The sequence below is a fragment of the Aquarana catesbeiana genome, linkage group LG09 (assembly GCF_042186555.1).
Source record: "Aquarana catesbeiana isolate 2022-GZ linkage group LG09, ASM4218655v1, whole genome shotgun sequence".
Lineage (NCBI taxonomy): Eukaryota > Metazoa > Chordata > Amphibia > Anura > Ranidae > Aquarana > Aquarana catesbeiana.
In genome coordinates, this window is record NC_133332.1 from 169390532 (window position 1) to 169678889 (window position 288358).

Here is a 288358-nt window from a genome sequence, read left to right on the forward strand (position 1 = left end):
TCAATGAACTTTAGCTCCCCAGTGCCGACAGCACTCATGCAGCCCCAGACCATGACACTCCCACCACCATGCTTGACTGTAGGCAAGACACACTTGTCTTTGTACTCCTCACCTAGTTGCCACCATACACGCTTGACACCATCTGAACCAAATAAGTTTATCTTGGTCTCATCAGACCACAGGACACGGTTCCAGTAATCTATGTCCTTAGTCTGCTTGTCTTCAGCAAACTGTTTGCGGGCCTTCTTGTGCATCATCTTTAGAAAAAGCTTCCTTCTGGGACGACAGCCATGCAGACCAATTTGATGCAGTGTGTGTGGCGTATGGTCTGAGCACTGACAGGCTGACCCCCCACCCCTTCAACCTCTGCAACAATGCTGGCAGCACTCATACGTCTATTTCCCAAAGACAACCTCTGGATATGACACTGAGCACGTGCACTCAACCTCTTTGGTCGACCATGGCGAGGCCTGTTCTGAGTGGAACCTGTCCTGTTAAACCGCTGTATGGTCTTGGCCACCGTGCTGCTGCTCAGTTTCAGGGTCTTGGCAATCTTTTTATAGCCTAGGCCATCTTTATGTAGAACAACAATTCTTTTTTTCCAGATACTTTGCCATTAGGTGCCATGTTGAGGTGACCAGTATGAGAGAGTGAGAGCGATAACACCAAATTTAACACACCTGCTCCCCATTCACACCTGAGACCTTGTAACACTAACGAGTCACATGACACCGGGGAGGGAAAATGGCTAATTGGGCCCAATTTGGATATTTTCACTGAGAGGTGAACTCACTTTTATTGCCAGCAGTTTAGACATTAATGGCTGTGTGTTGAGTTATTTTGAGGGGACAGCAAATTTACACTGTTATACAAGCTGTACATTCACTACTTTACATTGTAGCAAAGTGTCATTACTTCAGTGTTGTTACATGAAAAGATAGAATAAAATAATTAAAAAAAATGTGAGGGGTGTACTCACTTTTGTGAGATACTGTATATATACAGTCTAGTATATATATATATATATATATATATATATATATATATATACTCTGCATTTAGCGTAAACTATATATTCAGTGTATACTCTATATTAAGGTAGCACAGGCAGTGTATATATATATATATATACAGTTAAATTTTTTCACTCTTTGTTATATTGCAGCCATTTGCTAAAATCATTTAAGTTCATTTTTTTTCCTCATTAATGTACACATAGCACCCCACATTGGCAGAAAAACACAGAATTGTTGACATTTTTGCAGATTTATTAAAAAAGAAAAACTGAAATATCACATGGTCCTAAGTATTCAGACCCTTTGCTGTGACACTCATATATTCAACTCAGGTGCTGTCAATTTCTTCTGATCATCCTTGAGATGGTTCTACACCTTCATTTGAGTCCAGCTGTGCTTGATTATACTGATTGGACTTGATTAGGAAAGCCACACACCTGTCTATATAAGACCTTACAGCTCACAGTGCATGTCAGAGCAAATGAGAATCATGAGGTCAAAGGAACAACCTTAATAGCTCAGAGACAGAATTGTGGCAAGGCACAGATCTGGCCAAGGTTACAAAAAAATTTCTGCTGCACCCTACCTAGAGTTGGCCGTCCAGCCAAACTGAGCTATCGGGGGAGAAGAGCCTTGGTGAGAGACGTAAAGAAGAACCCAAAGATCACTGTGGCTGAGCTCCAGAGATGCAGTCGGGAGATGGGAAAAAGTTGTAGAAAGTCAACCATCACTGCAGCCCTCCACTAGTCAGGTCTCTATGGCAGAGTGGCCCGACGGAAGCCTCTCCTCAGTGCAAGACACATGAAAGCCCGCATGGAGTTTGCTACAAAACACCTGAAGGACTCCAAGATGGTGAGAAATAAGATTCTCTGGTCTGATGATCCCCTGTCCAATACAGTCCCAACAGTGAAGCATGGTGGTGGCAGCATCATGCTGTGGGGGTGTTTTTCAGCTGCAGGGACAGGACGACCGGTTGCAATTGAGGGAAAGATGAATGCGGCCAAGTACAGGGATATCCTAGAATGAAAACCTTCTCCAGAGTGCTCAGGACCTCAGACTGGGCCAAAGGTTTACCTTCCAACAAGACAATGACCCTAAGCACACAGCTAAAATAACGAAGGAGTGGCTTCACAACAACTCCGTGACTATTCTTGAATGGCCCAGCCAGAGCCCTGACGTAAACCCAATTGAGCATCTCTGGAGAGACCTAAAAATGGCTGTCCACCAACGTTTACCATCCAACCTGACAGAACTGGAGAGGATCTGCAAGGAGGAATGGCAGAGGATCCCTAAATCCAGGTGTGAAAAACTTGTTGCATCTTTCCCAAAAAGACTCATGGCTGTATTAGATCAAAAGGGTGCTTCTACTAAATACTGAGCAAAGGGTCTGAATACTTAGGACCATGTGATATTTCAGTTTTTCTTTTTTAATAAATTTGCAAAAATGTCAATAATTCTGTGTTTTTCTGTCAATGTGGGGTGCTGTGTGTACATTAATGAGGAAAAAAATGATTTCAGCAAATGGCTGCAATATAGCAAAGAGCGAAAAATGTAAGGGGGTCTGAATACTTTCCGTCCCCACTGTATATATATATGTATATATATACTCTGCAGTTAGCGTAGACTAAGAAGTGAGAATTAAGAAAAAAACGGCATGGGTTCCCCCATTCATACCAGGCCCTTTGGGTCTGGTATGGATTTTGGGGGGACCCCCAGGACATTAAAAAAAAAAAAAATTGGCGTGACCCGAAGGGCCTGGTATGGACTGAGGGGGAAACCCATGCTGTTTTTTTCAATGTATATTGCCGGGATCTGGCAATACATTACAGCCGTGTACATTACAGCAATTTTAAATTACATTTTTTTCCTTTAGAAATGTAATTTTGCTGCGGTACTGTTCTAAACATGGGAAAAATGCACTACTTTACAGGCATAATAAGGGAACCCCCCAGGTATGATATTTAAAGGAATATTTCATTTTTATTGTTTCACTTTAAGCATTCTTAAAATCACTGCTCCCAAAAAAAATTGCGTTTTTAAAAACTTTTTTCTGCATTAATACATGTCCCCTGGGGCAGGACCCGGATCCCCAAATACTTCTTATGGCAATAACTTGCATATATGCCTTTAAATTAGCACTTTTGATTTTTCATGTTCGTGTCCCATAGACTTTTTAGCGGTGTTTGCATGTTCGCACAAAATTTTTGTCTGTTCGCAAGTTCTGGCGCAAACCAAACCTGGGGGTGTTCGGCTCATCCCTAGTAATCAGCTAATAACTTCAGTTTAGTCAATTAAGCTTTGACAATAAAACCTGAAAGCTGAATGGTTACTATGCACAGCTGCACCAGATTCTGTGTGCCCCAGCTTTAATAAATCACTCCAATATGTCTGTCATAATAATTTAGATATGCCCTCAGCAGCTGCAGTTAAACCATTAGATCATATGAATACTTGCATAACAGTTCCTTCTGGCTTGAGGTTTAGCAGCAAGGGCTAGGCATGTGGCTGAGACCTTTTCTCTCTCTTTTCCTCCATTTGGTGTTTCAAAGCCAACAACCTAAGGACAGGAAATTGTACATAATATATTTACAGGCATGTACAAATTCACACAGTAGAATGCAACAGATGCCTACAAGTACTATCGCTTCCTGCAATTAAAGGTGCTCATGAATGGAGGATGGACAGGCGAATGAACATTTGACCTCCTCCATTCATTGCACAATTGCTTTTCATTGCAGGAAGCAATAGTACAACTTCAATAAATGGAGGAGGGGGCAGAAAGGGTGACAACAGTGAGCACTTCTGATGAGTGCCTGTGATAGGTCCAGCTGCTCGTAGTTACCCCCCCCCCCAGCAGCAGAAAATCCCAGCTGCTGGTGTATCCAGGGGCAGAGGAATGACTAGCAGTACCCAGCACAAGGGACACTTTCCATTCACTGTAAGTACTGTCCCTGGTTCTGACTTAACCACTTCAGCCCCAGAAGGTTTTACCCCCTTAATGACCAGGCCATTTTTTGCGATACGGCATTGCATTACTTTAACTGACAATTGCATGGTCATGTAATGCTGTACCCAAATAAAATTTATGTCCTTTTTTTTTACCACAAATAGAGCTTTCTTTTGGTGGTATTTGATCACCTCTGCGGTTTTTATTTTTTGTGCTATAAACAAAAAGATGCGTCAATTTTGGAAAAAAAACCTTTATTTTTTACTTTCTGCTATAAAACATATCCAATAAAAAAAATCATAAAAATCGAATTTCTTCATCAGTTTAAGCCAATATGTATTCAGCTACATATTTTAGTAAAAAAAAATCCCAATAAGCGTATATTGATTGGTTTGCGCAAAGGTTATCGCATCTACAAACTATGGGGATATTTTTATTTATTTTTTCTACTAGTAATGGCGGCAATCAGCAATTTGTGGCGGACACATCGGACACCTAACTGACACTTTTGACACTTTTTTGAAAACCAGTGATATTATTACAGTGATCAGTGCTAAAAATATGCACTGTTACTGTACTAATGACACTGGCGGGGAAGGGGGCAATCAAAGGGTAAATGTGCTCCTAGCTCGAGCTTGCTAACTGTGTGGGGAATGGTCTGACTGGATGAAGACAGAGATCGGTGTTCCTGCTTGGCAGGAACATAAGATCTCCATATTCTTCCCTGTAAAAATGGCAATCTGCCTTGTTTACATAGGCAGATCGCCGTTCTGCCTCTCTGGAAAACAATTGCTGGTGGCCGGCGGACATGGCATCCCCTATGTCCAATCAGCACGCAATCGCGTCTCCAGCGGCAGCATGCGCCACCCAGCGGGTATTGCAGGAAATGACGTACAGCTACATGCAGTAAATATGCGGTAGGCGATCGGCAAGGGGTTAAAGAAAAATATTTTACTAAACCTAATTCTGAACTAAAGTCTTTAATTAGAAAACTGCGAGCAGCAGGCTCTTTATTGCAGAAGAGCCATACAATGTCCCTTTATCAATAAAAATGTACTTACTGCCTGCTCACAATCTCCTTTAGAATGTACATTGAGCTGCATATGTGCAGCCCAATTTATTTGAGAGCACAGATCCTGCGTGCTGGGGTGACCGAACTCCTAAGCTTGCCCGGGCGTGTCGTCAACCTACACAGGTCAATCAGAGGCACCGCAGCCAATCAAGCGGCAGAAAACGGGACATTGGACACTCTAGGTCTAGGTTGCACACTCTAGGTCTGCTTTAAGCTTTAAGACCAGAATGCTCCTATATCTTAACTTTAGCAGGAACCAGCCAAATTTTGACCCATCTATAGCTGTTCCCACTCGGGAGAAGACAATGTAATGATGGATTTCTCTCAAATGGGACTGTTGGAAAATTTTCATTCAATTAATGCCTGCAGCCAATCAGCTGCAGCTCTGATCAGTTTGTTCGGACAGTGGAGGAGTCCCCCCTGTCAGAATACAATAGCACAGCTGGGAGGATTCCTCCATCCACCTTGCTCGCTGGCTGATTGAAAAAAATACAATTCTTATAGTAGGACATTGATCTTCATATCTAACCATGCTAATTCCTTTTGCTTTACTTATTCCCTTAATTCATATAGGTATTAATACTTAGATACATTATGTGTGATTTTGGGATGCCATGGGTAATCCATGGGACACTCATTTGCCCCATGCATGCTAAAAAGTGCAAATAGAGGATTCCGCACTGCTGGCTATTGTATTCGGACAGCCGCTGACACCTGCGGCTGCCCACATGCCCTAACAGCGACTGCATGTAGTTGGATGCAGTCACTGTTCGATCAAGAATTTTCCACCTGGCTGGACATCCTTTGAGGTGAAAATCTAAGGAGCTGGCTAGCCTTAGGCAGGCCATACACGGTTCAGCAGGAACCGGCTGAGATTCGGAACATGTATGGGCAGGCTGAATGTTCCTAGTTGATCGACTAATCAACTTGGGAACAACCAGCATGCCAGGTTTTACCTGCGATTATCACTAGTGGCTGCTGTAGCCGCTAGCAATAATCACTGCCTTCTCTCGGCAGGGACAGCTTTCCCCACCCACCCACTGGGAGAAGACAATGGCCCGGCAACTGTCTGTGTTGCTGGGGGAATCAAGCAAATTTCTTTCCTGCAACCACAGGTTGCAGGAAAGAAATTTGCTCCATGTATGGCCCGTCTAAGTCTTCTCTACAGAATGATGAAGTATTGGCCCCACTCACTGGGTGATTTTTGCTATGAGTTTGTACAATTGATTGCCTGAGGCACTGGCGATTGTCCACTATCACAGCAGAAACAGCTTAATATCGCAAACAATGTCAAAATCAGGACTGTCACTTGCTTTTATCTAGAAAGTACTGGCATTCTTTAGTCTAGTATGCTGCAATCCCCAAATCCCTAATGTACCACATAAATATTGTTTTTCAAAAATACAAGCAATTGAAAGGACAGCTTGCTAACTTAAAGAGGATCTTCACCCTATAAACAAAACTTTAAAAGTCAGATGCTACAAATACTGTAGTTGCTGACTTTTAAAAACACACACACTTACCTGTCCCAGGATCCAGTGATGTCCTTACCCGACCCAGGCTCTTTACAACCCCGGTTCCGGCATCTTAACTGTGGCAGCCGACTGTGACTCCTTGCAGCTTCATAGCTGGCTGCCCACTGTGTGAGCCACTCTGCACCCAGTGAATGGTTCTGCAGTCTACTGGGACCTGTGATGTGTCCCAAGAGGTTATAGGAAGAGGTGGGGGTAACTATTGCTCCGATAGCCTAGGCGATTGGAGCGGAAGTGGGAGCAGGTACCTGTGAAAATCGGGTACCCGCTCCCCCCCAAAAAAGACATTTCAAATATGGGAGGGGGTGGAGGAAAAGCTTAACTTCCTCTTTTGGGTGACGTTCCATTTAAAGACTGAGTTGTATTTTTTGGGGTTGGTTTACTAAAAGCAAATAGGCTGAGCAAAATGTTTCCAGTGTTTAGCGAATAAGGTGAAGCTATGCTGAATTCCTTCATCCAATCATGTGCGAGCAAATATACTTTTTTAATTTGATGCACATGATTGGTAATTCTTTGCAAGGTGAGTTTTTACCACATTTACTAAGCTAGGAGAATATTCCTTTGCAAAGTGCAAATTTTTCTTGCAAACTTGAACAACCTACCTGTCTTTAGTCAACCTCGTAGTGTCAAAGGACAGCAAGTCACAAACAAGACTTGAATGTGTGTGTCCTGTGAGGATACAGCCATGGTGTCCAATTTATTCCCATGATAAGCCTCTTGTTATGATATAAATGTGATTTCTCTTTCCCAAAGCAGGAAAGGGCTCTGCAGATTTTTTGCCGATTTATGCAAAATGTGTCACAAACAATATACTAAAGGATATGAGTCAGATAAGTAGAGGGCTAAATTTAAGATGATGACATGTTTTTACTGGGTCTGACAAGGTTTTGCTATTTTTATTTGTAAGAGATAAAACAAAAAAAGCATCTAATATTTTGTTTTAATATTTAAGGGGTCATTGACAACTGCGTTGGTCTCTGAACAGCGATCTTTTCAGAGAGAGGTGCAGGTGCAGCTGACAGGCATTCAGAAAGTGATACTGCCTTTAGAATGTGGTTTTTGAATGGGAATACAGTGCCGCAACTGCAAACCTAGTGTTTGGCTTGTGGTTCCAGAACAGCACCTGAATAATTTTTGGCGCAGCGTGAAGCAAAGCATCATGGCTGCAGCATGTGTACAATCCCGTCCAGCTGCCTTTGAAGCCTAAAGCGGAACTAAACCCGGCATTTAAAAACAATGAACAGGCAACTATTTGCAGAAGAGACCTGCTATGGAACTAAAAGCAAAAATTACAAAGATTGAGAGCAGGCAGACTGTTTATTGCAGAAGAGACATGCAGTGTCTCTTCTGCAATAAAATAAATCTACCTGCCTGCTTGCAGTCTTTTTAAGATGTACACTGAGCTGCCAGTCTGACCCCTGTGTGCCAGGATGACCCAATCTTGCACATGTGCAAGAGTGATGTCATCCTGTGCTGGCCAATCAAGATGGCTGAACACTGGGGCCCAGAAAAAGCTGGGAAACAGGTGCTGGCACCAGCTAGGGATCCCTCACGGACATGAGAGGTGGTAAGTTCTGTAACCTTAGTTCCACTTTAACAAAGACCAGCTCACATTACTATCAGGGTCCCATTTTGCATTTAGTTTCTCTTCCAGCTTGTACCCCATCATACACAAATCTGTACATTGAGGGAGGGTAGCACTAGCTGATCTCCAGGGAGGACTCACGCTAGTTCTGGCTTATGTTTATATCCCTCCTCCATTCTTCAGGGAAATCTTGCAGGTGCTACTGTCGTATCTGGCCGCCAAACCTGACTTACCTGTTTTGATTACGGGGGGATTTTAATTGTTATCTTGATCCTCAATTAGATAGGCACCCTTCGATCTCCACTTCTTCTCAGGGGAAAGGCACTACCCTTAGTCACCTTTTGGCGGAGGTGGGCTGGCTAGACACCTGGCGTCTTTGAAAATCCTAATACCAAACCATTCTCCTGCTTTTCCAAGACACACGGATCACTCTCGTGCATAGACCTCTGCCTATGCACAACACAAATATCCAATCACACTTATAATGTGGAGTAATTCCCCCGGGGAGTATTGGACCACTCCCCCCTAACAATATGGCTGAACACCAGGCCTCCCTCCACTATGTGCAGGGCTCCATGGAGGCTGAATACCTTCTGGCTTCAACTGTTTCCCTCCCATGACCGCATAAACTAGCAAATTGACCGATTTTTCCACACCCATGCACAGTGTGATGATGTCCTTCTTAGATGGGAAACTTTTTTTTCTTCAAATAACAATTTTTAATGAACATAAAAGCAGGTAAATGAACAGAACATTGACACTGTGATGCGTAGACTTCAGCAGACCAGCAATAGAGCCAGTGTACATCGAATAATAGTAGATAATAAACCAAACAGTAGGGATGCATGGCTGGTTCCACATGAAAATTGGTAGTTATCAAATGGGGTCCGCTATGGACCACAACAAAATCCAGGGAAGAGAGAGAAGAAAGAAAACAGTAGAGAAGAGAAAGATAGGGGGAGGTTGGGAAGGAGGGGAAAAGATGGGAAGGCTCGACCATCAACTCAGGGCGGTTCCTCTCGTCTATGCCATTCTTCCCATACTTTGTCATGTACTTCCAATCTATTGTGCAGTCTGGCTGTCATTTTTTCCATCAGCTCTATGTCTTTTATTCTAGTGTATAAGTCTGTCTGGGAGGGTGGGGTTTGTCGTTTCCAATGAAGGGCAACCAGGCATCTCGCGGCCGTCAGGAAATGTCCAAGCAGCTTTTTGGAATGTCTGGGAATCTGTAGGGTTGAAACTCCAAGGAGAAATGATTTCGGGGTCCTGGGAACCTGTACTCCTAGAAGGCGGGACAGTAAGAGCTGCGTCTCTGTCCAGAAAGGCACTATTTTTAGGCAAGTCCAATAGATGTGATACAGGGTCCCATTGGCTCCCTGACAGCGCCAACACCTATCCGAGCTGGTAGGGTAGATAGCATGGAGAACATCTGGCGTCAGGTACCAAAAGTAGAGTATTTTATAGGCGTTCTTATAGCGCGTGCAAAAGGAACTTTTTGCTGCCTGAGACCAGATCGTCTGCCACATCTCCTCTGGGATTTCCTCTCCTAGTGCTTTTTCCCAGCGAAGCATATATGCATGTTTACCCTGGGTGGGGAAGGAGTAGGAGTTTAACAGCCGGTATATATCCGAAATTAAACCTTGGCATGCGGAACCCTCTAACATCGAGCTCTCAAAGGGCGTTGGCGCTATGAATTGGAGGTTCGGGACGAAAGATTGGGCATAGTGTCTTATTTGCAAGTACCCATAAAACACCTGGCGAGGTAAATCAAATTTTTTTTGGAGTTCAGCAAATGAGAGTATCTTGCGTGTAGAAGGGTGCATTAAATGGCCAAAGTGGAATAGATTCCGTGTCTCCCTGGGCGAAGACATCTGATATGTGAGACCTGCAGGCATCCTGGGGTTATAAAGGAAGGACGTTAAGAGTGATCACTCTGAGCACAGCTTATGTGCTCGAAACAGTCTACGCCAGAGTGACCTAAGATGAAGCATGGGTCCCAAAAGCCGGGCTGAGTCCACCTCCACATTTGCATTCCAGAGCAGGTTGTTTGGGTACGTGGGTGCCAGCCATATCTTTTCGATTTCTGTCCATCTGTTGTAGGATTGTTGGGGAAACCAGGAGGTCAGGGCATGCAGTTGGGCAGCTTGGTAATATTTGATCAAATCAGGAAATGCCAACCCACAGTCGAAACGAGAAGCCGTCAGGACTGAGTGAGATATTCTATGTCTTCTATAATTCCAGACACAGGGCACTAAATCTGCCTGGAGTTTTCTCAGGTCTGCATATGCAATTGGGATGGGCAATGTTTGGAAGAGATAGAGGAGTTTGGGGAGGATGGTCATCTTAACAGAGGCCACCCACCCCAGGAGGGAAATATGGTAGACCTTCCATTTCTGTAGCAGATCCCTTATGGACCGGAACAGGGGAGAAAAGTTAGCTCGGTATAGGGTAGCATAAGACGGGGTGATCTGAACTCCCAAAGATGGGAAACTTTTAAGGCATGCCTTAGAGGCACTTTCATAGTCTAGATTACTGGGGTCAAACATAACTCCTCCATCCTCCTTGAGCAGGTGGAAGGCCAGGTACGACAGCCAGAGTTGGCATATGTGTTTTCATAAGTCGAGGATTTTTTTAGAACACCGGTACTGGGGGTGGGCACGAGGGCAGCTGCTCTGGACGGAATGATTTACAGCGTGAAGAGGGCGCAGTTTGCTGGGTACAATCCTGCCCAGCACAGAATATGTTGCCGAATGTAACACAAGCAGAGAGCGGCTTTGTCCCTGCATGTAGGCTACATCGTAGTACAACACCTGCCCCCTGCCTGCACAGTACACTGTACTATTCTCTGAGCGACAGGAGAGTGGAGCAGGTGGGCACATCAGGTTGGGAAGGCATCGGTTGTCAATGCTTTCTTGATAGACTTTTTTGATCCTCTCTTGCCTGGCCTGGGCTTTTCTCCTCTCTCTCCAGTCTCTATGACTCCTGCCTTATCTCTCACACTGTCCTGATGTCTGTAGGACTTCACCACCTCTTTAACACCCTGCAAAGGATCTCGTGTGATTTGAACAGGAATACAGTGTGATTCCTGTCCAAAGCACATGCAGTTTCCAGCACCGCTCCTGTGTAAACCCAGACTGAAGTCACTATGACAAAGCTGGGTTCACACAGGAGCAGTGTGGGAATTGCACCATATTCCTATCAGGAATACGGTGCAAAATTGCATACAATTCTTTATTGTGCGATTAGAACCCATTAATTTTGTATGAGCTGAAATCGCGCTGTAAAATATTGATTTTAGATATCAGAGCATTTGCATGAGTATAAGTACTTAGTATCAGCACCGATACTGGTATCAGTGCAACCCTAGTACACACTATTATTTTTTTTTTCCAACAGGCTGAACAGATCCCTACATCCACCCAAACAAGGTGGATGGAGGAAACCCACCTCTGTGCTATTGTACTCTGATAGCAGGACTCCTCCACTGCCAGAATACAATGATCAGCGCTGCAGCCTGCAGATTGAAGGAGGTTTTCAAGTAGGACCAAGATCAGCTTCGGCTAGTTCTAGGGCACCATTTACAATCTTCAGAAATCACCCCTGGGCAGCCAAGTTACTCATTATTGGCTGCAATCCAAATCGTCATCATGTACTTTGTGATCATTGTGATGACCAATCACAAATGTAAATAGTAATACTGGTGCACTCCGCAACCATCACATATGTTTTTGTGTGCTGCAAATGCTTCTACTAGCTCCACCCCCTGCTCTGTGCAAGGGGGAGGGCACATTTTGACATCCTCGCCCTGGGCACTGAAATACTTTGTCCCGCCACTGTCCTCAGCTATTGGAGCCATACGCATCTCTAGTGGATGGGTAGTTAGTGACCCGGATCAAATTGTCATAGAATTATCATCATTTTTCTCTGACCTATATAGCGCCTGAGATAACTACACCCCTGAGTCGCTAGTACCTCTGCTCACCTTATCTTCTGTGGCCTGTCTAGAATTGGATGCCCTGCTTACTCTTGATGAGCTCCAGAAGGCAGCCTGCTCCTTCCCCACATGCAAAGCCCCTGGGGATGATGGTATTCCCATGGAGGTTTACACCACCTATGGGGAGATGGTCCTGCCCAGGTTACTGGAGGTTTTCAACGGCTTTATTGATGTAGGCTCCCTGCCTGTTTCGATGTCTAGGGCAAATGTTGTATTGCTGCTTAAATCAGGAAAGGATCCCCTGGACCCTAGCTCTTACAGGCCCATTTCTCTGCTATAATGTGAAGATCTTGGCCAAGGTCATGGCACTGAGGGTGAACAAATTTATCCTGTCTCTTATACAATCTGACCAAGAAGGTTCATTTCTCAAAAGTCCACAGCCACCAATCTTGCAGTCATTCCTGATAATAAAGACACAGGCAGACAATATGGGATAGAGAGCACTCCTTTGCCTCGACGCAAATAAAGCATTTGACAGTATTAGCTGGCCATACCTCTGGGCGATACTGTCCAAGTTTGGATTCGGTGATCGTTTCATCTCATGGGTTCGCCTCCTAATACAGTTCACTCCAAGCAACGATTAGAGTATCTGATAAACAGTCACCAGCTTTTGCATTGGGCAGGGGAACTAGACAGGGATGCCTCCTGTCACCCCTGCTCTTTGCCATAGAAATCAAGCCCCTGGCTATCCCAGTACACAATAGCTCACATATCACCGGGTTTCAGTATGGTGAATTGCATAAGATCATGCTACACGCCGATGATATGTTGCTGTTTCTAGGAGACACTTCCTCATCATTGACCATAATCTTGGAGTTTGGGCGGTTCTCAGGCCTCACTATTAATTGGACCAAGTCAGCATTAATGTTGTTAGATAACGCACCTGGACAGGCAGCGTCTATTCCCTGCTCCATCTTCTTAGTGTCCTCTTTTAGATATCTGGATATACAAGTCTCCCCTGTTGTCATGGAATACTGCTGTCTTAATGTGCACCCACTGCTTGCCCGGTTTAAGGATAAAATGAATATCTGGAATAATCTCAAAATGTCTCTGGCAGGAAAAACTAATTTAATAAAATGATACTTATGCCCCAACTTCTATATGCCCTTCATAACTCTCCTGTGTGGTGGTCCCCTTGAAAAAGTTTTGTGTGATTAATTCCCTTTTTCAGGCTGCTACTTTGGGGAGCCCGCCCCCCTCCTCCCCCCCCAATTAGGCTGGAGCAGTTGCAATGTCCTAAGGATGGCAGAGGCCTTGCCCTTCCAAATACTTGGATTTATTATATCGCCACCCAACGCCAACATCTCATAGGCTCCATGTCCCCTACCCCTGTGGGTTCTTCTGCCCGTCTCTTGCTTGTTGGGATTGGAGCAGACTCCCTTCCGGAGGGATTGGATGCCCAGGTATTCCAGCAATCCAACAAACAAAAGCCTACCTATGCTTTACTTCAGAAAGTGTGGAATAAATCAAAGCAACTGCAGAGTTTGACTGGCTACACAGCATACAGTCCACTCTGGGGAAATAATAGCTATACTGAACTAGCCAAGATCCAACAGAGGCCTAGATGGCGTGCCTGGGGGATAACTCTGCTCTCCCAGGTATTCCATCATGGGTGCTGTTACCCTTTACAGACCTCCAGCGTAGGTTCGCTCTACTGGTTTATATGTTTTACTTATTTATTTATTTACAACTATCATGCAGTTAAGACACAGGGCGATGCAACCCCCATTTTCCATTTACTACAGTCTGCGACCGAAACAAAAGGCTTTATATCCCAGTGCTATAACATGCTCTTAACAGAATATTTGAGTGCCTACGCCACCAGGGCGATATCGCAGTGGGAGGAGGATGTAGGAACTTTAACAGGGGATCAGTGGGAAGAAGCTTTTCAGTTGGCATTATATATCAACTATATATCTTACTCAGAGTGCATTATACCCCAGTGAAACTTCACAAAATGGGAAGACTTCTTGACCCATTGTGTAGTAGATGCGGAAGAACATCCAGGGACTTTATTCATCTCCTGTGGCAATGCCCTAATCACTATTGGAGTGAAGTCCTTTCCACTCTTAATCCAGGTGAATGTCCCCTTAAACCCTATTCATTGTCTACATGGAATCCTTAAAGAGGTGATACCCGAGGAAGTGACCAGAGTGGCTTTCTCTAGGGCCCTAATTTCAGGCCAGGAAGACTATTCTGCTAGGCTGGAAGTCCACGACTCCCCCTTTGGCTAAAATGTGGGTGACTCACATGGTGAACACGCTCCTTTTAGAGAGATATATATACCAGCACAGGTTTCGTCTCAACAAATTTGAAAAACATTGGTCTCCATGGCTTAATGTCCCTGGGCTGGCACCTAGAAAGCTAGTCCTAAGGAGGCTGCTGCAGTGTGCTATGGGCTGAATGTAGTCGGAGAGTATCCCAGAAATGTGGCAGTGGTGAAATAATAGGACATATAGTCGTAGACAGGGTCTATACATCTAGTGCCCAACACCCACCATTCTGGAAACGTGGTTGGGGAAGATTTAAGAGGGGTGCTATGTTTAACCATGTAAGCTGAAACTGCAACCTGCTAATGTTCCTGATTTGCCTGAATTTTGAGTTGTTTACGGATATGTTCATTGATGTCATGATATGGAAAAAGTTATCTTATCTTGTCTTTTAAAATCTCTGTACCTGGTAACATCTAAATAAATACCTCTTTGATTTAAAAAAAAGTATAATGTATTCAGCATCTTATCTACTGATATTTTATTAGACTATATATAATTACACTAAACAGTTCCACGGGTAGACTTGGCACTCTATGTTTGAAGTAAATGCCCAGGTGCTCACCCACAAAGAAATTCATATAAATCTCCTTGAGAAAGATGGACTGAGCTTCTTTGAAACGTTGACAGCAGAAACACTGATATTTTTGATCTTCCTCCTCTGCAAGACCCGTGAGTGCCTCAAAACCAGTTTTGGATTTATATAATTATACTAATGTATGCTGATTTTTCAGAATATATATTCATGTTAATTTTTTGTGCCAAATTCAAATTGACTAGACCCTGAATTGGTATAACCTTTGTACGGTTTACAAACCTTATCCTGAAGAAGCAGATCCAGGTTCGAAACATGCTGATAAGGGTTCTTTTATGATTGTGGTATTATGGTGTCAATGTCGAACAAGTGAAAATATTGGACACAATGTAATATATTTCCATAAAGAATGATTTTAAAGCCCACATTTGGGAATTAATTACAGTCCCTGCCCTCGAGGAACTTACAATCTAAGGTCCCTTACTCAACTTCATATATATATACAGTATATAGACAGGAGCCAAATAACCTACCAGCATGTCTTTGGAGTGTGGGTGGAAACTGGAGTACCCAGAGAAAACCCACGCAGGCATAGGGAGAACATGCAAACATCAGGCAGGTAATGTCATGTTTAGTGACAACCCACTACTGACAACCCTAGTGCTGGCAGGCAGAAGCGCTATACCACTTAGCTATTGTGCTGCCCAGTTTTTTATAATTGTTATAAACTTTGTTATAATTTCTATATATATATTTTGTGTGTGTATAAGTCATTGGTGTTTCACACAAAGTCACACTTTTTGGGTAAGAATGTAAAAGTATAACTGTAGAAAAGACAAATCAGACAACTGTATTTGCAATGAAACAATTCCATCCATCTTTTATTAGAAAAGAAACTTACAATGTACATGCAAATATATACAAAGGTAACAATTTAAACAAAAAGTTTCAATTATGCTCTTAAGTACAAATATTTTAAAGAGAGATGAACTTCAATGCTATTCCAGTGATTAAATAGATACAGCTATTTACAAAGTGTAATGCTTAAATTAGTATTTGGAATATATACTCGTATATTTGTAATCTGTACTAAAGAATTTACATACAACAGTTAATATAATGCCATAGCCTGCCTTTACAACAAAATTCTTTAACCTTCATGTTATAATTTACCCTGAGAACATCTGCAGAAATCTGTCATCTGCAACAATAGTTCTTCCTCAGTGGAAGCAAAATACAGAATATGATTGTGTGCATAGCAAGGGTCTTCATATCCCACTGTAAAGCAGTCAGAGGGGCATCCACATTTGTCTCTTGGAAAACTTACAAAGACATTTTACAAAATCCTGAGAATCTAAAACAATATATAATTGTATATTTTACTACTTGTTTGAAAACCTATACTGAGGGAATATGAAGACTACCACTTCTGATGAGAATGCGAATGCTTGGCTCTCATGCTAATCTGTTGGCTAAAATACTTTTAGTGGCATAGAACTCGGATAATATACGGATCAGTGTCTCAGAAAATACTGAAGGCAAAAAAACAGGCAACTAGCAATTTTAGAAGACCATCAGTAACTGGTATCCCCCTATTTATCTCAATACATGTTCCCTTCATGGGACCAATAAACAATTGCTAATATGGTTATACACATAATCTATGAAAAATAGGATACAATGCTTTAGACCTGAAGACATCTAGTATGGGATGATGGCTGTGAGATTCTTCAGCATACAACAGACTCCCAATTGTATAACCAAATCGTAGCATACTGCAGCCAACTTCTTTATAGGCCTCTTAGTAGGGGAACTCCTAACAAATAAGACCATGCTAGTTGTCCAAGGCTTAGGTTGCCCATTTTTTTAATTCAGCCTGCAGGCCGATTCCTCCATTCATGCTATACAGTGCAGATGGACAAATCTCCCATTGAGCCAATTGTTTTCTGACAGCCGGCTCCTCCAGCTGTCAAAATACCAAAACAATCGCTGCACCTGAATAGATGCGGGAACTGCTCAAAAGTCTTACAGTGTATAGCCAGCTTTATTTGCACATGTCAGCTTTTATTATAAGGTGACCCATAAAGTACTGACTAATATATTCTGATCTGCTTTTGTAACAGCTGAGATTTCTGCATCACTTAAAATATAACAAACATAAAAATATGATCGCTGTGAGTTTGGGGCAGTCCTCAGTTCATAGCTTATAAACACTCATAGTGAAACGGGGCCTGTTGTACGCACTTATTCATGTGTAGTAAGAATTTCTGAGCTCACAAGTATACCTGACACTACCTATTGTGAAGTGCTCCTGGGTACAGTATGTAAATGTGTGTTTCCTACGGTAGATACAGCTGTCAATTACAGATGCTTTGCTTGGACACCTTGAATGCTTTACATGCAGTTCTTGCTACCTACAGTGCTAAGCAATGTACTAATGAACGCTTCCACCACAGAAAAAAATAAACACTTGTACACAATACAACTAGTACTACTAAATGTAGATGCACTTAGAAGTAATGAATGCAATTGGGTTGATTTACTAAAGGAGTAAAGCGTGTGCACTTTGCAAGGGTGTGATCACTTAGCTTTGTAAATATAGTGAAAAATCACTTTGCAAAGTATATCCAATCATGTGCAAGGAAAACGAAAAAACAAAAACAAAACAAAAAACAGGACTATTGCTTGCAAATGATTGGATGACTGAAGTCAGCATAGACTCCTCACGTTCACTAAGCTTAGTCAAAATTCCCTGGAAAAGTGAACATGCTCTACTCCCTTCATGGCCTTTATATTGGTATAGTGTCAGAATTATATTTGTATTTGTTGACTAAGCACAGACACTTTTTTTACTTTTGATTGTTGAACGACTATCAGAGCAATTTGGGTGTAGCCTTCATATGAAAATAATAAACGCTGTGTCTAAAAATACATTTGCATTGTTATAAGTAAGAGTTTTCATTCTAATGCTTTGTATTTTGGATTAGGCAACCTCCACATCTTGCTCGCCTGGTCGATTTTTCTAGCTGGTGCATCATTTGTACACCAGTGGTCATCAACCCTGTCCCCAGGGCGCACTAACAGCCCAGGTTTGCAAGAAAACTGAAATGCATCATAGGTGATATAATTTGCTGCTCAGTGATTGCAGTATTCTAGTCTGCATCTCCCCAAGGTAATACATAAAACCTGGCCTGTTAGTGGGAGCTGAGGACAGGGTTGATGACCACTGTTGTACATGATGGCTAATACACAGACATGATAAAATGAAGGTGTTTTTTCTTTAGTGTACCATATTTACAGTACTGAGTTATGAATAGTAACTAGATTCCAGTATTAAAATAATGTAACTAAAAAGATTCTGATTGTAGAACTATCCAGATGATTATAACAAGATCTGTTCACCAGTGATGAAAAATGCTAAACTTATACCATAGAGCATAGTGTATACAAGCCGAGCGAATAATGGTGGTATTACCCATAACAGCCTGTCAGAATCCTGCTGTCATTTTTCTAGTTTAAGTTTGAAAATGATAGCCAGCACCTGATTTGTTGTTGTGAGCATCCAAACTTCCTACTGTGGAGATGCCAACATGCACCAGTGATGGAACAAGGGTTTCAAAGGGCACAATAATGACCACTCATGGCCAAGAATTAGATCCCCTGCTTTTACACTTCCCTTTTAACAGGATCTATTCAAAAATTGTAGGTGGTTATGTGCATATGAGGTCTGCAGAGCATTATATGACTAAGGGTATACACATTTTGAGAATTCAAAATGCTAAATAAGTACAAATAATAAAAGTTTAAAATGTTTTTGTGGCAAGTCCTTCCTGGTCTGCAGTCTTTAATTGCTTAGGATTTTTAAATGCCTTAATAAAGCTTTGTATTTGGATGAAAAAAAGGTTATATACAACAATTTTTTGTGGCAGGATCATTTTCAAATGGGGGTTTGAAAAGTTGATTGAAATTTCATACTTTCCTAGTGAATATCCTAATACTGCGGGACAGCTATGATAATACCCAATTACTACGATACTCATAAAGTATGAGAGTCCCTTATCAATGTAGGCACATACGGAGGGGTTAGCATATTAATATCCAGAACAATAACAAGCTTGCAGTTATTTAAAGACTGAAAGAGGACTAAGATAATGGCTCTATGGCACCAATGGCAAGAGGGCAGCAGATAGGGAGGAATACTTACTTATAATGCTGGGGCTTGGTGCTACTCCTGCTCTCATTCCTATAGATTCATAAAACCTATAAAAAAAGATGAATTCACACCCAATTGCTCAGTTTGATCATTTGCCATAAAAAATTAATTCCATCAAAAGGTATGTGAAAATTGATTAAACTGATTGTCATTTTCCAAAATGGCTGCTCACATTTTTTGACTAGCATCAACTCTATGGATTGTTTGTTGCTCAGCAAATTGTGACATTAAGGGTTATATGTACATCAAAATTGGAAAATAACATAACACATCTTTATATATCAACTTATGTATATTACAAAAAGGGTTTTGAAAGTAAAATAGTATTACATCTTTATAATGTAGTTATTCACAATCAAACTCCATTTAATACTTAAGCCATTGTTTCATTTAGTTGTGCTTAGTAGTTCCCAAGTCCACTTACAGCTCATGTGCTTCCCATTATGTTATAGGGGACTTTGTAGACCACAGTTGAGTCCCATTGGTTTAAACAGTGGTTTGCCAAAGCTAATTTAAACTATAGTCAAAACGAGGCACTTTAAACTGTAGAATTCCTAAATAGGTTTAACATATCACAGTTCTGAAAATAATTAGTAAACTTTATTTAGGTACTTTATTCTTTGACTGGTCTTAATGGGGCATGTAATACCTGAAGTAAAAAAAAGAAAACCATGGTGAAGCTCATGCTAACCATGACAACAGCAGTGGACCAAAAATGGATTATTAATGGGACATCATGTAATATTTTCAACTTCTCTTAATCTTTGAGAATGATGGTTCAACATATAAAAAAAGCACAAAAAGAGTAAAGAGAAAAGCCATTGAGCAAAAAAACGCTTGTGCTTAAAGCAGAAGTAAACCCATCAATTTAACAGTTTCAAAAAACAGTTACATTCCCGGTACGTGCTGGGAATGTAACTGTCACACTGGATGTGCTCTCAACCAAACTGTTAAACCATCCAATGGATGGTGTCATACTGATCACATGTGCAGCATCATAGCAGTTGAAGATTAAACAGAGACGAGATGGCAGCTTCCTTGGCTGAAAAACGATTGACTTCCACTTTAAACACATCAATGAGTACCTTAAATATATGTTGAAAAAATGTAGCAGAAATGTTAAGGGGAATGAGCATAAATATGCCATACAGGAATTCCCTATAGAGCTGTACCCATGATTAAATTATGGAAAGCATAACAATAGCCAATGCCAACTGTACTATACATTCAGACTATGGGAGACATCTTTTTAGTAAAGATAATTAAATTGCATCTATTGTACTGGGCTCCTACTCTGCTACTCATTATAAGCCATTTGTGGAATAAGCTAGCAACCCCATAATAAAATTTGCATGAATAAGCCAAGTAAACACCCTGGCAGAAAGGTCATAACTTGACCCAGACAAAGTTCTGCTATAGCCCTTACACTTTATAATAGCCCTTTGTCAGAGCAGTTCATCACACATTGGAGAATGAGGAAGTTATCTTTGCATTATCCTTGAACTCAAGGGGTTTTAAAGCGTTGTTTTGTTTTACTTTATTTGAATAGCTATATTGATTTGAATACATTTTAAGAGTTTTACACTACAGTGCCTTGCAAATGTATTCACCCCCTTGGCATTTTTCGTGCTTTGTTGCCCCACAACCTGGAATTAACATGAATTGTTTGAGGATTTGCATCATTTAATTTACAGAACATGCCCACAACTTCGAAGATTTTTTTTTTTTTTTATTATGAAGCAAACAACAAATACGACAAAATAACAGAAAAAGTCAATGTGCATAACTATTCACCCCCCTAAAGTCAATACATTGTAGAGCCACCTTTTTGCGGCTATCACAGCTCCAAATTGCTTTGTATAAGTCTCTATGAGCTTGCCACATCTTACCACTGGGATTTTTGCCCATTCCTCCCAAAACTGCTCCAGCTCCTTCAAGTTGGATGGTTTGCGCTTGTAAATAGCAATCTTTAAGTCTGACCACAGATTTTCTATTGGATTGAGGTCTGGGCTTTGACTAGGCCATTCCAACACGTTTCTCCTTAAACCACTCAAGTGTTGCTTTAGCAGTGTGTTTGGGGTCATTGTCCTGCTGGAAGGTGAACAGGTTTTGCTCAAGAATATCCCTGTATTTAGTTTCCCAGTCCCGACTGCTGAAAAACATTCCCACAGTATGATGCTGTCACCACCATGTTTCACTGTGGGGATGGTGTTCTTTGGGTGATGTGATGTGTTGGGTTTGCGCCAGACATAGAATTTTCTTTGATGGCCAAAAAGTTCAATTTTAGTCTCATCAGACCAGAGCACCTTCCTCCATACATTTTGGGAGTCTCCCACATGCCTTTTTGCAAACTCAAAACGTGCCATTTTGTTTTAGCTGAAAGTAATGGCTTTCTTCTGGCCACTCTGCCATAAAGCCCAACTCTATGGAGAGTATGGCTTATTGTCGTCCTATGTACGGATACTCCAGTCTTTGCTGTGGAACTCTGCAGCTCCTCCAGGGTTACCTTAGGTCTCTGTGCTGCCTCTCTGATTAATGCCCTCCTTGCCTGGTCCATGAGTTTTGTTGTGTGGCCTCTCTCTTGGCAAGTTTGCTGTTGTGCCATGTTCTTTCCATTTGGTTATGATAGATTTGATGGTGCTCCTAGGGATCATCAAAGATTTGGATATTTTTTTATAACCTAACCCTGACTTGTACTTCTCGACAACATTGTCCCTTACTTGTTTGGAGAGTTCTTTGGTCTTCATGGCAGTGTTTAGTTAGTGGTGCCTCTTGCTTAGGTGTTGCAGCCTCTGGGGCCTTTCAAAAAGGTGTGTAAATGTAATGACAGATCATGTGACACTTAGATTGCACACAGGTGGACATCTTTTCACTAATTATGTGACTTCTGAAGGTAATTGGTTGCACCAGAGCTTTTTATGGGCTTCATAACAAAGGGGGTGAATATATACGCACAATTTTCTATTTCTGAAAAAAGTTTTATGTATATATTTCTCAAATTTTACTTAATCAACTTAGACTATTGTGTTCTGAACCATCACATGTAATTCAGATTAAAAAAAATTGAACTAAAGGCTGTAATGTAACAAAATAGGTAAAAAGCCAAGGGGGTGAACACTTTTGCAAGGCACTGTATGTGGAGCGTCTGGCTCTCGCTTGTCTTCCCATGATTACTTCTTTGAATCGGAGGTGAAGGTGTATTGTGGATGGAAGTGGCGATACCTCACTTACTGCTTACTAATTAGAGGGTCATATTCTTGTGGTAAGCCTATGTGTGTGGTACTGGTGAAGGAGCACATATTTGGCGTTGTTTTATACCTCGAGAAGTTCTTTTCACTTTTCAAGTTTGATATTCATGGCAATATTGGATTTCACTAAGGACATTGACTTCTGCAATGTGGATATTGCCATACGTTTCTTGTTTTTTTTTTCTTTTTTATACACTGTGGATGATTTATTCATACTTATTTTTGATTATTTATATATCCTGTAATTAGCGCAGCACTATTTAGTTTTAGGTTGATATTGTTAGCATTGGTGTGCTGCAGCTTTTGCTCTTTTTTCACCCATTAGCACAATTTTATGTTGTTTCAAGCATGATCCAGGGAAAAGATTTAGCATGCTCCGACATAATTTTCTAGTGTATTTTGATATAGGCAATGTTCTGAGATGAAACGTATGTCATCTATTAATAGGATTTTTTTATTGCTATTAATAGTCACAAATTGTCAGCAGAACATTTGTTGAGTGCAAAGCATGTTAGGAATGGAGAGTGATTTTTCCACATGTCTGAGCAATCTGCTGCTGGTTCAGGGAGAAATCCATTTTGAAAAATGAATAACTATCCTGATACGGAAGGCTCTATTGTTCACCTATATACACACCAAATAAAATAAAAAACACTTATTTCAAGTTTTTTTTCTTCTCCTTATAAGGCCAGAAATGGTCAATTTTAGATTATTTTCAACCGTGCAATTAGAAAATCAATTTGGAGCGGGTATGTGTAAAACACAGAGAAGAGTCACAAGACCCTCTGCAGCTTAGGTAATGCACAGTATTCAATGTGAGCCCTCCAATGTAAATGTTATGTTATCCTGCCTCCAATAATAGCACAGTTTTATAATTTGTGAGGAAGTTCAGACACATAGGGTAAAATATTTATGTACTTTTGGGGGTAAAACAAAAGTGTATCATCCCTCCAACATATAGTTTTCAACCATTTAATTCTCACATGGAACGTGAGTCTTGGAAAAAGTCCAGGTGGTTGAAGTATTTCAGATGTACAGTGTATACGAAACTGGGGCGTAAGTTGATGTCATCTTTGCCATAGTTCTTGGCTCTGAGGAAGAGGACTTGACCCTCAAAAACACGTAAGCCTTTGGATGCTACAAGAACTTCACACACCACTGGCTGAGCACTGCGGACCCAGAGGCTGTCTTGTCTACATCCTTTTATATACCTACACTTGTTATGCATTTTTAAGTAGATCACTTTTTACCTTTCAAAATAAAATTGTTATGTTGGTAATGCACAAGTTTGGTGCCCTCTCTCTTTTGTTTTTAATATTACAATGATGTACTAATTCTTATCATCATCTCTAAAGCACATGGAAAGTTGTCAAACATGTTCCTCATAGCTAGCTGGTCCTGCCATAAGACAAGTAAAGCATTTTGTGGAGCCCTGTCGGGGACTCATAAATCCTCATTCTCACCTTGTCTCATGGCCTCCAGCTAGCTCCCACTAGTTTGCAAAATATTAATATCTGTATCGTTTACCAATTTTAAAACCATCAAAATCTGCCATGATCAGAAGGTGCTATGCTTATGGCAGGGGGTGAGGGGTTCTTGCTGAGGGGAGCAGTATTAAAGTTTGACCTCACCTGCCAATGGCCATAGGAATGCTACTGATGTTCCTGCATCTGTGGTGGTCAGGCTATTGCAATAAGGCTATGCTGTTATTTAAAGTTGTGCTGCTTTTTCTCTGTACCTCAGAAGGTGGCAGGCTTCCCTTAAAAGTCAGCTTCTTATTTACTAGTAGGGGTAGATGATGTAACAGAGATTTTAAACAGTTTTTATGCAAATGGTCTTTGCAACACTACAGCTTTCATACATCCTGCCCCATGGATCTATAGTAGTATTGCTCATTTATTGCAGCAATAAGATAAGTAGTGAAATTCTGACCGTTAAAAACCACTATGAAAAAAAGTTACATATAAAGGCAAAGCATCTCTCATAGCTATCATAGCCTTCCAGATCTCTTACAGTGTTATTTAGGATATTATATAAGTAGTAAACCAAAGCATGGACAATTTTGCCTGTTCAGCCAGGTTAAATTGCTTTACTTTGCAAATAATTGATTATTTTTACAAACATTCACATTGAAAAACTGACAGCAGGATTATTTTTGTAACAGTGTGTAAGGAGCAATGGCGATGGCAAACTAAGAGAACTAAGTATACTAAATCATCTGTGCTGGAAATCTTCAATACAGTTTGCGTTGTTGCAATAAATAAGCCTGGGCACCTTTAAATAGGAGAACTACAACCAACACAAACAAAAATATATGCAAATAATGTTAAAATACCGGTAACTGAAAATTGTAAACACTGATTCATTTTCCAAAGCCACATTAAAGTGAAACTAAACCCTCATATCCTTAACAGACAGGAAGTGGCCATCTTAAGCTTCTGTTTGATCTTCAGTTGTCATGGTACTGCACAAGTGATCAGCATTGACATCAGCCATTTGATGGCTTGACAGTTCAATTGAAAGCACAGGCAACTGTGTTAATTATTATTCACAGGACGCTTTGTACTGGCTAAATCGGTGGGTTTAGTTCAGCTTTAACTCTTGAAGTAACTATTAAAAAGACCCTAACAGTTTGCCCATTCAGGGCAAAGTGACAGTCTCTTTCAAGTCCATACTCTGCCTGTGATATTCACATTTATTCCTTGTTTATTCGCAGCTGCTACAAAATACTTGGGGGGGGGCATGTGGCTTTCCCCCATAATGCATCGCTCAGGCCGATCAGTAGGCCTGAGCACTGTGACATGGCAGAGAGGAAGACATCATCCCTCCCTATAAGCTCTGACACCAGCTAACACTTGATATTTTGAGGTGGCTGTAAAGGAGGAAGGATCAGAAGGGGAACATTGTAAGGATATGAATAGTTTGTTGGGGCTTTAAAAAGACACAATGAGATTGAAGGAGAAGCGGTTTAACCTTAAGCTGTGTAGGGGGTTTTTCACTGTCAGGGCAATAAGGATGTGGAATTCTCTTCCACAATAGGTGGTGTCAGTGTATTGATATTATAAAAAGACTCTTGGATGAGTATATAAGTGAACACAACATACAGGGATATGGGAAAGGATTATTGACACACACCTATACAGATTAAACTGGATGGACTATTGTTTTTATTTAAACTTACCTACTATGAAACTATGAAAAACAGTCACTTTACCCTGAGTAGGCAAGGTAAAGGGATCTCTTTAAAGGGTCAGTCCACCCAATTGTAATATTTCATTGATAGCTAAAGTTGGAATGAGTGACATCTTGGCATCTTGTATTTCATAAGAATTTTGGGACTTCCCCCACACTCACCCTGCACTGGGTTTTTCCTTCCACCATGTGGTTTTGCTACACCCGTTTTTTAATTCTCCATAAAATAACATACATGTGAACTCCAACATGCAGAGTGGGATGCCCTCATAATGGCTACTGTAGGGGGTTCAGGCCTGGAAACCTAATTGCAGAGATCTTACTAATAAAGCTCTTGAGGGATATAAGAACATATCAGGTAGAATAAATGTATGTTTGAGCAAAATAATATTTAAAAAAAAACATCTGCAGTACATTTCTGTAATACATGCACATTTCCCCCAAGTTTTGTTGCTTGAAAAGGCTGTCAGAACAACAACAAAAAAATATCTGGTGATTCTACCAAAAATCTAGTGAGCTATTGACTTTCTGTGGTAGGCTGAAAACAAACACAGCCTCTTTTGCAATGAATTCCCACTTTGTTTTGTCAGCCCTGCCTTAATTTTTTCCCTGCTGGATTACAGAACACTGCTTAACCCTACCCCTTTGTATACCTCTTCACATGCTTACATTGATTCTTTTCCAGCAATATAATGGAAGTTTAAGTAGTTTTGGAACTACATTTCCCATGATGCTCAGCTACACTGCAGAGTGCATGAGCATCATGGGAAATGTAGTTTCAAAACATCTGGGGTGTCAAGGCTCGCCATCACTGCCTTAAAACCTGACCACACACAGTGTTTAGGGAAAAGAACTGACCTACAGCACTCTGTTGATCCCTTCTCCCAGCACCCTGCATGGATTTTGTAACTGGAAATAATGTCACAGGAAATGCTATAAGCTGTTTTTGCAAGGTAAAAAGAAGAGTAATGCAAGTTCCTGGGGATGGTGATCGTTGGGGGGGGGGGGGGGGGGGGGTTATATTTATACAAATCCTTTAACTTTTTAAAGAGGCTGAACCATGACTTTGGGTTAAATGCTGTATAGGGTAGTCAGGAAAAGGAGTATCTACATGTATTAACATTCTGACAAATGCAACTAAAAAGAACTAACTCCTATTCACACCCCTGCCAGGTGTGTCTGTAGAAGCCTGACATTGCACCTGCAATCCACTAATCACAGGTGCAATGCTTTACAGGCTGCATGGTAAAGAAAATAATAAATGCACATTTTTTTAGATGCAAAATTATGTGCATTTATTTATTTTTTTACAAAAGGTGAACATAGCCTTTAGAGAAGCTACGGCTTTCCACCATGCCAAGAGATGTATGACAAGCAAACATACCAACCCCAACAACAAAATCTGCTAGAGAGGACTGGCAGTGTACTTAGTTTGCTGATTACTAATACAAAGATTGTCCACAAATGATTTCAGTTGCTGTTTCCAAATCCAAAAACAGAAGACATTACAAACTGAAATTCAAAAGGGCTCTTTTGAAGGATAAATGCAAAGAAAGAAATGAGAACAGCACAAATCATCCATTTCCCAAGTATTCTCTGAGAATCTCATACAGATTCTCCTATATCCACATCTATACAAAGCTTTTACTAAGAGGTGCAGACAGTGTAGAGGAGACACTGTGAATGTAATGCTGTAGGTTGGAATGTAACCAGACAGCATTATTGGGACAAAATTCAACACAACATTCTCTAGATATGAGACATGTTCAATCAATCAGTTAAGTGTTTGAGTGACACAGTTGTATAATGTTGTGTGTTTTTACAATACAGCATAACTAGGAAGAAGTATATAATTTTAAACAAGGACTGATAATAGGAATAAAAAATCTTCTGTGCTAGGTGGCTTAATGGGTTTTGGAATGTAGTTATCCTGGATGATCCCGGGCGATTGCATACCTGTCCTGTTTAAATGCCCCTATGTCTACCTGTATGTTCTCATGTCTCTTGTTACCAAATGTACACCCGTGTACTATATACTGATTGAAATATATATTCTGTTTGTTCATTTGTATGACCTTTGTATAAAACTAATGTGGAACAAAAAAAAAAAAGGTCTGTGCATTGTTGCTTTTTTACGGTATAAAGTGCTGGTCAGTGATAATGCTCTGTTCTAATGTACTGCCAGTGCTTTGAAAGGTGATGTATTTTATTAAACTGATATTAAACCTCAGCTTTTAAGCACTGATGTAATCACTTACCGAGTATGCAGCTTTTTCGTCTTTTAATTATTGCCTATATTCCTGTTTTAGCTGGTGCCATGGCCACTGCCCCAGGCTTCCTGTTTCAGGGTGGCTCCTTTCTCTTGAAGAATTTTATGGAGCCACTCTTGCATGCAGAGACTAGAGTTGTGTCTCCCTACACTGTGTGCATCAATTAAAACACACAGCCTTGTAGCCTAGGATGGCAAAGCATTACCCTGCCCCCCCCCCCCCCCTCCCCTCTTCTATCTAAAAGACTGACTGAGGCCTGTACTATCCAATGTTAGCCCTTTCTTGTGAAGACTGGAAGTTCGTTTAAGCAGCACAGAAGAAGCAGGAACCAGCAGCATTCAAAGTTGTAACTGCAAGTGCTGGGGAACATATTTTAACAAACAGTTTACTGGGGAATGTGTTAAAGTGGTTGTAAACACTCTCCTATACCCAGTGAAGTGAATAGCCTCAGATGATACACGGAGATGAAACAAATCTCCCTACATAAATTTTACTTGTATATCTGCTGTCTTTCCCTTTCTACACTCTTTGGAAAGTGCAGATCCTGTTAGAAATATTTCTTCCTCTTTCAGCAGTGGGCGTGGAGTCTGGGCTTACACTTTGTGAGAGCGTATTGGAGGGAAGGCACACAAACCCCTCCACATAGGCAGAGGAATGAAGGAACATACAGAGCTGTAGTGTGAATAGACAAGCTCTCTGCTTATCTACCTCTAAGCTCCCTCCCCGACACAAATTTCCAACTACTGTTATCTTGTGTGTTGGAGAACTTGGCAGAGTAGACTCTGTTGATAACAGAGGAACGGAGCAGCAGAAAGACATGGCACTTAGAGCTTTGGAGAGAGATACGTAAAGATATATGTGCCTAGGTCAAATTTCATGAATGGGGTTTACAACCACTTTAAGCTAAAAACGCTGATGGTTTATTACCACTTTAAGTACCATAACAGCTTGTAAAGTTTTCACTGAACCTCACTCTGAAGAGAAGTTTTTGTTTCATGCAGTTTTCAGTATATCACACTTTCCTATTCATTACAATAAGGGTCTTAAAGAATAAGTGCACTTGTCACACCCCAGGCTCTATCTGTGGTACATTGCCATATGTACCTGGAATATCTGTCTGTGAATGCCCACAGTCCTGGGGGTACACAGCAAAACCAATTACTATAATTGCAAATAACCTACCTCCATTCTCTTAACATTATTTATCAATCGTCTCCTAATGCACCAGCCACATTTGGAAGCGTACACCTCTCATGTGAGTTTAGGACCAAGCCCATGAAACAAAATACATTTAAATACAAGTTATTCATTAATGTAACTGTCCAATAAAGAAAAAAGGAGTGAATCATAAGTTATGTATTTTTTGTCAAAATAAAATTGCTTTAACAAACCACAGCATTAATGTAGTCATTATACCAATAAAACAATCCCAAATGAAACAAGCAAAAACATTCAAGAAACATTTTCTTGATGGGCAAATAAAATACATTCGGGCTCTAAAGTAATAACTACTAAAGTCTACAAATGTAGACTTAGTCAATAAGGCAGTAGTACAAAGAACAGTGATCATAACCCACAGTGCAGTAGCCAAGAGCAAAAAAAAAAAGTTTCCCTGATCAGTGACAGTCAGTAGATCTGAGGAATTGCTGGGCTGTTGGCACTCGAAGTGTGCAAAACAAACCTTCACAAATGATTGCCTAAAGAAAAAGTCCATTGACCAGTTTGGACTGTGTTATGATCTACAGCAGCCTTTCGCAACCTTCTCAACATTGAGGAACCCTTGAGAAAAACTTTCCAGGTCTCAGAGAACCCCTGCTAATAATTATTGTGTCTACAGCTCACAGTACATCATGGTCACTAGGACAAATTTGACTAAAGCACCGTACACACTGGCCGAATATCGGCCAAAATCAGCCGGTACAGTAGATACTGTCTGATATTCGGCCTGTATGTACAGGTCCTTGTTTGACAGAAGCCAGTCTCATGACCTGGAAAAGCAGCAGCCCAGCGGTATCTGATCAGCACTCTCAGCCAATGGCTGCAAGCGCTGACCGGTGTGTTCTGGAGGGGGAGAGGTCCCCCTGTCAGAACAAAATTGCATAGTGGAAAGATTGCTGTACTAACATCAAATAGTTAGTACAGAGACCTCCTTGCAAGCTGCTCATTTTTTTTCTCGTAACCAACATACTATGTGTACCAGTCATTACATTTGTGGTCATCTTGAAGATTGCCCCCCTTACAGATAGCTAAAAAGACAATAGGTGTCCGTTATTTCTTATTTTAGAGGCAGAAGTCGCTTACTGCTCAAGTAACCCCCAGTAACCTCTGGAGGAACCCTAGGCTTCCACTGAACCCTGGTTGAGAAAGGCTGATCTGCAGCATGTACATCTACACATCTTTCTGGAAAAGCTGGAGGCACAGCCCTAAAACCTGACATTGGTGTATGGGGCTGACGCAACTGCAGGAATAGCAATGATACATAGCACAGTTGACTCTGCTTTTATCATTAAAAAAAAAACACTGATTTGATTTCTTCCTTCATTTTGTTATTATATAACCATGCTGCAAAGTTTTCCAACTATAGATACATGTTGTGCTAATGTAACCTGTGTATGGCACTGCTGGATGACTTGTACTGAAAAAGCCCTCTGGTATGTCCATGTCACCAATATCTGAATGAACCATGGCTCAGCTGATGAACTGCTCATTTGTGTTGGTAGCTTTAGAGCAGTCAGAACAAAGATATGATTGCTTATTGGTTGGTATAGGATACTGCATTTTGCATGTTGCTTTTTTAACTCATTAAATGGCAGCATACAGAAATTCAGCACTTTGTGGACCATAAGTATGTATTCATAGTGAATTCTCCTTTTTAAGGAAAGCAGTATTCATTATTAATAATAATAAAAACATAACACAAAGTTAATATTAACCACATTCATTTGCCTTCAGAGATACAAATATGGAAGCTGCCATATTGAGTTTTTGTTTCAATAAAGTAAAAGCTAATTTTCTCTTAATACTGTGATATCTACAGTGCCACCTAGTGGCCAAGATCATTGCCAATTCTTCATGGAGATTTTATAATATAGTTTTGAACAAGATGAGCCATATGAGCTATGTACTATATGGAGCATTTTTGGGGTTCTGTAAAGCGTAACTGAGAATGCCGAATAAAGGCACTACTGTAAATTATTATGTAAAAATGGGTCCTTATCCTTATAAAAGATATATAAGGTACCAACCTTAAATGCACAGATTTAATATTTCTTCCCAATATAGAAAATATGCTATGCACATGAGGTCACCCTCCAATGAAAAATATGATACACTGACAACATGTTTTTTTGATTGTACACAATAATAGGATCATTGTTAAGGCTGAACTAACATAAGGGTCTGAATGTGTCTTATAATCCATTGCACAGCAGCAGCTCTATTGCTCTGCACAGTGCTACTTGTGAATATGCTTCACAGAGGGGAGTGGTGAGCAGAAAGATGACCTCAGCATACAGCAGCTCCTTCACAAATCACTGGCCAGGACAGGTCCTGCAGGAGGCAGTATTTACTCAACTGCAGAGTAGTCTATAGAGTAGTCCAGGACCTGACCTGTCTGCAAGGTGTGCCTGGATCACAAGACTGGCTAAACAATATGAAAAATCTTTTGGTAGTTAACAAGATTCATATAAACATATTCAGGCCCTGTATTCAGGTGTTTGGAGTTCAGCTTTAAAAAAACTTCAAATACTTTGACACTGTCATTGTCTCCTTTTAGCCATGAAGGCCAATTAGTTGAAGACTCTAGTGGTTAACCCACCCATACAGAAAACTAGGCCTCGGCTTTGTGCATCCAGACATGCTCCTGCACACACTGCAAAGACTGGAGTGATGAAGATTTGTACAAGCAGAAAGAGGGGCAGCATATGAAGAGCAACCCCTAGGATGGAGCCACCTATATAATAAGAAAAGGCCAGGCCTTATTAGAGGAACACGCCAACCAAGATCTCAAGTATACCCTATTTGTGCTAGCTATAGATTGTTGATAAATCTGTCAGTTATACTCGCTGGGAAACCCTGAAGCCCTATACTACTACTGCAGGCATTGAACCATAACAACTATTAAGCCCTTTTAATAGACACAGCCAGCACAAATGTATTCATTTGAGAGGTACAATGTAATAACAGACTCTTGTCTTGAAATATGTACATTTACTGTACACCCACATATAAATAGTTCAACCAGGTGCTTTGCATAAACTACAGTGCCACAGTAAGTATAAAAACTTTGGAAAATTATTGCACCTACTTTACTAAAAATGCCATTGTGCACTGTAATAACTGAGAGAATTAGACAGCTCCTTACATTGGAAGCATCGATCTTCACTCAGGAGGAAGAGCATTGAAACATTATGACTAATGATCAAAAGTGTCAAACAAGAACTGTTTCTCTTTCTCATAGTAACCAATCAACTTCACCCTTCTTAGGCCAGTTAAAAAAAAAAAAAAAAAAAAGAAAAGCTGATTGGTACAAAATAGTTAAACACTTCTGTTTACAGAGCCCTAGGTATATTCAAGGCTCTTTATTCCATATGGCTTATCAAACATCAACTGGAAAAATATAAAGTACATAAACAATTAGTCCTTTGCGCTGCTGAGGCTCTCAGTACAAGCTGTTCTGGCAGAATTCTGTATATACTGTATACAAGCAGTGCTCAGACTGGATCAGTGTATGGTAATACACACATCTTGCTATAATATACAAAAATCGCTTATGGAAATAAATACAGTTTGTCCCTTGGCTTTATATTTCCACCTGCAGTTTGTACTTTCACGGTTCATAAAAATGTCCATTTTAGCTGCTATATAAAAATGACTGAATCTAGTGCAAAACATAAGAAGCCTCTGATGAAATACTTTTACACCTTTGACTGCCTCTCATCCGACCACTCTTGCTTGGTGCTCTGCAGAGCTTGTGTCTTCTTCTCATCCACTTGTACATAGTCCACTCTCTGCTCTTCAGACAGGAAAGGTTTCTTAAATTAAAAGAGAACAACAAAAAAGTTAGCTACTAATCTTCAAAGCACAGAGACACACATGAAAGATTTCCAGGTGCGATAAACTTTTTTCGTCCACTGACTAATGAACATCACAAACATTTTGACACCCATAAAAGTATTTTCAGTTTTGCTGCTCGGTGGACAGGAAAACCACTTTACTAGCAGATAAGGATGCTCGCTGTAGGTTTTTGAATCTCTGGCTTGAGCTGGAATGTAATTGTTTTAGTGCAAGGGCCTGCTCTATCAAATACAAACTGACTGGATAGTTTAAGTATGTCCTCATATTACATAGCTTTGTTAAATCTAAAGGTGAATGTAGAAAGACTGTATGGTCACATTGTAATGTGTTTGGTGAGACATAAGCTCCCAGGTTTTTGCCACAATGGGGCAAAGGGCATAAAGGAAAATCTGAAAATAAACTTAAAGCTCCACTGAAAGGCTCCGAAGGAGAATACATAACATAAATGATGAATAGTTCATATTTGCTTTACTGGTACAATGTCTGAAAAAATCGTACAAAACCACTATGGGCATTGCTTTGTTGTAAGGTAATTTAAATGCTGTTGATTCCTTTTACATTCCTTTTCACATATGGCCCCTAGTAGTTGCCTGGTTCAATCCTCTAGGGCAAAAGTTGTCTTAACCTCTTTAAAAACAGATGGCCATTTTGTTGCATTTTACCTTTTGCACAGGCGATGGAGATGCAGAATTAAAATCCAGTGCAAGATAGTCAAGGTTGAATTTCCTTGGCCAAGGGAAGCTTCCATTACTGGGTGATGCCCCTTGTCTCTGTTCCTTTTAATAGGAAAAAAATACAAATACATTATACAGAATTATTTCATAAACACCTATTGTTAATGTTCAATGTAACAATTCAAAATAAATAAAAAATGTCATGCCTTCCCCTTTTATCTTCAAGTGATATTAGCCCAGCATCTCAGTTGCTGTACCCATGGCTGGATGGCTGCCAGTGTGCTATTTCCCCACCATACTAATACAAACCCAATGTCCTTCAGCACTGGGTTGGCACTTCAAAAGCAGTGCCCCCCCCCCCATATGAGGGGACACCCTCTCAAATCTCCATCAGGCTCTTCCATACCACCAATGCCTAAGAACATGAAGTAATGTGCAACTTAAAAGGTAATATTTATTTTATTTATTCATTGCAATTTATGCAGTGCTTTATATATACCCTGTTTCCCCGAAAATAAGACCTAGCGTGATTGTCGGTGAAGGCTGCAATATAAGCCCTACCCCCAAATAAGCCCTACCCCGTTTCCCCGAAAATAAGCCCTTCCCTGAAAATAAGACCTACAAGGACTTTAACTAGGGCTTATTTGAGGGGTAGGGCTTATATTGCAGCCATCACCGACAATCACGCTAGGTCTTATTTTCAGGGAAACAGGGTATTGAACATATACAATAGTCCCTGCCTTCAAGGAACTTATAATCTAAATTAGCAATTACTATTGCATAAAAGTCATTATCAGTGAAAGAGTGGGAACTGGTCCATGGGAATCTCCTCTGAACCCACCATACAGTAACCTCAATGATTCTGCACTGGAATCAGTCACTGTTTAGCTGAAAGATCTACAGTGCACAAGCCTCCCAACTTAAAGAAAATCTGTGCTTTTCCCATGCAGGACAAATCAATAGTTTTACTTTATGCAGACCCCCCAAGATGCATATTCTTTCCTCCCTTTTACTTCCCCACCACTCCCTTCAGCCAATATGAGTAAAAAGCAAAGCCCGTGTAATCTACATTGCTTAATTTGTTGCAAAGGTTAGCATGGTAAGACAATTCCAGTTTGACTAAGCAGAGAATGTGCATATCTTTAGGTTAAAGCTTTGTATAATTAAGGGGAGACAGATGGTGAATACTGAAGTAATGGCAACATCATTAAAATAGCATTATGGAAAATCAGTACAAACGTATCATTTTATTTATATGGTATGCAAATAAAATGAAAAGTAAATTTAAAAGTGCAGGCAGAGAAATTTCTATTCACCTTTATTATGTCGGTTTTAATCTCAGTATAACTGTGAGCTGATAATCCTGGCTCCAATCTCTGGAGTGTATTCTCCATATATTCTGATGTAGGACCTGCTAACGGTTATCGACAATACAGGCCTCTACTGCACACACCAGAAGATATGGAGAATGCACCGCAGGCAGGAGAACCGGGGATGTTCATCTTACAGCAAAGCTTTGGCTGTCATAGTAGGACAAGAAGTTGGAGTGGGAAAGGGGGAATCATGCCTCTAGGGATTCACACAAAAGTAAAGACCCTGCTGGAATTTAAATCCATCTTTACACTTCGAAAATGTTTTTTAAAAAGTCAGTGGGTTCCACTGTGAAAAGCAACTTTATACAAATCGTGAAATTATACAATCATGAAATGTGAGCCTTAATTTTGAAGCCAGCCTGCTTCAAGAGTAAGAATGTGCCTGCTATTGTATATGACTAGCTTTAGTGAGTTATCCCTTATTAAACTGGAAGGTACATGTTATAGAATTGCTATTTGCACCCTCTAGTGAATTATTTAAAGGAATTATTCAAAACTCAAGCTGGTATAAGCTCAAACACTGAGCTTAGTCTGAAAATCTACACACATTACAGATCTGAATATATAACCTTCTATAGATCTATCAACAATATGTATTGGAAATGCCTGCCTAATTGATTACAAATTGAATAAGTCCCCATATTGTCCTAGGATTATACAATCAATTTGTCACATGTATGACCAGCTTTAGTACCCCTAATATGGCTCATTACTGGGGGGTTCATAGGCCGGCCACACAAGTTCAGCCCTAGGCCTCATGCACACTGGATGTTATAAAAATGTCAGTAGCGTTAGCTGTAGAAAGCTGTAGCATTTTTTTAGCAAAACTTTACTCCCACAAAAGCTTATGGCTCAAAAATGCTAATAAACTCCAAATAGCCATGTTTTTCACCTTTTATCAGCTGAAAAACTCCTCTTAAAACCCATTAGTTCTGGGTGTTTTTTCCAGCTAGAAAACGCCCCTGCCAAAAACCACTGATAATAGCCTATGTGTGCACGGACACATAGGATAACATGCCGGGGAGTTTACTGGCTGCAGAAAACGCCTGAGGCCATAATCAGCAGATGTAAAAACATCCAGTGTGCATGAGGCCTTATTATCTTTTACGTTTTTTTTTCTTGGGTGGGGTTGTTCTTTAATGCTTACATTGTTCAGTTATCCCACACCAGCAGTTACTAAAAAGTACAGCTATTTTACGATTTCTGTATATTGTACAAAGCATTATCCCCAGCACAACAACTGAGTCACTATATTGGTCTGCATTGGATAAAACAAAGCCAGTGCATGCACAACATGATTACCATTGGAATATAGCTCTCGTCCTCTTCTCCTGAGACAAGATTGGCAAAGATATTTGCTGAGTTAATACAGTCGCTTTCTGGGGAGATAAAGCTGGTCCGATTACTAGGAAGAAAAACATGGAAGAGGTCAGACAAGCATTTTACAGATGCTCTGAAATGCAGCCAACTCCTGACATTGCACATATGTCCCATAAACATGCCCTGCTTTTGCTGCTCTGGTAGGAACGCCAATATAAAAGTGAGGTTCCCTGGCAAAGAGTCAGCAGGAATCAGACATCACCAAGATAGGCATCTAGATGGTAAACAGGTCAGTCGTTCAGACAATTGGTTTTATGAAGGTTGTCCACCCAGCGCAATACACGACAGACATGATGTGTCTGTCTGCAATGCACCGAGCAGCTGTGTCTCCATGTAATATTTATTTGTTTCTCTTCCAAAGGCTGGGCCTGATTCATACCTTACTGCTTATTTCTCTTCTCTTTGTCATATTTGCTTTATGAGACACCAAGGGCCCTTGTATTGAACTGATCATCTGCTGCCAATGTTCAGGTTTGCAGCTGTGCTGAACACTGACACACAAGCTTCCATGAAGTCATGTTTACAAAGCACTAAAAGGATGATAAATATTAGTAAAACTAAACACTAAAAGCGTATTAAGAGTGATAACAGCAGGCCCGACGTGTCACCCAGATGGGTGTGGTCCTTATAGAGACGTCAGCGGTATCATTACTAGGCAACACTTTAATTGTACAGTGTATAACTAACAATTATTACAGCAGGAATCTGTCAACTCCAGCAAAATATACTATCAAGACAAATGGCACCCACAATGATACAATGACTCAGCCAAGGTCTCCTAAATAGACAGTCTAAAATACTGTAAACATTTTTCATCATGATGTCTGTTTGCTTTGCAGAACATCATTGTTATCTTTTCGGTTTCTTTCTGCAATGATAACATTAACATAGCTGAACGTCAACTTATCAAAACTAGAGTGGAAATGTACTGAAAAAACTGTTGTGAACATATGAGATATACCCTAAAAAAAAATAATTTCAATATCTTGGGTGTACCTCGAACGTCCTCATTCCTCTCCCGTGATGCAGCAAAATCATCAGTGACTGCATAGGCAGCCATGTGAGGCAATCTACAGAGTTTAGTATAAGGCCCACGGCATAACACCAGCCCTACTTTAAATTAGAACTATAGGCAAATGTTTGTTTTTTTTTCATTTTGGATAGAATAAGGGAGGGTTAAAACCCTATTTTATTTATTTTTGCCATCTGTGTCCCATTGCTGAGATTTACCTTCACTTCCTGTCCAATAGCCAAATAGGAAGTGGGAGGAAGTCCCCGCAAATTAAGGGAATTCCTTGGGGACCCCCAGATCACCAGAACTAATGTCTCGATTGGAAGATTTCCCCTCTATTACTTTTCTGGGGACAACCCAAAATTTAGGATGTTCTTTAACTTTCACTGATAATGGTAAACAGGACAAATAAAGAGGGTGATTCTCCTTAACAAGGGCACAGACAGCAATAAAAACTGACAGGGGTTATAATCCCTCTTCGCTCTGTCCAAAACTAAAAGAAATAGTTTTGCCCTTAGTTATATTTTAAGCAGAAATTCACCAGTTGCCTTGGACCCCTCACAGTAGGTGCTAACACTATCTACCTGACAGAAGTCTGTCTATCATACAGAATCTTTGTATCTGAATGGCCATACTGCAGGACCAGAAGTCATATTGTATGTGACATCTACAACCCCAATTTACAACTGCATAGAAATATAGAAACATAGAACACTGACAGCAGAAGAAAAAACGAAGTGGTCCATCGTGCAGTCGAACCTGAGAGCGAATATTGCAGTTGGGAGCTTTCTATTACAAAATGGTTAACCTTTTATGACGCGGGTAAAAGGTTGGCTGATACTATATGTAAACACCTGAATAACTGCACAGCTGAGAACAATTGTTAACTCATCCTTTTATCATCCACATATCATACAGGTATCATAAATAGTTAGATCATCTCATATCATGATTTACCACAGGAAAGGGATCCAACTAGGGCTAAACTCTTAGGGCATGCTTGCCCTGCGGTGACAAGGTGCTTGCCAATGGTATCCCTAAGTGCACTGATGTTTAATGCACATAGTGTGCTCTCTGTTCTAACAGGGTGCAATAAGTAATGTGCATGTCAACATTTTACATGAAAATTAAGAAAACATTAAAAAGTAACTGTAATAAGACAAGCACAACAATTGTCCATTAAGGAATGAAATGTGCATGCGTCAAGCTAAGTATAAAAAAAACACTATGTTATGCTGCTGCAGGAAAAAAGGCATTGAATGTGCGGGTATTTATCATTGGCATCTCTATTTCAAGCACCAGTGTATAGAATCTCATACCCTGGCTAGTACATAACCTTCTGCCCATGGGCACAAAGATATGTTCCTGTGCTATTCAATACTCCCATTTGCAGAATTAATTAAGCCCCTATGCATGCCACTTGTGTTGTGGTACCATGCAATGAGTAGTAATACACTTTACATACGTTGCTGCACTATGAATTTACCCACTGTGAATGGCACCTCAATGCACCCGTACTGCAGTGCACACTGCTCCATGCACACTGGGCTTAAAAAAAAACAAGTTTGCTTAGCAAACAAAAAAAAAAAAACATTTAGAGGGTTTTTTTGTACACATGTTTAGGCGTGTTTAAGGCCTCCTGCACACGATAAACCTGGGCATCAATTTTTTTAGCAGTTTTTTGTATGTATTTGCGCGTATTTTCGTGCATATGCGTTTGCGCAATTTCACGCATTTTTGCGCATGCACTTATTATTATGTTCACAATATGTCAATGGCCATTTGTTTGCAAATGTGTGTGATTGTGCGCAAATGTACGCAATGAGCGCGATTGCATGCATGAGGCGTAAATTACTGACCAAAAATGATGATTTTTCAATTTTTTTTTGTACTGAAGAATACACAGCGCTTGTTTACACGCCTGTGTGCATAGGCACATTACAATTATTGGGCTGTATTTTAGCTCAGTAAAAAAAAATCAGCTGTACTGAGCTTTTTCAAGCTGCAGTGTGCAAGAGGCCTAAGAGTGTTTAATGTGTTTTTTGCCAGAAAGCTCCAATCAAAAACGCAAACCAGAAGGGGTTTTTTTCTGCCTCTAAAGGCTCAGCTTAAAATTTGCCTCTAATCATCCTAATGTGCATGGACACATAAGATAATATTGAGTTGCTTCTACAGGCAGAATACAAAACTCCTTAAGCCCCTTTCACACTGGGGTGGTGGGTGTCTTGGTGGTAAAGCACTGCTATTTTTAGCGGCGCATTACCGTCAATTTTGCGGCACTATTCGGCCGCTAGCGGGGCGCTTTTACACCCCGCTAGCGGCCGAGAAAGGGTTAAAAACCAGCCACGAAAGGGTTAAAACCACCGCAAAGTGCTGCTGCAGCAGCGCTATGCCCGCGGTATAGCCGCGCTGCCCCATTGATTTCAATGGGCAGGAATGGTTTAGGAGCGGTGTATACACCACTCCTTCACCGCTCCAAAGATGCTGCTAGCAGGACTTTTTTCAGCATCCTGCCAGCGCACCGCTCCAGTGTGAAAGCCCTCCGGGCTTTCATATTGGAGAGACAGCAGCGGCTCTTTCAGGGCGCTTTGCAGGCGCTATTTTAAGCACTGTAGCACCTGCAAAGCGCCCCAGTGTGAAAGGGGTCTTAGACCCCTTTCATACTAAGGCCCCTTTCACACCGAGGCGCTTCTAAACCACCAGTAAAACACTGAGCGCTTTTGAAGAGCTTTTCAGGTGCTTTTGAAGACCTTTTCATGGGCTTTTGAAGAGCTTTCCATTCATTTCAATGGGGAGGGGCGTTTTTTCACCGCCCTGCCAGTGCACTGCCCCAATGTGAAAGCATTCATTGATTTTAATGGAACTAAGTTTTCATGAGCTTTTCAGGTGCTTTTTTTAACGTGAAAGCTCCTGAAAAGCATCTCAGTGTGAAAGGGGTCTAAAGGCGGTTTACAGGCGTTTTAGTGCTAAAAATAGCTCAAGTGCTTTCACACGGGAAGGCCATTATATGATATCCTCCCAGAACTGGACAACTGCGTTGTAGCCATCATTCAGAATCTACTGAAAAACCCAATTCACTGATGAATAAACCTTTTAATACAATTTTATTGTATTTATTGTGAATTAGGTGCTTTCACACTGCTCTGGTGCAGTTTCCCTGCAGCACGGGTGCAGCACAGTGTACCCGCAGTTTTCCTGTGGGTTACCAGTGCTTTCCCACTGATATGTATTAGATTGGACGTGTTTGGTGGGTTTTCTGAACCCGCACCAAAGATGCAGCATGCAGGACTTTTGCTGCACTTTTAGAAAGTGCCCCAAAAACGCCCAATCTAGTAGTGTGGGCAACCTACACGAAAACTGCACGTACACTGCGCTGCACCTGTCCTGCGGGGAAACCACATAGGAGCAGTCTGAAAGCGCCCTAAATGTGTAAACTTCTTTGATGATCTTTTTAAGGTTTCACTCAACATTCTATTAAAAAAACATCAATCATTTGCTTTTCTGCATGCATGTTCACTGAAAACAATACAGCAACCTATATATTAACGTGAAAACACTTTGTTACAGCAGACATTTGATAGGCCTGGTGATGTGTTATTACTGGAGTGTGACCAAATATCCAAGTGTGACGAATTCAAAGCAAATACATTGTAGCAGTTCACATTGCCTTCACAAGTTCACCACTGCCTTCAAGCAAAAATTGAATGCATCAGAAGTGTGCAGCATAATAAGACTGTTCAGAAACAGAACATTCTCAATTTCAAATTCCCTTTAAAAACTCAATACATTTTCACAATACATTTAAAGGCAAACTATATTAGATTTGGGTCAATTTTCCTTAACCACTTAGATTCCCCCCCCCCCCCCCCCCTTACGACCAGGCCATTTTTTGCTATTAAGTACTGTACTACTTTAAAGGATAATTTCACTCTTTTAAATCAAATAATAAATACACAGCTTTTTGCATGTAAAATGTGCATTTATTATTTTTGTTACTAGGTGCCTGGAAAGCAATGCACCCATGATCAGCAGATCATGGGTGTCATGCAGGACTCCTGCAGACTTCTCAGGGTATCTGTCTGCTCGTACTTGGTACGGCCAGGCATATACACGCTGACAGGAAGAATGAATGAACGACCAGAGCACTCAACAGCGCCAGCTGCAAAGGCGCAAATGACGTGGCCGGGCAGACGGAGCCACATTTTGTTTCAAGCAGTAAAAGCGAGCACACAGAGAAGATGCCCGCCCGCTGTCACTAGGGAGGGGGAATGGCTGCAGCTGCTGGAATATGTTCTAAAAGGTGAACCTATCTTTTAACTGATAATTGCTCGGTCATGCAAGCCTGTACCCAAACTAAATTTATATCATTTTTTTCACACAAATAGAGCTTTCTTTTGGTGGTATTTGTTCACCACTGGGTTTTGTGATATAAACAAAAAAAAAGAAAGAAAATGTTGAAAAAAGAAAACAATATTTTTTAATTGCCGACTGCATTTGGGATGCCATTAACTATTAATGGCACTGTAAGCGTGACGCATGTGCAGCTTAATTCCAAAACATGCACCAAAACACGCGTTTCCTTTGCATTTTTAAGTGTGTTCAGGAAACCAGAAGTAGTAATGGGGCCTTAGTATCAAGCTTCCAAGTCTGATTTTAACCTTCAGTTGCCATGCTGCATCTTTCAAGCAATTGTACTAACAACTAACAACAAACACAGATGAAGTGAAGACTAAATAACATGCAATCCTCTGCTCCTTTCATGAATGGACACAGCACTTTATTTTAAATGGCTGCCAGGAATACAATGATAAATCTCTGGTAATAGCAAGAGAATTGTATGCCCACATCTAATATGCCTAATTTAGATACATGTCATGCTATGTGCATAATGTTTCAAGGAATCAAGAAAAAAAACCCCAAAAAACTAAAGAAAAGAAATAATAAAGTATATATTACTTACTAAGGCACTGTCCACGTTCTTGTAATTGTTGTATGTTCTCTTATTGTGGAAAGATTCCGCAGATCCAGGGGAGGTGGGCGCACTGCAGAAACAAGTGTTTGGTGTTAGCTTATAGCATGCTACAGAGAGATATTCAATAAAACTTCTAGAATATCAGAAGGACCTAAGTGAGTTTTTTCATGAATCATCTATTATCTGATTTTTAGTAAAATGCCACTGTCAGGATTGAAAAGAGGACCAGAAAAATCTGTGGCCTAAGCTTGGCCACAAATGATCCAATTCTGTCCCAATTCAATGGCAACAAGCTGGTGAAAATGGGGCTCAAACAACAGATTTTGTTAGCATCATATGTTCAAACCACCAGTCATAAATAGGATTATTTAATTTAATAAGTATAACTTATAAATTAAAAGCACAAAAAGGTTCAGCAATACTAAAGGGCCATACACACAAGACGAATATTGGGTGGCATAGTTCAGCTCAATAGAAACCAGACAACATTCGGCTGGTGTGTACGGCAGCAGGTTCGACCGAACATCTGGCTTCTGTCAATGGGGGGGGGGGGGTTTGCCCCCCTGTCACAACACAATAGCTCAGTGGGGTGATCGCTGTACTAATATCACATAGTTAGTACAGAGGCTCCTCCCAAGCTCTTAAAGTGAAGGTCCGCTGAAAAAAATTTTTTAAAAGCCAGCAGCTACAAATACTGCAGTTGCTGACTTTTAATATATGGACACTTACCTGTCCAGGGAGCCCGCGATGTCGGCAGCCGAAGCCAATACGTCCTTCGGCTCTCGGCTGCTGCCGCCGCCATCCTTGGTAAGTAAATAAGGAAGTGAAGCCGTGCTGCTTCACTTCCTGGTTCCCTACTGCGCATGCGCGAGCCGCGCTGCGCGTCCTCTCAGGTCCCTGCTGTGTTCTGTGTCTCACAGAATACAGCGGGGGAGGACGGGGTAGGCGCCGGAAGTGGCATAGGTCACCGCAAGCGCCATGCCAGGAAGCGGGAGCAAATACCTGTATTAGACAGGTATCTGCTCCCTCCTCCCCCCTGAAAGGTGCCAAATGTGACACCGGAGGGGGGGGGGAGGATTGCAAAAAGTGGAAGTTCCATTTTTGGGTGGAACTCCACTTTAAGTTCTTTTTCGTTCAGCCCGCAGGGTAGAAGGAAAAAAACGAACAGTGTATACCAGGATTTAAGCTGAGACATTGGCTGATTGGATGCGGATTGGAAGACATTTTTCGGTCATGCCCCTTCGGCAGAAGCCGGACGACCGACTTCTGTCGGACTGGCTGCCATACACATGGGCCGAATGTTGGCTGGTTTCTACTGAACCGGCCTATGCTGCCTGATATTGGGCCCATGTGTACGGCCCTTTAGGCATAAACACTTATCAACTGAAACTTTGTGAGCTAAACAAAAAAAGTTTAGTGAGCATTATGTTATCAATGTCTTAGGCATGATCCTTTTATCTATTGTTCTGCCTGCCCTCTTAGAGTGGCCTCTTAAAGGGATCTCTTATGCATGAATGGACAATTGGACGCCCCTGCCATCGCTGAAGGATTTCCCCGATCTCCCAGAGAATTCTCCTCTGAAATGGTTATGTAGTATGCATTTGCAACAGGACTACTCCCGTGCCATCTTTTTGTGCTTGTGATTTTCTGTTGCCCAGTGTCTGCATATCTACAGAGACAATCCCCCACTAATGACCTACTGCAGTCTACACACCCTACTAGTAACCTACTACAATCTTCACAACCCTACTAGTGACCTAATGGAATTTGCAAATCCCCACTAGTGACCTACTAGAATCTGCACACCTCTATTAGTGACCCAATGCAATCTACGCATCCTACTGGTGACCTACTGCAATCTGCACCCCCCAATAGTGACCTATTAGAATCTGAACACCCCCATTAGTGACCTAGTGAAATCTGCACAGTTCATTGGTGACCTACTCCACATCATCCCTTGAGACTATTATGACATCAGCCTTGCACTTCTTTATTCTTGTTGATCTATTGTTGAATATTGTTTGAGGTGAGATATATGTCACGCTTATCTCTATATGGTACCCCCCATAGTATATATCCTGTTTGTCTGGGGTTTTTTATTGGTGCGGGAGGTGGTGTGTGGTGGTGGTGTGGGGTTTTTTGTGTGTTTTTTTTGTTTGTTTTCTCCCTTCCTCCCCCTCCATGTCTTCCAGACATCAACTATTTTTATATATTTTGCACTTTGATTGATATGATTTTTTTACTTTTGTAATGTTAAGTCCATTTATTTTTGTTATATTGCCATTATTGTTTTGTAAAGCCATATCATCTATCTTCACAAGGGCGTGCATCCTGAGGAAGCGAGAATATTGCAAAACGTGTTGATCCGTTACGCTATCTTGAAATCGCAAATATGTGTCCATTATGTCAGTTTTGAAATGGCAATTTATCTGTTCCTGTGTACTTCTTTTGAACTGGATTTTAACTTTTTAATAAAGTTGAATTGATTTTTAATTGGTATATGTCCTCTTTAAAGCACAATTAAAGTCCTAACTCACTTTCTCCTCCTCCAGCTGGTGGGAGAATGGAGAAGGATTATTATAGGATTTCTAGTTACTAAAGGGATGTTGCCATAAGAGGGGCTTTTGTGTTTTTCAGCGGGAACGTGGGGGAAATGCAGTTCTGGCGCCTCCAGCACTAAATGTATATGCCAAGGGTGCTGGGATGTGCTGTGGGATCTATTGATGTTGGCTCCTGGGGACTCTATTGTCGCTAGGGGGATCTATTGTTGCTGAGGAGATCTATTGCTTCTGGGGGGGTCTATTGTTTCTGGGGGGTCAATTGTTGATGGGAGAGATCTACTGTTGAGTGAGAGGTCTATTGTTGCTTGCTGCTGGAGAGTCTATTGATGCCTGATACTGGGAGATCCATTGTTGCTGGGCATATCTTTTGTTGCTTGGTGATCTATTGTTGCTATGAGGAATCTATTGTTGTTGGCTGCAGGGGATACTTTCATTAGCAAATTCAATACAAACTACTTTGCACCGAAAATTATACTTTTCCGTATTCTCTAGGTAAATGGTGAAACCAAAGGACAGTGCTCGGAGGTGGGTAGTGGGCATAGCCAAGGGGTGACGCTGAAAGGGGGTCTACCTGCACTTATTCTACCTGCACTTATTTATCCTGGTTCTATCCATGATTTAGAGTGGACCAAATATTTCTCCATACCCAGAACAGCCAGGTATTTCCTTTTACTGGTGCTGAAAGGAATGGTAGGAGAGTAAAAGAATAGTGAATGCGAGTGTAAAGGGCGAAGGAATAAAACAAACCTATTGCTTTGCCCTGAATGGACTAAATACAGGTTTGTTTTAAAGGTGAGAACAATTTGCCTGTCAGCATTATCAGGAGAAAGCTGGCAGAGCATCCCAGCAACACCTCTTAAAAGTGCTGACCTATTTCTCTTATGGAGAATGCCAAACAGCGACAAAGAGAAGAGTATAAAGCTTCTAATAATCTCCACAGGTAAAATTCCCAGGAAGGGGACATCCACAGGTGACAATACACAGAAAGGTGAGGAGGTCACCCTGTTTTTTGTTAAATAAAGAAGAAAACTTGTTAAATGTCGATACAAGAAAGAAGAAGAAGAAACAACTATATAATAACTTTACTGGCTAATTGGTTTTTTTATTCTCTAGTGTGAAGGTTTGAGTTCCATTAGTGATGTACTTATTCTGTCGAGAGTATGTTATAATTAATACCACGGTGGTGGGAGGTAAAATCAAAAGAGATTGCTTTCAATAACAGCACAACGTCTTTTCTTAACTCAAACTATTCCAAGAATTAGAATAGCATTTCCCTTGCTTCTGTTGGTAAGTCTACAAAGTAAAAAAAAACCTCCACAAAAATAATATTTTAATACAGGTAACACAAGTTAAGAAGCCATTAATGCCTTTTTGTTTGTAAAACAGAATGTTAGAAATAAAATTGCTTCTCTGATGAAAGCCCCCCTTGTGTGAAAGAGAACTTGGCAATTATCACCAACATATAGAGTATGTATGGGATTCTGTGAAGGATCTGCATTCTTTGCACACAAAGAACATGGAGACAAGAATAACATATAAAAACGACTTAACATCTAAAGAAAAATATATATATCCTATGGCAGGCAATTAGACTCAACAGGTCATATGTAAACGTAGGTTGGGAAATGAAAAGAAGAATTACATTGCTGCAGGTTGCTGCGGGCAACGTAAGCTTTCCTTTCTCTTCCTCCACTTTTTATAAATAAGGCCTGCTAAGGCATATTTTTAAGAAAACCAGATGCTTGTTAGTGCATACTTGGCAACATTTACAAATAATTTGCAGAAGTAATTTTCTGGCAGTCAAGTCATGGAAATATATTACGCACTGTACAACCTACTTTTGATCGACATCCCGGTGGTCTGTTATTGTCAAACACATTACATTTATAGGGTCACTATAAATAAACACTGCACCCAAATGCTTACCTGTAATTCAAAGGATATGGTAAAATATCAACTCTGGTTCAGTTTTAAGATGCAGAATGATTAAAGATAGGTCAAAGTTATTGGTATAATAGGGGATGATTTACTAAAACTGGAGAGTGGAAAATTTGGTGTAGCTATGCATGAGCCAATTAGCTTCTAACTTCAGCTTGTTCAATTAAGCTTTGACAAAAAAAAATGGAAGCTGACTGGTTTCTATGCAAAGCTGCACCAGATTTTGCACTCTAGTTTTAGTAAATCAGCCCCATAGGGTTGTTTGAACAAATATCAGCTCAATCTCTAGCAACTCCCTGATGATTGTTGTATTTAGTACTCCCTAAAGAAAAAATGAAAAGGCTGCTTGTCACCATTTATTTTTTGATAATTTGTAAAATACACCGAGTTGAACACCAGGGAAAGAATAGAAGGTGCTATGTATCTTGCTTTTGTCTGTATGCATAGCAGCCAAGGTAGAACTGGTTACAGATATTCTAGAGTTATTCGAATTCAGATACAGACTGGGCACAGTAGTTGCAAGGAACCCATACATTTGTCATTTGTTGGTAAATTACATCTGAAACAACTACAGAATGAACCTTCCCTAATGCCGCGTACACACGGTCGGACTTTTCGGCTACAAAAGTCTGACGGACGCCGACGGACCAAGTCCGGCGGACAATCCAATCGTGTGTGGGCTTCCCCGGACTTTCAGCAGACTTTTCCAGTCGCAAATCTGACGGACTTTAGATTTGGAACATGCTTCAAATCTTTACGTCGTAACTCCGCCGGACCCAGAAATCAGCTCGTCTGTATGCTAGTCCGACGGACAAAAACTCACGGTAGGGCAGCTATTGGCTACTGGCTATCAACTTCCTTATTTTAGTCTGGTGTACGTCATCACGTACGAATCCTTTGGACTTTTGTGTGATCGTGTGTAGGCAAGTCCGGTCGTTAGAAAGTCCGCCGCAAGTCCGCCAAAAGTCCGTCGAAAGTCCGACCGTGTGTACGCGGCATAACAGATCAGGAAACTTCATTCTACCTATAGGTAACTACATATAATGGTTGAAAAAAACAACAACTTTTTTTACACAGCATACACACCTGATGAGCAGTGCATTCCATGTGATATACCAATACTAGTTTTGCACATCTTATGTCTTATGGTTTATCAAAAGATAATCAGCCTAAAATGTCTCAACTCATCTGATGGACATACTAGTGATTGTTGAGGATCTAGCTCAATCATTTTCTCCCCAAATGAGGTCAGATTATCACACAATTGTGGCAGAATAATTTAGATTAACTGGGTTTCCTGTATAATTCTACTATCTTCTAATCAATTAAAGGTCTGTAGTTATAAATACCATCTAATATTTCTTCTTTGGGATCTCAATCCCTTTGTTGTTCTCTACTTCTAATTGGCTTCATTGTATTCATTTGAAGAACAATTGAATTGGTTTTAAAAATGTAGGTTACGTAAGGTCAATCTCTATAAAGCCTAGTCCTTATACAATTCAGTTTTATTGTAGGAAAAAAAACAGCTTTATCCAAAAAACTCTCTTTATTTTGTATCTGAGTTAATCATAGAAGGGAAGGGCCAATACCTTCTGTCAGAGTTTCTAATTTTTCTCCACACTACAAAAGTTTTTGTGCCGCTATCGTTGTCCTTATTGGCAAAATTCTTCTTTACTCCCTGTTCTCCTGTTAGCAAGGCAGGAAATCGAGGAGAAATCTCTTTGAAGAAGACCAAAGCAGCAATACAAAAACTTTCCAACACTACCATACTTTGTCCAAAACTTCAATAAATGTTTTGACTAGAATTGGACTTTGTTTTAGCAATGGCATACGGTATATTGGAACTGAAAAGAAAACATTTAATGCTTCTAAGTTTATTAGATTCACAAAACAGCAGTGCAACTCACTCTTTCGTCGTGGCTTCAGGTCCCGGTTCACAGGAGGCGGTTCCAGGTCTGTGGGGAGATCTGGCAAAGGGCTGGAAACCTTTGAGTTTGCAGATGCAGGGAAGGTAAATGCTGCAGTTACTGGGCTCATAGGTATATACCCGTCTGTGCTACAGTCTGACTCTGAACATGGCGGGGAAGCATTTGGGTTCATGGGGACATAGCTGTCATCTGAGCAATCTGAAGTGAAGGAATTCTGTGGTGTAAACCTGGGCTTAAAGACAAAAAAAGACATGTTATCATAACTGTGCTGTCATTAGTAGAAGTAGAAAAAAATGATAAGAACTAGTCATACACAGTAATAAACGTCACAGGGGTGAATACCTACAACAATTTGTGATTATATATAGCAGTGTTTCATAGTAATATGCCCAATACACACAAATATGAGAATTCTGAATGAAAAGATGACCTGTGGAAGTGTTTACGTTTTCGAGACCCCACAAATTAGCTGCACATAGACTTAAAAAATAATCTGGTGTAAATTGCTGGGTCCCACCAAAAACACAGAGCAGATCCCAGCTCAGCTGCAGTCTTTAAATTTGTGTTTTTAGTCCACAAGTAACTGACCACACAGGTTCTAAATGTAGAGATCACTGCCAGCCTCCTGGACAATTGGAAAGTCTAAAAGCCTCTTAAAGAAGCTTTTATGGTGGGAGTGTAGTAAATTTATCTCTAGAAAGTACTGGTAAATGTAATGTCAGCACTTCAGCAGCAGGTGTATTGTGGTGATATGATTAATCCGTTATTTGATTCACATTTTGTACTGGAGCCGAGGAGATATAGAGTGACAACTCTGTCTGAGGTTTTGGTCGCAAATTGTTGCATCTTGTATTGTGTATGTTTTAAAGCAAACACACAATTTCAAACACTGACATTTATCTGGGCTTCTTTCACCACCCACTTTTTTTTTCTGCCACTGGTATAATACACTTTCCCCCTTCACTAGATCAGTATGTTTCTTTCAAGCAATGTGCAAAATAAAAAGCTGAAATACTTAAAGTAGAGCATCAGCTCTTGACAACAATAGATGTTTACTGAATGAATGCAATTCCACAGTTGACCACAAGGAGCCTCTACTAGATCCTGAAAAGTTACAGGTGTCCCTGTAGACTTAGCGGTTACATTAAAGTCTAGTAATTTTAAAGTATACATTTACTGGATCACATTGGTTGCCACTGCTGACGTTCTTCTGTAAAAATGCTAGATGCCTGACTGCCACTTCAATTCTTTAAAGAAAATGATTTCTAGGAGATACACGGGGCTGCCATTGTCAGAACACTTTTGAGAATGCTAGTTTTCTGACCTACTGGGTTCAGTAAGGTCTGAGCCATTGATCTGAAACATGTCAGATTAAAGTCAGACATCCTTATTTGCATAGCAGCCAGGAAACTAGCATTTACATAGAAATGGCAGCCTCAGTGCCTTCCTCAGATTGAGTTATCTTTAACAGAATAAGCATGCAGCAAGTAAATTTATATCTCTGGTCTTTTTCAGGTCAGTGACTCCATGACTCAGATAAACATTAATGTTATTGGATCAGTATGTCAGCCATGCAATCAGCATTTCCAGAAGCAGCCAAATCCTAGTAGTACAGGTTTCCAGAGTTATGAGATGGAAGACACCCCTTTCAAATCCACGCTGTAGTGCATTTCAGACAAGCTCCCCCTTTTCAAAAAAATACTGAGACTCAGACATCTTATCAAGCCATTGCTTTTTAAATTTTTATTAGCTTTTTTTTAAATTCATAGGGGTTGTAAACGATCACCTTGTAAAATAACCCATTCAGTTTCAAATAGGAATGAAAGTTAAAACATTTTTTTAGATATAGATATATTTTTTATATTATAAATACCAGTTTTTCCTCTTTTTATAAATTATCACATTGCCTCGGTTCTCAGCTGCAAAAGAGCTGGGGGAGGAGGAGAAGCAGCAGCACACTGAGCTTCTCAGTGAATGGCTCTGCAGGGGGGGGCTTGTCAGGACAAGTCTGATTATTGGAGGAGAGCAGGCTGAGTTCCCAGAACTGACCACTGTGTGTTCTCCTGCTTAGTGTGGTCAGTTTTTAATAAGAAAGCGGAGGGACTGGCAGGAACACCAGAGATTTCAAATAAAGGAAGCAATACAATGAGAACAGGATACTTTCTCATACAAGTACATGGTACAGCAGGCACAAATCAGGAATATGAAGTGTTGGGGTAACAAACGTTTTAATTATTATAATGTGAGTTATAGTAGTATAGCAGGAGGTTTAAAAATCCCTTGCTACAAAATAATATAAAATGAAAAAAAAACCACAACAGGAACAGTTAGAAGCCTTCATAAAGGACACAGCAAATGTAAAGAGCTAGGACCTCGTGTAAATATTAAAAGAAAATGCTGTACTATACCAACCAGATTTAAGCTGAGCCTCTTGTCCCTACTTCGTAATGAGCAGTCTTCTACATCACCTGTAAAGAAAGAATATTTCATTAGGCAAGAATATACTGCTTGTTTTTAAAAAAAAAAAACTCTATTGTGTAGCAAGAAGCAGAAGCAATAATCCATCTGTAAATAGAACCATCATTGGGTGGAAATTAAAAACATTCATATAAGTAGAAGAATATAAAATACACTCACCAGCCACTTTATGAGGTACACCTCTTTAATTGCTTGGTAACACAAGCTGCTGATCAGCCAATCACATGGCAGAAACTCAATACATTTAGGCATCTAAACTTGGTGAAGACGACTTGCTGAAGTTCAAACCGAGCATCAGAATAGGAAATAAAGAGGATTTAAGTGACTTTGAACGTGGCATGGTTGTTGGTGCCAGACGGGCTGGTCTGAGTATTTAAAAAAATTGCTAATCTACTGGGGTTTTTACACACAACCATCTCTAGGGTTTACAGAGAATTGTCTGAAAAAAAGAAAATATCCAGTAAGCGGCAGTTGTGGGGATAAAAATGCCTTGTTGATGTCAGAGGTCAGAGGAGAATGGGCAGACTGGTTTGAGATGATAGAAAGGCAACAGTAAGGCTCGGTTCACACATGGGCGGCACGACTTGCAGGTCGCCTCAGCGAGGCGACCTGCAAACGACTGCGGGGCGACTTGCGAGACGACTTCTGCATAGAAGTCTATGCAAGTCGCCCCAAGTCGCCCCCAAAGTAATACAGGAACCTTTTTCTAAGTCGGAGCGACTTGCGTCGCTCCAATTAGAACGGTTCCATAGCACAGAACGGGAGGCGACTTGTCAGGCGACTAGGTCGCCTGACAAGTCGCCCCAGTGTGAACCGAGCCTTACTCAAATAACCACTCGTTACAACCAAGGTATGCAGAATACATCTCTGAACGCACAACACATCGAACCTCGAAGCAGATGGGCTACAGCAACAGAAGACCATTCCGGGTGCCAGTTCTGTCAGCTAAGAACAAGAAACTGAGGCTACAATTCACACAGGCTCATCAAAAATTGGACAACAGAAGATTGGAAAAACGTTGCCTGGTCTGATGAGTCTCGGTTTCAGCTGCAACATTCAGATGGTAGGGTCAGAATTTGATGTAAACAACATGAAAGCATGGATCCATCTTGTATCAATGGTTCAGGTAGGTGGTGTAATGGTGTGGGAGATATTTTCTTGGCACACTTTGCACCAATTAAGCATTGTTTAAACACCACGGCCTACCTGAGTATTTTTGCTGACCATGTCCATCCTTTTATGACTACAGTGTACCCATCTTCTGATGGCTACTTCCAGCAGGATAATGCACCATGTCACAAAGCTCACATCATCTCAAACTGGTTTCTTGAACCAATGACAATGAGATCACTGTACTCCAATGGCCTCCACAGTCACCAGATATCAATCCAATAGAGCACCTTTGGAATGTGGTGGAATGGGAGATTCCCATCATGGATACGCAGCCGACAAATCTGCAGCAACTGCGTGATGCTATCATGTCAATATGCACCAAAATCTCTGAGGAATGTTTCCAACATCTTGTTGAATCTATGCCATGAAGAATTAAGATAGTTCTGAAGGCAAAAGGGGGGTCCAACCCGTTACTAGCAAGGTGGACCTAATAAAGTGGCCGGTGAGGGTATGTGAAAGCAATGAGCAATGTTTATCATGAAGGTGCACCCTGATCAATGGTATCAACACAAATTTAGTAGCACTGCATTTGTTGAATAAGTCTTATGAACTGCATGTGCTAAGTTTGAAGCATAATGTAACTACAGACAAATAACAGCCATTTCTGTTAAAGGAAAAAGAAAATTAAAATGTATGTCTCCAAAAGTAATACCTAAGTATCCAACGCATAGAAACAATTAGAAGGAACACCTTCAAGGAGTTTAGGAGAAAATTGTGAAATATGAAGTGCCCTATCTATCGGATAGACATGTGCACACTGAAATATTTCGTTTCGGAATTTCGTTTTCGTCCGAAAAATACATTTATTTAGTTACTCCTGAAATTCGTTTTTATTTATTTTGTTTTTCGTTAAAAATTGCATTCGTCTGAAAATCCGAATTGAGGTCGAATCTGTCATTGAAGGCTTATAGTGTCTGTCGAATGTTCAAAGAAGATTCGACGGAGCAGCTAAACTGTACGATGCCACATAGTTTACCTGCCCGTCGAATCTTCTTAGAACTTTCAACAGACACCATAAGCCAAAGTACGTGTGTACTTAGTTCTAGCTATTTTACTGCTCCTCCTCTTTGGTTACAATCAGCCAATAACATTCATCATCATCATTATTTTTATCTATCTTTTCCCCCCTACGTTGAATCTTTTCCCCCCTACGTCGAATCTTTTCTCCCCTACGTCGAATCTTTTCTCTCTATGTAGAATAATCTTGGACTAATAGAGTTAAGGTTAGGCACATTCGACCACAGGTTTGATGGACACAGATTGTTATTGTCATCATCATGTCGAATCTCCTATCTATATCGAACTGTTGTAGCAACGAAAACGAAAATAAAGCATATGTTTATGTCGGATCTTTCGTTTTTCGGATTCTGCACTTTCGTTATCGTTTGTTAAAACGATAACGAAAATACCTGAAATTCGGACGAAAATGCATTCGGACGAAAACGAATGCACATGTCTACTATCGGACATATAGGGGCTTGGCCAAAAAAGAGGGGCACTGGTGTCAGAGTAAATTAGGCCCCATTGTTGGTGCCAGTGGGATAAAATAAACTCTATGTTGTTGGTATGATTGATATAGAATACTACATCATTGGTGCCAATGGAAGTAAAATAAGACCCAAGTTTCCAATCACTGGTGTTAGTTGGGTAAAATAAGCCTCATTTTTCGTAACTTGTTAAATTGCTTTTCAATAAAAGCGTTTATGGGGAAAAAAATATATATGCCTCATTGTTGCCGCTCTGCCTTTGCGGATGCTGTGACTATACTGAGACTGTAGGCCAGAAGATCACAGCGTCCAGCTGTTTTAACTACAGTGCCATTTGCGGGAACGCTCTGCTCTCTTGGCATCCAACAAAGTGTGCTGGATTCTATGGGACAGGCTGTGGTACGGTATGTGGATACAGCATAACAGCGTTCAAAACCCTGGGACCATCCTGCACAGAGGCGTAACTAGAATCTTCAGGGCCCCGGTGCAAGGAACCATGAAGGGCCCCCTGACCTCTGGTCCCGGGGCCCTTTCTAATGATCCTGGTGTCCTTTTCTCCCATCACGGGGCTCTTGATTATGGTCCTGCAGCAGGACCCCTTTCCGGCGTCTTTTACACATTTGAACCGATCGGACCACCGATTGTTTTGTATGTGGAGGCGGATGTAAACAGACGTGTCCATTTATACCTGCCTGTATCCGCTCCAATGAAAACAGACTAGCGGATTGGATGACAGTCAGACTGGTCTATAGAGAACAGCAGACATGGACCTGTCCTCCGCCTGCTTGGTGGGGATCAGCGGAAAGATCCCACACTGAGCAGGTAGATTTGCTTGGCAGAGTCCGCCCATGTGAAAGGGCCCTAAGGGGGAGCTCTGTGGACTGTAATGTAAAGGAAAACTGATGTAAGAGTTGCTCTGGGAATCCTGATGTAAGGGGAAGTGTGCTCACCAAAGCCCCCCATGTACATCAGAGTCCCCCTTTACATTACAGTCCACAGAGCTCTCCCTTACATAAGTGTGCTCAGAGGCTGGCGAGATAAGAGAGGAAGGGTGGGGGACACTTCCCTTACCATAGATGAAGGCTTGGGCCCCGAATTGGTCAGCAAACAAGATCTACTAGCCTGTGCTATACATACACTAAGGCTACTTCCACACTGAGGCGCTTTACAGGCGCTACAAATAGTGCCTGCATAGCGCCTGTAAAGAGCCTCTCCTGTCTCTCCTATAAGAAAGCCTGAGAGTGGTGCACTTGCAGGACGGTAAAAAAAAGTCCTGCAACTTTGCAGCGCTGTATACACCACTCCTAAATCAACCCTGCCCACTGAAAACAATGGGGCAGTGCCGGCAAAGCGCCGCTGCAGTGGCTCTTTGCGGGTGGGTTCAACCCTTTTTTGGCCGCTAATGGGGGGTTAAAAACGCCCTGCTAGCAGCCAAATAGCGTCACTAAAACAACGGTAAAGCGGCACTAAAAATAGTGCCGCTTTACCGCCGATGCCCGCCCCAGTCTGAAAGTAGCCACAGGCTGGCAGAACATGCTGGGGCTTGTAGTGCACCCCAGTAGGGAATCCCCAGTGGGCTGCTGTGTTGGTTGAGGGGCTCTGGAGGGGACAACACACTCAGTCCCATCAATGACTGACCCACCTGGGTGCTGCTTTCTTTTCAGTCACTGAGAAGTTTCATTAGGAAGCAAAGCGATTGGCTGACCTGGAGAGCTGTGGATCCTCTGTGGAGGGTTGCAGCATCCATAGTACAAGCTCCCCGTTCCTCCACTATCTACCTGCAGGCTGCTGGAGTTTCTCTTTGCGAAGCATGGAGCTGTCGAGGATTGGAATGTGGGCGGGGCCACGGTGACACACACGAGGGGGGTGGGAGGAGAAGATCCTGATCTCTGTTAACTCTTTGTACTCCTGTAGCCTAGAGTCAGCTTATAGCGGCTATTGCCCGCTATCAGCTGATGGAGCGAGCCCGCACGAGTGCCCCATAGAAATGGGGCACTCGTGCTTTATATGGGGCACTCGCCAGTTATAAGGAGCCAGGAGCGCCGGCAGGGGAACAGAGAAAAGGAGGTTTATGGCCGCTCTGTGCAATTCCATTGTACAGAGCAGGTAGATGTAACACTGGCTTAGTATTGCCTCTGTAATATATGCAGAGTATTGCTCTATGAAACATTGCATTGTATTTTCTGGCTAAACTGATAGCAGCCCAGGAGAGACTCTATTGGGTACAGCTGCAGGATTGAAGGCAGATTGGTTACTGATGTAGCTAAGAAGGAAGCCCACCCCTAACAACAAAAACAAGGAAGGACAGGATTGGATAGCAGCGCAGGAGAGCTGTGATTGAGGGGGGAGGGAGGAAGACATGGGAGGAGAGACACAGACTGGCATTGTGGCAGCCAGACAGGGGAAAGTGTCCCATGTGTTTGTTTCCTGAGCACTTCCAGAGCCTGTGAGGGGAGTTGGCAGCGTGTTCTGCCCTTTTGCCTGATTACCAAAGATGTGCTAACAGTGCAGTGAAATCGCAAAAATTGAAACAACACTCCTAAAGCCGCATCCGTATAAACTTGATTGGAAGAGAGAAGAGGTAAAGGGCCACAGGGCCCTAATCCAGAATTTACAGGCAAGATGGACAATGATGTAGTACAAAAATATATTTTATAAACAATGAGTCATATCAAACAGGTCAAGTAAAAGAGAATTAAAAACATATGCAAATAGGCATATGATAGTAATGAATATCTAGTGTAAACAAGAGAGTTGACACCAAATAGATGGCAGTGAGCCCCTGTGTGTCAACGCGTTTCGCTATTTTGCTTCGTCAACACACTTGGGGGTAGTTGAAAGGAACAGGTCTCACTTGTCAACATAGAATTATCTCCACATGGAGAGCTCCTAGATGATCACCCAAGAATCACTGTGTAAAGCAGGAAGCAGTTTCTTACTAACACCAGCGACCGTGTATAAGGCTGATGGCATAAGGATATATAAGATTTAAAGGGCCCAACGCTGGCAGACTGTGTGTGTGTGAATAGAATTCCCACTAGCCAGTAGTTAGCTAGAACCTACAAGACCTAGATAGGCTCTTATAGTCAGTAATATCACCATCTGGGAAATTGTTGAACATTATTTTTGTATTGTGCAACTGAGAGTTTCATTCACCCCCCCTGCTCAGTGCATTTCAGGCAAGGCTTCTCACTGGCGGTTAAAGTGAGCGAACACCAATCCTGTATTTACCGAGCAGTTGTATTATATCATTGCATTTAATATTGGTATGCTGTTAATCAGTTTATCTCTTTTCAGGCTTATTGCTAGTTTTAATAAAGCCCAGCTAAAAGTTTAAACGGTGTATTGGTGTTACTGTTACTTGGATCCAGGTGAGGGTGAGCCATCACTGGTGTGGGACAGAAGACCCGTATATTACAGCGGCCCTTTCAGGGGTAGCGCTACATAAGTATAAACCTGTTTGTTGTTTGCATAAAAAAAGAATTTACAATCACTTTACTCGTACAAGGATCAGGGAAATAAATTCCTTGCATATAAAAACAGTTCTTAAGAAAAAGAGCCCAGTCACCCTGTGCTCACATGTGTACATTTTCACACGTTGAGAAATGCTGCATTAAAGCAGAAGCAAAAATGAATGAAATGTTGGCAAAAAAATTCAGCTTCCTCCTCATAGCCATGCTGCCTACTGTTTGTATAAGAAATTTGTGTTAACCCCTTATTTTTTCATCCTCAGTGCGGTGATCTGTAAGTTGTGTCTTCCTGCGCCAGCGAGCGGTTCGACAACGCGGTTCAATTCCCAGGGCTGTGACGTCACAGTTGCTGTAACTGCTTAAAAAGTGTTAGTTAGTTAATTCTGCTTTGTCTGTCACTTATGTAAAGTCCATTTAAATCTACTAATCCATCCAATGGTAGCCACACATGCTTTGATTTTTTTAAATTTTTTTTACCAATCAATTCAAAAATGTGTTAATCTGCAAACAATTGAATAGCCGCTCTCTTGAGGTCAAATGGCCAGGGTGGTATATTATCATTGATTTTGCATCAATACATAGCAACGAGATACTTGGTTCATGAATACAACTCTATTATGATTGATCAGATTATGAGATAAAAAAAATGGAAACAGAGATATAATCGATAATATGCAATCATAATTTACAATTTTATCACACAGCGAAGTTCCACACTTTTTTTGGTTTATTAAAAGTCAGCAGCTACAAAAACTGTCGCTGCTGCCTTTTAATAAACAGGCACTGACCTGTCCCATGGTCCAAGGATGTGGGCGCCCAGAGCCTCGCTCCTCTCCCCCTCCTCTCCGCCGGCGCCATCATAGCAACTGTGGGCACCCGGCCGTGACAGCTTTTGGCTTCACGGCCGGGCAAGCGCTCCGCATGCGTTAATCGCGCTGTACTCTGCTAGTGGCCAAGCAATCTTCTGGGACCTGGGACGTGTCTAGGGTTGCCACCTTCAAGCCAAACCCGAACACTTTTGCGGCACAGGGCAATTTTTTTTTTGCAGTAAATACTATAGGACTATAAAATACCTGGGACACATTTGGGTGCCCCAAGGAGAGTAGTAATGTAGCGCACAGAGCGCGCCAGTGGGTGTGGCCAAATTGCCCTGGCTGACATCATCACCCCACCCTTCAGTGATGCCAAAACTGCCCCCAAACAACCGCCCACAGCGGCAACAGATTTGTGTATGACTATCTCGGTCACTTGGGGAGCCACAGCCTGGTCTGAATAGTGTGTCCGGGTTTCAGGTGGACTGAAACCCGGACACATGATTCAAAACCCAAACTGAATCCTGGACAGGTGGCAACCCTAAACGTGTCCCAGAAGATTGTAGAGACAGAGTGGCTGCCTAGGGGGAGAGGAGTCACCTAGGCGGCCAAGAGCAGGAAGAAGGAAGTGGGACAGGAAGTCCCACTCTAAACTAGGTACCCACCCCACCCCCCGAAAAAAATGATATGTCAAATGTGGCATGTCAGGGGGCGAGGAGTACTTAAAGCAGAAGTTCCACTTTTGGGTAGAACTCCTCTTTAAAGGAGCAGTTTGGTGTAGTCAAGAAAAACAAACTTGCATACTCACCTCTGTGATGCAGAATTGCTGTGATGCTACAGTGGCCCCCCACCAGCTCTAAGCCTGGGAATCGAGCGATCCATACAGCATACAGCAGACAGCGGTGACTCTCAGTCACCACTCTATCCTCAGCTCTTCTAGTGCTCACTGGAGCGCCAGGCTGGTGAAGGGGCGGTTGCAGCTTGCTTTGGCTCTCAGCCATGTGCTGTGTGAGTCAGGCAGCTGGGTGGATCCTGACAATATGGTCGGGATCCTTCCAGTGCCTAGAGCGACTCCGTGATGTCATCTGACAGCAGGCTTTAGTCCACTGATGGCTGACTCTGGGTCACAAGAGAGCAAAAGTAAGTGCACTCCTGTGACCCAAAGGAGAAGTATGACCAAAAAATCTTTGGTTATACTTCTTTTAACAGTCAAGCGAAATCCAGAAATCAGAAGCTGATCAGAAAATAAATTGATCATTTATCAAAGCGTGTATGGTCATCATAACACTACCCTCTCCAGACAGTGTTGCTGTCCAAGAGTGACTCCATAGAAAAAAGGAACCACCCTAAGACAGGAAGTGTATTACTGGCCAGATCACCAGATGAAAATAAAGAAGAAAACGAATGCAGCCTTATTTTATATATTGCATTTTATATATTACATTGTTGGCCTTTATACCATTTTAATGCATGAAAAATCATAGCTGTAAAATTGTTTTCGATGCAGTGCGCCACAGAGTACAAAAAACTCACATCTGTGCTCTACGATGCACTAGCTAAAAGCATTAGAAGTGAATGGAACCACAATGTACCCATTTTAGTTCCATTCTTTAAAGTGGTTGTAAACCCTTTCATATACCCAGTGAAGTGACTAGCCTCAGGCAATACACAGAGATGAAACAAATCCACCTCCATAAGTTGTACCTGTTTATATGTAGCTATCTCTCCTCTACATCTGTTCAAAGTCCATCATTTATACAGTTTGTCTGAGCTTCCAGAAAGCAGAAGGCAGGGAGCGCAAGTTATACTCTGCAGATCTCAGTGAGAGCTGATTGTGGGAAAGGGACACATCCCCTTCACACAACATACAAGAATAGGAGCTAAGGCTCTCAACCACAGGATGTGTGCTCCCCCCCGTCACCTTTTTACCTCTTGTTGTCAGGAAACCTGTCAGAAGTGACGCAGCAGACAGAAATTACATTTAACCCCTTGCCGACCAGCGCACGACGATGTACATCGGCACAATGGCACGGCTGGGCAAATGGGCATACAGGTACGTTCCCTCTAAATCACGGCATTCTGGGCGCACATGCCTGCCGCGTACTCGATGTCCGTTGGGGGCCCGCGATCGTGTCACGGAGCGGCAGAACAGGGAGATGCCTATGTAAACAAGGCATTTCCCTGTTCTGCCTAGCAACATGACAGAGATCTACTGCTCCCTGTCATTAGGAGCAGTGATCGCTGTCATTTTCTAGTGAGACAATCCCCCCCCCCCACAGTTACAATCACTCCCTAGGACACACTTAACCCCTTGATTGCCCCCTAGTGTTTAACCCTTTCCCTGCCAGTGTCATTTACACAGTAATCAGTGCATTTTTATAGCACTGAATGCTGTATAAATGACAATGGTCCCAAAATAGTGTCAAAAGTGTCCAATGTGTCCGCCATAATGTCGCAGTTACGATACAAATCCCAGATCGCCGCCATTACCAAAAATATGCAGAAGAATACATATCGGCCTAAACTGAGAAAGAAATTTTTTTTTTTTTAATATATTTTTTATATATTCTTTTATGTATTTGTTGGGGATATTTATTATAGCAAAAAGTAAAAAATTTTGCTTTTTTTTCAAAATTGTCGCTCTTTTTTTGTTTATAACGCAAAAAATAAAAAACGTAGAAGTGATCAAATACCACCAAAACAAAGCTCTATTTGTGACAAAAAAAGGACGTCAATTTTGTTTGGGTGCCATGTTGCACGACCGCGCAATTGTCAGTTAAAGCGACGCAGTGCCGAATCGCAAAAAGTGCTCTGGTCAGGAAGGGGGTAAAATCTTCTGGGGCTGAAGTGGTTAAGCAGCCCAGATTATGCTATGAAAATTGCTTGATTCCCCCATTAATGCAGTCAGTAGTGATGGGAGGATCCCTCCTGCAGCGTAGGGAGCCTTCCCTGCTGGCAGAACACAATGATCAGTGCTGGTGGTTATAGTGGCCGGCAGTGAACATATAAACTAAAAAAACTGTCAGACTACTTGTAATGAAGTCCACTGATGGATAAACTTCAGTACAACCAGCTTGCCCATAGATGGATCGAATCTCAGCCTGTCCCTGTTGAACTGGCTGAGATTCAATCCATCTATGGCCAGTTTTAGTGCTCTGGGCTGAGACAAGTACAAACTATAGAGCAGGGGTGTCAAACTCCATTTCATCCTGGGCTGCATCAGCATTAAATTTGCCATCAGAGGGCTGGTTCTATCTGGAGCCCCCCCCCATCAGAAGTCAAGAGTTCCCCACCCTCCTTTACATCATAGTGCACCTGCCTTACCATGTGCTGCTTCCAGGAAGAAGCTGGGGGCAGAGCTGGGAAGCAGAAAGTGTAGGGTCTGGAGGAGGACTGGAGTCAGCTGCTTAAATCTGCTGAACGCTGAGACCAGTGGAGGTGAAGACGAGCGGGTGCTACGGCTGCACAGAGAGGTGCCAAATCTGTAGGAGGAGTTCTGTCCTCCTCTCTGCTGCTGACTGCTGAGATGGGGGAGGAGTGGGGTGGTGTTAAAGGCAAGCCTCTCTGTGGCTGCACGAAGAAGCACAGGATCTGATGGAGAAGTTCTGTCTTGCTCTCTGCTGCTTACTGCTGAGATGGGGGGTGTCAAAGGCAAGCCCCTCTGTGGCTGCACGGAGAAGCACAGGATCTGGTGGAGGAGTTCTGTCCTCCTCTCTGCTGCGATTTGCTGAGAGAAGGTGGGGGCGGAGATGAGGGAGGTGCAGCAGCTGAAGGAGAGGTGCGAGGGCCACAAGAAATGGCCTGGAGGGCCTTGTGTTTGACCCATGTGCTATAGAGGGATAGGCTTTGTTCATATTTCATGCCTGAGGTTTACAACCACTTAGGCTCGGTTCACACTGGGGCGACTTGGGATCCGACTTGTATGCCCTCAAGTCGCCCCAAGTCGCCCCAGAAAGAGATTCACATTTAAGTGAATGGGAGCGTCTTAATAGACACTACTGAGGTCGCTCCGACTTCAGAGCGTACTCCCTGTACTACTTTGATCCGACTTCAGCCTATTGACTATCATTGAAGTCGGATCGCCGTCTCGCATGATCCGACTTCGGCATGCGACTTGTGCTCAGATGATCTTGAGGGGGAACTCCGCGCCAAATTTTAAATAAAAATCCGGCATGGGTTCCCCCTCCAGGGGCATACCAGGCCCTTGGGTCTGGTATGGACCTTGAGGGAAACCCCCTACGCCGAAAAAACTGCGTGGGGGGTCCCCCCCAATCCATACCAGACCCTTATCCGAGCACGCAGCCCGGCCGGACAGGAATGGGGGTGGGGACGAGCGAGCGCCCCCCCCTCCTGAACCGTACCAGGCCGCATGCCCTCAACATGGGGGGGTTGGTGCCTTGGGGGAGGGGGGCGCGCTGCGGCCCCCCCACCCCAAAGCACCTTGTCCCCATGTTGATGAGGACAAGGGCCTCTTCCCGACAACCCTGGCCGTTGGTTGTCGGGGTCTGCGGGCGGAGGGCTTATCGGAATCCGGGAGCCCCCTTTAATAAGGGGGCCCCCAGATCCCGGCCCCCCACCCTATGTGAATGAGTATGGGGTACATCGTACCCCTACCCATTCACCTAGGGAAAAAGTGTCAATTTAAAAAAAAAACACTACATAGATTTTTAAAGTATTTTATTAGACAGCTCCGGGGGTCTTCTTCCGTCTTTGGGGGTCTTCTCCGCGCTCTCCGGGTCTTCTGCCGGGCTGCTCCGCTATTTTCTGCTCTTTTGCCGCTCTTTTGCTATAGCGGAGGAGCCCGGTCTGCTGCCTTCTTCTCTTCGGGGGTCTCTCCGGTTCTTCTCCGCGCTCTCCGGGTCTTCTGCCGGGCTCCTCCGCTCTCTTCTGCCGCTCTTTTGCTAAAGCGGAGGAGCCCGGTCTTCCGTCTTCTGCCCTCTTTTCTCCTGATGTTGACACGACGCTCTCTGGGGCTGGAATGCACTCTGAGCGCTCCGCTCTGACTTATATAGGTGGTGACCACGCCCCCTTATGCCGTCACAGTCCCTGGGCATGCTGGGACTGTGACGTTTTAGGGGCGTGGTCATCGCCCAATGACCACGCCCCCTTATGCAGTCATAGTCCCAGCATGCCCAGGGACTGTGACGGCATAAGGGGGCGGGGTCACCGCCTATATAAGTCAGAGCAGAGCGCACAGAGAGCATTCTAGCCGGAGAGAGCGTCGTGTCAACATCAGAAGAAAAGAGGGCAGAAGACGGAAGACCGGGCTCCTCCGCTTTAGCAAAAGAGCGGCAGAAGAGAGCGGAGGAGCCCGGCAGAAGACCCGGAGAGCGCGGAGAAGAACCGGAGAGACCCCCGAAGTCGGAAGAAGACCCCGGAGCTGTCTAATAAAATACTTTAAAAATCTATGTAGTGTTTTTTTTTTAAATTGACACTTTTCCCTAGGTGAATGGGTAGGGGTACGATGTACCCCATACTCATTCTCATAGGGTGGGGGGCCGGGATCTGGGGGCCCCCTTATTAAAGGGGGCTCCCGGATTCCGATAAGCCCCCACCCGCAGACCCCGACAACCAACGGCCAGGGTTGTCGGGAAGAGGCCCTTGTCCTCATCAACATGGGGACAAGGTGCTTTGGGGTGGGGGGGCCGCAGCGCGCCCCCCTCCCCCAAGGCACCAACCCCCCCATGTTGAGGGCATGCGGCCTGGTACGGTTCAGGGGGGGGGCGCTCGCTCGTGCCCACCCCCATTCCTGTCCGGCCGGGCTGCGTGCTCGGATAAGGGTCTGGTATGGATTGGGGGGGACCCCCCACGCCGTCCTTTCGGCGTAGGGGGTTCCCCTCAAGATCCATACCGGACCCAAGGGCCTGGTATGCCCCTAGGGGGGGAACCCATGCCGGATTTTTATTTAAAATTTGGCGCGGAGTTCCCCCTAAAGATTCATACCAAACACAGTGGCGGGGATCCAAGTCGGATCCCCGTTCATTGAAAGTCGGATCCACAAGTCGTGTTGAAGTCGGCTTGAAGTCGCGTTGCAAAGTCGCGTTGAAGTCGTGTTGCCCCTGTGTGAATCGAGCCTTACCATACAACTGTAATTTTCACAGTGCAGATCAGGTACAGATAACCCTTTCTCATATATGGGAACCAGAAAAAATCTTTCTTCCTCTCTTTGCTTTGCACAGAAAAAAGCGGAATGTGCACATTTTTTAACCATGAAATCAGAAGAGATGGATTGGGCAGCATTGTGTCTATCTAATAGAAGAAATAAGTGGAGTGATTTGTATGTAATAAATGCTGCTCGTACTATGGGAGAATCACAAGAAATAGATTGTATGCAGCCAATGTTATATTTAGCAATGAGTATGTGAAATCTCTGACAGAACAATGTCACAAACAGTGCTTATTAAACCATAAACATCAATCAAAGCCTTTTCTAGCTGTCACTGGCAGAATTACATTGGAAGCTTAAAGCTCGACTCCAGCCTTTCCTTCAGTCTTACACAGTTGTTCAGGCTCCTGGACTGAAATTGTGTCATCTGATTTCACTCTCACAGTGTGCATTAGAAGCTGCAGCAAGTCAGATAGAGCCTCCTGGCTAGAGGACGCTCATCATCATCTAGCTCTTCTCTCCCCAATCTGACTGTCCCTGGCTTTCCCTTTCATTCATTGGATTTCAGTTCATTCAATCATGGAAACTCGGCATCAAATCTCGGCATTCCCTAGGGCACTGTTGGAAACCCCCACTCCACCAACCTGACATGAGCCCATCAAGGTATTCTGATATTTGTATAACTCCTCTGAAGGGCCGGCCCATTGCTTGAATCAGGGCTGAAGGTTCTTAAGAGAAGTACTCAGTCAGGGTGAAGTGATGTTTTCAGGAAGCTATGTACAGCACCCCGCTGGTGAGTGGCGGCTGGTGGAATATATTTTTTGGTGGGGCGGCAAACAATCCACCCGCCCCCCGGTCAGTCGGCCACCAGCCCCACACTTACCCCATCTAGGTCTTACCCCATCAGCGCTTCCTCCGGATGGCAGGCGGTGGCTTCACCCTGTGTCCTCTTCTCCTGCGTCACCTCCTCCTCGGCTTTGGCAGCTTCCCTGTGTCTCCTCCCTCCTCCTCCTCGGCAGCCTATAGAATCGCTTCTCCTCTCGGCCAATCGAGCCGGGAGGAGAATCAGGAAGACAATAACGAATATTAATTCGCTATTGTCACACAAATGGGTGGGCTCTGCGCCCCGAGCCCACCCCTTTTTTGAATCCAATTAGAGCCTCAGGTTCTAATGACATGCTTCTAAAAAAAAAAAAAAAAAAGCCCATTGGAATCCATGCCTCTGATGTCCTGCATATAGATTAGGGGCCGGGTGCATAGATTAGGGGGCCTGGGACAGGCTGGCATTGCCGCTGGTCCCTCCCACCAGTCATGATCTGCCTGCACTGCATAGAAAAGCATAGAGGCCTAGTGATGACATTGGTGGGTGTCACAAAGGTATGGAATGAAAACGGAAAGGCTTTATTTGAAAATGTCATTAGTATATTGATGAGGGGGAAATGAGGAAGCAGGAAAATCAAAATATAAGTAGATTAAACTGCAAGCAGTATTAAACCCAAAACTAAAAGTGTATTATATTGCAGCTTACCAATCATTAGATGTGGTGGCTGCATCAGTTTTTGTTTCTTTGGCTTTTCCCCTCGGTTTTCACCTGGTGATCTGGCCAATAACACACCTCCTGTATTAGTGAGACACAACTCTGGAGGAATGAGAACATGAGGCACAGCAGACAGCAGCATTGACAATCTAAAGGGGGGGGTATTGTTAAATGTATTAGCAGATTTAGACACACTAACAAATTGAAGCCATACTCCAGATAACACTTTATAATCAGTTACAGCAAACAGTTTTGTTTCCTTTTGGGATAAAGATTTTGCATGGATAAATAAAGGCTGATCATTTTAATCACCCCTGCCAGTGTTAAGTGGTTTGTCTCATCCATGTCAACTAATACATTCTGTTGGAGAGTTGGAGAGTTTATATATATATGAGAAAGGGTTATCTGTATCAGACTTGCTGGCTGAATCACTAGGTGAAAATAGAAGAAAGAAAGCCCAAAAAAAGAAAACTAATGCAGCCATCACATCTAAGAATTGATAAGCTGCAATATAATAAATGTTTGCTTTTGGGTTTAATACGTCTTACAGGTTTAAGGCGTACATGCAGATACTTCAAATATCCACCCTTCTTTTCCCTGTAATACCTGCACAAATATACATGAGATCAGCACACGTCATTCTCAGTTTGTATATTTAATGTCATAAAATATTAAAATATTTCTGATTACTGTCAATAAATCTTTTCACATACAAGCCTATACTACAATATGAATGCCCTCAAGCATGTTGTGACATTAAAAAACACATACACACATGAGACACACTCCAACCTTGGAGTAGAGGGGTTACAAGCCCTGGCAGGTTTTTGCTGCTCTATGTGTCCTGCTAGGAGGTTTACTCTCATTTACTATCCAAGTAACCACAAGAAGTGAGGGATGATTTCTTTCGGGGAGACAGACAGCAGCAAAAATCTGTCTGTTTTTATTCCTAATATGTAAAACTAAAAAACATTTTGTGTAAAGTTATACTTTAATAAATATTTTCATGGTTGAACACTTAGGCTGGGTTTACAAATGTGTGGCTGCGGTTTGAAGTCCAGGGTCCGGCGCGTTTCTGTTCACCGGTTCAGGTGCAATTCAGGGGCAAATATTTGCCTGAATTCGCACCTAAAACCTGACCCAAAAACACACAGGGCCCTTTTTTAAACTGCACCGCGGCCGCCCTGGACATGTGTGAATCATTGAAAGCCGGTCACATTCACATGTCATGCGAACTGGATGCGCCGTAAACAGCATCCAATTCTCATATATGTGAACCCAGCCTAAAACAGTGGTAGCTTCAGTAGTACACTCGCACAGGCACTGTGAGGCTATGGGGATGAGTTATTAAAACTGGAGAGTGCAAAGTCTGCTGCTGCTGTGCATGGTAGCCAATCAGCTTCTAAATTCAGCTTGTTCAATTAAAGTGGTTCTAAAGGCTCAAGCTTTTTTTACCTTCGTGCATTTCATGCACGAAGGTAAAAAACCTTCTCTGTGCAGCAGACCCCCCAGCCCCCTTAATTCTTACCTGAGCCCCATCTCGATCCAGAGATGGGCATGAGTGCCTTGGCTCTCTGGGGACTCTGCCTCCTCATTGGCTGAGACAGCAGCGAAAGCCAGTCATTGCCACTGAGCCAATCAGGGGAGAGAGGGGCGGGGCCAAGCCGCAGTTCTGTGTGTGAAAGGACACACAGAGCTGCTGCTCAGGAGTGAGCCTGCTCAGGTGCCCCCATTGCAAGCTGCTTGCTCTGGGGGCACTCGGCAGGAGGGAGGGGCCAAGAGCGTCTGCGAGGGACCCGAGAAAAGGAGGATCAGGGCTGCTCTGTGCTCTTTTTTTTAAAAAGAAAGAGACTTTATTATCACTTTAAAGGGGTTGTAAACCCTCATGATTTTTCACCTTAATGCATCCTATGCATCCTATGCATTAAGGTGAAAAACCATTTGTCATGCAGCGGCCCTCCAGACCCCCCCATTTTATTGTGCCAGTTGCACAATATAGATCAGAGCAATGCTGTATTAAAAGGTATTGGTTCATGATAATGCTGAGCTACAAAACCCTTGCCATGCTCCTATTTTATGAAAAGATTTCCAAATATAAATTAGTACGTGTAAAGCAGTTCAACAATGCAGAAATACTAATGCCATAAAAATTCCCTATCTGTCTATTCAGACCCCACTATCTCATCTTATGGCCACCAGCAAAGACCTATGTCACTATCGTCACCAGCTCTGACTACAACATTTTCACAACCTCACACATCACTCATATTCCATGGCTGTGCAGAGATGCAATACACAAGTCATTACAAGTTTTACCCGTAGTGCCTTGAAAAAGTATTCATACCCCTTGATATTTTCCACATTTTGTTATGTTACAACCAAAAATGTAAATGTATTTATTGGGATTTTATTTGACAGACCAACTTAAAGTGGCACATAATTGTGAAGTGGAAGAAAAATGATAAATGGTATTCAATTTTGTTTACAAATAAATATGTGAAAAGTGAAAAGTGTGGCATGCTTTACTCTGATACCCCTAACTAAAATCTAATGGAACCAACTCCCTTCAGAAGTCGCCTAATTAGTAAATAGAGTTCACTAGGGATTAGTTTGATGTTTGTGTTGCCCGTTCGCCAAAGAACGAACATTATGGGGCGTTTGTGGCAAATTTAAGCGCCGCGGAACGCCCCATAATGCACTGTGAGGTCGCAGATCGTATGATGATTGGCCAAAGTATGCACCTGATCTGCATGCTTTGGCCAATCCCAGCGCCCTCTGCTAAGAGAGCCATAATTGGCCAAAGGCGGGTGCCTTTGGCCAATCATGGCTCAGGGGGACTAAGTCCACACTTCACACTATACAAGGCTGCCTACAAGACAGCCCTGTGTAGTGTTGTTGGTGTGGACAGAGGGATAGCTTGATTTAGATTAAGCAGGCAGGTTATTTAGTTAGTGGCAGTGTATTTGAGATATATATATATATTATATATATATATTAAGACACCGCCTGAAGTGTATTAGAAACAGTACACCACAGAATGCACTATAGATATAGGCTGCATCCAGTGTAGCCTAAGTGTAGCCTATATCTACAGTGCATTCCGTGATGTACTGTTTCTAATACACTTTAGGTGGTGTACACAGTATCTAATACAGTGTGTACAGTTTCTACTACACTTCTGGTGGTGTACACAGTACACAATACAGTGCAGCTGTAGTACATTTTCTACTACACTTCTGGTGGTGTACACAATACAGTGCAGCCCTAGTACAGTTGTTAATACAGTGCAGGCGGTGTACATGCTTGTCCTTTTTTTCTGCTGCTGGCCATGTTATTGAGCTAGAACATGCAGAAGAGTTGGTGGAGTGGATAACAAAGCTGTCCTCATCCTCCTCATTCTCTGTCACCCAGGCTCAGAGTAGTTTGCCTTCCATGCAGCTGCCAAAGTGGCCTATTCCACCGGCTTCTTGTCCACAGTCACTCTTTCCGTAGCCCCACCATCATGCACGCAGGAGTCCCCAGAACTATTCGACCACAGTGTCAGGTACATGCTGCTGGAGGATGCGCAGTGATCTGAAGGCTCTGATGTTGGTTCCCAGGTTGAGAAGGGGAGTAACGTGAGCCTAGAGAGAGGGGGTGCCCAAGAAGGACAAGAAACTGGTAGTCATGTTCCCCCAGCTGCAGCATACTGTGAAGTTTTTTCCAGTGACGAGAAGGGAGGGGATGATGAGGTCACTGACTCTACTTGGGTGCCTGAGAGAAGAGAGGAGGAGGAGGCACAACTCCAACGAGACAGGATGACTTTTAAAAATTCCTTGTTGTGGGCCTTTTTCGACAAATGTGCAGCAGATCACACCGCTGCTGTTTGCAACCTATGTCTGAAGCGGATCAAGCATGGCCAGAACAGCAGCTGCTTGGGCACCACATGCTTGAACAGACATATGATGACCTGCCATGCAGTCCGTTGGCAACAGCACTTGAAAGACCCACATCAAAGAAAAAGGTGGACTTCTCCTTGCTCCTCATCTGGGACCCCACTATACCTCCAGTCCTCTCAAAAACCTGCACTGAGAGGAATGAAGGTATAGCAATAGGTGTCCCAAGTACTTGCAGCCAATCTGCTAGCAGTACACCACCATCTGATTCTAGCAGGCAAATTTCTCTACCCCAGTTGCTGAACCGTAAAAAGAAATTCGGTCCCAGCCATCCACATGCTCAGCGTCTAAATGCTAGCTTGGCCAAATTGCTAGCACTGCAACTGCTGCCATTTCATCTGGTAGACTCTACCCCCTTTCGTGAATTTGTGGAATGTGCTGTACCTCAGTGGCTGGTTCCAAAATGCAATTTCTTTTCACGGAAGGCCATTCTGGCTCTCTACCAGCATGTGGAAGGCAATGTTTTGGCCTCGCTGGACAGGGCAGTCAGCAGTAAGGTGCATATTACAGTTTTTAAAACTTTTTTTGCATTGATACATGTCCCCTGGGGTAGGACCCGGGTCCCCAATCACTTTTTATGGCAATAACTTGCATATAAGCCTTTAAAATTAGCACTTTAATGGTGTTCGCGTGTTCGAACAAATGTTTTGCTTGTTCGCATGTTCTGCTGCGAACCGAACCGGGGGGTGTTCAGCTCATCCCAAGAGTCCACCTGTATGTAATTTAATCTCAGTATAAATACAGCTGTTCTGTGAAGCTCTCAGAGGTTTGTTTGAGAACCTTAGTGAACAAACAGCATCATGAAGGCCAAAGAACACACCAGACAGGTCAAGGATAAAGTTGTAGAGATGTATAAAGCAGGGTTAGGTTATTAAAAAATATCCCAAGCTTTGAACATCTCGCGGAGCACTGTTCAATCCATCATCTGAAAATGGAAAGAGTATGACACAACTGTAAACCTACCAAGACATGGCCGTCTACCTAAACTCACAGGCTGAGCAAGGACAGCATTCATCAGAGAAGCAGCCAAGAGGCCCATGGTAACTCTGGAGGAGCTGCAGAGATCCACAGCTCAGGTGGGAGAATCTGTCCACAGGACAACTATTAGTCGTGCACTCCACAAATTTGGCCTTTATGGAAGAGTGGCAAGAAGAAACCCATTGTTGAAATAAAACCATAAGAAGTCCCATTTGCAGTTTGCGAGAAGCCATGTGGGGGATACAGCAAACGTATGGAAGAAGGTGCTCTGGTCAGATGAGACCAAAATTGAACTTTTTGGCCTAAAAGCAAAATGCTATGTGTGGCGGGAAACTAACATACCATCCCCACCCTGAAAAATGGTGGTGGCAGCACCATGTTGTTGGGATGTTTTTTTTCAGCAGGGACAGGGAAGCTGGTCAGAGTTGATGGGAAGATGGATGGAGCCAAATACAGGGCAATCTTAGAAGAAAACCTGTTATGTCGCGTACACACGATCGGAAATGTCGCCAGCAAAACTCCGATGAGAGCTCTTTGTCGGAAAATGCGACCGTGTGCATGCTCCATCGGTCCTTCGCTGCCGGATTTCCAGCCAGCAAAAGATTGATAGCATGTTCTCTATTTTTTGGTCCGGGAAAAGTTCCTATGCGATAATGCGTTTGTCTGTATGCAATTCGGACGCGCAAAAATCACGCATGCTCGGTAACAATTTCACGCATGCTCGGAAGCATTGAACTTCATTTTCTCGGCTCGACGTAGTGTTATATGTCACTGCGTTCTTGATGGTCGAAAGTTCAGAGAACTTTTGTGTGACCATGTGTATGCAAGGCAAGCTTGAGTGGAATTCCGTCTGAAAAACCATCCGCCCCAGACTTGAGACTGGGGCGGAGGTTCACCTTCCAGCAGGACAACAGCCCTAACATACAGCCAGAGCTACAATGGAATGGTTTGGATCAAAGCATATTCATGTGTTAGAATGGCCCAGTCAAAGTCCAGACCTAAATCCAATTGAGAATCTGTGACAAGACTTGAAAATTGCTGTTTACAGACGCTCTCCATCCAATCTGACAGAGCTTAAGCTATTATAAGAAGAGTGGGCAACATGTCTCTCTCTAGATGCCACTCTCTAGAGACATCCCCAAAAAGACTTGCAGCTGTAATTGCAGTGAAAGTGGTTCTACAAAGTATTGACTCTTGGGCTGAATACAAATGCACGCCACACTTTTCACATATTTATTTGTAAAAAATGTTGAAAACCATTTATAATTTTCCTTCCACTTCACAATTATGTGCCACTTTGTGTTGGTCTATCACATAAAATCCCAATAAAATACATTTATGTTTTTGGTTGTAACATGACAAAATGCGGAACACTTCAAGGGCTATGAATACTTTTTCAAGGCATTGTAGTTGCATTGAAATTTCCTGACATAATCAATAGATAGGTTCACATTAAAGATTTTTTTAAAATTTACTAGCTCAGCCTCTTTAAAGGAATCCATATGTCTTATGAATCTCACAAGTTGTATAATTACGTTCCTGATTTACTTGATTTAAAATGCAAGTTAATAAAAAAAAAAAAATCATCAAGTAATTTAATATAACCGTCACACTTTTCCTCACTTTTCCTATAACTGATACCAGTTTAGCGACATGCGACCTGTAACTGGTTTAGGCCTCAGTCATCCAGATAAAATGAATGTTTACCTTTCCAGTTCCTAACGTTGTCCAAACTGGATAGTGAGATTCTTCTTGGCACCATTCCAGATAAACAATGTCCATTCTGGATAATTCCACTGGAAATCACTTCATGCCTTGCTTCTGGAAAGTGGTTTGGTTTAGGCGGTCTCGGTGGTGGAATAATGGCTAAGATCTCACCGTCACTAAGCCCACTGTGATTTTTTTCAATGGAAAATGTTTGTGATGAAGCAGGACCCAGAAGAGGGGAAGAAGAAGAAAAGTCACTGGAGGAACCATTTGATTCAAGGTCCTTGATGGCAATGGAAGTTGGGGATTGGATATGACCATGGTGGTGAAAGTTTACATTGTAAAGTGTCTGGTTAAGAGGATGTTGAGATGATAAGCAGTCAACAAAAACATCATCAGAGGAGGTCTGTTCTAGGGATTTGTCAGAGTTTGACCATGCATCACATCTGAAATGAAGAGCACAAAAAGTAAATCAACAAATAAAATACAAGAAAGATAAAAAATGTTTCTTTAAATGACAAATACAGACTTTTGTCTTGTCTGAGCCTGGTAGGCCTGTTTCACACGGGCTTCAGCTTGCATAAGAACAGTGTGAACAGCAAGTCTTGGCAAAGCATTTGCAGAGCTTTCAACATTCTTTGTTAAAGCGTTCAAAGTACCATTCAACTCCAGTTTGTCAATGCTGAATACAGATCCTAATGGGAGCATTGATTGGCACTTTAAACAAGCTGCTAGCAGGCTTCAGAACTTCTTGAAGCTTGTTGAAAGCCTGCTAGTAGCTTGCTTTAAAGTATCAATCAACATTTGCATTAGGATCTGTATTCAACACTTACAAACCGGAGCTGATTTGTACTTTACAAGCTTCACCAAAGTTTGCTGAAAGCTCTGCTTTACCAAAGCTTGCTATTCACACTGCTCTTATTCAAGTTGTAGCCCGTATGAAACAGGCTGTATAGTTGACAAAGTTTTCATACTGCAACCATCATGATGTTTTTTCATAATAAATTATTTAGTAAACAATGTGAATGGTTCTCCTGCACTTTTATTGGCCCCGACACTCATAACAGTGGTACAGAGAATCTTCTAGTATTTGCCCCCTTTATGCACCATCTGTATCAACAGGGTTCTTGTTGCAGCCTATTGTATATTAAACATTCATGTATAAAAGAGCTACTGCATGGAGTTATACATGGCTCTGGAAGCCAGTGTAAGGATGATCTACCTTGTTAGGTGACTGGCTGGAAGATTAGCTGTAATGGTAAATTTATTGTGGTCACTATTCTGAAAGTAATTGTATTTCTATAAGCAATTCAATAGAGGATGTTTGCACCTGCTAGCCTATTCTTTATTCTCTGAAGGAATAAATAGAAAACAGCAAAGGTGGTGACAACAATAGGCTTATGCTCATCAGCTAAGCTCAGAGATGGACTAAGGCAGAATAGGGCCTTAGACAAGGCAACAGCTTCAATTGACATAACGATTGTAATAGGCACAGAGAAGCCACTCCATTCACTTTGTCTATACTGGCATGGCCCCTCTCTATCAGACAGGGACAGGCAAGTACACACATATGACCAACTGTGTAATCCCCCTGGTTTACTTCAGAGGCATGAAGATTATAACTGCATGAAGGTGAACAAGGGTGAACGTAGCCTTTAAGTCACACTATGGGCCCTCCTTACAGTAGTTTGGCTGACATCAGCAGGAGCCAATGGCTCCCCTGTTTTCATTATCCCTGTGAGACCAGGAAGCAAGAGCAGTGGTGCTGTAGCCAAGACAGTGCTGGATTGGTGATTTGGTCAAAAAAGTGTTTAAGGATGGAGGGATGGGTAGATTAAGACGTTTTTTACCTTAATGCAGATATTGTATTAAGGTAAAAAAAAAATTTTCCTTTAGAATCACTTTAATCCCTTTTCCTGGCCCTTTAAGAGCTTCTAAATGCCGGGAGGCAGAGATGGACATTCGGGTCATATGACCACTGTGATTGGGTCTCACAGCGGTCATATGATCAGAAAGCCCCCCCGATCACAAGTATGCATCGGGAGCTTTCCGGTCCCCACTAGTAACTGTGCTGGGAGTGTGCAGGGCATGCGCTCTCAGCACAGACAAGTGTTTACATAGGGCCGCATATATGCGGCCTCTCAGTATTAAAGCCCACCCGCCAAAAAGCTGCATATATGCATACGACCAGTGGGAAGAGGTTAATGATATAAAAACATCAGTAGCATGAAAAAGTAATCCTACATTCAAACACTGTTGGACATTAATACGGATTAATGAGTCATTTGGAGCTATCATCACATCATCCATCCTCTGCAAGATGTAAGTGTGATTACCATTACCAATTTTATGAATACCAGACAGATAAAAACAAAACAGAAAAAACACTATTTATGTATGCAATATATTAAAAGTAATAAAGACTGTTATTACGTAAGATTACCATAAGTAACCGAATCTACCTTGATATCAGCGCCCCTTAATCCCCCTGCACAGTACAACTCAAATGGAAACTGCCAGCCCTCTGAGCCAATTAGAGCTCTCCTACATTGCATAGTGCATTGCATAGTGCTGTCAGTCTCGCTTCCTAAACTAGTTTACAGGAGGGTATCTGTACAACCTCATCTACGTGTCGCTAGTCATGTGCTGTACAATTAGCAATAAAGTAGTGTTTTTGCACAGCACAATTTTGTTGGTGGGGAAACAATGGGCCCTCGTATCAGTTGTCTTATATTATAGATTGCAGCGTTCCCATACTTGTCAGCACACAAAATGGCAAGGTTCTTGTTTATTTGATGGAATGCACACTCTGTTTGAGATGCATTTGGCTATTTTTAAAATGAAGTCAGAGATTTCTGTCCTCCATCTGATTCTCACAGATTATACCAAGTGGGAGGGACGGTACGATCTTTTTTAAGTGTCATTAGATAGAACACTCCGTTCTCTTCTGCTTGTATCAAAGATTACTAAAATGTCTTTACTAAGAAACATGCACATTTATCTCACATATTTTTAGCAGTCACTTCATTTTTAGAAGAGTGACCCTCTCCATAAATTCATAATTACAGTCAAAATGTAGGCCATGCTTGGAAATAGTGATTGCTGGACATGTAAAAAACAAAAAAAAAAAGAACAAAATAAACATCTAATGGTTTCTGTCAAGCATTAACATTCATGCTTACTAGGCAGTAATTAAAATGTATTTTTAGCAATAAAACGTGCAACAATAGAATCTTCAAGGATATAGCGATAGACAAGCTATGGTCATAATAGAGCTAGCATATCCATCACACTCTATACAAACACCAGACAGCAACCTATTTCCCAAGGAAATAAACAAAGATAGTGTTTTCCACTTTAAGAAAGTGTCAAATCTTTGAATGTGGAATGTATCCTGTCCCCTGCGACTTCCACGATTTGGCTCAGATAAATCAAACTTAAATAAAACAGTGGGTCCAACTGAGCTGTACTAATCTTCAAAGGGCTACATTTTGTCTTCTGAGGGCCACACCTACTTAATTCCACAAAAAATATTTAATCGCTTTTGTATTTAACAAGATTTTATCCCAAAAAAGAGGGACTTAAAACACTGCCTGAAGTGTTGACCTGCAAAATGATGGATTGAAATGTAACTTGTATCAAATGGAATCCAGCTAGAACTTTGTCCAGTGTAAATTGATAAACCATGTAGAGGTTCAAAGAATGTGAGAGAGGATTACATGCAAACCAGTTTGATATGACTGATTAAGCATTTTATTTTAGTGTATATTTCATATATTTAATGTTTAATGCTCTTTTCGATACTTGACTCAATGGATATAATGTTAATTTTACAAATATCATGAGTGTCCGGTATATGTTTAATACTATTAATACTCCTATACATAGGTGTGGGATGTGCATTTAAATGTTTAATATTTTTCTTTTATTCTGTACAGTGAGTAAGACTCTACACAAATCAACCGGGTATACATATTAATATTTAACTCGTAATCCAAAGCAAACGACACCTATAGCTTTTAATGCTATTTCCTCTTAGCCCTGATGAAGGGGGACCTGTTGAACCCTTCAAACATGCTGGCTTTTTGATTTCCAATAAAAACAGCATCTGGACTTTTACATAATGTGCAGGTGATTTCCTCCTAGCACCCCAGCTTAGCAGTTTCTTGGATTTTTGCAGGGTGATTTGCTTACAACCTGGGAACAGTAATGGCAACTGCATTGAAATGTATGTACCATCCATAAAAAAGAGGACAAATTCAGGGTTGTCAGTAAAGTCTGGAAAAAAATGTGTAACAAAAACATTAGTTTAAACATAATGAACAAGTTAAAGTGCCAAATACCAGCTCTATAATGTGACACCTGCCTAGCTAGGAAAGGCACCTGTCACAGGGCTGCAACTGGTGACAAGTGTGTAAGGCCTAGCTGTCATGCAGATTCACTGGCTTTAATACACTGAGTGAATGACAGGAAGCAAGCATCCACATCTAATGTTCTGACTAGGATTTGAATTCACTGGATTTGTACTTCACAGTTAAAAAAAAAAAGAAGTAAGCTAAGGACAGCAGAGGGCACAATCTGAGTGTAGTAACTTTAAGATTTTTATCGTGGAAAAGAAAAATGGCAACTTACATGCAAAACAGTTAAAGAAAGGCTTGACAAAGATGTATGTCATCCTAAAACGCGTAGCCACACCCATCCTGCGTGCCACAGATTCCCTTACTTATGGCTCCCCAGCCTCCAGCGTGTCTCTTTGATGTTACAGAACACCCTAGGCTGCGGGGGTGAATAACACCAGGCAAGGAGACTCAGCGGACATTAAGGAAAGGCACATGCTATCCCTTTGCTATACGAGTTGCCACATGTGTTCTGTGCTCTTCTTCACCATATCATACTGCACTTAGTCTTGGCACCCTCTTATGTATACTTGGTGTACAAGCCACACAGCTGTCGGTCCTGAGTTCCTTCTCTCCCAGACTGCTTCACTGAGAATCCACCATGCCAGGCTGCACATTTAAAGTGTTTGTTAACCAAAAAAAAAATAAAATAAAGATCCTGTTCCCTTAAAGCATGTTATACAGCAGAGTGCTTGTGCTGTGTCAATTGGACCCCCGTATCACCTGAAATACCTGGCTGATCCTGCCTGGCTATACCCTCCCCTCTGCAAACAGACCACGATAATCATGGCTGCTGAGCCCCTGACATTGTGGTTTGTTTGCGTGATTCCATAAGCCGCAGCCTGCTATCTGTCTCCTGTGTCCTTCTCCCGGTTGGGACACCGAGACAGGTGAAAGAACATCTAACTGATAAATCCGTTGTCTGAAGCCGGCTTACCACATCCGGGAGAGCTGTCATTTCATCTACCACTGAGACTGTCCACAGACACAGGACTGGGAGCACCATCCATGACTTACACTATCATGCCTGTTTTTACTGCTGCAATGTGAGTTTACCTATATATTTTATTAAAGCATTTTAAACTTATAAAAACGACTGCACCCAGAGGCGCCTCTCTACTTGTTGTTTTTGTGTCCTTCTCCCCCCTCCCCTCTCTGTCTGTCTCGGCTCTACCAGCGCCCCCCCCCGGCTCCTGCTGCTCTCATTTCAGCAATTAATTACTCCCATCTTCTGCACCATTATAATAATTGTCCCTGTGCCCGTGTTCTGTAAAAAAAAACTGCACGATTGTACCTGTATGAGCTCCGCTCCTGCCGCTCAGCTGATTGTCGGCAGCTCGACGCTCACTCTCTCCTCTCTCCCCCTCCTCCCCGGCTGACATCAGCGGGAGGGCTCGGCCCTGCCCACTGCAGCTGTGAGCCGGTGTTTAGTCAGATTCGGCGACCTGTCAGAATTTGTAACGGAAGTGACATTCTGTAGCCGCTATCTTGCTACACCCCACACTTGTCCACAGTAAGGATACAGTGAGAAGGTGGCAAGCGGACATCTTGTCACACCCAGCAGAGTCTGGCATTTCACACTTTTTTTAACCACTAAACAGAGCTTATATAGTGACACTATGGGGTTTATTTACTAAAGAGAAATACACTTTGCACTACAAGTGCACTGCAAGGTCACTTAAAAATGCAGTCGCTGTAGAGGGACATGCCTGGAAAAAAAAGCAGCATTTTTGCTTGTACATGTTTGGATGATAAAATCAGCAGAGCTTCCCCTGATTTTAGAACTTCCCCTCAGATTTAGAGCGACCGCACTTCCAAGTGCTCTTTCAAGTCACTTTGCAGTGCACTTGTAGTGCAGAGTGGATTTTCCTTTAGTAAATCAAACCCAATGTTTTTAAATCCATCTGACTGTTTTGATGTTGAATTGTAAAAGCAGCCGCAAGCCTGCTGATCTCACAGGTTTGCTAATCTGACAGAACAATGCTGTTTTTACAATTCAACATCTAAACAGTCATACGGATTTCCAAATACTCTATTTCCCTATATAAGCTCCGTTTAGTAGTAAAAATAAGTGTGAAATGCTAGACTCCGGTGGGTGTAACAAGATGACCACTTGCTGACTTCTCACTGTATCCTTAGTGCCAGTTCACACTAGACGCGGCACGACTTGCAGGTCGCCTCACCGAGGCGACCTGCACATGACTGCCGGGGCGACTTGCAAGACGACTTCTGTATAGAAGTCTATGCAAGTCACCCCCAAAGTAGTACAGGAACCTTTCTTCTAAGTCGGAGCGACTTGCGTCGCTCCGATTAGAACGGTTCCATTGTACAGAACGGGAGGCGACTTGTCAGGCGGCTAGGTCGCCTGACAAGTCGCCCCCGTGTGAACCGAGCCTTACTGTGGATGAGTACAGGGTGTAGCAAGATGGCGGCAACAGAACGTCACTTCCGTTTCGAAAATCTGACGGGTCACCTAATCTGATGAAACACCAGAGAGACAAGGGAGGAGAGGAATCAGCTGAACGTTGGGAGCGGAGCTCATACAGGTACAATCGTTTTTTTTTTTACAGAACAGAGGCACAGGGACAATTATTATAATGGTGCAGAGAGGATGGTAGCATTTAATAAAAGTGGGTTAACAACCACTTGAAGACAAGCAATTTTAACTTTTTGAATGTAAGTCCCCAAAGAGGTGCTGCATAGAAGTGTTCTGGAACCAGTGAAAGTTGACCCCTGAAGTACCACAAGGACATATACAGACTTTTTTGCAGTTTTACATTACGTCCCTACTACACTCCTGTGTCATAGATCTATTTTGATGTGTTAAAAAAATTGTCAAGTAGGTGATCAGATGCCAGCTTTGCACTTCATTGCTTTTTTTAACTAAACTCATCATTACCCTCTTTGGTGAATTCCTATACTTATGCTACAGATCCAAAAACAAACACTGTAAAGTAAAACACATCACATATATATGTTTAATGGTTCACAAATGTTGTCTACTATTTTTTCCTTGTATGTTGTATGTGTCCATTTCCATGTTTTGTGTAACTTATGAGAACTCCCATGTGCTTTCACTGACCAAAAAAGGAGCTCTCCAATACGATGTGTATGCTCTAACATCTGTTTATGGTGTTATAAAAGATATCACAACTTAAAGTTCAATTAAATTTAATCCACTCTGAAATGGTTTATGACTGTTTCCCATAGCTGGGTCAGTGCCCACATTTTCTCATGCTTAAAAAGGAAACAGCTAGTTAACTCTTCATGCAGAAGGCTGAGACAAGCCCATACTGTCTGGTCTGCTTTTTACTGCAAGGGCAAAGCTAATGAATTACATCAAATTGGTAAAATAAATCAGGAGGTGCATATACATGGGAGCTTCCCTTGCAGGCGTGTTTTTAAAGATGCAGCTTTTTAGCTGTTAGTCCCAATCTGATTTCCCTATCAAGTAAATTACTGATCTGGATCAATCATGCAACCAATGAAGTCTGAAAAGGGTTAACCCCTGTGCATTCTAGGTCAATGACTAAGTATGGGGGTGAAAATGAAGATATCCTTCCAACACCTGTAGCTTTAAAAATACGTGAGCACTGCCAGCAGCATTACTTATATCCATATATCCAAGTATATACTGTGTATACAAGTACTCCTTAAAATAGACAGTTTAAATTTTAGTATAGTTGTCCTTTAAGTAAACTGCCCACATCTCTCAGTAAAGCCCGGATAGTGAAATACTTAACTTCTTCTCTGCTCCAGAAATGTTTACTGTGTGGCCCTGCCAAGCGCTGCCAATCTTTGTGAGCCAAGTGTCCCAGTCAGGTCCCCTTCCTAGTGTACACAAGTGTGTTTCAACCCTATCCAGCAGAGTACAGATTATCAGTAGGGAATAGTAGGGCTTTGGTGCACTAGTGGACAGGACCATTTGTTTACAAAGGCATGGCTGCGCTGGACAGGGCTCCACAATAAAAATTCTGGGAGCATGGGAGGGAAGATATTCTAATAATATGTAAGGCTTTATGATAAGAAGCTATACTGAAATCCCTAAACAAGCTCCACTAATATTTTGCTTTCCTTCCTTGCACATTATACAGCTAGTAAATAATTACAGCCCTGACACCCTCACAGACTACATGCCTGTGTCCACCCCATCCCAATGGGTTATGATCCGACGTTACTCCTTTATATTTACTGGCAATTATGTAGTGTGAGGACAGGTGTAAACTGTCACTTCAATTTATATCCAATCACGAAGGCCCTGGTGAATCTACTGTATATCAATCAATACATCATTCAGAAGGGGGAGCAGCGGCAATGTCACCTACTTTTAAGTGTTTTGCAGAGGCAATGTCACCTGTTGTTAAGTGTTTTGCAGTGGCAATGTCACCTGTTGGTAAATGTTTTGCAGAGGCAATGTCACCTGTTGGTAAATGTTTTGCAGAGGCAATGTCACCTGTTGGTAAATGTTTTGCAGAGGCAATGTCACCTGTTGGTAAGTGTTTTGTAAAGAAAATGTCACCTGTTGGTAAGTGTTTTGTAAAGAAAATGTCACCTGTTGGTAAGTGTTTTGCAGAGGCAATGTCACCTGTTGGTAAGTGTTTTGTAAAGAAAATGTCACCTGTTGGTAAGTGTTTTGTAAAGGCAATGTCACCTGTTGGTAAGTGTTTTGTAAAGACAATGTGACGTACTGGTAAATGTTTTGTAAAGACAATGTGACGTACTGGTAAATGTTTTGCAAAGGCAATTTAACCTGTTGGTAAGTGTTTTGCAGAGGCAATGGGGGTTATTTACAAAAACTGCATGGTACAAAATCTGGTGCAGCACTGCATAGACACCAATCAGCTTCCAGGTTTTAGATATATAGAAATAGATTTGCTGCTGTGGATATCTTTCAGGGCATAAAAGCTTGGTTTTAAGCACAGGCTAGAGAAGTACACAAACCAGGGCTCACAGTTAAAATAAAAAGAGGTAGTGGATGCCCTTTTCACACCATGCATTGAGTCATCATGAGTTCATGTGCACTGCATAAAGACAGTCTGTTCTGTTAAATGGCAGTGGACAGGACTCCATTTTTAATGCAGCACACCACAATGCATGACGTGTATTATTGTGACTGCACAGTGCTGTAATAAGATGTTGTAATGCCATTCAAAATGAAAGACAGCACAACAAACCATGGTACATGTGTTACCGTGCATTACGTCATTCAACAACAGTGTAAAGGGGGTGGGGGTGTTATTGTTTTGTTGTGGGTAAGGTTACCATTAGGGTTATAAGGATTAATTCATATTTGGTTACTAGGCTTCTAAGTCTGGAACAATCTGCTGAAGAAGGAACATATTGCTATACAAGCTGAGTGGATTTGATGGAAGATAAAAAACACAAGTTCAGTTTCTCTCATGCCATACAATCCCCTGTAGTATATGATAAATGTCACTTCCTGAATGCTTTTCTACACAGAATCTGTTCAGGAAGTGACCATTTGAATAATACAAATAGTCTAACAGGAGTGAAAACAGGAAACGGTTTCTGATATCCTGACTTTTATCAGAGTATGGAGATGCCTCTATTGCTTATTCTAACTGTGTTACAGGAGAGCTTATGAGAAAAGGGGATACCCATTATTGAAATGTACCTGTCATAAACACACCTAGAAGCAGACTTTATTTCAGCTACTTTTGTATCCTGTTATTTCACAAGAAGCTAGTGATACCACATAGGATTTGGTTAAAGTGGAGGTAAACTTCTTTTTTTAATAATTTGCTAACAGGCAGGGTATTTATGGCAGTAGAGACCCTATCTGTCTCTTCTGCAATAAATGCATCCCCCTGCCTGTTAGCCATCAAGTGCACTGAGCCGCGCATTTATGGCCCTGATCTGTGCGGCTGTGCTGTGACTCCTGTGCGCATGGAGTCACGGGAGTGACATTATTGTGCCCTGGCCTATCAAACGGCCAAAGGCACAGAACCCAGAAGGAAAACCGCATGAGGAAGAAGTGCCAGGAGCCTGCTGGATCGATCCCAGAGCAGCGCTGGAGGGCACAAAAGTGAGTACATATTTTTGTTAATTAATTTATAATATCTTTTCATGCGACGACACTAAAGAAATTACACTTTGCTACAATATAAAGTAGTGAGTGTAGTAGTTAATGTCTAAACCGGCGACAAAAGTGAGTATACCCATAAGTGAAAATGTCCAAAATGGACCCAATTAGCCATTTTCCCTCCCTGGTGTCGTGTGACTAGTTAGTGTTTCAAGGTCTCAGGTGTGAATGGGGAGAGTAGGTGTGTTAAATTTGGTGTTATAACTCTCACTCTCTCATACTGGTCACTAGAAGTTCAACATGGCACCTCATGGCAAAGAACACTCTGAAGATCTGAAAAAAAGAATTGTTGCTTTACATAGAGATGGCATAGGCTATAAGAAGATTGCCAAGACCCTAAAAATGAGCTGCAGCACGTTGACCAAGATCATACAGTGGTTTAACAGGACAGGTTCCACTCAGAACAGGCCTCACCATGGTCGACCAAAGAGGTTGCGTGCACGTGCTCAGCGTCATATCCTTTTGGAAATAGACGTATGAGTGCTGCCAGGATTTCTGCAGAGGTTGAAGGGGTGGGGGGTCAGCCTGTCAGTGCTCAGACCATACGCCGCACACTGCTTCAAATTGGTCTGCATGGCTGTCGTCCCAGAAAAAAGTCTCTTCTAAACATGATGCACAAGAAAGTCCGCAAACATTTTTCTGAAGACAAGCAGACTAAGGACATGGATTACTGGAACCATGTCCTGTGGTCTGATGAGACCAAGATAAACTTATTTGGTTCAGATGGTGTCAAGCGTGTGTGGCGGCAAACAAGTGAGGATTACAAAGACAAATGTGTCGTGCCTGCATTCAAGCATGGTGGTGGGAGTGTCATGATCTGGGGCTGCATGAGTGCTGCCGGCACTGGGGTGCTACAGTTCATTGAAGAAACCATGAATGCCAACATGTACTGTGACATACTGAAGCAGAGCCTGATCCCCTCCCTTCGGAGACTGGGCCGCAGGGTAGTATTCCAACCTAATGACCCCAAACACACCTCCAAGACGACCACTGCCTTGCTAAAGAAGCTGAGGGTAAAGGTGATGGACTGGCCAAGTATGTCCCCAGACTTAAACCCTATTGAGCATCTGTGGGGCATCCTCAAACGAAAGGTGGAGGAGCGCAAGGTCTCTAACATCCACCAGCTCCATGATGCCGTCATGGAGGAGTAGAAGAGGACTCCAGTGGCAACCTGTGAAGCTCTGGTGAACTCCATGACCAAGAGGGTTAAGGCAGTGCTGAAAAATAATGGTGGCCACACAAAATATTGACACTTTGGGCCCAATTTGGACATTAGACATTAATGGCTGTGTGTTGAGTTATTTTGAGGGGAGGCAGGCGAGGCCTCTTCTGAGTGGAAGCTGTCCTGTTAAACCGCTGTATGGTCTTGGCCACTGTGCTGCAGCTCAGTTTCAGGGTCTTGGCAATCTTCTTATAGCCTAGGCCATCTTTATGTAGAGCAACAATTCTGTTTTTCAGATCCTCAGAGAGTTTTTTTTCCATGAGGTGCCATGTTGAACTTTCAGTGACCAGTATGAGAGAGTGAGAGAAATAACACCAAATTTAACACACCCGCTCCCCATTCACACCTGAGACCTTGTAACACTAACGAGTCACATGACACCGGGGAGTGAAAATGGCTAATTGGGCCCAATTTGGAAATTTTCACTTAGGGGTGTACTCACTTTTGTTGCCAGTGGTTTAGACATGAATGGCTGTGTGTTGAGTTATTTTGAGGGGACAGCAAATTTGCAAATTTACACTGTTATACAAGCTGTACAATCACTACTTCACATTGTAGCAAAGTGTAATTTCTTCAGTGTTGTCACATGAAATGATATAATAAAATATTTACAAAAATGTGAGGGGTGTACTCACTTTTGTGAGATAAGGTATATATAACAAACATCTTGTACACATCTACACCGTGAAATGGTTTTGCACAGGGCAGCCCCGATCCTCCTCTTCTCGGGTCCCCTCACCAAGTGCTCACCATAGAAAGCTGCTTCCAGCACACAGCAAATTAGAAAAAATGTCAGAATTCCCTATTGCTATGCTACAGTATTTCTATTCCAGGTTAGTGAAGTATATACCATGACAGCCAGGCCCGTTCAATTACTTTTTGCCTGAATTTTCAACAACGATAGTCTAAGTAGTCCTTTTGTGACAGTTTTTTTTATTTTATTTTGATTGGAGTGTACTTTTAATTAGTCTGTGTGCATGTAGAGCTCTTTGCAAAGCCTCATATCAGAACAAACTTGTGCTTTACGCTGAACGTTTTTTTGACACGGAATATACAGAATTTGAATGATGGTGAGAAATGTTCTATTTATCTTCTCTCCTGCCATGTTTACACAGAACGTCTGGCTCACATACCTGGTGGTATTTACTTTCCCACTCTCACAATTGGGCAAATACAGATAGTCGGGGATGAACGCTGAATCCGATTCACTCCGGTTCTCTTCTGTTGAGGTATCAGCCACTGAGCTGTCCACGGAGTAAGAGGGGTCTGTGATTCTTGACGTGTGAGTGGAGACTGCTGGAGATGCTTGGACGGAGGAGTTGGTATGAGAAAGGCTCTCCACAGAATCTGTTTAAAAGAATAATCCCAGTGTTAGCATATTTACATGTCTGGAGACTGTACACATGCCATTTATTAAGTATCCAGGCAGGACACAGCACAGGCCAAATTGTACCAGGTGTTTATATTTCCTAAGAATACTGTTTCCCTGCCTGATAAACACAGCTCAGGGAGTGAGGCCAACTAATGAGCTAAAAAAATGATTCTCAGAACAAGGCTGTTTACATATTACGGACTTTGTGGTATGAAAATCTGCTGCAACTTGTTTTGAGATCTCTCCAGATTCTATTTGATTCCCAGGAAGAAGCAGAACAGTGCTTATTGCTTTTCTACAGAAGCATTATGAAGAGAATAATCACACAAGAAGGAACGTGACAGCCATAAACAGGAATTGTTTTTTGTTTTTACACAGAAGTCCCCCTTTTTTTGCCCCTTCTTTTCCAAAAATCTTTTGCATAAAAGGAAACCTTAAAGTATGACTAAAGGCAAAACTTTTTTTTATTTTTTATTTTTATTTGGATAGAGAGGGATTAGAATCCCTGTCAGTTTTTATTGCTGTCTGTGTCCCCGTTAACCACTTGCTGACCACTCTATAGCAGTTTTACTGCTACAGGGCGGCAGCTATGTGCAGGATCATGTGTATATATATATATATATATATATATATATATATATATATATATATATATATATATATATATGTATGTGATTATGCATTTCCGCCTGTTGGGGGGGGGGGGGTGCGCCCTGCCAGCTGGCTGCTTCTGCTATGATTCTTCACATCAGAAGCCGAACTGCGGGTGCCGGGCAATCAATGTCACCCGACGATTGTTGGTAAAACAACACAGAATGGTGATTTGCCTATGTAAACAAGGCAGATTGTCGTTCGGACAGAGGGAGAGGAATGGATTCTGTGTTCCTGCTTTGGTGTATGCTATGGACTAGAATCCATCTCTTCCCCTAGTAAAAGCAGCACCTACAGTACACATAAGCACAGGCTTGGCACACAGTTAACCCTTTGATTGCCCTAGATGTGTAAGCCCTTCCCAGCCAACGTCATTAGTACAGTGACAGTGCATATTTTTAGCACTGATTACTGTATTAGTGTCACTGGTTCCCGCAAAGTGTCAAAAGTTTCAGTGTCCGACTGTCCGCGCCGCAATATCACAGTCCCGCTATAAGTCACTGATCGCCACCATTACTACCGTGTTTTCCCGAAAATAAAACCGGGTCTTATATTGATTTTGGCTACAAAAAATGCACTAGGGCTTATTTTCAGGGGATGTCTTATTGTCCCCTGTCTCCCCTCCCCCCCCCCCCCTCCCTGTCAGCTCAGGAGTCAGCATCTCTGTAATCCCCATAATAAACCCTAGATAAAGTCATTTAATCCAAGCTGTCAAATGGATTATATCATGCCCAGTGTAACATTGTAGAAAATACCTTATTTTCAGCGCCTCCGGGCACTCACATGACCCACCGGAGCTCTTCTACCCCGCTCCGAGCACTACTGAGGGAGATGCGGAGAGCCCCGCTGACATCAGCCCTGCTCCGAGCTGTAAATAAGGGATTCTCTACAATAATATTACATAAAGACACACACTGGACATTATATAATCCTTTTACAGTGTGGATTACATGATTTTACACAGACTTAAACTAGGGCTTATTTTCGGGGTAGGGCTTATATTGCATCTGATCCCGGTCACCCCCGAGGGAGCTGACATGTTACCCTTGGCTTGTCTTCCGTGTTCGCAGCTCTGGCACCGAGTGGCCGGAGCCACAATTACGTCACTCCCGCGTGCATGCCTTCTTTCTGGCAAGGTCCCTTCAGCCAGACCTTCACATCGCATGCGCCGCTGATGTCAGCGGCTGCCTGCAAACTGAATATCTCCTAAACCGTACAGGTTTAGGAGATATTCATTTTACCTACAGGTAAGCCTTATTGTAGGCTTACCTGTAGGTAAAAATGTAAAAAAAAAGTATACAACCACTTTAAGAAATAGGTGGCAAAACATTTCTACTTGTTAATTAAATCCTTCAAAAACATGTACTTATCCAAGATAGATTATTGTAAGTATCTGTGGATGGCAGCCAGATGGCAGTAAAATACGTATGGGCTCTTGGTTTCTAGTATGCCCTATACTGAAGAATGTCATTCAATACATACCAATTATTACAGGCTAAGCTGTTTTTAAAACTGACCTGCCATGTATAGGCAGTCTCCAAACATCACTTTAGATATGGCAGTCATACAGGGGGTCTTTTTTTTCACTGCTTATAAGCATTGCAATTAATCTTATGTCCCTTTGCAATTGAAGATATTTCAAGGATAAGGACACTGTTGGTACATCTTTGTTTATTTTCCAGCATGCAGATACTTTTAATTTTTTGTGTTCTCCTATTATTAGTGGCTCTTTTATGATGTTACCGGGGTTTAACTCTTTAGTATTCTCATTTTTTAATTGACCTTACATCCATATTAATGGATAAAGTAAGAATATATAATAGATTAAATCGTCAATTAGGTCTGGCTGTACTATTTCAGATGTTTTTTTCTTGTATATTTTGTATATATATTTTTGTATTATTCCTTTTACAGTTCATTATTTGTTTTTGTAACACAAGTTTTTGATTGTTAAACAATGATAAGAACATGGTATTGAATTGGTTAGTTAACCTGCTGACACCCCCGGGGGGAGGGTCTGGCTAGCTATAAATTACCAGTTCATAGATGAAACAAATGGGCTTTGATAAAGCACAATTTGTGTGTGAAACATGTAAGCCGTGCCTCCCAGGCATTTGGATCTCAGTTTGGTTTGCAGCCATCCGGACTTTCCTTTCATTACATCTTTGAGTAGTTGGATGTTGGATGTGATTTTTTTTTATGCCCTTTATATTCATTCAATACACTATTTAGCATTTTTAAAAGGATAAGTCTTATTGGATCCAATTTTTCACCATTTCCATTCTTTTTTAGTTTGATATGTTTAACCTCCCTGGCGGTATGATTATTTCAGATTTTTGATGCTGAAAGCGGTACAATTATTTTGCAGGGAAATTTGGTGTTTTATATTGTAGGCCTGTAATTCTTAGGAATAATTCACTTAAATCTGTTCAAACAAGAGTCTAGTAGACATCCCGGGTATGATAAAGTTTGAAAAATGAAATAAAAAATTATAATATAATAATTAACTATAAATAATTATAAGAAATAATAATATAATAATAATAAAAATTGTTCAATAATGTAATCAAATCAAAAACACTGAAATTTGCTCAGTTGCAGAATTGTCGCTTTCGTTACTTTTAGTGTTTGATGACGGATTTCTCCACAAATCACTATCACTCAATTCTGCAAGTGATTCTAATTTATTATCGCTGTTTTCTAGCTGGTCTAAAAGCACTTTTGACGTAAAGGGACATTTTTTGGTTGCTATGGACAATCACAAGTTTCCAGGCAGAAAGAATAGTATTTATAATATAAAACTGCATGCAGGACACTAGACAGACCACTAGGGACAAAGGGGATGTGTAATTATTTGATACAGTACTGTAATCTGTAAGATTACAGTATACTGTATCTGTACTGTGTTTTTTTACTTTTTGAATTCGGCGCCGAACTCCGTCCCCGTGCGTCACAACGCTCGTAGGGCACGGAGCTCAGCACTGTGAATCGAGCGAGACACGGCGGCTCGCTGATCACAGCGCGGAGACATCGCAGGATCCAGGGGACAAGGTAAGTATCCTCTACATGGATCCTGCGATTCGATCCCGAGTCTGGCTCGGGGATACCGCTTTGAGTATTGAAAATCCACCCCGAGCCAGACTCAGGAATACCGCCAGTGGGGTTAAAGTATGTAGGAGCTATGACCTCATAAATATGTGTGGTATTTAACAGCTCTCGCCAAACCTTTTTCTTTTGTTTATTAAGGTATAGGGACCACACCAGCATATACAGCGCGTAAAATAAGTACTGAACATGTCACCATTTTTCTAGGTTAATATATATCTAAAGGTGCTATTGACATGACATTTTCACCACATGTTGGTAAAAACCCATGCAATCCATACATACAAAGAACCCAGAACAAATAAGTTCAGAAATTAAGTTACGTGTAATAAAATGGAATGGAGTTGGGAAAGGGATAATTTGGGGAAATATTACAGCAGACAAAATCAGTTTTGTTAAAAACCAAAAATACACCTCTGTCTCCTCCGTCCCACCTTACCCTTTTCCTTTCCCTTCTAACCCCCACTCCCCTCCTTTTTTCCTCTTTCTTCTTTCCTCTTCTTATCTTCTTTCTTTTCCTTCCTTTCGTACTTCCTGTACTAATCCACCATGATAATTTATCTCTATGTTGTTGTAAACTTTTTTTTGCAAAACCGTATTAGACTAATTTATACATTCACATCTATTACCGTGGCTGTGGTGTTGTCTATTGTATTGGGGTTTACTGTTGTTCAAATTTATTCAATGTATAATATTATGAGAAAAAATACGCCTCTATCAGTAAATCTACACCTATTCTCTGCAAAGTAATAATAAAGACCAGCCCTGGGCTGGGTCCCCCCTACCCCACCTTGGAACTACCTCCGCTCCTCCGCTCCCTTTATTATTATTTTTTTTGTAAATTATTTCTTCTGTCCAGTTACAACATTTAACCAAGAAGGCCCTTCCCTGGAGGCAGCAGTGCTGGTGATATGAGTACATATTGCAGCAATAGCTCTTTATCTACATTTTTGCTTAACTTAATTTCGCATTAACTCCCCTCTCATTAGACCCTTCCAACCACCTTTCACCCCCCCCCCCCCCCGCTGCTTGACTGTTGTTCTTGTTTACCTTCTGAAGTATCTTATACTCACTTAAGTCTTCGATCCATGTCTTCTGTTCCTAGGTGTGGGGGAACAGCAATCCAGCATTGCAGATATGACTGTGCCAGCCATTCCCTGCTGGTCCCCTTTTACTGATATCATCCTTCTCTGGATCCTGAGTGGACCCAACTGCTGGACAGCCAATATGAAATGTACAAGGTAAGCAGGCAGGGATGTTGACACCTTCCTCCATACAGAAGAAGATTTGGGACTTGTGGGAAGACTTAGCACCGGAAAGTCAATTGACTGCAGATTTAGATGGGTAAAGCAGTATTTAGATTTTTTTTATCTATGCCAGTAATTAGTTAGACTGGTATAGGAGGGCGGTGTGTAGGGGGGTTTGCACTATTGAAAACGAAAAAGAACACGTTTGTGTTTTTCATAGACTATCAGACTATCTGTGTCAGAGTATCTGACACGCTTGCAAATGCTCGCTGGATACCTTTTTAGAGGCATGTGTTCCTTAACATATTTTCTACATCATGAAAGAAAAGTAGTGCAGTGACATATGTACTGCCCCCATAGACCATATGTCACCTATTTTAGATCCTCCCTGTAGTATGCTTTAGTGCTAGATTTCTGCAAGCTTTAAAATAAAATAAAAGGATAATTAAAAAAGGATTTAAGTCTGTGTCTCTCCCAGGAACATGCATGTATAAAATGATATGTTCTGCTCCCTGCACACCATTAGAGGGGTGTAAATTACAAGTAATAAGTAATCACAGTGTGAGTGTAACAATCCATTCCATGCTGTCTTTTTACACCAGATGGACCACATGGCAGGAACAGTTGTGTCCTGTCAGGAAGTGTCTAGCTGCAGATGTCCTCGCAATATTCTCCCAGCAGTTACTGCACATTAATAATAGAGTAGCCTTGCAGACTAGCTTTGAAATACTCAAAACAAATATATATCACCTCTTTTTTAATAAGTGTGTTTAATGCAGAGAACAGAGCACCTAAATAATATAAGAATAACATGTAGCCACAGTGAAAATGTTTTTATTTGGTTTTGGATACAGGGAAGAAAGGTTTGATCCACAGCTGGCTCATTACTGCTTCCATGAAAGCAGGGAGATCTATCTTGCACCCTGGTCAAACTGTGATAGTCAGGGACTCTTCTCTGGCGTGCACTTTCTACAGTATCTCACAAAAGTGAGTACACCCCTCACATTTTTGTAAATATTTTATTATATCTTTTCATGTAACAACAATGAAGAAATTACACTTTGCTACAATGTAAAGTAGTGAGTGTACAGCTTGTATAACAGTGTAAATTTGCTCTCCCCTCAAAATAACTCAACACACAACCATTAATGTCTAAACCACTGGCAACAAAAGTGAGTACACCCCTAAGTGAAAATGTTCAAATTGGGCTCAAGGTGTCAATATTTTGTGTGGCCACCATTATTTTCCAGCACTGCCTTAATTCTCTTGGGGATGGAGTTCACCAGAGCTTCACAGGTTGCCACTGGAGTCCTCTTCCACTCCTCCATGACGACATCACGGAGCTGGTGGATGTGAGAGACCTTGCGCTCCTCCACCTTCCGTTTGAGGATGCCCCACAGATGCTCAATAGGGTTTAGGTCTGGAGACATGCTTGGCCAGTCCATCACCTTTACCCTCAGCTTCTTTAGCAAGGCAGTGGTCGTCTTGGAAGTGTGTTTGTTGTTATCATGTTGGAATACTGCCCTGCGGCCCAGTCTCCAAAGGGAGAGGATCATGCTCTGCTATAGTATGCCACAGTACATGTTGGCATTCATGGTTCCCTCAATGAACTGTAGCTCTCCAGTGCCGGTAGCACTCATGCAGCCCCAGACCATGACACTCCCACCACCGTGCTTGATTGTAGGCAAAAGTCTTTGTACTCCTCACCTGGTTGCTGCTACGCATGCTTGGCACTATCTGAACCAAATAAGTTTATCTTGGTCTCATCAGACCACAGGACATGGTTCCAGTAATCCATGTCCTTTGTCTGCTTGTCTTCAGCAAACTGTTTGCGGGCTTTCTTGTCCATCATCTTTAGAAGAGGCTTCCTTCTGGGATGACAGCCATGCAGACTAATTTGATGCAGTGTGCGGTGTATGGTCTGAGCACTGACAGGCTGACCCCCACCCCTTCAACCTCTGCAGAAATGCTGGCAGCACTCATACGGCTATTTCCAAAAGACAACCTCTGGATATGACGCTGAGCATGTGCACTCAACCTCTTTGGTCGACCATGGCGAGGCCTGTTCTGAGTGGAACCTGTCCTGTTAAACGCTGTATGGTCTTGGTCACCGTGCTGCAGCTCATTTTTTGGGTCTTGGCAATCTTCTTATAGCCCATGCCATCTTTATGTAGAGCAACAATTCTTTTTTTCAGATCCTCAGAGTGTTCTTTGCCATGAGGTGCCATCTTGAACTTCCAGTGACCAGTATGAGAGAGTGAGAGCGATAACACCAAATTTAACACACCTGCTCCCCATTCACACCTGAGACTTTATAACACTAACGAGTCACATGACACCGGGGAGGGAAGATGGCTAATTGAGCCCAATTTGGACATTTTCACTTATGGGTGTACTCACTTTTGTTGCCAGCGGTTTAGACATTAATGGCTGTGTGCTGAGTTATTTTGAGGGGACAGAAAATTTACACTGTTATACAAGCTGTACACTCACTACTTTACATTGTAGCAAAGTGTCATTTGTTCATTGTTGTCACATGAAAAGATATAATAAAATATTTACAAAAATGTGAGGGGTGTACTCACTTTTGTGATATACTGTATGTATCCCTATGGTCAAAGCACTTGGAGGCCATTAAAGTATATTCATAACCCAACCATTATTTTTAGTTTTATGCAAAATAGGGATGAGTTAAAACCTCTGTCAAATGCTTTTTTACAGTCTGTGTCCCATGGGGGAGATTTCCTTTCACATCCTGTCTCAGAAATGCAACTGGAAGTTAGAGAACAGATATGCATAACGCAAGCCTATGAGTATGCTGACCCTCTTAAAAACAGTGCACTTCCTGTGTGTCAAAACACTGTAGTGGTCAGGGGCGGCCCATCCATTAAGGGCACATGGGCGCCGACCCCCCATCCATGCGTGCGGCCCCCATGCAAGACGCCGGATGCAAGTCCAATGGCGGTGGTGTTTTTTTGAAGCACGTGATTAGAGCCAGAGGCTTTAATAGGCTTAAAAAAAGTGTGGGCTCGGGACGCAGAGCATTGCGAACCAAGCCCACCCAGTTATGTGACAATAGCAAATGAATTAGCAAATAAATACCAATTGTGTGCCACCCCCCCCCCCCAAATTACCACCAGCCGCCATTGTTAGTGGTTATTCATCTACACGTATGGTGTATAAAATAACAACAACACAGAAGAGCTAAAATATAAAAATGTGAATTTCTGCAAAGAAAAAAAAAAAAAAACTAAAATGATGTGCTTACTTTAAATAAGGTTAAGCTGACAAAAGTACCTGTACTTATTAAAAGCTGAACTCTGGGCAAAGACAATATTGGGGCATTAGTTGGGTACCAATATCGTACTTCTAATGGTGTGTTTCCCACTCGTGGCTGCTGCTTCCATAATGACAACTGTTAGATTCATGCACCCTCTGATAGTCGGGTCTAGAACACAGTACATTGCTTGCTCTGCAACTCCTCCATTTATAAGACATTCTATAGTTTTTTTTCAAAAAGATAGGGTGATCTGAATCCCAGAATGCCCTATAAAAAACATTTTATGTATGGAGGAGTTGCAGAGTAAGAGACTTGCTGTGACTACTGTGCTCCAGCCCTTACTTTCAGTTTCATTGTCCAAAGTTTAGCAGTGGCCACAAGGGAGACAAACATCATTACAGGTACATTATTGGTACTTTGCTAATATTGTTGCACAGGTTTAGCAAAACCCCAGTTTAACTAAATGGCTATACAGATCTCAGATGAAGAGGTTATACTGCAATACACAGCTCAGTTGTTGAAGCTACACTGCTTTACAAACCTCAGTTGTTGAGGCTACACTGCTTTACAAACCTCAGTTGTTGAGGCTACACTGTCATACAGACCTCAGTTGTAGACGTTACACTGCTATACACACCTCAGATGTAGAGGTTACACTGCTATACACACCTCAGATGTAGAGGTTACACTGCTATACAGACCTCAGATGTAGAGGTTACACTGCTATATAGACCTCAGATGTAGAGGTTACACTGCTATACAGACCTCAGATGTAGAGGTTACACTGCTATACAGACCTCAGATGTAGAGGTTACACTGCTATACAGACCTCAGATGTAGAGGTTATACTGCTATATAGACCTCAGATGTAGAGGTTACACTGCTATACAGACCTCAGATGTAGAGGTTACACTGCTATACAGACCTCAGATGTAGAGGTTATACTGCTATATAGACCTCAGATGTAGAGGCTACACTGCTATATGGACCTCAGATAAGGAGGTTACACTGCTATATAGACCTCAGATGTAGAGGTTACACTGCTATACAGACCTCAGATGTAGAGGTTACACTGCTATACAGACCTCAAATGTAGAGGTTACACTGCTATACAGACCTCAGATGCAGGGGCGGCCCATCCATTAAGGGCACATGGGTCCTGTCCATCGCCGCCATCTGCTATCCATGCTTCCGGCCCCTTTCAGGACACCGGCGCATGTATTCCAATGCGGAGGGGCTTTTTATTTTTAACCCTGATTGGAGCCAGAGACTCTAATAGGCTTCAATACATGGTGGGCTCGGGTTGCATTTCGAGCCCACCTAGGTGTGTTAGAACAGCGAATCAATATTCTCTGTTGTAACACTGATCCTCCTTCCGGCCAATCAGGAAGCGGGGTTTGACACTGGTCACCAGATTAGCTGAAAGGACATGTGATCCTATTGGACGACTAGGAGGAGGAGGGGGAGGAGCTGGAAGCCGCCATGGAGGACAGGACACTAGGAGCCGAGTCGCTGCACCACGCTGCCTGCCACCCGCCACAATGGGGTAAGTGTCGACCAGCAAATAGCGCGGGGGGGGGGGTGATGGGTGCCCAGGACCTCGGCTGTGTCTACCAGTAACTCTTCTTGTTGAACCACCTAGAATGCTGGACAATTCCCTGAACAATTCCTTTGATGATTCTGCCTTGAACCTTGTTTGTCTTGAACTCTTTGCTCCGCCCATGAACTTCCTGATTTAAGACATGTCTCTGCACTTTGTTTGCCAGATTATTGTGCTCATTTCAGCCAGTATCCCGCTCTTGTATTCCCTGCTGCCATGCATATTTTGCTACCACTCGTTATTGACCCTTGGCTTGTTCCTTGACTACGCTTCTGCCTGACCCCAACCTGCAACTACTCGTTACTGACCTTTGGCTTGTTTACTGACTACACTTCTGTTTGACTTTTACCTGCTTATCCACTACTGGACCCTCGCTTGCTCACCTCCTGGAGGGGGGGCATTCCTGAGGACCACAACCTGGTACTAACACTCAGTAAAATCTATCTCCACCATCAGGAGCTCTGGTGAACTCCGGTAGGTACTTAGACTCCGCACCTCAGATGAGCCTGCGTCATATGCCAGGGTGACTGCCTGTGTACCTATCCTAATGGTTGGTGGTAGTTCAGCTACGGCTATAGCAACTGGTCTTTGGGCCTGACCCCTAATCGTGACACCTCGGATGTAGAGGTTACACTGCCATACAGACCTCCGATGTAGAGGTTATATTGCTATATAGTACAAACCTCAGATGCAAGGATTACACTACTATACAGACCTAGGGAGCTGCAAAGCAAGCTACCCTTAGTGATCTAGGAACCCCTTTTATTTTACATTTGAAAAACAGCTTACACAAAAACTCCAATAAAATTGGTCACAAACCATTTTTTTGTTTCCCTTTTAATAATCAAGCTGGGCTGTCACTGCTTACTTACCTCAGTGCTTTTACAGGAACATCATACACTATATTCACTTTGCATTTACAGTATACAGTATGTCTACCCCACAGTAGTAGGTTAGCCCAAAAATTTCCAAAGGGCAAGATTTTTAATGTAATGGAGAAATATGAGAATATTATATCATATGAGAAACAAATTGTTACCCCAGCTCCACTGCTAATATAAAAGTCCATGAACTGTGATCTGGTGCTCTAGCCAGGAAGTTCAGGCCCCGCAGATAAGATACTTAAATTCGGAAGGCTGGCAACTCTTGAATAAAGGTACTTTATTAGTTACATGGGTACACAGGTAGAGGCTATACGTTGATGCGTTTTGGCTAAGAAGCCTTCATCAGATGAAGGCTTCTTAGCCGAAACGCGTCAACTTATAGCCTGTACCCGTGTACCCATGTAACTAATAAAGTACTTTTATTCAAGAGCATCCGAGTTGCCAGCCTTCCTGATTTAAGTATTATATCATTTGCTTGTGGTACTAAAATTGACTATAACACACCAGCATTGGTTTTTATGTTCTATGATGTGGTTATGGAATAATTTTTACTGAATTGTAAATAATACATTTATTTTTATGGAATGAAATGTACATGCAGAGATGACAAATGTAAATGATGGTGTTTAAATGTAGATATTCATGTAGAGATGACACCTTAAAAATCCTGTCCTTCGGAAATATATTGGCTAATGTGCATCCTTCAGCATTGGCAGCTTAATTGTTTTTTCTTCTGCAGATCAATCTTCCTGGCACTACTGCTGAACTGAACTAATGGACACACATATTCTTTAGTCTACAGCCTATATTTCCATGGCCACTAAACACAAGCTCTAACACAGATGGGACATCGGTCGCGGCAAAGGGAATCTACTTGTTCCCTCCTAAAAACCTACATCTCTCAGCACAGTTCTGCTGCTGCAGCGTCATGCAATGGGACGCGTTTGCTAAGATAAATCAAAATTTCCTTCATGCAAAGGCCGTGTGTGTATCCCACCTGCAAAATGCACAGAGGTTAAAAGCGACAGTGTTGCCATTTGCATTATGCACACTGTAAGGAACAAATAGCTTGTTATCTTATTTATGCATCAAGCACAGAAGACATGGTAGGAGGACTTTCAGCCTAACCACACACTGCTTATATGTTTCCAGCACTTTCCTTTAAACTGTATGTAAAGAGGCCTTATCTTTAAGCCAAAGCTTCCTAGACTGCAGCTTCTTCCATTATTTACAACCTGATTATCCACCATTTATGGCCACTGTTTGCTACCCTTTACCTAACCTTCAGTCTCCTCAGATCTGAGAGATACTCCCCTGGGTACAAAGCAACCTCACCACGCTCTACTTTGAGTCTGGTAATAGTATCGGTGTGCATTAATGTTATATTGCAGCAGCTGGCTGAATAAATTATGTATAAGTATTTTCTATCTAGAGAAACAGTTTTGTTTTTCCCAGCATGACCTAAAAGAATACTACATTTTCCCAGGCAGGACAGGAAAATGTTATGCGCAAAGCCTGGTTTGTCTGTAATACTGTTTTTAGGGTGACGTATACAAGATTAACCAAAACTTTAGTACCAAAACAGAACCTCTGTCATAAATTTGTTTTCTGTTTTCCAGGTACAGCCCACACATAGGATTATTTTAAAGCTGGCATCTATGATTTAGAATTCATTAAATGTATTTTTACATAGATCTAGCTTAGCTACTTGAATATGCTTAAATATCAACCTCGTGTAATACCCCAGACAGTGGCAGTCACACTGAGATGGAGGGTCAGCAATCTGAGCTCATCAGGACATAATTACAGTAGGGGGACACAAAGATGGCCATCTGGGTAATTCTGTTCCTTCTATGTAAAATTAGCAGATTAGAGTGAGTCATTGAACAATTTGTATTCTTCACTGCTGTACAGAAACATAAGATCACAGACCTGGCTGTGCTAGGTGGATAAAAAAAAAAATCAAATACGTGCATTTCAACTCTTTATTTAGCTCTTTGTTAGGCATTCAGTTTGACAGTAAATCTGTTTGTGTCAAAAAAGCATTAAACAGCCCCTAAAGGCTTATTCAGACTGTCCTGTGTGCTGAGCCGCTGGCAACCACCTTGGAGCTGTGCACAGACCGCCAACACAAGTGGATGCAGATGCAGCAGCTGCACAGCCGCATGTTCAAACCTGACATGTGTGCAGAAGCGGGTGCATGAATCCGAATGCACGCTGTCTATTTTAGGATCTGTACACCCGCTCCTGCACACATGTCAAATTCTGACATGCGGCTGTGTCTGTGTCCACTTGAATAGGCCAAAAAGTTCCCAAGTAGATGCAGATGCAGAAAACAGCACCTCAGCACGCAGTATGGGTATTAATGGCTGCCTAAATTAATCCTAAAACTACAATAAAGTTTTTAGCACCCCTCGTTGCCCTAACTTTAATGATGTTGTAAAAAGCCATTCCAGGTACTGTTGTGTACTGACCCGCCACCTACTGCATATTGCTAGTAGCCCATTGCTGTAGTCAGCAACCTCACTGGCCAAAAGTGAACATGCAGAGCGGATGATTTTAAGCCAAATGCACATGCTTGTAGACTCTTTGTAACTCAAGGGGGAGTTAGTATAAAAGAGGGTAATTTGCTTTGTCAATGCTGTCATGCTGCTGGCCTTTATCCCAAGGGGTTCGATTTACTAAAATTGGAGAGTGCAAAATCTGGTGCAGCTCTGTATAGAAACTAATCAGCTTCTGTTTCAATATTTTTTATTAATATTGTAAGAAAAGTAAAAACATCAAGATCACTGTGCAGAGCAGCGAATAATTCTTGCATGCTTTGTATAAACAATAAGAAATGGTACATAAGTGGGGGAAATCAAAAATACAAAATACAAAATATCTTGGCTATTGGGTTAGGTCTTCTTCCCTTAGGTGAGCATTTGGCCACCTACTAAATTGAGCAGAAATAACATGTTTTGTGTTAGAATATAGATATTGAACAACAGGAACATTGTAAGCGCTGAGAGGTGGTCTCCATACAATCACCCCTTGAATCATAGTGTGGGCTAATATAACCATGATTTCCAAATCGAGACCACCGTGAAACGCAATCACCGGAAGCGGGCCCACCAGGTAGAAAATTCCACGGCCAGCTATCACGGTCCACAAGGTAGTACTCATTAACAAGCATTATTACGGTCCCGCAAGAGGGACCCTGGGCCAGTAATCAGCTTCTAACTTCAGCTTGTTCCATTAAGCTTTAACAAAAGAAAACCTGGAAGCTGATTGGTTTCAATGCAGGGCTGCACCAGATTCTGGACTCTGCAGGTTTAGTAATTGAACCCCACTATGTACAAGGTCAATACATTTTTACCTGTGCCATCTTCCAGCGGCCCAAAGTTACAGATCTGGCTAATGTTGGACATCCAGCTTTGCATTTCTTCCTCTGTCCGAGCCACCAGGTAGAAAGTTCGAAAAGCTGTTTTTACTATGAATACAAAGCTGTTCTGGAATTCCTTCTTAATAAGGTTCACCCCGATGTATTTCTGTACTTCACATTCATTTAGGTCTATCACCCTGATAGGCTTCTTGGAATGGTTGTTCTTGTAATATTCTAAGACATCTGGGTTCCCACTCATCCTTCCCCGTCGCAATACAAACCAACGTTTCCGCCATATCTGAAAAAGAGACAAATATATTTGTTTTGATTCATTGTAAACTTATATGGCTATATACAAACACGCAGCCAGTGCTGTAAGCTATAAGAATTTTTAAATCATAGATATGTTTCACAAAATTAAGACACAAATATGTGGGCGGCTGCTGCTAACATCCAAAGACAGTCCTGAGTATTGGATATGAGTCCTTTGCCAACCTTACACTAAGTTCCCTCTTTTTTGGAATGTTTAGACCAATTCATTGGGAGTCGGTGGGAAAAAGTTTTATTACACTGGTTGGCAGTGGGAAAAATACCTCCTTAGGCCCATTGCACATGGGGCAAACTCTGATTAGATCAGCAGGGGATCTTTCCGTTGATCAGAGTAGAGTGGATAGATGACAGGTCCATGTCTGCTCAGTTTATGCACAGTGGACACGGACAGAGCCCACTATGCTCTATGGGTGGCTGGGAGTAAATGCACTCCACTGTCTGTTTACACCCGACTGCCCTCTGAACTGATCCGCCTAGATGGAGGGGGACAGAAACCTTTCAGTTTTTTTTTTTTTTTTTTAGCAGACCAGAACGGATTGGATGTAGGCAGGTGTAAACAGATACACAATGATCCGTTTACACCTGCCGGTCCATAGGGATGAATGAAGGGTCTGATCAGGTCCACCTGAAAAACTGACTCTACGTGTGAAAGGTTGCATAACAGTTGACTAAAAGGATCATTGATATGTTGCTGACTGTGCCAAGTGGTATTGGTCCCAGAAGTATACCGCATGTGTATTCAATTGCATCTGGTGGGAACAAACTTAGGTAAGCTGGATTCCAAGTATCATCAACAATACACTGATTGATTTTTTTTCTTGTAGTCTAGAGCTGCTCTTTAAAGTGACAATAAACAATATCCCTATTCTCCAAAAATAATCCATACACATCCACTACTTAATAAACCTGTAATCTATTTTTCATGAAATGGTTTCTTAATGTTTTTCTGCCTCCTTATAACATCCACTGCGAGCACCCGATCCTCTCCTTTTCCCACTTACATCTGTTTGTGTGGAACAAGCAGTGCCTGTTAGTTATGGTCATTTGTACTCCATGTCTCTAGCAAACATGGGAGGGTGGCTACTTTCCTACATGCAGTGGGAAAATGGAGAGCAAACGTAGCCACCCTCTAACAGAAAGCCAGATTACAGCAACCACAAAAAAGGAATCTGGGGGAGGCTGGGAGAAATAGAAGCTACTTTTTTTGAGTTAACATTATATACTTGAATATACTATTTTTTTTAAACCAGAATTTAGTGTCACTTTTAGTCTATTATACTAATTCCCTTGCATGTTATGCAAATGTTTTACACAGGAGCGTACGCTTTGCACATTGCAGAATTCAGTTCTGTATAGAATACAAAGTGGTCCTTTAATTTAGCTGCCATGTAGCCCTTGACAAGGTCTGGGTTGAGACTCATTGCTTTACACAGGAGCAGAGAAGTTCTAAACTGAGCATGTACTCCACTTTTAAACTTTTAAAATCTTGCCAACAAGGAGCAGAAAATGCCTGCTCTTACCCTTATTACCTAGAAAAGCTTCTTATAAGCTTACGTTTTATTTGTTACTGGGGCTTAACCAGTGGCGGCTGGTGGTTTCTTGTTTGGGTGGGGCGGCAAACAACACCCCCCCACGGCACTTCAAACCCCCCCTCGCTGTCTGCCGGTCCACTGGCACTTACCCCATCTAAGCGGCGGGCTTGTCGTCAGCGGCGGGGATCAGGCATCGACGGGCACATCAGGCAGCGTCACGTATCGGGGCATAGGCAGACATCAGGATGCGGCGGGCATCAGGCAGCGGCTCCTGTGTCCTCTCCTCCTCGCTTCCGTCGTACGTCTCCTCCCCTCCTCCTACGTGTCCAATAGGATCACCCGTCCTTTCAACCAATCAGGTGACGGGTATCAGACCCGCTTCCCGATTGGCTGGGAGGAGGATCAGTGTTGCAACAGCGTATATTCATTCGCTGTTGTAACACCTGGGTAGGCTCATGGCGCAATGCTCTGCGCCACGAGCCCACCCTATTTTGAAGCCTAGTAGAGCCTCTGGCTCTAATCAGGTTCTTCAAAAAAACACCCTGCCGCTGTAATTCATGCGCCCGGCGTCCTGAAAGGGGCCGGACGCATGAATAGGGGGTAGCGGCCGTGATTCATAGAGCATTAATTAGAAAGTGGCGGCCGTGGATAGACAGGATGGGCCACCACTGCCCATAGGTGTGCACAGCCAATTGTATTAGAGTGTGCACCCCAAAGCTCTAACACACATGCATGTATATATTCATATAATGTATGTATAAGTGTATCAAAACATGGACGCTGTCAGTAGGGCAGTGGACAGCGCCAATCACTCACTGTGTTCATTCAGAAAAGGAAGGGGCTGGTAAATGACATGTTTGCTGGTCCTTCCCCGCTCTCTATTCTCTACTGCAGCCAGCAGGAGAATAAAGGAGAGGAGTACTGATGGGGGGGGGGGGGGGGGGGCCACAAGGGGGCCCGGGCAGCAGGAAGAAGAGGAACAGGGACCGGAGGGGTGGACAGGGCAGCATATACTGGTACCAATCCCCTGTATTTTCCTCCTGTAGTAGCTGGCGGCAGGGAGAGGAGAAGAAGCCTACTTTCAGCTGCTGATGGGGGAAAATGCAGAATGGTTCCAAATGCCACCCCCGCTGTTCCTCATTTCCAGTTTCCGGGGGTTGGCACGGAAGAATCTCTGTCTACCCATCACCTGACCACAATCAACAGGTAGATAGGACGCTGACCCAATGGGCTTAAACTTTCCTGACTTCTTGTCTTAAGTTCCACCAACTGCCTTGCCCCTGCTCAGTAAAAATGCCTCTACTGGTTACAAAGGCATTCCCACTGGACAGGGGTATAGTAATCGGCAGGGCTTTGTGTGAAATTTTCTTTGTGTGAAATCCCTGCAGTCACTTCACTTTCCTATTAACCACTTCCCTCCCAAGGTACGTCATATAACAGCCTGGATTTTGAGTGGGGATATCTGAATGATGCCTGCAGCTACAGGCATCATCCAGATATCACCTTTTTTGGCCGGCAATTCATAACGGCCAGAACAATCATAACGGCAGTTCAGCTTTAAATTCATGTAAAAAAAATGTGTTCGAAAAATCGCTGCGCAAATACTGCGTGACATAAAAAGTTGCAACAACCACCATTTTATTCCCTAGGGTCTCTGCTAAAAAAAACATATATAATGTTTGGGGGTTCTGAGTAATTTCCTAGAAAAAAAAGATGATTTTTACATGTAGGAGCGAAGTGCCAGAAACTGACCACACTAAGCAGAACACACCATAGTCAGTTCTCTAGCTGTGCTAGGAACTCAGACTGCTCTCCTCCAATGATCACATTTGTCCTGACAGCCATTCACTGGAGAGATCAATGTACTGTTGTTTCTTGTCCCCAGCTCTTATGCAGCTGAGAGCAGAGATTATGTGAACACATAAAAAAAGGGAAAAAAGATATTTACACTTTTTATATCTATACACAGATGTTTTGCCTTTTATTTATATTTTAAACAGAATGGGTTGTTTTACAAGGTGATCGTTTACAATCACTTTAACCATAAAACCAAGAAAAGTCAGGACTCAGCAACAGTTTAACTAAATCAGAGAAGGTCACAAAAGAAGCTCTTCTTCTTCTAGCTAAATAGATATACGGAAGGCCTTTTACCTGCCAAAGGATCTGTAATTCTGTCCATCAGGTTCTGCGTTTTACACAGCCCTGGAACACAGCATAGCCTTAAAGTGGTTGTAAACCCTCCCTAGTGATTTTTACTTATAGGTAAACCTAGAATAAGGCTTACCTATAGGTAGTGGAAATATCTCCTAAACGTCCGCTGTTTAGGAGATATTTCACTTGTAGTTTGCTGATGATGTAATCGGCACATGCGCTGTCAAGAAACGGACCTCCGTGCCGTTTTTTCCTCCAGCGTGTGCCGTTACTGACGGCTCCCATGCGCATGCGCATGACATCACGAGGCTTCGGCCATTCACAGAGCCGGAGTCTGCGGCCCCTAGAAGGAAGAGGGGCGAAGATTCACGCAGCCTGCACAGGGGACAACGATGGATTCATTTGCAGGTAAGTGTCACATAATGGGCTAGTATGCGATGCTAGCCCATTATGCTTTTAATTTGCAGGCTTGGCAGAGAGCAAAAGAGGAAGTAAAACCCATCAGGGTTTACTAAATCTTTAAAGTATAACTAAAGGCAAAACTCTATTTCAGTGGAGAGAGATTAGACCGTGTCCGTGTTTATTGCTGTTTGTGCCCCTGTTAGAGAGATTCATCTTCTCGATTTGTCCTGTTTACCGTTATCATTGAAAGTAATTGTAAAAGAAAATGCCAAATCTTGGGTTGACACCAGATCAGTAATCACTTTGGAGGAATTTCCTCTCACTTCCTGTTTTGGCTATGGGACAGGAAGCGAATCTCCCCTCCCCCCACATTGGGACACAGATGGCAAAAAAAAAAAAAACTGAAAGGGGTTATAACTGTCCCTTACTCTATCCTAAATGGAAAAAAAATGTTTTGCTTTTAGTTACCCTTTAGGTTCCTTTCACATAAGTGGACTGATCGGGTCCACCTGTCAGTTTTTTAGGTTTACCTGGTCGGACCATCTATTATTCTCTATGGAGTGGTGGGTGTAAACTGACATGTGTCCGTTTATACCCACTGACATCCAATTCACTAAAAAACAGATGCATGGGTATCCGTTCCCCACCCGTCTAGTGGATGGGATTGGATGGCTGTTGGTAGTCTGTTTACATCTGTAGAAGAGAGTGGGCTGTGTTTGTGTCTATGAAAGGACTATTTGGGAAGTTGGGCCGGTGTCTTGCCGAGAAAGTTCCCTCGGCGGATAAGGACCCCCCTGTACTGCGCTTGCACAGTACGAATGACTAGGAGCCGCCGAAAATAGCCGAAGATGAAAACCTTCAATCAGCTGTACACGGCGCCTGCGCCCTGGGTCCAGGCTGAAGCCCCACCATCCAAGTGGACCTAGAGGGGGAATAAAAAAGTGCCGAGCAAAGCGAGGCCGTGGCCGAAGCGTGGCGAGCCCGCGAGGGGCCCTCTTACAGGCGCTGATTTCAGCTGATTTCTTCTCTATTTCGCTTTGGCTATTTCCGCCGGCTCCTACTGCGCAGGCGCAGTAGAGGGGGGTCCTTATCCGCCGAGAGGAACTTTCTCGGCAGAACACCGGTTAGGTACTGGTCTTCACCAAAAAGGGAGTTCTGCCAACATCCCGGAAAAACTCAGATAAAGAACATTACTACTCCAATGGGGACTTTGAAGGCAGACTAAAGGAATAGTGAGGAGGTGTAACAAGAAGTATAATAGAAATGACCAAAATATTACTGTTGTACAATCTTAAAAAATTACCATATGGTCAGCAGTAAACCACATCATAAAAAACAAACAACATGGTGATACAAAACATTATATACAGAGAAGGCACCCTGAAACTCGGACATGCGGGAGCACCAAGCTGGCCAATGTAGGATGAAAGGCCAAGTCCTTGAAGGTGTTCACAGTGCAACCCAACGCGTTTCGGAGATATATGTTTTTTCCTTCTTCAGGGTAAGGAAAGGGTGCAAAAATATAAGGTCATCATAAATAAAGAAGAAATATGTATGACAATAGCATATTTCAACAAGGTGTGTTAGCATGCCCACCAAGCTGAAATAGATGTAACCAAGTTGCAAATACCTGCACATACAGGGACCATAAGAAGCCATAACAATATTTCACCCACCATGGGGAATTGTGTCAGTGGGTCAGCAAGCATAAGTGTGGTGGCTGACGGAGATTCGCCAACAATGGTCTGTGAAAGGAGACACTGATAAGCTCATCTCTCTATCACTATGCTCTCCTCCTATCTGCATGTTCCATGCTAGAACATGAACAATGCAGCATAACTGACTGGCTCTTTGGACCTCTCCCAGTCTGAGCTCTGCTGTACAGGGGATTGCAAGAGGTGGAATACCAAGTAAAAGTCAGGTACTTGCTTACATTTAAAAAGAAAAAAAATACATTTAATGATGCATTATTTGATATAGAACTACATTAATTTGTGTCTTCTATATCTGCTATGGATGGGTGAGAACAATGGGTGGTATGATACTTTCTTATCCTCCCTTCCATCATGCCAAGCACTGTAAACTGACATCTCACCTCCATTCTACCTATGTTGCAATGCAGCAGACCAACAATGTGCTGTAACCCAGTTTTCAGTATATTTGTGTACCATGAAAGCTGATTTATAATTGGCTACTTTTGGTTTCTGTGCATCAGTGTATGTTATGCTACGATAATAAATATAACATTTTTAAAAGTCTAGAAGCACAAGCTATGTGCAAAGAGTTAGATAACTACTGTATAGCTGAGACTTAAACACTCATTAATATACATAGCCCAAAATTAAATTGAATATTAATTCAGTTTGTTATAATTCTGTTGTTCAGTCTGAATTATTATTTTCAGCAAGTTGATCTAAACCAGATTCACCTAAATTTAAATGTGAAACAATAATTGAATCCAGTCTGAGTACAACTGAGACATGTTTATGGGTCACCTATAAGGCCTCATGTACACTGCTGCTGGTAAACGGACATTTAGTAGCAGTTGGGAGTTTTTTTTTCAGCTGACGCTGAACTCTCCTCTGTTCTCTTATCAGTACATGTACACAGGGTCGTTTATAGTCGCTCCTAGGCAGTTGAGTTTAGAAAAATTTTTTGGAAAGCAAAAAAAAAAAAAAAAAAATGCATTCAGGACGGATGTTCAGAGGCATTTGAAACGCCAAACGCCTGTAACAGCTTGTAAACGCGGTAAATCGAGGTTTAGCCGAGTTTTGTTTGCAGGCATTTTACATTTTTGACTATTTGAAAAAAAAAAAACGCTTCTAAACGCAAACGTGGCTAAACGCAGCATGTAAACGCAGCAAAACGGACGTTTTTAAACTTGGGTTACTATCTGTCAAGTTAAGTCATTCAGGAGAGGTTGTAAAAACGTCCTGTGTACATTAGGCGTAACGCTAACCGGCTCAAAACTGTAATAAGGAAGACATCACAAAACAAGAGGTAACATAGCATTTCATTTAAACAATACTATGGGGAACCTAAGAATTTCCCAGAAATGATATGTCAAAAAAGGAAGTAGTAATTAATAAGTAACCAGATGATATAGCCAACAAACACAGAGCCCACTACTTCTCCAAAAATAAAATGTGCGATAAGACAATTATAAAATTCACAATGTTCCTTGGAAATGAAGAAGGCAAACATGAAACAGACCCTTTCAGACAAAAATAAGATCTCTGCCAATTACCCAGTCTGTGGAGTGTTATGTAGCTAATGTGCACAAGATGAGGAACAGGACTGAAACATTTATTTTAGGCATGCTATCAGTAGCAGGATAACGGTGACAAACGCACATAATGTCACCATTATGCAAATGATCCAAGCATCACAAATCATGATCATGTAGTATAGAGGGTTTAGAGCTGAATTCAAGGTATGACATTTTTACATCGTTACATGTTAGTTACAATGGAAGTATGTATGTGCCATATTTGTGGGATCCCCATGGAAGCAGGAAATCACTAGTAGGCACAGCTACTCCAATAATTGCCACTGGTTTCTGGATCCAATGCCAACAGGCTGTCCTTCTGCCTACTGAACACAGGAGGTCACTTGCCCGGCACAGGCACCGCTCAGAGAACACTTTGCATTTTCTCAATAAGGTGAAGAGGTGGAGGTGGAGATCATGATGTCACCACCCCACCTCTCTACCTAGCCCAATCACAGAACGTGTTGCATAAACTGATAGAATTCAGTGTTTCCTGAATAGTGCCTGTGCTGAGCCAGCGGTCTTCTGTGTTCACAATGCAGCAAGGCAGCCGCTCAGCGCGGTCCCCAGAAGCTAGTGGAGATCACTGATTCCTTTACGCAGAAGTTCTCTTTAACAAATGTTTATTAACAAATGTTTGTTTTAGCATAAGTCTGTGATAGAGATGGTTCTGCAAAGCTAAATTCCAGGTGTAACTCCACTTTTGTAGGGGGAAAAAATAGCAATTAAAAAAATGAATATAGCATATACCAAATCAGATTGTAACTGTTATAAAAAAATGGCTTTTCCTTATCAATCTGCAGAGCTGTAATTCTATATAATATTGAATGCAATATGGCAATCTGGTAGCAGTCTGTACACAGATGGTGTGATTGGCCTACCAATTTTCCCAAAAGTCTACACTAAGATACAAGTCAGATTTTGGGCATCCTCTAATGAAAATCACACCTAAAGGGATGCAGACCTTGCCACTTTCATTACACCCCTGCAAGCACAGCAGCTGATTGATAAATATAAAGTCATTGCCATTCACATTTACTTTGCACATGGACACGGGTAGACAGTTATTTCTTCAGAATAAGAAAAGGTAAGAATCTGCAACAAAGTTTGTTAAAATCCCTGCAATGTACATATATTGCCCAGAGGGGAATGCTCTTTTTCCTCAAAAAAAGTGGAGTTACTCTTTTAAAGTGTTACTAAACCCAGGAGCCTACATTCACTATATCTGGTCTCCCACACCACACAGAACATGGACATGCAATTATTTTAGTAAATAAACTGCTAAATACCTTTTCTCATCAGCAGTACATAGCAATCTTCTGACTTCTATCAGTGTCTGGGTAAAGCTTGTAGCAGCAGTTTTCATTCTACTCTGAATGTCCTATGAGGCTGCAGAACCCCAGACCCTCTGTCTGGACAGTGCTGATTGGCCCTGTGCTGATTACATGCACCCTCACAAGAAAGAAAAAACTCTAGCAATACACACTAAAATGAGCATGTGCAGAGTGATTTCACAGGCTCTGTCTTATCAGGAGATGGATTGGGGACAGTGGAAGAAGGGGAGGATCAGAGAAGACAGGGTCAAACAGCCTTTTTACATAATGTGGAGGATTAACCCCTTGGGTTCCACAGTGAGTATAACAAGAATGCTTTACTTTATATGCAGACTGATTTTACTGTTGTGGGTTTAGTAACACTTTAACCCCCCCCCCATGATCATATAGAAAAGGGGCAGATACTGGATTTTTTTGTCAGATATTATGGAAGAAGTGCCCACTTCTAGATGACCTAAAAAAAAGCGAAAACAAGGTAATGGCTTTGTGAATTCAGGGACTCACACCTTGCTCTTTGTCATATTAAGGGTCAGCCCACCTAAAAGTGATACGTTAGGCACAGGTGGGGCTTGGTGGGTTTACATATCTTGGATGCTCTAACACAGTAGTGGTCAACTGATTATGTATAGGAGGTCTCAACTGTGGCCCCTGACATCACCAAGGAGCAAGAAATAATAACCAATATTTATAATCCTACAAAAGAATGTCAGAGATTGTGGTGTTGTTGGGGACTGGAGACCTACTTTAAGAGAGTCAAGAAACTGGGCATGTTACTTGAGACTGCTAGAGTTCACTGCCATTACAGCCCCTATTAAAAACTAGTGATCCCACTCCTAGTACTAGCAGCTGGGGTTTGATGGTCACCACTCATGTAATAAAGGGCTGCAATTCAAGCACCAAGGCTCTAACAGCTAGATCTCTCTGGCTAAATTCTGTGCATATAGGAGTTTTGACCCCAACTATGTTTGTGAATCACACAGTTTCCTATTGCATTCTTCACAATATATTGTAATATACATACAAAACCCAGCAGGGAGAGTCAGAGTCTTTTAGAGTGGTGACAGTTAGTTTGCAAGACCCAGCAAATCAGAAAATCAGAGATCTCACCTAGAAAGTCCTTGAGACATTTAAGAATCAGCATCAGATGGTGTAATTTTCTAGCATCTATAAAAAAAAGTTTGTTATTTGTTTTATGTGGACCAACCCTTCAAATGAGCCAAAGATTATCTGCAGTCTATTTCTTATTTGTACTGAACCGTATGTACTAATAAACAGAATATTCTATTCTATATATTTATTGTATAAGGATCTGTGTATGCTTAATGGAATTTATTTGGTTATCACCTGGGCAGAAGCCAAAACTCATGCACTTGTGCTTTAAATTCCATATCCTTTACATGTGACCTTTTACTTTACCTAGTACTGATAGGTCAGACAGTTTATGTCCTGTTTTTGGGTCTGGTATAATTAATCACAATGTTTATATATTTTCTAACAATACATGTCTAGATTTTCCCTTTAATTCTTTGAGTTAGTTGTAGTGGAAATTTTGTGGTGTGAGTCAGTGACCTGAAATGATAGGACTGTAAAAAAAATCAAATAACTATTCACCAAGAACAATAGCAGTGATGATGTGTAACCTCAGTTTCTAATAATAAAAAAAGCTTTGAAAATGTGCATTTATTTACTAGAATATGTTAAAGACACATCAGTTGTTCTAACAGAATGGTCAAGCAATTAATCTTCTGTTAATTCATTAATTAATTAAAGTTCTATAGGTTGTACTCAAAGTGACTGTCTCTTATCTATAGTTATGAATAGAGTATGAACCCATTCCAAATCTTTATTGCTGTCTGTGTCCCCAAGGGGCAGATTCACCCTTTTTTTATTTGTCTTAATCTGTCTTGGTGGACATTGGCGTCAACTAACTAAAGATTACCGCATGCGATAACATGGTCACATGCCTCATTTGCATAAATTATTGCAAGCGGTAAAAAAAAGTACAATGTACAAAAAGAGAATAATGATTATGCGGTATTTATTCTTAGTGAATTGAACATTTCTATAACTGTTTCCGCATTCATTATTTTACCGCATTTTTTCAGTCATTGATGGGAAATCCAAAATTTTGTCACCAGAACACGAAAAAAAGGTGAAATCATCCAATAGACACAATTGTTGTTACAGTGACAAAATGTTTCAAGGGATTTCTCTCATTTTAGAGTGATTTTGTCTTACTTCCTTTTGAGTCTGTAGAACAAGAAGGAAAACTCAGAGATAGAGCTAAAAAAGAAATTCAGGGAAAAAAAAAAAAACTAAGAGGTTTTGAACATCCCCTACTAAACAGAAAAGTTTTGTAAATGCAAACACTTTAATGCACGAATAAGACAATTGAGAGGATTTTCCATTAAACTTCTCCCCATAACGATCCTACAGCTTCCCGACTTTCCAAATAAAGATGGAGCTTCATCCCTGAAGTTAGCTTACTTTCTACCCCATCTAAAGCGGAACAAAAAGGTACAAATACTAGTCTTTGTTAAAACAGTCTGATGCCCGTGAAGTCCCATGGCAGGATCTTCTCCAAGGTTTCTTCCAGGTGCTGGTTTTCGGCCGTCTTGACTGGCCGAAGCGGGATGATGTCACTCCCGTGCATGCGTAGGATTGGAGTCATCTTGGCATACAGGCAGTGTGCTGGAATGTAAACTTAGCTACACATGCGCAGCTCAGTGTACATTCTGCCGAGGATAGCAAGGAGGCAGATAAGCGTATTTTATTGTAAAAGAGACATTGCGTGTCTCTTCTGCAATAAAGACCTGGCCTGGCTGCAATTTTTTTTCATCTTTAGTTCCGCTTATAGGAACTTCAGTCAGTAATACTAAAGGCAGCAATACAGATACAAAACAAGCACGCACAATTACAGTTGGACTGAACATCATAACTCAAACAGATGTTTTTGAGGAACTTCAGGAGGAACAAATTCACCTTTTGACAAAATTAAATAAGCTTTCAGTACTAATAGCATTCATGGAAAGTGTCCAACATACATGTGTAAGCTTTGGAGCTTTTCTATTAGTACAAGACTAACATTATTGCCCTCGGCTCAAGGGTCTTGTTGAAAGTGCAGCTGACGGTAGAGGAAGTGGTCAGAAGACGTGCAGGTGGCTTCTGGGATAAGATACAGCATCCTCTTCTCCTGACCTCTCAGGAAAAAGCACTCTACTCATTTAAAGGGGAAGTTACATGGCCCAACAAAAATATTTTATTAGCTCACAGCAAACTGCCAACTCAATTGTTTTATAAACTAGGCACTCTGCCGAGATTTGGGATTTTGAATATAAAGAATATCTTGCAAGCTGCTGGGTGATAGCAGAGGTGTTTGCAATATGACATCATCTTTTCTCAATAGAAGGAACAAAGATAGGCAGTAGCCAACAGCAACCAAATTTCCCTCTTCCTCTGTATGAAGGATTTAGAACATTTTATCAACTTTATTGATGTATGCACCCCTTTATAAAAGACAATGTACCCTGTGGTGTGTTCCAGTATATGTGAAGTACTACATATTTAAGTAGTATATACAAAAACACTATACATAAGCTTTGAATAAGACTATACATCCCATTTCATTAGATATAGCTGCAATCAAAAAGATCTAGAATACAAGGAGATGTGGCAATAAAATCAGTTTTCATTAGTTCATTCTATGATGCCGAAAGCCTTATGATCAGAGGCAACTGATCACTTGCCGACTGCCCTATAGCAGTTTTACTGCTACAGGGCGGCCACGCTGTGCAGGATCACACATATATTATATATATATATATATATATATATATATAAAGGCCATTATGGCGGCCTGAATTTATGGGAGGAGCTCGGAGGGTATTTAAGCAGCCCACTCGCCCATGCTCTTTGTCGGTTCCAGTGCGCGATACTACACGTCACTAGGCCGACTCTTCCCAGCTCACCTCATGTCGTGAGTCTGTGCATTCGATCGCAAGTGCATTGCGGCTTCTCCGTTCGTGGTCTTTGTCAGCGGTTCCCGATCACTGTCGCAGGTAGTATTCAAACCTTTTCGTATCATGTGCAAACTTGCGATTCTTTATGCTTCCTATCCTGCATCCCTTTCGTAAAAAACCTGTCTCGGTCATGTCCCGGCATCATTCAGCACAGGTGTAGTACATTCGTAAGTTCCCTCTGCCAAACCTATGATTCATTTGTAAATCCAAGTCTCCAAGCTGCTGTCGGTTGTTGTCCGATATCACTCGACATAGGCTTCACTAGTTATAAGATTCACTGACCATGGGGTTGCCATCTCATCCATTTGGAGATGAACATGTATGGTTTGTATGGGCTATGTGGCTGATTGAGGTGGTAATTAGACCCACCTGGTGCCTTGTCTGCACTTTGATTAGCCTGGGGGGCTGGGTAGTTGGTATGTGTTTGGTTTCAGAGCAAGGGGTGGCATACACTCTACAACCAATTTGTATCAGATTAATTTAATACTCCTTACTAGCGATTCTTATCGGATTCATTTCATACATTTTACAACCGATTCCTATGTGTGTTTTAGTTCCCGCAGCTGAACTTACGAATTGTTTGTACATGGTTATTCTCTCATTTATTTACCAAACCAAAGTTATCACACTCTTCGGGTGTATTGCACACCGCTCCAGTCCAATGCGAACCCACGGTCACTGTCACAGGTAGGATTCGTTACTGTGTTTGTCATGTACAATTTGCGGCCACTCTTGGTGTCACCTGTACCATTTGTTCGGTTCTCGCAGTGGAACTTACAAATTATTTGTGCGCACTTCACGCTTTCTATTTTCTACACCAAACCTTGTTGTTTTGCCTCATGCACGGCATCACGCCACACCTTCCCGATATGTTGCACTCCAGCCACAGTCCACCGCAAACTCACTTGCATGGCCCACTGTCAAGTAAGATTTGTTACCACATTCTTTATGTCCTATCAGTTCGTTACCATTCATTGTCTCCCATATTATTCGTTAGTTGCCCCTACGGAACCTACATATCAAACGGACATTGTCCTTATCCCTTATCCCTTACTGCTCACTTAAGGATACGGTAAGCCGCCAAACAAACCAGGTGTTTCTATCCTTTCTCAGTAACCCAAATCTCATTCGCTGAGACCCTTGCAGCCATGCAAAACCGTCTCAGCAGCCTGTCACTCTTGTTGAGACCCTTGCAAAACGCAATATCATCTCAGCTACCCCTCACTCATTAAAATAAATAAATAAATAAAAATAATAAATAAACCTTTACCACCACGCAACCTCTGCCCAGCAACCTGACACCTGTTGAGACTCTTGTAACCATGCAAAATTGTCTCAGCAGCCTGACACCCTTTTTAAGACCCTTGCAGAACGCAACATCATCTCAGCAAACTTCTCACTTGTCAAAAAATTAAAAATATAATAAATGAATTCATTAAATAAATACCCCCTTTGTCACCTCGCAATCTCAACCCAGCAACCTGACACCTGTTGAGACCCTTGCAACCATGCAAAATCATCTCAGCAGCCTGACACCCTTGTTGAGACCCTTGCAAATGCAATACCGTCTCAGCAGCCCCACACTCATCGAGAGCCTTGCAACCACACAATACTGTCTCGAGCAACCTCCTACTCATTAAGACCTTTGTGAGCACACAGTCTCGCCCCAGCAACCTGACATTCATTGAGACCCTTGCAGCCAGACAAATTGTCTTAGGCCTCGTGTACACTGCTGCTGGAAAACAGACGTTTAGGAGCAGTTGGGCTTTTTTTTTCAGCTGATTTATGCTGATAGCAGCAATACAAAGCAGCAGACAAAAGTGACACTTAGTGCTCCTAATTGAGACAATGACAAACTATAAAGGGATATGCTTTATTCATATTTCATGTCTGAGGTTTACAACTACTTTAAGTGCTTCCCCGGGTCCTAAGGTAGGTTTCTTCTCTTCTGGAAAAGTCCCCTGGTTCATGTCTTATAGGGATTAATTGTACTATGCATAAAATGCATAAATACAATACCAAATGCACCAGTGAATGAGCTTCTAGATACTTGGAGATCGGTTGCAGAACTAAGCTGTCATGTGCCAACAAAACAATAATTGGTTGTTTCCAGTGAATACATAAATTGTATTAGTTTAGCCATACCGTCCTATTCTTTAAGTAATGAGAAGCTTGGAGAAAATAGGTTTGGCTCCATGAAATGATTGTCATGCTTCAAGATAGGGAGGTTGATTTACTAAAGGCAAGTTAAGGCCCCTTTCACACGGGCTGTCCGATCAGGTCCGCCTGTCAGTTTTTCAGGCGGACCTGATCGGACACTCTATTCACCTCTATGGAGCGGCGGATGTCAATGGTGGCATGTCCGCTGACATCCGATCCACCCCAATCCGATTCTCTCTGCCAAAACCAGATGGATGGAGGTCCTATTTTCCAATAACAAATGTGGGCCCACCCAGAGGTTCCAGAAACAGAACTGGGTGGTCCGGCATTTGTTATCAAAAACATATTAGAGTCACCTGAGTTTTGGGGATCCTGGTGCTCTCCTGAGGAAATTCTACATACAGTACATACCTTTTATTCATATAGGTAGCTTGGTTTCTTTTACCAACTGACTGGTTCACTTTAAATTTAAAGTCTAGGCAAAGACTTTTAGTCCTTACTCTTATGTACAAAATGTTTACCTTAAATGAGGAGTATCCCATGGCCAGGATCACAGCCCATATAAATTTACATTTCATTCAGCTGATAGTATAGCTCACCCTAAACTTCCAGCCACCGGAGAGGGAAGATTTTCCTTCACTTTGTGTCCTTTAACCACAACTAGAAGTGAGAGAAAATGTATCTAAAGTGATCACTGCATCTTTTCTATGACTTTGTTTCGCAGTGGTATTGAACACCAGGACATATAGCGAGGCCCACATACAAAAACTGGCCGGAGATCTAATCTTAAAACAAAATCTAAAAAATTTGGGTTAGATATACTTTAAGAAAAGAAAAAAACAACACACAGTTGCCATGTCTACAAGAAAAGCACATACATGTATGTATTCCCAGACTCCTTACTTGGATCTTTTTTTTTTTCCAATTCCTTATTTTATAAAGGAATAAAGCATCCAACAGGGCAGAACCATACAGAGGCTGTGCAAAATCTCACATAAAACAAAGGCAATCCAAGGTATCATGGAAACTTAATGCGAAGTACAGAAAACGCAAGATATTCTGCCATCTAAATACAACTTGGATCATTTTTATATTGACTTCATAATATATAGATCTGTGTGCAAACATTATACTACAAAAAAAGAACGTATATCCCATAATTAACCTAACTGCTCTTTTAAGAAGTATTTCCTCTTGAAAAGGGCATTGGTGTGGCCTAGCACATAATTCCACGAAACATGGCCTGTCGTTTCACTTTGGTAATACCACAAAACCCAAAAGGTCATTAACCGTCAAAATGCATATCAAAACTGTCAGAGCTCACATGATGGTACACTGAGAAATAGAACAAACAGGAAATTGGGCAAAATGAAGCTGCTACTGGACTATCTACGAGAATGGTGAAACATAAAAGAAATGTTCTTGTATTTGCAATGAACGAATTAACCTGTTTAGGGGTATTTGTTATGTTTTTTTTTCAGTTACTGTTACTATGCTTTTAAAGCTTGTATTGCCAACATCTGTTTATTGCTTTCAACAACACTAAATTATTAATTATGCTCATGAACCAATAAATCAATTATTAAATATGCTACAACCAATGCAACACTAAAATGCTCTGTGACTTGTAGATGCAATGGTTAGCTAGTAATATAGGGCAACACCAACCCAGTTACATGCTCAAATACAAATCTGAATTTGCTCTAGTTTGGCCAAAGAAAAACCCCACTCATAGAAAACATTTAAAGTGTTACTAAACCCACAACAGTAAAATCAGTCTGTACATGCAGTAAAGCATGCTTGTTATACTAATAGCAGAACCATTGTATAACAAATCCTAAAAATTGAAAAGGAGACCAATTTACACTATACTCCAGGAGGTACAGTAGATACACTATTTTGACACTTTGTACCCTAGGACTCAGCTATTAAGATAATATATTTTTGTGTAAATTGGTATCCTTTTACATTTTTAGGATTTGTTATACAATGGCTCTGCTATTTTTAACCTTGATTCTTTGGTGATTTCTTTTATATTCTTATATTGCTATTTTTTTCATAATATGTCTTTACTGGGATGTGAGTGAAGTAGTGTCAGGGAATACACCTGTTTTTGTTAGCCATCTCCTGGCTCTTGATTAATTGAGTATGTTATAGTGATGTTTTTCTAAATGATTATTTCATTGATTCCAAATGTTATGAGATGTATTTAAATACCTGTATGTGTTTTGAGATTTTGACATGTTCCTATCTGAAGTAGAGTGTGATCTTGTTATCCTGAAACCGTCATATCATGGAATACTTCTAATTATTCTTTGTATGTTTTTTCGTTATGTTTGAATACATTTTATGTGCAGCAATCCTTTTTGTAAATATTTTATTATATCTTTTCATGTAACAAAACTGAAGAAATTACACTTTGCTACAATGTAAAGTAGTGAACGTACAGCTTGTATAACAGTGTAAATTTGCTCTCCCCTCAAAATAACTCAACACACAGCCATTAATGTCCAATCCGCTGGCAACAAAAGTGAGTACACCCCTAAGTGAAAATATCCGAATTGGGCCCAAAGTTTCAATATTTTGTGTGGCCACCATTATTTTCCAGCACTGCCTTAACCCTCTTTGGCATGGAGTTCACCAGAGCTTCACAGGTTGTCACTGGAGTCCTCTTCCACTCCTCCATGATGACATCACAAAGCTGGTGGGTATTAGAGACCTTGCACTCCTCCACCTTACGTTTGAGGATGCCCCACAGATGCTCAATAGGGTTTAGGTCTGGAGACATGCTTGGCCAATCCATCACCTTTACCCTCAGTTTCTTTAGCAAGGCAGTGGTCGTCTTGGAGGTGTGTTTGGGGTCGTTATGTTGAAATACCTCCCTGCGGCCCAGTCAGTGAGGGGATCATGCTCTGCTTCAGTATGTCACAGTACAGGTTGGCATTCATGGTTCCCTCAATGAACTGTAGCTCCCCAGTGCTGGCAGCACTCATGCACTCCCACCACTGTCTTGACTGTAGGCATATACACTATATACACTATATTACCAAATGTATTGGAACACCTGCCAAGGTTTAGGAGTGTCTATGGGAGTGTTTGACCATTTTTCCAGATGTGCATTTGTGAGGTCAGGCACTGATGTTGGACGAGAAGGCCTGGCTTGCAGTCTCCGCTCTAATTCATCCCAAATTCATCCCAAAGGTGTTCTGTCAGGTTGAGGTCAGGACTCTGGTGTGGGTTTTTTTTTTAGGGGTTGGGCTTGGCCCCTTAGTTCCAGTGAAGGCAACTCTTAAGGCCTTAGCATAACAAGACATTTTGCACAATTTCATGCTCCTAACTTTGTGGGAACAGTTTGGGGATGGCCCCTTTCTGTTCCAACATGACTGCGCACCAGTGCACAAAGCAAGGTCCATAAAGACATGGATGAGCGAGTTTGGCCTTCTCATCCAACATCAGTGCCTTCTGGAAGAATGGTCAAACATTCCCAAAGACACACTCCTAAACCTTGTGGAAGCCTTCCCAGAAGAGTTGAAGCTTTTATAGCTGAAAAGGGTGGGCCAACTCAATACTGAACCCTACGGACTAAGACTGGGATGACATTAAAGTTCATGTGCGTGTAAAGGCAGGCATCCCAATACTTTTGGTAATATAGTGTATGTATATATGTTTTGCAACAGCTGAAGGTTCGCTAATTGCATATCCCTGCGCTAGACGGATGGGGAACAGATCCCCATCCATTTTTTTTTAGCGAATAGGATCAGATTGAATGTCGGCAGGTGTCACCAGACACGTTTGTTGACACCTGCCGCTCCACAGAGGGCAAAGGATGGCCCAATCAGGTTCGCCTTAAAAAACTGACAGGTGGACCTGATCAGTCCGCCCAGGTGAAGGGAGGGAGGGTTAGGCAGTTCCTCTTTTTAAATATCTGCCTGCTATTTAGCTTTTACTCACTTTTACTGAGCCAGCGTCTGGTGGCAAGTTTGACATGTGCTGCTGTGTTAGCTGCCTAACCTCCCACACTGGGGCATTTATAAAGCAGTGAATGTGACTATCAATAAACATTCAATGCAGGTGAATATTTGCAATTTAAAACACATGTGCACTAAATATTTGGTGAATGCCATGCTTTATAAATATACCGCGATGTGTCCCAGCACCTGCATAACAGTATTAAAGGAGAGGTACAGCCAAAGCTCATTTGGAACAAACTGGACTCCTGTGGCCCCTTTTTCAGCAGATAGCGGGCTTAAGTCCACTGTCTGCTGACGTCACAGAGCCGGTCCAGGCTCAGGCAAGATCACAATAATGGAGCCGGGATCAACCCATATGCCTGGACTGGCATCTGGCTTAGCCTCTCAGCGCCTAAGTCGGCTGCTCCGGCTTCCTCCACAGCCCAGCATTACAGTGAGTGCGAGGGGGGGAGATAGCAGAGCAGAGATCTGGTGACAGTCACCAGCTCTCTGCTCAGGGAGCTGTGAGAACAGAGTGATCAGCAGTGTTTGATCACTCGATTCTAAATTTTAGAGGCGCCGGGGGGACAGATGCAGCATCCACCTAGGTAAACATAAATCTGCAAAAAAAAAAATCAAGCCCAAGCTTCTCTTTTAAATTGTATAGCACCGAAATTAACAGGAATGTTAACTACTACAAAGCTCAGACACTAGGCAAATATGTTTGCAGTCAGGCAGCAACTTGACAGACTTTCTCTAAGCCTTAATGCACACGGGACGTTTTTACAACCTCTCCTGAACGATTTAACTTGACAGATAGTAAACCACGTTTAAATCGTCCGTTTTGCTGCGTTTACATGCCGCGTTTGTGCTTAGAAGCGTTTGAAAGAAAAAACATTTTTTGAAAAAAGTTTTTTTTCAAAACTTTATTCTGTTACATTTTGCTAATAAAGTTATTTTGTCACACTAAGTGTCACAGTTAGTGCAGCACAGTTATTATTGGCGTCAGGTTATTGGAAAGGTGGTGGAGTTCATATTTATATTTCATAATGGAAGATTTGTCATCTTAGAAAGCTATGACAGTATATGATTAGCACACTTGTAGTTTATTGGGCACCAGTCATGCAGGTTTCAGCCATTTAACCTATAAAGCAAATGTGAATCATACATGGCTCTTTCACTGCCTTCTACTGCTTCACCTAAATCAGCTACTCACAGCCTTTGACCACATATAACATCATCAAAATTGGGGAAATTCTCATGAAAGACAATCTCAAGGGTCTCCGTTACTATTTAGAACCCCCCCCCCCCCAGAAGGTTTTACTGCACTTAATACTTGAAATACGTGCATTTCTGGATATCTGTGCAACAGAAGTCTGCTACTTTGATTTAAAGTGGTATTAAACCCAAAGCCAAAAAAGGAATATATTGCAGCTTCCCAATCCTTAGCTGTGGTGATTGCATTTGTTTTCTTTATTTTTTTCCTCTGTTTTCACCTGGTGATCTGGCCAGTAACAGATCTCCCGTATTAGAGTGCCCCCACTCTGGATGAAGGAGCACAGGGGTACCGGTAGATTTAGATGCACAATGAACCAAACTCCAGCTCACACTGCAGTTACAGCAACATTTTTTTTCCTTTTGGGATACAGGTTTCACATAAATAAAAGCTGACCATTGTAAGCACCCCTGTCAGCAGTAAATGTTTTTTCTCATCCTTCTAACTGCTTCATTTGCAGGACAGCTTGTGCTTTTGAAAAATAACAAACTAAGCCCGGGTTCACACTGCCCGCGTTCGCGTAAGACCCCAGCGCGACTTCGGTATGACTTGCATGTGACTTCTTAAACAGAAGTCAATGCAAGTCAATGCAAAGTCGGACCAAAAAGTAGTGCAGCAACCTTTTTCTAAGTCGGAGCGTCTCAAGTTGCACCGATTAGAATGGTTCCATCGCACAGAATGGGGTCCGACTTCTGATGCGACAAGTGCTCCAAAGTTGGAGCGATTGTCGCATCAGTGTGAACCGGGTCTTACTGGCCAGATCACCAGGTGAAAATAAGGCTCCATGCACACTAGCCTTTTTTTAAGCTCTTAGAACAGGGGTAGGCAACCTTGACCCTCCAGCTGTTTTGAAACTACAAGTCCCATGAGACATTGCAAGACCCTGACAATCACAGGCATGACTCCTAGAGGGAGAGGCATGATGGGATTTGTAGTTTCACCACAGCTGGATGGCAGAGGTTGCCTACCCCTGTCTAAGAAGCTAATAGTGTTCTCTTATGTGTCCATGCACACTATTTTATGCTGGAAGCTTTTTCAAGCTTCAGTTTTTAGGAGCAGAAAAAAATGTTTTTGTGGAGTTTTGGGAGCTTTTTCCCATCAGAAAAAAAAAAACTAAATGGTGTACATTTTTTTTTTTTAATCAAATCTTTTTATTGAATTTCTTAACAAACAAAACAAAACTCTACAAGACATCATACACACTGAACCCAAAATATAATAATACAATTTCAAAATCCAATATATCAATTATTAATCCAAAAGGGGAATTTTTTTTAGAATAAACATTAGTTCCTTCTTTCCCCAATGACCCTAAACATTTCTCATATAGGAACACACCTATTATAAGCAGCGGCCCCCATGGGCATTTGATGCGGTATATGGTTTGTCCAGCCACTTTGCCCACACTTTATCATACTTATTAGGACAGCCCCTATTCATGCAAGTATCTCTATACAATGAAAGATTATTATTTACCAATTGGAAATTAATTAGGCTCATGTGGGCTGACATGTTATTGCCATCATCTCTTAGTATACAAAACAAACTAGAACCTCAAAAGTTTGGGATTTTAAAGGCAATATAAACAAAGAAAAATTTTTTTTAGTATTATTTTTTGGATATATTTTCACAAGCCAATTTTCAATTTTTATTTATTTTTTGTTTTAGGCCCTCCCATTTCCCTAGATTCTGGGGGTTTGTTTGATGTATAATGGTGGAGCCCTTTGGGATGTGATGTCCTTGTTGAGTGTATCACTCTTGGGCCCCTCAATACGGTGGAGGGCCAACACTGATTGCAGTGGAGTGCCTATGATGGAGGAGCTTTCCCCTGTTTCTAGGATCAACATTTTGACATGTAAGTGTTTCTCAATAGGCGTCTTTGATACGCTGAATAATGTTTTGAAATATGTATTGACATCAACTCTGTATTTTCAGAAAGTGGCTTTCTGTCCCTGATGAAGAATTTTTATGCACTTTTTCGAAACGCGTTGGACTCTGCAACTACGTATCACCTAGAGCTATGATACTGATCTCTTTGTTGAACTGTAGTTGAAATTTGCCACTTTTCAATGTCACCACTATGTGTAACTAGGTGTATTTTTGTGTATTAATTTCCACTATCTTAGTTGGATCTACTGGATCATTGTTTTTAGGAATTTTTGTATTAAAAATGTTTCTTTGTTTATATTGCCTTTAAAATCCCAAACTTTTGAGGTTCTAGTTTGTATTATTCTAGTTATTTAACAATTGTTTCCAATATGAGAGGGTAGGGGACCGAGGTTTCTTCCAATGCAGCGCAATAGCTTTTCTTGCGTAAAATAATGTTATATTAGCAAACCCTCGCTCGGACACTATGGGAAGAATAGTCTCTACCAGGCCCAGTAAACGGACAGACATTCGAACTGGTAAAGGGACAGAAGTGATGGAATTTAATAAATCCACCACTTCCACCCAAAAGATAACTACCGGTATATATGGACAAGTCCAGAAAATATGTGTAAAATCCCCCTGATTCGCGCCACATCACCAACACTCCGAAGAGCACGCAGGATTTATCTTTTTAAGTCTATGTGGCGTAATATATGCTCTATGTACCAATTTATATTGAATCATACGATCTCTTAAGGATATCAAGGATCGCAGAGGGCTTTTCTTGGTTGGTAATTCAACAGGGGGTTGGCAGCATGAAGCCATCACAAAATGTTTCTCCCTTGTATTCTCTATAATTACTACATATAGTAATGGGAAAGGGCGTTTGTGTGTGTTGCTCATGGATGTGATGATATGCAGTTCTACCACTTCTGGAATTCAATAACATCATTCATTACGATGCATAACAATACCTTATTTACCAAACCAACAACACACATTTACACCGTACTATAATCTCTTCATTTCTTAGGCCAACAGCCCAGTTACTGTGATTGTTTCCCAAGCAGAGCATCTGTTGTTTCATATTTCAGCTAACCCGTTCCTCCCTTTATTGTAGCTCAAGTCCCAGCCATAATACAATGCAGGTAGCCAGTGGGCACTTTTTATTATCTCAACGTAGGCCCAGGGGCCCCTCCAGTGCACAGTGATACATGAACCTCAGCTTCTACAGGGATGGTCAAAGTCTGCATTGCCTCTTTCCAACTACTACAGATCACTGTTCGTTCTTCAAAGCGATTGGCAGCTTCAGTTTCAAAACTCAAAATATATACATCCTAGTGTGCCAAGAGCTTGTAAACAAAATATAAGGTACATGCAGTTATTTTGAAGGTGACAGCATCCATTTATGTTGTCACTTTAGGTACAAAGGTTACAATAACAACTATGGACACACGTTAGCCAAACCAGAATTTCAGGCAAGCGGCCTAATATACAATTTACACACATATGTTTGAGGAGGACCTTTCACTATAAAACAAGGTCTGCTTATTTCCATCAGGGCACCCTCACCCTTTAGAAATCACTGCGTTAAGAATGTACAAAAATACACCCGTAGAGAAAAAAATGTAGAACAATGCTTACCCCAGCTTATACACTGCAGGGGTGATGTCACGATTGATTGAGCGAGATCTCGGGGAAACCTGAGTACCCCAAATCCTGTGCGATGGTGCTCCAACACAGAGCAGAAATGTCCCCTTGTGTCAGAGAGGTTACCTGGTTGGGCGCCGGTGCGCGCCGGGGCGCGTTGGCGCTCGTGCCTCTGTGCGTGCTGGGGCGCGTGTCCTTGGGGATGCTGGCGTGTCTGGGCTGACCAGCCGTGGCATGCGGGGTGGCATGTTCGGGCGTGCGCGCGTACGCGCTAGCGCGCGTTCGCTTGTGAGCGTTACCGTTGGCATGTCCGGTGGTGTGGGCGTGCACGCCAGTGTCGGGGGCGCGCGGGGGCGCGCGGGGGCGCGGCGCGCTTTGGCGAATCGGCGCGTGCACGTGCGCGGCGTTTTGGCGCCAATCAGCCTATTTAAGCCTGCCTCTACTCTGATCCGGTGCTGCCTGATCAAACAGCTCCGTGTCTTACCCCATGATCATCTTGTCTTCCTGTATCTCAGTAGTGTTTACCCGTTGTGACCCGGCTTGCCTTTGGACCTCCCTCGATTGCTGCCTGAACCCGACCCCGGCTTGTCTGACCTTGCTTCTGCCTTCTCCTTTGTACCGCTGCTGCCAGCCCGTTGCTGACCTCTGCCTGTGTGTGACCAGCCTGATAGCTCCTGCTCAGCATCCGCTTCATCCAGCCCTGAAGCTCTACCGGTTGCCTGCCAGACCATCTTGCTCCAGGATCCTAACTTCAGGCCCTCATACCACTCCGCATTCGTGGGCCTCCTGTCTACTCTATCAGGGGCCCCGAATCGGATACATAAGGGAGCCTACCCTCTGCCCAAGCGGACTCACCTGTCTGGTAAGTGTGGGACCTGACAGTATCAGGCAGCCATGACTGAGTCCGGGCAGGGGGCCTCCCCCATGGATGAACTGTGCAGACATCTCGCAGGTCTTACCCAAGCTGTCAAAAGCCTACAAGAGGGCTATACCAGACTGGAAGGACAGGTCCAGGCCCTTTCAGCCCCTCCTCCGGGAGCAGCATCTGCTAACCCTGTTTCAGCACCTTCTGTAGTTATGCTTCCACCAGAACCACGGGTACCTACGCCCGAGAAGTTTTCCGGAAATCGTAGCAAGTTCCGGGCGTTCCGTAACGCATGTGAACTATACTTTGCATTACAACCCCGTACGTTCTCCTTGGAGGCTACCAAAGTGGGGTTCGTCATATCCTTGTTAACTGGCGAGCCTCAGACCTGGGCCCATCATCTGCTGGAGCAAAAGGCCCAATCTCTTGATTCTCTGAGTGACTTTTTCTTAGCCATGTCTCAGCTGTATGAAGACCCTCAGCTAACAGCCACGGCAGAAGCCGCTTTGCACTCCCTTCAACAAGGCCGCAGAGCGGCCGAAGATTACACCGTGGAATTCAGGCGCTGGAGCTCCGATACGGAGTGGAATGACGCAGCCTTGCGTCACCAGTATCGGCTGGGGTTATCAGACCCTCTCAAGGATGAATTAGCACGGGTGGGGGTACCTCAGACTCTTGAAGAATTGATCAACTTGTCAATCCAGATTGACCGCCGCCTCAGGGAGAGACGCTCTGAGAGATCTGCGGGCCACCCACGCCTCACCTGGATGTTGCCCAGGGCTCCTAGTGCCCCGAACCAAGCTCCACTTGTCCAGCCTACTCCAGCCCAGGAGCCCCCTGAGCCTATGCAGTTGGGACTGCTCCGTCCATCTCTGACTCTAGAAGAGAAGACACGCAGACGCTCACTCAACCTGTGCCTGTACTGTGGGGAGCCTGGACACTTTGCAAAAACATGCCCTAATAAAAGACGTAAGTGCCTGCCGTCCTCCTCGTTGTGTGCACCTGTCTTACCCAGTGTCGGTAACCACCTAACGTTTTCCATTATATTACAGCTACCTGGAAGGAACATCCCAGCACCGGTCATTATTGATTCGGGGGCATGTAGTGGCTTCATTGACCGGACTTTCGTTGAAAAACATCACATCCCTACCCAAACTAAAGCCCAGGGACTGGCAGTCTTTTTAGCGAATGGCTCCACCCTCCGCTACGGACCCGTTACCCAGGAAACGGTTCCCCTATTGGCCATCATTGGCCCGGAACATCAGGAACTTCTACGACTAGATGTCATCTCCTCACCCCTCTTCCCAATTATTCTAGGAATACCTTGGCTACAGGCTCACAATCCCAGTATCAACTGGTCCACGGGCAAGATCCAGTTCTCCTCTGAATACTGCAAACAACATTGCTTACGGGGGACTCCTTTAACTTCCTCCCAATGCCTGTGCATGGACTCAGAAACCAAGTCCAACCAAGATCTTCCCGAACCTTACCGGGATTTCCTGGACGTGTTTAGCAAAAAGGGGGCAGAAACTCTTCCAGCACACAGACCCTATGATTGTCCAATAGAACTTTTACCGGGTACTGAAGTCCCTTTTGGGAGGATTTTCCCCCTAACTGAGCAGGAGCTGGGCACCTTGAAAACCTATATAGACGAAAACCTGAAGAAAGGGTTCATCCGTCCTTCCACATCACCAGCTGGGGCAGGCATCTTCTTCGTGGAAAAGAAGGATCACTCCTTACGTCCCTGCATTGACTACAGGGAGCTTAACAAAATCACTATAAAGAACAGGTATCCACTACCCTTGGTTCCCGAATTATTTCAGAGGTTAGGATCTGCTACCATCTTCACTAAGTTAGACCTCCGTGGAGCCTATAACTTGATCCGCATAAGAGAGGGGGACGAATGGAAGACAGCCTTTCGTACTCGATTCGGACATTACGAGTACCTCGTCATGCCTTTTGGTCTGTGCAACACACCGGCTACATTCCAGCATTTCGTCAATGACATCTTTCATGACCTCCTGGACTTATACGTCATTGTCTACCTGGACGATATCCTGGTTTTCTCTGCCTCCCTGATGGAACACCGCCAGCATGTACGAAACGTTCTCACCCGGCTTAGACAACATGGGCTCTACGCCAAACTTGAAAAATGCGAGTTTGAGCTCCAACCTATCCAGTTCCTAGGCCTGATCATTTCCCCTGACGGCATTAAAATGGATCCACAAAAAGTATCCGCTATCCTGGACTGGCCTGCACCTATGGACAAAAAGGGAGTACAGCGTTTTATTGGCTTTGCCAATTTCTATAGGAAATTTATTAAAGGATTCTCTTCGATCATAACTCCCATTACAGAAATTATTAAACAAGGAAGCCGGTTCTGCTGGACCCCTAAGGCACAAGAGGCCTTTGAAAAACTCAAAGCGCTGTTCACGTCAGCCACCATTCTCAAGCATCCCAACCCTGCCTTGCCCTTCGTTCTAGAAGTCGATGCTTCCGAAGTTGCAGTTGGAGCTGTGCTCTCACAGAGGCAAGGCGCCAAAGCACTCCTGTACCCTGTGGGATTCTTCTCACGGAAACTCTCCCCTTCTGAGCAAAATTATGACGTGGGAGATCGGGAACTTCTAGCCATTAAAGCAGCCCTGGAGGAATGGCGTTATCTCCTGGAAGGTGCAGCACACCCCATTTTGGTCTATACAGACCACAAGAACTTAGAGTACCTAAGAACGGCCAAGAGATTAAAACCACGACAGGCCAGATGGGCACTTTTTTTTTCCCCGATTTATTTTCCATATTACCTATAGACCCGGATCCAAGAATGTCAAATCCGACGCCCTTTCCCGGATGTTTCCTGATTCTGAGAAGACCCTGTCTCCAGACACCATCTTGCCCTCCGGAAATTTCCTAATCTTACAGGAAGATCTAATCTCCCAAATCCGACGAGCCTCTATGGGAATGTCTCCACCTGCCGAAGCTTGTGCCAAAGATGGGCTGTTCTGGCTCAAGAATAAAATTGTGGTCCCTGAGGAGCTAAGAGTACGGGTGTTAAACTTGTGTCATGATCACAAACTCGCCGGTCACTTCGGCACACGGAAGACAACTGACCTTGTCCAATGCACCTTTTGGTGGCCTCAACTTACTAAGGACTGTAGAGAATATGTGGAGTCTTGTAACACGTGTGCCAGAAACAAAACGAGCCGGACAAGAGCATGGGGTCTGTTGAGACCATTACCAGTCCCAGAGAGACCATGGGACATGATCTCAATGGACTTTATCGTGGAGCTCCCCCCATCAGAAGGCTTTTCGTCCATTTTTGTTGTGGTGGATAGACTGTCGAAAATGGCCCATTTTCTCCCTATGAAGGGCACCCCTTCAGCCATGGAGACTGCTTCCATCTTTATTAAGGAGATTGTCAGACTACATGGGGTTCCGACCAACATAGTTTCGGACAGAGGCGTCCAGTTTACCTCCAGATTCTGGAAGGCCCTTTGTGGCGCCCTTGAAATTGAGTTGTCCTTTTCCTCGGCTTACCACCCTCAGTCAAATGGACAAACCGAGAGGACGAATCAAACCGTGGAGCAATACATCCGCTGCTTTTCTGCATTCTCTCAGGATGATTGGGCGTCCCTGCTTCCCATTGCAGAGTTCGCCTACAATAACTCACTACACTCAGCTACTAATCAATCTCCGTTTTATGCCAATTATGGTTTCCACCCATCCTTCTTGCCTGGACCATTTCCAGAGTGCCCTGTTCCCGCGGTTTCCAAAACTTTGGACTTTTTTTCAAACAACAACAAATTGCTGCAGGAAATCATGACCAAGGCTCAGGAAGATTACAAGAAAATCTTTGATAGGAAAAGACGGGGAGAACTTGTCCTGGAACCCGGCAATTCTGTCTGGTTGTCTACCGCTAATCTCAAGCTGGCCTGTCCGTCCAGAAAACTGGGCCCCAAATACCTGGGTCCGTTCTTGATTAAAAGGAAATTCAACAATGTGGCATATGAACTTGACCTTCCTAATTCCCTAAGGATACATCCAGTTTTCCATGTGTCTCTACTGAAACCGGTCACCCCAAATTTCTTTCCTGGTCGTAGTGTTGGTCCACCCAAACCTATCGTGGTTGATGGCGAAGAGGAGTTTGAAGTAGAGGCAATCCTAGATTGCAGAAGAAGACGCAATCAGGTTCAATATCTGGTAAAATGGAAGGGCTATGGACCCGAAGATAATTCGTGGGAGCCGGAAAATAATTTACATGCCAGAGAACTTCTGCAGTCTTTTAAAACCTCTCATTCCTCAAAGATGGCCCAGCTGGGCATCCGGAGTCTGCCCTTGAGGAGGGGGCACTGTCAGAGAGGTTACCTGGTTGGGCGCCGGTGCGCGCCGGGGCGCGTTGGCGCTTGTGCCTCTGTGCGTGCTGGGGCGCGTGTCCTTGGGGATGCTGGCGTGTCTGGGCTGACCAGCCGTGGCATGCGGGGTGGCGCCCGGGCGTTTGGGCGTGCGCGCGTTCGCTTGTGAGCGTTACCGTTGGCATGTCCGGTGGTGTGGGCGTGCACGCCGGTGTCGGGGGCGCGCTCGGGCGCGTGCGGGGGCGCGGCGCGCTTTGGCGAATCGGCGCGTGCACGTGCGCGGCGTTTTGGCGCCAATCAGCCTATTTAAGCCTGCCTCTACTCTGATCCGGTGCTGCCTGATCAAACAGCTCCGTGTCTTACCCCGTGATCATCTTGTCTTCCTGTATCTCAGTAGTGTTTACCCGTTGTGACCCGGCTTGCCTTTGGACCTCCCTCGATTGCTGCCTGAACCCGACCCCGGCTTGTCTGACCTTGCTTCTGCCTTCTCCTTTGTACCGCTGCTGCCAGCCCGTTGCCGACCTCTGCCTGTGTGTGACCAGCCTGATAGCTCCTGCTCAGCATCCGCTTCATCCAGCCCTGAAGCTCTACCGGTTGCCTGCCAGACCATCTTGCTCCAGGATCCTAACTTCAGGCCCTCATACCACTCCGCATTCGTGGGCCTCCTGTCTACTCTATCAGGGGCCCCGAATCGGATACGTAAGGGAGCCTACCCTCTGCCCAAGCGGACTCACCTGTCTGGTAAGTGTGGGACCTGACACCTTGCAAGATTTCAAAATCCTCAATATTCTCATGATCTCGGTGAAAGATCGCAGGCAGAAGCCAGGGGTAATAAAAATGTAAATTTTATTTTCTCTCAACTGATACATCTTTTTAAAATCCATCCAAAGGAGGAGTTGGACCTGATGTATTGAGTGGACCTTGCTTTCTAAGTTAAAGTGTTACCAAACCCACAGCAGTAAAATCAGTCTGTATATGCAGTAAAGCATTCTTGTTATACTCACTGTGGAACCTAAGGGGTTAATCCTCTGCATTGTGTAAAAAGGCTGTTTGACCCTGTCTCTCTGATCCTCCATCTACTGTTCCCAATATATTTCCTGATAATACAGAGCCAGGGGACAGGCTGCACATGCTCAGTTTAGTCTATATTGCTAGATAGTTTTTTTTTTTCCTGGGAAAGTGCATATGAGCACAGCACAGGGCCAATCAGCACTGTCCAGATAGAGGGCCGGGGACCCTGCATCCTGATAGGACAGTCAGTGCAGAATGAAAACTCCTACAAGCTTTAACCAGACACTGATAGAAGTCACAAGAACGGGACGACCCCCGGCTTTGCAGTCCGGGGGTCACTTCAGGCTTGTTAATGGTATCACACACACGTGGATTCAAGACATCAGATAATGGGTCGGTGTAGACATCAGATGATAGATTTCCAATAGAAGGCTCACAACAGGATATGTAGGCATCCAGAAATAAAGAAAGGATGGACTGATAGTGAAGTACTGTTATAAAAGTGGATTTAATGCGCATAGGGATTGGTACTTAAAAACAAGCATGGATATGGAGCTGTATCTACATGCATTAAATCCACTTTTATAACAGTACTTCACTATCAGTCCATCCTTTCATTATTTCTGGGTGCCTACATATCCTGTTGTGAGCCTTCTATTGGAAATCTATCATCTGATGTCTACACCGATCCATTATCTGATGTCCTGACACCAATCCATGTGTGTGTGATACCATTAACAAGCCTGAAGTGACCCCCGGACTGCAAAGCCAGGGGTCATCCCGTTCTAGTGAGTGGGGATGCAAAAGGGGGTGTCACTGTACTCCTGCAAGTTTGTGAAGCATTTTTTGCACCTACTTCATTGTGGATGAACACTTCAATTTATTTATTTGGACTTTTTGTGTTTATTTTCACTTATATTGTGTGTTGTGAGCGCTGTATTTTTTTATCCACATTAGCACTTTGTCTACAGCAGCTGCATTTTGTTATCACCTAGTTGTTTCCATCAGCACGAGTTTATATTTAGTAATATTTTTTCACAGATCTGGTAATACTGGTCCTAAATCTCTATCCATACAAAGAATATGCCAGTGCTTACTAAAGATATCCTCCACTTCCCTGTACTGACAGTAGAAATCAGAGATAAACCCCCATTGTTGGTGATTAGATTGTACCTTAGGAGCTTTATTGACAAGACATTGGTCCCTTGGAATCAAATCCACCTCATTGATGATCCTATCTAGGGTCTCATCATTATATTCAATAAATTGTAGCGCTAAAGAACACATGTGTCATAAAAACAAAATGTCTCTGTAAACATAAGCTAGTGTCCCAATAGTGACATATAGTCAAAGAAAAAGCGTGATAATCCGCAGTAGATAAATGTGAACGGTGTAACAGTCCCTTCTGCTTCCCAAATCTCAATTCAGATGTCATCAAACTCATGAAAGGATGGGGTACGATTACCGAAACTGTTGGATTCTACTGCCATAAGCATAGAATCAATCGAGCTGTGTGCCACCCTGGGCAGGTGAGTGAAGTGGTTGAAGGCAGATGGAGCCTCTATTAGGCCTGGATGTCACCTCAGGATACACGGGAAATGGGCCAAAACCTGGTTCCAAGGTTGAAAATGTTTTCTCAATTCCCAAAGATATATGGAAAAGAAGAGGGATGCCTCCACATGGTGTAAATCAGGGTATTTTATTTACTAAAAAACCGCTATACATAAAAGTGATCACAAGTATAAAAAAGGCAGTATACAGGGTATAAAAACCGCCCTACGCGTTTCGATCAAAAGACCTTCAACAGGGGCATTTCTCATCATTATACCCTTTTTGATCAAATTTATTTTTAACCGCTTGCCGACCGCCGTACGAACATTTACGTCGGCAGAATGGCATGGACAGGCAAATGGGCATGCAGGTGCGTCCCTTTAAATTTGCCGCCGTGTGGCAGCGCACGCGCGACCCTGCAGTGAGCTCCGTGAGTGTGATTGCGAGTCCGATGGACTCGATGTCTGCGGGGATACACTGACGTAAACAAGCATTTCCCCGTTCTGCCTAATGACACTGACACTGATCACAGCTCCCTGTGATCGGGAGCGCTGATCAGTGTTGTGTCACACCTAACCCATCCCCCCCACAGTTAGAATCACTCCCACAGTTACACACTTAACCCCTGCGGCGCCCCTTCCTGGTTAACCCCTTCACTGCCAGTCACATTTACACAGTAATCAATACATTTTTAATCTCACTGATCGCTGTATAAATGTGAATGTCCCAAAATATCGCCAAAAGTGTCCGATCTGTCTGCCATAATGCTGCAGTCACGATAAAAATGGCTGATCGCCGCCATTACTAGTAAAAGAAAAAATATTAATAAAAATGCCATAAAACTATCCCCTGTTTTGTAGACGCTATAACTTTTGCGCAAACCAATCAATAAACGCTTATTGCGATTTTTTTTTACCAAAAATATGTAAAAGAATACGGATCGGCCTAAACTAAGGGGAAAAAAATGTTTTTTTACATATTTTGGGGGAAATTTTATTATAGCAAAAACTTAAAAATATTGCTTTTTTTCAAAATTGACGCTCTTTTTTTGTTTATAGCGCAAAAATTAAAAACCACAGAGGTGATCAAATACCACCAAAAGAAAGCTCTATTTGTGGGGAAAAAAGGACGTCAATTTTGTTTGGGAGCCATGTCGCACGGCCGCGCAATTGTCAGTTAAAGTAACGCAGTGCCGAATCGCAAAAAACGCTCTGGTCTTTGGCCAGCCAAATGGTCCAGGGCTTAAGTGGTTAAGCAAACTAGCTTGTATAGTAAAATCCTCCTGTCTACTACAGTTACGTTTTACCCTCAGTAATTGTCCCTTTTGTATATTTTTAATCCATGTGGGATGATGTCCACTATTCATGATAAGTAGCTATTTCTATCAGTCGGTTTGAAATACATTTTTGTTTCCAAACTACCATCTCAATATCAACATCCAGAGAATGTATCGTAGTATCACTGATCTCATAGTCCAATCTAATATTATTATTGTTCTGGTTCAGATAAGCAAAGAATTCCTCTACTGTATGTTGTGGGCCCCTCCAAATTAACAACAAAGCATCTATAATTCTTCGATAAAATAATAACTGTGGTTCTATAGGTATTAAACACGTCTGTCTTCCCATTCTGCCATAAACAGGTTGGCTATGCTCGGCGCGAATTTCGCGCCCTTAGCAAACACTAACCTGCTGGGCAAAGAACAAGCCCTGTTACCAGAAAAAAATGTGGGAAATGCAAAAGTCTAATGCTTTCCACAAAAAACATTTCTGGGCATGTGGGATATCATTGTGTTTACTTAAAGCCCAATTCAGGGCAAGTAACGCATCATCATGTTGTATGTTTGTGTATAGCGATGCTACATCAGCCGTGACAAGATATATCGTGTCCTCAAGATCCAATTAAATATCACCAAGGGCATTCAGCAAATCCTTTGTATCTTTTAAATACGCTTTAGTACTCTGTACACTGGGTTGTAAAAATTTGTCCAAAAATTCCCCCAACCTTGCAGTAACTGAACCGATCCCATTCACAATAGGTCATGCAGGTGACTCAGTTGTACTATTATGGATCTTTGGTAATGTGTAAATTATTGGTATCCTACACGCACTAGGGACCAAATATCTTTATTCCGTAAGCCACTATCAATCTGAATAGGTGTCCCAACTGTTCGATTAATTGGGTAGGAAGGGCGACCCAGAAAATATTTTTTCATATTCAAGCTACGAATACCGTATATCTGTGTGTGTCAATATACATATTGAACTTATTCAAAGGTTTCTTGGGAGCATATTAAAGCCCTAGGTTCAATATGTTTAATTCTTTATGGTTTAATTCCACACTACTTAGGTTGTATATTCCCTCATTTATATGTCCCTCCTTCTTTTTCTTGGATTGTATACGTGTCCCTGCCCGGCACCCTCTCCTTCTCTTTGAAATGGTGTATCCTCCCTGTACATGGGTTCAGGTGGACCTCCTCTTCCCCTGCCCCAATTGCGTGAAGGATGTGAGTTGCATCTCGGGGTACTGCCTCCCCTCCATCCATTCCCCTGATACCCTAAAAAAGGATCAGGTAATGGAAATTGATCATTCGACCCTTGATATACCAAGGGTTGGAAACTATTCTGGACCGGAACCTGATACTCACGGTTTTGGTAATCATTGTGTGGGGTAAAAGGCCGGGGCTGGTACCATTGTTGGTTATCCACTCTCTCTTGACTACACTGATAATTACGGTTTTCATGAGTGGGTGGTTTTGGTGATTGAATATCACCTCTGTTTGAATAATTCTGTATATTGGGACGGAAATAGAGTTGTTTAGCAGTATTGATTTTATTCTAAATATTTTTCCTATTCTGATTAGGTGGGCCTCTACTAGTCTCTGCATTTTTAGGTACATTGCTTTTTATGGACCCCCCATTACCCACCCCATCAGACAATTCAGTAATGGGTGATCGATCTGTACTTTGCCAAAGATAAATATTATTGGTATTAAAGTCAGAAAAATCCCTCCTGAATTTTTTTTCTTTCTTTCTGAGTGTCCAGATCTACCTTTTCTAATTTTTTTCTTAACATTGATGTTAAATTCTTTCATTTCATTCGAGTCTTTTAAAGGATCCAGTTTCATTTGCAAATCCTTTATTTTAATACATAATCTCTCTAATTTCACTATTTTTCTTTTCAAAACCAACACCTGGAGTTCTCATCTAGCATTATTGAAAAATTCCAGCCATTCGTCCATAAAGGTTTTGTTAGTCAGACTATCCTGGGGGGCTACCTCCCATCTAATGCTCCTAAAAATAAGGTTTTGCCTTAAATAATGTTCAAAAGTAAAAACATCCCACCAGGTCTTCACCTGCTTTTCTAATGTATTTTCTAACATTTTAAATAGGGTTGAGCAATCCTCATCATTGTCTGATATGGTCTGGTTGGCCGAAAAAACAGACTTGGCATCAAATGATATGTTTGATAGAAAATTATTTCCATCCATGGCAGCAAATGTTGAACTAAAAAAATGTAATAAAACCACAAGATCTCATAAAGCGCACCCCAAAATGGGATCTAGACACTGCGCCACGGATAAAGCGATAAGATATATATATTTGGAATAAGCAGCCACTTAGAAATGATAAAGTATACAAACAGGCTACCAAATATAAATGAGAACAGGTAAACAGTAGTGCTTAAAGGTAAATAATTACCAGCTAAAAATATTTGAATAGCACACCAAAAAGTGATCATGTACATAGAATATTAAAAGTCCATAAATCACATGTGATAGGATCAGACTATGTGTCGACAGTTGATAACTTCAACACCACACCATGTTACCAAAACGTGTCTCCACGCCCCAGTTTGGATGTAAACTCATACTCTCATGTTTTGGCAATCAAGCAGTTAACCACCATAGGTTTCAAATGAGTTCCGTCAGCCAATCCCAGGACGAATTCGGTATGACGAAACGCGTCGGAACATGGCTTTGCGGCAGCCGGAAGTCACGTTCACGCACCAATGGAAGTGACGATTCGAGTGTTTTGAACGATTAGATCAGGGGAGGAATGACCTATACCTCATGTCCGCCGTGACAGGGTATCTTTGGTATCTCCATCATATGAACGTGATGAAGTTATTAACTGTCAACACATAGTCTGATCCTATCAAGTGTGATTTATGGACTATAGTCTATGCACATGATCACTTTTTGGTGTGCCATTCAAATATTTTTAGTTATTTACCTTTAAGCGCCACTGTTTACCTGTTCTCATTTATATTTGGTAGCCTGTTTGTATAAATAACTAACATTGCTTAAATAAAGTGGATAAAAAAGATCTCAGTATGTAGAATATGCTATTGAACATTTAACATTATTTCTGAAATTCCAACCTAGCTCAGACATTTGTTTGCATAAATGACATTCCACGATTACATAGCTTTCTCTGCTGCACCCACTGACGGTTCACCGATTCAAGGGTGTAATAAAAGAATGCTTGCTTGTCGACTAATGGCTGGCGTTTTGTAAAATACCGTAGGTCATTGACTATTCCCACAGTGTTGTGTCATGAAATATTTTCAGCCTTCTGGTGACACTGAACTCTACAGCGTGTGAATTACTGTCAGCAGTAAAGAACAAAACCATACAACTATTAGAATGGCCATTGGTAAGAAAAGACTGCAAAAAGCCCTTGTAGTATGGGCCTCCTTTCCATACCTATGACTGCTGCTTCACACTGGAACGCTATCCGAGGTTAAAGGGCCCACTTACACAACCTCATATCACAGGACACCTCCCTTTTACCACCTTTTCCATTTTAATCAAACCAAATCCACAAGCTGCGTTCTAATTAAGTGGTATTAAACCTAAAAACAAAAGTGTAATATATTCCAGCTTACAGGTCCTTAAATGTGGTGGCTGCGTTAGTTTCCTTTTTTAGCCTTTCATTTCCATTATTTGCTCCTGGTGAGCTGGCCAGTAACACACTTCCTGTCTTCGGGTGTCTCTGTGATGGATGGAGGAGCAACGGAAACACCTTTAGATGGTAGCGCTGTCAATCTGGGAAGAGGGTAGTGTTGGATGGACTATCAGATTCAGATAGACTTGACTAACAAATTAAAGCTGAACTCCAGCTAACACTTTTTAAGCAGTTACAGCAGCAGTTTATTTTTATTTATTTTTTTTTAGCCTTTTAGGATGAAGGTTTTACATAAATGAATAAAAGCTGACTATTGTAAGCACCTCCGTCAGTGTTAAATGGTTTGTCTCAACCCCCTAACTGGCACTTTTTCTGGACAGCTTAGTCTGTTACAGGAAGTTGAAAAGTAACAGTAACAATTTTGTTTTAAGTAGGGGTGCAAAGGATCGTCACCGATCCGTGATCCGAACGGTTCAGCCTGTTCGGATCGGCACACATGCGCTCCACTCTCTGTGTACTGATCTGTACAGTGGAGGGGAGAGATCAGATGGCAGCAGTGCCAATACTCTGCCATACCCTGCCAATACTCTGCAATGCCCTGCCAATACTCTGCAATACCTTGACAATACTCTGCAATACCCTGCCAATACTCTACAATACTCTGCAGTACTCTGCAATACTCTGCCAATATTCTGCAGTACTCTGCCAATACTCTGCCAATACCTGCCAATACTCTGCCATACTTTGCAATACCCTGCCAATACCCTGCAATACTCTGCCAGTACTCTGCCAATACCTGCCAATACTCTGCCAATACTCTGCCAATACCCTGCCAATACTCTGCCAATACTCTGCCAATACCCTGCCAATACTCTGCAATACCCTGCCAATACTCTGCCAATACCCTGCTAATATATTATTACAGTGGGGGAGATTGCGAATATTACAGTGGGGGAGATGAAGTGGATATTACAGTGGGGTAGATGACGTGGATATTACAGTGTTCAACGTTATCAGGTCTAGGCACCCTGATATGCGTATTTACGTTTGTACATGCGTATATGGGGGGTGGGCCTCATTTTTTTGAGGGGGTATTTTATGTGCTTGGGCGTAACTTTAAATTTTTACAATTAAGAGCGGAGCGCTGACAGCCACCCACCTCTGCATATGGCTCGCCCCCAACATCCGATCCACCTCCCCAGATGGAACACTCACCCAAACCTGTCAAATCAGCTTCACAGCTCGACCCAGCACACACCCTAGGACAGTGATGGCGAACCATGGCACCCCAGATATTTTGGAACTACATTTCCCATGGTGCTCATGCACTCTGCAGTGTAGCTGAGCATCATGGGAAGTGTAGTTCCAAAACATCTGGGGTGCCGAGGTTCGCCATCACTGCCCTAGTAGATGGAAGGTCCAGCCCCTTTAGGATGGGGACTGCCTCTGAGACCTGCTAAACTTGGAGGGTGCAAGGTGGTGTCAGCAGTGAATAGGCTGACAAAAGCCCAGGCGTCAGGGTGCAATCTCTAGTCTCCATGGCGACCTGGCACCTGGGATTTGTCGATCCTGCCTTAAGCCACAAAGTGAAAAATGTCTTTCATAAGCTTAACAGGAACAAACTCATACTTTAACATATGGTGTCTCTTTCTCCTTAGGCCTCAAAGCTATCTGTGTAGATATATGCTTTTGCAGAACTTCACTAATTCAAAATTACATGTATGTTTTCAATCTATTTAAAGAGGTTATTAACTCCTAAAATGAACAAAGCATATCCCTTCTATAGTGAATCCTTTGCAATCTGCACGAGTCACTTTGACAATCTATGCAAAAACCAGACAATCCGAGAAGATGCCCCCCCTTCCCTTTAGAACACAGCATGTGACTGACAGCCTCAGCTCTGCATGTTTCCCCATGAGACTCTGTAGAGGGAAGGCGTCCATTCCCTTCACTTAGGTCTCAGATTATATTCCTCTCCCTATTCTTTGCTTTGCAATTTGTGACATCAGATCCCCACACCCTGCCTTCTGCAGCTCAAAAATGTAGTGTAAATTCTGGGCTTTGAAAGGATGTAGAGGAGAGAGGGCTGCAGATAAACAGGTACAACTTATGCAGGAGGATTTTTTTCATTTCTGTGCATCACCTGAGGCTAGTCACTTCACTAGGTATATGAAACGTGTAATGTCTAACATGGTTTGCCATGTCTGGTCTGTTTTAAGGCAGGTGAACATACTAAATGGTCATTTACATGCATAATTCTGACTGCTGCAGTACTGTATTCAGTGTAACATATTTCCAGCATAGTAGTCTGCCTTCCAGGTACCAGACAAATTCATTATACAGCATGTCAAACATGAACACTAGTATTTCATCATCTAGCAAATCTAGTCAAGTAATTTCCTGAGAAGTCAATGATAGAAAAACTTCACCTTGTAGATTTTCAGGAAACGAGCAACAGTAAACAGCCCTTGACATGTAGTGGGAAAACTACTTGTATAAAGTCACTGACCAAAAAGCCAAGATATTAAATCTTAATTTTTTAACCCATGTGTCTGGGTCATTGGGATGAAATAAAATATTTCTGGGACATTCTTTAATCATCAGCCTTAGCTGGGGGGATTACTTGAACTTGCATGGATAGTCTTTTAAGAAAAGGATTGGATGTAGCTTGTACAGTTTTCTTTTGTCCAGGAGCACTGTAAATTCACAGACTGCAGCTTTCCCAGCCTTGAGGGCCACTAAAGCTAAAACAAACAGCCTATATAAATAAAAACCATCTAATTCATAGGAACCTGTTATAAGAGAATCATGGAGGCAGCCATTGTCTTTAAGAATGCTAGATGCCTGACTCTCATACTAATGCATTGGCTTCAAGTGACTAACCCAGAACACGTATAAAGATAAGGAAATTCTGACACTCTATGGCAGCTCTTCTTAACTGTTTTTACCCCAGAGGAACTCGTAAAATAATTTTCAGGTATCGAGCAACCCCAGCTAAAGCCATTCAATTGCGGGTCAGTGAGAAAATGCCCCTTATGTAGTTGGCCAGTGGGAAGAAGGTCTTCTCAGTGGTAGTCAGAATTCCACACTTACTGACAGTTAAAATGATCACTGGTGTCTTGCAACTAGCCCTGCCAACTTGTATTGGCTCGGGGACTATTCAGACATCATTAAATGGGAGATCAGTTAGCCACTGCTCAGAGAACCCCTAGCAACCTCTGAAGGTACACTAGGGCTTCATGGAACCCTGATTGAGAATGGCTGCTCTATGAATATTCTTTCACAAACTGAATGTAGCAGGCGACAGGCAACAAGCATTTTTCAGAAGAAGGCCAGTAAGGGCAGCCCCAATATTTCTTCCAAATTGGGGTTACTTTTTGCTGGTCATACATACTAGCCATAATTCTCTTTATAAACACACATAAACACTGATCAGCCATAACATCATGAGAACCCACCTAATTTTGAGCGTGTCCCCCACTTTTGCCCCAAAACAACCCTAACCTGTTTAGTCATGGACTCCTATTAGAACTCCAAAGGTAGGCTGTGGTATCTGGCAACAAACTGTCAGTAGCTGATCCTTTAAGTCCTGTAAGTTGCGAGGTGGGGCCTTCATGGACTCGACTTGTTTTTCCAGCACATCCCACTGACGCTTGATTGGATTGAGATCTCGAGAATCTCAAGGCCAAATCAGCACCTTGAAGTTGTGGTGTTCCTCAAATCACTTTTAGCATTTTGGTAGGGCATTATCCTGCTGATAGAGGCCACCGCCATCAGGGAATACTGTTTCCATGAAGGGGTGTACTTGGTCAGCAACAATGTTTAGGTAGGTGGCACGTGTCAAAGTAACAACCACTTTCTTACCATTGTAACCAATGTTATTCACTTAATCTGTCAGTGGTTATAATGTTATGGTTGATTGGTGTAAATACTATAAATCAGTATCTGGGTTCCATCAGCACTTTGTTTAAAATTGTGTTAACATTTTCAAAATATGTCAATTGTCTTATATTTTATTTACCTCCTGCAACCTTCACAAATCTAAACGATATTAACAAGCTTTTACGGCTTATTAAAATTGGGATAAAATCATTGTGAATATATAGGGGGGTACTCTGCTACAAGCAGCTGAACTATTACTTATAGTAAGTCCATTGAAGGACACTGCAGTCAGTCTTCAAAGCTAAAGTAAAACAATTCATATTTTTATTACAGGTACTTGTATTGCGCCGTCAGTTTATGCAGTGCTTTACACACAGTATATATTGTACATTCACATCAGTCCCTGCCCTTAAGGAGCTTACAATCTAAGGTCCACAACTCACATTCATGCACACACATACTAGGGCCAATTTTTACAGGAGCCGATTAACCTACCAGCATGTCTTTGGAATGTGGTAGGAAACCAGAGTACCCGGAGGAAACCCACGCAGGCACAGGGAGAACATGTATGTATACAGTCCCTTCAGAGTGCATGCTCCGGGGACATCACCGGCTGCATGAAGTGTGAATATCTCCTAAACCGTGAAGGTTTAGGAGATATTCATAGTACCTACAGGTAAGCCTTATTATAGGCTTACCTGTAGGTATAAAACTACAGAAGGGGTTTACATCCACTTTAAGCCTAACACACACTTTTTTTTTTTCCTGAAAAGGAACTGACAGCTCCAATCGGAGCGGCTGTACTAACAGCCTGATGTTAGTACAGGGATCTCCCCCACTAAAATATTGTGTTCTGAGAGGGGACCGCCCCAATCCCCCTCTCCCCTGCCAGAATACTCCGGTCACCGCTCTCAGCCACTGATCAGGAGACAGTCGGCTGATGGTTTTCCAGCATGCTCTACACATAGGCCGAATATCGGTTGGTTTTTATTGAACCGGCCGACTTCTCCCGAAATTCAGCTTGTGTGTACTAGGCATTACACATAGCGTGAAACTCATTTGAAATGCTGCACTTTGCCTAATAAATGATCATTCATACTTATGTTTGTCTAACTTTTTCATGTGTTTTTTAGTTTCCATGCCTTTAAATACAACCCCAAGAACCACTGGCTAACTTTACTAGAAAAGCTTACAGAAAACATTTCCTGCAGACTTCTGATCTAAATAATGAAAAGAACTCTTGTTTTCAGCATGGAGATTGAATATGTTAAGCTGACTATGACATATGTTGAGCTGACCTTGTGACAAACGTCCAGGCTTCCTGTCTTTGCACTTGTGTTTTAGATGCATTTTATCTTATTATGGGTGGAGGACAGGGTGTATTATGGAAGCCCTAAAACTTGCTGAATACTATTAGCAGGGAGATGATTACAATGAGTCATGTTTGCAGGCATTCTTCCTGTATGAGTCAGCCAGCTGGCTGTCCAGATTTGACTCCTCTTCCTTGGGACCTCAATAGAAAACATAACGCCCAAAACTTGAGAGAGGTTAAGAGATCATATTATCCTCTCCCTGACCGACGTCCTTGCCTTGTAACCATCTAAAGGTGTTGCCTTCACTAATTCTAGTATGCCGTGATAATCGTTTTTCCTTCCTTTGCTGTAATGTAAGATGCACATGTGCCCATGCTTTATTTTCTTTTTGCCATTTTGTATAATTTAATCCAGCAGGGTTTAATTGAAGCAATATAAATTAAATATTATACCTAAGAATATAAATTAAATATTTATTTTCAATTTGCTATTTATTTGTAATTTTGCAACGTATACCGTTGAGCTTTTATTGTATCCAGTATTATTTAGAAAACTATTGTAATATTTTCTAGAAAGCATTAAAAAAAGGAGGGAGATAGAGGGAGGTATGGGAGAGGCGACATTCATGTACAATTTGCTAGAGCAGTAGCATTCTAAGAACTAGGGATCGACCAATTATCGGGGCGGCTAATTATTGCAGGCCAATATCAGCATTTTCCGAAAAACAGGTATCGGTCACTAACTAGACCGATATTGATCTCCGCGAGACATCTTTTTGGGGCCCAAAAGCCTGCAGACCCAGTGTGCAGGGGCGCATGGCACACGCACACAATGTCATTATGCCTCCGCGCACTGGGCCTAACGTTCTGAGTCTAACAGGCCTCCCTCACCTCACCTTGACACTTGGACAGACACGTAAGCCAGCCAGCAGCCAGCCAGCCACCCACCCACAGTAAGGTGCCAGGCCACTGAGGCCAGCCAGCCAGCAGCCACCCATAGCAAGGTGCCAGGCCACTGAGGCCAGCTAGCAGCCACCCACCCACAGCAAGGTGCCAGGCCACTGAGGCCAGCCAGCCAGCAGCCACCCATCCACAGCAAGGTGCCAGGCCAGCCAGTAGCCACCCACCCACAGCAAGGTGCCAGCCAGCAGCCACTCACCCACAGCAAGGTGCCAGCCAGGCTAGCCAGCAGCACCCACCCACTCACAGCAAGGTGCTAGCCAGACAAGCCAATTTATGAAAAGTTTAAATGTACAAAATATTGGCACATAATATCGGCTATCGGCAGGAGAGGTGGCCGAAACATCAGTATCGTATCGGCACTGAAAAAACTATATCAGACAATCCCTAAAGAACCTTCATCTGTTAGAACCCACTGTATGATTCTTGTAAACCAATCAATACCACAAATTTGGGTGACCCAGTAGAATGACATTGATTCAAAAGATTTAGTTCCATGTGAACGTTTACATTTCCCCTACAGACCTAGCTGGTTCAAAAGAAACATTTTTATGTACCTGGGCAATTCAAACTGAGCATGTGCAGAAAAAAAATGCATTAGCAGAGTTCACATGAATTTCAACAGCGAAATTGTTTTTTAGATCGAAAAAGGGCCAGGGCCATGTTTACCACGGTGTACCATCTACTCTTCTTTTAAAACGTCTGGGAACTGAGACCAATTGCTGAAGTTTTGGGAGAGGAATGTTGTCCCATTCTTGTCTGATATAGGATTCTAACTGATTTGGGTCTTCTTTGTCATATTTTTAATTTCAAGATGTGCCAAATATTTTCAATTGCTGAAAGGTCTGGACTGCAGGCAGGCCAGTTAAGCACCAAGACTCTTCCACTATGAAGTCATGCTGTTGTCACAGATGCAGTGTGTGGTTTCGCATTGCCCTGCTGAAATATGCAAAGCCTTCCCTGGAAAAGACGTCCTCTGGATGGGAACATATACTGTTTTAAAACCTGGATATATCTTTCAGCATTTATAGTGCCTTTTGAGATGTGCAAGTTGACAATTCCATACACACTAATGCACCCCTATACTGTCAGAGATGTAGGCTTTTTGCTCTGAGCACTGATAACAAGTTAGAAGGTCCCTCTCCTCTTTAGTCTGGAGGACGCAGCGCCCATGGGTCCCAAGAAGAATGTCAAATTTTGATTTGTCTGACCACAGAACAGTTTTCCACATTGCTACAGACCATTTTAAATGAGCTTTGGCCCAGAGAAGACAGCAGCATTTTTGGATCATATTCAGATATGGCCTCTTCATTGCACGACAGAGCTTTAACTTGCATTTTTGGATGGCGCTGTGAACTGTGTTCAAAGACAGTGATTTTTGTGATTTTTTGAATTTTGTGTTTCTGAGCCCATACAGTGATGTCCATCACAGAATCATGCCCGTTTTTAATGCAGTGCCATGTGAGAGTCCTACGATCACATGCATCCAATATTGTGTTTCAGCTTTCTCCTGGTAAACCTCTGCCCATCTTAACCTCTAAAGCACTCTGACTCTCTAAGATGCTCTTTTTATAACGAGTCATGTTACTGACCTGTTGCCACCTAATTAGTTTTTACATTTCTTCAGTTACTTCCTGGTTTCCATGCCTAGGCAAATTATGTCATATATCCCAGGAGTCTTCAGTAGGGGAGGAGGTGCTTTCTCAGCTAAGCACACCCTCTCCTGTTTGTATGCCTGAGCTAAGGACAGGTGGATTCCAGGAAGAAAATGCTACATGAATCATCTGCCCATACTCAAGATGGCCACGGCCAGAAATACTAGTGGGTGTTTTTCAAAGTGATTTCTCAACAAAATAAAGCATGGAGACATGGATGGATGGGCCAGTTTGCTTTGAAAATTAAAAATGTATTAAAAAAACATTTTGGTCAGTGCTTAGATGACTTATAGTCCCACTCTAAGACACGTTGCTCCTGCCAATTTCAAAATTACTTTTTTTTCTTAATGGTACACTTTGTCAGTTTAAATATTTGCCATGTTTTCAAATTTTATTGTAAATAACATATGGGTTTATGAGATTAGCAAATAATTGCAATATTTGTTTTTTGTAGATTTTACACAGCGTCCAAACATTTTTGGAATTGCTGTTGGAAAAAAATCCTTGCTAAATCTCCCAGGGGTGCCATTCTGGTCAGTGATCCCTACTGTATAATAAAAGGACAGTTTTATGTCATTTTGTGCTAGCTGTAGCTTCATCCCAGGCTGAAGCCCAATTTATGGGCCTTCCTACAGTGGAGCTACAGCAGGGTACTGCAGCCTTTCTCAGATTTTTAAATTGTACAGTGTCCCAGCTTGCAAATCCCCTATTTGTAGCCTCACCTTCTGCCCCTTACAGAGTGCTGACGGTGTCAGAATACCACCAGCTGCCTGAACACAAGTCGGGGAACTTTTGCCACAGTCAGTGAATGTTTACCAGCAGTAAGCGTACTTTACTTCATACACAACCTGTGTACACTAAATGTTTACTAGCAGTCACTCTAGTGCTTGTGTGGGGCAGGAAATGAGCTGCAGCTGAAGAAAGTGAACTTTGATGTAGAAGATGATGCTAGATTTGGAGGTGGGAGACAAGTTTGACTTTCTGTCCATACTGCAGTGCACACACATATATACACTGAAGGCAAACTGGACAAAAGGCAACGAGGAGTGACAGTGATCAACACAGAGATGGAGGTTTATGTGTAGCAGTAACACAGTGTAGAGATGTTGTATCCTTGATTACCTGGACACGTCTTCGGGGGAAGCCATACAAACTACTCAGACACACAGTCAGTGAAGACAGGGATGTGTGATCAACCGGCTGCTGGTAAACATTTATGTCTGTGGCAGAAATTCCCTGAGGTGCGTACAGGCAAAAGTTTACCAGCAGCCATTCTTGTGCATCTGTTCTTCTTTTCCATGCTGATTCCTCTCCTGCTGTGCTGAAAGGCAGCGCTCATTTCCAGCATTTGCCAGAGACAAGCGCTGTCAATCTGACCATATTAAATATTAATCTACTAACAGCAATGGGGGTGGGGGAGGAAGGGGAGTGCACTGTCAACAATGCTAGTTCTGTAACCAAGGCATGGATCAGAATTGGACAAAGTGCTACATACACTTGGTCCCTTGGGGGGGGGGGATCAGCTTGGGATTTTAAAATGAGATGAAACTTCTTAAAGCATTTCTATGATGCTGTATTAAAAAAAAAGTCTCTTCTGAACCTTCCTTGAAGTGAGTCAGGGTACTTACTGCAAAGACTACTCTATGTGTAATTGTGATTGGAGGAAGTAAAGTGATAATAAGAGCTCATCAGCTAGTACACTAAGGCCAGCCATACACTGTATGAATCTCAGCTGGTTCAGCAGGAGAATCAAACTATTACTGGGCAGGCAGAATGTACCAAGTTGATCGATCGATCAACTTGGGTACAACCAGCCTGCCAGATTTGCTTGCGATTATCGTAAGTGACTGCTATAGCCGCTAGTGATAATCACTGTCTTCTCCCCGCGGGGACGGCTTCCCCTGTCAGCACTGTCTGTGTTGATGGGGGAATCTTGTGAGTTTCAAGTTTCAGGTAAGAAATTTGCATTGTCTAAGGCCTCAGGTCGTGGGGTCCGGGTGGCGATAACTATCCCCACCAGTGATTATCGCTAGGGGCTATAGCAGCTGCTGGCGATAGATGGAATCGAATCTGGCAGGCTGGTTGTACCCTAGTTGATAGATCGATCAACTTGGCACATTCAGCTTGCCCACTAATGGTTCGAATCTCGGCTGGTTCCTGCTGAACCGGCTGAGATTTGAACCGTGTATGGCCGGTCTAATGCTTGAGGATTTTAGAAGTACCACTCAAAGTTATTCATTTACTTGAAAACCTGGTTCTTATTAATATACTTGTGTATAAAGCTAACTACAAAGACCTTCTTGAAGTTCCTACAATAATGTCCACTTGTACACATCACATGTACACATCATGATGTAATGTACATATCATAAGCAACATATTACTCCTTGCTGGAGTCGTACTTTAACTTATTTTGCTTATAAGGTTATGTGCCCCATAATGCCCTGGAATAATTCCCAGTACAAATATGATTGTTGTTATGAACCCTAACTGTACCCTCATTCAGCCAGTTAACTCATTAGTAAAGTCAAACTCTGCCCACTTTCAATATAGGGTACACCTGCCTGACAGCTAAAAATGTGAATCGTCCCTAGGATATCTTGGACTGCATGCAAGCACTTATGTTAATCCTAACCAGAGGGTAACTGACAAGGCTTCTTGCTGGAAACAACGATAAAATCCAGGTTGATATGTGAATCGCATTTCAGTCCATTCAGTTGATCAGCTTTCTGTTGCAAACACATGGAGCGATAGACTGTTAAAGCCATGCCAATTATTTCTTACCAAACTTGCAACAAAACATGATCTGTTTGCCAAAGGGAGAATTTGCCCTTCAAGTTCTACACATTTTGTAATTTCTCATTTCAACTAACAGTAGCATGTGTGATAACTTCAAGGTTGCTAATAGAAACCATTAGAGGAGGGAGGGGTAGCACAGGTTAGTGAAGCAGCTGACGTGTAGGTGTGACAATCTGGTATAGTCAGTCTTTTGTGTTACAATGACTAGCTTATTGGAGCTCTTAGAATTTCAGTAGGATTAAACTATTTCACACAAGGAAACAACAGAGAACAGGTTACATCTTTTAGACTGTATGTTGAGTATAAGTAGTGTCTAGGCCTGGGCCAGCCATAAGATGACACCTATTGGAAACAATAAGCCCCATCATGCATTAATGATGCATACATTAGTGATATGTTCCAGGCTCATTTCTGTTGTACTGTATATTGCAAAAATGGTGATGTGTTTCCTATGGGGAATATAAAATGCATGTCAATTCTGGTAAATAGTTCTGAAGCTGAAGGATAAGCTTCACCAATAAAATCTCTATGATCTGCTCCAGTGTCAGGTCACCTGAGGCCAGGGGACAGATGCACACCATTGCGGTCAGGAGTGCGCCGCTATGGTAGTGGACCCTTTGGCTGACTGCTGCGGATGGAACTCTGGGTGGTTCAGAAAAGCAGGTCCACTGGAGCACCAAAACGGATCCCATTGGGAGCTAGAGCATAAGATTCCCCAGGGCGAGGAGTCTAAGAGCCAGCAGGTGTTCACCAAAGCCTCTAGTGGTGAGGATGGACTGCACTGCAACTGTCTCCAGGTCGTGGCCCCAGGGTCTCCCAGCTCTCGCTCACGGTAGGCTACCATCATTTGACTCTTGTTCCTGATCCTTAACCTTCTGACATCAGTTGGCCTGCTATTCTTGATTTGTATTCAGATATTAAAACAATAATATAAATAATAAGGCCCCTTTCACACGAGGCGGACTCCGTTTCTACGGAGCCCGCCTCGGTACGCCAGCTCAGCGGGAGATCAGTCCGTTGATCTCCGCTGAGCCGGCGGATGACAGGTCCCTCTCTGCTCACTAAGCGGGGAGGGGCTTGTCAGGCGCCGCTGCCACCTATGGAGGGATCGGATGAAAACGGACAGCATGTCCGTTTTCATCCGATCTCACCCGATCTGATCCACCAGCGATGGACCTGGACGTAGAGCCATCTGTCTGCCTTTAGCGGATCGGACGGGGTCGGATGTCAGCGGACATTTCTCCGCTGACATCCGACACTCCATAGACTAACATGGAGCGCCCGTTCAGGTCCGCCGTCAAAACTGACAGGCGGACCTGAACGGTCTGATCGTGTGAAAGGGGCCTTAGACTCTAAATGAACAGATTTTTATGTACACAGCTATCAAACTAAACCAACTGCTAGCTAGACTACAGCCATTGCAATAACTCTAAAATGTTTCTGTTTTTTGATCAATGTTAATCCCCTTATTAAAAACGCAGACAATTTTTTGGCTGAAATTTTATGTGACTTCTTGAAATTCTGAAAAGTAAAGCTATTATATAGGCGAGAACAATATTTACTCTTTCATAGTGCAAAAACGTTTATTACTTTTCTACTGGTTGCTTTTCTCTTTGGATATCAGTGGGTAGCGATTTAGGAGCAGTCCAGGAAGAGCTTATAGTAGTATCCTGAGACGGCAGGGGCTTGTTGTATAGAATTTAAGTAGATTTCAATGCACTGGCCAGTGTCCAGTAAGCTGATGTCAGCATGATGCTTATATCCCTGTTCTCACTACTTTTGTCATGATGTACAACCACACCCATGCTTCATTCCAATGTAAAACACCCCGCATTTCCCATGGGGTGGTTTTAAAGCATGAAAACAACATTTTGAATTTCACCATATTCACATTTTAAAATGAATCCAACTAAAAGTTATATTATTGAAATAAATAATATTTGTTGGTTTTATAAGCTGAGAAAACTCTTTATGCTCTAATAGTATTTGTTCTGGTTACAGAACTCCTATTGCCTGCAGTACTGTATAGTGAAAAAGTTGTAGACAGTATTCCAGGATTTTATTCATGAAATATTAAAATGTTTTCCAAAACAGTTCCTAGAGCTCCAAAAATGTTCAAAGGACAGGACCTTTCACAGCAAACAGCTAAGCCCAAATGGACCAGAAACCGGCATTGATAATATCTGAAAAGGTAGGGTTTGTATATGATATGTTTTCCATACTTGGAGCCCATGCTTATTGGAATGTATATTTTTTCAAAAAGAAGTCCAAGCCTGGTAGTGTACATTATGACATAAGTGGTGGTTACACATCTCATGTCTTACTAAGGGACTTCTTGTATGGGCATAAAGTTGTTCCTTGACTGACAGTCCAGTGGTGAAATCCAAATAATACCTCCACTCAAAGTTACGTTTCAGGTTGTGCAAGACCTTTTATCAAGGCTGGAGCATATAATATGAAATGGTGCTATATTTTGGAGGAGTTATTTGTCACCATTGGATTTTATGCTAAATTATCAATAAAATAATACATTAATATTCATACAAGAAGTCCTTAGTGCTGCATTCAATTAAAGAACAAATAGGGCCAAAGCTCGTTTGGCCCTACTTCTCCTGTGGGTCACAGAAGTTCATTTAGTTCTGCACTCCTGTGACCTGAATTCAACCAACAGCAGGTTAAAATTCACTGATGGCTGACTTCACAAAGCCAGTCCAGGTTCTGGAGAGATCATGACTTTAACGTTGGGATCCACCCAGATGCCTGTACTAGCAGCTGCCTTAGCTTCTCAGCGAGCAGCTGGGAGACTGAGCCAGCCCTACCCTCCCGCACCACTGCCCAGCACGCCAGTGAGGGGGCAGAGCAGAGAGCTGGTAAATGACAGTCACTGGCTCTCTGCTCACTGAAGACCCAGAACTGAGTGATCAGCTAGCTGTCTTTGATAGCTCAGTTCTTGGACTAAAGACAGATGCAGCATTGGACCACCTAGGTGAGTATAAGTGTTTGTTTTGTTTCAATTCTAAACTTCTCTTTTAATAGAACATGAAAGAATGCTATAATTAGAGTGCATGTGAAGCCAAAACTTTTTTGTTTCACTAGAGTAGGGAACGCTAAAGACCCTTGTCAGTATATTTTTTGCAGTCCTGTTGTCGAGATCTTCCTTTACTTTCTGTCCCGAAAATGCAACAGAAAGTCAGACGAAGTCTCTAGTCAAGCGAGTTACCCGCTTATCCAGTTGTCTCCAGAACTGGTGTCCCCATTAGAAGGTTTCTATTCACCTTCTGTTTTGGAAATGGACATTATATGCTCCACATTCAGACATGATTTTAATTTATTAGGCTTGCTAGTCTTATCCATCAATTGTTTATCCCTCACCGATCATTGTACATACTCCATCTGTGATTCCCTTTTAATCTTAGAGCACCAGAACATTCCAAAGGTTAATCTCTGTAGAGCATGATCCCTATTTATTTTCCCAGTGGGTAACCACTGGGTAGACTGATGAAGGGGACATTCTGTTTCCCAAAATATGTATCCCATCATTCCTTGCAGTTGGACAAAAACAGGAAGAGCCTCTTCCTTCACTTCCTGTCCTGGGCATGCAACAAAAAGTCAGAGGAAGTCTCTATTGAGGGGAGTTAGTGCTTAGCCAATTGTCCCCAGAACAGGTGTCCCCATTAGAAGATTTCCATTCACCTTCTGCTTTGGAAACAACCATGTATACTGGCTTAAAAAACGTTGCTTCTAGAGGAGTTTTGTGTTCTGCCTGTAGAAGCTACCTAATTTTATCCTATGTGTCCGTGCACAGTAGGACGATTAGAGGCATATTTTTAGCTCAACGTTTAGGGGCAAGAAAGAAACCCTTCTGGTTCGCGTTTCTGATTGGAGCTCACTGGCAGGAAAAACGTAAAACTCTCCTAAACTCGTCTAAACTTTGTACGAAAAATACTCTATATAAGCGTTTTTTACTGCCAAGAGAACAGACTTTTTTTAAGCCCAGTGTGCATGGAGCCTTAAGCCTCATACACACAATTGGATTTTCTGCCAACAAAACTGTGGACTTTTCTCCGAAGGACGTTGGCCCAAACTTGCCTTGCATACAAACAGCAAGGAATTGTCGGCCAAAAAAAAATCTGAACGTAGTGACGTACTATGTGGTTTTTCAGCTCTCTAGCGCCACCCTTTGGGCTCCTTCTGCTAATTTCGTGTTAGTAGAAGTTTGGTGAGTGTTGATTCGCGCTTTTCATTTTGCGCTTTTCACTTAGCGCTTTTCAGTTTGCGCTTTTCATTTCGCGCTTTTCAGTTATTTCTGAACGGCTGTTCGTCAACCAGACATGTTGCGGAATTGGAGGAGATAACGTATTATTTATTATTGGCCTTGGAGTTATTGCTTTGACCCAAGTCCAGTCCAAGAACAGGAGGAGGAGGATTTCTTGGACCAAAAATTGGTTGCTTTATTAATCGTGATCAATTATGTCATATGCCTTTGCTGCGGATGCTCCAGGAGAGTAATCCAGACGATCTTCGGAATTATCTCCGAATGACAGACCCCTGCTTTCACCAACTCTTGGCATTGCTGACCCCCTATATTAAGAAGCAGGACACATGCATGAGGCGTTTATTTTATTTTTTGGTTGAATAATAATGATTTGATTTGTTATATTTTCTATATTTTTGCATGCATAGAATGCACTTTTTGGTTAAGTTCTATTGGCAGATAGCATGTCTAATTTTATTTGTTTTCTTTTTTAAGGCACAATAAAAAAATGTGTAGAATAATACTTGGCTATGTGTTTTACTTCAAATGACAGTTTGGGAGTAGGTAGTTACATTTTAAAAAAATACAATGTAAAATGAACAAGGGACCCCAACATAGTTGTATCTTAAGAATTACGGGATAATGGTGTTGTGGTAACTTGCCAAAAAAAAAAACAAGCATAATAATATTATTCTTGATATCACTAGAAAAAAAAAAGCCTTTGAAAATACGTTTGGCAGAACTCCATCAGTATCACCAGCAAAGCAGCTTCATTACTAAAGAAGAAGAGAATTGTGCGCTGCATTTTTAGATTTCATAATTTGCTGCGTCACGAATGTTAATTCTCCATTACGAACGCTAGTTTACAAGACCGACTGCTTCTGGCTCGTCCTTGCTTCCGAGCATGCATGTTTGTACTTTGGACTTTTGTCCGACGGACTTGTGTACATACGCTCGGAAAATCCGACAACAGACATTTGTCCGCGGAAAATTTATAAACCTGCCATCCAACATTTGTCCGCGGAAAGTTGGCCAACAGTTGTCTGATAGAGCGTACAAATGGTCGGATTTTCCACCAACAGTTTGTCATCACACAATTCCCGTCAGAAAATCCGATCGTGTGTATGAGGCTTTCGTTTTTTCTTCTGCTGTCAGTCTTCTATGTTTCTATATTTCTATGCAGTTGTAAATTGGGGTTGTAGATGTCACATACAATATGACTTCTGGTCCTGCAGTATGGCCATTTAGATACAAAGATTCTGTATGATAGACAGACTTTTGTCAGGTACTGTAGAAAGTTTTAGCACCTACTGTGAGGGGTCCAAGACAACTGGTGAATGTCTGCTTAAAAATATAACTAAAGGCAAAACTATTTCTTTTAGTTTTGGACAGAGCGAAGAGGGATTATAACCCCTGTCAGTTTTTATTGCTGTTTGTGCCCCTGTTAAGGAGAATCACCCTCTTTAGAAGGGTTCTAACCCTTCCCCACTCTAGGGATCTAAAACTAAAAAATCTGGCTATACATACACTTTAAAAAACAGAGATTAAATGTAGCCTCTGGAAATAGATTTTGGGATTGATTTACTACAGGCAAATGGTGCACTTTGCTAAGTGCAGTTGCACTCTGCAAGTGCAGTTGCTCCAGAGCTTAGTAAATAAGGTAAGGCTTCACTTTGCAAAGAGTACCCAATCACGTGCAAGGAAAATAAAAAAAAACATAATTTTTGCTTGCACATGATTGGATGATGGAAGTCGGCTCATTTACTAAGCTCTGGAGCAACTGCACTTGCAGAGTGCAACTGTACTTTCCAAAGTGCACAGTGTTTTTCCCTTTAGTAAATCAAACCCAGTATGTTTACCTCTATGGGGAATAAAGGCTACCATACACACACACAGTGTATACCAGACTTGTTGCAATCACAAACCACTGTATCCCTATGTACATAAAAATGTGCTACAGCCCATGTTCCAACTGTGCATGCATAACAGCCTGCATCAGCACAGATGTGAATTTGGGACACTCCATCTTAGAACCTTTCATCAAGATGTAAGAATGCAATTAAAAGTCTGGTTCTGAAGAACCTTGCATTCTGACAACAGTCATATTTAGCATAGATAAAAGAGAAAGAAAACTTATTTTTAAATTTAAATTTGTAGCAAAAATATAAATTATTATACTTCAAAATAACAAATCACTGCAATGATCAAGAATGCTAAGCCTGTGTGTGCAAAATAGTTTCTTTGCATACAAAAGAAGGAGGCTGCTACAGCTAGAGGATCTGGGATCCTATCCACTGCTGGAAGAAGTGCTGGAAGACAACAGCTCTTCCTAGCTGTAAAAGTACCATCAAATACGTAGTTGGTACATTTTGACAGTTTATTAGCATGACTTTGCAACTATAAGGTTTATTTATTAAAAATCATAAAAAAGGTCACTTTACCACATATTATGGTCACAATGCAGAGCGTCACTTATCTATGTGCTGCTTCCCAGATATGTCAGTGTCCCCAACAAGGTGAAATGACATAGAGGGCCTATGGACCATTTACTGGTACACTATGTCCCCAAAACAAAATGAAAAAAGTATGTTCTGCTTCCATTTTATTAAACTTTCTAATTTGTCCATAAGTTCTCCAGAGTCATCCTAGAGTAGTCCCCTGTTGCTCAAGTTCAAGATGCTGATAGAGCAGACCTGGGCAAATCAAGGTCCCAGGACCGCATCCGGCCCTTTGGCTGTCCCTCGAGGCCTCCAGTGTCAGCATACCTCTTTGAGACTGTCAGCTTCCTCAAGGAGTGTGCCTCTAACTGAGAAACTGACAGGCCCACGTGGAGAGCTGCAAGAACTGGAAGGCGAGAGCCTGTGGAGCTGATCAGTACAGCAGAGAGGCTTAGTTCTGATGGGACAGCATTGTCTAGGAGACGTTCCCACGCTCTCCCAACACTCTGCTCCCCGGACAAGTTCTTCCTGTGTTAGCACCTAAATGCTGCAAAACCCAGGAGCTGTGCACCTATTCTTCACTCCAGGTCAGGATCTTCAGAAATCTCAGCTGTACCGACGTTAGGCTCTTTTCTTCCAGTCACAGTGCTTTTTGGAGAGCATTTGACAAGCGGTGAGGAGGTGCTATATTGCCTCCTCACCTCCTGATTTGACCCAATAATACTGCACTGCTGAACAGCAATTGCATGCATTGCACCCAGTTGTGAAACAGCCCCACTGAACTCAATGGAAGAATTTAACAAGCGGTTTAAAACTCTGCATTCTTTGTTGAAAATGCTGCAGCCACTTTTACAGCTCACTCCTATCCTGATACTGGGTTTCTCATACTGCAAATCCTCATCTTGGCTCTGTGCAGCCCACAAATTTTTACCTATATACTTACCCATATACAATGCATATATCGCTTTACCTTGTGCGTATCATATATCTCTTAAGCATCTTTATGCTGTTTATTTAGGAAATTTCCATAACTTTTCTGTTTACCCTTCCAATAATTATGATTGAACAAGAAAAAATGCTGCAGCCACGGATGGTTTGGATGGCTGGCTGGGGACAGTAAAACTGCGGCTCAGCCACCCCGACCGACCATACCTATTATTCCTTGTGCCAGGTGTTTGTTTTCTATATGTTTACATACTTACGGACCTTCTAGGTTCAAAAATAATACTGAGCAGAATTAAGTTCAACCCTCCACAACAACAGTCCACGTTTTCTCACGTGGCCCCTTGGGAAAATGTATTTAATTCCCCTCCCCTGTGAAAGAGCAATTCACATCTATTATAACTGGGGACTTTATGAAGAGTGGTCATTGAATTATAGATGTGATTCGCTGACACACGTCAATCCTCATTATAGCAGTTACTCATAGAAAACATTTTTTCTTTAACAATTTCTATAAAAAAATGTGAAGCAGGAAGGTTTTTTTTATAATTCAGAAGGGATTTACTATGTCTTTTCTGCAATAAATGCATTTTTGCCTAACAGCTCACAAATTTCTTTACAGTGCACACTGAGCTTTTGCATACCTAAGTGCCAGGATGAATTATCTATAATGCACATGCACAGGAGTTACAGCATCTCGCCTGACCAATCAAGATGACCAAAGATGCTGAACTTGGACGAAGACTGGGCAAAGAAGTTGGTGCATCCCTAAAGCGAATCCTTATTTGTTGCAATGCGTTATTGCACTCATTGCTACTTTATCGGCACTCATTTACTAAATAAGAGTTTTTCACACAGAAAAGTTGTTTTTTTCCCCAATTAGAAAAACGTTCTGTGATCAGTGCTTAGCTCATGCTCATCTTATCTGATGAAATTAAAAGGAGCTTGAACTAACCGTGTAAAAGCACAGAGCAGTACAAACACACTGAGAAAATTGGTGATCTTGATCAGACTGATACAAAAGAAACCACTGATCCTGTTTTCTAAGAAGTACAAAAAACCCTGTTTACTAAGAATATGAAGTGGCCTCCTAGGGCAGACTGATAACCACCAATAGCGCGTAGCTTGAGCTGAACATTCTGTTCATTTTGAAACCAGCTGTTGTTGGCTGCTTGATACCCATACATTTAAAGTGTTACTAAACCCACAACAGTAAGATCTGTCTGTATATGCAGCATAGAATGATTGTTATACTCACTGTGGAACTTAAGGGGTTAATCCTCTGCATTGTGTAAAAAGGCTCTTTTATCCTGTATGGACAGATTCTCTCCCTCCTGCACTGTCTCTCTTGGCAAGGCCAGAAAATACAGTGAGGGTAGTCCTCCTGCACATGCTCAGTTTGGTCTCTATTGCTGGAGAGAACATTTCCTTGTTCTCAGAGCTAGCCAGGTCACATGATAATGACATCACACATGTGGGCGTGTATACAGGCTATAGTGGAAATCTCCTCCTACCTGAACACACAGCTCTGGACAAACTCTGCAAGGTTATCATGTAACCGTGGTATACAGATCAGCCAAAAAGTTATATAGTGGCAGTATTTTAATGTAAAAAGAAGATTTATAAGCTGTGGGCACTGTGGGTGGGCAGATGAACTATCTTCCTATTACTGGGTTTAGTAACACTTTAAGGTTGCCTTTTTTTTTTTTTTTTAGATCGCTAGTAAACCATTAAACCCTTTGCACATTACCGAAAAAAGGGGAAGTTCCGCTTTAAGTCCTCCCCCCCCCCCCTCTCCCATATTTGGCATGTCATTTTTTTTTAACGGGGGGTAAGCGGGTACCTTGTGTTGACAGGCACCTGCTCCCACTTCCGCTTGGATTGCTTTCCTCCTCACAGTGTTCTGGGATAAGTCAGAAGACTGCAGGACCATTCACAAAGTGCAGGGTGGCTCGCACATGTGGAGTGGGCAGCCGGCTGTGAAGACGAAAGCTGCATAGCTGGCTGCTCACCGTAGTAAAGAACTAGCCCAGGTGAGGATGGATCCCTGGACAGGTAAGTGCCCTCATATTAAAAGTCAGCAGCTACAGGATTTGTAGCTGCTGACTTTTATTTTTTTTTTGCCCTGACTGGACAACTGCTTTATATTGGGAGTAAACTCCCTTGGTTGATTTTTACCTATAGGTAAGCCTATATTAAGACTTACCAATAGGTACAGTAAATATCTCTAAAACGTGCACCATTTAGGAGATATTTACTTGCGAAGCCGGCAGTGACATCACCGATGCATGCGCTCTGAAATAACGGCATACACGTACCGTTCCTTCCGAGTCCTGTGCCATGAACAGCAGCTCCCGAGCACATGAGCTGGAGTTACGTCATCGCAGCTCGTCCAATCAAAGGACCTGAGCCCCCTACCCCAGAAGGAAGACCGGATGAAGATGGAAGCCCTGTTAGCAGTGACAGTGTGCTGCTGGAGGGCTTCGTTTTAAGGTAAGTTTCACATAATGTGCTAGTATGCAATGCATACTAGTGCATTAGAACTTTGCCTTGCAGGTTAAAAAAAAAAAAAGCCAGCGGTTTAATAGCACTTTAAGTAATTCAAATTCTAGTTTGTCTTAAGTTCTACCATTAGAGAGGTAAAAAAAAAAAAAAAAAGAAGAAAAAGAAAAAGGGGGGTTTCCACTTTTGGCAAACTGTCGGAAAAATGATCCCAGGTCAATATGGGTAAGGTGGTGGAGGGACAAGCTTAAAGTGTATCTAACCCCACCCCCCAAAAAAATATACGTGGTGACTGCATTAGACTTCTTTCTTCATGCTATGAACATTGCCGGTAAGTACAGAAAATATTGTTGATCTTTAGCTGGCCATACAGTTTACATACATTATACAATTTTCTTGTTCAATTTCCTTTAGATTTACCTTCAACAATGTAGCGCAATGCATTGCCTACTTACATACAAATTGAAAGTGTTTAGGTTTGACATTATATTATATGGTATTATATGGTTTTGGTAAATCTAAAGGAAAATTGTACAAAAAATGTATAATTTATGGCCAGCCTTAGTCATTTCAAAAAGAAAGCACAAACATCCTTATCTTTCTTGGGTAAACTACTAGCCCCATCAATCCACCATGTAATGTAGAAGAACAAAGTCTGACAAATGAAATGTCCAGCTTGCGTGACAACTATGGCTACTTCCATAGATACAGTGAGGAAATGAGTGTACCCATCCAGGGACATCAGTGCTTCAGCAGGTAAAATTAAGGGCCAGTTCACACCACATGCAGTCCAGTACGTTTTTTTTCTGCATCAAAAATGCATGGAAAGTAGGTTATATGGTTTTCAATGGCATAGTTCACACCAGTGCTTGCAGTTCCAGTGCGTTCCAGTTCCAGAAAAAAAAGTATTGCTGCATTTTTCCTGTACTGGACTGTAGTGGAACGCTGTAAAAAGCATCAAAAATGCACTGGAACGCACCGGAACACACCAAAAATGCAGGTGTAAACATAGGGTAAATGAGGATAAAAAATTACAGAAGAAAAAATTGTATAGACCCAAGGAATTTTTCATTTTGAAACACAGGACAGTAAATTTTATCTTCTGCTTTGTTTACTTAATTTTTGTTTCCAGTTTTTCTGCTCAGTAAAGATGCCTATAATGTGATTTCCAAATTTTTTTTTTTTTAAGCCCGTGTTGTGTGAACACACTCCAAAAACTCCACCTGGTGCCAAAGAAAGTGCACACACATAAAGAGTGATACACAAAACGTGCAACGCGTGTACACATAGTCCTCCAAGGGAAAAGGACCTTAACCCTGATCCCCCGGGGCGTTAGACTCCAGACGGGGATTGCGATACTTGCACTTGGTCCATCTGGCCGAAACCAGACGAACCACCCCATTCTTTGGAGGGTCTGCCGAAACAGACCCACCCAAGTACTAGGTGGGGCTCCCCCGATGGGAGACCCCATGAGAGAGGGCGAACTAAGCCAGAAGGCCATGCCCACCCCGTCCCAAGACTTTCAGGGCAGGCCAGAGGACCAACACCCTAACAGTTACACGTGCAAAACCATGTACTACAACAAAAAAAGACAAAAAAGTGACAGGCAAAGGGCAATAAATAAAAGAAATGGGGGAAGGAAGTGGAGAAAGGAAGTGAAAGTGACCATTATGCAATACAATGGCCGGCCCTTCGGCCAGGAATAAAAAATCCCTCTGGTCCCAGCCAAAAAGGCCCGGCCCAAGAGGCAGGTGTGAAAAAAGTGTGTGGTAGTGCAGTGACCTTGGTGCCGCAACACAAAGTGACCCTCACTCACAGTGAAGTGAGGTCTAGGCTTTTTCTTTGCAGCATGGCCTCTGAATATTACCTTATGTCAAATAACTAGGTAACACACCAAATCAGCAAACACTGGCGATTATTTATCAAAGCTGGAGAGTGCAAAATCAGTCTCACTTCTGCATAGAAACCAACCATGATGTTTTATTGCCAAAGCTTAAAGGGGTTGTAAACCCTCGTGTTTTTTTACCTTAATGCATCCCATGCATTAAGGTCAAAAAACTTCTGGCAGTCACGGCCTCCCCGTTTTACTTACCTGACCCCTTTCATCTCCTCGGCGGGAATGCACTGTCCCTCTCTCCAAGGGGTCCCGGCTCTTGATTGGATAGATTGATAGCAGTGCAGCCATTGGCTCCTGCTGCTGTCAATCAAATCCAATGATGCGGGCGCCGGGGGCGGGGCTGAGTCCAGCATTCGTGTCTGTGGACGCAAATGCTGGACTCGGGAGCATGCCCGCAAGATAACCCCCTCGGGCTTCTTTTAGGGGGTTATCTGATAATGGGGAGGAACCGTGAGAGCCGCCGGGGGACCCCAGAAGAGGATGTTCGGGGCCACTCTGTGCAAAACGAGCTGCACAGTGGAGGTAAGTATGATATATTTGTTATTTAAAAAAAAAAAAAAAACGATCCTTTACAATCACTTTAAAGTGGTCGTAAAGGCAGAAGGTTTTTTATCTTAATACATTCTATGCAGTAAGATAAAAAGCCTTCTGTGTGCAGCAGTACCCCTGCCTCCGTAATACTTACCTGCGCCCATCTCTTCAGCGATGTCCACAAGTGCCTCTGCCATCCGGGACTCTCCCTTCTGATTGGCTGAGACACAGCAGTGGCGCCATTGGCTCCCGCCAATCAAATTCAATCAGCCAATGAGGAGAGAGAGGGAGTAGGGCTGAACCATAGCTCTGTGTCTGAATAGACACACAGAGCTGCAGCTCCCCTTGGGTGCCCCCATAGCAAGCTGCTTGCTGTGGAGGCACTCAACAAGAGGGAGTGTCCAGGAGCAGCGAAGAGGGACCCAGGCTGCTCTGTGCAAAACCACTACACAGAGGAGGTAAGTATAACATGTTTGTTTGCCAGGAGCAAGCGGAGAAGGACCCGAGAAGAGGAGGATCCAAGTTGCCCTGTGCAAAACCACTGCATCCGAGCATGCACAGGTGCCCCCAGGGAAGGTGGCTTTCCGTGGGGCACCCAATAAAGAGGAAAGGCTTGGCGTGCCAGTGGAGGACCCCACAAGAAGAGGATCGGGGCTGCTCTGTGCTAAACCATTGCACAGACCAGGTTAGTATAACATGTTTGGTTTTTCATTTAAAAAAAAGCGAGTATTTACAAACACTTTCATTGAACAAGCTGAGGTTAGAATCTGATTGATTTCCCTGCAGAAGTGAGACTGATTTTGCACTCGCCAGCTTTAGTAAATAAACCCCATTGAAAACCTAGTTGTGGGAAAGGTCATTTTGGAACATGAGAATACTAGCAACTATATAGAAAGTAAACCAGAAGAAAAGAAACTGAGTGCAAAGATAAAGAGCCAGTCAGATGGTAAACTGTCCCCATGAGACCATTGACACTAGACCGTTATATATTTTTATTACAATTTTAGGATGGACTTTTGGAATTTACAGTATAATGTATCTGCTAGTTTGTACATTGGAGAACCAATGGGTGACCCAATGTGTGGACCATGGCCCACATACTGAGCACTCTGATCCAAATGGCAGGTATGTCCTGCAAAGAGAAAAGCCCTGTCTACTGTCACATGTGCCGACCTTCTGTGAACAACAAGGTTACATTTCATTTCAGGAGTTTACAGAAAACATAGGTGGCAGATTCGTATTTTGAAGTTAATATCATAATAATACCATAAAGACCTGTCAGTAAACACAACAGGTATCCAGATTGACCCTGATTACTGCTGTTGACATGCACTTTCTATTGGTGTCTCCCAAAGCATGTATAAATCATAACACAGGGAGATCACAATTAAAGGTGCTCACATAATGTGCAGATAATCTTCAGATATGGCTTATTTCAGACACTATCTGCTGCTTATTGGCACAAATATTGACATTTTGCCTGCTTTGCAATTGTCTGTTTAAAAAAAAACACTTAGTCTAAGTGACAAATCCAGTTAAACTTGACCACATCTTTTCCTTTGAAGTTGCAAAACAGGTCTCCGGCTGCTTAAATAGAAATCTGTGCTTTGTCTGCCGAGGACAGGCAATGGTTCACTTAACTGCCTCGTGCCCTCTCTGCTGCGTATTCTCACCATCTCTATGCTTTGCGCATGTCTGAAAATACATAACCCTGTGAGCTTCCCTATGTGTCAGCCATGGGGCCTAAGAGACTGGCTGACAAACAGCACCCAGCAATGCATTTTGGGAAAAAAAGACAGTGAAAAGGGTGTGTATATGCAGCAGGAGGAAGGATGGGGTGGGGGTTACTAGTAAGTAAACCTGTTGTTTTGCCCTGCCATTTTTCTAAATCCAAGAGATCTGTGAATTTCTACTTGAATCTTGGTGTGTTTTGTGCATTTCTTCCAGATCTGTGCAGTAATCCAATGTGAAACTTTGCCTTTGTGTAGGAGCCTCCTGTAATAAAGACCGGTCAGTGGTGCTCTCTCCTTGTGCAGGGTGACTGGTCTTCATCCACCTCCTACTCTAGTTTTCTGCAGGCAGCCTGTTGTGGGTGGCCTGCTGGATCCCTCCCACAGCTCAGTGGTAATGTCACTATTAAGCCTCGTACACACGATCGGATTGTTGGCCAAAAAAAAGTGGACTTTTGTCCGAAGGGCGTTGGCCCAAACTTGTCTTGCATACAAACGGCAAGGAATTGTTGGCTGACAAATATGAACGTAGTGACGTACTACGTTGTTTTTTAGCTCTTTAGCGCCACCCTTTCGGCTCCTTCTGCTAATTTTGTGTTAGTAGAAGTTTGGTGAGTGTTGATTCGCGCTTTTCATTTGGCGCTTTTCAGTTTGTTTCTGAACGGCCGTTCGTCAACCAGCCATGTTGCGGAATCGGAGGAGATAACGTGTTATTTATTATTGGCCTTGAAGTTATTGCTTTGACATTATTTTTTTGGTTGAATAATGATTTGATTTGGTATATTTTCTATATTATATAGAATGCACTTTTTGGTTAAGTTCCATTAACAGATAGCATGTCTAATTTTATTTGTTTTCTTTTTTTAATGCACGATTAAAAAATTGTGTAGAATAATACTTGGCTATGTGTTTTACGTCAAATGACAGTTTGGGAGTAGGCAGTTACATTTTTAAAAATACAATATAAAATTAACAAGGGACACCAACATAGTTGTATCTTTGATCTTAAAAACTATGGGATAATGGTGTTGTGGTAACTTGCCAAATTAAAAAAAAAAAATAACAAGCATAATAATATTATTCTTGATATCACTAGATAAAAACAGGCCTTTGAAAATTAATTTGCAATAACTCCATCAGTATCACCAGCAAAGCAGCTTCATTAATATACCATTAAAGAAGAAGAGAATTGTGCGCTGCATTTCGAGATTTCATAATTTGCCACGTCACAAATGTAAATTCTGCATTACGCACGCTAGTTTACAAGACCGACCGCTTCTGGCTCGTTCTTGCTTCCGAGCATGCGTGTTTGTACCTTGGACTTGTGTAAACACGCTCAGAAAATCCGACAACAGACATTTGTCCGCGGAAAATTTTAAAACCTGCCATCCAACATTTGTCCGCTGAAAATCCGACAATTGTCCGATGGAGCATACAAATGGTCGGATTTTCCAACAGCCTGTCATCACACATTTCCCCTTGGAAAATCTGAACGTGTGTAAAAGTCTTAAGTTTTAAAAAATAATATTTGGGTCTGTAAAGACATTTTGCACACACAAAATGGATTTATAAAATCCGTTGCGGCTATTGAGGTATATATTTAAATTAAAATTTTGTAGCTGTAGTTCATGTTTAAGGCTCCATCCACACGTTTAGGACTTCATAGTCACGTGTCTTTGGAGTGCAACTTTGACGCAATTTTAGATGGGTGAGACTTGGATGTGACTTGTTGTCCCTCTGCAAAAGTCAAACCCACTGTTGCATGTAAAACATTCAGGTACGACTTTCATGCAACCAAAAATTGAAGTCTGTGGCCCTCAAGTTGCATGAAAGTCGGACCAAAGTAGTGCATGAACTACTTTAAAGTGGTTCTAAAGCCTTAAAGTTTTTCACCTTAAAGTGATACTTAAGTCTTGTTTTTTTTTTTTTTTATTTAAAAATAACTAACATGTTATACTTACCTGCTCTGTTGCAGTGGTTTTGCACAGAGCAGACCTGATCCTCCTGTTCTCGGGTCCCTCTTCGGCACTCCTGGCCCCTCCCTGCTGTCAAGTGTCCCCACAGCAAGCAGCTTGCTATGGGGCACCTGAGCCACGCTGCTGTCTCAGCCAATGAGGAGAGAGAGTCCCGGGCAACCGAGATGCTCCTGCAACATCTCTGGATCGAGATGGGCTCAGGTAAGTATTAGGAGGCTGCTGCACACAGAATGAATTTTATTGTAATGCATAGAATGCATTAGGATAAAAAACTATCTGATTTTACAACCACTTGGTTGGGTGGGTTTTACTTCCTCTTTTTTCCCCTGCAAAGTAAAAGCTTAATAGACTAGTATGCATCGCATACTAGCCCATTATGTGGCACTTACCTGCAAACAAAGCCCGCGATTTCCCCGCTGGTGGCCGCATCCATCTTTTCCCCTCTTCCTTCCGGGGCCGTGGACTCCGGCTCTGGGACTGGCCAGAGTAGGAGGAGCGCAGGAGCCACCGATTACGGCATGGGCCCTTTAGTAACGCGCCTCTTCTCCAGTGCGCATGAGCCGATTAAGTCCGCACAAGCGTATATGGTAAATATCTCCTAAACCATGCAGGTTTAGGAGATATCTAAAGTACCTACAGGTAAACCTTATTTTAGGCTTACCTGTAGGTAAAAGTGGTGTGACTAGGTTTACAACCACTTTTATGCATTCCATGCATTAATATGAAAAGCTTTCTGTGCTGCAGCTCTCCCCAGACCCCCCCACCACCACCACCACTTTTCTTACCTGAACCTGATCCAATCCAGCTATCTGCATGAGCACAGCGGCTCCAGCCACTGTCTCTCTTCTCATTGGACAGATTGATAACAGCGGGAGCCAATGGCTCCCACTGCTGTCAATCGAATCCTGTCACAGGATCGGGGGGGAGGGTTCTGCTGTCTATGTCAATGGACACAGCAGCGGGGCTTGGGAGCAAGCACGCCCGGGTGCCCCCATGGAAAGGAGCTTTCCCTGGGGGCAATTGATGCAGAGGAGGGACCTGGAGCGTTGGCAGGGGACCCCACAAGAAGAGGATCGGGGCTGCTCTTTGCAAAAGCATTGCACAGATTAGGTACGTATAAATATGTTTGTTATTTTAATACAAAAGAAAACGACCCGTCATGTGACTTTGATGTTGAAAGTTGCATGACAAGTCGCATAAGTGTGAAAGGGGTGTAAAGCCTCAGACAGCCTGATCTGCAGGTGTTTGGCTTTAACCCCAGGCACTTAAACATGAAGCCAAAAATTAAACCCAGGTGTAGCAATTAAATTCAACCTGTGCCAGCATACCAAATAAAATGTGTGCTCTGCAAACACTAAATGCCATCTGTGCCAGCTTTTGTTTCAGAAAGTGATGCCCCTTCCACAGTCCAAGACAAACCTTTCTGCAAAGCGTGTCTGTAGAAACATAATCATCTCTCTATAAATTGTATATAGGACAATATATTCCTACAATTAACAGGAAATTCATGAAGATGTTGTATATGAAATGCAACTGCAGACATTTTTTATCGTATGAGACAACTTCATTGTTTAGAAACAAATAACAAGCCTTGAAAAAACTTTACAGTCTAGTGAAATAAGTCATAAAGTCAAAATCCTGCATGAAAAAAAATGAAAACCGGAAAAACCCTATTTTTTCTACAGTTACAAACAATATATAAAACGTACTTTACCTTAAAAACGTATATAGCTGAATTTATCCAGGCAACCTAAAATGACTGCCGGAAACGGGGTGTATCCATAGAAACGTCTGAACAATAGAACAATGTAAAGGTGAAAAAGACCCTTTTAATATGTTCTGCCAAATTTTTACACATCGATAGAATTATAGCAATTTCATAACATCCAGGCAAAGAGAAAGTTTCTATTTTATCTCAGACATTCTATTCTTCTGACGCACATTAATTGGTGAAAACTGGCCAGCCTTGCCAGTAACCATGACCTCCTTTTACGCTTTGTGGAAAGTCTTCACATACGACCAAGCATGCAATGTTATAGAGAAGCTGGAGGAAGAGGTTGTTAAAAACAGTCCAGCCAAAAAATATTGTGGTTATGGCCAGGTTATCTTTGAGCTACCAGAAGCAAGGCTTTTTTTTTTTTTTTTTTTTTAACCAGATGATTAACAATGCTCCACCAAGCTTGGAGTCTTACTACTTTTGCTGCAGTGAAAGAAAAACTATCTTCATTTGATAACGAACCAGTTATTTGAACAATGTATTTGTGCTTTTGCAGAGGGAAAATTTTTGATTGTTAAAGAGCAGGCTGATTGGTCTGGGGTACTCTTGCTGGACATCATTTCCAAGACCAGCTTGGCCAAAAAATAAATATACCTGTTTCTAACACCTTATCCTATCGCTATTGTAAAAAAAAAAGACAATACAGGAAGGGAGGGAGGAAAACAGTGGTGTTCTATGTCAAATCAAACATATACCTAACAAGTAAAAGAAATAAAGAATTCATTTGGATGTTAGACTTATAATGTTCCATTCACACCTAAGTATTCAGTGAATAAGCATAAAAGTGCGTGTTTTCATGCATGTTCGGGGATGCGTGAAAAACGCATACCCCACGTGCGGAGCCATTCATTCTTAATGGCACCCAAAATGCGGCAAGCATATGTGCATTTGTGTGCATTTTAAAATGCGCTGCAAACACAGTAAAATGCACAGTTAAAAATATGTTTTTTTTTCTGCTGTTTGAAAACAATAAACAACATTTCCCCCCCCCCAAAAAATGCATGAAGCTCAGCGTCAAAAAAAATAAGTACAGCAGCTTGTTTGACACATTTGACATGCATATGGCAAAAAAGTACAAGAAAAAAATAAATAAATGCGAGATGCATGGTGTGATTGAAGCCTAAATGATGTCTACCACGTGGTTATGGTTAATGGTAGTCAAAAATGGAGGTGGTAAATGGGTGACACTGTGCCTGTTTATGACACCACCAGCAGAGAACATCCACACCGTCCCATAATTCATCTGCTGCCAGCCACTACCAAGGGTAGACACACTCATCCACTCGCCACCACTGCACCAACACACGCTCATTCACTCGCCACCACTGCACCAACACATACTAATCCACTCACCATGATTGCACCAACACACACTCATTCACTCGCCACCACTTCACCAACACACACTCATTTACTCGCCACCACTGCACCAACATACACTCATTCACTCGCTACCACTTCACCAACACACACTCATTCACTCGCCAGCACTGCACCAACACACACTCATTCACTCGCTACCACTTCACCAACACACACTCATTCACTCGCTACCACTTCACCAACACACACTCATTCACTCGCTACCACTTCACCAACGCACACTCATTCACTCGCCACCACTGCACCAACACACACTCATTCACTCGCTACCACTTCACCAACACACACTCATTCACTCGCCACCACTTCACCAACACGCACTCATTCACTCGCCACCACTGCACCAACACACACTCATTCACTCGCCACCACTGCACCAACACACACTCATTCACTTGCCACCACTTCACCAACACACACTCATTCACTCGCCACCACTTCACCAACACGCACTCATTCACTCGCCACCACTGCACCAACACACACTCATTCAATCGCCACCACTGCACCAACACACACTCATTCACTCGCCACCACTTCACCAACACACACTCATTCACTCGCCATCACTTCACCAATACACACTCATTCACTTGCCACCACTTCACCAACACACACTCATTCACTCGCCGCTACTTCACCAACACACACTCATTCACTCGCCACCACCACACTTGTGCGACTTGTCATGTGACTGGACCCCAAAGTCACATGACAAGTCACACCCCTTGTTTACCAATGAGTACCCTTCATATCTGTGTAATTTAAAGTCGCAGCAACTGTAAAGTAGTTTTATGCGACTTGAGGGCCACAGACTTCAATGTAAACCCTCTAAAGTTGTATGAAAGTCGTACCTGAATGTTTTACATGCAACTGTGGGTCCGACTGTGTACCCCATACTCATTCAAATAGGGGGGGGTTTAAGGGCTTCCAGATTCTGATAAGCCCACTGCCCACAGACCCCCACAATCACTGGCTAGGTTGTGGGGAAGAGGCCCTTGTCCCCATCAACATGGGGACAAGTTGCTTTGAGGGGGCAGAGCCCCCCACCCAAAAGCACCTCCACCATGTTGAGGGCATGTGGCCTTGTATGGTTCGGGGGGGGGGGGTTCTGCATGCTCAGATAAGAGTCTGGCATGGATTTTGGGGGGGCCCACGCTGTTTTTTTTTTTTTTTTTTATTTAGTTATTGCCAGCATTCTTTTGTTTACATTCAGCTGTCAGTGAATAATGAGCAATCAGTTATCAAGGACGCGGTGGCCAGATTCCTGACCCATTCCAGCAATTCCAGCAACAACCAGCAATTCTTCATACAGAATTCAAATCGGTCAATCAATTTTCGACCAATTCGAAGTCGTATCGTTCGAAAAATGTGGAATTCATTAGAAAATACAGAAGCCAAACAAAGCTAAACACATTTTTTCATTCTGCACATGTCTAGCGACTTTGTAGAGCACAAACAATACGATCACATTGGTCAAAGCCAAAGTTGTAACAAAACTGTCACTTATCCAAAATCGCATAGTAAAGTTGCAAAGGAAATTGCACGATTTTTAAGTCACATAAGAGTGAATGGACACTAAGGCACATTTTTGAAGGCTGTTTTTCTCCTGTGAGAAAAGCATTCAGAAGAGCATAGTGTGCATGAGGCCTTAGAAGGTTGAGACAAACCTTTTTACAATGATCAGCTTAAATTTATTTATATTAAACCTTTATACCAAAAGGAAAAAGAAACTCTTGCTGTAACGGATTATAAAGTGTCAGCTGGAGTTTGGCTTCAATTTCAATTCAAGTAATTTTTCATGGTCCCGTGCTAAAGTGAAATGTGTATTTTTTTGAAGACTTTTTTTTGTATTACAGAACTAGTAAACAAGCTTCCAGATAACGTCCCCGTGTGATTCAACTCCACAGGTCCTTGTTAAAGCTACTTATCTCTCCCTTGCCATGAATTTCCTCACCTTCCAAAGAAGTTCATTTTAAAATACTTCAACTTTCAAAGAAAAAAAAAAGTCTCGGAATTCGTAGTATTTGTAGGACTTGTTTTCATGGTGACTCAGCAGAAACACACAGCAACGTCTAGGAGCAATCACTATGTGTAATGACACAATTTCTTTTCACCAAGCCTTTCCTGCAAGTCATGTTAGGTACCAACCTCCCAGCCTGCACTGGGCTAAAGGATGTCGATGTTTAATTATAGTCCAAGGAAAAACAAAGTAGCAGAGTATCAGCCTGACCTGCAACAGATCGTTCAAGCATGGCGCCATGGTCCACAGCACACAGCTGTATGAGCAGGTGCAATCAGTATACATTTTTAATAGGAAAAACAACAGCATGAGGCTATGCAGAGTACAGCAAACATAACATCTGACTTGTCTATATTGGTGGTCTCCAAACTGCAGCCCAGTCCCTCACTTGACTTTATCCGGTCCTTGGACTTCCACTGATACAAGACCCTATTCCTTCTACTGACATCAACAATGGGCCACTATTTCTCCCATTGATGTCAACGATGGGCCACTATTCCTCAAACTGACACCAATAATGAGGCACTTATTCTCCCCCTAATACCAAAAATTAATTGTTTAATCCCACTGACACCAGGAGAATTTCTACTCCCAATGGCCACACTCCAGCCTCCCTAAAGTCTGGAGGACAGCAAACTGGCTCTTTGCTTAGAAAGTTTGGAGACCCCTGGTCTATAATAACAGGTGATCGTTTATATTTTTTGGCTTGATCTTTAAAACGGCTTGATCACTGGACTGGTTGCCACTGGATAACTGGATACACTTCCAATTATCTTTGTTTTATATTAAAGTGGAACTATACTTATCTCTGCTCCAGCGATGCTCCTTTGCTGGCACCAACACTTTCCAGGTTCAGGATCGATTGTCTTCTTGATTGGCCAGGACAGGATGATGTAACCCCTGCGCATGCGCTAAGGAGTTAATTCATCCTGGCACTCAGGAGATAGTGAAATTGTACGCACATGCGCAGCTCAGTGTACAGTGTAAACAGTTTGTGTGGAAGAAGGTAAGAATCCTGTATTGCAGAAGAATCACAGTGTGGCACTTCTACAAAAATAAATAAAAAAATTCCTGCTCGCAAATTTAGAATTTTCAACTTAGGTTCCACTTTAAGGTGCAGAGTAAAGGAAAATGTTCACATAAAGGACAACTGTATATATATATATATATATATATATATATATATATATATATATATATACTGTATATATTTTTTTTTTTTACATAGTTTCCAACACCCCTATGAGCACTGCCCACCTGGTCTTAAACTGGCCATACACTAGTTAGATTTTTAAACAAACATTCATTTGAACATTTGTACAAAAATTCTCAGCAGTACATTCAATGACTTACTGAATGTCATTTGAAAGTAAGAAAAAAGTTTGCAGTTAACATTCGATTTTGGAGTGAATGTACATTTCCGAACGAAAGCCATATAACAAGTTAGAAATGAATTTATTAGAGAAAATTTTTAATTACGCCCCTTTTAATTTTCCCATCACTGTGCTCAAAAATGAACGTGGTTTGGGCCACAATACCAACAATTAGAAAATCAAAAGAACATTCTTAAAACTAAACTTTTTGAGAAAATTCTAGTAGTGTATGGTCAGCTTTATAATTACTTTCATGGCATGGGAACAGGCATGGCACACGGACAGTAATGACAATAGGACAAAAGTTTCTAACCCTTCTCTGCTTTACTAAAAAAATATTATTTTCCTTTTTTGAATTTGTCTGTCTCCGCATTTATGGAGAGTGTCCCCACCTGTCTCAATAGCACAAAAAAGAGGGGACATCTCCCTAAAGAGACACATAGGACAGTGACATCCTGATGGATTTTCACAATTATGTTTTTTAGGGATGCACCAATACCATTTTTTTTGCAATGAGTACAAGTACCGATACTTTTTTTTTAGTACTTGCCAATACCAATTACCGATACCTACCGCAACTGGTTTGTTTTAACTTCAACTGTCAGCAATGTTACAAAGCATTGAAAAGTTATTTACAAATGAAATAAATAGATTTTTTTTTAATTTAGCACTTTTTCAATGTGAAATGTGTAAATAGGTGTTAATATATACATGTGTAAAAATATTCACTAAAAAAGCAAACAAAAAAAAAGTTTTAATTGTTTATCATTTATAAAATAGATGTGAACAAAAGAAAAAAAAAGCAGGAAAATAATAATTAAATGGAGGAGAATAGGGAGTTAATTAAGGCTGATTAGAGTAAATTAAGGGTTATTAAGGGGTTAAACAGAGGAACATTTGTTTTTTTTGTTTTTTTTTACAGCTCCAATTACAGGACTTCTTTAAAACTGGGGAGGCCCACTGACAGCTCAAAGATCTGAGCCTGAAAGTATCGGTTTCAGGTATTGGTGCATTTTCACGTGTACCGATACTTGTGCAAATACTCGGTATCGGCACCGATACTAGTATCGGTGCAACACTATTGTTTTTTACATTTCAAGGGCAAAAAGCCTTATAACTTGAATGCAGTGCAGTGTAACTGGTGTCATCACCTGACCATAAAGGACAACTAACCTAAATACTAAGAAGCACTTTGTTTCTCATTTCCTATATACAGGCATACCCCACTTTTAAGTACACAATGGGGTTTATTTACTAAAGCTAGAAAGTGCAAAATCAGGCTCACCTCTGCATAGAAGCCAATGAGCTTCTAACCCCAGTTTGTTCAATTAAGCTTTGGTAATAAAACCTGGAAGCTGAATTGTTTCTATGCAGAAGTGAGCCTGATTTTGCACTTTCCAGCTTTAGTAAATAAACCCCATTGTGTACTTAAAAGTGGGGTATGCCTGTACACCTTCTTAATCAACAATAATACCATAGGAGAGCCTGTAAAGAAAATCAGCAACAGGACATACTCACACTGGAAATGGGTTATGGTGGCGGGTGTGCACTTCCCCACTGGAAATGCCACTGTTCTTAATATATCACAAAGGTTCATGGCTGGGTTGGATGGTTAACGTCCTAACAGAAGCTAGTTTTGTGGTTAAAAGAATAAATGTTTTTACACTGTAGCTGACATTACAGCAATCAGGTCAGCCCACATTTTTACTACAGATGTATAGAGAACATTGGATGGATTGCAATACACTTAGCCTAATAGTTTTAGAATCAACAGACATAGAGTAATAATGTAATGGGGAAAACAAGAATTATGTACATTTTTAGGGCCCATTAAGAAATTATTGCTTGGAATTCTGCTTTAATTTTATGCTAAAAGCTAAATACACAGTTGATGTACTGTTGTACATGCATAAAGATTTGTATTACTGACCATCCAGCCCTGAGATTTACACAGCATCACATGGACGACACGGACCGATCAGAATCTGTTTGGTCTGTACTGGCAGTGCTGGCCAGAGAGGAGAGAAATGAATGGGGATTATAAATCCCTGGACCAGTAGAGTGGCTTGCAGGAGCCTTGACAGCTCAGGATTCCGAGAGGTACAGCGAGAACTGGGGGTGGGAAGGGGATCGATCCAGTGTTAGTTCACCTTTGCAGATTTTCTGTAAGGGTGAACTCTTTAAAGTGGTTGTAAAGTCAGGTTTTTTTTATCTTAATGCATTCTATGCATTAAGATAAAAAGCCTTCTGTGTGCAGCAGCCCCCCTTATACTTACCTGAGATTCATCTCTGTTCAGCGATGTCCACGAGTGTCTCAGCCATCCAGGACTCTCCCTCCTGAATGGCTGAGACACAGCAGCGGGAGCCAATGGCTCAATCAAAGTCAGTTAGCCAATCAGGAGAGAGAGGGGACGGAGTGAAACCACAGCTCCGTGTCTGAATGGACACACGGAGCTGCAGCTCGGCTTGGTTGCCCCCATAGAAAGCTGCTTGCCGTGGGGGCACTGAACAGGGGGAGGGGCAAGAAGCACAGAAGAGGAGGATTCGGACTGCTCTGTGCAAAACCAACTGCAACAGAGCAGGTAAGTATGACGTTTGTTATTTTTATTGAAAAAATCACTTTGTTGCAGTAAACACTTCTACACTGGATGGGCATCTCGTGTAACATAGCCTAAAAAAGGTGTATTCTGCCTTTACATTATTCAAATTATTTTGATGCTTTTAAACCATGTTTAAATAAAAGTTTGTTTTTTTATATATATATATTTTATTCTCCAAGATGTGTTTATTTTTTTTGAGCATTATATTTATTTATGTTATTTTCCAAAATGTCTTCCTTTGATGTTTTTCTATGATGATATTACTTTAAGAATATTAGAAACTCTTTGACACTTCTATTTCAATATAAAAATGTATTTTATCTCTAGGCTTACTGGCTGAAAGACCATATGCCCATCTACACATCCAATATCATTACCATGTTCTCTTTAGCCCTTCTGTAGCTGCCATGGTAATTTGGTTTTTGTACAATGGTGGGGTTTTTCTATGGGCCCTCCAATTTCTAGTTACACCCCAGGATTCCAGATTGTAAAAGGTCACCCTTTTTTAAAGGTTCTAGTAAAGATGCTTTAAAGTGGCTGTAGAGGTAGAAGGTTTTTTTTTACCTTAATGCATTCTCTGCATTAAAGTAAAAAAAGCTCGGGAGGCAGCTCCTCCCCCAGTGCCCCCTTATACCTGAGCCTGACCTCAGTCCAGCGATGTGTACGACAGCAGAAGCTCTCTCCATCATCATTGGTTCAGACACAGCAGTGGGAGGCATGGGCACCGGCTGCCGTCAATCATAGCCAGTGAGAAGGGAGCAGGGCCGAGACACCCTCTGTGTGTCTTATGGACACACAGAGCGGGGTTCAGGAACAAGCATAAAGCCCCACTGGCTGTCAAAATACTCAAAGGGTGGATGCAACTAATTGGTTGCAGCCACTTTCTGTGCGAAAATTTTTTACCCAGCTCTTTCTATTTTTCAATTGACAGACATCAGGAGGCAGACGGCAGGTAGAGCCATCCAATGAGCAAATTTTGTACAGTGAATGGCCAGCTGTCACTTCTTAAAGGGAAAAACATGTTCTGTAAGGGAGTACCACCTCTGGAGAGGCACACACAACACTTTTGGGTGGAAATACTCTTTTCCCAACACAGCTGTTCTTCCCTAGCCCCACAATACTGGGTAATTAGTATGTGTATATAGTAGGGGAAAGGTGTATCGATCCATCAGTCATGCTCATCCATCTTGATGAATGGCTCAGTATCACATGAGTGTAGTACAGTCCTCATGCTTAATCCTTTTTAGAATAATGTGAACATTACAGTGTCCTGATAACCATACCACATGAGTAATGTAACCTGGAGTGTCAAACTGAAAGTGTCAGGAACTGATTGTGCCTTTGCGGCAGATTTTTAACACTGGCAAATGTATAGCAAAGACATCAATTTCCCAACAAGCTTTAATATTAGTGAACTGTAAATCTACTTTAGTTCTCATGGACTACTAAATTGGCAAAAACATCAAAGGATAGTTAATTAACACTGGATTTATGGAATCTTGTTTTAAAGAACAAAGTGAAGCCTTGATTTTATCACATGAGAAACGATTATCTCAGACTCATATTACCAGCTCTCACTATAGAATACAACAAGCCAACGTGACCTCATGTGTGTCCACTGCCACGGTCCTTTCAATAGGTTTAATGACTGAAGGTTACATAGAGTGCAATTTTCCTGCACTTTATATAGGGCTTTTTTCATTTTATAGAACATAGAGCAATGAATATGCAATAACTAACAGCAAAGCGCCCTTAGGTAACATTAGTAGGACTGATAAACAAGGCTTTCTATCCGGGTGGCACTGACCTTTTGATCTCTTAAGGTGCCTACAAACATTATAGAAGGTTACACTGATACAAATGTTTGCTGTTGTATTTTCTTATGTGCGTAGGAGTCTTAGAACGCCAGCCAATGCTCCCCATTTGATAGCTTTTGTTTCATCCAAGACTGGACAGTGCCAATAGAGTCTTCCCTTGAAGCATGGTGATGATGTTTGTAGACACATTTAATCTACTCTAATTTGGACCACCATTACTATCAATGTAGTAATGTTTTATAATTAGATTCCAAAAGGGTCGTATTAGGGGAAACTTTTAACAAAACATTAGCTATATCTTGCCATTCCTCTAGGTCAGTGATTCTCAAACCTGTCCTCAAGTACCCCCAAAAGGCCATGTTTTGGGAAATTAACTTAGATAAATTAGCTGTCCAAAACACCAAGCCATTGACTCTGATTTAAAGCACCTGTGCAAGATAAAGGAAAACCTGCAAACATGGCCTGTTGGGGGTACATGAGGACAGGGTTGAGAACCACTGCTCTAGGTCAAGTTTCGATCCCAAATCATGTTCCCATTGAGTCATAAAGGAAGTCTGCAATTTGGATCTACCAAGAGCTCATAGAGTATGGAGATGTGAACTTTTGTAGGAATGGTAGTTCTGCAGGATAATTCAAACATTATTAGGCCTCATGCACACAGAACTTTATTTTTAACTCCCTGAGAAGTCAGTACCGTTTTTGCTGAAAAACCGCCTGACACTTGTAAAGTAGGCGTGTTTACAGTCGTCAGGCGCTTGGGCATTAATTTAATTCATTGGCCAGAATAAATAATTTATTCTGCCCATTGAAATGAATTAATGCTCAAGCAATAAATGCGCCTAGCATGAACACGCATTTAGGCGCATTTACAAGTGTCAAGCATTTTTTTTTTTCCTGCCTCTAAACTCTCCTGCCACTAAATGCTGTTAAAAGTCTATGTGTGCATGAAGACATAGGCTAACATGGAGGGGTGCTTACAGGCAAGAAAAAAAACAAAATGCCAGATGCCCCTAACAGTAGCTGTAAAAACATCCTGTGTGCATGAGGCCTTAAAAGTAAATGGCCTTCCTGAACATTTTAGGGCATTTCAGACAGTGAAACCAAAACAACTCATGCAGCTTGTCCATATCTGTTCCACAATGATAAGATATTGGTCAGCAAGAAAAATGTGGAAAATTTGGTTTTGTGTTTACTGCATCTTTTTGTATATATATATTTTTTTACAACGCCTTCTTTAGTGTTCCATACATAAAGTTAAAGTATAACTAAAGGCAAAACTTTTTTTTTTTTGTGGATAAAGTGCAGAGGGATTAGCACCCCTGTCAGTTTTTATTGCTGTCTGTGCCCCCATTAAGGAGATTCACTCTCTCTATTTGTTCTGTTTACAATTATCATTGAAAGTGATTGTAAAAGAAAATCCAAATTTTGGGTTGTCCCCAGAAAAGTAATAGAAAGGAAATCCTCCATTGGGGAAACCAATTTTAGTGACCTGGGGGTCCCCAAGGAATTCCCTAAATTTGCAGGGATTATTTCTCACTTGCTTTTTGGCTATGGGACAGGAAGTGAAATGGAAATCTAGACAATGGGACACTGACAGGGGTTATAACCCTCCCTTACTCTAGTTCATCCGCCCCCCCCCCCCCCCCCCCACAGTTTTTCAATTTCTTTTTTTACATTAAAACACTGCCACTGTATACCTTTTTGGCTGATCTGTATACCACGGTCACGTTATAAACTGCAGGGTCTGCCCGAGTGCTGAGTGTTCAGGTAGGAGGAGATTTACACTACAGCCTGTGTTCTCATTCTGTTATGGGAGGCGGATCATCCATGAATCAAGATGTGACATCCCACCCACTGTGTTCTTTTTTAGTTACTGGGCATGGAGGAGGAGGGAGGGACTGGGCTGTCATTTAGGATCTGTATACACACCCAAATGTGTGTTGTCAATACCATGTGACCTGAACAACTCAACAAGGAAATGTTCTTCCCAGCAATAGAGACCAAACTGAGCATGTGCAGGAGGACTACTCTGTGTCTTATCTGGCCTTGCCCAGAGTGATCCTGCAGGAGGAGGAGGATCTGTGCATACAGGATCAAAGAGCCTTTTTACACAATGCAGAGGATTAACCCCTTAAGTTCCACAGTGAGTATAACAAGCATGCTATTCTGCATATACGGACAGATTTTACTGTTGTTGGTTTAGTAACACTTTAAGGCAAAATGTGCTAAAAACATGGGCATCTGACCTAGCTGGCTGGGTGAAATATTACCTTTAGTCCAGTGGTTCTCAACTCCTGTCCTCAGGACCCAATAACAGGCCAGGTTTGCAAGATAACTGAAATACATCACAGGTTATATCATTTGCTGCTCAGTGTTTGCAGTATTCTAGTCTGCATCTCCCCAAGGTAATACCTAAAATCTGGCCTGTTAGTGGGTCCTGAGGACTGGAGTTGAGAACCACTGCTTTAGTCAAACATAAAATGTCTATCTATATCACAGTGATGGGAAAAGGAATGGCAGGAAGGGGAAATGCAGCACTTGATGTTACCAGAAAGAGTCAAATATAGTTGCAGCACCCCAGCTTAAAGGGGGCTTGGGTTGCTAATGAATGTAAAAGTATCTGTAGGTATGTACCTGTAAAGTATGTATGGTGTCTGCATTAAACTTTACAACCTCTTCAGAACCATTATGATTCTGATAGGTTTACTATAAACTATAAATGGATAGATAACCCAAAAGTGATATTTTATTTACATGGGTGAATCAAGCCTGGCTTCTTTTACATGTCATGGATTCTCCTACAGTGACATCTGCCTACCACAATTACAGACTCTGTTTCTGCCTACCTGGGAGTTTTGGGGTTTTTCTGCCCTCATGTGTGCGTTCCAGCTCCTCCTGCTGCATGGGATTGCACTCCGCACCTCTTTCCCCATCTCCAAACACAACAAACATTTAATAATGAAACACCACACATGAATGTTGGGATAAATTGGCCGCGGCACTTTTATTGGTTTCGAATAAATTCATAACTTTTCATAACCATATTATAATTTAAATCAAATCAAATTTATCATTCACAAAATTGCTTACCCTTAATGACTCAAGCAAATTACATTTCATCAACCTTATAACAAGTCCCCCTTTGATGCAAGGTGACGCACCACATAAAGTGCACGTGACGGGAGGGTGGATAACTCTTCATATATCAAACCTTTGACCAGCAGCAAGATTCCTGGGACCGTGGGCTCTTTATATACTGAGCCCAACCGCTTCCAGAAAATTCCAACAAATCCTATTGGCCCATTCCTGCCTGCCCACAGGTGAGCAGGAATATTTAAAGGCCCATCGTCCCTAAAATTGCATTGCCTATTAAATCAATACTAAATAATATAAATAACAAGGGAAAGGCGGAGGCAACCCCATGAAGGTGCGCCCAAGAAATTGTGCCCCCCTTTTACATTCTCAATCATACATAAGATAAAAACTCCAACGTGGAGATAGGGAACCCTCATAATGGCCACATTGGGTGTGCAAGGGTACTAAAGCACAAATACACCGCTAAGTCTCCAACATCTATCAATAACTAAAATATCAGTTTTGGCCACAATAACTTTTTAAATGAGTAAATAAGGGCAAACCATTCTAGCACCTGCAGTTAACAGATCATGAGTTGTTGGTATCTTGTCTAATATTTAGAGAATTAATCAGACAAATTCTGGCAATGTTGTTAATGATACTGGTGCAATAGTTTTATGATGGTATTGACATATAACTCACTGCAGTAGAAATAACCTATTCTGATCATCTCCAGCTGTTGTACTTAACAACATTAGTATTAAAATATAACAAAAACTAGCATGCTTGGTTCTGACAGTAGTTTATATAAAAATGCATTTGATACAAATATGGTACAGCCAATATGCACCCAAAACAAGACAAGAATCAGATTATGCATGTGTATTTCTTTATGGCTCTTACTAACTAGTACTCCATGAACAGTGTAAACAAAGAAAGAGTAAATGCTTGGAGCATTTCTAGATGCAAAGTATACTATGCAAATGATGGAAACAGAGACTCTATTTTCTATTCAGCACTGCAGGGCTACAACTGATACATTTCTGTTCCAGAGAAATGTTATGCACAACTATTCTTAAAGTCCCAGTGTTATTTACATTGATGTAAGTGTTTGAGAATATACTAAGCAAAATAGAGCTTAGGATGCAGTGGGCCAAAATTCACAATTCTGAAATAAGCAGATGGTGCCTAGGAAATGAAGGGGGACCTGTTCAAAACCCTTTTACTTCTGATCAGTAGCACCATCTAACTGTCCCATAGATGTATAGCGTTATGCGTGCACAAAGGGAGGTGGAGGAGTCACAGGGCCAAATAGGTGAGTGTGCTGTGAGATCACGGGAGTATACAGTACATAGTAAATGGTTCTTTCTCATTGTAACAGCTCGTCAGATAGGGACATGTTTAAAACAGTATGAAAAAAACTGAACCTCCAATATTTGTTTGGGACTTGTAGAAATGGGGGTGCAAGGCGGAGTATACCGATTCCTTAGGCTATGGGTAACTAAGCAGCAAGCCTGCAACTCTTCCATTAATAAACTCCTTACCGGTAATATTTCACATCAATGCTGTGCAATGCTGATGCATTTTGGACCACACACTGCTCTTAATCTTTGCTAATGTAGAGACAATGATTTGTAACGTGTCTAATTTGAGCTTCATTGATGTGAGGCACTGCATATTGATAAATGTGTTGCAGGCCTGATGTTTACATAGGAAGAGGGTGGTTGTTCGATTCAGCCATCATGTCAAGGTCTTCTTATACCAGTATCAGGGTACATTTTGCATTCCTATGTGCAGTACTGCTTTCAAATATTTGGAAACATTTCGACAAGAGTCAAATGTGATATTTTCCTGATGTGCTGAGTCAGCCCCTGAGTTCCTGTATGTCTTGGATACTCCAGCAGCAAGATCTGCCTGTCATAATTCACAACTCTGCTTTTGCCCAGCTGGAAATGATATGTGTTCCCACCCACCCTTAAATGTTTCATCTACTGTTGCACTCTCCATTATATCAAATAAATATATTATTCCATAAAGAGTGAGAAAGGGACCCCCCTCATAATTGCCAAACCAGGTGGGCAAAAGGCAGGAGCTCAATATACAGTGCATCCGGAAAATATTCACAGCGCTTCACTTTTAACACATTTTGTTATGTAACAGCCTTATTCCAAAATGAATAAAATTAATTATTTTCCTCAAAATTCTACAAACAATGCTCCATAATGACAACGTGAAAGAAGCGTGTTTGAAATATTTGCAAATTTATAAAAAATAACAAAACAAAAAAAATCACACATACATAAGTATTCACAGCCTTTGCCATGACACTCGAAATTGAGCTCAGGTGCATCCTGTTTCCATTGATCATCCTAGAGATGTTTCTACAACTTGATTCGAGTCAACCTGTGGTAAGTTCAGTTGATTGGACATGATTTGGAAAGGCACATGCCTGTCTATATAAGGTCCCACAGTTAACTGTGCATGTCAGAGCACAAACCAAGCCATGAAGTCCAAAGAATCATCTGTAGATCTCTGAGACAGGATTGCTTTGAGGCACAGATCTGGGGAAGAGTACACAAAAATTTCTGTAGCATTGAAGATCCCAATGAGCACAGTGGCCTCCATCATCGGTGAATGGAAGAAGTTTGGAACCACCAGGGCTTTTTCTAAAGAAGAGAAGGGTCTTAGTCAGGAAGGTGACCAAGAACACAATGGTCACTCTGACAGAGCTCCAGCGTTTCTGTGTGGAGAGGGGAAAACCTTCCAGAAGAACAACCATCTCTGCAGCACTCCACCAATCAGGCCTGTATGGTAGAGTGGCCAGACGGAAGCCACTCCTCAGTAAAAGGCACATGACAGCCCACCTGAAGTTTGCCAAGAGGCACCTGAAGGACTTTCAGACCATGAGAAACAAAATTCTCTGGTCTGATAAAACAAAGTTTGAACGCTTTGGCCTTATTGGCAAGCGTCATGTCTGGAGGAAACCAGGCACCACTCACCACCTGACCAATACCATACCTATAGTGAAGCATGGTGGTGGCAGCATCATGCCGTGGGGATGTTTTTCAGCGCCAGGAACTGGCAGACTAGTCAGGATCAAGGGAAAGATGAATGCAGCAATGTACAGAGACATCCTTAATGACAACCTGCTCCAGAGCGTTCTGGACCTCAGCCTGGGGCGAAGGTTCATCTTTCAACAGGACAACAACCCTAAGCACACAGATAAGATAACAAAGGAGTGGCTATGGGTTAACTCTGTGTATGTCCTTGAGTGGCCCAGCCAGAGCCCAGACTTGAACCCGATTGAACATCTCTGGAGAGATCTGAAAATGGCTGTGCACTGATGCTCCCCATTCAACCTGATGGAGCTTGAGAGGTCCTGCAAAGAAGAATGGAAGAAACTGCCCAAAAATAGGTGTGCCAAGCTTGTAACATCATACTCAAAAAGACTTGAGGCTGTAATTGGTCCCAAAGGATGCTTAAACAAAGTATTGCACAAAGGCTCTGAATACTTATGTACGTGGGATTTTTTTCATTTTTTATTTTTGATAAATTTGCAAAGATTTCAAACAAACTTCTTTCACGTTGTCATTATGGGGTACTGTTTGTAGAATTTTGAGAGAAATAATGAATTTAATCAATTTTGGAATAAGGCTGTAACATAACAAAATGTCGAAAAAGTGAAGCGCTGTGAATACTTTCCGGATGCACTGTATCTCAGCAAAAGAGTCTCTGAGAGGTAGGAGGCCAGATCATTCAGTTAAGTGGCAATCTTCCCCTAAGAGTAAATGTGCATTTATTGCATTTTATGCATGTTATTTACATGTAAAAGCTTCCTTTGTTTAGCCATCCAAAAGGCCTAAAGTTTGCCATAAACTGATCAAAATGTGTCTGGTCCAACAAGAACTGCCTAAATTTCAATCAGTATGTGGCTTCCCCTTGCAAACATTTTTTGACGATCTTTAGCTCAGTGTTTAGAAGTTGCTGTCAGAAGACAGTGTCCTGGCTAAGGGGGAGTTCTCCATCCACCTAATTTTTGTGGATGGAGGAATCGGATAGTTTTTTTTGTTCAGCCCGCTGACCAAACAAAGAAAGCTATCCATGTATGATCAGCCTCAGACTGTTGGGTGAAGCCTTCTTGAATGTGATGTCAGCAGCTCCAGCAGACTAATGCCTGGTACACACTGATTTTGTAGAGCTTGCAAGGAGGTATCTGTACTGACTAAGTGATGTTAGTACAGCGATCTTCCCGCTGAGCTACTGTGTTCTGACAGGGGGAACATCCCCCGCCAGAGCACACCTGTTAGCGCTCACAGCCATTGGCTGTGAGCTCTGATCAGATGCCGATCGGTAGATGTTTTTCTGGAATGCCTGTTCTACAAAAGCCAGACGTTCCGCCTGGCTCCTGTCGGTGCAGACTACCATAAACACGGAAGGTATGTCAGTCGGTTTCTGTTGAACTGACCTAAACTCGGCCCGTGTGTACCAGGCTTTAGATCTGTCACCCAAGTGGCACAGTATTTTCCATCACTTCTCCCTTGGCAGCTGCATAAAAGGTTTTGTAGGGAGATAACTCCTAGAGAAGAATAGGGCTATCACATGCAGGGAGGCAAGGGGCTGTGCTAGGGAATGGACTCTCCTGGAGCGGTTGTATACTTTACCAAGTTCAAAAGCACATTGCAAGTGAATAAGAAATCATTTACGGAAACAATCATTCAAGGAAACATGCTGCATGTAAGCATTTTCTGTACTTTTAAAGTAATGTAAACTTTTGAAGATGTTAACAGTGTCAGCAGTTACCAAAAACTGTTTTGGGTGCTCTTACCCTTTAAATACAAAAGATGACTGCATAATATGAATGTTTTAAATTACATAACTAAGCATTTGTGTTTAAAGAAATGAAGATATACATTTATATTAGTGATTTTAATGAGAAACTCCTAGGAAATAACTACTGATAGTTAGCAAGTTAACACCAAAAGTTCAATTAACAGAAGATTAAACCCTTAATGTAGCTAAATGAGAATGATTTCTGCAAGATTAGAATAAGTAAGCTAGTTTTCTTATTGTCATCCCCCACCCCAAGAAAAACATTGACAGGAATGCTACAGAAATGGAAAGTCCTGAACTTCTGTTTTCAAAAGCAACATACAGTGGGGAGTGTAGAACAGAAGATTAAGCTTGACTTAACTGGGCTGACATTCCAAACCCCACTCCACCCAAATTATATCATCAAAGGGAAATGATTGTACTCTGAATGCTGATACCAAACTTGCCAAGAAAAGCAGAGTGCTTTTTAAGCATTTTTTCTTTTTGTATTCAAATGTTAAATAAAAGTTGTGATATTAGCATTTGTTCTAGCATAGATAAATGACAAATCTGGTCTGCCATCTGTCTTAGAAGGGATCTAGTCTCCTACATTGCATCATTGCTGTAGGCATGATTGAGGTCGCCATTTTGTACGCTGAAGTTGATTTTCAGAGTCTGGATATGTCATACCTCTTGTCTTAGTGACTGCCACTAATTTCTGCTTTACACTATGTAATAACTGGCATATGGATATATTTATTAGTGTATGAAATAAGAACTGCCTGTTCTGCTCACACCAATCAATAAGATTCTTCCTTCAGTTTCTCAATGCATGGGAAAATGAAAGGAATGGTTCAGAAAGCCATTATGGATTACACAAATAGTCATTTTTGCAGAAACTTTGATAAAAGAGGTAGATACGTTACAGGTTTGAGAATCGTGCATTATAACACAATGTATAAGCTTTTGAATGTACTATTCTTTCTGTTGGTCTGTCTCCTGTTCTGGATCTCCACAGAAGTCCATCATGTAACATTATTTTCAGTCTCTCTTCTTTATATCCAACATATGCTAGATTCAAAGAAACCCAATCCCTAGTGACACCCAGCACTGCTTCTGTGGACAGGCCCCTGCTGCTGCATAAGATTAATACATGGATACATATACAATAGATCTTCAGGCAGTGTAAAATGAAATAATCTGATGATTTGATGTTGCCTGTGCTTGAGAAGGGATGTCTACACAAGGCCAGTAAGACTGGCAAATATACTGTTTATTCATTTAGTGAACTGCTAATCAAAATCTAGGAACACTTGCAACCATGCTAAAGCCAATTTACCTTAATCTGAAATTTATGCGTATTTACAAAAATCCCTGAGCAGAGTTTATACAATGCCAGTAGGAAGGACTGCTGTCACTTGTCAAACTCCTTCATAACGGAAACAAGGACAAAAATGTAATAGTCTATATTGACGCTTACCAGTTCTTAGGTGTGCAGGCTGCATTCATTTTCTTTTTTCAGGCTAGGAAGATTTTTGTCAAGCATAAAAAAAAAAATCTGTTAAGCTTGCCAGAAATACAGAGATTTTTCTTCTCAAAACTACTGATCTCACTTGTACTTCAAATAATGAAACTTCAGAATGAGTGGCAGCCATGGCTGCCTCCATACAGTGAAGGAGTATGCGTAGCCACCCAGGGACAGGAAGTGTGTTTTTTGGGGTATTACCAGATGAATATAAAGGTAAGAGCTTAAGCAAAAAAGAAAACAAATGCCGCCATTACATTTAAGAACAGGTAAGTTTCAATATATTACAGTGTCATTAAATCCAATGAAACTACACAATATTTACCGCAAGGAAAACTATAACCAACAGTGTATAGATCAGATGAAAATATAACTGCTGAGTACTTTTTTCTCCTCTATGATGTATGTCAAGTAACATCATTTGTCTTGCTCTGCACTGCATAATCTGTAGATGGAGCAAGCAAGAAACTTGAAGTTGACTGCAGTCCTATGCAGATGTTCACATGGGGTGGAGAGCAATGGGGTAGAGAGTCAACCTGCTTGATCTGCTCCACAAGCCAACAAAAGTCACATGGATTGGCTTCTGTAGGAGCAAGGAGAAAGTGAAGACTTACTAACTGGTGGCAACACAGCAGCCAGATTGTCTACTATAACGCTACCACTGACACTAGGCAAGTGCACTGAATCAGCAAGATGAACCAGATTATTACTAACATTATTATTATTTTTTTGTAATTACTAACACTGAGTTTCCATGCACACTATAGGCTAAAAAAATTCCAGAAAAATGCTGGATGAAAAACACTCGTAATAGCTGTTTTTTTCTGCTAGCAAATTGCCCCCAAAAAAGCAAAAAAAAAAAGTTTTCTTTCTGTTCCTAGAAGCTGAAGCTTCAAAAACACACATAGGATAACAATATTTGCTTCCAGAAGCAGAAAAAAATGTTCAAAAGTTGCTGCCTGGAGTCTTTTTTTAAAGAGTAGTCCGTCCCCCCCCCCTCAAAAAAGTCAGCAGCTACAAATACTGTCCAAGATGTCTTTGTTGACCCATAATATGTATTGCCTTTCTCACTTTGCTTTTCTCAATATTATTTACTAAATTGTACTCTGTTCCTCGCAAGTTTTTTATGCTAGTCTAAAATTGTCTGTAACTATATGCCGCTTGTTGCTAATAAAACTTTTTGAAAAGAGTTACTCGCCACCAGTTGCCCCACCCTAACCCTACCCCACCCCTAAACACGCCCTTGTAAATCATCTCATGAAATTACACTGTTAAATGTTTTATTCAGTATTAGGTTTTGTTTCTCCAACGCCTCCCCCAGTACGCCTCTACCTCCAACACCTCACCCAGTACACCTCTACCTCTAATTCCTCTTCTCAGCATATCTCTGCCTCCAATGCCCCCCCCCCCCCATCTGTGCTTTTAAAGACCCCCCCAGCACACCTCATCTTCTGACCTCCCCTCTCTAGAATACCTATGCCTCCAATCCCCCCCCCCCCAATCCAGAGCATCTATGCTTTCAATATTCTCCCCAATCCATCCCTACCTATGCCTCCAATCCCCCCCCAATCCATCATACCTATCCCTCCAATTCCACCCCCCCCCCAATCCATCATACCTATGCCTCCAATTCCACCCCCCATCCCAATCCATCATACCTATGCCTCCAATTCCACCACCCCTCCCCCCCAATCTATCATACCGTATGATAGATTGGGGGGTGTGGAATTGGAGACATAGGTATGATGGATTGGGAAGAGGGGATGGAATTGGAGGCATAGGTATGATGAATTGGGAACGGGGGGTGGAATTAGAGGCATCGGTATGATGGATTGGGAAGGGGGGTGGAATTGGAGGCATAGGTATGATGGATTGGGAAGGGGAGGGGGGTGGAATTGGAGGCATAAATATGATGGATTGGGAAGAGGGGATGGAATTGGAAGCATAGATATGATGGATTGGGAATGGGGGGTGGAATTAGAGGCATTGGTATGATGGATTGGGAAGGGGGGGTAGAATTGGAGGCATAGGTATGATGGATTGGGAAGGGGAGGGGGGTGGAATTGGAGGCATAGATATGATGGATTGGGAAGGGGGGGTGGAGTTGGAGGGATAGGTATGATGGATTGGGAAGGGGGGGTGGAATTCGAGGGATAGGTATAATGGATTGGGAAGGGGGGGTGGAATTGGAGGCATAGGTATGATGGATTGGGAAGGGGGGTGGAATAGGAGGCATAGGTATGATGGATTGGGAAGGAGGGTGGAATTGGAGGCATAGGTATGATGGATTGGGAAGGGAGGGTGGAATTGGAGGCATAGGTATGATGGATTGGGAAAGGGGGGGTGGAATTGGAGGCATAGGTATGATAGATTGGGAAGGTAGGGTGGAATTGGAGGCATAGGTATGATGGATTGGGAAGGGAGGTGGAATTGGAGGTATAGGTATGATGGATTGGGAAGGGGGGTGGAATTGGAGACATTAGAATGATGGATTGGGAAGGGGGGTGGAATTGGAGGGACAGGTATGATGGATTGGGAAGGGGGGGTGGAATTGGAAGGATAGGTATGATGGATTGGGAGGGGGGGGGGGTGGAATTGGAGGCATAGGTATGATGGATTGGGAAGGGGGGTGGAATAGGAGGCATAGGTATGATGGATTGGGAAGGGGGGGTGGAATTGGAGGCATAGGTATGATGGATTGGGAAGGGAGGGTGGAATTGGAGGCATAGGTATGATGGATTGGGAAGGGGGGGGTGGAATTGGAGGCATAGGTATGATAGATTGGGAAGGGAGGGTGGAATTGGAGGGATAGGTATGATGGATTGGGAAGGGGGGGTGGAATTGGAGGCATAGGTATGATGGATTGGGAAGGGGGGTGGAATAGGAGGCATAGGTATGATGGATTGGGAAGGGGTGGAATTGGAGGCATAGGTATGATGGATTGGGAAGGGAGGGTGGAATTGGAGGCATAGGTATGATGGATTGGGAAAGGGGGGGTGGAATTGGAGGCATAGGTATGATGGATTGGGAACGGGGGGTGGAATTAGAGGCATCGGTATGATGGATTGGGAAGGGGAGGGGGTGGAATTGGAGGCATAGATATGATGGATTTGGAAGGGGGGGTGGAATTGGAGGGATAGGTATGATGGATTGGGAAGGGGGGTGGAATTGGAGGGATAGGTATGATGGATTGGGAAGGGGGGGGGGTGGAATTGGAGGCATAGGTATGATGGATTGGGAAGGGGGGTGGAATAGGAGGCATAGGTATGATGGATTGGGAAGGGGGGTGGAATTGGAGGCATAGGTATGATGGATTGGGAAGGGAGGGTGGAATTGGAGGCATAGGTATGATGGATTGGGAAAGGGGGGGGGGGTGGATTTGGAGGCATAGGTATGATAGATTGGGAAGGGAGGGTGGAATTGGAGGCATAGGTATGATGGATTGGGAAGGGAGGTGGAATTGGAGGTATAGGTATGATGGATTGGGAAGGGGGGTGGAATTGGAGACATTAGAATGATGGATTGGGAAGGGGGGGTGGAATTGGAGGGATAGGTATGATGGATTGGGAAGGGGGGGTGGAATTGGAAGGATAGGTATGATGGATTGGGAAGGGGGGGTGGAATTGGAGGCATAGGTATGATGGATTGGGAAGGGGGTGGAATAAGAGGCATAGGTATGATGGATTGGGAAGGGGGGGTGGAATTGGGGGAATAGGTATGATAGATTGGGAAGGGAGGGTGGAATTGGAGGGATAGGTATGATGGATTGGGAAGGGGGGGTGGAATTGGAGGCATAGGTATGATGGATTGGGAAGGGGGGGTGGAATTGGAGGCATATGTATGATGGATTGGGAAGGGAGGGTGGAATTGGAGGCATAGGTATGATGGATTGGGAAGGTTGGGTGGAATTGGAGGCATAGGTATGATGGATTGGGAAGAGGGAGTGGAATTGGAGGGATAGGTATGATGGATTGGGAATTGGAAGGATAGGTATGATGGATTGGGAAGGGGGGGTGGAATTGGAGGCATAGGTATGATGGATTGGGAAGGGGGGGTGGAATAGGAGGCATAGGTATGATGGATTGGGAAGGGGGGGGGGTGGAATTGGAGGCATAGGTATGATGGATTGGGAAGGGAGGGTGGAATTGGAGGCATAGGTATGATGGATTGGGAAAGGGGGGGGTGGAATTGGAGGCATAGGTATGATAGATTGGGAAGGGAGGGTGGAATTGGAGGGATAGGTATGATGGATTGGGAAGGGGGGTGGAATTGGAGGCATAGGTATGATGGATCGGGAAAGGGGGGGTGGAATTGGAGGCATAGGTATGATGGATTGGGAAGGGGGAGTGGAATTGGAGGGATAGGTATGATGGATTGGGAAGGGGGGGGGGGATTGGAGGCATAGGTATGATGGATTGGGAAGGGGAGGTGGGTGGAATTGGAGGCATAGGTATGATGGATTGGGAAGGGGGGTGAAATAGGAGGCATAGGTATGATGGATTGGAAAGGGGGATGGAATTGGAGGCATAGGTATGATGGATTGGGAAGGGAGGGTGGAATTGGAGGCATAGGTATGATGGATTGGGAAAGGGGGGGGTGGTGGAATTGGAGGCATAGTGATAGATTGGGAAGGGAGGGTGGAATTGGAGGCATAGGTATGATGGATTGGGAAGGGAGGTGGAATTGGAGGTAAAGGTATGATGGATTGGGAAGGGGGGTGGAATTGGAGACATAAGAATGATGGATTGGGAAGGGGGGTGGTATTGGAGGCATAGGTATGATGGATTGGAATGGGGGGGGTGGAATTGGAGGCATAGGTATGATGGATTGAGAAGGGAGGGTGGAATTGGAGGCATAGGTATGATGGATTGGGAAGGGAGGTGGAATTGGAGACATAAGTATGATGGATTGGAATGGGGGGGGTGGAATTGGAGGCATAGGTATGATGGATTGGGAAGGGAGGGTGGAATTGGAGGCATAGGTATGATGGATTGGGAAGGGGGGGTGGAATTGGAGACATAAGTATGATGGATTGGAATGGGGGGGTGGAATTGGAGGTATAGGTATGATGGATTGGAATGGGGGGGTGGAATTGGAGGTATAGGTATGATGGATTGGGAAGGGGGGGTGGAATTGGAGATATAAGTATGATGGATTGGGAAGGGGGGGTGGAATTGGAGGCATAGATATGATGGATTGGGAAGGGGCGTGGAATTGGAGACATAAGTATGATGGATTGGAATGGGGGGGTGGAATTGGAGGCATAGGTATGATGGATTGGGAAGGGGGGGTGGAATTGGAGACATAAGTATGATGGAGTGGAATGGGGGGGTGGAATTGGAGGTATAGGTATGATGCATTGGAATGGGGGGGTGGAATTGGAGGTATAGGTATGATGGATTGGGAAGGGGGGGTGGAATTGGAGATATAAGTATGATGGATTGGGAAGGGGGGGTGGAATTGGAGGCATAGATATGATGGATTGGGAAGGGGCGTGGAATTGGAGGCATAGGTATGATGCATTGGGAAGGGGACGGGCGAATTGGAGGCATAGATATGATGGATTAGAAAGGCGGAGAGGGGCGGTCCCAGGTGGCTCTTTAATGCCTATTGAACAGAACGGTCTGTGTGCCTGGGTGTTGATGTGCAGGAGGGAGGTGGAGAGGGGCGGTCCCAGGCGGCTCTTGAATGTATGTTAAAGTGCACGTTCTGTGTACCTGTGGTGGGGATGTGCAGCAGAACGGAGGGGCGGAACCAGGCGGCTTCTTCATGCCTATTGAAGAGCACGCTCTGGGAGCCTTGGGGGGGATGTGTGGCAGGAGGTGGAGAGGGTCGGTCCTAGGTGACTGACTGTGTATGTATTGAAATGGCCACGCTGCGAGCCTGTGCACGGCGAGGGGTGCACTGGCTATACATTCCTGGGACAGCACAGCCCTGTCATTACTCGCCCTCCTCATTTGTTTACTTGGCAAATGCAAATTTTGAGAGCTGCTGAAACTGTTAACTTTTAACCACTTCAATACAGGGCATTTTCAACCCCTTCCTGCCCAGGCCAATTTTCAGCTTTCAGCGCTGTCACACTTTGAATGACAATTGCAGGGTCATGCGACGTTGTACCCAAATTCAATTTTGACCATTTTTTCCCCCACAAATAGAGCTTTCTTTTGATGGTATTTGATCACCTCTGCGTTTTTTATTTTTTGCTCTATAAACAAAAAAACCCTGACAATTTTGAAAAAACACAATATTTATTACTTTTTGCTATAATAAATATCCCAATTTTAAAAAACAAAAACAAAAAAAAATTGTTTTCCTCAGTTTAGGCCGATATGTATTCTTCTACATATTTTTGATAAAAAAAAAAAAAAAAAGTTATAGGGTCTACAAATAGGGAATAGATTTATGTCATTTTTATTATTATTTTTTTACTACTAATGGCGAAGATCTGCGATTTTTATCATGACTGTGACATTGCGGCGGACAGATCAGACACTTTTGCCACTATTTTGGGACCACTGACATTTATAAAGCGATCAATGCTATAAAAATGCACTGATTTACTGTATAAATGTCACTGGCAGGGAAGGGGTTAACACTAGGGGGCGCTGAAGGAGTTAAATGTGTGCCCTAGGGGGTGATTCTAACTGTGGGGGGAGGGGACTGATGAGGGGAAGAGACCGATCGTTGTTCCTATATACAAGGAACATACGATCAGTTCACCTCTCCCCTGACAGGACGTGGATCTGTGTGTTTACACACACAGATCCACGTCACTGCTCTGTGATGAGCAATGTCTGCCGGGCATGCGCATCGGGTCCCCAGTGCCGCCGGCGCGCGCTCTCCACAATGCCGGGAAGCCAAGGACGTCATATGATGTCCACCCGGAGGGAGGAAGGTTTCCTGCGGCCGTCATTTTACTATGTCCTTGTATAGAAGTGGTTAATAATAGGACACCTACCTGTCCATCGATCCCGCAAAGTCGGCACCCCAGCTGATTTTCTGATCGGCTCTCAGGTGCTCCTGCCGCCATTTGTGGTAAGGGAAACCTTCCCTACTGCGCATGCGTGAAGCATGCTGCGCTTTCTAACTGGCTCGGCCTTGGAGGAAGGAGGAGGGGGGCGGAGGTTACTGCGGCGCAGTCTCCCAGAAGTGGGTGATGGGTACCTGTCAAAAACAGGTACCCGCTCCCCCCACTCCCCCAAATGTGGCACCGGAGGGGTGGAGGAGGCAGATAAGTGGAGCTTCCACTTTTGGTTGGAACTCTGCTTTAAGCTAGTGGGCATGAAGCCTAAAAATATTCTTGATGAAAAAGTTAGGTACCCAGATGAAAAAGTTTGGTACCCAGATAGAGATCCCTCAAGCCAGAGCCTATTTTAGTTTTTGATGTTAAATTTGCATTGCTTAAAATTGCTTTTAGTCATCAGGGGGATTTTCCATCACTTTCTGTGAGGTGCCCAAGACACAAAGGGGTTGAATTATTGAAAATGGAAAGTGTAAAATCTGGTGCAGCTGTGCATGGTAGCTATTCAGCTTCTAATTTCAGCTTGTTCAATTAGGCTTTGAGAATAAACCTGGAAGCTGATTGGTTTCTATGCACAGTTGCACCAGATTTTGCACTCTCCAGTTTTAGTAAATCAGCCCAAAGTGAGCAAAATATCTAGGTCTCGGTTCACACTAGCATGGCTTCAAAGTCGTCCGAATTTGGAGCAGCGGCGCACAGCGCAGCTTCATCATGGCTTCGATTAGAACAGTTCCATTGCACTGAAAGGGGCGCGACTTGTTAGGGGACTAAGTCGCCTGACAGGTTGCCCCAGTGTGAACCGAGCCTAAGGAAGCACACATGTATTATACATGTTTTTGAATTATGCAGTGTGCAGGTGAGCATCTCCGAGGTTTTCATTGCAGTCTGTGTCTCCATTAACAAAATCCTCCCGCTTATAGATATAACTGAGGTTCTAACTATCCTATCCTATATCTCAAATCCAAAAGATTTGCCTTGGCTGGAGTTGGGCTTTAGCCTGGGTTCACACTGATGCAGTGCAGGACACTGCATGTCATTCGAATAGGAATTGCACCACATTCCTGTTCAAATCACATTAAATTCTTTGCAGTGTGATTTGAGCCTTTTCATTTTGTATGGGCTCAATTCACACTGCACCACACAAAAAAGGTGCAGGTACCTTTTTTTGCTGCCCGGGAATCAGTTTGCTTGGGTGTCCATGAACGGAGTGTGATTTCAATGCGGGAAATGCTCAGGATTCGCTGTGTTTCCCGCACTTCATATATTTGAGTCGGGGCTTAATATAAAAACCTTTTTTTGCATTCAATGCTTCCTATAGCCTTTCCTAATGATCAGAGGTATGAACAGTTACTGTGATGGCAAAGAGACTGATGGCCAGAGTTAGTGGCAACTTGCTGAATCACAAGTTCAGAATCTGCCACTTTCATAGCACAAGGTTACTGATGACAAGAGAATATTTTACTGTCAATGTGATCTGGAACTTCCAGGATGATAAAATAATGTGTGTTTCCTTTCTATTTTAAGCTTTACTAGTGAATGACTTTAGTATTACAGCAAAACACAAAGTACAAAGGGGCTAATTTCTGCTCAACAAACCAGAACATTGGCTATTTAGCAGTCTCTCTATAATGCCTACATTAAAATCTGAAGCCACTGAACATCATATTGTGTCTGTTTCTAAATTCAAGAAAAAAAATGTAATACATCAAAGCTTAGCAATATGGCTGCATTAGTTGTGTGTTACTGGCCAGATCACCAGGTGAAAATAAAGGTAAAACGGCCTTAAAAAAAAAAAAAAAAAAAGTAAACTAAATCAGCCACCACATCTATGGATTGTTAAACTGCAATATATTACATTTTTGCTTTTGGGTTCAGGTAGGTTTTAAGGTGCCAAACATGAGTTGTCAGCATCGTCCATGGTGTTTGATCTTTTGGTTTTATACAGTTTGAAGGATTATTTTTTCCTTTGTTTACAATTGTTTGTTTCTAAAACATTCAAAAGAGATAAAAATTTGATGCCAATAAATGCATGTAAGGTGAACAAGAACCATGGGCAGAACATCAGAACACTTCAGAGCAAACCTTCAGTGATTCCTCTTTAATCCCAGAGAATGGTACACCTACTGTGCTATACATTAAAATTATTGGATGGGAAGATGAAAGGCGGCAACAAACCATTTGTCACTCTTGTAAAAAGTTTGTGTGCAAAGCTACAGAGCAACAAAAGTGAATTATGAATTAATGTAGGGGTAGAGCAGAGTACAAAATAATTATACAAAACAGAATGCTCTTTAATTGCAGGCTAAAGTTTTGGATGCTAGTTTCTAAATCCTTTTATATATTAATAGAGTACTCATAACACTTTTACCAGCTGCATTTTTTTTTAATGTATAAGCGCTGGATTGCCATGAAACACTTTTTTTTAATGAATGGTGCGTGGGATGGTACACATGATGTGCATAACATAAAAAGATTAAATTATAAATAAAACACAAAGTCGCCATGTATTTAGTTAAAAAGTGGCTGAAAAGGATGCGGTGCTTTTATTAAGAGGAGACACAAGATAAAGTGACAAACAAATGTATTTTATAAATAAATCTGACAGGTGGTGACAGGAATGAACTCTGGTCAGAGTCTCCCAGTGAAGAAAATATTGGTAGGTGCGTGTGGACACCAATAGGCAACAGGAGGAGTGGAGCGTAATGGTTGATTATTGGTTATTATCAAGATCCGCCCCCTGTCCTGATTGGCCGGCAGGCAGGGTGGATAAAAATCAATGATTTTTTTTTTTTAAATAATTATACAAAACAGAATTTAAAATTTTTTAAAATTTAAATCAGATTATTTTATTTAAAATCAATTTTTTTGATTTCTAGCAAATTTATTTTTATAAAATGCCTTTGGAGTAAAAATCTAAAGATAGTTTTCTGCAATATTTACATTTTTGGTAAACTCATTCAATGAATCCAAGCTCTGCAAGCTGAGATAACATGCACTGCATTGATGCATTCACACAATTTCACAGTAACCACAAGATAAAACAAAGTTCAGGAATATTCCTTTATCCCATTGTTTTGCAAATCTATGTACACTACAAACTATATGATTAAATCGATTCTGATATCGCTGTTTTACTAACCTGACAGCTTATTGTTCTAAATAGGAAACCTTCACCTTGTTTGTAAATATTAAAAGATTCTAACTACCAGCAAGAATAAGTCCTTACATTTAAAGAGCACCTGTCATTTCAGATCCATCATGGCAGCGCCTGTTAGTGGGCATCCACTAACCTGCTGCCGCCACGTCCCTCACCTTGTTGTGTCACTGCCGCATCACCAGCCACCCCATTAAAGTGAATGAGACTGTGAGTCAACAGCGGGTCAGAGGAGGAGGCGCTGTGGGACAGAGATGACAGTTGCTCTTTAACCACTTCAATACCAGGCACTTTCGCCCCTTCCTGCCCAGGCCAATTTTCAGCTTTCAGCACTGTCACTGTTTAACCACTTACGACCACCGCACAACAATGTACGTCCAAACTTTGGCGGCGGATATCGTTGTTATGGCAGCAGCTAGCTGCCATAACCCCGGTATCCCTGTTTTCGTGCGGCGCCCGGCTTTCAGATAAAAGTGGTCCCTGTGGCGGATTCGCCGCGAGATCACTTTTATCGGTGGCGGGAGAGGGCCCCCCCTCCCGCCGCAATCCGGTGCCCTCCGCCGCTTACCGGAGCCGTCGGTAGCGGCGGAGGCGATCGCATCCGTCTCCGTCCTGTGTCTTGAGACAAGTGAGGCTAAGTCGGCGCCCACTCGTCTCCATGACACTGCTGGGCGGAAGCGACGTCAAAACGTCACTTCCGTCCACGCCTCTTGAAGGCACATTTTTTCAAATGTAATTTTTTTAAATTACTTTTTTTTTTTTTTTAATTGCATTTTAGTGTAAATATGAGATCTGAGGTCTTTTTGACACCAGATCTCATATTTAAGAGGTCCTGCCATGCTTTTTTCTGTTACAAGGGATGTTTACATTTCTTGTAATAGGAATAAAAGTGACACCATTTTTTTTTTTTAAAACAGTGTACAAATAAATAAAATATTGTAAAATAAATAATAAAAATAAAAAAAAAAATTTTGAAACCCCCCCGTCCCGTTGAGCTTGCGCGCAGAAGCGAACGCATATGCGAGTAGCGCCCGCATATGAAAACGGTGGTCAAACCAAACATGTGAGGTATCGCAGCGACCGGTAGAGCGAGAGCAATAATTACAGCCCTAGACCTCCTCTGTACCACAAAATATACAACCTGTAGAATTTTTTAAACGTCGCCTATGGAGATTTTTGAGGGTAAAAGTTTGACACCATTCCACGAGCGGGCGCAATTTTCAAGCGTAACATGTTGGGTATCAATTTACTTGGCGTAACATTATATTTCACAATATAAAAAAAATTGGGCTAACTTTACTGTTGTCTTATTTTTTTTTTCAAAAAAGTGAATTTTTTCCAAAAAAAGCTGCGCAAATACGGTGCAAAAAAAAGTATTGCAACGACTGCCATTTTATTCTCTAGGGTGTTAGAAGAAAAACCATATATAATGTTTGGGGGTTCTAAGTAATTTTCTAGCAAAAAAACCTGTTTTAAACATGTAAACACCTAAAATCCAAAACGAGGCTAGTCCTTAAGTGGTTAAATGACAATTGCGCAGTCATGCTATACTGTATTCAAACAAATTTTTTATCATTTTGTTCCCACAAATAGAGCTTTCTTTTGGTGGTATTTGATCACCTCTGGGGTTTTTATTTTTTTCGAAAGAAATAAAAAAAGACCGAAAATTTTGAAAAAAAAAAGTTTTCTTCGTTTTTGTTATAAAATTTTGTAAATAAGTATGTTTTCTCCTTCACTGATGGGCACTGATGAGGCTGCACTGCTGGCACTGATAAGGCGGCACTGATGAGGTGACACCAATGAGGTGGCACTAATGGGCACTAATATGCGACACTGATAGGCGGCACTCATATGCAGCACTGATGGGCACTCATAGGCGGCACAGATGGGCACTCATAGGTGGCACTGATGGGCACTCAAAGCGGCACTGATGGGAACTCATAGGTGGCACTGATGAGTACTTATGGTTGGCACTGATAGGCGGCACTGATGGGCATGGATGGGCACTGATAGGTGGCCCTGATGGTCACTGATGTGTGGCACTAATGGACACTGATAGATGGCACTAATGGGCATCACTGCTTTGGAGGCACTGGCAGGTATTGCTGATGGGCACTTATTGGCATCATATGTGGGCACACATTGGCATCATATGTGACCACAGATTGGCATCCCTGGTGGCCATGGATGGCATACTTGGTGGTCATCAGTGGAGCAGCCGGTCATCTCTCCTCTACTCGCGTCTGTCAGACGTTCTCCCTATATCAATTTTACTGCTACAGGGCAGTACCTTTGCGTCGGATCACATATTTACACGTGATCTGACTCTCCCGGGTAGGGGGGTGCTGATGTGCGCCGCCGGTGGCTCGCTCCTGCTGTGTTTACACTCGATTTCCGCTGGCACCCGCCGATCATCTGGCAGACAGACAGAACAAGGCAGATTGCCGTTCTGACAGGAGGGAAGGGATGGAGTTTGTGTCCCTGTAAAGCAGGGACCAAATTCCATCTTTGCCCCTAGTAAAAGCACCTCACACAGTACACATGGTTAGGCACACAGTTAACCCTTTGATTGCCCTAGATGTTAACCCCTTCCCAGCCAGTGTCATTAGTACAGTGGCAGTGCATATTTTTTAGCACTGATCACTGTATTAATGTCACTGGTCCCCAAAAAGTGTTTTTTTTTTTATTATAGCGCAAAAAATAAAAAGCGCAGTGGTGATCAAATACCACCAAAAGAGAGCTCTATTTGTGGGAAAAAATTACATAAATTTTATTTGGGTACAGCTTCGCACACGACCATGCAATTATCAGTTAAAGTAAGACTGTGCCGTATCGCAAAAAATGGCCTGGTCATTAAGGGGGGTAAATCTTCTGGAGGTCAAGTGGTTAAACCAGAGCTTAGTGTCACTTTAAGGCTTAGATCTATTTATTTGTCTATCCTGTGTGTAGACTACAAACTCCCACCACCAAAGCAAGACTCCCCAGTGGCATTTAGGTAGTTTAGGGGAAATAGAGTAAATGACACCTGTTACAGGCATTTTCCAGCTTACGATTCTCAGCTCCCTTTCCATGAGAAATAGGAAACAATTATTTCAGTTAAAGAAAGGACACTCATAAAAGGGAAGACAAAAATAGCTGCACACCCCAAATGAAATTGTCAAATGAGAGGATTGTCCCCCATGAGGGTTTTTTAGCAGCAAACAATGATTAAAGAGTATACTGAGGAGATAACATAATAGATACTATTACGTTATCTCCTCAGTATACTCTTTAATCATTATTTGCTGCTAAAAAACCCTCATGGGGGACAATTCTCTCATTTGACAATTATTTCAGTAAGGGTCCTTTCACACGGGGCGGATCAGTGATGATCCGCCCCCTGAAAACCCGCTTGCTCAGCGGGGATGGCTCCGCCGATCCCCGCTGAGCAGAAAGATGACAGGTCCATCGCTGCACACTGTGCAGCGACGGACCTGTCAGAGCTCCGCTCTCCCCTGTGGGGGATCGGATGATGACGGACCGTAGAGTCCGTCGTCACCCGATCCGATCCGAAAATGGATGGAAAAGTAGGGTTTTCCTCCATTACACTTTTCGGATCGGAGCGGGTCGGATGTCAGCAGACATGTCACCGCTGACATCCGACGCTCCATAGGAATACATTTATGTCCGTTTTTCATCCGAAAACGGAAGGATGAAAAACGGACATACGGATCGTCAGTGTGAAAGAGCCCTAAGCCTTCACTTTTCAGTCATTGCTTGAGCTGGGATGAATTCTATGTAGCTACTGATGCTTGGCAGTTGTTTTGGGGCTGCCAAAGATTGTATCCAATTAGCTTATCCATGGCCTGCTTAATTGTAACTTTAGGACCTGAAAGAATGTCACCTCTAGAGACTGGGGATTGCTCATAGAGAGGTGGCTACAGTTTAATGCCTAGATCCCCTACCTGTACAGCTGGGATAAGATAATATTATGCCCTATTAATGGAATTCATACCTTTTTGACACTTTACCTTAAACATATGATTGGCTTCCAGTAATAGCATAGTGTGGGATGGCTTATTTTTCTCTTGGGGAACTCGGGTCCCCACTCCTGGTACCCTTCCCCTCACCAGTGTATGTAAGGGAACTGTGGGGTCTCATGTTTGGCATATTTGGGCAGAACTAATATTTTCATATCTCTTTTGGAAACTCCCAACTCTCTCCTTATGAAGATGGCTATGTGTTACTGCTGAAATGTGTAGAGATATCCTCTTCCCACCAACCAATTGAGATCAATGATTATAAAAATCTACATTCTTCAATGTAGCAGAATTATTGTGATTCATTCTGTAATACTCTGTGTGAATGATAATTGGTCAGTAGGGTATGGATATTCTTTGTGCTGACCATCAAATATCTGCAATTGTATATGCCAAACATCTTACATTTTTCAAAAACTATTTTATATTTGATATTAAATACATTTGATATTTTTTTTTATGACTGTGTTTTGGTGCTTCAAATGTTCACCAGTTTAATTCTTATCTAAATAAACTTGTGTTATTTTGGACGTGGCACTTAGGTCCACCAAAATTCATATCTATAATTTATTCTTTAATATTTCAGCATTATGTTCTTTATTAATTTATAATCTATATTTATTGTAATGCTGTGTACACATGAGCGGATTTTCCGTCGGAAAAAACATCCAAGATTTTTCCGACAGAATTCCGCTCAAGCTTGGCTTGCATACACACGGTCACACAAAAGTCCTCTGAACTTTCGATCATCAAGAACGCGGTGACGTACAACACTACGACAAACCGAGAAAATTAAGTTCAATGCTTCCGAGCATACGTCGAATTGTTTCTGAGCATGCTTGATTTTTTGCGCGTCCGAATTGCATACAGACGAACGCATTTTCGGATAGGAACTTTTTCCGACCGAAAAATAGAGAACCTGCTCCCAATCTTTTGCTGGCTGGAATTCTGCCAGCAAAAGTCTGATAGAGCATACACATGGTCAGAATTTCTGACCAAAAGCTCACATCCGACTTTTGCTGGCGGAATTTCTGATCGTGTGTACGGGGCATAACACTTTTCCTATCTGGGGGGAATGGGATTTTTCCAGCAACTTGAGTTTTGGAGAATTTTTAACATAGGTTTTTGTATTGTATTATAATGAAATTTTGCCTCATTGTAAAGCTTGCTAACCATCTTATAGTGTGTAAGGAGCAGAGACCCTAAAGCTGGCCATAGACGGTTCATTTTTTTTAATCAGCCAGTAGGCTGATTGTAAAAAATAGGAACGCAATCCCCTATTCATACATGCAAGCTAGATTCAGGAATTCTCCCCACTGTGTCATCATATTGTGAAAACATGATCCTGCTGTCACAATATAAGAGTGGCTCCAGCCAATCGGCTGCAAGCCGCTGATTGAAAAAAAGTTTTCCAACAGTCCCTTTTGACAGAAGTCGATCGGTAGATTGACATCAGTTGAGCACAAACATTCATAGTAATTCGCCTGGTATCTGCTGAACCAGCCAAATTTGAAGCCATCTATGGGCAGCTTTACCCTAACCCTCACGTTTTCTGTCTCTAGTTACAATATTGCTGACAATTTCTGATTTTTGTACACTAGCATAATGACCTGCAGAATATGATGGTGCTACATAAACAATAGTAATAGCAACTACATACTTATCAACAATGTAAAAAACCCTCAGAATAATGCACACTATATATAATAATTAAAATAAGTCATACATTTCTCAATGCACTGTTGAGCACTATATGGCTTGCTAACACAGTCATTTGGTTTACATTCTGGTTGATACTATTTGGATGACTGTAATTTCACTGATACAACATGTTTACAGTTCACCGAAAATCAGTGTGGCCCCTCCCCTTATTTCTTTACAGGCAAAGTAGTCCTAGCATGAACTCTTTCAATACCTGTGTTCACAGAACAGCTTGTTTTGGTCAACAACACCTGTTGTTACAATAACAGACAAGGTGAACTGTCAAGTCTGCATCCATTGTCCTGACAGTTGCCATGTCATAAAATATCTATATAATAAGTTAGAAAATGGTTTATCAGAAAGTGACTTCATTTTAAGATACACAACTAGGGACAGTTAACATGGCAACAGCATGTGCCTTATTAAAAGCAATATTCATCAACTGCACTGATGAATAATTAACATTTTCTGGCAATTGCATGGAAAGATGGTATCTAGATTATGTATACTTTAAATGCATTTGATAAAGAAAACTGGAAGTCGCCCCTCCTGATTCTGTGATGTATTCCAACCTGTGAGTTTTACAAGAATAATTAAAAAAAAAACTGTGTGATCATTGTTTATTTTCAATGCATGCAATCCCATGACGCTTGGCACAGCGCCTCCCAGTGAACAATGGTAATATGATGACTAGTGTATAGCAGGCAAAATTATTGTCTAGTCAAGGGGTAGGCAACCCCGGCACTGGTGCCACAAGCGGCACATGAAGCCTCTTTTGCTGGCACTCGACTCCCTCCCCATCAGCAAAGCAGCGCAGGGAAGTGTCAGTGAGACACTAATGCATTCCAATTTCAAAACTCCCCACACCGCGCCTGCACTGAGGGGGAGGCACTGAGCCCCCATACATTGTAAAAGATGGGAAACATTGTTTGGTTCTCTAATTTTGCTGTAGCTGCGATCATCAGCTTTTGTGATGGGGAAGAGATTGGGTGCAGTTCTGCTGGGGGGGGGGTCCCTGTTTCCAGGAGGAGGAGGATGACTGTCATTGGCCACTGCTAAAGCCAATCACAGTCCTGCTAGCCTCACCCACTATCTGACTCGCTTGGTTGCCACTATCAATCTCAGAAAGAAGAGATTTCACTGTGATTGAGAACCACAATCAGGTGACAGTTTGTGGAATTACTGTTGAGCTTCTGGGAACTTTGATGAAATTATTCCTAAACCTTTGCGTCACTTACTACTGAACCCCTGCACTCTGTGTTCCTTTAAGCCACAGCCAGTATTCAGTGTAATGAAAAACTTTTCCTTTGGCGCAGAGTGCCACACTTTTTCTTAGCTGCGGGGGCCCAACTTATGATCTGGCACACAGGCCCACTGCTTTCAGAAAATGCCCCTGACCTGAGCTCATCATTGCGCATCCATTCCAGATGCTTGTATGTGACATCACATACATCATATACATCACATACATTATACACATCACATACAAGCACGTGGGCTGGATGAGAGAGGTGGATCAGCAGGATGAGTGTGCCAGGACAGGTAGATGTGTCCCATCTCTGCTTCCTTTCACCACTCTGCATATCACACACATCATAGATGAGAAGAGGGTACAGCAGTGGAGCAGATGAGCAGGAGGGTACCGCTATGGGGAAAATGAGCAGGAGGGGTTCAGAGGTGGGACAGATGAGTAGGAGGGTAAAATGATGGGGCAGATGAGAAGGGGGTTCAGTGTTGGGCCAGATGAGAAGGGGGTTCAGTGGTGGGACAGAAATGCAGGGGGGTAGAGCAGTGGGGCAGATGTGAAAGGAGGTGTATTGGTCGGACAGATGAGCAGGAGATTACAGTGCTGGGGCAGGAGGGCAGGGGGAACAGAGGTGGGGCAGGAGAGCAGGGGGAACAGAGGTGGGGCAGGAGAGCAGGGGGGTACAGAGGTGACACAGATGTGCAGGAGGTACATTGGTGGGTAGATGAGAAAGTGGGTTACAGTGGTGGGGCAGATAAGCAGATGGATTCAGTGTTAGGATAGATGAGAAGGTGATTCAGTAGTGAGACAGAAGAGCATGGGGATACGGCGGTGGAGCAGATGTGCTAGGAGGTACAGTGGTGGGGCAGATGAGAAAAGGGGTACATTGATGGGGCAGATGAGCAGGGGGATTACAGTGGTGGGACAGAAGAGCAAGGGGGTACAGTGGTGGGGCAGATGTGCAGGAGGTTCAGTGGTGGGAGGGATGAGAAGGGGGTTCAGCGGTGGGACAGAAAAGCAGGGGGTAAAGTGATGGGGCAGATGAGCAGGGGGTTACAGTGGTGGGACAGATGAGCAGAGGGGGGGTTCAGTGTTTGGTCAGATGAGAAGGGGGTTACAGTGGTGGGAAAGATGAGCGGGGGGGGTTCAGTGTTGGGCAGAGAAAAAAGGTACATTGGTAGGACAGATTAGCAGGGGGTTACAGCAGTGGGGCAGGAGCAGGGGGGGTACAGAGGTGCGACAGATGTGCAGAGGAGAAAGGAGGTACATCGGTGGAACACACGAGCAGGGGGTTACAGTGGTGGGGCAGAAGAGCAGTGGGGACAGTGGTGGGACAGATGTGCAGGAGGTACAGTGGTGGGGTAGATGAGAAAGGGGGTTACAATGGTAGGGCAGAAAAGCAGTTAAGTTTAGTGTTAGGACAGATGAGAATATGGTTCAGCAGTGAGACAGAAGAATATGGGGGTACGGCAGTGGAACAGATGTGCAGGGAGTTACAGTGGTGGGGCAGGTGAGCAGGGGGTTACAGTGGTGGGGCAGAAGAGCAGGGTGGTACAGTGGTGGGAGAGATGAGCAGGGTGGTACAGTGGTGGGGCAGATGAGAAAGGGGGTACAGTGGTGGGGCAGATGAGAAAGGGGGTACATTGGTGGGGCAGATGAGAAAGGGGGTACAGTGGTGGGGCAGATGAGAAAGGGGGTACATTGGTGGGGCAGATGAGAAAGGGGGTACAGTGGTGGGGCAGATGTACAGGGGGTCACAGTGGTGGGGCAGATGTACAGGGCGTCACAGTGGTGGGGCAGATGTACAGGGGGTTACAGTGGTGGGGCAGATGTACAGGGGGTTACAGTGGTGGGGCAGATGTGCAGGGTAGTACAGTGGTGGAGCAGATGTGCAGGGTAGTACAGTGGTGGGACAGATGTGCAGGGTAGTACGGTGGTGGGACAGATGAGCAGGGGGAACAGTGATCTGAAGAGTGGAGTTGCAGGAACTGGGGCTGATTTGAGAGTGAAGGATGTTAATTTCTCACTACTAAAGTAGTTTATAGCATTACTTTATGAAAAATAATTTTCGTGATTGAGAGTGTGAAGTTGACATTTTGTTGTTATAAAATCGACACGCTCAATTTCTTTGAAAACATCTTTCGGCACACTGTACTTAAAAGGTAGCCTACCCCTGGTCTAGTCTCTAGATGTCTGAATGCAAAACTACATTTGCTTTTTAAATTGCTACAAGGATGGAAAATACATATTAACTATGTATCATATTGCAAACGTTGTACAAAGTGTGATGAAATCATTGTCCTGACTGTAAACTAAAAACAAATATACCGTACATCTTGAACTGGAAAATTGCTTGTTTGTGTTTTGCCCCACAGAACTGATGTGTGTTATGTCCTAAAGTTTATTTAAAAAGTATTTTGTACACAATTTATACCATATTTACATGCACCAGACTATGCAAAACAATTTTGCACAAAATAGACTGATCTACAATAAAGCAAACTCAGCAAAGTAAGGGGCAATGGGACATGAAAAAAATGCACGGTGTAAGGTCACATAGTTGTCAGTGTAGTATGGAGCTAAGTATACATGTTTGTTTATGTCACATAGCTACCATATGAGTATGCTCAGGAGTCACAGTAAATGAACATACAAAACAAAAGTAACTCCAAAACCACAAAGCTAACAATCCTTCAATATATAACCTACTAGATAGCATTTGCAGAATCTGTATTACCATTTATGTATATGTAAATGCTAACAATAAATTTCTCTTACTATCCCCCTTTTGGTCTCTTAAACATGCCATTAAAAGCATTTTATTGTATCTGTTTGACAAAAGAAAAACCAGCTGTTTTATCCAGACTGAAATCTTATGAGCTGATAACAGTCAAGACACAAAGAGCACAGGAGGTCATCAGTTATCACTGTTACCTGCTATGTTGGTGAACTACAAAACAACACACTCCTTGCCCTACTGTGACAATGCAGCTAGGTACAGTTGGCACCCTAGGACAGGAAGTTTGTTACTGGCAGGATTACCAGGGTAAAGTAAAAGGGAAAAACATAAACAAGAAAAGCGCATATAGCCACCAAATCTAAGGATTTGTAAACTGCAATACTACCAATTTTTGTTCTTGGGTTTAGATACTTTTTGGTTTACTCAGTCGAATTAAAAACCTATAGAGATAAAACATTTTTCTAATAGTTTTATTTTTAAATGTGCCTCTGTTTTTCTTAATTTCTACATGCAGACAAAAAGGATAACACGCAAATTTTAACTTCTGCTGCAATTGTTAAAGTGTTACTAAACCCAGGACCCTGTATTCACTATATCTGTTCTCCCACAGTACACAGAATATGGAAATGCAATTATTTTAGTAAATATAACCTGCTAAATACCTTTTATCATCAACAATATATAGCAGTCTTGTGACTTCCATCAGTGTCTGATTAAAGCTTGTAGGGGGAGTTTTCATTCTCCCCCTATTGTACTATGAGGCTGCATGCCCCCTGACCCTCTGTCTGGACAGTGCTGATTGGCCCTGTGCTGATCACATGCACCCTCCCAAGAAAAAAACAAAACTCTTTAGCAATACACACCAAACTGAGCATGTGCAGAGTGCCTCCAAGGCTCTGTACTATCAGGAGATGGATTGGGGACTGTGGAAGAAGAAGAGGTTCAGAGAAGAGAGGACCAAACAGCCTTTTTACGCATAGCAGAGGATTAACCCCTTAGGTTCCACAGTCAGTACAACATGCATACTTTACTCCGTATACAGACTGAATTTATTGTTGTGGGTTTAGTGACACTTTAATATCCCGACAGTGTTATCGTTTCTTCCACACCCTGTAACTGTCACTTGTGCTGGACAGCTAGGGTTATCCTTTGTAATGTGGGGAAAACGAAGAATGAAGCTTGAAAAAGGAATAGTTACAGTAAATATGATTATACCATGTGTTAACCACACTTATTAGAACACATCAGATGTGTGATGTGCTTTTTTTTTTTACATCCCTACAGCTGATGTTTGAACAGTTCTCCAAGCCCCTGTAAACAAGAATTCTTAGTAATGTATATCTTAGAATCTGAAACAAACTGCTGATCTAAAAAAAAAACAGCATATTACTAAATCAACCCCTTTGAAGTTAAATGTTTCACTGATCCCAGCCATGAGACTTCAGATGTGACATGATGAGCCTCCTTCATATATATATCATGACTTTTATGTAAGCATACATCATAAAAATAGATTAATGGGTGGAACTTGTTTACAGACAGTGCAAGTCTATGGGACAAACAAGTGACTGTGACTCACAGGACAATAGCGCTGTCACACAACACGTTTGTTCCCTAATTTGTGTGTCAAAGTTACAAACATCAGCAAACAAACAAGCCTGTATTCGGCAGAAAAAAAACTCCCTGCTCGGTGGACAGAAGAGGAATAAGCTTCTAGGAGGGGAAAACCAGGCACTGTGCATTTTCCTTGTTTTATCTGACATCCACCCCACACATTTCCCACAGAACTGAACAATAACAGCGTGTCTACAAGCAAAACGGCTTGAAGTTCTGGACTAATTGGCCAAATAAAAAGTCCTTCAGTTATTTGTGCATGGAATGTCTGCTGGCATGCCAGAATTGAACGAGTTTCCTATGCTTTGTGTGACACACACCCTGTTATTTTCCCAGGCTGATCTGCTGAGAACATGGGGGGGATCTGAGTACAGGCAACATCCTCCACAATGCACTCTACTGCTGCCTGTCATCTGCCTTTAAATACTACACAAATACTATTACATGGATCATCTACACAGTGCTTCATCTGACAAGTCACATCAAAACTTCAACCACACCACATCAGATCAAATGTCATCTGTGCTGCTGCTCAATGGCCCTTTGGGACTTAGAGGCCCATTTATATTAGCTATGGTTCAGATGGGTGCTTAGACATCTCCCAATGGTATATAGATCTGGACAGAGCTCACTTCTATCCAGCTGTCCACCAGTTTTTCATAACTAGTAATTAAAAACCTGCCTAGCGCAGGGGCCCTTTAGGACTTGGAAGCCCATTTATGATAACTATCGGTCAGATGGATGGTCAGACACTTCCCAATGGTATATAGAGCTGGACAGAGCTCACTTCTATCCAACTGTCAATCACTCTTACTGGGCCAGATGAACGGGGGGGGGGGGGGTTCTACCACAGGAGCCCCTTAGGGGACACTGTGCATCCCTGATGTCACTTTTCCTACTATGACACTTACATCTGCTAATGCTGATTAGTGTATGTAAATGAAATATGATCAATCATTGAGAGTCAGGAGGCAAAAATGGTGACACACGTCACATCAGACAGGACACCTGTCCATCACACTGTCCATCCCCATAGCATACAGACTACACATGTAGTATCTTCCCCGTAGTATACAAAATATACATGTAGTATGTTCCCCATAGTATACAGAATATACATGTAGTATGTTCCCCAAAGTATACAGAATACACATGTAGTATCTTTCCCACAGTATACAGAATACACATTTAGTATGTCCCCCATAGTATACAGAATATACATGTAGTATCTTCCCCATAGTATACAGAATACAAATGTAGTATCTTTCCCACAATATCCATTATACACATGTAGTATCTTCCCCATAGTACACAGAACACACATGTAGTACCTTCCCCACAGTACATAGAATACACATGTAGTATCTTCCCCATAGTATACAGAATACACATGTAGTATTTTCCCCATAGTATACAGAATACACATGTAGTATCTTCCCCATAGAATACACATGTAGTATCTTCCCCATAGAATACACATGTAGTATCTTCCCCATAGTATACAGAATACACATGTAGTATCTTCCCCATAGAATACACATGTAGTATCTTCCCCATAGTATACAGAATACACATGTAGTATCTTCCCCATAGAATACACATGTAGTATCTTCCCCATAGAATACACATGTAGTATCTTCCCCATAGTATACAGAATACACATGTAGTATCTTCCCCATAGAATACACATGTAGTATCTTCCCGATAGTATACAGAATACACATGTAGTATCTTCCCCATAGAATACACATGTAGTATCTTCTCCATAGAATACACATGTAGTATCTTCCCCATAGAATACACATGTAGTATCTTCCCCATAGTATAAAGAATACACATGTAGTATCTTCCCCATAGAATACACATGTTGTATCTTCCCCATAGTATACAGAATACACATGCAGTATCTTCCCCATAGAATAATAGAATACACATGTAGTATCTTCCCCATAGAATACACATATAGTATCTTCCCCATAGAATACACATGTTGTATCTTCCCCATAGTATACAGAATACACATGTAGTATCTTCCCCATAGAATACACATGTAGTATCTCGCCCATAGAATACACATGTAGTATCTCCCCCATAGTATACAGAATACACATGTAGTATCTTCCCCATAGTATACAGAATACACATGTAGTATCTTCCCCATAGAATACACATGTAGTATCTCCCCCATAGTATACAGAATACACATGTAGTATCTTCCCCATAGAATACACATGTAGTATCTTCCCCATAGTATACAGAATACACATGTAGTATCTTCCCCATAGTATACAGAATACACATGTAGTATCTTCCCCATAGAATACACATGTAGTATCTTCCCCATAGAATACACATGTAATATCTCCCCTATAGTATACAGAATACCCATGTAGTATCTTCCCCATAGAATACACATGTAATATCTCCCCTATAGTATACAGAATACACATGTAGTATCTTCCCCATAGAATACACATGTAGTATCTTCCCTATAGTATACAGAATACACATGTAGTATCTTCCCCATAGAATACACATGTAGTATCTTCCCCATAGTATACAGAATACACATGTAGTATCTTCCCCATAGAATACACATGTAGTATCTTCCCCATAGTATACAGAATACACATGTAGTATCTTCCCCATCCAATACTCACGTATCGCTTGAGCTTCTTCTCCGGAGGAGACTTGATGAGCCATCCGGTGCACACCACGTCCCCAGCACTCATGGTGTCCCCCTCCTTCCAGCACAGCACCCACAATCCAGTGTAGCTGGTTCCTGGCTCCGATCACACGGAGACCTATCAGCTTCCTTCAGCTGGGTTCAAATGCTGCTCTATCACAAGAAGGAAGTGAAGAAGACATCACTGTACAGCCAGGTCCCCTCCCCAGCACGTGATCGCGGGCGAGGAGCTCCTTCCAAATATACAAACCCAACACGTGCACAATTCCAGCTTGTTTACACTCCCAGGATGAGCCGCCTGTCACCGCACTGTGTGCACCGATCTACCTACCGCTCCGGGGGGTGCCCGAGGGAGAGAGAGAGAGGAGGAACACTCACATCACACCGGGATCTTCATACACTGACATCGGCCTTGGATGGTGCTGGGATATATGTGTCATCGGGAAATGATCGTATATAATACTAGGATAAATAGAGTGTGGAGTATGGTCATATAGTATAATACTAGGATAAATAGAGTGTGGAGTATGATCATATAGTATAATGCTAGGATAAATAGAGTGTGGAGTATGATCATATAGTATAATACTAGGATAAATAGAGTGTGGAGTATGATCATATAGTATAGTACTAGGATACATAGATGGAGTATGATCATATAGTATAATACTAGGATAAATAGAATGTGGAGTATGATCATATAGTATAGTACTAGGATACATAGATGGAGTATGATCATATAGTATAATACTAGGATACATAGAGTGTGGAGTATGATCATATAGTATAGTACTAGGATACATAGATGGAGTATGATCATATAGTATAATACTAGGATAAATAGAGTGTGGAGTATGATCATATAGTATAGTACTAGGATACATAGATGGAGTATGATCATATAGTATAATACTAGGATAAATAGAGTGTGGAGTATGATCATATAGTATAGTACTAGGATACATAGAGTGTGGAGTATGATCATATAGTATAATACTAGGATAAATAGAGTGTGGAGTATGATCATATAGTATAATACTAGGATAAATAGAGTGTGGAGTATGATCATATAGTACTAGGATACATAGATGGAGTATGATCATATAGTATAATACTAGGATACATAGAGTGTGGAGTATGATCATATAGTATAATACTAGGATACATAGAGTGTGGAGTATGATCATATAGTATAATACTAGGATACATAGAGTGTGGAGTATGATCATATAGTATAATACTAGGATAAATAGAGTGTGGAGTATGATCATATAGTATATTACTAGGATACATAGATGGAGTTTGATCATATAAATACAGAATAGATGAGATATGATCATATAGTATAATACTAGGATAACTATTGAATATATGGGGTATGATCATATAGTATAATACTAGGATACATATTGAATATATGGGGTATGATCATATAGTATAATACTAGGATACATATTGAATATATGGGGTATGATCATATAGTATAATACTAGGATAAATATTGAATATATGGGGTATGATCATATAGTATAATACTAGGATAAATATTGAATATATGGGGTATGATCATATAGTATAATACTAGGATAAATATTGAATATATGGGGTATGATCATATAGTATAATACTAGGATAAATATTGAATATATGGGGTATGATCATATAGTATGTCACCAGGATAAAAATAGTGTGAATGGAGTATGATCATAAAGTATTATACTAGGATAAATATAATGTGAATGGAGTATGATCATAAAGTATTATACTAGGATAAATATAGTGTGGATGGAGTATGATCATAAAGAATACTAGGATAAATATAGAATAGATGGGGTATGATCATATAGTATAATAATAAGATAAATATAGTATTGATGGGAGTATCCTCATATAATGCTAGGATAAATGTGTGACTGTACTCTACTGTAGATGTTGGTTTCCTCCTATAATGCTAAGTTATATATGTCACTGTGCCTTAGTTTGGATAGGAGTCTTCTAACCTTATTATCTCCCAGCTACTACAGATCTGAGGGGAAAAGTAGATAAAACTTAGTTGGATGTACAGGCATCTTTTTGTTGTGGATTTAATACCCATAGCTACTGCAGAAAACAGAAATAGCAAAACTGTCACATCAGTGGTAACTGGAGAAAGTTTTCCTATAAACAATATATTAAATTGTAGCACCAATGTCATATACTGTATGTCATCAATTTTAGCATTTTCAGTATTTTACACCTGTCCTTTGCAGATACCTATAGGAGAGCATTTCTGTGATGGTATGAACCTTAAAGCAAAGTGACCATCTAATCTGTCAAATCATTTATTGGAAGTTCCTGGGGACACTATGTCCTCATCTTTTTGCAGCATAAAAAGGGTGCATCTTGCGGACAGAGGTGGGGATTCCCACCGGAGGTTACTTGAAAGGGAGGTCTGGTGGATTCACACAAGAGTCTCTCTGGGCTAGCATCAGAGCTGGGACCTTAGTTTGTACCCTATATGAGATATCTTTAGGTGTGTGTGTGTTTTGCAGATCTCCTCAGCCTGCATCCATTTTCTTTTTTCTAGCTGATTTCCTGCAGCCTGTTAACATCTATTCTCTCTCTCTCTCTTTTTTATTATATTAAAGCTTACCAATTCTTAGACGTGATGGCTGCATTCGTTTCCGTTTTTAGGCTTTCTTTCTTCTTGTTTCGTCTAAAGATCTGGCCAGTAAGTCTGTTGTTTTTCAACAGAACAAGCTCTTTGACAGTGACATGGATGAGACAAACCATTTAACACTGACGGGTGCTTACAATTATCATTTTTTTATTTATTTATGTAAAACCTTTATCCCAAAAGGAAAAAAAAACTGTTTGCTGTAACTGATTATAAAGTATTAGCTGGAGTTTATCTTTGTTAGAGTATTTAAATCAGCTAATATATTTAACACTCCCCCCCCTCCCCCAGACTGTCATTGTTGCTGCTGCTGTGCCTCCTCTTCTCATTCCTCCAGAGTTTTGTCTCACTAATACAGGAGGTGTGTTACTGCACAGATCGCTAGGTAAATACAGAGGGGAAAAAAAGAAAACGAATGCAGACACCACATCTAATGATTGGTAAGCTGCAATATATTACATTTTTGGTTTTGGGTTTACTAACACTTTAACCTTTTCAGCAATTTCAGCTACAGTAGTTCTTATATTAGAATGGATTACATGGCCAGCCTTTGTTCCTCAGGTACATCAATGATCCTTGGCCGCCCATGACCTTGATTGCTGATTGGTGTATGTATTTATGAGATTTTAGGTAATATCAGTTTTGATAGGAATAATGGACACACAGAGTCGGCTCAAGAGCAACACCGCAGCTTGCTATGGTAGGAACTCGATGGGGAATGGGGGGTTTGGAGGAGTAGGAGCCAGGAGCGCTGGGCAAGGGACCTGAGAAAAGGTAGATCGGGCTGCTCGGTGAAAAACCATTCCCCAGAGCAGGTGAGTATAAAAGGTTTGTTATTTTAAAAAAGTATGAGGTTTTTTTCAATAAACTTTGTTCCTATTTAACTAATTAACTCTTAATTTACACTAATCAGCCCTAATTAACTCCTTTGCAAATGTCTATCCTAGGCTAATATTTTCCTGCTGCTTCTTCTGGTTCTTTTTTTTTAAAACCATTTTTTTCTTCATTTTTCTTCATTTAATAAAAAAATTAATCAAAAGTACACAAAAAACAAAACAAAAAATAAACGTTATTTAATTTGTAAATAATTTCGCAGTGCATTCTATTATGATCTTAATTTTAGTGTAATTTTAAACAGAACAAATTATAGAATAAACACTATACTTTTTGTGTGCAGTAAAATTAATTTATTTTTAAACTAACACTGATCAATGTGGAAACAACTGTATTTTTTTTAAATGTAAAGTGATTGTAAAGGCTAGTTTGTTTTTTTTACTTAATAACAAATGTTATACTTACCTGCTCTGTGCAATGATTTTGCACATAGCAGTCCCGATCCTTCTCTTCTGGGGTGCCCCAGTGGCGCTCCTGGCTCCTCCTCTTCATCAGGGGCCCCCCCAGAGAGCCACTTTCCATGGGGGCACCCATGCGGGCGCTCATGGGTCCCGCTGCAGCATCCATTGACACAGACAGCAGAACTCTGCCCCTCCCCCCACTCCCTTGTCAATAAATTTGATTGACAGCAGCAGAAGCCAATGGCTCCTGCTGCTATCAATCTATCCAATGAGGATGGAGACAGCGGCTGGAGTTGCTGAGCTCATGCATATTGCTGGAATGAACGGGCTTAGGTAATAAAAAAGGGGGGGGGGCTCTGGGGGCAGTTGCAGCACAGAAGGTTTTTCACCTTAACGCATTAAGGTGAAAAACGTGGAGACTTTACAAACCCATTAAATCATAATGTATGTAAGACAGTGATATCCATCTTTATATACAGTATTTTACTTACAAGTACTGGTGAAAATGTGGAGATGGGCATGACTGCCCAGGGAGAGGCTATGTATGGATAGGGGATGAATTCTAATATACACAATCCAATTAGACAGGTCTCTTATCGATCACGGTGAGGGGCCCACCCAATAATACCAATAATTCTAAACCACACAGAAAGATTTAACATCTTCCTCCCCATAAATCTCCATATAGGTGACCAATGGTGAATAATTCCTGGAATGGGCCTCAAAGACCATATAGACAGGGGCCACCTTTATATACATAAGGATCAAAATACTCTTATCAACATAAAGGAAGAAGGGATAATGGTATGGATATAATGCCCCTACACAAAACAGGTTTTTCCCATTACTAGATGGGGAAGCCCCCCCCCCCAATGAATATGGATATGGGGATGGATGGTATAATGAGAGAATGTCTAATGGACAGCCGGAGACATAATAACATTTTGCTTCCATTGGACATAACAATTACAATACAAATGGACCTGGCCATTACTACAGACCTCCCACTAGAAATCAAGGAAGGTAACCCGAATTAGGGTTTTCCCAGACCCAATCAGGGTATAAAAAGATCTGTAGAACAAAAAGAGGAACTAGAGGGGGAGGTGGGTTCAATCAAAAAAGAAAGAGAACATAATAGGAGTGGGGATTTACTAATTTAAGCCGACAAGTTTTAACAGATCAGGAGAAGTTGATTCTTGATAAGGGCCTGAAGTTGTGCGCAAACCCAACATTAAGCGATACTTGTTGGCTAACCCCATTAAAGAGAATAGAGTGGTTTCTTTAGAATTCCAACATTCCAACTTATCTAATGCTTCCTTGTTTAACCCACCTGAAAAATTAGCCCCTTACCTTAAAGTTTTCTGGGATGTGGTCTTGAGAGACCTGGACTGGATAAATGTAAAAAAAGTGAAAATGCAAAGAGATTTTGAAATAGGTTTAAGCCCCATACACACTATCATATTTTCTGCTGATTTTTGTCTTTAGATTTACCAAAGCCATATAATATGAGGTCAAACCTTAGGAGTTTCAATTTGATGCAATCAGGCAGGCCCTTGCACTACATGGTTTTGGTGTTTAGACTCCTTATGCAAAAATAAAGATCTGGTCACTCGACCAGCCGATAAAGGGTATGGGATTGTGATCCTTGATAAATGCAACTATATGTCAGAAATGTACCACATAGTGGGTGATTGTGAAACATATACCCCTTTAAACAGAGATCCCATTGTTAAATATAAAAGGGAATTAGAAGCTATTAATAATAGGAGTTTTAGACAAGGCATCTTAAATAAAAAAAGAGAAATTGTTCTTAGTGCCGAGTGTGCAGCGCACTCCGGTAATATATTACTTACCTAAGATTAAAAAAAATCAGTCTTGCACCCCGGGTCATCCCTTTGTCAGTGGAATTGACTCTGTTATGTCCCAGGTTGGCAAGTACATCGACCATTTCCTCCAACCCCTTGTACAAATGATGCCCTCGTATGTCAAGGACTCAAGACATATTATCAATGTGTTATCTAACCTCAGTCCAAAACAGGGATTATGTCTGGTTACGGCTGATGTATCTTCTTTGTATATGGTCATACCACATCATTTAGGCTTAGAAGCTGTAAAATTTTATCTTAATCGTAGTACGGGTCTTCCCAAGTTGCAACTTGATTTTATTATGGAACTGTTGGAATTTGCGGCTATGCATAATTATGTTTGGTTTGATAACCAATTTTATTGACAGGACAGAGGAGTGGACATGGGGGCGAAATACGCCTCAAATTTGGCGAATTTGTTTATGGCCAAAATGGGAGGGGGATGTTATCTATTCCCAGCGGAGACCTCAGGTGGTCCTGTACGCTAGATATATAGATGATCCTTCTCCTATGGGATGGTAATAACCTTGAACTACAGGAATTTATGGAACAGCTCAATAATAATGATAGAGGGATCCATTTGAACTTTGAGGCTTGTTTGGATGAGATACATTTTTTTGGATTTGAAGATCTTCTTCAAGCCTACTGACAGGAATTCGTATATATCCCCTTGGGCAGTTGCCATCATGAGGCCTGGCTAAAATCAGTGCCAAAAAGCCAATTTATGCAACTGAGGAGCAACTGAGGTGGATGAGTTTAACACCCAGGCAACTGTGTTATTCAATAGGTTTGCGGAGAAGGGTTATGATCCTGAATCTCTTCATAACACAATGAGATCCGTTACGGGAGATGGACAGGATGCCTCTATTGTGAGAAAGATCTAGAAACACAGATGTTACCAAAGTATCATCTCTTCCATTTGTCACTACCTTGTACAACATAAGGCAGTGGCGGAAGTATAGGGGTCGCTGAGGTTGGCATGGCGACTGGGCCCCATGCTGCAGGGGCCTCTTGAGAGCCCCCTGTATACCTTGGTAGTAGGAGCGGCAAATGCAGATGAGACTGAGCTCCCCGATCTTCAGCTGAACTGTAATTGTCGCTGCAGGGAGCTTGTGACACTGATTAGACCTAAAGTGAAAGCAGTGTGTGCTGTGCTCTTTGTCTCCCCCTACAGTGCAGCACCCAGCAGGAAGAGATAAGTTAAAGATCTGCTGTTTTTTTAAAAGGCTATATGTATGCATGTGTGTTTATATGTGAGTGTGTGCATGTATGTGTGTGTGTGCATGTATGTATGTGCATTTACATGTGCATGTATGTATGTGTGTGTGTATGTATGTGTGTGCATCTATGTATGTGTGTGTGTGTGTGTGTGTGCATGTGTTTACATGTGTGTGCATATGTGCATTTATACATATGTGTGTATTTATATATGTGTGTGTGTGCATATGTGCATTTATGTATATGTGTGTATATTATGTGTGTGTATATATATATATATATATATATATATATATATATATATATATATATATATATACAGTATATGTGTGTTTATTATGTGTGTGTGTTTTATATGTGTATGTATGTGTGTGTACATGTGTGTTTACATATATGTATGCACAGAAAACAATATTTGGGAGGTGTGGGACTTTAAAGATGCTTAATACTACAGACATGTATGCCACAATAATTATATAAAAAATATACTTTTATTTCATGAAAAGACATTGATAAAAAGTCACATTTGTCAATTTGCACGCTATTATTCTACATGTTTTGCCTTGCGGCTTCCTCAGGAAAAGCGTGGACTCTTATATACTGAATAGATAAAGAAATAAATCAGCAAAACATTACAAATTCAGACAGATACATATCTATACATACATGGGTGCATCTGCATAGGGGCAAGGATTCCCAACCAATGGTTCCTGCCTCAATGCTTTGAGGACTCAGAGCTGATTTGTGGTCAAAAGATGAGGGAGGAATAAGGTCCGCTGGCCCTGTGCATCCTGCCGACCAAGACCGCCCAAAATTTGCCGGATCACCTGCAGAGAGGGATATAGATCAGTGTCGTAAATATGTTTAAAACAGTGTATCCTGTAAGTCAATCAGAATATGAGTATAACATGTCTGCATCAGTACATGTAAATGTATATCATCTCTTTGAATAACCACTGTACAAACAAATAATAATGCTTACTTAAAAACCTCCTTTAAATGGGTGGCTGGGAGCCTATGATTTGATGCAGACGACAGTAGTTACCTGACCCAAACTAGGCCAGTCTCAAATTGTCAGAATGTAAAGTGATTCTGGCCATGGCAAATCCCCAACACATGGTTCCTAATTGGTCACATATCCCCATTTTCTATTTTTGTGAAGACTTGCCTTCATGTGGTATGCAGTCCATGGGTTCTTTAACTCCAAGGGAAAGGGCGGCATACATTTAACTAGGAATGGTGGTCAAAGAACCTATAAATGTAAAGGGAGAAAAGTCATGGGAACGCTGAATCTTAGTGGTGCTCTGTGAATACAGTGCAACACCCAGACTATGAGTATGGTGAGATAAACTACCTGTTGACGTCATGTGCTGTATGTGGCTCCCAGGGACTCCAGCAAAATGGCTTCTGCCACGTGGGTCCATTTATACCCCTCCTCATTGCATCAGAGGGACGCAACATAATACGTCACACCGTAATGACGCAAAGCGGTTGCGAATGAGAGGAGTTGCATCACAGAGAGTATACTGCCCCTCTGCCAAAACCACGCCCCGTGGCATCAGCCAGTGAGAGATGGCTCCACCACATATGGACACGCCTGGAAGAGGAGCTTTATGTCCATGGACCGTGACACGGCAGAGGCTAGATACCCCGCCCCAATCCTACACAACCCCTCAGTGGCAGGCGCACATGTATGCCCCCGATGAACGGGGGCTCAGGGGTGACCCCATGGGTGCTGGGGCCACACTGCATGGGCGCCCAGGGCAGGCAGATCAAGCGGACTCCTGTTGCCAAGGGCGATACTCCAAAAGTCCCATGAGGGTGACAGAAAAAAAAAGGGAGGGAAACGGCGAGAGGAAAGGAATAAATAAATAATTTAAAAATAATGAGGGGGTCCTGCCGGGTACGCGAATGCATCCATAAATAAATACATGTAAGAACAATACACTACAGATCACACATATATATATATATATATATATATATATATATATATATATATATATATATATATATATATAAACATAGTTATTACAGAATATCACATTATAAATTAACATAATAGATACCCCTCTGCACAAAGGGGAATGTGAAAAAGAATTTGACCGAAGCCAAAAGAGTGGCATATGCCTAAATTGTAGCAAACAGATCCACTTGGTTTCAAGCTGTAATAGCTTTTTGTCAATGTCTCCTCATCTCTCATGTGGGGGATGTGTTCCAAAGAAAAGAAACCAATCATTTTAAAGTTGTGATTATGGTACAATCTTACATGTCTACTGATAGGGGTTTCCATTTTACATTTAGAAATCAGAGAGACATGATCCCCGATTCTGCAAAAAAAGGGGCGTTTAGTTTTACCCACATGGAAAGCTCCACAGCAGTGCTTCATTATGTAGACCGCACCAATGGATTGACAGGTAATTCTGTATCTGGGCGTCCATGTAGTGTTGTTGGGGAGGACATTCTCAACCTCTCAAAATGAAGGAACAGTAGTTGAATTTTCCACATGGGTATGTGCCTGGTTTGTGTGTTTTCCTTGTGTCATCCCCACTATAGTGGCTTGCCACCATAGTGTCTTTAAGAGACCTTTTGTAATCTTTTAAATGTAATCTCAGGGTAGGGCTTAAATAATTTATTGATTTTCTGATCTGCACTGAGAAGGTACCAGAACTTCTTATAGATGTTCGGCACCTTCCCATGTTCTCTATTATATTTGGTGATTATTCTAGTTGATGTGGATTGTGTCACCTTTCTCGGTTTATAGATCAATGAACTTCTGTCCTGAGTTTTGACTTTATTGTACGCCCTCCTGAGGCATGTCCTACTGTACCCTCCGGAAGTCTTCATCTAATGTGCAGTTGCGTTTCAGTCTGTGGTACTGACTGTATGGAATGCTTTTAATTAGTTGTTCTGGATGCAAACTGGTCGCATGCAGTAATGTATTTCCAGCAGAGGGTTTCCTGTACAATGTGGAAAACGAACCCTTGCTTCGTTCAAAAATATCTCCACGTCTAGGAACGTGATTCTTTCCTGGTTGTAACTGTACGTAAATTTTAAGTTATAACTATTGTGTTGTAGACTATCCAAAAATCGAATTAACTCATCTTTTGATGCTACCCAAACCATAAAGACATTGTCTATATAGCGGTGCCAGGATAATATGTTACTGAGTTCTGTGACTTTATGTTCCTCGGCAAAGAGATCACATTCCCACACCCCCAGGTACAGGTTGGCATACGAGGGAATGCATCCCGCCCCCATAGCCACCCCCTGCACCTGGAGGTAGTGGGATTGTTTTAACACAAAAACATTATGTGTGAGAATGAAACTGAGCATTTCTGTTATGAAATAATTGTATTTGCGAGAGTCTAAATCACGTTCCTCAAGGAATTCACATATTACTTGTACTCCTCGTGTATGTGGAATGGAGTTGTACAAAGCCTGATGTCAAAAAAAGGCATGGGAATCCAATCTGCAGTCTTGTTCTATCAAGATGATGCAAATTCTTTGCAATCAATATGACTCTGATATCAATGACATAGATAAAGAAATACAGGGGTGGCAAGATGACCATCGGAATGTGGCTTCCTTTGTGGGTTATTTTGACAGGGATAAAAAATGAAAGGAACATCTTACCAAGTATGCTGCTAACCTCATCAAAACCTAAGAGAGCAAATTTGCCAGAGATAAGAAGGCGTATGATAATGAGCAAGCATACAAATGGTCCCAACAAGGGACCTATCATCGGAGGGGTTATCAGAACACAGGTTTCCCTATAACTAATCTTGATAGAGTTGAATCTGATACTTCTTCTCTCTCTTCAACTTCTTATGTTCCCATTGGTCTACGGTTCGATGGAACTTCAAATGTATCAAAAAAAAGAAAAAATGAGGGTGACAGCGGCACACACGGACAATCAAGAACAGCTCACCCTCCGAATAAGGACAAACGGTCACGTCCACAACGATCACAAAATCGCATGGTACCGGTCACACCGAATTTGGGTAACACACTTAATAACACTTCACCCACAGTAAGTATTAATTTGGTATCACTGCAAGCGGGACCTCTTTTCAGCAGGCCCATGAACACTGCACTCAAGGGCAAGGTCCCCCCCAACGGACATCAGCACGGCACCTATATTTAACTCTAGTGTTTCCTCGGATCCAAAAAAGACACCTATAACTGCACCTACACCATCACAGTTGTCAACTCAGACCCTAAAGTAGAAGGTCCTGACCTTCATTTGACTGGGGGCCAGGAAACCTATGATATCATAAATCTAAGAAGTTCTGGTACCTTCTTACTACAAATCAGAAAATCAATAAATTCATTAAGCCCTACCCTGAGATTACATATAAAAGATCAAGGTCCCTTAAAGACACTATGGTGGCAAGCCACTATAGTGGGGACGACACGATGAAAACACACAAACCAGGCACATACCCATGTGGAAAATACAACTACTGTTCCTTCATTTTGAGAGGCGAGAATGTCCTTCCCAACAATGCTACATGGACGCCCAATACAGAATTACCTGTCAATCCATTGGTGTGGTCTACATAATGAAGCATTGTTGTGGAGCTTTCTATGTGGGTAAAACGAAACACCCCTTTTTTTGCAGAATCGGGGATCATGTCTGTCTGATTTCTAAATGTAAAATGGAAACCTGTATCAGTAGGATGGTACCATAATCACAACCTTAAAATGATTGGTTTCTTTGCTTTGGAAAACGTCCCCCCACATGAGAAAGGAGGAGACATTGACAAAAAGCTATTACAGCTTGAAACCAAGTGGATCTATTTGCTACAAGCAACTAGATATCCAGGATTGAACGAGGGTATCAATTACAAGCCCTTCTTATAGTCCTCCATGTGTCCCTGCAGTGGCCTCTCTTCCCCTGGCCCGAATAGGTCTGATTAAACTCTAACCATCTCTTTCTGTTTCCAACTTTCATATGGGAACCACGCTCTGATGTCAATTGAGACATATGCCACTCTTTTGGCTTTGGTCAAATTCTTTTTCACTTTCCCCTTTGTGCAGAGGGGTATTTATTATGTTAATTTATAATGTGGTATTCTGTAATAACTACCGTATATACTCGAGTATAAGTCAACCCGAATATAAGCCGAGGCACCTAATTTTACCACAAAAAACTTGGAAAACTTATTGACTCGAGTATAAGCCTAGGGTGAGAAATGCGCAGCTACTGTAAGTGGAAAAGAGGGTCAACAATGCCCATTTGCAGCCTCACTGTGCCCATTTGCATGCCTCACTGTGCCCATTTGCTGCCATAGGTCCCCCAAACTTCAAACTCAGTAGTTAAGGGTTCCTAGATGCCCCCTAGCTGCAGCCAAAATTTGGGGTCTCTGGACCCAAAGGGTCCCGAAATGACATTGCTGCAGATGGACACAGTTGACCGAATTTGGGGCCCTGTATCTTGGGGCCACTTAGTGCTAGGAACCCCAAATTTGGTGTACATAGCTAGTGGAACAAGCACCACAATATATCCAAAGCTGGGGTTCCTAGCACCAAGTGGCCCCTGAAATGCAGGGCCCCAAATATTGGTTCAGAAAATGTCAAGCACTTCTGCAGCAGAGAATGACATTTTCCGAACTGAATTTGGGGCCCCGTATCTCGTGACCACTTGGTGCTAGGAACCCAAAATTTGATGTGCAAACCCAGTGGAACTAGCACTACAACGTATCCAAAGCTGGGGTTCCTAGCACCAAGTGACCCTGAGATACGGGGCCCCAAATTCGGTTCAGAAAATGTCAAGCACTTTTTTGTAGCAGAGAATGACATTTTCCGAACCGAATTTGGGGCCCGTATCTTGGTGCTAGGAACACCAGCTTTGGATATTTTATCTATTTACTAGATCCACTGGGTTTGCACACCAAATTTGGGGTTCCTAGCACCAAGTGGCCCCGAGATACGGGGCCCCAAAATCAGTTCGGAAAATGACATTTTTTGCTGCAGAAAAGTGCTTGACTCGAGTATAAGCCGAGGGGGCACGTTCAGCACAAAAAAATGTGCTGAAAAACTCGACTTATACTCGAGTATATACGGTATGTTAATATATGTGTGATCTGTAGTGTATTGTTCTTACATGTATTTATTTATGGATGCATTCGCATACCGAGCAGGACCCCCTCATTATTTTTAATTTATTTATTTATTGCTTTCCTCTTCCCTTTTCCCTCCCTTTTTTTTCCTGTGTGTCACCCTCATGGAACTTTTGGAGTAGCGCCCTTGGCAACAGCAGTCCGCTTAATCTGCCTGCCCAATTGCCATTGGATCCCCGTATGGGCGCCCAAGGGCGCCCATGCAGTGTGGCCCCAGCACCCGTCGGGTCACCTCCTGAGCTCCCGCTCATCAGGGGCATTCATGTGCGCCCGCCACTGAGGGGCTGTGTATGGGCAGGGGGTTGCTGGCCTCTGCCTTGTCACAGTCCATGGACATGAAGCTGTATGATGGGATGGTGTCCCTCCGCCTGGCACGCTCTCTCCGGGCGTGTCCATACGTGGTGGAGCCATCTCCCGCGTACTGATGCCGTGGGGCGTGGTTTCAAGGGAGGGGCAGTATACTCTTTGATCACCATTCCTGTTTAAATGTTTAATGTTTAAATGTTTTAATTCCTGCCTCCCTTTCCCTTGGAGTTAAAGAACCCATCCATGGACTGCATACCACAGGAGGGCAAGTCTTCACAAAAATAGAAAATAGGGATATGTGACCTATTAGGAACCATGTGTTGGGGATTTGCCATGGCCAGAATCACTTTACATTCTGACTTTATCTTATTTTCAGAAATTTGAAACTGGACTAGTTTGGGTCAGGTAACTTATGTCGTCTGCATCAAGTCATAGGCTCCCAGCCACCCATTTAAAGGCAGTTTTTAAGCATTATTATTTGTTTGTACAGTGGTTATTCAAAGAGATTATATACATTTACATGTACTGATGCAGACATGTTGTATTCATATTCTGATTGACTTACAGGATACATTGTTTTAAACATATGTACGTCACTGACCTATATCCCTCTCTGCGGGTGATCCGGCATATTTTGGACAGTCTTGGTTGGCAGGATGCACAGGGCCAGCGGACCTTATTCCTCCCTCATCTTTTGACAATAAATCAGCTCTGAGTCCTCAAAGCATTGAGGCAGGAACCATTGGTTGGGAATCCTTACCCCCTATGCACCCATGTATGTATAGATATGTATTTATATACATGTTATGGTCTATATGTATGATTTTCTGTCTGAATTTGTAATTATGTTTTGCCGATTTATTTCTTTATCTATTCAGTAGATAAGTCCACGCTTTTTCTGAGGAAGCCGCAAGGCGAAACATGTAGAATAATAGCATGAAAATTGACAAATGGGGCTTTTTATCAATGTCTTTTCGTGAAATAAAAAAGGTTTTTTACATAATTATTGTGGCATACGTGTCTGTAGTATTAAGCACCTTTAAAGTCCCACACCTCCCAAATATTGTTTTCTGTTTATTCATAAGGGATGTTGGTGCCATTTGTTTGAACCTGGTCTTGATCACTTAACCCCTTACATGTATGCATGCACATTTCATGTATGCGCTTTTAATCCTGACCCCCTATATGTGTACAATCAGAACAGATTTTTTTTTCTTGCTAGTTCATAGTACCAGCAAAAAAAATGCTGAGAAGCGATTCATGCTCAGATCGCTTTTCAGAGGCATTTGACAGCCGGTAAAGAGGCAAAATGTTGCCACCTGACTGCCTGTTTTAACCCCTTAAAGGCATCATCACTATGCTGCAACTGCATGCAATGCACACAGTTGCGGAGTGGTTGCAGTGCAGCCCATTCACCTAGGTGTATACTTCAAGGGTGCCCTGACTGGAAAAAGATTGAGAAACACTGGCATAGAGGAACGTATCTCTCCATTTTCCTCCTGCAGCCAATGAATGCTTGTGGGAGGGAGAGTAGTAGAAGCGGGGAAATGGAGAAATCGGTTTCTTTATATGCAGCCATCCACTTGCCTTTGGGCCCTGTTGTTCTGCCACTGGGCTCGGAGGAAAGGGCCCTGTCCTGGAGTCAGGGGGGCCTTTCATGGTTTCTTGCATCAGGGCCCTGAAGGTTCTAGTTATGCCACTGACATAAGGATATAAAAAAAAAGGGATACAGAAACACTGGCATATATTGAGTAATGATAGAATGTTGAACACTGTCTTACATAGTAAACCTCAGGTGCTTTATAGGGGAGCCTCTTCTTTGAGGGATAGGATAGCTCCGAATGTTCAAGATCCACCTATAAGCAACCAGTGTTTTTTTCCAAATGTAACTGGATACCATCAGTGCAAAAGATGTCAGGTGTGTGCTATCAATAGTTGTATGAGTAGGAGAACGAATAGCTTTACCTCTATGACCAATTCTCGTTCCTTTGAGATAGAGCCACTCATTACATGCTCCACTATTGGGGTTGTTTACTTGATACAATATCCCTGTGGGCTCCAATATGTGGGCAGGACCAAGTGAGCCCTACAAAAAAAGGGCTATAAAAATCACTCTGTGTCCAAACATTATGCTGCAGTGCATAATAGGGACCCTTCTAATACTCTGTTTCTAGGGATAGATAAATATAGACCTCACTGGAGAGTTAGCTCTCTGGTGAGGGAGATTTCCAAACAAGAAATGGCCTGGGAGTATAGGTTGAAATCTTATGTCCCCTATGGTCTTAATGTCAATATTGATGTCAATGCATTTATTAACAACTCTTAATTGGTTAGAAATACAGATGAAGACTGTGATTTTGGGTTCTTTGATTATGATGTTTATGTATGTGAACTCTGAGTCTTGGGCAGCCTTTACGAGTATAGGGTGTTTTTCCTAAATTTTAATTTTGTAAACTGTGAATAGTCCATATTGAACAAGGGGGTACATCCTTGGGCCAATATGTTTTTAAGCCACTAGATGTCGCCTTTGTGTGGGTGACACTTTTGGCTTAATCATGAGGGCTTTGTTTGGTGACACCTATGTTGATTTCTATTGGATGGGTTCACTTTGCACTTTGTCCACTAAAGGACACTTTTAAATGATGTTTATACTGATTAATCTAAGAATATCACAAGCCTCTTAAATGTTTATATGGGTAAGTTGAGATTTATATTTTGGTATATTATAACGGGGATTATTTTGACATAGTTATAGTAGTGTAGATGTCTCAGGGATATATTTATATATATTTTTTTGAGTTTAAATAGTCTTCACTGATACAAGGGTGTATATGGTTTATACTTTTTGAATAATACGTTTTTAATCCACTAGAGGTCGCTTATGTGAATACTATATGGGTGACACCTTTGATAGAATCATAGCGGCTCCGTTCGGTGGCATCCATATCGGAAATTATTAGATGGGTTCATTCAGTAATTTGTCCACTAGAGGACACTTTCATGCCTTTTTTGTGGTTTCCACATCGATCAATTTATGATGATTCCCGTGGTGGCCAATATATAACTATGTATATGGGTAAAATGTGATCTATATTTTGCCATAATATAATTGGTATGGCTCTGATATAGTTATTGGAGTGTAGGGGTCCCTATTATATATTTGTATTTTTTTATATATTTTAATTTTTTAATCTTCCAATTTTTTAACCTATTAGTTTAAATACACAGATGCTCGCTTAATAGCAATTATGTGGGACGGTAACCACTTGTTTTTTCTGCAGCCCTCTGATTTTTAAGGTTATTAGGGGGTTCCTATAATAAAAAAGATTGATTCATATAGAAACACCATTTCTCTGCACCTCCGAATCAGAATGAGGCTTGATGTTTGCATTTTTAAATTAATAATATGGCAGGCCGATGCTCAGATTGAGGCTTAGCTGTTTTGTTGAGTATAAGAAGTGGTGATTCCGTGCGCCGCCCGTGCCCCTGGACGACGTCATCCTATGACAAAACGAGCAGGACGGAGCGACACGCTGACGTCACCAATACCCTCGAGTCCCGGAAGGACGGATTCTTTGGATGTGTGCAGGCTGACGCTCCAAACTTAAGGCGATTTTCTTTCTACATTTCTGTAAGTGCAATATATTGTATGCATAAATAAAAGTTTTAAGGATTTTACACCATGTGGAACTCTTTTATAGCTGTTACATACTGGGTATGGAGTTTGCTAAGGACAGGAGAGCTCTGGGAACCGTTAAAGGCCTTAGCTGAAATATATTTACAAGCGCAAACTACCTCTTTTAGTGAGAGGTCATTTGGAGCTGGTAAGCAGACATTTCTGCCTTTGGTGGTGGCATTGATGCACAGATCACTTTCTATGGTGTTGGATGGTGGAGATGTACATCAAGAGTATCATCATAACACTTTGGATGTAAGATTTATCGTCATATCACTTGTGGACATTCTTCATAACTTTTGTTTTTTGTTTTTTTAAATAATTTAGCGCAACTCTATACATTTAGCACTTACATTTATACAACATAAGTTCAACAGTTAAAATCCAAAATCAAAGTCAGTAAGTGTGCAAAAGTATATTGGATTTGGAAGAATAAATCACCTCTAACGTTGGGTGGCCTACGTGTGTGGATGTTGTATTATGTAAAACTATTAGAATAGTTTTTTACATTTTAGAATAAGGTGCCTCAAGATTGTCCCTAATTTTAGAGGGTGCCTTGAGATTGTCCATATTTTTAAAGGGTGCCTTGACTGAAAAAGGGCTGAGAAATACTGCTCTAGGGGGCGCATGCTCGGAGATGGACATGTACCGCTGAAGCACCGTAACTATTGGGATTCCACGGCCTTATAAAACGCCCACACGGCTCTGTTCCTGACAGAACCCGACTCACTTACCTTCACAGAGGTACAGGGAACAGAAAATGGTGCCCACTTGAAGAATAGTATTAAAAATACTAAAGACGTTTAGCCCAGAGCTGTAACGAAAATGGCGCCGCCCCTTTCTCCTCACACAAGCACATCACGAACAGCAGAAACAGCAGTCACAGGCAGCTTATGAGGAGACTGACTATGATTTTAATGACTCTGCACAGGATATGAAACTAGACTCCATACATCCTAACATATTAAAACAATTTGTAAAGATGCTTCAGAAAGCACTTAGACAGACATCCGACCATATCACAAACAGTTTGGCTAAAGAAATTTGTGAATTAGGTCAATGCACATCAGAGTTCCAAATATAGGTTCCAAATATAGGTGCAAATCTGCTGATGAGTTGCAAAGTGTATTGGAGGATCTACATCTCTTGGACAGATCGTTTTCTTTTTCTGATGTTCCTCGCCGACGTACTACATCTTATTCTGCAAGTGAAGCATCCAATACCAAGGGAAACGGAGGCCAGTACAGTCCCACTAAGCGTATTTGCTTCAATTCTCTTGTGAGAGATCTTGCAGACACTATGATTTGAACGCTTCTCATTTTTTTTTTTAGATCCTATTTTTTTCAAATGTTCCGACTTTCTGTGACCTAATGGTTACTGTTGGCATCTTTATCTCTAGTTCGATCTTAATCAAACTGAAACATTTATTACTGAACTGTAAGCTTCTCCTGCACCTCTTATAACTAGGAAATGTACTTTTTACATTATACTTTTTTTTTTTTTTTTATCACAACCCCCCTTTTTTTAAGCTTTTATCTCCCCCATATCATAGCTACAAGTGTAACCTAATACCTTCTCACATATAATCCAATAATCTTATACTTAGAATATTCGTTATTTTAGTTAGTTCTAAATATTGTTTAAGGATATACAAGAAAACTTTTTCAAATATAGAGATATCAACCATTAATGTTCACTTTTTCTGTTAACAAATAAGTCCACGGACTTGGAGTAACAAACTAAAAAGTTATAATAAAATATAATAGATGTCTAGCTATTTTACCCCTTATCTTCCCCCAACCCCCCTCCATCCCACTCCCCCTTACCTACCCATATTTCCTATTTACTTTCCCTTACTGAGTACATATTAAAGCCGATTTTGGGTGCTAGCACATTTTATTTTCCAGATGTTTAAAATTTTGGCTGTTGTGGTCCTGAGAGCTTGTCACAGCTCTCCCCATTACTCTATCCTCAGGTGATCCTCCTATTTGTTTTCTAGGAGGGTTTCCTTGGATAGATTTTTGGCCTCTGGGTCTGTATTTCCTACACACCCAGTATGCCATATTTTTACTTGTTACTTACATAAATGACTTACTATTAACTGTTCATATGACTCTTATTCCTGTTCTTCCTTCTACAATCTTTTCCATGTTCTTCTATAGATCTTCGCTCTTCCCCGGGGCTATGTGATTCACAAATAAAATGTATGACCATATTGAGTTCATGATCTATCTATGGCCCCCTTAAATGTACTTACTTTAAATGTACAGGGCCTCAACATACCACAAAAGCATACTAAAGTATTTCGCTCCCTAGCTTCAACAAAAGCGCATATTGTATGTTTCCAAGAGACCCATTTTACTAAAATGTCATCCCCCTAAATATTTTGGCTCTTTATATCCTCAAGTTTTCACAGCTTCTGCAGAGACAAAACGAGGAGTATTGGTGGCATTTCATTGTACAATACCTTTTTCCCTCCAGGCAGAGATTAACCGATTCCCGACCAGCCGCAGTTGTACTGCTGCAGAACGGCACGGGCAGGTGAATCGCCGTTATGTTACGTCGGGCGCGCGACCGCGATGATCGGATTCGGTCCAGAACTGATCAGTCTCCAGGCCCAGGCCAATGAAATCTGGCCTGGACCTGGTGATCGGTCTTGGCGAATGAGATTCTTCCCCTGTTGTGTAACTGTAAACACTGACAGGGGAAGTGATGTCATCTCTCCTCGTGTCGGTCTTTTCCGTTCCAGACCGAGGAGAGATAACATCTAACAGTAAGTGCACCAACACTACACTGACACCAGGTCATGTAGGCATACAATTCACCCCCTGATCACCCCTCCCCCCCAGTTAACTCCTTCACCTCCTGTCACTGTGTCACCCAGTGCAACATTCAGATTTTTTTTTGATTGCTGTACTGGTGTCATTAGTGACACTAATCAGTGTTAGGGTAATTAGTCTTAGGCTCAGATAGGTCTAGGGACCTCCCTAACCCCCCCGCAATAAAGGTTTAACCCCTTGATCACCCCCTGTCACCAGTGATCACTGTATAAGTGTCACGGGTGACGCAGGTTAGCTAGATATCTTTTTATAGCGTCAGGGCACCCGCTGTATTTTACCCAATAAAGGTTTAACCCCCTGATCACCTGGCGGGTGATCAAATTTAGGTTTTAGCGTCATATAGGGTCTGCATCGCCCCAGGCAGCGTCAGATCAGTGCCAGTAGCTTAACACCCACGCACGCACCATACGCCTCCCTTAGTAGTATAGTGTCTGAACAGATCAATATCTGATCTGATCAGAACTATATTAGCGTCCCCAGCAGTTTAGGGTTCCCAAAAACGCAGTGTTAGCGGGATCAGCCCAGATACCTGCTAGCACCTGCGTTTAGCCGCCCAGCCCAGCCCACCCAAGTGCAGTATCAATTGATCACTGTCACTTACAAAAACACATAACTGCAGTGTTCGCAGAGTCAGGCCTGATCCTTGCAAAAGCTAACAGTTTTTTTGGTAGTGTTTGAATCAGTCATTGACAGTCAGGTGCTTTTTTTCTTGTGAGTCTCACTACTGTACCAGTTAATTTAGAGACCAAAATGTCAAATCGAAGGTACAGTAGTGAAGAGGCCTACACGTTTCTGAGCATGACAGATAGTGAAGAGGAAGTCACTCATCTGTCAGATTCAGGCTCAGAATACGAACCTGTAGACAGCAGCGGCACCCTGACAGAAAGCTCTGATGGTGGAGTTGTGGTCCCTGCCATGGTCAGGCGTACCAGACCCCGTTCTTCTGCTGTCGTTGAGGTGCAAGAACCGCAGGTCCCTCGTATGGAGCAGAGAGCCAGTATTAGCGCCGCTCATCCTTCTGGTGAACTGGCAAGCACCAGTGGCCTAGTACATCTTGGTCGTACATCCAGCACTGCAGTAACACTTGGTGACGTGGCGAGTCCCATAAGTGCAGTTCATGCTGGCGAGGTGGCAAGCACGAGTAGTGTCCCGCTGCCACCAAGAAGAAGACAAAGACAGGCCCGTCGAGCCCATAGTGCCCTTCCTGCTGCATTCGCCAATCCTAATTGGGAACCCACCACTTCTGCAGCACCCGTACTTCCCTCATTCACTGGCCAACCCGGAATTCAGGTGGAAACAGTTGATTTTACGTCACTTGATTTTTATTCACTGTTTTTTACCGATAGATCTTTTGCGGACCAAAGCAATTTATCGCCGCTAATCCCCAGCTGACCCTTGCCAGATATTGGAAACCAATTACGGTTTCCGAATTTAAGTCCGAATTTAAGACCTTCCTGGGCCTATCCCTCCTCATAGGCATAACTAAAAAGAGTGAGTTGCGGTCATATTGGTCCACTGACCCAATTCACCATATGCCCGTGTTCTCTGCCTCCATGACCAGGACACAATACGAGCAGATCTTGCGGTTCATGCATTTCAACGATAATGAACTCTGTCGTCCTCGGGGTGACCCTGAATTTGATTGGCTCTACAAAATTCGGCCCCTTGTAAACCACTTCAACTAAAGTTTTGCAGCCTTGTTTACTCCCCATCAAGTTGTCTGCGTTGATGAGTCCCTGATTAAGTTTTCTGGCCACTTGTCATTCAAACAGTATCTTCCCAGCAAGCGTGCCAGATACGGGGTCAAGATATGTAAGCTCTGTGACAGGGCCACAGGCTATACATATAGTTTTATGGTTTACGAGGGAAGAGATAGTTACGTAGAGCCGTAGAACTGCCCAGACTACATAGGGAGCGCTGGTAAGATTGTGTGGGACTTGGTGTCACCCTTATTCGGAAAGGAAAAAAGGATAACCCCTCAAAAAATTGGTGGGACTTTAAAGGCAATGAGGTAGTAAAAAACGATTTTATTGGTACAAATATACAAATAGAAAAAATCTAATACAGTTCACATATGATAATAAAAAATAAAAAATATGAATATACTGATGTAGAATTCGAATGTATATTCGTGTAGTCTTCCACCTGGGCCAGGTGGAAGACTACACGAATATACATTCGAATTCTACATCAGTATATTCATATTTTTTATTTTTTATTATCATATGTGAACTGTATTAGATTTTTTATATTTGTATATTTGTACCAATAAAATCGTTTTTTACTACCTCGTTGCCTTTAAAGTCCCACCAATTTTTTGAGGGGTTATCCTTTTTTCCTTATATTAGGGATGGTGGCAACCTATATGACCTACTTGGATGGTATCCTTTTTCTTATCTTATTCGGAAAGGGGTACCACTTGTATGTGGACAATTAGTACACAAGCGTGCCACTTTTTAGTCACTTGTTTGATCACCAAATTGGCACATGTGGCACCATGCGATCTAATCACCGAGGCTTACCCCAGCGGCTTGTAGATTCCCGTCTTAGGCTGGGGGAGAGAGCCTGCTTGAGATGTAATAATTTGCTCGTTGTGAAGTGGAGGGATAATAAGAATGTTTTCGTTCTGTCCTCCCTTCATGCAGACACGACAGTCCATTTCTGCGGCGACTGGTATTGTGAAGAAACCCCTCTGTGTCCGCGAATATAACCTTAACATGGGAGGGGTGGACCTCAACGACCAGTTGTTGGCGCCGTACCTAATTGCCCATAAGGCCAGACGCTGGTACAAAAAAGTGTCTGTATATTTATTCCAATTGGCTCTGCTGAATGCTTTTGTGCTATACAAAGCTTCAGGACGAACTGGATCCTTCCTTAAATTCCAGGAAGAGATCATCACAGCTCTTCTGTTTCCAGACGGTGCTGTGGCCCAACTTCCCAATCCAAATGCAGTGAGCCGGCTGCATGAGAGGCATTTTCCGCATGTTCTCTCTGGTACTCCTAAGCAAGGAAACCCCCAAAGAAGATGTCGTGTCTGTAGAAAGCGTGGATATAGGTGTGACACCCGCTTTTATTGTCCCTCCTGTTCTGACCAACCTGGTCTTTGCATTGGTGACTGTTTCAAACGCTACCACACATTAGTTGAGTATTAGCGTGGGGTACAGCACCACACAGTCCTAGGCACACGTACACAGGGTCTCGAAAGATGTGATGCCATCACATTTTGAGAGACCCTAATCTACGTTCAGTTTACAGTTTTTTTACAGTTTTTATAAAAGTGGAAAAAAAAAAAAAACACACACACACAAAAACACAAAAAAAATATAAAATAAAAAATCCAAAAATAGTTGTGGTTGTATTTTTCTTCTCTCTTTCTATTGCTCTCTCTCTTATGTTCGCTCTCTACTGTCCGCTCTACTGTTCGCTCACTATTGTTCTATATCTATCGTTCTCTCTCTGTTTTATTTGTACTATGTTTTATTGTATTTGCTTTGCAGGGATGGTATGTTATACTGTAATGTTTGTTTTATTGTTAACCATCATTTACTTAGCAGGTACACCATTCAGCTGCAGCACGGGTTTATTTATCTTGACAGCGTTTGCTCCCACCATACATAAAGCCACGACTCCAGCGCTGTCGGAGGTGATTTCACCACCACAGTTAAAAAAAAGAGCATATATGCCAAAGCATGGGGGCAGGGGTGGAGGAGCGATTTGCTGCTAACATTAGAGGCGGATTGCCCCCATGCTTCGGCATATATTTTTTTAGGCACAGATTGCAATGTTTTATTTTTACTGTGTTTTATTGTATTTGCTTTGCAGGTATGGTAAGTCTTACTGTTATAGTGTAATGGTACTTTGTTTTATTGTTAACCATCATTTGCTTAGCAGGTACGCCATTCAGCTGCAGCACAGGTTTATTTATCTTGACAGCAACAGTGTTTGCTCCCATGATACGTAAAGCCGTGACTTCAGCGCTATCGGAGGTGATTTCACCATCACAGTTAAGAAAAAAAAATGGTGCATTTATGCCCATCATTAGAAGTGGGTGGATGAAGGGCGGTATTCTAATGGTGGGCATACCCACCGATCAAACTCTTTTTTTCATGCAGCCCACAGACTGCATGAAAAAAACAACATTACAATGTATGCCCAACAAGGACCAGCAACGTATTGGTATGTTGCTGGACTTTGAGTGGTTATACCAGAATGATGCCTGCAGGTTTAGGTATCATCTTGGTATACTTCTTTTCAGTCAGCGGTCGGATTTCATGTAAAAGCAATCCTAGTGGCTAATTAGCCTCTAGACTGCTTTTATAAGCAGTGGGAGGGAACGTCCCCCCCTCCCACCGTCTTCCATGGTTTTCTCGGGCTCTCCTGTCCCAACAGGGAACCCGAGAATGCAGCCGGTGGTTCCGCTAGCTGACCATAGAGCTGATCAGAGACCAGAACGGCTCCAATCATCTCTCTTATGGCCTAAAAAAAATGGAAACTACGAGCATTTCATGACTTAAGTTTCGCCGGATATACTGTAAACAGCACCATTGGGAAATTGGCAACGCATTTTATCACACCGATCTTGTGTGTGGTCAGATTCTTTGAAGGTAGAGGAGAGATCTAGGGTCTAATAGACCCCATTTTTTTTTAAAAAGTGTACCTGTCACTACCTATTGCTATCATAGGGGATATTTACATTCCCTGAGATAACAATAAAAATGATAAAAAAAAATAAAATAAAAGGAACTGTTTAAAAATATAATAAAAAAGCAAAATAAATATTAAAAAAAAAAGCACCCCTGTACCCCGTGCTCACATGCAAAAACGAACGCAAGCATTGGTCTGGTGTCATATGTAAACAGCAATTGCACCATGCATGTGAGGTATCACCGCGAAGGTCAGATCGAGGGAAGTAATTTTAGCAGTAGACCTCCTCTGTAAATCTAAAATGGTAACCTGTAAAGGCTTTTAAAAGCTTTTAAAAATGTATGTAGTTTGTCGCCGCTGCACATTTGTGCGCACTTTTAAAGCATGTCGTGTTTGGTATCCATGTACTCGGAATAAGATCATCTTTTTATTTCATCAAACATTTGGGCAATATAGTGTGTTTTAGTGCCTTAAAATTAAAAAGTGTGTTTTTTCCAAAATAATTGCTTTAGAAAAATCGCTGCGCAAATACTGTGTGAAAAAAGAAATTGTAACAGCCATTATTTAAATCTGTAGGGCCTTTGCTTTTAAAAAAGATATAATGTTTGGGGTTTCAAAGTAATTTTCTTGCAAAAAAAAAATTTCCATGTAAACAAAAAGTGTCAGAAAGGGCTTTGTCTTCAAGTGGTTAGAAGAGTGGGTGATGTGTGACATAAGCTTCTAAATGTTGTGCATAAAATGCCAGGACAGGTCAAAACCCCCCAAATGACCCCTTTTTGGAAAGTAGACACCCCAAGCTATTTGCTGATAGGCATGTTGAGTCCATGGAATATTTTATATTTTGTCACATGTTTCGGGAAAATTACACTTTTTTTTTTGCACAAAGTTGTCACTAAATGACATATTGTTCAACCATGGCATGGTTATATGTGGAAATACACCCCAAAACACATTCTGCTGCTTCTCCTGTGTACGGGGATACCACATGTGTGGGACTTTTTGGGAGCCTAGCCACGTACGGAACCCCAAACACCAAGCCATTCCACATATGCCCATGGCATGTTTGAGCAAGATATCATTTAGTGACAACTTTGTGCAAAAAAAATTTTTTTTTCCATTTTCCCGCAACTTGTGGTGAAATCTAAAATATTTCATGGACTCAACATGCCTATCAGCAAATAGCTTGGGATGTGAACAGTATTTTAACCTCTATCAGAAATGAGGGATTCCATGATTAAGTCGATATGACGAAACATGTCAGGGCGTGGCTTTACGGCAATCACTTGTAACATTTGATGCTGCACACTGGACTAGGAAGTGGAGATCTGATCCAAGCCTGAGGGGCGGGTGAGAGTGAATTTTTGTCTGCACACCTCGGGTCCGCCATGACCACTATACACAGCTGCTGATATCTGTTTGAAGAGTTGCTGTGATTTTATTTTGCTTACAATGAACTTATTTGATGTGAGTGTAATGATTGAAGATTTCTGAGTGTTTTAATTAAACTGGTTTTTACGTTATCACACTATTTGGAGCAATTTATTGTTTACATTTGGAAAGATCCTGATTGATGTTCACGGTTGGATATTGGAGCTCACTTAACCCTATTTGTGTGGTTGAAAGCGTTTAAGCCAAGCACGGGAGTGTAAGGCATTTGAAGTTGGTGAGTGCGTTTTCTGAAGGGAGCGGAATCACTTGCACATACTGGTTTGGTGGAAGAAATAAGAAGACACTATATAAAGTTATTAATATTAGAAGAATTACTTTATGGACAGTTTTTTCATAAATAATCCATTGTCTTGTTTTCACACTTGTCACAGGGTGGTTAATATTTATGAATGCATGTTTATTAATATATATGTATTTTTCACTTTAATATTGTGTTTTTAGCGCCACTATTTTTTCACTCATCTCATTTCTGATAGAGGTTAAAATACTGTTCACGTTATCTTATTATTTAAAGTGGCAGCTACATTGCATAGGTACATTTATTCTAGAGGCGCAGTGGTGGGACTTCAAGTGTGGGCGTACGTTACTTTCTGACCATCAGTTTGGAAATAGCTTGGGGTGTTTACTCTCTAAAATGGGGTCATTTGGGGGGGGAGGGGAGTTGTGCTATTTTGGCATTTTATGGCCTTCAAAACTGTGATAGGTAGTGAGGAGTGAAATCAAAAATTTACACCCTTAGAAATCCTGAAGGCAGTAATAGGTTTTTGGGGTCCTGTACGCGGCTAGGCTCCCAAAAAGTTGCACACATGGGGTATCCCCATACTCAGGAGAAGCAGCAGAATGTATTTTGGGGTGTAATCCCACATATAACCATGACATGTGTGAGCAATATATCATTTAGTGACAACTTTGTGTAATTTTTTATTTTTTTTGCCATTTTTCAATCACTTGTGACAAAAAAATAAAATATTCAATAGGCTCAACATGCCTCTCAGCAATTTCCTTGAGGTGTCCACTTTCCAAAATGGGGTCATTTGGGGGGGGCTTGTACTGCCCTGCCATTTTAGCAACTCAAGAAATTATATAGGTAGTCATAAACTAAAAGCTGCGTAAATTTCAGAAAATGTACCCTCGTTTGTAAACGCTATAACTTTTGTGCAAACCAATAAATATATACTTATTGACATTTTTTTTACCAAAGACATGTGGCTGAATACATTTGGCTTAAATGTATGACTAAAATTGAGTTTATTAACTTTTTTTATAACAAAAAGTAGAAAATATCATTTTTTTTCCAAATTTTCGGTCTTTTTCCGTTTATGTCACAAAAAATAAAAATTGCAGAGGCAATCAAATACCATCAAAAGAAAGCTCTATTTGTGGAAAAAAGGACGCAAATTTCGTTTGGGTATAACATTGCACAATTACCAGTTAAAGCAGCACAGTGCCAAATTGTAAAAAGTGCTCTGGTCGTTGAGCAGCCAAATCCTCCGGGGCTGAAGTGGTTAAAGATCCTGAAGGGCGATATCTTATACTTACGAGGTATCTATCTGACTCAGTATCCTATTATGCTCCAAACAAAACTCCAGTGTCTTTCCTTTCCCATTTATTACAGGAGGTCGAAACTCATAAAATGGGTACGTTATTAATTTGTGGAGACTCAAATCAAGTCCTTTATCCATTTCTAGACAAACCCCAATTCCCATCACCTCAATTCCCCGGAAACATGCATTTCAGCAATTGCTCCAGCAACATTCTCTATTAGACACTTGGCGTGAAACGAATCCTGCAAAACGTCAATTCACCTTCTGTAGGGAAACTAATAGAAACCACCTGGTGCGCATGCGCGCGCCTGTGGGCAACTGTGGATGCCCGTGCGTGCTTATGCGCATGTGAGGCGTCCGACGTGCATGCGCAGGAGTGCGCCCTTAGAGCCAATTGGCGCCAGACGGCCTACTTAAAGGGGGCCCCGACCACTGATCTGTGCTGATTGGTCTTCAGCTGTTATCCTGTTGCTCTGAACCCTGTGTTTGTTCCGTCTGATTCCCGTTGATGACCTTGGCTCCCGTTGACCCTGCTTCTGGACTCTGCCTATCTGATTCCTGGTTACTGATCCCGGCTTCCCATCTGACGTGTCTCTGCCTGTCGCTCAGATGTGTCTCTGCCTGATGTTCTGGTACCCTGCTGCCTGCCTGTTAACGAACCCGGCTTTCCTTGTGACCTTGCTTCTGTGCCCTGCTCGGCTCAGCTCTACTATCCAAGTGTCTGCCACCATAGTCCTACAGCCAGCAGTGACCTACTCTGCAACTGCAGTCCTGCGACCAGCTGCGACTTCCTGCTGCAAGGCTCCAGGTCTTCACCTGCAGGCACTCCTGTGCTTCCGGCCCTTCGGCTCCTTCTGTTTCACTATCAGCGGGACCTGGGCTGCAGATACAAGAGAGGCCGACCTTGTCATTTCAGTCTCCCTTCAGGTACGTGACACCTTCTATTCTCATCCTCATAACTCATTCTCTCGAATTGATCACATATTAATTACCATAGTTATGACCCCTGAACTTTTCTCTTCATCCATTATGCCTTTCACATGGACTGACCATAGCAAAGTAGTAACCACGTTTATCTCTCTAATCCCTAAGACACATGACCCCACATGGTAGATTAATAACTCCATTCTAACTCACCCATCTCATTCCGCAGATTTGGAAAAAGCTTTAAAAGACTATCTGGCCTACAATGCGACTCCTGATATTTCTCCTTTAACACTATGGAAGGCACATAAACCTGTGCTCCGTGGAGCATATATTCAACAATCCTCTTTTCTTAAAAAAGAAAAACTGTCTGCTGCAGCAAAAACGAGACGAAATTTAAATCTTCCCATGCGCTCTTTCAATCAAATCCTACTCCCACTACAAAATCACAATTAGATAAAGCACGTCTTTATCTTGATCTTTTCCTAACTCTGACGAAAAATTGTTATGTAAATCTAGGCATTAATTTATTTATTTCAGGTACTTATATAGCGCCATCAATTTACGCAGCACTTTTACATATACATTCACATCAGTCCCTACCCTCAAGGAGCTTACAATCTAAGGTCCCTAACTCACATTCATACATACTAGGGACAATTTAGACAGGATCCAATTAACCTACCAGCATGTCTTTGGAGTGTGGGAGGAAACCCATGCAGGCACTGGGAGAACATGCAAACACCAGGCAGGTAGTGTCCTGGTTGGGATTCGAACCAGCGACCCTTCTTACTGCTAGGTGAGAGGGCTACCACTACACTACTGTGCCGCCCAATTTTACCTTAAAGCCAAAAAACCTACTACACTCCTAGCTCGAGCCCTTAAAAAGTCTACTCTCTCCTCCAAACCAATACATCTAAACTGAAACAAGATACATACACCAGTAATACTGTGTAAATTCTTCACTCTTTTCAAAAACATCTTGCTTCTTTATATAAAAAAGAGGAACCCCTAGATCAAGCTTCTGCAGATTCATTCTTTTCACATATCACATTCCTGTCCATCCCCTTGGCCCACCGAGATAGCCTTGAAAATCCCATAACCACTAGTGAAATTAATATGGCTATTAAATCGCTTAGACTAAATAAATGGCTTTTCAGCCATGTATTATAAGAAGTTTGCTCATATCCTAGCTTTATTATTGACAGAAACCCTTAATTCTCTACTTGCTGCACACTCTTTTCAACCTGAAACTCTAACAGCAATTATTTCAATGATTCCCAAACCAAATTCAGATGAAACATCTTGCTCGAACTATAGACCTATTTCTCTACTTAATTTAGACATTAAACTCTTAGTGAAAGTTTTAGCAACACGTTTAAACAATATGATAGGATCTTTATTACATAGAGATCAAGTAGGCTTTATCCCAAGGCATCAATCAGGAGATAATATACGTAGGGCAACATTACTGATACATGCTGCCAAAAAAAGACGAATTCCTCTTTGCCTCTTATCCTTAGATGTCAAAAAAGCATTTGACACGGTCTCATGGCCCTACCTTCATTATGTCTTACAACGCTGGGGATTTGGTCTCTATTTCCTTAATTGGACCTCATCATTATATAACAATCCCAAAGTCTTTGTAAAATATGCAGGATACAAATATAATTTATTCAATATCTACAGAGAATCTCGTCAATGTTGCCCACTTTCTCCACTTTTATTTGCCCTCCTCATCGAACTTCTTGCTCAATCAATTCGCTAATTTTTATGTCCTCTCCACATATTTCCGCTCCCAGCCTAATTCGGAAACTGGATCATTTTGCCCACATATCAGGCTTAATCATTAACCTTCAAAAATCTTTGGCACTTAATATTTCCCTATCTCCTTCAGAAATACAACAAGCACAGGCATCTATTCCCTTTTCATTCCACTACTTGCCTTTCTGATCTAGGAGTCACTCTTACACCCAATCTTACTGAACTCTTCTCAGCCAATTTCCCACCTATTTTACGTCACATTACTTCTTTATTAACACAATGGTCTTCTCTTTCCATATCCTGGATAGGTAAAATGAATGTTATTAAAATGACTATATTGCCCAAAATCCTTTATCTTTTCCGGGTTCTGCCCATCTCTGTTCCAGTGCACTTTTTAAGAATATTGCAGCGTAAAATAACGAAGTTTGTTTGGGGCTCTTCAAAACCCCGTTTACCTAATCATACTCTCTACCTTCCTTCCAAAATGTAAAGGTGGTCTCGGATTTCCTAATCTATCTACCTATTACTATGCGGCCCATCTGGCACACATAACTAAATACCATGCAACCTCTGAAATCCCACTCTGGGTAACTCTGGAGTCAATAGATTGTGATACACTATCTATTTCTAATCTATTATGGCTGCGATCCTCTGATCATAAAACAATCACTAATCCTATTACCAAACATTCTATTGCTATTTGGAATAGATTTAAATTAGCAAACGGCCTACAATCTCTGCATATCCCACTTTTATCATTCATTAAAAATCCCCTTTTCAACCCTGCCTAGACCTCTCCTAAATCCTTTAAAGCCTGGACCACCTCTAAATTAACTCGAGTACATGATCTGATATCCTTCCTTTATACCGTTCCCTGACTTATGTGAAAGAAATCCAAATTCAGAACTATTTAGATACCTACAAATAAAAAATTCCTTTATTTTTAATTTTTTATTTATTTCAGGTACTTATATAGCGCCGTCAATTTACGTAGCGCTTTACATATACATTGTACATTCACATCAGTCCCTACCCTCAAGGAGCTTACAATCTAAGGTCCCTAACTCACATTCATACATACTAGGGACAATTTAGACAGGATCTAATTAACCTACCAGCATGTCTTTGGAGTGTGGGAGGAAACCGGAGTACCCGGAGGAAACCCACGCAGGCACAGGGAGAACATGCAAACTCCAAGCAGGTAGTGTCGTGGTTGGGATTCGAACCAGTGACCCTTCTTACACCCCATATCCAAGGAAAATATACACTTGATAAATTGTCACGTATTGAAAGCATATGCAAAAATGATCCCCATGCAAAAGGACTTATTTCGACCCTCTATGCCCAACTCGTTACTAAACCTGATTCTGATCCACCCTCGTATGTAGCTAAATGGGAGGCTGATCTTGGTCTTTCGCTGGAAGCAACCGAATGTGACAGTATCTGGAATACTACAAAATCCTCTTCACAAAACATAATTGCTTTAGAAATGAAATATAAAGTGCTTATGCGCTTGAACTTAGTCCCTGCCAGAATTGCAAAATTTGCCCCCCAATTACTTCTCATCTGCTTTCGAGGCTGTAGTGATCTTGGCTCTCACCTTCATACCTGGTGGAATTGTCAAGAAGTCAAAAGGTATTGGAGAGATATATTTCTTATGCTTTCAACCTTATTTGCAGTGTCTTTACCTCCAGATCCTTTGATAGTGCTCTTAAATCTAAAGCCAAAAATACTTTCACACAGCCAATTCAAACATTTACAACAGATTACTACAGCTGCAAAACAAACAATAGCTAAAGCTTGGAAATCTAACAATTTGGTATTAAATGAAACCAAGCATAGAGTCAATCAAGCTATGGTTCATGCCAAAATAGAGGCTATAGCTCAAGACAAAATAAGTTATTTAAGAGTATATGGCTCCCTTGGGTGACTCACTATTTACCATCAAATTTGCTGAAGCCCTGATGCCTTGATAATTTTACCCACATACACACTCTCTCTTCTATAGCCATATGATTATTAACACACTCAGCCTGGGGATTCTTTCTATCGCTGCTCTTTTTTCATTTTCACTCTTATCTCTTCCTTCTTCCTTTCTCTTCATTATACCTTTCTCTATCTTTTTTTTCTTTAGGTTCAAATAGCAATACATTTGTATACTCTACCTGGTTTCCAGAGGCGTAACTAGAACCTGCAGGGCCCCAATGCAAGAGACCATGATGGGCCCCCCTTCCATCGGAGCCCCAGGCTTCCAATTTTGGGAGGGTGTCCATGGACATCCTCCCAAAACCCTGGGACATGCATCCAGCGCAATCACAGATGTCCTTTACCATGTGATCAGCTGATCACATGTAAACAGACTTGCTGGTTATCTGCAGCCCTTTCCTCCCATGCTGTGTCTGTGTTAGGAAAGGACTGCCGTTAACTGTCAAGAATGTCAGTAAATTTACACTGATAACCAGTGCCCCAATCATCAGTGCCATCTATCAGTGCTCATCAATGCCACCTATTAGTGCCCATCAATGCTGCCTATCAGTGCTCATCAGTGCCGCCTATCAGTGCCCATCACTTCCACCTACAAGTGTTACCTATTAGTGCTCATTAGTGCCCATCAATTCTGCCTATCAGCACCATCTATCAGTGCTCATTAATGCCGCCTAACAGCGTCCATCAGTGCCACCTATCAATACTCTTCAATTCTGCCCATCAAAGCCCATCAATACTGCCTGAGTTCTGCCTATCAGTGTTCCTCAGTGCCCATCAGTACCACCTATCAGTGCCCATCAATGTCACCTGTCAGTGCAGCCTATCAGTGCACATTAGTGCCTCCTATCAGTGCTGCCTATCAGTGTTCATCAATGTGGCCTATCAGTGCCCATCAGTGCCTCCTATCAGTGCCCATTAGTGCCTCCTATCAGTACCCATTAGTGCCTCCTATCAGTGCCCATTAGTGCCTCCTATCAGTGACCATCAGTGCCTTCTATCAGTGACCATCAGTGCCTTCCCTTCTATCAGTGACCATCAGTGCCTTCTATCAGTGACCATCAGTGCCTTCTATCTGTGACCATTAGTACCTTCTTTTAGTTGACCATCAGTGCCTTCTATCAGTGACCATCAGTACTTTCTATCAGTGACCATTAGTACCTTCTTTTAGTTGACCATCAGTGCCTTCTATCAGTGACCATCAGTACTTTCTATCAGTGACCATCAGTGCCTTCTATCAGCGACCATCGATTGGTGCCTTCTATCAGTGACCGTTGATCGGTGCCTTCTATCAGTACTAATCAGTGAATGCTATTAATTTCCATCAGTGCCATCTGCCTTCTCAGGACAGCACGGCTCTGAGCGGAGATCGGTGTCTGTCATGGAACAGTAGCACAGAGACACCGGCGGCATTAACGTTCTATTTGCCTGTCTGTCCCCTCTCGCAGGGGATGAGAGAGGACACACAGCCGATCTCACTGCTCCCCCTTCTCCCCCCTCCCTTCTCCTGTGTGCTCCGCGGGAAATGTGAGCTCCTTAGCTTCACACTTGACTGCCTGCGGAGCACACAGGAGAGGGGAGGGGGGAGAAGGGGGAGCAGTGAGATCAGCTGTGTGTCCTCTCTCATCCCCTGCCAGAGAGGACGGACGGGCAAATAGAACGTTAATGCCGGTGTCTCTGTTTGTGTTACTGTTCCATGACAGACACCGATCTCCGCTCAGAGTGTGTGAATAGCATCCCCGCTGGGCCCCCCCCACAGTGGCGGAATGCCAGGCCCAGTCGCAAGCGCGACTGTTGCGACCCTGGTAATTCTGCCACTGCTGGTTTCATAAAATCATAGACATAAGCTCCTAGAAGCTTTATAACAGAGAGATAATCCCTTATCACTCTTTTCTGATAAATAATTTAGTTTAGTTGTAACTTTTTACTTATCTGAGGCTTTGTTATACCTTTATTATCCATTTTAGATTCCAGCCTCTATTTACCAAACTATAAAATGTTATTTACATCACTAATCCTAAAACAGACTATGCAAAATAGGCTATTTTCAGTTATATTGTGGTGCAATAGTTGTTTATTATACCTTGACATGTTACATTCTAGCACTGCTTTTGAACCTATCTTTGTGATTTGTTGAAATTTAATAAACAAATTTGAGAAGAGAAACACTGTTCTTTAGTGACTTGGAGATATTTGGGAGCAGTAACCATTGGCCTCTGCTGCTGTCAGTTAAATCCAGTGAGGGGGGAGTGGCCTGAGATGCACTGTGTAGCTATGCATGCACACAGCCCAGCGCAGGAGCACTATGGGGGCACATGGAGAAGAGAAGGTGCAGGCAGCACTGCCAGGGGACCTCAGAAGAGGTAAGTGGCCACTCTATCCTTGCACAGAACAGATCATTAAACCACTTTTTTATTTTAGGGAAAAAACATTGAGCTTTTAGTATCACTTTAATTATTATGTGTATCACTTTTTCAGAGGGTACCCCACCTAATACCTTTTGCAGTCTCTTCTCCTATGACACTGGGAGATCACATAGATTAGACCTACACAGGAGGATTTGTTTTGGATTTTAATTGTTTGACTTGTGCTTTTGTATACATGTAAGTCAAAATGTATAAGGATGAATATTACTGTATTACACACATTATTATAAGTTTAGGAGTTTGTAACAGTACATTCTTGCTGTTTTAGTTTCACACCTCTGGACATATCCTGAGGAAGTGGAACACCAGTCTATGAAATTTGTATGGATACAAAGCTACTCCACTAATTATGAAACCACAAGCAACGTTGGATGATACATACATTGAGTAATATCAGGTGATAAGTTGATACTGTATAATATTTGTGAATATTGCACTAAGAAAGGTGAACTATTGGCTGGGTAAGACATAAGGGAGGTGCCACAGTTGTTATAGATGTTTCTTGTACAAAATACAATGTTTTATGTATTTAGGTGACTGTGGATAAATATTACTTTAGTACTTTCAAGTTTTAGGCTTTCTGGTATCATTAAAGTGATGTAGTTTAATGTTTTTTTTTTTTTTGCAGTTACAATATTTTTTTGATGTGGGTACCATGTAAATATTTAATAAAGTAAGGATGGGATGGAGGAGGGGGAGGGGAACAAGTCACACCTGGGGGTGGTCAAGTAAATAATGTTACCGACTTGATTACACACTTATATAGTGTCTGTTGCTGTAACCATAATAATGCATAAAGAGAAGAAAAGCACCCGGTTCTAGAAAACAGGGGTTACTTTAGCAACAAGTTTTAATCATGTCAAAAGGCTGGCGGTATTACCAAAAAAGTATAAATTTTATTAAATATTTAATTTGGTACAAACATGTAAATTGGTGAAAAACCTATCAATTAAAACATGGTATCTAAAAAATTACTATTTAGGTCCAGTGGGACCTAATGATTACTTGCATGATCATTGGACAAACTGGACAAAACATAAGACATTACAAAACAAAAACAAAGACAAAGACAACGTATGACATCGTCCGGACGCTTTGGACTTTGCGGGCTGTCAATCGGTAGTAGATGATTGATGAGTAATAGGGTGTTATTTATCCCTGTTTGCCAAAAAAACCCAAATGACAGCCAGGAAAATCCAATGAAGGTAAATGGGGGTGGGTGGAATGGGAAGGGAGAAGAAATGCGAGCTGCTCGTATATAATTAGACACAATCGCTATAGCTGAGATGGTATGAATGAACTAGCTAATAGTTTAGATGTTATAAGTGTCCAGAAAATTGCGGTCAATCCAATAGAATAATTATTGCTTTTGACTTGAGATTCTTTTCAAGATTTTGGTTAGAGTATCAACCAGAATGGTCCATATGAGAAAGTTATACTGTCAGTAAGGATTAAAGTCATATAAAGAACATCTTATAATGAATTTGGCAGACTTTACCATTTGTTGTTTTCAATCAGTTGGAAGTGGTCTGATGGGCTGGATCAAATGTGTTGCAGCATCACGATGGACGCTGGTTTCACAAGGTGAAACAGCCTGGTCGTCTTGAGCGGCCAGAGTTGCAAGAGGATCCAATACTTTTTCTTGTGTCTGCACCCCCTTGGGGACACACGCTCAGTCGGGACACTCTTTCAGCTGGTCCGCGCCACGCCACCCCTGTAGCCAATGATGCTATACACCGAGCTGGCTTATCACTGAGCACCCGCCTTGAGTATTACCTCTATATAAGGTATGTCTGGTTCCGCCCCACTTCCCAGCGATTTGGGGGGAATCCAGTTCAATGCAGAGGGTTTCTCAACCAAGTTAAGATATACATTGAGATGCTGCCCCAGGCATTTCCCACGGACAGAAGCAAAGTAGGGTTTGTGATATCTTTGCTTTCTGAAAGAGCCTTGGCCTGGGCCAACCCTCAATGGGAGACGCAAAAACCTGCTGTTTTTAGTTACCCTGAGTTTGTGGCCTCCTTTAGGGTATTTGACATTCCCGCACGCTCCACTTCTGCTGCCAAGTGCCTCATGTCCATCAAACAGAGTATGAGAACTATTGCCGACTGCGCCATTGAGTTCCGTACTCTGGCAGCAGAGGTTGCTTGGAACAATGAGGCCCTCGTGGCTGCTTTTTCTCATGGTCTCTCGAATTCCATCAAGGATGAGATAGCAGCCCGAGATATACCCACTGAGCTGCAGAGCTTGATCTCATTTGCCATCCTCATTGACTCCAGACTCAGAGAAAGACTTTCTTCTAAGGAGCGCTTGCGGAAGCCTCCTGTACGTTTGCCTCCGAGCTTTGCAGTCCCACCCATGCCTCCCTCACATCCCATGCCTCCTGGTACCGAATCGGTCATTAAAGATGAACCCAGGCACTTGGGCTTCACGTGTCTCTCTGCGGATGAGAGAGCCTTTAGGAGGAGGGAGAAATTGTGCCTTTATTGTGGCCAGGCAGGTCACTTTTTGAAGTCTTGTCCTACCCGTCCTGGGAAAACCTGAACCTTGAGGTCCTGTCATGAAAAGACCTTAGGTGGCATTATGTTGTCCCCAGCTATCCAGAAGGATAAGACCCTGGTTTCGGTCATCCTTTCTTGGGCTAAGTCGTCTATCGCGATACAGGCTCTAATTGACTCTGGAGCTGCAGGCATGTTCATTGTTGCTGCCTTTGTATCAAAGCACTCAATTCCACTGCAGCTGCGTGACACTCCACTTGCCATTGAGGCTCTTGACGGGAGACCTCTACAGCCTGCCCATGTGACTCATGGGACGGTTCCGTTGTCCATGGCCATAGGGGCTCTTCACCATGAGATAATCCAATTCCAAGTGATTTCCTCTTCTAGGTTTCCGCTGGTTATTGGTTATCCTTGGTTACAGAGGCACAACCCCTCTTTTGATTGGCTCCGTGCTGAGGTTCTCTCCTGGTCACCACAATGCAGTGAAACATGCTTTCAGAAGGTAGCCAGGGTCCTGTGTACCTCTTCACTCTCCTCCCTGCCAGAGGAGTACCGTAATTTTAGCGATGTCTTTGACAATGGTCAAGCCGGTAGTTTGCCTCCACACCAGCCATATGATTGCGCAACTGACTTTCAACCTGGTGCCACTCCCCCTCGTGGGCGGGTTTACCCTTTGTCAGTCTTGGAGGATAAAGCCACGGAGGAGTATGTTGCAGACGCACTTTCTCGGGGTTTCATCCGCAAATCCTCATCTCCTGCTGGTGCTGGTTTCTTCTTTGTGAAGAAGAAGAGCGGTGAACTGAGACCTTGTATTGATTATAGGGGTCTTAATCGTTTCACGATTAAGAATGCCTACACGATCCCGTTGATTACAGAGTTATTTTACCGCCTCAAGGGAGCAACGTTTTTCACTAAGCTTGATCTGAGAGGGGCTTACAATCTTGTGAGGATTAAGGAAGGCGACAAGTGGAAAACTGCGTTTAATACCAGAACAGGCCATTATGAGTATCTCGTAATGCCTTTTGGACTTTGTAACGCCCCGGCAGTTTTCCAGGAATTTATTAACAATGTCCTCCGAGATTTGTTGCAGTTATGTGTGGTGGTTTATCTCAATGATATCTTCTAATTTTCCAAGTCCCTGGAGAGCCACCACACAGATGTCTGTAGTGTGATTCAGAAATTAAGAGAGAACAATCTCTATTGTAAACTGGAGAAGTGTGAGTTCCATCGGGAACAGGTTAAATTCCTGGGCTATGTCATTTCCACTGCTGGTTTTTCGATGGACCCAGTGAAACTTTAGGCAGTCCTACAGTGGCCTCGACCCGTGGGGTTACGTCCTCTGCAGTGTTTCCTGGGTTTTGACAACTATTATCGGAAGTTTATTCATAACTTATCGTCTCTTGTCAAGCCCCTGACCGATATGACCAGAGAGAACGGTAACCCACAGAGTTGGTCTCCGGAGTCCATTAAGACCTCAAGGCTGCCTTTGTTTCTGCTCCTGTGTTGGCACATCCTGATCCTACGTTACCTTTTATCCTTGAGGTTGATGCTTCTGAGACTGGTGTTGGCGCCCTTCTGTCTCAACGTCCTACCTCTGAGAGTGCAATGCTATTTTGGCGCGGAGTTCCCCTTAAAATCCATACCAGACCTGAAGGGTCTGGTATGGATTTTTGGGGGGAACACCACGCAATTTTTTAAAAAATGTTGGCACGGAGTTCCCCTTAATATCCATACCAGACCTGAAGGGCCTGGTAATGGAATTTTGGGGGACCCCCACGCATTTTTTTTTTATTTTTCAATGACTTTTATGTGTATTGTCGAGACCGACAATTCATTAATAGCCGGCACTAGCGCTAGCACTTTTAAATGACTTTTTTTCCTTTTAGAAATGTCATTTTGCTCTCAGACTGTTATAAACACGAGAACCATGCACTACTTTACAGGCATACTATAGACACCCCCAGGTACGAAATTTAAAGGAATATTTCACTTTTATTGTTTCACTTTAAGCATTAATAAAATCACCGCTCCCGAAAAAACGGCCGTTTTTAAAACTTTTTTTGCATTGATACATGTCCCCTGGGGCAGGACCCAGGTCCCCAAACACTTTTTATGACAATAACTTGCATATTAACCTTTAAAATTAGCACTTTAGATTTCTCCCATAGCATTTTAAAGGGTGTTCCGTGGCTTTTCGAATTTGTCGCGAACACCCCAAATTGTTCGCTGTTCGGCGAACAGCCAATGTTCGAGTCAAACTCATGTTTGACAGATAGCCCATCCCTACTGGTTAGTGATCAAGTGATCACCATGATTAACCATTTGTGGTGATCACATGGAGAGAGTAGGCAAAGAGCAGGAAGTTTGTAAACAAACTTTCCTCATCCTCAGGAGGCGCCAGAAGAGCCAGGGGAGCTCTTTTTAAATGTGAATGGCAGTTCATTGCTTCAGCAAACATTTCTAATGTCTGTCACATTATGTTTCTTCTAAAGTCTAGTACACACAGGCCAATTGTCCGGCAGTATCGGCCTGTTCAATAGAAGCAGGCCAACATTTGGCCCGTGTGTACTGGAGTCAGTCCGACATAAGCCAGCTGTTCTGTCAAATGGGCATGAACGAAAAAGGTCAGCCAATGACAGAGAGTGTTCTGGCAGGGGGGGCGTCTTCCTGTCAGAACACAATAGCACAGCAGGGAATATTGCTTTATTAACATCAGATAGTACAGCGGCTCCTTCTGAGCTTCAAAAAAAGGGTTATTCTGACTTGACTAAATTAGAAGGTTTGCTACCTGTTTGCTTTTCAAACATATGACAGATGATACTGCTCTGTTGCTGGAGAGTTGAACCTATGTTGCTCACCTGTTGAGTGAGATGGGCTGATTTGCTTCTCTGTTGAAGAAGATTCTAAAGATTTTCCCTAGTGGGGATGCACCAAGAACCCTAAAATATATGAGGACAAAAGGGAAACCTCATATGGGTCTTATAGAGTACAAAACTTGTATCATTTTGTTGCCAAATCACATTACTAACATAAAAAGGCTGATTCTTGTTTTATACTTATTATTACCTCTACAAGTAACACATCATTCACATAAAACAATCATAAACACTTTTGTTTTGTCTCAGTACACACTATTGCTGCATAAATCAACAATGAGAGTACAGTAAAATCTTAACATGTCTCTTGAACCAAGGGTCCACTTTTTCAGGGAAAAGCAGAATGTAGGAATCTACAATAATACAAATATGCAAATAATTTTTGATGGAGTGCTTTGACTTGGACAGGTTCTGAGGATGGCTATACCACAACTTCACTTGGAGAATACAAGCCTACTGCTGTTCGCTGACTTCCTCGCCAAAATTGCAGGCAAAAGGCATTGTATACAGCAGGGGTGTCAAACTTTTATGGCAGGCCGCATCAGCAGTATGGTTGCCCTTAAAGGGCCGGTTGTATCTGGGGTGTGCTATGCACAGACTCCAGGGTTCAGGATTATGCTACGTACAGAGTGCAAAGTTCATGGGTTCGCCATGTACTGAGTGCAGGGTTTAGGGGTGCGCTACATACAGAGTGCAGGGTTCAGGAGTTGTATTTTGATAGCAAGGATATCCTTCCCTCTTGGCAACTTCAGCCTGGTTGGTTCTGGGTTCAAAACATGGAGGAACAGCCTAGATCTCACATGCATGTAGTGCTACCACCGAAGGATGTGCAGTAGTTTGTTCTTTCCCAAGGTTAGTGCAGAGGCAGCCAGGCATACAGCGACAGTTCATTCACTCTGGCTCAGTAACCAGTCTAGGGAATGTCTTTCTAGGATCATGTGGGATACTCCAAATTTACAGAAAATTATTAATATATGAAAAAGACTGGGAATCGGTGCTTTGCCTTCAGAATTTAGTAATAATTCTCTAATACAAGTCCTTTTCCTCTAGAGGTCCTGGTGAAGTTTTGAAACGATGGGGACACCACACCAGCTTGTATAGACTTTTTAAAAGATTTTTATTTTGTAACAGCCAACGCTTTTCGGGGGATCAGCACTCCCCCTTCATCAGGGCTAAAAACTAGACAACAAAGAAAGTACAAAGAATCCTTAAAATGTGTTAAAAGCTATAAATATATAAAAGTACAAATATCTTAATGCATTATTATGGGAGCCAAAAACATTGCTCGATTAAGAAGTATAAAAACCAAGAAGGAGAAACAAAACATGTTCTTATTAGGGCAACAGGGCAACACAAAAACAAAAGCAAAGAAAATAAGAAAAACTGAATGGGGGCCATTTACTATAGCGCCAATATGCGATTCCGCAGTCCATAAAAATAGTTTAAAGCCAATAAGGATTTCAACTCTCAGAAACTGGGAAGACATGCAAATGCAAAGCACGCTATCGCCGGCGAACATGCCTTTCATATCGCATATGCGGGAATAGTTGAAGTCAATGGGGCTCAAACCTGCAAAATCCAAAGTCCTCACTGAAGGCTTATATGCAAGTTATTTGCCATAAAAAGTGTGTGGGGACCCGGGTACTGCCCCAGGGGACATGTATCAATTGAATTTTTTTTTTAAAACAACCATTTTTTTAGGAGCAGTGATTTTAATAATGCTTAAAGTGAAACAAAAAAATGAAATATTCCTTTAAATATCGTGCCTGGGGGTCCCCTTAGTCTGCTTGTAAAGTGGTGCATCTTGCACCATGTTGATGGGGACAAGGATCTCTTCCCGACAACTGTGGGATGTAGTTGTCAAGGTCTGTGGGTGGGGGGCTTATCGTAATCTGTAACCCCCATTTAACAAGGGGGCCCCCAGATTCCAGCCCCCCATGTGAATGGGTATTGGGTACATTGCACCCCTACCCATTCACCAAAAAAAGTTCCTTTATTAAAAATATCTTCTTCTTCCCCGCTTCTTCCTCCTTCCTACGGTCTTCCTCCGGTCTTTTCCTTCTTCCTCCAGCTTCTTCTTCCCCTGCTTCCTCCTCCTTTCTTCTTCCTCCACCACCGCAGCCGCTCCTGCTGAAGATTAAAATATGAACCTCTTCCGATGCTGCAATGGGGCGGATGATGTCATTCCAAGACCCTGCCCCTTGTGACACCGCCCGGGGCATGATGGGTCCGTGATGTCACAAGGGGGCGGGGTCTCCAGATGACGTCGGAGGAGGGTCATTTTTTTCATATTAAGCGGGTTGGTGGCGGAAGCGGTGGGGGAGGAGGAAGAGGAAGACCAGAAGAAGAAGCCGGGGAAGCAGAAGCCAGAGGAAGACCGAAGGAAGAAGGAGAAGACCAGGAAAATAAACAGGGAAAGAAGTAGCCGGAGAAAGAAGAAGACATTTTTAATAAAGGAATTGTCAAACACTGGCTACTGTCTTTTGTCACATCACAGTACTTTTTTTGGTGAATGGGTAGGGGTATGATGTACCCCATACCGATTCATATGGGGGGAGGGCGGGATCTGGTGGTCCCCTTCTTAAAGGGGGCTTCCAGATTCCGATAAGCCCCCTGCCCGAAGACCCCATCAACCACAGCCCAGGGTTGTTGGGAAGAGGCTCTTGTCCCCATCAACATGGGGACAAGGTGCTTTGGGGGGACCCCAAAGCAACCTCCCCATGTTGAGGGCATGTGGCCTGGTATGGTTCAGGAGGGGGGGCTCTCACTCGTCCGCCCCTTTTCCTGATCTCCAGGCTGCATGCTCAAATAAGGGCCTGGTATCGATTTTGGGGGGACCCCACGTCAATTTTTTTTCAAATTTTGGCATGGGGTTTCCCTTAAAGTCCATACCAGATGCAAAGGGCCTGGTATGTACTGGGGGGGACCCTACGCCGTTTTTTTCCTTGATTTTTGAATAGCCGGATTTTTGGAATTCCACATCATAATATTATTGAATAATAACATACCATTGCATGCATTTGAAGAGTTAAAATTATGGAATAAACCAAACTGATGTGCATTGGCTAATTATGCAGCTGAGTACAATTCAGGAGGTGATACCATTGGTGGGATGCAAACCCATGGCTTGTACCTTTGACAGTAGCAGGCCATACCACTACACTACGGAGCTGAGCAAAATCATCCATAGAAAACACATTTACTAATGTTTGATTATTTTCATTCTATACAATCATTTTTTGCATTTGAGGCATTAATACCAAACATGCTCATGTGGCATTGGCTATTAACCATTTGCCTATTGTCAGCATATGCTGCTGATTAATATGTAAGCTTTGTGGTTTTTATTTTCACAGTGTATAGCCGGTTGCTAAGCAAGGGGCGGGAGTCCTCAGCTGTCAGCAGGGTGAAAAAAAACAAAAACTTGCCCAAGGAAAAAAACGCAGAAAATAAAAACGGCATGGGCCCCCCCCAGGTCTATACCAGGCCCTTCGGGCCTAGTATGGAATCGGAGGGGGCCCCCCCACACGCCAACATTTTTGAAATAATGGCGTGGGGTCCCCCCCAAAATCCATACCAGGCCCTCTGGGTCTGGTATGGAGTTTAAGGGGAATTCCACACCAAAATGCCCCGAAGGGCCTGGTATGGATATTGAGGGGGGCCCCATGCCAATTTCTTTGAAACAATAGTTTTTGGGGTATTTTTTGCTTAATCTGGTGCTTAGAGAGAATTCACATTTAGTTGATATATTTCATGGCTTACCTAGCCCACAAAATAGTTAGTAGAGCCCTGGATTTCAGCTTTGGAGCACACCATGTGACATCAGAGGAAGGTGAGGTCATCCTTTTACGTCCCGAGTGGCCCAGCTGTCACTGAGAAGAAGCAGCACTCAGCTGCCACCTCCCATGGAGGCGGAGCTGTTGCAGCTTTTTTTTTTCTTTTTTCGACTCGCCGGTGGCGTGAGATGGATTTACATCGTGGGACATTTTTATTTTTTTATCTTTTAACCACTTCAGCCCCGGAAGGATTTACCCCCTTCCTGACCAGAGCACTTTTTACAATTTGGCACTGCGTCGCTTTAACTGCTAATTGCGCGGTCATGCAATGCTGTAACCAAACAAAATTTGCGTCCTTTTCTTCCCACAAATAGAGCTTTCTTTTGATGGTATTTGATCACCTCTGCCGTTTTTATTTTTTGCGCTATACACGGAAAAAGACCGAAAATTTTGAAAAAAAATGATATTTTCTACTTTTTGTTCTAAAAAAAATCCAATAAACTCAATTTTAGTCATACATTTAGGCCAAAATGTATTTGGCCACATGTCTTTGGTAAAAAAAATGTCAATAAGTGTATATTTATTGGTTTGCGCAAAAGTTATAGCGCCTACAAACTAGGGTACATTTTCTGGAATTTACACAGTCTTTAATTTATGACTGCCTATGTCATTTCTTGAGGTGCTAAAATGACAGGGCAGTACAAAACCCCCACAAATGACCCCATTTTGGAAAGTAGACACCCCAAGGAAATTGCTGAGAGGCATGTTGAGCCCATTGAATATTCATTTTTTTTGTCCCAAGTGATTGAATAATGAAAAAAAAAAAAAAAAAAAAAAAAATTACAAAAAGTTGTCACTAAATGATATATTGCTCACACAGGCCATGGGCCTATGTGGAATTGCACCCCAAAATACATTTAGCTGCTTCTCCTGAGTATGGGGATACCACATGTGTGGGACTTTTTGGGAGCCTAGCCGCATACGGGGCCCCGAAAACCAATCACTGCCTTCAGGATTTCTAAGGGCGTACATTTTTGATTTTACTCCTCACTACCTATCACAGTTTTGAAGGCCATAAAATGCCCAGATGGCACAAACCCCCCCCCAAATGACCCCATTTTGGAAAGTAGACACCCCAAGCTATTTGCTGAGAGGCATGTTGAGTCCATGGAATATTTTATATTTTGACACAAGTTGCGGGAAAGTGACAATTTATTTATTTATTTTTTTTTTTTTGCACAAAGTTGTCACTAAATGATATATTGCTCACACAGGTCATGGGCATATGTGGAATTGCACCCCAAAATACATTCTGCTGCTTCTCTTGAGTACGGGGATACCACATGTGTGGGACTTTTTAGGAGCCTAGCCGCGTACGGGACCCCGAAAACCAATCACCGCCTTCAGGATTTCTAAGGGTGTACATTTTTGATTTCACTCTTCACTGCCTATCACAGTTTCGGAGGCCATGGAATGCCCAGGTGGCACAAAACCCCCCCAAATGACCCCATTTTGGAAAGTAGACACCCCAAGCTATTTGCTGAGAGGCATGGTGAGTATTTTGCAGCTCTCATTTGTTTTTGAAAATGAAGAAAGACAAAAAAAAAAATTTTTTTTTTCTTTTTTTAATTTTCAAAACTTTGTGACAAAAAGTGAGGTCTGCAAAATACTCACTATACCTCTCAGCAAATAGCTTGGGGTGTCTACTTTCCAAAATGGGGTCATTTGGGGGGGGTTTGTGCCACCTGGGCATTCCATGGCCTCCGAGACTGTGATAGGCAGTGAAGAGTGAAATCAAAAATTTACGCCCTTAGAAAGCCTGAAGGCGGTGCTTGGTTTTCGGGGTCCCATACGTGGCTAGGCTCCCAAAAAGTCTCACACATGTGGTATCCCCGTACTCAGGAGAAGCAACAGAATGTATTTTGGGGTGTAATTTCACATATTCCCATGGCATGTTTGAGCAATATATCATTTAGTGACAACTTTGTGCAAAAAAAAAAAAAAATAATAATAATTTGTCTCTTTCCCGCAACTTGTGTCACAATATAAAATATTCCATGGACTCGACATGCCTCTCAGCAAATAGCTTGGGGTGTCTACTTTCCAAAATGGGGTCATTTGGGGGGGTTTGAACTGTCCTGGCATTTTATGCACAACATTTAGAAGCTTATGTCACACATCACCCACTCTTCTAACCACTTGAAGACAAAGCCCTTTCTGACACTTTTTGATTACATGAAAAAATTATTTTTTTTTGCAAGAAAATTACTTTGAACCCCCACACATTATATATTTTTTTAAAGCAAATGCCCTACAGATTAAAATGGTGGGTGTTTAATTTTTTTTTTTCACACAGTATTTGCGCAGCGATTTTTCAAACGCATTTTTTGGGGAAAAAACACACTTTTTTACATTTTAATGCACTAAAACACACTATATTGCCCAAATGTTTGATGAAATAAAAAAGATGATCTTAGGCCGAGTACATGGATACCAAACATGACATGCTTTACAATTGCGCACAAACGTGCAGTGACAACAAAATAAATACATTTTTAAAAGCCTTTAAAAGCCTTTACAGGTTACCACTTTAGATTTACAGAGGAGGTCTACTGCTAAAATTACTGCCCTCGATCTGACCGTCGCGGTGATACCTCACATGCATGGTGCAATTGCTGTTTACATTTGACGCCAGACCGACGCTTGCGTTCGCCTTAGCGCGAGAGCAGGGGGGACAGGGGTGCTTTTTTTTTTTTTTTTTTTTTTTCTTTATTATTTTTTTGCTTTTTTATCTTATTTTAAAACTGTTCCTTTCATTTTTTTTTTTTTTTAATCATTTTTATTGTTATCTCAGGGAATGTAAATATCCCCTATGATAGCAATAGGTAGTGACAGGTACTCTTTTTTGAAAAAATTGGGGTCTATTAGACCCCAGATTTCTCCTCTGCCCTCAAAGCATCTGACCACACCAAGATCGGTGTGATAAAATGCTTCCCCAATTTCCCAATGGCGCTATTTACATCCGGCGAAATCTAAGTCATAAAATGCTCGTAGCTTCCAGTTTCTTAGGCCATAGAGATGTTTGGAGCCACTCTGGTCTCTGATCAGGTCTATGGTCAGCTGGCTGAATCACCGGCTGCATTCTCAGGTTCCCTGTTGAGACAGGAGAGCCAGAGAAAAACACGGAAGACGGTGGGGGGGGGGCATTCTCTCCCACTGCTTGTAAAAGCAGTCTAGAGGCTAATTAGCCGCTAGGATTGCTTCTACATGAAAGCCGACTGCTGGCTGAAAAGAATGATACCAAGATGATACCTAAACCTGCAAGCATCATTCTGGTATAACCACTCAAAGTCGTGAATGCTGTACCTGAAGACAAAAATATGGTTAACAATAAAGCACAGTAAACGGTAAAGTATAAAAAATTGCAGACCTGAAAAGCAAACATGATAAAACATAATAACAATAAAACATTGCAGAATAGAATACAGTAAAAAAGAGCAGAACAATAGAGAGAATAGAGAGAGAGAGAATAGAGAGAGAACAATAAAACGACAACTATTATTTTTTATTTTATATTTTTGTTTGTTTTTTTTTTTTTTTTTTTACACTTTTTTTGTAACTGTAACTTTTATAACTGTAACCGGTTCCAGGTTCGGGTCTCTCAAAATGCGATGGCATCTTGGGAGACCCTGTGAAAGTGTGTCCTAGTCTGTGCAATGCTGTACCCTACGCTAATACTCAACTAGTGTATGGTAGCGTTCAAAACATTCACCAATGCAAAGACCAGGATTGTCAGGACAGGAGGGACAATAATAGCGGGTGTCACGCCTATATCCGCGCTTGCTGCAGACACAACATCTTTTTTGGGGGGGTTCGTCGGGTAGGGGTACTCGGGAGGACATAAAAATGCCTCTCATGCAGCCGACTGCATTTGGTTGGGGATGTGAATGGGGGAAGTACGGGCGCTGCAGAAGTGGTGGGTTCCCAATTAGGATTGGCGAATGCAGCAGGAAGGGCACTATGGGCATGACGGGCCTGTGTTTGTCTTCTTGGTGGCAGCGGGACACTATTTGTGCTTGCCACCTCACCAGCTTGAACTGCACTTATGGGACTCGCCACGTCACCAAGTGTTACTGCAGTGCTGGTTTGACTACGACCGGGGTGTACTAGGCCGCTGGCGCTTGCCAGTTCACCAAAACGCTACCAAAAAAACTGTTAACGATCGCAGGGATCAGGCCTGACTCTGCAAACGCTGCAGTTATGCATTTAGTGTTTTGTAAGTGACAGTGATCGATCGATACTGCACTTGGGTGGGCTGGGCTGGGCCGGGCGGAGGGGCAAAACGCAGGTGCTAGCAGGTATCTGGGCTGATCCCGCTAACACTGCGTTTTTGGGAACCCTAAACTGCTGGGGACGCCAGTATAGATCTGATCGGATCAGATATTGATCAGTTCAGATACTATACCACTAAGGGAGGTGTACAGTGCGTGCGTGGGTGTTAGCGCTACTGGCACTAACCTGACGCTGCCTGGGGCTGGTGCTTGCCAGTTCACCAAAACGCTACAAAAAAAACTGTTAGCGATCGCAGGGATCAGGCCTGACTCTGCGAACGCTGCAGTTATGCGTTTAGTGTTTTGTAAGTGACAGTGATCGATCGATACTGCACTTGGGTGGGCTGGGCTGGGCCGGGCGGAGGGGTAAAACGCAGGTGCTAGCAGGTATCTGGGTTGATCCCGCTAACACTGCGTTTTTGGGAACCCTAAACTGCTGGGGACGCTAGTATAGATCTGATCGGATCAGATATTGATGCGTTCAGATACTATACCACTAAGGGAGGTGTACGGTGCGTGGGTGTTAGCGGTACTGGCACTAACCTGACGCTGCCTGGGGCTGGTGCTTGCCATTTCACCAAAATGCTACCAAAAAAACTGTTAGCGATCGCAGGGATCAGGCCTGACTCTGCGAACGCTGCAGTTATGCGTTTAGTGTTTTGTAAGTGACAGTGATCGATCGATACTGCACTTGGGTGGGCTGGGCCGAGCTGGGCGGAGGGGCAAAACGCAGGTGCTAGCAGGTATCTGGGCTGATCCCGCTAACACTGTGTTTTTGGGAACCCTAAACTGCTGGGGACGCTAGTATAGATCTGATCGGATCAGATATTGATGCGATCAGATACTATACCACTAAGGGAGGCGTATGCTGCGTGCGTGGGTGTTAGCGGTACTGACGCTAATCTGACGCTGCCTGGGGCGACGCATATCACCGCCGGACGATCAGGGGGCTAAATCTTTATTCGGTAATAAACGGCGGGTTCCCTGACACTATAAAAAATAAACAAACTAACCAGCGTCACCCGTAACTTTTATACAGTGATCAGTGGTGAAAGGGTTAACTAGGGGGCAATCAAGGGGTTAAAACATTTATTAGATAGTATATGGGGGTCCCTGTCGCTATAAAACTCTGACGGCGAACCTAAATATTTACGTCCCTAACTAGCATCACCAGCGACACTAATACAGCGATCAGAAAAATGATCGCTTAGCGACACTGGTGACAGGGGGTGATCAAGGGGTTAAAACTTTATTAGGGGGGGTTAGGGGGGTACCCTAGACCTACAGGGGGCCTAACACTCACTGCCCTGACACTGTAACTGTCACAAACTGACACCAATACAGTAATCAGAAAAAAAAAAAAAAAAAAAAAAACTGCTGGTGTCAGTTTGTGACAGGGGGGGGGGGTGATTGGGGGGGGATCGGGGGGCGATCGGGGGGGGGGATCGGGGTGTTTAGTGTGCCTGGCATGTTCTACTGTGTGTAGTGTGTTGGTGCACTTACATTGCAGTCTTCTCTCCTCAGCCCGGAACGGAAAATACCGAGCCGAGGAGAGATGACATCATTTCCTCTGCCTCTGTGTACAATACAGAGGCAGGGAAATGATCCCATTGGCTGAGAGCGATCGCGAGGGGGGGGCCACGAATGGATGGCCTCCCCCTCACCTCCGATCGCCGGGGGAGATTTGCCGACCGCCGCAGGCACCGGGGGGGGGGTCCGATCGGACCCCCCACCCGCGGGCAGGCAAAGACGTACATATACGTCCTTTTGCCTGCCCGTGCCGCTCTGTCGACGTATATAGTCGTGCGGCGGTCGGCAAGTGGTTAATAAAGGACTTGTCCCAAAGTGTCTCCTGTCTTTTTTACTGTTTTTGACACTTTTTTGTGAGATGGTAGGGGTACAATGTACCCGTTACCAATTCACATAGGGGGGGAGGCCGGGATCTGGGGGTCCCCTTGTAAAATGGAAAAAGAGGAAAGTCTACAAGTCTGTAAGCCCCCTTGTAAAAGATAAGGGCCTGATAAGCGCCCCACCCGCAGACCCCCACAACCACTGGGGCAAGGATTGTGGGGATGAGGCCCTTGTTCCCATCAACATGGGGACACTGTGCTTTGACTCCAAAGCACCTTCTCCATGTTGAGGGCATGTGGCCTGGTACCGTTCAGGAGGGGGGGCGCTCTCTCGCCCCCCCTTTTCCTGCAGCCTGCCAGGTTGCGGGCTCGGATAAGGGTCTGGTATAGATTTTGGGGGGACCCCTACGCCATTTTTTTTATTTTGGCGCAGGGTTCCCTTTAAAATCAGGTCTGGTATGGATTTTGGGGGGGACCCCTACACCATTTGTTTTTAATTTGGCGCAGGGTTCCCCTTAATTTTCATACCAGACCTGAAGGGCCTGGTATGGATTTTGGTGGGACCCCCACTCAATTGTTTAAAAATGTTCGGTTCGGGGTTCCCCCTAATATTCATACCAGACCCAAAGGGCCTGGTAATAGACTGAGGGGAAACCCATGCCATTTTTTTCAATGAGGTTTATCTATATTGCCGAGACCCAACAATTCATTACAGCCAGCCGAGACCCGACAGTTCATTACAGCCAGCCTATAGCAGTAAAGGTGAGACACAGGTCAGCTCCGCAGCTGATCTGTGACAGTACCCCCCCATACGAGGTCCCCCTACACGTCTGGGGGCTGACTTGGAGGGAAATTTCCGATGGAATCTGGTCACTAAATGTGGGGCTGAGACATCGGTGGCAGGAACCCAAGACATCTCCTCCAGACCATAGCCCTTCCAATCAATGAGATAGAGTAGCCTCCCCCGGGAGTACTTGGAGTTCAATATTTCTTTAATCCAATACTGATTCGAGGTATCAGCCACAGGAGCGGGGTGAGAAGAAGGGCGAGAGAAGCGATTGAGGACCAGTGGCCTGAGCAGGGAGACATGGAAGGCGTTGGATATCCTTAGATGAGAGGGCAGACGGAGCTTGAAAGCAACTGGATTGATCTGACAGAGAATGGGAAATGGACCAATGAAGCGAGGGGCAAATTTAATTGACGGCACCCGGAGTCGGATGTGCTTGGTAGAGAGCCAAACTCAATTACCAGGCAGGAACTGCAGCCGGACAGCGATAACGATCTGCTGCCATTTTATGCCTGGAAGCAGCTAGATGAAGATTCCCAGAGACTTCTTTCCAGATTGAGTTGAAGGACCTTTGGGTCTCAGCTGTTGCTGGTACAAGAGGAGAATGGGAACAGGAAAGGGAACAGATGGATGCTGCCCGTAAACAGTGAAGAAGGGAGATTTTCCAGAACTGGCATTGGAGTGATGGTTTAAGGCAAACTCTGCCCAGGGCAAAAGGTCCACCCAGTCATCTTGGTGGGCTGAGATGAAGGCACGGAGAAAACGTTCTACATTTTAAATGACACGTTCCATTTGCCCATTGAACTGGGGATAAAAGGCAGATGGGTTTAAATCCAATTTAAACCCAAAGGAGCTAGCCAAGGCTCTCCAAAACCGAGCAGTAAATTGAACTCCTCTGTCAGAGACGATATAAGGCATCCCATGAAGACGAAACATCTCCTTAATGAAAGTTGTGGCAAGACTGGGAGCAGAAGGTAGACCTGGGAGGGGAATCAAGTGACACATTTTGGAGAACCGATCCACCACTACCCAGATGACTGTAGAACCTGTTGAGGGAAGCAGATCTGAGATAAAATCCATGGAAATACAACGCCAAGGTATATCGGGCACTGGTAAGGGCAACAGCAACCCAGCAGGGGCAGACGTGAAAGAATTGGATAGTACACAAGCCGTACAAGCTTGAACGTATTCCTTGACATCCTTTCGAAGAGAAGGCCACCAATAATGACGCTGAAGGAGATCACATATGAGGTATGCCAGGATGTCCAGAGAACTTGGAGTCATGTGCCCAAGCAAGGAGTTTGGGACGAAGTGCGGGAACTACAAAAGTTTTACCCGGAGGAGGCTTCGTAGACTGGAGCTGAGTGGTGGCTAGAATACGATGTGGAGGGATGATGGGACCAGGATCTAAGTGATTCTCAGAATCATTGACATCAAATGACCTGGACAAGGCATCGGCTCAAAGGTTTTTGACACCTGGACAAAAAGTAATGTTAAAATTGAAGCGAGCGAAAAAGAGGGCCCAACGAGCTTGACGTGGTTTCAAGCGTTTTCGCAGATTGTAAATACTGCAGATTTTTATGATCAGTATAGATGGTAATACAATGGGGAGAACCCTCTAGAAGATGTCGCCATTCTTGAAGAGCTAGTTTAATAGCGAGTAGCTCACGGTCCCCAATATTGTAGTTCTTCTCCGCATCAGAAAACTTCTTGGAAAAGAATCCGTAAGGCTGAGACTTGCCATTCTGAGCTTGGAGCAGGATGGCACCAACTCCTACTGAAGAGGCATCTACCTCCAAGGAGAAGGGTTTAGTAATGTCCGGACACAGGAGAATTGGGGCGGAGAAGAAGGCTTCCTTGAGTTTGAGGAAAGCATCAATGGCTTCAGGGGACCAGAGCCAAGCATTGACACCCTTGCGGGTGAGAGATGTAATAGGGGCCACCAAGGTGGAGTAGTTATGAATGAATTGACAATAGTAATTGGTGAAGCCCAAAAAGCGTTGGGTGGCTTTAAGACCAGACGGCTGGGGCCACTCGGAGATGGCCCGAAGTTTGGCTAGGTCCATGAGGAGACCCTGAGACGAGATTATGTAGCCCAGAAATGGAACTTGTGTTTGTTCAGATAGACATTTCTCCAATTTTGCATATAGACAATTGTCCCGTAGAGACTGTAGCACAGCTTTCACATGAAGACGATGGGTAAGTAAGTCTGGTGAGAAAATAAGAATGTCAATTAGATATACAATACCACAGACATACAGAAGGTCGCGGAAGATCTCATTAACAAAATTTTGGAAGACCGCTGGGCCATTGCAGAAGCCAAAGGGCATCACAAGATACTCATAATGTCCATCCCTGTTGTTAAAGGCAGTCATCCATTCATCTCCTTCCCGGATTCTTATTAAATTATAGGCCCCTCTAAGATCCAGTTTAGTAAAAACATGAGAACCTCGCAGTCTATCAAAAATTTCTGAAATTAAAGGAAGAGGGTATCGGTTCTTCACGGTGATGGCGTTAAGACCCCTGTAGTTGATGGAAGGACGGAGTGAACCATCTTTTTTCACTACAAAGAAGAACCCGGCTCCGGCAGGTGAGTTAGACTACCTGATGAAACCCTTTTGCAAGTTTTCCCGAATGTATTCAGACATGGCTTGTGTCTCGGGGATAGATAGAGGGTAGACTCGGCCTCGGGGAGGAGAGGTCCCAGGTAAGAGATCAATGGAGCAGTCAAAATCTCTGTGAGGGGGTATTCGATCAGCAGACTTTTTGCAGAAAACATCTCGGAAGGACTGATATTGGGCAGGCAACATGGGAGTTGTGGAGGTCTCAGCCAGAGGAATGGAAGGAGGAGGTAGCACCTTGGAAATACTTTGTTGCTGACACGGAGAGCCCCAAGCCAATACTTGTCCAGAATTCCAGTCAAGATGCGGGGAGTGTTTCTGCAACCATGGAAGGCCCAGGATGATGGGACTGGAGGATTTAGGCAGAATTAGGAAAGAGATCTCACCATGCAAAACCCCAATGCGTAACTCAATAGGAGGGGTTTTAAACCGGAAGGGACTCATAGGCAAGAAGGAGCCATCTGCTGCGGTCACGGAGAGGGGTATAGCCAAGGTAACAAAGGCAATGCCCAACCCGGAAGCTAAAGATTGTTCAATGAAATTTCCGGCAGCACCAGAGTCCACGTATGCAGAGAGTTGATAGGCATTTTGAACCCAGTGGAGAGTCACGAGAAGGGTGAAACGAGGGAAGCGAACAAAATTAACGGATCGGTCTAGATCACCTCCCTCCGAGTGAGCTAGACCCTGGAGTTTCCCAGATGGACTGGACAGGAGTTCAAAAGATGTCCTTTATCGCCACAGTAAAGGCACAAGCCCAATCCCATGCGTTGGGCACGTTCCTCAGGAGTGAGGCAGGTTCGCCCAAGCTGCATAGGTTCTTCCAACGTGTGAAAGGTTGAAGACGGAGAGGATTCCACAGGTCTTTGGACTACCTGTGCTGGACGGCCAGCAGGGGGATGACTGGTTCTGGATTTCTCCAGGGCCCGCTCCTGGAAGCGAATGTCTATTTGAATGCTTAATGCGATTAACTCATCCAATGTGGTAGGAATGGTGCATCCAGCGAGTTCATCCTTGACACGCTCAGATAGGCCTTGCCAGAAGGTAGAAGTAAGGGCCTCTGTGACCGCAGCTGATCTGTGACACTTACATTTTTTTATAGAAACCCCTTAAGACATCTCCAGTCACATACACAGCCATCCCTAGGGATCACCACCCTGCCCACCCCCAGTGTTGTCATGTGCGGGTCACGCGCGCGCCAGATGCCGCCACAGCTCCTGGAGAAGATGCCCCTAGGGGAGCCTCCAGCTCTCACTGTAGAACTTTCGCTGCATGGTATTTGTGAGTATTCTTACAACTAGGGTTTACCCCCAAGTTATACTTTTTTTATTTCTCTACGAAAGCATTGACCTTGAAACTTATATGTTTCATTTCAGTTACACACATTGTCGCTCCTGATGAGTGGATACAAATACTCCACGAAACGCATAGAGCCTCTGTACATGCAATGTGTAATACCAATTATGTATTCAACTTAATTCACATGAATGTCTGTATATTATTACAACTATCAACTATTAACTGTGCAATGGATAGTTTCACAGTTGTTGTAGTCCTAATCCCGCTTCACTGTCATGTACTATCATGTTTTTTCATGTATATACAGTGGGGCAAAAAAGTATTTAGTCATCCACCAATTGTGCAAGTTCTCCCACTTAAAAAGATGAGAGAGGCCTGTAATTGTCATCATAGGTATACCTCAGCTATGAGAGACAAAATGTGGAAACAAATCCAGACAATCACATTGTCTAATTTTTGAAAGAATTTATTTGCAAATTATGGTGGAAAATAAGTATTTGGTCACCTACAAACAAGCAAGATTTCTGGCTCTCACAGACCTGTATCTTCTTCTTTAAGAGGCTCCTCTGTCCTCCACTCATTACCTGTATTAATGGCACCTGTTTGAACTTGTTATCAGTATAAAAGACACCTGTCCACAACCTCAAACAGTCACACACCAAACTCCACTATGGTGAAGACCAAAGAGCTGTCGAAGGACACCAGAAACAAAATTGTAGACCTGCACCAGGCTGGGAAGACTGAATCTGCAATAGGCAAGCAGCTTGGTGTGAAGAAATCAACTGTGGGAGCAATAATTAGAAAATAGAAGACATACAAGACCACCGATAATCTCTCTCGATCTGGGGCTCCACACAAGATCTCACCCCGTGGGGTCAAAATGATCATAAGAACGGTGAGCAAAAATCCCAGAAACACACGGGGGGACCTAGTGAATGACCTGCAGAGAGCTGGGACCAACGTAACAAAGGCTACCATCAGTAACACACTACGCCGCCAGGGACTCAGATCCTGCAGTGCCAGACGTGTCGCCCTGCTTAAGCCAGTACATGTCCGGGCCCGTCTGAGGTTTGCTAGAGAGCATTTGGATGATCCAGAAAAGGGTTGGGAGAATGTCATATGGTCAGATGAAACCAAAGTAGAACTGTTTGGTAGAAACACAACTCGTCGTGTTTGGAGGAGAGAGAATACTGAGTTGCAACCAAAGAACACCATACCTACTGTGAAGCATGGGGGTGGCAACATCATGCTTTGAGGCTGTTTCTCTGCAAAGGGAACAGGATGACTGATCCATGTACATGAAAGAATGAATGAGGCCATGTATCGTGAGATTTTGAGTGCAGACCTCCTCCCATCAGCAAGGGCATTGAAGATGAAACATGGCTGGGTCTTTCAGCATGACAATGATCCCAAACACACAGCCCGGGCAACGAAGGAGTGGCTTCGTAAGAAGCATTTCAAGGTCCTGGAGTGGCCTAGCCAGTCTCCAGATCTCAACCCCATAGAAAACCTTTGGAGGGAGTTGAAAGTCCGTGTTGCCCAGCGACAGCCCCAAAACATCACTGCTGTAGAGGAGATCTGCATGGAGGAATGGGCCAACATACCAGCAACAGTGTGTGACCACCTTGTGAAGACTTACAGAAAACGTTTGACCTCTGTCATTGCCAACAAAGGATATATAACAAAGTATTGAGATGAACTTTTGATATTGACCAAATACTTATTTTCCACCATAATTTGCAAATAAATTCTTTCAAAAATTAGACAATGCGATTGTCTGGATTTGTTTCCACATTTTGTCTCTCATAGTTGAGGTATACCTATGATGACAATTACAGGCCTCTCTCATCTTTTTAAATGGGAGAACTTGCACAATTGGTGGCTGACTAAATATTTTTTGTTTTTTTTGCCCCACTGTAGATGAATTAAACTGTGACCAATGTATCAATACTGTGTAATGGAAGTCTCACAATTGGTGTAGTCTTAATCCTGCTTCACCGTCATGTACTACCCTGTTTTCTCATGTATATAGATGAATTATATTGTGACTAATGTACCTATTTGTATGAAATCTTTTATCATGTTATATATTAAATATACAATTTCTTGACCCTTCACTATTGATTGTGCGCTTCATTTAAAGTCCCGCCTCTTTTCCCTTTTTCAAAATAACACATGTCCAAGGCTCTGGCCATAATCAGTGATCCCAAAAATCTCCAAATCAAACTTGTACGTTGGGCATGTGGAGGGTCCAAAACAGGAAATTACAACTTTGTGAGGGGTGTTTTAAAAAATTAGTGACAAAGCGCATTCGTCATTAATCACAGACATACAACATTAAAATATGTGTGCAGCATCACACCAGAAGTATACATACATATCTGGGCCATAACACCCCAGTTCTATATTTGGTGCAAACCCACACTTGCTTGATTTATAAAGTGATTTCTTGGGGTTCCATTATGTGAAATCCATCAAAAATGTAATCACTGGTGAAAAAGAAAGTTTAACACCACAGCATATAAACCTCTAACCAGGTAGCAGGATTGGGAATCAAACCAAGAAACTCAGTGCTGCTAGGCAGAGTGCTAGGCTGTGAGCCACCATGCTGTTCCATGTTTTTAGGCTGCATCTCTGTGGTGTCAAACTGTCCTAAGTCCCAGGGGTTCAAGAAGTTAATCAATGCAGATGTACTGTGGAATGCCAGAGAGCCAGTGAACAACCTGTTTCTGGCATATGTCAGCATGCTGAGAGATAACTGTCATTTTGTGGGTTTTGGCTTTCTAACAGGCTGCAATTAGTGGTGGTGGGGAAATGTTAAGTCTGATTATAGTCCTTGCCCATGGAAAACACATGAAACAATTTGCAATGGTGGTGGAACCCCCCTACACATAAATACTACATTTAGGGAAGTACCTGAGTCAGGAGTTATGTTTAACAACATAGGAAGAACAGAACTTCTATACATGAAGTGGCATGTTTGGGATCCAAACCCAGAAACCCAATGCTGGTAGGCAGAAATGCTAACCTCTAAGCCACTGTGCTGTCACATGTGGAACCTTCCTACACATAAATACACATAAATACTGCCTTTCTTAGGACCTATAGGTGGTGGAATTACATTAGTCGGGAGTTATTCTTGATTTATTCTGTGATATTTGGTGGTTCTTGATGTGTGAGTGTAGAATAGTAAAGTTACCCTCTGAATTTTGGGAATGCCATTTTGATTTCTGATGTTGGTATCACATTTTTGGGCACAAATTATGATCATTTGTAAGTAAAAATAAATTGTGACTCATTTTAAATTTGTATCAGCAATAGTATTGTTTGCAGTTAGTAAACAGAAAGTGACAGAGAAAATATATTTTAGCAAAACATGAAAACATTACACATTCTAGCATTCTTAAAAACAAAAGCGATGGAAAAGAAGCAACATTGTTGCAAGGACAATTTCTTTGAGAGAAAGAAATTCTTGAAAGAATTTCATCTCTTTCATTTGTTGTGGAAAATTTTATATTAATGTATTGTCATAAGAGTCTCCCAGTGTCTGTCCTCTTGCAGCCCGCTCTAAAGAGCTGACTGGGGTAGACTGACGCTGGTTGAGATCCGTTTGGTAGTGAAAAGCTCTTTGGGGATGTAGAGAAATGTTTGCGGAGTGGGGATGTGTCCACCAGCTAAGGGCCCCTGTGCGATGCACAGAACGATCGTCTGGTGGGGGTGTGTTCGCTCTGCAAAGACATTATCGGTTTAACGAGTGTGCTCTCGTGTTGCCCCTGTGTGCCTGATCAACACATTTGTGGCCCAATGAGTGTACGCCTGCCGATAATCTCTCATCCACAAAGACAGTAGAATAATCCAGGTATACATTGTTCTCTGGTACCATGTATAATAGGGATTTCTATCAACGGAAATGCGGGAGTCTTTTGGGTTGTTCTGGTTGGAGACAGAGTTAATGTTTGAAAGCCATGTGGCTTCTAAAAACATACATGCACCCTGTCTCTGCTCAGACACACCCATAAGACTGCTGTAGTCATTGTTCATTGGTTGTTGCATTTTCCTGTGTTGTTAAATCCTTATATGGCCATTCACATCCTGTGAGGTCATATTCTGTGAGGTCACAAGCTTTGTAAGAGGTGTGTTTGGCTGTTGGAAGCCGAACCCTCGAGTTTTTTGGGACTTCCTGTTATGCTAATAAAGAGTGAGCACATGGCTGAGGAGGCAGTGTGATCTTGGAACTGGAAGCGTGAGGTTGTGATTATTTGTGAGCATGGGGCACACACACCAGAGGAGGGGCTACATCAGAAGGAGAGATATATGATCAAAAGGTGAGATGCATTTATATCATTAGACAAGATTGTTATTATGATTAGAAACAGGAGATTTGGCTGTGTCCTCTGCGTACAACCAAATTTCCATAACAAAATGGCGAGCCAGGTACTTTATGGAGCAGACAGAACCCCCCTCCACATCGGTGAAAAAAGGGGGGGGGGCAGATCCCAGTCTAGGACATCTCTTTCCGATGTGTTGGGGAGCCTCTGCTCTGCAAAAGAACACATTTTTCATCTTTTGAGATAATGCTGGAAGTTTGATCGTATGTCTGGTGTGTGCCTGTGTGTGTGTGCCTGCGTGTGTGTGTGTGATTTGTATCTCAAATCTTTGTGTAAGGAGACTGTGTGTGTGTGTGTGACTGATGCTGTGTAACAAGTTTGTAATGCATTTGAGAAATGGATGAATTGTAATTATTACTTATGTATGGGACAAGTAAATTACATGAGTTTTGTAAAGTGTTTGATTGACTCAAGACACAGATGGTTAGTGGACTTTGATGGTTATGAAAAGAACATGAAGGCATCACTGTTTGTATCTCTCAATGTCTTGTTCCTGTGAAAGCTGATGTGAACTGAGTTTGAGAGGAGAGGGTATGTGGCAGCCGTGTGCTTTTTAATGTGGTCTTTTTGTCATCGGCCATCTTGCTGTGGTCCAGATTTCATCTACCATGTGTTCCTAAGTTGTGCTTTTTCGTAACTTTAACACTTTTAAATGTTTGTCTAAGTGTTCATTTAGTATCTCAAATGTGTAATTTTTTGGGGAAAAATTTTTGGTTTTGGCAGGAAAATGTTTTTTGTCTGCTACTTCCTTTTGTTCTTTTGTTGTCTGCCATGTGACTACGGTCGGCCATTTTCTATTCCTTTGTGTGTGAACTTTGAAATATTTCTCCATCTTGGTATTGAATTTCAGTTTTGGCGGGAAAATGTGCCATTTTGTTGTGGTCTGGCTTTTGTTGTGGTCACCATGTGCATCGGCGGACATTTTGAAGACCTGTGAGCCTTCCTACAGGGGGAGCTGCTCCATTGTGTATTCCTTTGAGTGTGCAAAGCCACATGCTTTAAGCTACAATCTGGCTTCTAGGCACCATTTTGTGAATTCTATTTTTGTACTGTTTACATACTTTTCAAGGAAACTATTGCGTTTTCTGTATTGAATATTGGTTTTGAGTGAAATCTCTACTTTGCACTGAATTTCAATGGATAACAAAACTAGCTTTAACTGAGTTTTTGTACACAGCGGTGTGTGTTATTTTAATTTTTTAATGTTTGGGAGTTTCTCAGAGGGCAATTCATGGTTTTGAGGCTTGTATCGCTTTAGCTAAGGTTTGCTAGTCTGCAGTATCCCTCCCCCTCCCTTTTCCTGTACATTGATATGTAAATAAACCAGTTTGAGGGGTTTTAAAGCTGGGCACACAGCATTTTATGTATCAACAGGAAGTTGGTGGGGGGGAGCTTGGAGTATCACACAAGCAAATGAGATTTGTGCTTGGAAGGACAATGGGAAAATACTGGCGTTTGAAAGTGTTTTAAATTTAATTCCATTTTTATTTTTAAATTATATTAAGTTTTATACTGTAATACAGTTTTGGGTAGAGAGCAAACAGGAGGCATCCACGTTATTGTTGTAATATCGAGGTACAGAGAGAAGCTGCAGTGTTTTGTAAAAAAAGCAGGCAAAAGTGCTCTGTGTAGATTCGTCTGGCGACACAGTGTACGGTCGTACAGCGCAATGCGCTTGTGTATGCATACACTGTGAGGGGTTGAGACATAATTCGGGGGTTGATCTGTGGTTGTTGGTGAATCATTTGGCATAGTTAATAGTTGGTTGTTAAAAGAGTGGTACTCTGTAGTTCTGTGCCAAAAGTGTTGGGACAACAAGCCATGGAGTTGATGCCTCGTTTTAGTGTTTCTAGTTGAGTGACTAATTTGTAGTCTGTCAATCCACTGTGTAAGAAAACACCGGGCGGTAGTCTCCGAAATGGGTGCAAGGGTTTTCCCAGGATGCAGGGATAAGACGATAAGCCGATTTGAATCGCCATGGGCAATGGCAGTCCGTGCAAGGGAAGGAATGCGAGGGTTCCCACAGTCAAACGGATGCACAAGAGCATGGAGTCTAGTTCTGAGGAAAAAGGCCATTAAACCCCAGAAAGATTGACATAGGTGGTCCAAGGATACTATTTTGGGTATCCCCCTGGAGTTGATGTAGCGCGACTGCGGCTTCAGAAATCTGTAATGTTGAGTGAGTTAATGGATGCGTAGTACACATTTGTGTGATTAAAAATACACAGGCCTGTTTTTGAACTTTGTGTGGCTGGTCCATGCAAAGATTTCGAAATGCTCTTGTGCTTTTCAAATTGTATTCTTTTTCTATCGCTAAAAGAGTGAAGGCAGCATTCTATCTGGTCGTTTTTATTTTTTCATTTTTTCATTTTTGTGAACTATGAAATATCTCCCCCACATTTGTATCTAAATGTTTGTCTTTGTTTCATTGTTTGTATGTGGTAACAAGATGTTTGAACCTACCGCGACAGCCCTCTTGCGTGTCGCGGCTGTTGTATTTTAGAAAAAAAAACGTGAAAGTAAGGTTTACAGAGGGTTTAGTTATTATCGGTTTTGTGGAATGTCAGTGACAATTTACCAATGTACATGAATGTTATGTTTACCATTCTTTGAAGGATAGAGTTAATAACTTTTGTTTATAAGTATCTTTTCAAGTCCAAAGAGTTTCTGGAAGTGTATGTACAGGTGTATAAGAAGGTAAAAGTATCATAGGCTATTTCAGTGTTTTATTCTGCACCATTCTAAACCCTACATGTCTTCCTCCAGTTTGTAATGAGGAGGGAAGAAAAGGGGGGATGAGAGTGGTGAGAATGACACATTTTCAAACCAACAATACTAACCGCTCTAATTCTAACCAAGTTTGTGCCAAGACTGTCTTTCTTTGATGGAATTTTAATCTGCAAGCAGCAGTCTGGTGAAGGAGGCTCCCATCCCAGATGCTAAGAACCTTTTTGTCACTGGTTCCAGGTATTACACCCCAGATGGTAAGCCACGCACAGGTTATGCAGTGACCACAGTCCCGATGTCGGGGTTATTGTCATACGAGGTTTGTTTGGAGGTCAACCAAAACCAGAGTTGTACTTACCTCATTAGCTGTCACCTACATTCTCAGCTGATGGGATGGGTGCAATCACTGTAACATGAACTTCAAAAGGTCCACCACAGGGTTCACAAGTCCATCCTGGACCCTGACACAATAACCAGTTTACATTCTTTCCAACCAGGTGACTGGGTCATTATAAAGAAGTTTGAGGAATGAGACAACGCCAGCCACTGCAAGAAGCTGATCAACCACAAAGAGTAGAGAAGTATCTTCGTTAATTTATATTTTTTTGTTTAATAAATTTTGGCAAGGGTAACAATGAAAAGCATCCCAACTAGCTAAGAAAGAGAACAGGACACATGGTGGGGTATTAGTGCCCCAGCGATGACGGCGGTACATGCTATATGTGACGTTCATATTGGTGTGAGGAGTTTTGACAGACTAGTAAAATCCAAACAGACACCTGTCAATAGAACTTAACAACAAAACATTTTTAGAGGGTAAAATTAATTAAGGTTTGAATACTTTTTAAGGGTTTGGGAATCGTTGGGGATTTAATTTTTATCTTGCAGCGGATCATAGTGAAGGAAGTAGGGGTACATATACTCATGTTGTTTTTGTTTCTATTCTTTCTATATGCCATGATGAGGTGCTCCTGTTGCCTGATTGGACGCGTGACCAGAGCCTGAGCAGATGACCACATCTTCCCTGATGAGACGCCCCGAAGCCCGACCCACGTACAAGACACAGAGGATCCCAGACCAACCGGCGACTACTACAGCTCACCACGTCATCTCCAACAGAGTCTACATGTCAAGCCGTGTTTTACTTTTTATGGACTAAGAAGAAGATCAGGATTCATCGAGGGACACATGGGATCATATGACAAGAGGAGGGACTGTTGTGGAAAATTTTATATTAATGTATTGTCATAAGAGTCTCCCAGTGTCTGTCCTCTTGCAGCCCGCTCTAAAGAGCTGACTGGGGTAGACTGACGCTGGTTGAGATCCGTTTGGTAGTGAAAAGCTCTTTGGGGATGTAGAGAAATGTTTGCGGAGTGGGGATGTGTCCACCAGCTAAGGGCCCCTGTGCAATGCACAGAACGATCGTCTGGTGGGGGTGTGTTCGCTCTGCAAAGACATTATCGGTTTAACGAGTGTGCTCTCGTGTTGCCCCTGTGTGCCTGATCAACACATTTGTGTCCCAATGAGTTTACGCCTGCCGATAATCTCTCGTCCACAAAGACAGTAGAATAATCCAGGTATACATTGTTCTCTGGAACAATGTATAATAGGGATTTCTATCAACGGAGATGCGGGAGTCTTTTGGGTTGTTCTGGTTGGAGACAGAGTTAATGTTTGAAAGCCATGTGGCTTCTAAAAACATACATGCACCCTGTCTCTGCTCAGACACACCCAGAGGACTGCTGTAGTCATTGTTCATTGGTTGTTGCATTTTCCTGTGTTGTTAAATCCTTATATGGCCATTCACATCCTGTGAGGTCATATCCTGTGAGGTCACAAGCTTTGTAAGAGGTGTGTTTGGCTGTTGGAAGCCGAACCCTCAAGTTTTTGGGACTTCCTGTTATGCTAATAAAGAGTGAGCACACGGCTGAGGAGGCAGTGTGATCTTAGAACTGGAAGCGTGAGGTTGTGATTATTTGTGAGCATGGGGCACACACACCAGAGGAGGGGCTACATCAGAAGGAGAGATATATGATCAAAAGGTGAGATGCATTTATATCATTAGACAAAATTGTTATTATGATTAGAAACAGGAGATTTGGCTGTGTCCTCTGCGTACAACCAAATTTCCATAACACATTTCATCACGCCCGAAAAAACGCTCTTTAGCTCAGCACTCATTTTGGCATTTACTATAATGCTTGGTAAATGAGCCATGGGAGTTAAAATGAGAGTAGTTTGCAGTTTCAGTTGTGTTGGCACCTAATTGTAAAAAATCAGGCAATTTATCTCTTCTCAGACTTTTAAAGATATTTCAGTGTAGAAATTGATTTTTTACACAGTTTAAAAGCAGATTATCTTTAAACAATATACTGCATATTTCAGTACCATTTAGGCGATTATATCATGCTCTAAACATTATTTCCATGTGCATTAGTCTCGGTCCTAACAGGAGTAAGGGTTTGGGCGCTATTTGTTTTCTGGGAGCTATAGTAAATTCGGTTTTGAGAGTATTTTTGCACCAGCACTATAGTGAATACTGTTTTAGTGCTAATTAGTGAGATTAGTGCTAATTAGCGTGATTAGTGCTAATTAGCGCACAGTGCTATAGTAAATGACCCCCAATGTGTTCTTGGTAAAGCAGCAATACAAAATAATAATAGCAGTAGTAATATCAAAAATGATAAACAAACACCAATGCACCACACATAAGAAGTATAAAAAAAACTGTTCAAACAATCCATAAACAATATGATATTCTTCCAAAGTAGGTCCTATTTTTAGCTATATGGACCCAATATGTGAGGGAGGGTAATGGGAACAAAAAATAAATAAAGTGGGAGAAGTGTACAGAAACTAGAGGAGCAGTTGCAGCAGAACTGCCTCTGGAAAAATATGCAGGTAATCATGAGCTGGATGCATATAGCCTATTGGCAAGTCAGAGCCCTCTAAGTGAGTACTAATGACCCAGGGGAGAGAAACTGTGTAAAGGGAAGATGGCATAACAGTCATGTGCTATGTGCTGCTTCCACATAATAAATGTTACGGTACGTCCACTATATGTGTTTGTCAAAGAATGCCAAGTGACCCTGGACAATATGTCTGTGTAACGTGCTGTGATTTGTCACTTTAAGAACATTAGTAAATTACAACATTTGTATGGACATTGCTTTTTTGAGAAAATAAAGGACAATGGCCGGGGATGTTGTGGAAAGGTCTTTGGCAAGGAGTTGGGTACAATGTGGCGAAGGCAAAGAACTACCAGCAGGTGAGTCTCTGTCCTATCAAAGAAGAAGCAGGGTGGGAACTTGGGTTATATGGCACCAACTATCAGCCAACTACAAGCCCCCTTACAAGTGGTATTTTGACTGTGGCATGATACCAGGATATACACACTGTAATGCCCTGTACACACAATCGGATTTTCCGACAGAAAAAAGTGCGATCGGATTGTGTTATCGGAAATTCCAATCGTGTGTGGGCTCCATCGGACTTTTTCTGTCGGAATTTCAGACACACAAAGTTTGAGAGCAGGATATAAAATTTTCCCACAACAAAATCCAATCGTTTAAATTCCAATCGTGTGTACAGAATCCTACGCACAAAGTGCCACGCATGCTCAGAATAAATTAAGAGACGAAAGCTATTGGCTACTGCCCCGTTTATAGTCCCGACATACGTGTTTTACATCATTGCGTTCAGAACAATCGGATTTTCCGACAAGGCTCAGAATGATCTGATTTTCTGACAACTTTGTGAGACTGTGTGTATGCAAGACTAGTTTGAGCCAACATCCGTGGCTCAATCCGATGGATTTTGTTGTCAGAATGCCCGATCAATGTCCGATCGTGTGTACAGGGCATTTGTGTATGTTAACTTTTATATCATATTAAATTAACTTTGTTTTATGTTTCTTAGAGCAATATATATATATATATAGTATTTGTATGATTGTAGATTCCTACCATTTGTGATCTCCTGATGAATATGGCTCTTGGCTCATTGAGAATTTACTGTACACCCATCATTGATTTATGCAGTGATATTGTGTACTGAAAGAAAACAAAAGTTTTGTATTGATTATGTTGATGGTATTTTATGTGAAGGATGGCTCAAATGTGGAGAAGACATTATTTGTACCTGAAAAGTGTCAAATATTTTTTCTGTTTTGTCTTCAGCTTATGTTGCTGTTTCTCTGAGAAGAAAGCTGAAAATGCTGCTCTGTTTTTGGAGAGCTGACCTGATGTTGCTGCTCAGTTACAGAACTGCAATAAACCTAAACTTTATACTAATGATTAGCTTGCCCTCAACTATACTATCTGCTTGTTTTTTCAGATATTTACACATTATGGGTATATTCAGGCTACGTGTTACTTTTTGGGGTTTGAATGATTTAGGGGTTACCTTTAATTCTAAATTTCATTTTGGTTTTGCGATTATGTGTTAAAGCCCAATTCCAGTAAATTACTCACCCCACATGTAGTTTTTAAAAACATTTTTGAATACATACTTTTTTTTGCAGCTGTCTGCTGGCTGGTCATGTGATATCCCTGACAACCTGTGCTCCCAGAAGTAGGTGGAATGAGGCTGGGCATCTTTCAGTCTGGAAGAAGACCAGCCCTAGACCACTGAACAGTGAGTCTGCAGGGGAGAGAAGATGATCATTTCAAATGTGTCAACCCTTTCATGATGGCAGTATGCATATATTTGGCTTCATGGACGTGGGTCTTTATCTGTGGGACCGCATATATGTAATGCTGCTTTTGTGCTGAGAGCAGGCTGCACAGCGCGCTTCAAACACATAGACCAGGTTTTTACCAAGAGCTCAGGTCTCGTACTTAACAAACTAAATGAAATTGTTTTTTTAACAGTTACAGTATCCACCTTTACAAAGAACAACTTTATGCCATATGCTGCCATGAAGTCCCAGGACAGTCAGGTGCAATACTAAGATGCTATTTGCTGACATCTATGAGTACTAAAAAAGTATATATACTTCAAATATGCACATATTCGCTGCAGAACTCTCCACCCCTTTACCTATGAACATCATGGCAACCCTCTATATCACATTGTATGTTTTAAGCTTTTTAAAGTCACCTGCATGTGACGGTTTTAATGCATGAAATGTTGCTAAGTATCATTTTTTTTTTTACAAACAATGTTATTTGCCAGTCCAGCCTACAATGTGGTAGAGAACTCATTTGTACAGTAATGCCCCGTACACACGGTCGGACTTTGTTCGGACATTCCGACAACAAAATCCTAGGATTTTTTACGACGGATGTTGGCTCAAACTTGTCTTGCATACACACGGTCACACAAAGTTGTCGGAAAATCCGATCGTTCTGAACGCGGTGACGTAAAACACGTACGTCGGGACTATAAACGGGGCAGTGGCCAATAGCTTTCATCTCTTTATTTATTCTGAGCATGCGTGGCACTTTGTCCGTCGGATTTGTGTACACACGATCGGAATTTCCGACAACAGATTTTGTTGTCGGAAAATTTTATCTCCTGCTCTCCAACTTTGTGTGTCGGAAAATCCAATGGAAAATGTCCGATGGAGCCCACACACGGTCGGAATTTCCGACAACACGCTCCGATCGGACATTTTCCATCGGAAAATCCGACCGTGTGTACGGGGCATAAGAGGATTGCTATGACGGCAATACTCAGCTGACAATTCAGTTGATGTCAGAGCACACGTACTTCTCTGATAAAAAGTTAAATTGCCATGACACTTTTTAAAGAGTGGGAAACAATTAGTGCTTGTGTTGTTTATCATTCAACAGTAAGTACATGTAATGCTTTGTCTATGCCGACTTGAGTTAAAACTACTACTGCCTGAACTGAGCAAAAATGTCAATAGACTGCTTTAAATTGTTCAGAAATGTCCAAATGCATGGAATGTATTTCATTTTTCCAAATGATCTGTCATCACATACTGTATAGTGCATTTGGAAAGTATTCACAGCGCTTCACTTTTTCCACATTTTGTTATGTTACAGCCTTATGCCCTGTACACACGATAGGATTTTCCGACAACAAAATCCATGGGATTTTTTCCGACAGATGTTGGCTCAAACTTGTCTTGCATACACACGGTCACACAAAGTTGGTCGGAAATTCCGAACGTCAAGAACGCGGTGACGTACAACACCTACGATGAGCCGAGAAAAATGAAATTCAATAGCCAGTGCTGCTCTTCTGCTTGATTCCAAGCATGCGCGGCACTTTGTGTGTCGGAATTGTGTACACGCGATCGGAATTTCCAACAACGGATTTTGTTGTCGGAAATTTTGAGAACCAGATCTCAAATTTTGTGAGATGGAAATTCCTATGGAAAATGTGTGATGGAGCCTACACACGGTCGGAATTTCCGACAACAAGGTCCTATCATGCATTTTCAATCGGAAAATCCTATCGTGTGTACGGGGCATTATTCAAAAATGGATTAAATTCATTATTTTCCTCAAAATTCTACCAACAATACCCCATAGTGACAACCTGAAAGAAGTTTGTTTGAAATCTTTGCAAATTTATTAAAAATAAAAAATTTAAAAAATTCCATGTACATGCAGTAAGTATTTACAGCCTTTGCTCAATACTTTGTTGAAGCACCTTTGTCACCAATTACAGCCTCAGGTCTTTTTTAATAATGATGCTACAAGCTTGGCACACCTATTTTTGGACAGTTTCTCCCATTCTTCTCTGGAAGACCTCTCAAGCTCTATCAGGTTGGATGGACGAAAGCGGGGGGGTGGGGGGTTGTCGGTGCACAGCCATTTTCAAATCTTTCCAGAGATGTTCATTCGGTTCTGTGCTTTGACTGGGCCACTCAAGGACATTCACGGAGTTGTCCCATAGCCACTCCTTTGTTGTCTTGGCTGTGTGCTTAGGGTCGTTGTCCTGTTGGAGGATGAACCTTCGCCCTGTTCTGAGGTCCAGAGCGCTCTGGAGCAGGTTTTCATCAAGGATGTCTCTGTACATTGCTGTATTCATCTTTCCCTTGATCCTGACTAGTCTCCCAGTTCCTGCCACTGAAAAACAGCACATGGTGCTGCCACCACCATGCTTCACTGTGGGGATGGTATTGGCCAGGTGATGAGCGGTGCCTGGTTTCCTCCAGACATGACGCTTGCCATTCAGGCCAAAGAGTTCAATCTTTGTTTCATCAGACCAAAGAATTTTGTTTCTCATGGTCTGAGAGTCCTTCAGGTGGCTTTTGGCTGTCATGTGCCTTTTACTGAGGAGTGTTAAATAAGGACTGGTAGGTGTGGCGCTGTTCTAGGGTACAATAATTGCATGCTCCTATGTGACACTCTATGTATCCCTATATTATATTCCCACTGAAAATAATAAAAATCGGAGTTTAAAGTGTCAAATATACTTAGTGCAAATCCAAGTGTGTGCAAGTGCTATCAATGCACATATGCAAGAGTAAATGAGTGTTTGGTAATCAAAAAATTACTAAAGTGACAAGTGCTCGTCAAAACTGTGCCTTGGTGATACTCATATATATCAAAACATTATTTTCATGCAAAAAGATATCAAAATGTATATATATAGGCTGTGATCATAAATAATCCACAGTTCATTTCACAAAAAAAAAGTCAAATATAAAAATTGAACATTAAAAATGAAAAAAGTGACAGGTGCTCTTCAAATCTGTGCTCCGTGCTCTTTATAGATCCCCTATAGGTATTGCACTCACCCAAACCACTCACCCCACACAAGGGTATGTCGCTTTCACAGTATCTGCCACTGTGCAGCAATCATCAGATCTTTATCTGCTGTGTCAGCTATATCTTTCAGTGCTTCCAGTATTAGGTGTATCTTTCTTCTTTAGATCTCCCTCCGCATCTCCCACATATAGGAATGAGACATCTCCATAGTGTGATTCAGTTTTAAATTACATTTATTGTGAAATAAAAGTGGAAACGTACGCACATTGATTCAAATGCATATAAGCCTTTAAAAAACACAGGAAGCCTGGGACAATTCGCGTTCCACGGGCCGAAACCGGAAGTGTAGCAAAGACGCTCCGCCCTATGCGTTTCATCATCAAGACGTCATCTGGACCGGCGCCATCTTGCTACACCATCCGGTTTAAATAGCATGTGGTGATCCCTGATTATTAGTCACATGTCTAATAATCAGGGCATGCAATTATTGTAACCTAGAACAGCGCCACACCTACCCTTCCTTATTTAACACTTGCATTTACATTCCACTTAGGTGGTTGTACCGGTAGGGGCAGCAGTTCTTTTTTCCATCCCATTCATTGCCATAAGCGCAGGGCCACCAATATATTTTTTTTTTACTGAGGAGTGGCTTCCGTCTGGCCACTCTACCATACAGGCCTGATTGGTGGAGTGCTGCAGAGATGGTTGTTCTTCTGGAAGGTTCTCCTCTCTCAACAGAGAAATGCTGGAACTCCATCAGAGTGACCATTGCGTTCCTGGTCACCTCCCTGACTAAGACCCTTCTCCCCCAATCACCCGGTTTGGCTGGGTGGCCCGCTCTAGGAATAGTCCTAGTGGTTCCAAACTTTTTCCATTTACAGATGATGAAGGCCACTGTGCTCATTGGGACCTTCAATGCTGCAGACATTTTTCTGTACCCTTACCTAGATCTGTGCCTTGATACAATCCTGTCGCTGAGGTCTACAGACAATTCCTTGGACTTCATGGCTTGGTTTGTGCTCTGACATGCACTCTCAACTGTGGGACCTTATACAGACAGGTGTGTGACTTTCCAAATCATATCCAATCAACTGAATTTACCACAGATGGACTCCAATTAAGTTGTAGAAACATCGCAAGGATGATCAGTGGAAACAGGATGCACCTGAGCTCAATTTTGAGTGTCATGGCAAAGTCTGTGAATACTTATGTACATGTGTAAATAATTTCCAGATGCATTGTATATGTAAAATTGCAAGATGTGTTAGGTAAAGTTTTTTGTGAATTCTTTATTTCTAAATTATCCCAAATTACAGAGGGTATACATGGTATAAGCAGCTCACAAGGTTAAAGAAATGCATCAGCTTAGATATCGAAACACTATCAATATCCTTAACAACGTTTATCAGACAGAAAGATAAAGCATGTTGGTATCCTACAACATAGCCTAAGAATATGGATTTGAAGGAGAAAAAGCATTCTAAAAAAATATGCAACCTAACCTGTATGATCCTTTTTTTTTTTTGAAAAACTTTTTTTATTTTCTTAACAAACACAAAACAATACAGACGTACAGCAGCTCAGCCAACATCTGGCCTTCATCAGGGAAGGGACCCACGCAGGGGTCACAAAGTATTGTTATAATAGCAAGGAACAGTAAATTATCTACAACTACCATAGATATAGCAACAGCAATAAGTTGTCATGGCTCCTGCTCCATGAGAGGACCAACAAAGGCCTGGTGCACCTAGAATATCTCTTGAACCCGGGTTGGTCTATTAGGAAGTTATGGAGGGCCGTCATATATCAGGGAGGTCACTTAATTTGAAGCAGCAGTGGAGGGTTCCGCTAACCACTTATTCCAGACTCTGTCATGCTTTTTCGAACACCCTCTGTGTTTATAGGTGTCCCTGTAAAGGGGTATCACATTGTTAACAAGTGATTTCCATGAGCCTATAGAGGGAGGAGTCTTTCGCTTCCAGCATAGGACAATGGATTTCCTGGCATAGAACAGCAGGAGACCCAAAAGGGTTCTCTCTGCTACTCCTCCACCAACCCCAGTAGGCATATTTTTTGGGAAGGAGCAATAGAGACACTTAGCAACTCGTTCACCTCTGAAAGAATTTGTTACCAGAAACCTGCAATTACTGGGCAGGACCAAAAGATATGTAAATAGTCCCCGGGGGCATGATCACACCGTCAGCACTCCGGGGAGAGAGAAGACCTCATCTTGTGCACCCGAGCGGGAGTAAGATATGCCCTATGGACAATCTTGTATTGAATGAGGCGATCTCTCAAGGAAACCAGTATTTTAAATGGGAAGTCCCACACATCATCCCAATCCTCGGAGTCCAACTCCGGAACATCCCGGCCCCATTGCTGATGGAGCCTGGACAATTCAGGAGAAGAGACCCGACGGAGATGTGCATATAGCACTGAGGTGGGTTTTTCGTTACAATAAAATCTCAAAATCCGCTCTAGGTTGGATTGCACCATCTGCCTTTCACCTGGCGGGAACTGAGCCCTGAAAGCATGGGACAACTGTAGATATCTGAATTTGTGAGAGTGGGGCGTTGTGATGAGACATTAAGTGATCAAAGGAGAATATTGTTGGGTAACATAATACGCACTTTACTCTCGAGTGGGGGCCTTGTGGAGTGCTTGGAAGCAGGAGAGTTCCGCAGAGTACCTGAATACCAAACTATGGTGCTTATAGATAAAATATGGAATAAGGCCAAACAACATTTTCGCTATGAAGGGTATTCTGAATGGTCTCGTATATGGAACAATAGCAACTTTCTCGAACTGTGTAAATCAAAGGGCTTCTCTACGTGGTTTAGGAGCGGGGTGGTGTATATTCAGCAGCTATACCAGGGTGGACTCTTACGGGACTTCCAATCCCTAAGGGAAGAATATGGCATACCAAATGTTGTGTTTTTTCAGTATTTACAACTTAGGCACGCCATCTCAGCACAAGCTACAATATCCAAATGGGAATTAACTAGACCCACGGTGCTCGCACAACTAGTAACTTCAATGTCTAAGAAAGGACAAATATCATCTATATATGACTCCCTAATAATGCAGGTATCCAAGACTATGTCATTAAAATGCAGGACAAGTTGGGGGGAAGATATAGGTCACATCACAGATGAGGAATGGTCTAATATAATGGAGAATGTACCCAAGGTGTCTCTCTCTTCCTCCCAAAAACTTACACAATTATTTATTATACACCGAACTTACCATACCCCATATAAGCTACATAAATGGCGTAGAAGAGATGACCCTTTTTGCCCCCGTTGTAAGATAGATAACGGTACACTTGTGCATATGCTTTGGAAGTGCCCAAAATTACAAAGGTACTGGTCTGAAATAATCAATTCTATAAATAAAATATGGAACCTTACATTTGTGGTTGATCCCAAGCTGTGTCAGTTGGGATGGTTAGACGAGGAACTATATATACCGCACACTTATATAGCCATTACCAGAATATTGTTTATTGCTAGAAAACTTATTGCTAAAAAATGGCTTGCGATATCACCACCAACGCACTCAGAATGGGTTAATACCATAAATGACACTCTATTGAGGGAAAAACTAACATACCAGCACAGAGGCAGCCCAGCAAAGTTTGAACGTATATGGGATCCTTGGCTGGAGGTACCTGGTCTGGCTCCCTTCCAACAATACTTGGTGGCAGGACACATTCCCCTGCTCCACATGTCTGAGGTAGGAGGCTGTTTACGCTGGGTGGGTACAGGGTGATATGGTGACATAGAGACTCAGAATGTGGATTAAGCTAACATAATATTCTTGATGAGAAGTTGTCTAACTCTGCAGTGACGAGTTATATGGTTTATTTACATATTGGTTAAAGCAAGAACACTGGAATTCTCCCCCCACTGTTTAGGGGGGAGGGGTACCTCTACACCGACCGATTGTCCTTTTCAGGGCCGGGAGCGGGGTAGGGGTACAAAGTACTAAAAGGACACAATTACTAAACGTAGAAAATACAGGATATGGCAGAAATTGATATGGATATGTAGAGATTTGTCTTTATAAAGTTGTTTGTAAGCTCATATATACCATAATAATACAGGAGAAGTAATCAACATTGATTGTATATCTGGATAATAATATGTCCTTGACAATGTAATTTGCTGTATGTTTTTGTTTTAAGGAAGAGTTTTTTCTCTTTGTATATTTTATAAATAAATAAAAAAAATCTGATTTAAAAAAAAAAAAAAGGGGAATATTGTTAGATCAGCGGGGATGTCCTTGATGGCCTTGATATAGTACCTGGCCCATATCAGATGGTCTGGGATCTCAAGAAAGTGCTGCAGGTTGGGATTGTTCCAGAGTGGGGCGTTCGGGGATACAGCGGTCAGAGGATACTTTTCACAGATCAGACCTTCCCTCCAGGCCCTAAGGGTGGTACGCATGGAAGTGGTCAGATCGTATGGAGCCTTTGGACCCCGCAGAGGGAGATTCGACAACGCCTCCGCAGATCCTAACACCGCAGCCTCAGTGGCCCAAGCCAAGTTGGATCTATCTGGAACAAGCCACCAAAATGCAGTGACCAATTGAGCCGCTATAAAGTATTTGTGACAGTCCAGGAATGCTAAGCCCCCCTGCGAACAAGGGCGCATTAGGGTGGTCAGCTTAAAGCGGGGGGGGGACGTGGACCCCAAAAAAAGGAGGAGAAATTTTTGTTAAGTTGGGAAAAGAATGACTTGGGGATCCATTGAGGGGAGTTACGAAACAAATATGTAAACTTGGGAAGGATTTTCATCTTGATGAGATTAACGCGGCCCAGTAGGGACAGGGGGAGGTTCTCCCATGCTTTCAGCTTGGCTTTGACTGAGTTGATTACTGGAAACAAGTTCATTGGAATGAAGTCAGTCACGTTCCTTGAGATACACACCCCCAAGTAGGTAAACTCGTCCACCCATTGCAGCTGAAGAGAAGCCGAGGCCCCTTTTTTAGCATCAGCATCAATAGCCAGCAACTGCGACTTACCCCAATTAACCTTGAGCCCTGTCACTACAGAGAATTCTTCCAGGACTGACAATGCCCCCTGCAGGGAGGGGCTAGCTTCATTCAGGAAGAGGAGGAGGTCATCTGCATATAAGGCCACCATCCTCCAGCCAGCCCAGCTGTAGACCTTTAATGTGTGGCGAGACACGTAGTGCCTCCGCTACTGGTTCCATGGCAATGGCAAATAGTGCTGGAGAGAGAGAGCAGCCCTGTCTTGTACCCCTAGAAAGGTCAAGAGACAGACGACCCCCTAAGCGAATGGCAGCCGTAGGCGAACGATAGATATTCTGTAACCATTGAATGAATACCAGAGGAAACCCCATTCTCCGCAGAATCTCCCACAGGAAAGGACACTCAATCGAGTCGAATGCCTTCTTAATTTCGAGAGAGGCAACCACTCTAGTACCCTGATTGTCATGTCTTGCATGGAGGTTAGTAAACAACCTACGAAGATTGATGTCTGTAGACTTATGGGACATGAACCCGGTCTGATCCGAGTCAATGAGAGAGGGGAGTAATGGATTAAGTCAAGTGATAAAAAGTTTAGTTAGGATTTTGAGATCAGTATTAAGGAGTTCTATAGGTATATAAGAGGCACATAATTTGAGGTCTTTGCCCGTCTTTGGGATGAGGATAACATGTGCGTGTGCCATGGAAGGCAGGAGAGAGCCCTGTTCCAGGCAATGTGTAAATAGGGTGGCCAGCCGGGGGGCCAGCGTGTTACCATATGCTACATATAAATCAGTCGGGAGACCATCTGGGCCAGGAGCTTTGCCAGTGGATAGGGAGTTAATTGCAACTTGAACCTCTTCTGCAGTAATTGGAGCAACTAGATTAGTTCTTTCGGAATTGGAGAGCCAACCAAGGGCTATCGGATCCAGGAGAGATGTCAACCTCTCTGGGTCTAAACCCAAGGGTAATGTAGTGGTATATAAAGATTGATAAAAATCATGAAAGGCTTGTAAGATAGCCTCTGGGAAGGAGATGGCCTTACACGTGGGAGAGGTAAGCTCAGGGATCACGGTATTATGGGTGTCATGGTGAGACATCATCGCCAATAGTCTGCCATTCCTGTCCCCCTGTTCAGAAAACTTTTGTTTCGTGTTATACATTTCAAGTCTAGTAACCTCTGACAAGTGTAGATGAAGGCTGCGTTTAGATGCCTGCAGAGCTTCAAAGTTTGAGGCAGAGGGATCCAACCCATATTGGTCAGAAGCCAACCCCACCTCGCTCTCCAAAGCTGCTGTGGCAGCAGTTTGTTGCAACCTGACCGCCTTGATGGCCGAGATGTAATGGCCCCTTGTATATGCCTTGAAGGCGTCCCATACTATCTCAGGAGAGGATGACCCGTCATTAGAATCCCAGTAATTGCGAAGAGCCAGTGGTGTTTGGTCAGCTATATCGGGTTGGGAAACCCATTGAGCCCCCAGACGGCACATAGAGCCACTACGAGAGGCAGAAGTGCGCAGGGTGATCTCAAGGGGGCTGTGGTCAGACAAGCCACTGGGCAAATAGGTAGCTTTTAGAACGTCTGTCAGCATAGAGGGGTTGGCAAACGCATAGTCAATTCTGGAGGTGGTTTTGTACGAGATAGAGAAACATGAAAAGGTCTTGGTGGAGGGGAATTTCCACCTCCAGACTTCCGTGACTCCTGCAGATACCGCCCAGTTTGACAAATGCCCAGTGAAAGACTTAGATGGTGAGGGTCTATCTAGGTCTGGGGAAAGAATGGCATTAAAATCACCCAGCATTAGAATTTTTGCAGGACAATAAGGAGCGATCCTCTCCAGTATGACACATAATACAACCTGTATAATCCTTAACAAAATCAAATTGTATGGGAACGACTGGGAGAGGGGTAGGAAGGGGGAGAAACCCAGAACGGGTAGGTGGTGAACAAATTACAAAGATGGCAGGTTGGGGAAAATGCCCAGTCCCCCTGAAACTGAGCCTCAAACAGTGCTTTGTACTCCCTTCCACATGTCTGAAGTTAGGCCTCTTCTAGCAGGGATGTATATGTAGATGAATAGGTGAATTCATGCCAGGATTACCATTATTTCAAGAATTTGTCACAATTGCTCTTCTCTGTTGCAATCAGGACTTCAATTTAGCTTATTTCCAAGATTTTAGATTGTCTCCCCAAGGGTCTTGTATTGATTGGTGGGAACCCCATGCTGTTTTTTCCCCTAAATTTTATATTGCCGGTGTAGCGTCGATGAGTGCCTCCCGTCGAATAATGCCTCCTACGTACTGCGCATGCGCAGTGTGTCACGTCACGCCAGCTGATTTCCCGATCAGCTGGCTCGGTGTATCGACTGCACATGCGCAGTACGTAGGAGGCATTTTCTGACAGGGCACGGGGAGCGTGCTGGTCACGCCAGCTGATTTCCCGATTAGCTGGCTTGGTGTATCGAACTGCACATGCGCAGTACGTAGAAGGCGGGGCACGAGGAGCGCGGAGGTAGAGAAAAGAGTGTCAGTGTAGGAGCGAGGCTCGAGAAAAGCAAAAGTGATCACAAGGCAGAGACAAGAGAGCAAAAAGAGGAGATAATTAGAGCACATAAAATATATGAAAAAATTACAAGAAAGAACAGCAATAGAAAGGAGAGAACTGGTAAAAGGCAGAAATGGCAGAAAGATAGGGAAAAAGGAAAAAATGAAAAAAAGGGGGGGGGGGGAGAAAAAAATAAATAAAATGGAAATAAAATAAAATGAGATAAAATAAAAAATGAAAAAATTGAATAAAAAAATAATAATTAAAAAAATAAATACAAATAAAAACAAATAAAATAAAAAAAAATATATAAATGTAAATACAATAAAAATAATAATAAAAAAGAATAAATAAATACAAAAATAAAATTAAAAAAATAATAAAAATAAATCTAAATAATAAAAATAGAAAAAAATATATAAGAATGCCTGTCAATGAAAAAAATGAAAATAAATAATCAAATATTAGAAAAGCAGAGACCCAAGCGACTCGCTCCTATGTGGAGCACCCTATGCTAATATCACAGTTAAAGCTTAGAGTTATAGCGAAAGCTAAATGGTTTATTGTGCAAGCCAATGGAAGTAAAAAATTGACACATGCGGCTATTATGAAGTATGTCGGAATATATACCGAAAAAACGTAGGTATACTTGGCGAGTCGCTTGGGTCTCTGCTTGGGTCTCTGCTTTTCTGATATTCCTCAATCCCTTCCATACTGGTTACCCTCAAAGAAACACAGACCGGCAGTGCCATATCAGATCACAGTACCTATGAGGACCCCCAGTCATCCACTCTGGATTTTGGTATTGGGAATCTACACACCACACAGCCCAAGATCACTCATGCATCTGGGCCCACCATGGACCACCCCAGTATCCACGCCATCTCATCACCCCCCATTTACAGTCTGACCAATAAACATATATCTTCCACCCCTACCCCCTCTTTTTTAGTGATCACCCCCCAACCCTGCCCAAAAAGAAAGCTCATCGACGAGGCAGGAGGGGGGAGACACAGACACAAAAAGGAGGGAGAAATTGCGCAGACTGTAAAAATCTTCAACCTCTCTGATCACACCTTATCCATGCCTGAAAAATCTCTACTAGCACGCGGGCTCACCTTCGTCCCCCACAGCATCTCCCAACCCTTTCACTCTCTTCTTGGATCTCAATAGGTTCATTAGAAATATCACCATCAAACGATATTTCAACATTCAAGACACTAAGAAAGGTAATGGTACCCCAAACATTACCCCAAACACTACTCCATATACTACTAATGACCACGCTGAATGCAGTACTACTACAGAAGACTCCTCCACCCTAGGACCCGCAGAACTCATAGCCCTAGACCAGTTGGAAGATCTCTAGACCAGATTGAATCTCTAACTTAACATCCACCTACCTCTCCACCCATCTTACACACTAATTTCAAACCAAAATCTATCTTTTATCTCACATTTGCCAAAGGACCTTACGTCCAGACCTTCTATCAGATTGTATATGCTGATATACTATGAATGTGTCAAATGTCCAACTCAAGTTCCAATCCACCATCTAACTTTACCCCAGTAGAACACACGGCTCTTAAATCACTCACCAACAACAGGCAACTGGTTATTAAGCCCGCAGATAAAGGAGGTGGTATCGTAGTCCAGAACCGTGCAGACTACATGCTGGAAACAACTAGACTCCTATCTGACACATCCACATACAAAAAACTTTCCGGAGATCCCTTACCCAAATTCTCTATTGAAGCTCACAACCTAATAGATTGAGCACAAGCAGATGGTATAGTTACTGCATCCGAAGCCTCATTTCTTAAACACGACTTTTACAAAAGGCCCTACTTTTACCACCTTCCGAAGGTGCACAAAGACCCCACACACCCTCCTGGTAGACCAATAGTGGCGGTCATGGAAAGAGTAACCAGCTACTTCTCTATCTACATTGATCATTTTCTACAAGCTATAGTGCAGAACCTACCTTCCTACATTAAAGACAGCATCCACCTTCTGAAAATGCTACGATACTACTCCTGGGAACCCACATACTGCTGGCTCTTGCTAAATGTGGTCTCACTATACACGTCCATTCCCCATAACATTGGTTTACAAGCTGTACGACACTACCTCAACAATGATTCATCACTCAACCCACGTCAGAACCAATTCTTACTGGAAATATCAGAATTCTGCCTAACCCACAATTATTTTGAATCCCACAGAGACTTCTACATTCAAACACAAGGAACTGCCATGGGGGCCAATTTTGCCCCCAGCTACACGAACCTTACCATGGGTTACTGGGAGCTACAATATATACACAACAATAACCCATATGCGCCCCACATAGTCTATTACGGGCGCTACATAGATGACGTGGTCATTATCTGGGATGGTCCAGAAACCTCCATCCTACCCTTCGTCCAACACTGCAACAACAACACCATGGGTCTATCATTTACATCAGTCACAGACAATAACAAACTGGCCTTTTTGGATCTGGAACTCTTCCACTATGAAAACACCATCTGCGCCCAGAATTATACAAAATCCACCTCAGGGAATTCTTACCTACACCCCATTACCCACGATGGGTTAAAAATATCCCAAAAGCCAGTTCTGCCGCCTGAAACATAATTGCACGCGCCAACAGGACTATGAAACACACGGCCTACTACTCAAAGCCAAATTCAAAGACAAGGGTTACCCAGACCACATCATAGAAGATGCCTTCCAATACTATCTCAGTGAAAACGCGAAGGACAAAAGACAAACCAGTACAGACGACACTACCCAACCCGTCAGATTTGTGACACAATACCACAACAGATTTAAGCAAATGGAAAAGATCTTCACCAAACACTGGTCCATTCTACGTGAGGATCCGCATCTAAAACCCACCATAAGTGATAAACCACTGGTCACCTACAGACGGGCTAAGAATATAAATGCCCAAATAGCACCAAGCAAAGTGAAAACAGCACGCCCCACCGCCAGTGCCCCGTTAACCTTCTTTAACATCAAAGGCATGTATCAATGTAGGAAGCCCCTCTGCCTCACATGCGCCCATGTTACACATAGGCAAAAAGACTTCCATCATAAGGGTAAACTATATGTCATCCCCGACTTCTTCAGTTGTGGTTCAGATTATGTGGTCTATTGCCTCACATGCCCCTGTGGCCTACTATATGTAGGCCGCACTATACGCCCGCTCCGCAAAAGGTTTGGTGAGCATCGTAACCTTGTAGAGAAGGGCATTGACAAGCATAGCGTACGGAGACATTTTAAAGAACATCATGGACAAACAGGGCTACGCGTGTGGGTTATTGAGTCTATTCCACCCACCCTCCCTACCGCTGAACGCTACAAAAGGTTGTGTGAAAGAGAAAACTACTGGATATACACACTGGACACTTTATCGCTAGGAAGCCTCAATGAAGGCATTAAAATTAACCTTTTGCTCTGACCCCAACCACATCCCTGCCTCATCACATCATCTCATC

General features: G+C 42.4%; 1 protein-coding gene and 1 long non-coding RNA gene across 2 annotated transcripts; one reads left to right on the forward strand and one right to left on the reverse strand.

Moving 5' to 3' along the window:
• Positions 1-15802: 15802 nt before the first annotated feature.
• On the reverse strand, positions 15803-207984 carry GAB3 (GRB2 associated binding protein 3). Its single transcript, XM_073599402.1, has 10 exons — positions 207737-207984; positions 99691-99994; positions 85327-85540; positions 72472-72917; positions 51201-51256; positions 48768-49020; positions 42350-42431; positions 36300-36402; positions 33613-33726; positions 15803-32907 (listed from the first exon to the last, which is right to left on the reverse strand). Exons 1-10 carry the CDS (start codon positions 207806-207808, stop codon positions 32791-32793), a joined length of 1761 nt encoding a protein of 586 aa, XP_073455503.1. The 5' UTR covers positions 207809-207984; the 3' UTR covers positions 15803-32790.
• On the forward strand, positions 85326-101856 carry LOC141108131 (uncharacterized). The gene is made up of 3 exons (XR_012236013.1): positions 85326-85515; positions 90427-90562; positions 97072-101856. It is a non-coding gene; the product is annotated as an uncharacterized lncRNA (long non-coding RNA).
• Positions 207985-288358: the final 80374 nt, after the last annotated feature.

Bases quoted from the DNA above. Each gene is read 5' to 3' on its own strand.
- GAB3 (XM_073599402.1), bottom strand. From the start codon at position 207,808: ATGAGTGCTGGGGACGTGGTGTGCACCGGATGGCTCATCAAGTCTCCT. The intron at 72,918-85,326 runs GTATGTGAGCCA...TCTTCATTTCAG, and splicing joins GGGAAAGTAAATACCACCAG to ATGTGATGCATGGTCAAACT. The intron at 32,908-33,612 runs GTAAAATGCAAC...TTTTAATTTAAG, and splicing joins CTCCATCGCCTGTGCAAAAG to AAACCTTTCCTGTCTGAAGA.